The 288,358-nt window shown below is 38.6% G+C and overlaps 3 protein-coding genes across 6 annotated transcripts; 1 reads left to right on the plus strand and 2 right to left on the minus strand.

Moving 5' to 3' along the window:
* Window positions 1-40,910: 40,910 nt before the first annotated feature.
* LOC146003124 (lachesin-like) lies at window positions 40,911-188,610 on the minus strand. The gene is made up of 5 exons (XM_083141301.1): window positions 188,459-188,610; window positions 85,886-86,026; window positions 82,960-83,066; window positions 75,558-75,647; window positions 40,911-41,679 (listed from the first exon to the last, which is right to left on the minus strand). The coding sequence occupies exons 1-5, from the start codon at window positions 188,502-188,504 to the stop codon at window positions 41,521-41,523; spliced, it is 543 nt and encodes a 180-aa protein (XP_082997427.1). The 5' UTR covers window positions 188,505-188,610; the 3' UTR covers window positions 40,911-41,520.
* An 11,562-nt stretch (window positions 188,611-200,172) lies between these two features.
* Nup107 (nuclear pore complex protein Nup107) lies at window positions 200,173-257,534 on the minus strand. Of its 4 annotated transcripts, none has more exons than XM_083140811.1 (17): window positions 257,377-257,534; window positions 252,120-252,322; window positions 250,207-250,389; window positions 247,745-247,914; window positions 235,694-235,879; window positions 234,207-234,332; window positions 232,243-232,347; window positions 224,930-225,129; window positions 223,356-223,595; window positions 212,620-212,887; window positions 210,647-210,843; window positions 209,955-210,150; window positions 207,524-207,643; window positions 206,614-206,787; window positions 204,926-205,093; window positions 201,341-201,442; window positions 200,173-200,588 (listed from the first exon to the last, which is right to left on the minus strand). In XM_083140811.1, exons 2-17 carry the CDS (start codon window positions 252,277-252,279, stop codon window positions 200,481-200,483), a joined length of 2,703 nt encoding a protein of 900 aa, XP_082996937.1. In that variant the 5' UTR covers window positions 252,280-252,322; window positions 257,377-257,534; the 3' UTR covers window positions 200,173-200,480. The 4 variants fall into 4 exon arrangements, with proteins under 4 accessions (XP_082996937.1, XP_082996934.1, XP_082996936.1 ...); XM_083140808.1 differs by having other exon boundaries at window positions 252,111-252,322; XM_083140810.1 differs by having other exon boundaries at window positions 252,111-252,322; window positions 257,458-257,476.
* A 242-nt stretch (window positions 257,535-257,776) lies between these two features.
* On the plus strand, window positions 257,777-286,787 carry Sec20 (vesicle transport protein Sec20). The gene is made up of 5 exons (XM_083140803.1): window positions 257,777-258,095; window positions 266,372-266,556; window positions 267,974-268,081; window positions 278,332-278,453; window positions 282,532-286,787. The coding sequence occupies exons 1-5, from the start codon at window positions 257,946-257,948 to the stop codon at window positions 282,717-282,719; spliced, it is 753 nt and encodes a 250-aa protein (XP_082996929.1). The 5' UTR covers window positions 257,777-257,945; the 3' UTR covers window positions 282,720-286,787.
* The last annotated feature ends 1,571 nt before the right edge of the window (window positions 286,788-288,358 follow it).

Consider the following 288,358-nt stretch of genomic DNA (forward strand, 5'->3'; position numbering starts at 1 on the left):
GGGTTCTGAACTACTTGCCCCTGAAAAGTGCTGTGGTCGAGAATGGATGAAGCTTCAACGGAACCCACATTTCCCTCTGTTCCAGCCGACTGAATGGACTCGCTCTCTTTACGCTGCTGCTTTGTTGTGCGTTTCTCGGCCTCTGGAGAGTAGTAATATGCCGGTCTTCTTGTTCTCTCTCTCAAACTTTTATTCATTTTCACACTTTATCTATTAAAATACCACAATAGTTCTAATGCTTATTAAAATATCATGCAACACAAATACAAAAAAAAAAAAAATCAAAATACCATCTGTTCTACCGTTGACAAGCCATATCATCCCCTTTTCTTTTTAACTACCATGCAACATACGAATGTAAACAACAAGAAGGATTCGATGACGAAAAAAAAAAGAAAGAAGAGAAAAAAAAGGCAGAAAAAAAATGACCGGGCGCGTGAATTTACCCGCGGAACCAGGGGAAAGAGAGGCCCTGAGCGGAGGGTTTAGAGAAAGGGGAGGGGGTGGGCTGGTCATAAAGCAAAGCTGCTCTCCCTTACAGTGTTGCCTCCTAATTTTTTTTTAGCAAACAAAAGCACCCTCGATCCTTTGCATCGGCGATCGGGTCGACCATAGTTTAAACTTCAGACAGCTTCCAGAAAATTTCCCTTTTCCCTTACAAAACTTTACTTTACACAACAGTGGCATTTAAAATATCTAAGCACACGTACATCTTGGATTCTTTCAATTAATCTTAACTGATTAATATGCCCCATAGGTGGTCGCCATCTGTGCTGGGCAGAGCGGTAGCGAAGGGTTAAGAATATTCAGAGCATGAGACTCCCAGGGTTCATTCTTCTCCGCTGCCACTCCGACCAGGCACTGGGAAAGGGTAGCTGCCATTCACTATTACTATTGTTGGTAAAAAGAATAAAAATAAATTGCTGTGAATTTATACTATAATCTATTCTAGAATTAAATAAACAAAATCAAAAGGTACAACTCTCCCACCCATTTTTGTTTACATAAACTAAAACCCCATTGGCCAAGAAAAAAAAATTGAAATAGCTATTTGAAATTTTGAGTTTAGTTCCGTTCGTGCACGTTCCAGATTCAACTAGATAAATTTTAGGTCCACACGCTTAACTTCACATTTTCTCAGTCCGTGAGGGTCTAGTAGACGCGGGGGGATAGTAAGAAATGCCACTGGCACTACTGCAGTCGGGCTTCACTTACTTGTCTGGATCAGCTATCTCCCCTCGGCGTAGCACAACTCAATGGAAGATGAGTCCTCCCATCCACTGTACTTGTGTTTTATCCACTTCACCACAGGACACAAAGGACAACGAAAGTTCTTCTCCTTCCCTCACTTAACACAATTTCACAATCCTTCTCTCGTCAGATCTAAAAACACACTCTCTTGGAAAACGCACGTTTTTCTCTTCCAACACAATTTTCTTAAAGAAGGGGAAGAGATAGCCAATCAATTCGTCAGTTTTATCGCCCTTTGGCTCCTCTGTCGTCCCTTGGACCAATGGTCACCCGTCTTTCATGGTTCCATTTAACATGTTGCACAAAAAGAAGAAGAAAAAAAAAGTCACTTCTTGGAGACCCCTCTTTTCACAACACACACAACTGCCAACTTGTGTCCTTCTTTACCCCTAACATAGTTCCAGTATAAAATCTATGTTGAAGCTATTGCACTCTATTATTCCATGTATAATAACTCATCACGCCTATGCACTGGATAGAGGATCCGATTATTAATTATTTGAACAAAATTATGACAATGTAAAGTTTAGTTAATTATATGGGGGTTTGGTTATGCTGGATTCTGGGGTTTCGCTGGAATGTAGGAGTTGGGGTAGCCGTACGGCCTCTCTGTCTTCTGGGTCGACAAAGAAAAAGACAAGAAACGGTCGACTAAGAAAAACGAAGAGAAGAAAAAAAAAATGATGGGCTTGCCAATGGAAAGAAAATACGAAAAATCAATAGCATAATCTACTAATAATAACAAAATAAAGGTGCGCAGTACAATATATAAATAACACACATCGTGAAAAAAATAATCTTCGGTATATATAAATAACACACATCGTGAAAAAAAAATTAAATTTCTCTAACACACACACTGAAAATTTCTCTTCTTCGATATGACAACTGAAAAAATGAGTGACCTCCAAGCATTAAAACAAATGCTAAATTTGTCAGTCGAGTATGTAAAAATTCGGGAATTGGAAGTCGACAAACCTTACACGATAACTTCCGGTTCAATCGTTTCTACCCAGTATGGTCCCAAGGTACGCCTGTTGCTCAACGCACAATACAGTCTATTTTTACCAGATCGATACGCTAACATGTTATCCGACGAGAAGCTATCTATTTTAATCGAGAACAAAACTCGAATCGTGTACAAGGGGACAAAGGAACTTCTTGGCAAAAAAACAAAGCACGTAATAGAATTTGTGTAGCGACTGCGGGGCCGTGAAAAAAAAATCTCAGAATATTTATATATAAATAACATACCGTAAAAAAACTACACAAGAAAAAATCTCAGAATATATATATAAATAACATACCGTGAAAATAACACATAAAGCATCAACATGAAGCCCAAGGGTGTCGTGTACCAGATACCATACTCCAATCTTAAAAATCTAGGTGCCCTCGATGGGTTACTTACCAAGAAACAACGTGAGAAGAAACGTTCTTGCTTGTCGAAAGGACACGGAATGAAATTGCTGCTCAGCACACCTCAATTGAAAAGATTGCAGCGTTCGCGGAAACAGCAAAAGATCGGAGGTTTCATATTCAGCATCCCGGCCATCCTAGCAGCATTGGGGGCCGTTGGAAGTTTGGCCGGCGGAAGTGCCGCCATCGCGAAAACCGTCATCGACTCGAAGAAGAACAAAGCAGAATTGGAAGAACAGAAACGTCACAACCTGGCCATGGAGAAGAAAAAGGGGAAGGGCGTGATGAGAAAGTTTAAAAAAAAGAAACAACGGCACTCACCAACCGAGATATTGAATCTCTGATCGGACCGTTACAAATCAAACACTTCAGAGGAGTTTTCATGTCCGACTCGTTACCTTCAAGCGTGAAAAGAAGAGAATGCGGAGTAGTCAACTTGGACGGTCAAGAAAATCCAGGCACGCATTGGATATGTTACCACAAAAATGACAATGATAAAGCATTCGTTTTCGATTCTTTCGGAGGTGTTCCACCTACAAATTTAATTTATTATCTGAAAACAAGCAAAACCTCTATATACTACAACGACGAACGCATTCAAGATATCGGAGACATGAACTGCGGTCATCTCTGCCTCTCCGTGCTCGCGTTTCTCTCTAAAATAAATAACCCTACGATCGAGGATTTCCAGAAAGCATTGTGGAACCTCAAACAGCATCACTAGGATGGGCGTGTTCCATCTCGCGAGCGAATCTTCAATCTTGAAACTCACGCTGCACGACGACATCGTCTATCCTAAATCCGTGGCTCTGCGTGCATTCTACAGCATGTACCTCATACCTAACGTCACGCAGCACAACAACAAAATTAGCGTCGGAAGCGAACACATCGTCGTCACGCCAGGACAATACAATCTTTCCACTTTGCAAGCTCAGTTACCCAAAGGCACATACCTTTCTCAAAATTCGGTCACGCACAGAGTGGAAATCCTATCCGCGACGGAGACCGTGGACCTGGGCACCATGGGAGAACTTTTAGGTTTCGAGAACGACACCAAACTCGAAGCTGGCATCAAGCACGTAGCAACCAACATTCCTAAATTCTTGGCCATAGAGACTCTGAACGTACACTGCAACGTGGCGGAAGGTATGATCACGAAATCTTTGGACGGATTGTTAGGAAGTCACAAGCAGACGGGAATCATAGCCACTTTCAAACCAAGTTCCGAGTTCATGGAACCGATCATCTACACGCCCTCTTCGCCGATCTATTTTCCAGTATGTCGCAACCGCATAGACGACATAGAGTTGGTGGTGACGAACGAGAAAGGAGACGTGGTGGATTTCGCAGGTGCCACTACGACGGCCATCGTGGAGATCAACGTATAATAAATAACCATACATGTAAAATGGAGCAAATCGAAAGTTACGAATTGCAATCTTTCCCTCCCAACCGTCGCACGTTCGCCAATCTCAACGAGGCCAACAGGGAGATCGAATACGACGTGGACGTAGGCGATGGGTTCGTTCATCCTCACAGAGCGGACCTCTACCTTCAATTCGACGTGGTGAAGAAAGAAAGCGGAGACGCGTTTCCCGCAGCAGCAAACTTGATACTCGTGGACAACTTCGTGCCTCACCTGTTCTCGCAGGTGGAGGTGAGGAAACACAACACCGTCATCGACAGAATAGATTATCCAGGCATCACGTCGACGGCGGTGGGAACATTGAAATTATCCAAAACGGACGCAGCGTACTACCAGGCCGGGGGATTCGAAGCCGGGACCAAAATATCGACGAGAAGTCACACGGTGCTCTTTCCCATGCGTCTGCTGCCTGGTTTCTTCTCGGACTACAAGGAGATCATGTGGAAGGGAGGACTGAGGATCACGTTTCGAAGAGCGGCCAACGACAACGACGCACTGATGCGATACGCTACTTTGGGTCCGGACGGCACCACGCCGATAGCCAACACTTTACCCGAAGCGGCGAAATGCGTCATCCGGAGCATGGAATTGAGAATGCCGGTGGTGGAATACGAAACGAACTACGCCCTCAAGTACAAAGCGGAGATCTTGAAAAGTCCGCAGGTGCCGATTCATTTTCACGGTTACCAGTGCGTACAGAAGATGGCATCGGGAAGTCACATGGAATTCGACGTGACGACGCAGTTCAACAACATACAGTTCGACATGCCAGATTTCGTCGTAGTGCTTTTTCAGACCGGGAGGGACAAGAATCAGGAAAAAGATTCCAGCAAGTTCGACGACTGCAAGATCAAGAACATTTATCTCAAGAATGGACGCAACGAAGTGTTCCCGCGCGAGAATTACAACCTCGATATGACAAAAAACGATTACCTCAAACTTTACGAAGCGTTCTCGGCTTACAAACGCGTGACCGAGGGAAGCGTGGACATGTACTACACGCCCAGCGAGTTCAAAGCACGGAGACCCATGACCGTCATCAACACATCTAAGAGAAAGAAGGTTGTGGTCAACGATCGAACCAACATCAAGGTCGTCTGCGAGTTCCACGATGCCTTGCCCGAGGATACCCTATGCAGTGTCATCCTGATTGCAGAGAAGTCCTTCGCCTACGACGTGAAGAACGAGAGGGTCACAGAGCAGTTTTAACAAGTTTTTTAACATCTTTTCTTGCACAAATAAGAAATTTTTTGTACTAGCACAATCAGTTACAATAGCACAATACGAATTTCACTAGTTCAGATCAGTTACAAATATCAATTTCATTAGTTATCAGTTACAATATCTTTTTTTGCACTATAGCACGAGACAATCAGAATTTGCACAAAATTTGTTGTTGTTTTTACACGTGAAAATTAACAATAAAATTTCTTTTTTTTATCGTTTCAGATGCTGTCGAAACATCAAAAACACATACACACACACTAGAAAAAAAAGCATGCAACTTTATTTGTAACACACACATATTCTCCATCTTCATCAAGAAAATATTATAATAAACATAATACACGTTGCATGAATTACGGAGGTCCTCTGTAGGGTTTCATGGAAGTTTGGGGAAAAACACGTGAAACCCTACAGAGGTGCGGTTATCTACAACCGCAGCCGTTAGAACCTTTTTGGGTTGGGCACCACGCACCCTGGCGAGGTTATAGGGGCCAGGTATCCTAAAAAACAACAATTATTATTTTGTTTGTTTGTTTGTGTCACAATACATAAGCGCACGCGCGTGTGTGGCACATTGTTTCCCCGAGAGAAGTTTACAAAAATCACGATATATAAACATTGGCCTCTCTCTTTTTTTTGGGACTTGGAAAAAATTTACAATAAGAGGACATCGCTCACCACTGTTGCCAGCCATAAATCTCTCTCTCTCTTCATCTTACAGCAAAATTAGCATCTCTATTTTTTTTTTAGTTGTAAGTAAATTGGCAACACACTCTAGTTAATAATGCTACATATTATACGCACACACGCACACACATACTATATTACCATCCACCCATCTCTCTCTCTTTTTTACGGCAGTGCGTGTTTGTTGCCAGCTCTCCTTGTTTAGTGTGTGTAGGTTGGCAAAAATTGCTTTATGCACTGTAAACCAAGCCTCAAGCAAAATTGCCAGCTCCTTGCTTTAGGCTAGGTTAGACCAAGAAAAAAAAAGCTGTAGGTGAGCTGTCGGTTGTTTAACTCTTCCCCCTCTCTCTCTCCTCTCTTTTTTTTTTGTAAAAAGTTATGGCAAAAGTACCAGTAGGTTGGCAACCTTGTTTTATGCACTGTAAGGCAAGTCTTAAGTAAAATTGCCAGCTCCTTGCTTTAGGCTAGGTTAGACCAAAAAAAGCTGTAGGTGGGTGTTGGCAGCTGTCGGTTGTTTAACTCTTCCCTCTCTCTTTTTTTTTTGTAAAAAACTATGGCAAAAATACCAGTAGGTTGGCAACCTTGCTTTATGCACTGTAAACCAAGCCTCAAGCAAGATTGCCAGCTCCTTGCTTTAGGTTAGGTTAGACCAAGACAAAAATCTTGGTGATTTTTTTTTTCGAGTAGGTGTTGGCAACACTGCGAGCCCCACTTCCGGTTGCAGAACTCTCAAGCAATATTGCCAGCTCCTTGCTTTAGGTTAGGTTAGACCAAGAAAAACCTTGGTGATTTTTTCGAGTAAGAAGTTGGCAACACTGCGAGCCTCACTGAGCCCCACTTCCGGTTTGTGAACTCTCAAGCAAGATTGCCAGCTTCTTGCTTCAGGTTAGGTTAGACCAAGAAAAACCTTGGTGATTTTTTCGAGTAAGCAGTTGGCAACACTGCGAGCCTCACTGAGCCTCAATTGATGACGTTGAACCCGGGCACTTCCTCTACTGACCTCATGAAATAGCCCATATTTAGACCATCACGCTATTTTTTTTCTTCAATTTATTTTCGCTCTCTGTTGTACATATTTCACAAACAAATCATGGCATTATAAAAACCCACATTTGTTTTAATTACCGCTAATATCATAACCTATACAAAGCAGATGAGAATTGAGAAAACGCTGAGTTAAAACATACCTGCAAAAAGTTTTCGGAGGTCGCAATTCTATAACAGCGTCCAAGGCCGAAACTAACCACCACTTTCTCTTGCGAATTGGCGCCGCAACCTTTGTCCTTGACAGATAACCAGTTCCAATAGCCTCTGCCAGGTTGCAGCATCCGGGATCGCTGATAATTCTAAAACCCATATTTAAACCATCGCCCATATTTAGACCTTCGCCCATATTTAGACCTTCGCCCATATTTAGACCTTCTTCTCTAAGGTTTGCATCAGACTCATCATATCGAAAATCAAGTCCCTGAATAGTAAGAAACTGCGATGCATCCACAACAACTGACATGCAGTGTCGGTTTTCTTGGATGACCTTTGGTCTCGGGTTCGATACCAGGTAGAGTCCAGTCCCGATTAGCTTTACTGTGCATAAAGTGGACTTAAAACACCAAATCAACCAACCAATCAAATCTTGAATCACCTTTAAATGTCTTTTACGAATTACCGTTGTTACTATTGACCCACGATTAGAATAATTTTCCCGTACTACAGATGAAGTTTTGTGGTCCTCAGAATGTTCGTGATGTTTTAAGACCATCCGCATTCAACGCTTTTCTCCAGTTCTTAAAACTGGTTAAAACTTAGGTTAATCTCGACGATTACAGGACATAAATTAATGAGATATCGCCTATGCCCAGGTCGGCGCTCAAATCTTGAACGAAAGTCACACACACTTATATATACTAAAACAAATTAATATTTTTTAGTCAAGTTGGTATTATAGCAGGAAAAGTGATATCATGCAGAATACACCACTTAGAAAAGGTGAAAATCGTCATACTCTTATAAATGAACTCTCTTATTATTCGATATTTAATTAACTTCAGTTGGGGGGGGGGTGAACGGGGGGCAAAGTGTCTGACTGGGGGGCGCCCGCCCCCTTGCCCTCTTATGGCGTCGTCACTGATCACCGGGGAAGTCTAAATGCCTAAGTTGTTTAGTTCTCTTAGCATAAATAATACATTTACAGTGTATTTATACTAAAATAACCAAACTTAACAACGTAAGCATTCCTCGTCAGCGCAGAAATGCAACATTTGGGCTGGGGTCAAAAGGCGAAGGACGGAGATGTTGTTTGAGACTTGTGTAATAAGGACAACCCTTTATATGCCGGGGAACCACTTTTAGCACATACTATTGACGTATGACGTCACAAAATTTACACAAAGCCTAAATTAACCACGAATGCATGTACCGTGACGTCAGAGCACGGAGGGGCGGGGGCTTGTGTTGGATAAGATATAAGATGTGCTTACAGTCAGCCATACCAGTGTGGTCATACACAACTCTTGATAATAGACTTTCAGAAGTCGCGCGACTCGACTCGGAAGTAGGACGGGAAGGGACCTACAGTTTTAATTGGGATCCGAACCACTGTGCATAGACAAACCACTGTGCCATGTGCCTCCATCGGGTATCGAACCCAGGAGCCCTTGATTATAAGGCGACGTTACCACTACGCCATCGGGGAGGCCCTTATCTCTTAATCCAAACAATACAGAGTTTCACAGTTTTCAAATTTCAAACATGAGATTTTGTTGTGTGAAAATTCAAAAACTACAATTTCTCTCTAACCTTTTTTAAAAGCTTTTTCTTGAAGGAACGAGGTGTGTAAAAGTTAACAACAAAACAATTCCGTTTCGAGACGCAAACTGTGTGAAATAAAAAAAAAGAAGAAAGGTGTGCTAGATATTCATTTATTTAGTGGAAGAATCTCCCAATTATATGATAATTATAATAATAATAATACATTTGGAATCTGTAATATTAGTTGGTTCCTAACAAACATAAACCATGACAATAAATAATATTATTATTATTATTTCTATTATTCAAGTAACCAATTGCCTGACGCCCCTTAAACATTCTGACGACGTCTATGAGACCGGACTGGGACACGGGCAAAGTCCCGGCACTCCCCCTCAGTGCAGTGCCGGATCTACAACCTGCAAAACCCCGCAGTGCCCCCCCCCCCAAATGGGTACCATTTGATTTGATGCTGGGTGGACCCTGGATCAGCTTTTTGCTGGGACAAAGCCGGAAAAATTCCGACCTTAGATCAAATCACGCTACAATTTCATGATAAAATAGTGTCATATACGTATATCACATCAACACCGCTGTCGAAACCGGGAGGGAGGGGCAGAGGGGCCCGGGCCCATCCAGTTCTCGTTTGACCCCCTAATAAGGGGCCCAAAGCATATCTTCCAACATATTACATAGCTTTTGCACACAGAAACTTCATACACAACAGGTGGGAAATTACTCTGAAATGGACAGAATCAATAGTGTAGGACTATCACTCAGTTTGAGTGTCTTTCATGTGCTTGTGCGTTTACTATTTCAGTAATTCCTTTTTCAAACTGACAGTGAATTAAGAAAAACGCATGGCATATTATGAATGAATATGTGCGAGAATAGAGGAAGAAGCATGGGAATACTGCAGTCTTCACGCTCTTGAATGAGCCAGTCCATTGCAAAATAGGCTCCTTTCTTTCCCTTCAAAAATGTCAAAAATCGCTCGTCCAGATGAAAATTTTATCTTGGGCCTTCCTTTTTTATGTAAATATGTGTGGAGATATTAAACTCCTATAAAGGATTGTAAGAATAAGTATTATAAACAGAATATGATAAAAAGTTATCAGTCAAAAGTTACATGTAAAGTATTATGTTGCATAATTACGTAATCACAGTAGTTCAGTGAATTTTTTGTCCAGCTAATAAAGTTCGATATACCCTGATATATATGTTTTGTTGTCAAATACAGTTATTGCAATTACTATTTTTCAAAGGTTAATTCAATTGTGTTAGGTTTCACCTCCACTAATATGGTGGACATCCACTTTGAACACACCGACGTGGTTCCCCCTAAGCCTAACCTGTTTCTATCAATTCCCAGCCTAACTCCTTTACTTTTTATAGGAGGTGTAACGGACTTTTGAATCACACTGTAGACCCTCGTATGTGAGTTTGTCAACATGAGATCAAGAATTACACACACAGACATTATATATGTGTAATATATATAATGTGTGTGTGTGTTATAACAGATTTGGTGTTTTAGCAACGGTCCGTTCCAGGATTCGGCCAGGGAAGCTAGGGGAATTTACGAGCCAAGAGCTCGACCTAACGTTACCTGGTCTTCTTTACCCGTTGCAGTTACCAATGATCAGATATTAATTTCTACCTCTTGTACATGAGGGAAACGACTATAGATTTTTAACATATTTAATTAATAAAGACATAAACCTAACATACTTACACAAGCAAAAGGATACACTTGTTACACATGATTGGCGCTTATCGCCACACACGACTGTACACTTATAACACAATACTGTCCCGGGTTCGAACTCTTATGCACACACTCTACCGTGTAAGTTACTCTATTCCAAGTCTCGTCACGCACTTTGGAGGATAATGTTCCTTTTTGAGCCTAGTCGCACACTGTCCTTTCTTTCCAACTATTTCACCAAAACTGTCGCTTTTTGTTGATCACGTGTCCCCCTGGCCCAATGAAATCGTTCGGCGTTGTTTTTACCAAACCGTGAGAACAGCATCTCCTGGTCATTCCCTGGATCCTCCAGTTTCTGCCACATGTTACCTAAATTAGTTCAGCGACGATGGGCAGTGTCCAGTCGAAGGGATACAGGGCTGGCTCATTTGTCACTTCTCGCATTCCTTCGTCCTGGTCCCTTCTTGGCTGGGGAAGGAAGGAACGTAGCCCACACAGGAAGAAACATAGTACCCAACTTTCCGAAGGAAAGTATTCTCAACTTGCAGCAACATAGAATTGCCATATATTCCCGTTCCCCCGGGGAAAAATTTCTGAACTTGTGAAGAAATTTTTCATCATTTGTCCTTCACTAGTGGAACACCCTGTATATGATGAGTTGAAACTGTCTTTCACTCGTGGATCACCCTGTATATAATCACATTAAACTTTGTTCATTCACTTGGTGGACACCCTGTATATAGTTCAGCTGGACTTTTGTCCATTAAGTTCCATAACACTAGGACATCTTCTTCTTTCTTCATAAGGTTGGGTAAATTTACTTAATAAGGTTGAAGGGTATATTTGTCTTCTCGGTTAACAAGGATTAATAACTGCCGATGTCTTCGCAAGTCGTTGGGATGGGAAGGAAAGAAGGATGGGTTATTCTCTCTTCTTTCTATCTGGAATGCCAAACGTCACTGGGTTTGGACTTCATAAAGTTTTGGTGTTCTCAGGTGTCTACAGAGGAAACAACTCTTTTGTCACTTTGAGTCTATGGGGAACTTCTGGAAGCTTTTCACAAATTACACCACGGCATGTCGATTAACTGGATGTGTGGGTAAGGGACACGTGATTTCTTTCGCACCACTGATGAGAGTTCATCTCCTTGGCGAAATGTCAGATTGTCTCCGATGAAATGTTCTATCACCATCACTTCACTTAATGTTTGTTTAGCGTTTAATCACATTGTTATTTAATGTCAATAATCGTCTATCCTAAATACTTCATCACCATGCATTACGAATATACTCGTTTTCATTTACTTCATTTTTCCAAAAATTGCAGGATATATTATACACATACATTTTACTTCTACCATTCACACATAGAGAGATAATGTTATTACACGAATCATGATTACACTCAGTAGAGAATTCTCAACTCGAATATATTTATTGAAAATCAGAAAATGAATAATGTGACCATATCAGTTATATTAATAATATGATAATGGTGAACTCTAAAAACACTATATTAATTTTCCTTACTTTATAAATGGTCATTTTGGAACCTGAAAAGTACATGGATAAATGTTGAATAAGAGAAGTAATATGAATACGAATTGCATACAGACAATTGTCTTTCTCTTCAATAATTATCTGACCATCATGATGATAAATTAAACAGATTTTCATAACCCATTTTTATGATACCTCATACACGTAAACATAAAAAATGATCAATAAAATACACTAATAAGCAAATTAAATTTCAACCTTATCTAATATCAGTAAATTCTAAGCATAACATATGGGCCATTTGAATATTACTAAAATGAAATTAAAACATTCTGAACTCAATTACCTCATGAACACAGGAGTTGATTCTCATACACATACACCGTTTATCTTATTTACTCATCTCATACCCCTATAATTGAAAATAAACGAACTTCTAATTAGGTTTCACTTTTGAAACTACCAGATAACATATTTATTTTGAAATTGATTAAAATTATGATATTGAACATAATAAACAGACAAGAGTTCAAGATGTTACCTACTCCATTTTTTCATGAGTTAAAAGTTGACATAATACTCATATTTTCAAAATATAACATATCACTAAAATACTTATTTTTTCTCTATCTGTTAATTAGATTTTTATATGATTATGCACGAAAAATTATAATGGACTATCAAACCATGACAATAATAAATATTTCATGCCTTTCAAAAACATAAATTTAAAACAGATTGACAGAAGAATAAATACGTCACAATGGCATGATTTCATATTGACCTATCGACATGTTAATAGTGATTAGTTTATTTCTATTCAATAAGTTTGCGATCATCACTTCTATATGTATAGTTTTTCTTTTATAATAAGCGAATAATATACGTTAAAGACAAGTTTGGTCTTTGTAAATTATCGTGACCATTATTAATAATTTTTCTTTCTAATTAAATTTATTTCAGCACATACTTAACCCTTTACCTTCACTGTCATTTCAGAGTTATTAAACTACTACTGAAAGACATAAAATATGCTGATAGCAGAATAAGTACATATTAACACATATATAAAATGTCTCAGATATCATAATTGTTAATTGTTATTCATACTGAAACAATTGTAATCTTTCTCAGGCAATAACCCAAAATCACACCTTAATATTATGTTATTCACAAGTTTATCAAGAGTACTGGAAAAAGTATACATAACTTAGAACTAAAAACCTCTTTCTACCATCTATTACTTCAAGAAAATACCTATTTTATTTATAAATTGACACACAACAAAATTTTCATAGATACGAGTACAATAGTATCTGTTAGAAAAATATGTGTACACATCCTTAGAATCCGTTCTTAACTAGTTTGCAAATAATAACGTATATGTGCATTTATTAATCAATAAAAGTTACGTAAATCATCTTAAGGACTAAATTTCATAACATCCTCACACAAATTAAGTGTTATAAATATCAAGTGTAAACACACATCAACTCATTTTCTTATATATAAGAAATGGTACTTTGCAATGAATATGGAAACTAATATGCTAACTTCATTGTCATAAAACTCTATAAAATTCTCTTGATCATTTGATCATTTTCGACCTAAGAATAAATTTATCTTTCTTACTTCACCTTCTCTCTCTCACCAATTAGTAATTAATCACGTGCAGCTCATGCTTTAAGAAACGTGTTAGAAAGTGGATGCTCACTTGCAGCATAGGCAAAGTTAGTTTGAATACAAATGTCTAACATAATCTTATGATCAATTCCTATAACTACTTATACTTAATAACTTGTAGCAAATGCAATGAATACAATAGACATTCCTATAAAGATATGAACTAATACACAAGCAATAATAATACGCTAAGCAATCCCAATCGATACTTGTATATAAAGTAATAACTATAGCAATACTGAAATACATTCTTCTAGCTACTACTAACTAGTTTCTAGAATAACCCTTATTATTTATTTCCAAATCAAAATACTAAATTAATATGATTACCTACAAAATTAAATTACCTTCTATCTGGAATCTCCTCTCTCTCTTTTACTGAACGACTTACGGATTACCTTCTTTCCTATTTTTCAAAATGTATAGAATAAAATAGCCTGGTCGCCAGTGAAAAACCTGTTCCTTTAACAAATCCTAGAAAATCAGTCTGAATCAAACAAAAACAAATGACATTTGTTGTTGTAACACTAAGTGTAGTTATCTAGATTAGAAGAGATGTTCTCACATAATTCCTTAAAATTAAAAATCTAAATATGAATATCCTTATGTTGAAAAATTAAAATAATATGACACTTAAAATATACTTTGATTATATTTAACTATGACACTTGGCGCAAGCATGCTATCCTTCGAGCCAGATGTTCTCGAAAGAAACTGTGTCACTAGGGTAGACATCCCCTTTTTTTTGTCGCTGTGACCTTCACTCCGGCCACCCCAGCTGACTGACCATTCCTACCCTTCAGGGGGAGAAACAGAAACTTCTCCTCTTTTGCCTGAAAAGCCATAAACCTGGCCTTCTAGGACCGTGCTATTTCTTTACACACACAATAATAAAATAATAATAAACATCACAAATATAAAAGAAAGTAACTAATTATATAATAATCTTAAACATTTATTAGTGATATAGTACGTACCAACTGCGTTATATATATTTTTAACAACTAATAATCATTTCCTTGTCATGTGCTGTAAGTACGAGTGCGTTGTGAGAGAAAGAAAAACATTGACCTGCGAGGGATGGTTGCTAAAAGACCCTCTCTTCTTCCCTTCCTTTTTCTTACCAATGTATCCAACATCTTTCTTCTTCCGAATCTTTAAATTAATATAACCTTTGTAACGACTGACAAATTGATTGGTGGACCCTAGACCTTCTTAATCTATTTTTAAAAGTAAATTTGCATTCGTTGACGCTGCATATAAGTAACTATAAAATACTTCCGACTTTTAATTTTCACTGCCGAGCATACCTCAAGCAAAATAAAACAAATTACATTTATCTTATGACATTGTGCACTGTTCAAATTGACTAATAATATAATTTTCCATTTGTGACATTAACATCGAAGCACATTTCAGCATGTAACTCATTCATCCTGAAATAAAATCGTCGTATATCCCCCCTATTCTAGTAAATATCCCTACTTAGCATCGTTCCTACCAGCGGAACTCGCACACAAATCCATCGCCTTCCTGGCGGTACAAATAAAATAACCCTTCGCTCTCTGGCGGACACAATCATAAAATTCTTCGCTCTCTGGCGGACACAATAATAATAATTACTCGCACTCTGCCGGTACTAATAAAACCAACTTCATCGCTCATTGGCGGACTTAATACAATAACTTCATCACTCATTGGCGGAACCATTTAAAAAAATCTTCGCTCTCTGGCGGACGCAAAAAGTAATCGCTCTCTCTTGGCGAAACTAATAAAATATAATCTCTGCGCTCTCTGGCGGACTTAATATAAAAACTTCATCGCCCATTGGCGGATACCATAAAGTAAAACTCATCGCCTTCCTGGCGGAACCATTAAAAAAAATTATCGCTCTCTGGCGGACATAATATAAAAACTTCATCGCTCATCGGCGGACACAATTAAATGAATCTCATCGCTCTGTGGCGGACTCAATAAAATAAACATCTTGCTTCTTAACTATGTCACATCACGTCGTCTCAGTTTAAACTTAAATTTCACTTGAATGTCACAGCATAAAATTTTTCACCTTACTTCAGCTTTCAAAAATAAAATTATGCACACATTTCTTAACTCTTAATCGAAGTTCACTTATTCATGTACTGAATATTTCCTTTTATCACAGCGTTTAATTATCAGACTGTTTGATTACGGGTCACCACTTAATAGGTTAATTCTTCATTCATCGTATAAACTCACGTATTTTAGATAATTTTTACTCATTAAACGCATTGCGACACTCGCACAAACACTTACTATCAATTAAACAAAACATACTAATCACTCGCTTAATACAGTATCACTTTAGCGGACGCAGTAAGCACTTAATTAATTTCGCTTGATAAAATAACGCAATTGGCACAGAAAGAAAATTTACACTAAGCTTAACTATCATTTTATGACATATTTACATCTCAATATCTTGGCCCCTTCGTTATGACTGAAATGGGCGGTTCCCTTGGTAGTGTAAAGGACCATTTCCGGTAGAATCCTTATCATGGACTGGACCACCAGATGCATTTTCAGATATGGGCGGTTTCTTAGATGCACTCACTGTTGCTTGCCTATGGTTATAGCCACCACCGCGATCAGCCTCGTGATTTCTTTGTGGAGGGTTGGGTCGCCGCTCTCTTGGGAGACCCTCATACCAATGCAAATCGTCCCATCTCCTTATCCTAGTCCACCTGTTAGGTCCATCGGTTCCTTTGATATTGCTCAAATAAAACTTCCTTTGCCCAATTGAACAATTCCGAATCTTCATGTGACTGACATGTAGTTTGACACCAACTTTACCTATCTCGCAGTCGGGTAATGCAAACGTATTTGGAGTTTCTTCCTGCAAGCAATAGTAAGGGTATTCGTATGTATCACAATACCTTTTGGTTCCTTGTTCTAGCAAGCTACTAAAGTAATGAGTCTGCGAGAAAGCCAGAGCAAGCTCTTGCATCTCAGGTCTGTAAGACCACGCTTGGCTTTGTTTTGCTTTTCTTTTCTTCTCTTGACACTCATTATTAGCCTTCGTTAGTCCCATCTTTATTTCCCTCACAGAATTATCACTATCATCAAGCTTTTCATTCAAACCTGGACTCTCATCTTTTCCTGTGAAATTACCATGCATATCATTTAACTTTATTTCAATTTCATTGGTGTTTTTCTCTTGAGTGTCAAGTTGCTCTTCTAGCTTGTTTTCCAATGCTTGAAGCATTTCATTTTGTTGCTGAATTTTTTTGTTTTGTTCCTGAATAATTCCCTTAAGTGGGGAGACGGCTGCTTCGATTTGTTCCCTAATAAATTTCGCAAGATCGGCGTCCATGGCGCGAGTTCTGGGCATAACTAATTAATAATCAAAATTTTAAGTCTTCTCTAACAGTGAAAAAAATCCTTTTTAAATTTGAAAATGTTACCACATCTCGCGAATTATTAATATTTAGAAATTTTAATTGGGTCACTCCCTATTCTCATTCCTTACTTATCGCCTGTTTTATTCCTCTACATGCTGTGAGGATGACGCGCATGCAACACTCCCGAACAGACGGCAAATTAAGACCTGATCATGATAATTATAACGGTCGAATTAATTTAGGTCCCTGTTCAAGGGCATGGCCATATATAACAGATTTGGTGTTTTAGCAACGGTCCGTTCCAGGATTCGGCCAGGGAAGCTAGGGGAATTTACGAGCCAAGAGCTCGACCTAACGTTACACTGTAAAAAAAAATACACTTTTTGCACATTTTTGGAACACTTCCTAGAAACTACTTTTGATCACTTCTTGTACACATTAAATGTGCACAAGAAGTGTACAGGAATTGCTTCAATAGTGTACAGGAAGTGCTTCAAAAGTGTACAGGAAGTGTACAAAAAGTGCAGCAAAAGAAGTGTACAGGAAGTGTGCAAGAAGTGCTTCCAATGTAAATGTGTCCCAAAAGTGTGTAAGAAGTGTGCTGCAGAAACTACTTTTGATCACTTCTGGTACACTTTACACATTTGGAACACTTGTGAAAATACTTGAGCGACACTTTCAGAACACATTGAAAGCACTTCTTGCACACATGAGATATATCGCAATTCAGTACTCATACTTAGTTTCTAGAATAAAAATACAGTTGAGTCACATTTAACTTGACAATTGAAGGAGGAAAAAGCAACAACTTTCACACAGAACTCAAAGTGTGTCAATTGACACACAAAAGTGCGTAATTTTTTTGACTCCAATGACACATTAAAAATGCATCAAACTGAAAGATGCACCTAAATGCATCGAAATAAATGTGTCAAATGACACATTAAAGTGGATATTTTGACTCCAACGTGTCGTTGGAGTCAAAAAATTTGATGCATCTTTAGTGTGTAGAGTGACACATTGAAATGCATCAATTTTTTTCTTTTCTTGCATACCTGCAAGGGAAAAGTTCCAATACATTTCTCCACTGTAAAAAATATTTCACTTTTCAAACACTCTCTTGAAGCACTTCACATTTAATGTGCTTCAGAAGTGTTGTATATGCTGAAAAAGTGATGGAAAGGAATATTGTCAATATTATATATTCTGCAAGTGTGTTAAGTGCATTCTAGAAATTATTTTTTATCATTTATAGTGCACTTCCCACATTTAGAACATGCTGAAAACACTTCTTAGTACACAACAAAATAATTTATCAGTACTGTAATATTTTAGGCGGAGGGAGCTTAGTGTAAATTTCTCTAGTGCAGGGTAATGGGGGTGCTAAGCTATATTTAATTAAAAAATTGAGCTTGTTCACATTTGTGCATATATAAACACACCTTTCTGCTTCAAAGTGGCATGACCTTGTGAGTTCATGGTTGTGCAAATTTTGAATTGAATATTGAAACTGAAATGACACTTTCAGGAGATATTGAAAATAACTTTTGCACAAAATGAGAGATCATAGCTGAAGAAAGAAAGTAAATAAATTTTCCTTCTCATTTAATCTACATGTTTATGCCTTATCGTGTATACATGCAGATTAACAATCTCAAGAATAAACCAAATAGGAAAAAAATTCAATTATGAACAAAAAATAAATGATGCAGGAGTAAAGAAGCATTGTCATTAAACAGAAAAAATCAACAACCTGTAACCTAAAATGAATATAAAACACAGAAACACTATGAATACCATTTTCAATCACCACACCATTGTTGCTAATGAACAATAAGAGAAACTTAGGTGCAATTCATAGTAACAAATGATACAGAAGATCCTGAGACAGAACATTTATTGTTTGTCACAGATACACTGGTACTTAATGCATAGTCTGCTTTCAATCCTTGAACTTCTCACATAAGATAGATGACTTGAGGTGACAGTCTGTCTTTATGGCCTAATAGTATACATATACTGGATTAATACCATACATGTAGCACAACTTTTGGGGTAGTCTAATTCAAAACTATAGTATATGTCAATAAGTGCATAGATAAATGTTTGTAAAGTGGCACACTGCACTTTCTAGCATCTGCAGCTACTGGGACAACATTCCTTCCACTAATAGTGCTAGATAGGGTGCTTCTTTCTCAAAATCTTTTGTTACCAAATGGTGATAATTCCTGAAAATAAATGAAGCATGCATAAATATCATATTTTTTTCTTGAATTTAATTACAAAACATCACATTTATTCCTGATCAAGTATTATCCAATTAAAACAATCTCTCTCTCGCAATGAGAATTAACTATGCATCAACCCACAAAAAAAGAAAAAAATACATGGTAGAACAATGCCCTCAAATGGCTGTTGTACACTGACATTAAATTTGACTTATTTAATATCTGCCATGACCCAAAAACACAATGCTTTGACATTCAAGCAGATCCCTGTACCAATTTGCTTCCCTTTTACCTACACTAAATTCCATGACTCCACATCCCTTTGAGGGGTCAAGGCCTGCCACACAGACAGCTTTTCATTGGATAATATGTGCTTAACGCATTGTGTACCATCAGCACTGTTACTGGTGTTCAAGCTCACAGTATTTTATTTATTGCATGTAGCTCCCCAACTGTTATGATGTTGGGTTAATACAGAACTTTGGAACTCCAAAGAGTTCAAACCAAGAACCACTCATATTAAAGACAACAACAGTAACCAAGAATTCAGCTCTTCTATTTTACTAATGACTACAAAATATTTAGAATCCAACTTGTCAACTTCTAAACCTTTAGTATATTACTTTCACTGTTCCTCCCCTCAACTACAGCAATTAAAGTTTGTATGCGCTTACCTTTGATGCATGAAGACGGGTACACAAAAATACTCCTATACAGGCCAGACTTGAACCCGAAACTCATCACAAGAGCACTTTCTCCTTTATGTTGCATGTCTTTGCACAGGGCCAAGAGAATATTGATGTGAAGTTACTGTAAAACAAAACAAATACCATATTTACTGGTATGAAACAGAGAACATTCAAGGTTTATTTAAATTAGCACTGGGAAAATATTACCATACCCAGGTGGTGTAAATATAATAGCAATAATATTCTTTGTAAAACTATAGAGGAGACAGATTCTGAAATATACTTATAAGCCAAAACAAAGTGATTAAAGATATAGCATACTCAATTTAGTTCATTTATATTACCTTTCTGTTCATAAACGTTTATCCTATACATAAAAAATTGATTTAAAAAATACAAGACTAATTTTTCCTGTTTATATCATATAATATAAATGTGAAACAGTCAACACTTTATCACAGAGGAACATTACTTGGAGCTTTGAAAATATAATAATTAGGAACTTATGTGAGACTAAAACAGATGAAGAGAATGCATGGTTTTAAATTATGTAATTTGTATATGAATTACAATTGGAAACTCTTCATAACTTATGCCCGACCCTGTGGCCGAGTGGTTAGCACATCACGCCAAGGGTCCCGGGTTCGAATCCTGGTCGGGCTTGGTTGTTTGTGAATGTCCATTCATCAATTTCATCATTTCATCACTCATCCCCATCTTCGCAAATTAGCTAAGAGGCACAAAACGCGAAGTAAAATAAACTAAATCAATCAATCTTCATAACTTATCTCTCTTTTCTTCTCTTCCCTCCCCCTCTCACTCTTTTCTCCTTCCCATCCCACCACCTCTCTTTCCCTCACAAAAGGATAGAAAATTTGAGAGGAAGAGAGAAAGGCAGACGGAGGGCTCACTCTCCCCTCCTTACTCTTTTCTTCCTTCTCTCTTTCCTTTTTCTGTTCCTTCAGAGAAAGGATGACTGTCTCACACACATATTTCTCTGTCTCCCTCTAGGAGAGAAGAAAAATGGAAGAAATGCAGTGAGAGAAAAAGGGAGAGGAGAAAGAGAGAAAGGGAAGATGACACACACACACACATATTTCTCTCTAAATGAGACACACACACTCTCATACATATGTGTGTGTGTGTGTTGGAGAGAAGAAAAATGACAAATCCAGTGAGAGACACAGAGAGGGAGAGAGAGATAAAGGAGAAGAGGGAATAAAAGACATGAGTGAGGGAAGGAGTCTATTTCTCTCTGACAAAGAGAGAGGCTGAATAGAGAAAGCAAGTGGAAAGAAAAGAGAAAAAAAAAGGATGAAACAAAAAGAAAAACAAATAAGAGGAGAAAGAGTTCTCTCTGCTGATGTGTATAAAAGTTTGTATGTTAACAGAAAAAAATACCATTCCATATCTCAAGCAATTAAGAAAGTGAAAGAGAATATACATGACTGTTTCTCGTGTTGGCCATTATTTTTGTATAGTTAAGTTACTTAAAATAATTTATCACTTGCACAAAAAAATATTTAGAGTGGTGTATTCTGGATTTTCCATCTGTGGATGACAGTTTGTATTTAAAGGTGGTAGGAAAAATTTAGAGCCAAAATTACTTTATGACTTAAAAATGCATATTCCACATGTCATTAGGATAATAGGCATTGCTACAGACACTTTTGAAAGGAAGCATAAAAAGAGGTAATATGCACAAATAGATAAAATAAAATAAAAGAGACAAGATATAGTTATTGCACATTAAGAAGTATGAAAGCAAAATTAAACAGCAAAATTGACATGATATCCTTATCTATAACATCTATGAATATAAAAATAATTTTCCACAAGAGAATTCCACTACTGAAAGAGAGAGAGACAGACAGACAGACTACAAACCTTAAGAGTTAAGCATATTGAATTAACCTAAGTCTCATTTATAAAGCTGGTATCAAAGGTATGAGGGGGTTAAGATCTGATCATTATGTCATCCAATAAGAAGCTATTCAGATTGTGAGTGATGTTATGAGTTATCAGGATTTTCGAAAGGAGGAGGGGTACATATGCTTATTTTTATTAATGAGCCCTCAATTTGCCATTTTTTCTGCCTTTGATGTTTTTTCCAACATTTTTTAAGGAATACTGAGCAAAAGAGGTGGTTATAAGTTGTGACCCCCACCAACCCCCTTTTGATATGCCACATTGATGTTGCGTCAAGCAGTTTAATAAATCTGAGCCTTAAATGTACCTAATGTTGAAGCGAAGGAAATATATTCTGAAGACAGTTTAAATTAATTCAACTTTGACTTCTTCTATTTATATTTGTTAAATCGCAAGTCCAAATTTCAAACACGAGGAATACTTTTATCATGGTAAATTGTCTACGGAAAGTGAGATTTCTTATCACTGATTGATTTGGAAATGCAAATATTCATGTTTCAGATAACAATATGTAACACACGCTTACCTTTTGCATCCTTGGTGGGTAGATATCCACAATAAGCACAGAATAATCCTTCTTCAGTCGAATCATATGCCTCACAATTCTCTGCACGACAATAGCTTCTGAATATTTCTCTCTTGTCTTCATGACAGGAACAATAGGTGCCTTAAGAATAATAATAAAAGAAACTTTTGCATGAGAACTAGTGATATCAAAACAAAATACTAGTTGAGTATATCAATTTAATGGCACAGTTAAGAATAATGAACAACAGACAAGTAGCATTTAAAAATATTTTTTTTATAAAGTCCTAGGATGATCATTTCATTCTTATTACTAAGATGAGTGATATATATTTTTTTTTATTGTTTAAAGTGATGTTAGTATGGAATGTTAATTCGATATTATCCATTGTCTAGTTCTTGAAACTACACTGGATATGGAAAATATCCAATTAATATTGCGTGCTAATGTGGCGCGCCCAAGGAGAGTTATTGGTGGGGGTTATAACCCCCTTTCGCCTGCACTTAAAAAAAAAAGAAGAACGCCAGACGTACGAAAAGATGGCAAAATGAGGACGGACCACAAAAGAATGTGCGCACGCCACTGATAGAACCATTGTCTCTAGCATTCATGGATTTTTTAATATAATATTTCTTATCTTTCACATATATAAGGTTAAGATATTCTAGATTTTTATTACGCCTACTCCTCTTTTCTAAAAGAAAAAAAAAACAACATTCAGAATGTGTAAATGCCTCTCGTTCGTTTCCATATTTCTTTCCCCCTCTCTCGCTTCCCTATTTATCTCTCTCCCATGTACTCGTATTTTTTCCCTTTACCCTCTCCCTCGGTTCTTGTATTCCGCTCCCCCCCTCCTCTTCGGTGTATGTCTATGTATCTCTTCTCTTTCCTTCACTCTCTGTCCGGTTCTTCAATTCTCTTCCTTACTCATATTCTCTGCCGCTTCTTTCATCTATTTTTTCTCTCCTTTAAAGCACTTCTTTCTTATGATGACATGCGAACATGATGTAAATATTTCCAACATCTCCACATAAGAAAAAGTGTTTTAAAAGAAATAAAAGAAAGGGATATGGAAGAAGCGGCAGAGAATGTGAGAAAGGAATAGAATTAAAGTCAGACAGAGAATGAAGGAAAGAGAAAAGAAACAGATAAAGATAGAGAAGCGAGTCGGGCACACACACACGGTGAAGAGAGAGAGGAGGAGAAGAGAATTGTTTGAATTGTTGGTTTTAACTACACTTTATGTACAAATAGGTTGGTCGGAACGGACCTATAGTTTAAAGCGTGATCCCAACCACTGCGCAATGTGTCTGCAGCAGGTATCGAACCCGAGATCCTTTGATTACAAGCCAATGACGTAATCAGCCATCGGGAGGGAGACCGAGGACAAGAGAGGAAAGAGGCCGAGTCAGAGACAGGCGGGCGAGAGAGAAATAGAGAAACTCAAGAGAGATAAAGCAATAGAAAAACGAGCGAAATATAGAAGCAAGAATTGGAGAGAATGATATATATCTCTGTGGAGATAGTAAAGAGAGAGAGAAAGAGGAACAAGTAGAAAAGAACAAACAGAAATAGAAAAAGACAGAGAAAGAAATATAAAAATGGAGAAAGAAATAGATGAGAGAGAGAGAGAAATATAGAAGCAAAGCAAGCGAAAAGAGGCAGGCAAGGAAGAGGAATAATAACAAAGAGAGAGAGAGAATAAAGAAGAAACAGGCCGAAAATGTGAGGGTAAACATAGGGAAATGAATGCTCGAAAACAGAGGAAATAAACAGGAAGGAAGAGATACTAAAATGAGAAATGAAGATGGGAAGCTTTAACGGAAAAGAAATTGACAAAAACGTTACAAACAAAAAGGAGAGATGAATGAGAAGGCAATTTTTTTTATTCCAAAAAGAGAATGAGGGATCAAGTCTCCGCGAGAGAGAAAAAGTGTGCTTTCTGCCATTTTCAAATTTTATATGCCTGTATATTTGCTTCACGGCACTGGGATTGTCCGCAATGACAAAAATAAATTAAATAGGCAGAGAACAAAAGCAAGGAAGCATTGAACTTTCACCTAACACATAACTTAGTTCTTGCAACTATTTAGATAACAACGCAGCTTAATGTGAAACTATTATGAGAGTAGCGTACGCAGGATTTCATCAAGGGGGGTGTTCTTTCGAAAACTTTCTACAAATTCACATTGCCATTGTTTTATTATACTTTAATAATAATAATAATAATAATAATTAATAATTCTTATAATTAATTAATTAATAATTCTTAAAATTAATTAATTAGTTAAATTACTAATAATAATTACTACTAATGCAGCTGCTATTTATGAAAGAAATAGAACAAAATTTCACATCACCTGCAAAAATAGTTCGAGATCGAGAATCTTTGGGGCCCGCCACACCACTACGTGTGCCTTCATGGCATGGTGCTATATGTACGGGGGAATCTACATTACCTTTACCTATGGAACTCGCCCAGGATGATGATGAAGCGCGAGAATACATGTTGCTAAATTCAATTGAGTCTATGTTTTCGTTGAAAAGTAAGTTTATAGACATTCCAACACATTTATCACTTCTAGGTGATTCACAAAGCACTTCTTCAACATTATTTAATGATGTGGATGTAGACTCAGCATCACTTGAGGAGTTCACAAGGGGATGTGAAATCAGTACCGGGAAGAATGTTTGCAATAAGGTCGGCAGACTCGGCACACTGCGACGAAGCAAGGAATTTTCACAATTCTCGCACGTCACTGCGCGACTTTTTGCAAAAAAAAATAATTGCAAAATTGAACTTTGCGTCCGCTTAGATTGTGTTTGGAATGTTGTGTTTTTCTTCATGCTGCATGGGAATAATAATTCAAATTATTATTATTATTATTATTATTATTATTACTGTCGCAGATCTTTGACTGGGATAAATTAGCCATTTTTAATTTTTTTCTACAACAATTTCCATAATATTTCAAAAGCTCAAGGGGGGTTAAACCCGGTAACCCCCCTTGCGTACGCCACTGTATTATGGTATGGTAAATAATGGGCCCTGAAGCTAATCTCCCATTTTGGTGTAATCGTTGGGTCTGACCAGGTTCTTTCCTTTATTCGCGCGTTTATAATTAGGCAGTTAAATCAGAATTTCAGCGAACAAAGAAACATATAAAATGAAATTGTAGAAAACATGCATAAATACTTACTTTTCTTACTCCGAAAATCTGTGGTGGTAGTTCGTTCTCTCCTGAATCTGCACAGAACTACAATACACAGTACACAATGCGAAATGAAGCACTACTGAAACACGTGTCGCGAGAAGACGCCAACCAAGCGAAATGCTTCCGGCGATTGCGAAAGTTGTCTTCAACCCCTCACGCCTCTCAAGATGTACCGTTACGGTGGTGAGTCATGAGGGGTTGTTTGTCCAGAATTTTTCAGTAGCGAGCAGGTGGAAGAGTAAGAATAAACTTAGAACCAAAATAACCATAAGCTGGGACTCTGGGAAAAATTTCCTGTTTTGATTTTATTTTTGTTATTTAGCTTCGTATCACTTCCACTTTTGGCTAATCGCGACGATGAGGATGAGTGATGAAATTGATGAAGAGACACGCACCCATCTCCAGTCCGGGATTCGATCTCGGGACCACTTTCGTCGTAGCTCGTTGTGGTCTTTCATATCTGTGCATCGTTAAAAAGAATAAAAAGACAAATAACTATTCGGAACAAATGACAATTGAAATTTGGTTAAAATGTGCGGCTTATATTCGGGCCAATACGGTATACCTATAAAAAGAAGCGAGGCGAATCCAGTTTCTATCTAATGAACGTACGGTAGTCTATACTTGTTAACAACTCCAAAGTATATTCAATTCAATGTCAATTTTATTGTTTGTAAGGTAATGATAATAACCAGCGCTCTTTTCCTGGTATATTTTAAAATTTATAAACATGCCGCAATATTTTCAATAGTTCTTACGATGAACACAAGAACAAACAGATGTGAAGTGTACCGAAACCTTTCTTCCCAATAATAGAACATTGATAACAACACTAATAAAACGGAAATTTTAACTTTCTATGGCTGAAGGGCAATAGGTCAAATCTTACTCTTAAAATCCTGTGCTTAATATAATAATTTAATAATCGGGTCGTACAGTGGGATCCATGAGTATTACCTTGCAAATTGTCCATCACCATGTTCGTGCACTTTATTTGACCCAATAAGAGCTTCAAGAATTAAAAGAAAACTCAAAACAAGCTGTTGACAACTTCTTCACCAGCATACATAAAAATCCATCGCTTAAAAACACATAGGATGTAAGAGAAATATTAATGAAAATAGTCATGGACAATTTGCACGATAATACTCATGGATCCCACTGTACATCTCTGCTACACTTAACGTTCCCTAACATTTTTATCGAAGAGAGTTCACCAAAAATGACAAAACGGGTATTATTTTTACAGTGTACAAACAATGTACCAATAATAAAATATTAGTGGCTTGTACGTACATGCATGGGTGGCACCAATTGTGATGTGACATTTTATATGTGTTACTGCTTTATATAATGAAATTGATTTATGTTCATAAGATATTAATTTGTCAAAAAAGTATAAAATGACAATCGATATGACCAACAACACAAAATGAAATCATGTGCTACAAAGTGTACAAGAAGTGTACAGACTTACTTTAAACAAAAGTGTACAGAAAGCGTTGAAGAAGTGCACACAACTTTGAATGTGTCCCCAAAGTGTGCAACAAGTGTACAAAATTTCGTCATTTCGGGTCGCACACATCTAGAACACTTTAAGTACACTTTTGCAACACCTTCAATACACATCTTGTGCATATTATATGCAAGAAAGTGTACCAAAAGTGTACAAGAAGTGTATTTTTTTTTACAGTGTACCTGGTCTTCTTTACCCGTTGCAGTTACCAATGATCAGATATTAATTTCTACCTCTTGTACATGAGGGAAACGACTATAGATTTTTAACATATTTAATTAATAAAGACATAAACCTAACATACTTACACAAGCAAAAGGATACACTTGTTACACATGATTGGCGCTTATCGCCACACACGACTGTACACTTATAACACAATACTGTCCCGGGTTCGAACTCTTATGCACACATTCTACCGTGTAAGTTACTCTATTCCAAGTCTCGTCACGCCCTTTGGAGGATAATGTTCCTCTTTGAGCCTAGTCGCACACTGTCCTTTCTTTCCAACTATTTCACCAAAACTGTCGCTTTTTGTTGATCACGTGTCCCCCTGGCCCAATGAAATCGTTCGGCGTTGTTTTTACCAAACCGTGAGAACAGCATCTCCTGGTCATTCCCTGGATCCTCCAGTTTCTGCCACATGTTACCTAAATTAGTTCAGCGACGATGGGCAGTGTCCAGTCGAAGGGATACAGGGCTGGCTCATTTGTCACTTCTCGCATTCCTTCGTCCTGGTCCCTTCTTGGCTGGGGAAGGAAGGAACGTAGCCCACACAGGAAGAAACATAGTACCCAACTTTCCGAAGGAAATATATATATATATATATATGTGTGTGTGTGTGTGTGTGTGTGTGTGTGTGTATATATATATATATATTTTCTTGGAAAGAAAAGGAGCAAGGGCCTCCTCGGTGGCGCATGGTAGCATCATCGCCTTGTAATCAAGGGGTTCCGGGTTCGATACCCGGTGGATGCTCATAGTGGTTCGGATCCCACTTTACACTGTATAACCAGTCCCGATTAGCCTTACTGTGTATAAAGTGGACTTAAAACACCAACTCAATCAATCAATAAATTGGAAAGGAACATCATTTTCTTCTGTAGCCCCAACAGTCTACGGATATACTCTCGCGAAATACACAGTCATTATTCGGGAAACTAAATGCAAAATGAACTCATTATCTTAATGGCTTATACACGAAGAACAATGTTATTAGTCTTTAGATTTGTAAATTTGCTGGAAGAAAATTGAGAACTAAGGTCTAAATCACCATCCCTGAGACCTTCTGTAAACAAACGGTCTCACCGATTCGATGTATCACTCCGCGTCAGCTGATCCATGACCGCAATCATCTGCTGTTACACTCATAGTTCGCCGCACCTATTCATTTTATATAAGAGCCTCTGAATGTGAGAACCCGATCTCAAAACATCAGACGAATATGCAGCCGCATACATTGTTACTCTCCCGGTCATTCTCTCTTTCATAACCCTTAAAACTACAGACACTGACACACCACTGCACTGGGATACCAACTTAACCACTTCATTTACTGGTTTCTGAGGATACTACTGACAGAACGTTACATAAATATTGAGTAGAATCTGTTTCTCACCCCTTTTCAAAGACTGTCCTTGCTGGTGTTTTGAAAACAAGCTCGGAGTAAACGGAGACTTTCCCTCACGCATAGAACTCGGCATGTTATTTTTCTAAGGCTAAGTCAGGCAATATTACTAAGTTGCACTACTTCCTTGCTGTTCACATGATTATTTTTAGAAAATAACCAATGTTATAAAATATCATTATGTACACAAATCTCTTAGCTCATTGAAAGTTATATTACTACAAAATGTTCACACTTATCTTGCCTTGCCATGTCACAAAGTTATTTTAACAAGTGCACTATATTTGGCGGAACAAAAATCGTTATTAGGATGCTTGTCAAAGTTTCCAACCGCAATAAATTTACGAACTTTTTGTCTTGTTTTGATCATCATCAATATATTTATTGGACTTACAGCAATGCATATGGCTGTTTATGCCCATTATATATTTTATTTACATAAGATACAATTTACATAAAATGTACAAACAAATTTCAAATACACTCCTATCTATATCAAACCTTAGAAATATACATTACCATGTTATATCATTTTGTCTAAAAAATGCAAGTAAAATATATTCAAAGAAAGAAGCCAAATTTATGGGAAATGATTACTGGTGCAAAGAGTTAACCATAAAGGTGAAGCAATAAGTAAAAAAAGAAAGAGCATTGGGTTTAAAGTGAGACGTCATTTGCGGCAGCGTATCCCATACTACAAATTTGCCATTGTTTTACCTTACGTAATGAATCCTGTAACAACGCTGGATTTTCGTGTGGATTATTTTACTTCTATGAGTTTGCAATGCTTTCTGCATGCAGGTGGTTTTGTTTACAGAAGGTGTCAGGGTTTGTGATTTGAACTATAGATAAAACCCTTGTCCGTGGTTTTAGATATAAATTGCTGGAACCAGGTTTACAAGTATTGGCAACAGTGCAAATATGAAATGTGTGCGTAATGAGTTCAAGCTAAGCATCTCATGTATAGGATTCATACCGGAATCGAATCCGGTATCTCTTAGTTCAAGGGCGGGCCCGAGTCTTCTATGACATCTGATTGTTCACTTGGGAAATGATGACGATAAGAAATTATAGCTATGCATACGTCTAATTTCTTAAAATTAATCTTATTTATGTGTGGGAAACTGAATATATGATGGCACTGGATAAAACAAAGTTCCCACACGCTCAAATAATTACGCTCTCGTCTTTGGTTCGGCAGGTTCAACAAGGGGTCCCGGGTTCGATTCCCGATGGAGGCACATAGTGAATTGGATCTCACTTTAAACTGTAGGTCCAGTCCCGATTAGCCTCACTGTGTATAAAGTGGACTTAAAACACCAGTTCAATTAATCAATCAATCGAAAGGTTCGATCGCTGGTGGTCAGGCCTGTAGCCAGAATTTGATTTCGGAAGGGGCTTATCCCTTATCGGCAGCCGCCATCTAAAGACGAAAAGGTTGGGGGGAGGAGTAAATGCGCTGAAGATGAATTTCTATATGGTATATTGCAACTTGCCATACACAAGATGTTTAATCCTGTTAATGAAGTAAATTTAATTACTACTACACATTATTAAAATCAGATATTTGTAGGATTTCGGGAAAGGACTGCAGCCCCTGAGCCCCTTCCCTGGGTATGTGCCTGCTTGTATTAGTTCCAAAATTTCTGTGCTGTTCCAACATCGTGAGGACAATTTGGGAAGTACTTGAAAGCGATATGGAAGCAAATTCTGCTCTCGAAACTATGGGACTCGATGTGACGACCAAGCGCAACTTCGCAGGCCTTGTCCCTAAATATTAATTTTACTGACGAATTGTAAGTTTTTCTCGGCCTCCTCGATGACGCAGTGGTAGCGTCGCCGCCTTGCAATCAAGGGGTCCCAGGTTCGATACCCGGTGGAGGCACATAGTGGTTCGGATCCCCGATTAGCCTTACTGTGAATACAGTAGACTTAAAACACGAACTCGATAATTGGAAGGTTTTAGAAGAACTAAACGTGGCTTTTTATGCTTCTTTGCTTCTTTTCACCCTACTTTTACAGTTTTTCTTCATGAGAATTCCCTTGAGTATAACTCGCTACGAAACCAGAGGTTCGGACCTTGGACAGGTATGGTTGTATCATGTCTGTCCCATCGCCATTCCTTCAGCTCATCATTCATCCTCATCGTCGCATTTAACCCAAGAGGTAGAAAAGCGACGTAATATAGAAATATATAAATGATTGATTTGGTTTATTTTACTTCGCTTTTCTGACACTTTGTGGCTAATCGTGAACATGAAGAAAAGGGACAATCAATAGAGACATATCAACTGTCCACCAAATCAACAGATGAACCAACCGCTTCGATGTTTCTCCCAATTTTCAGAAAGTGACCTTTCCCTCCTTGCAGGGCAGGTCATTAGCAGGAGGGTTGAGTGCATGTGAGAAGAACCGCTATGTCATTCATTCCCGCGCCGAAAAAGGGACAAGCAATAGAGTTCTGTTCTTGGAATTTGAAACGCATGGGGATATATTTTCTGAACCATAAAATAATTAACGCAGAAAGTTCTAGCCGCCTGTAGCTAAATCTTCCTGTTTGTGTCGTCCTTTCGGCGCCCATGGAGCCAGTGCAGGGCCAGATGAAGAGAAAGTGCGGGTTTTGGGGGGATCCTGGATCTGGCGTGCAGCAGGGAGGAAAAGTGCATTTTCAATAGGTCTCAGACTTCCCTGGCCGGGGCGGACCACAAAACCATTAACTGCATCCCCTCCCAATACATTTGTTTGTGTTCAACAAGCAACAAGCAGGGAAATAAGAAACAAATGCCTTGCTTGGGTTCGTGCTACTGAAAATTGAAGAAGTGTTTCAAACTGCAAGCAAAATTTACTGAAGAATTATTTTGCAATATTTGTCATCGAAGTAAAATTTCCAGCAAATACAGAACAGTTTGCCGGGGCCAGTGCCGCCGCGTGCCCCCCTAACGACGTCCCTGGGTAGAGAGGACATTTGGTAACATTTTGCAGGGGGTCCAAGATTTGTAGATCCGGCACTGTCTCAGTGCCTTTCTGAAAATGCACATTCGAAGCGAAGCCCTGTTGAAGAAAATTCCCCCCCCCCTCCCTTTGGCGTCGCAGTCCAGCCTTCTGTTGATGTAGCTATAATGTATTTCAGGTTACTCTTCCATCTTCCAAATACATTTATAACCTTCCAAACATTAACCAGAACTCATAATTTTATGGTCGTGAACATCTTCGTATCTTACAACTTTTTGTGTGCATGAATTATGCAATATCATGGATTCCCTTTGGATAGGGTGACCAGACACATACATTCAAAAAAGAGGACAGAGCAGGCGAAAAAGGAGGACGAAGTCATAAAAAAGAGGACACCCCAAAAAATGGCTATACATTTGCCATTACTCCAATATACAAAATCTTACCAACATTTTGCTCACAGATGCTTTTCAGAAGATCTCTTAAGTTTAAGCAAAGAAAGCAATCTCCTAATCTGTTTTTTTAACAAATTACAAAGAATATCTATAATTTGAAGCACAGAATTTTACTCCTTTTCTAATTTTTGGATATTAGACTGAAATATCTCCACAAGTGAATGCAAATGTAACAAGTAAGATTTGCTTAACTTATTTCGAAAAGCCAAATTAAAATTTTAGGTAGTCTGGATTGGGTAGAGAAATATGATTTCAATGCCACTCTTTCAACAGCAGAGGAAAGTGGCAACCACCATACACTTCCCCATATTCGTTTCTTCCATCCTTTAAAACTGGATATTTTCTTTCGCTTCATTATTTCATGAAAGTAAATATTACTTAATAATCAAAATTCTCACTACGCATTTCTGTATCGCGTATGTATAACTCGAAAAGGAACTTGCCGACCTCTGTGTTGGAGTGGTTAGCACACGCCAGAGGCCTCGGTTTCGAATCCCGGCCTGGGCATGGGTGTCCTTCATCAAAATCATCATATCATCGCTCATACTCATCTTCGCGATTAGCCAAAAGTGAAAAAACGAAGTAAAATAAACCAAATAAATCAACCGAAAAAGAACTGCACAGACTACATGCGTTCCAGCAGTCTCAGCGCTTAATACTAATGACAGGGGTGCAGAAATTTGCTTTTTTTTTTATTTCTTTGTAGTGAACCATAGGCTTTCATGTTTAAACTTTAAGTTCGTTTCATGGAGTTTCTATTCTGAAAACACATTTTTATAGTGCCTATAAATTCCTATTTTGATGGTTAGTGCCTATTTTGCTTAATCGTGCCAAAAAATGGATATTCTGCAATTTTGCTTTTTTCTTACGTGCATTTGGCTTTCCCTATATTGAAAGATGTAAGTAAGGCTTTGTTGATGTTGTACTGACTGAAATCTGGAATTCGCCAGATTTGGAACATTGTTTTAAATATTTTTTTGTTACAATGGTGCAAATTGTTTATTCATCATTTGTTCAAATTCGCAGTCGTTAGCACAAGCTCTTTTTGTGAGAATTACTTTAACAGACGATTCCCCGCAAATGTGAATTTCGATCAAAAGAGTATTATACTCGTAGTAAGTTAATCGCTAGCGCACTTTTAGTATAAACTGAAGTGCTAATACAGTATAACTGTGCATTGTAATAAGAAAATTTAAATAAGTTCACTTCCATTGCCTATTTTTATGTCATTTTTTAATTTTTGGGGTGCCTTTTTAGTGCCTATTTTCGTGCCTTTTCTTAGTTTATGGCAGTGACGTGCACTGAGGAATAGCTAGTCTAGCAGAGATAGATCAATCAATCTCACATTTCGAATTATATTCAAATCACAATATTTATTGTCTTGTTAAAGCCAATACTAGGATACTAGAAGATAGAATAAGGCAAGTGGTAGAGCCACAGTGCGGATTCCGACCAGGAAGAAGCACACAAGACCTCATAATTACCATCAGACAGATCAGTGAAAAACATGAGATATGGAAAAGAGGCACATATGGCTTTCATGGATCTAGAAAGCCTTCGACACCATTCCGAGGGATGAAATATGGAAAATACTAAAACAAAGAAAGGTTAGCAATCAATTAATTACAGCAACGCAGAGTCTGTATAAGAAATGTAGAAACTATGTCCGCACTTGCAATGCAGTCTCTCAAGAATTTGAGACTATAGTAGGACTTAAACAAGGATGTATCCTTAGCCCACTCCTCTTTTTTACCTTAATGGATGATGTTATTAAATCATGCAATGGGAAGGTACAGAAATTCAAGCTGGGGTATAGGTTTTTAAAACCAATATATATAAACCATTCTGCCTTCGCCGATGACGTATTAATATTGGGAGATTCCGAAAGAAAGAACGTGAGGATCTGGGAAAAAGAGTTAAATAAGAGGGGTATGAAGGTAAATGATAAAAAGACTCAGACCATGATGATGGCACGACATCCAAATATACATCAGATTGCTTTGAATAATGGAACGACATTAGAACAGACTACAGATTTTAAATACCTCGGGGTTATAGTGCAGCAAGATGGTAGAATAGATGGTGAAATTATAGCTCGATCCCAAGCCTCAGGGAGACTCTTTAATGCGCTAGAGAGAAATTTCCTAAATAATCCATTAGTGATCAAAAATACGAAACTCCGTGTGTATAAAGTGATATATTTACCTACATTACTTTATGGTAGTGAAACCTGGACATTGACAAATAAACATAGGAGTAAAATACAGGCTTCAGAAATGAGATTTCTCCGCAAAATAGAAGGGAAAACAAGAAGAGACAAAATTAGGAATCAGACCATTAGAGCTAGCCTGGGCGTATCACCAGTGCTTGAGAGAATCGAACAGAACCAGTTACGATGGTTTGGGCACATACAAAGAATGGAAGACTCCAGACTAGCTAAACAAGCCTTGAATGCAAAGATGCAAGGAGCAAGACCACGCGGGAAACCCAGAAGAACATGGGAAGAAAATGTGAAGGTAGCTGTAGAGGCTAGAGGAGGAAAGTGGAGGAGAGCAAAGGAGCTGGCCCGAGACAGAATCCGATGGAAGACCCTCTGGGAAACCTCAACACCGCAAGGTAGAAGAGGATCGACTAAGTAAGTAAGTAAGTAAAGCCACCACAGCTCATATGCAACACTTTCTTTTCCACGCACTTCTCGTCCATCGGTCCGATCCGCGGGCAAAGCTGGCTGGATACCCTAGCTCGCTCTTCCTCCGCCTGACCAGTTTCCAGGTAGAAACGGACGCCCGAAGGTAAAGGGAAGATTTCTACCTCTACCTCCCTTGCCCCCCTCGCCCCCGCTGCAATTGGTTGAAAGCCCAGGCTTTCAGGTCCCCTAGTCTATCCCCTATAGGACAGATAGGGGATTGGTTTCTCATAGATTTCTTGTAAATCCTCTAAAGAACTCAGGGTAACATTTTCTGCAGTACTTTTGTTCTCTGTATTTACACAACCTTTTACACGTTTTACAATATGTATGTATAATATGGGATGTAGTTTTATTATTTATGAAATGGGAACGTGTTATGTGCAGACAATAATGTTATGCTTTCTTTCTTTCTTTTTTCAAGTATGGAATATATAATGATTAAATTACAAATATGTGCTCGGGCTCTCTCTCACTCTCGTTTTAGTAGTGTTTTATTTAAATTTACTACACTTGGCCTCTAACAGTCATAATACGGATGTATTTATTTGGGCAAGAGAACGCGTGTTCATATTGTTGTTGGTTTGGTTTATTTTACTTCGCTTTTCTGCCACATTGGTTATCGCGAAAATAAGGATGAGTGATGATATGATGAAATTGATGAAGAGCCCACATATGAACAACCCAGGCCGGGATTCGAACCAGTGATGAGCGCGCATTCTTGTTCCTATGTGCTGTACTCTGCAATGAATAATGAAATAATTTGGAATGAAAAATGTATCTCAGAACTCGAAAAGCCAAATGAATATTATTGAAGAAACTACAAAAAAGTGTATTTTGTTACCTGTTTTGTTTCTGTGCATAAAGTGGACTTAAAACACCAAATCAACCAACCGTGAGGGAGTGGTTATCACAGCGCGCTAGGACACCAGGAGTTCCGGGTTCGAACTCCGACTTGGACATGGGTGTTCTTTTTGTTTCTCGCTTCATTAATTTTATCGTATCATCTTCGCAATTAACCAAATGTGACAAAAAGCGACGCTAAGTAACAAAAATGAAATCAAATCATTGATTGATTGCTTGATATGGTTTATTTTACTTCGCCTTTCCCCCACTTTTCGCTAATCGCGAAGATGATACGATAAAATTGATGAAGGGACACACGCAAAGAATACCCATGGCCAAGCCGAGATTCGAACCCAGGATCTCTGACTTAGTGGTGAAATCAAATCGTCTTTTATTTTCGAATGTGGGTGGGGTTTTAGTACTCATTCATCATTTTGCAATCTTTTCCTCTTATTGACATTCTTTTTTAGGAATACTGGGCCCTAAAGGGGGGAGGGGTGTGACCCACACCAACCCCAAACCCTTGAGCACGCCACTGACTGCTACCCCAAGGGTCGACGTCAACGCACATCACTGGTTTATGGTGCTTTTTGTGCCTATTTTTATCATTTTGGCCTATTTGACTGCCTATTTCAGAGGTTTTTAGTGCCATAAATACGCGCCCTACTAATCACTCAGTCGGGAAAGTGATCGTATTGAGCTCCCAGATGCTAGGTGAGCATTGCTCGAATCATAGCTCGAATTAACGCGCACCAAATGAAGCATTCTGTATGCAGCACATTTTCTATGGTCAATGCTATACTCTTTCCAAAAAAGGAGGACATTTACCGATTTCTAAAAAATCCGCCCGGACGCCGGACAGACACCTAAAATGGAGGACATGTCCGGATAAAAGAGGACGTCTGGTCACCCTACCTTTGGAAAACATTGTTACCTCCATGTTAAAAGCGTGATTTTAATATATTTGATTCCAGCGCCATCATCGGGAAATTGCTGAACTACAGCTTATTTATGTCCCATGGGAAAAGATTGGATACCTCCATGTTAAAAGGATAATTTTAATATATTTGATTCCAGCGCCATCATCGGGAAATGGCTGAACTACAGATTTTTTTACCTCCCTTGGTAAAAGGGGTAAAAGATTGGATACCTCCATGTTAAAAGCGTGATTTTTATATTTGATTCCAGCGCCATCATTCGGAAATGGCTGAACTACAGATTATTTACCTCCCTTGGTAAAAGATTGGATGCCTCCGTGTTAAAAAGAGTGTTTTTTTTTTAAAAAAAATATATTTGATTCGAATGCCATCATCGGGAAATGGCTGAACTACAAGTACGTCTGGGAAAGATTACATATCTCGAAGGGAGGTACAAGATTTATAGTTCTGCTATTTCCCGTTGATGGCGCTGGAATCGAATATATAAAAATCACGCTTTTAGGATGGAGTATCCAATCTTTTCTCAAAGGGAGGTAAATAATCTGTAGTACAGCCATTTTCCGATGATGGCGCTGGAATCAAATATATTAAAATCACGCTTCTATTTTAACACGGACGTATCAAATTCTTTCCCAAGGGAGGTAAATTATCTTTAGTTCAGCCATTTCCCGATGATGGCGCTGGAATCAAATAATATATTAAAATCATGATATTAGGATGTAATATCCAATATTTTCCCAAGAGAGGTAAATTATTTGTATTTCAGTAATTTCCCGATGATGGCGCTTGAATCGAATACCGGTATATTGAAATGGAACTGTTATTCTTACGTTTTTGTCAACAATGGAGAATGCAAGATTTTTAAAAAATACATATTATTGAACAGAAATAAAATAATTATTTTGTTACTTTATTTATAAAGTAGCATTAAATCCTTTATGGTGAAATATGTCAATAAATTACAAAATAGTTGAAATAGTTTTATTATGTAGAAGTTTTTATTTTAGTTTTTACTTTCTAATAGGCTACTATGAATCAGTTAATTTCTTACTTATATTTGTCTTGCATTCTTGTTTTACTTTATTGTTATTGATGTAGGTATATTAATGACCTCTTGAGAAAAAGAGAGAGAAAGCATTCAACACTCACAATCACGCTACTTTATGTGTGTTTTTGATATTATTCTCAGTAAAGTACCGGGTAGCCAAACTAAAAGAGGCCCCATGTCTTATAAACAACATACAATTCACTCATTTATTGTATATACAGAATACAGAGTAGGAAAGTATTATTATGAAAAACAACGTACTGAACATTCAATAGGTCAATAGTTCACAGAAGGTGCTGAAAATGTTCACCATGAACCTCAATACACAACTCAGCACGTCTCAACATGTTTCTGGAAACTTTTGCCAATTAATTTGGTGTGATTTCCGCAATCGCATTGCGAATGTTTGTTTTCAACTCTTCAATTGTATGCGGGTTGTTACTGTAGACCTTACCCTTTAAATTACCCCACAAATAAAAATCACAGGTCGACAGATCGGGCGATCTGGGAGGCCATAAACCTGCGGAAACTGTACGTTCTTCTCCGAAAGCTTCATGGACCTATGACATTGAAAACCGTGAAGTATGCGCCGTAGCGCCATCTTGCTGGAAAAACGCATACTCTCGTTCTTCATCCGTTAGCTGCGCTATGAATGGTTGCAACAATTCCGTTACATACACTTGCCAGTTCACAGTATTGTGAAAGAAAATGGGGCCTACAATCCGTTGGCCTGAAACAGCACACCAAACGCCTACTTTCAAATCATGCAGAGGCACCTCAAAACGTTCCCTGGGATTGTCTGATGACCAATAGCGTGTGTTTTGAGAGTTGACGAACCCGCTAAGGTGAAACCATGCTTCGTCTGAGTGGAAGTAAAGATGAGGATCCAGATAACCATCAGCAACATTCGTGAGTAATCATTCGCAATAGTGCTGTCGTTGTCCGTAATCCGTAGGTTTTAATGCTTGCATCACTCTTACTTTGTATGGTCGCATATGTAACTGCTGCAACATTTTCTGGCATGACGTTCGTTTGATGTTTAGTTGGGAGGAGAGACGTCTAGTTGATTTCCGTGGACTCCTTACCATAGCCTCGTGAACACGTTCAGTATTGTCCGGCGAACAAACTGTCTTTACACGGTTACGTTTGGCGTTAGCGACTGAACCTGTTGCTCTAAATTTCGTGATCAATTTCTGCACAACACTTTTCGCAGAGGCAGCTGTCTCTGGATATTTTATCGTGAACCTTTCATTTACAGTTTTAAACAATTGACATCCGAAGTACGTTTCAACAATGAACACTCTTTGTTCGATTGACAAAGGCATTCTGCAGCACTTTACAACACGCTCCAACCCGACTACTGACAACGCAGCACTGATCACTCAATCGCTGCTCGACATCACGTGACCCCGCTCGAGCGCCGCCCTAGCAGTAAGAAATAACATCACGTCATCACACAACGTGCGAAAAAAAAATTCTTGTAACATAAATGCAGCTCTTACTTGCTTAATTTTCTTTTTATTTCACGTATAACACGGGGCCTCTTTTATCTTGGCCACTCTGTATATTTGAAGCCAGAACTAATTGCTTATGTTTTGTTGTAATAGCAAAAACTCTCTTATCACCCGGAAACTTTTAGTGGGGGGAAATCCCCCTGTCCTTCCCCAGGATTTCACACCCTGATATGTATGTATGAATATGTATATTACAGTGTCGGGAAAATTCGAACATTTCTTGTTCCTATTTTCTTCCTATGCCTGAGTATTTGCTCTCCATATCCGAGGACCCCATCCACCTAGATCTAAAACAGAGAACCCGGCCCAGTAAATTATTATTTTTTTTTTCAAATATTGATGCCCCAATTCCAACAATTTTTCTCGGAAATGGCTTTCTATTTTGTAGACTTGACACATTAATTAACACGTACCCTTTAAATTAAATAATAATACATCGCTTAAGGCGTAATTAGTTCAATTATGTCTATGTTTGTTGACAAATATAAAATTAGGTTAAAATTAGTTGACAACCACTGGATCTAATGGAACCTTATAATTTCCCCAGGACAACATCATTAAAATAAGGTAGTAAAAGCATATTTTCATCGACATGTTGCATTTTGAACGCGAAAATTTCCACTCTCCTGATTGTTCCGCTAGAAATATTTTCTAGCGGAAATTGCTGCGCAAACTAAAATGACAGAACTCGCGGACAGGCGAAAGAGAAACGCTGACCTAAACGAATTTAGAGATGTATCAACGTGAAATGTTTTTCTTTCGTGAGTGGCATAGCTTCTTTGCCTTAACTTCCAACAGGGTAGGCGTAGAATACAAGAAAATGTCACAAGACACGAGAGAAAATAAGTGAATAGTGTTACACTCACATATCTTTCTTGGATGGTTACCACACAAGCCATATCTTATAAAATCACAAAACAAATATTATCAGTTCTTACAAAAAACTAAAAACATACTGTGAAATCAATTTATATTTCGGCTTACGATTGATACATATCATACAGAAATGTAGAAGTTTAGCATTCTTACACAAATTAAACAAATAAGTCTAAAAATAGGAAACTGAAGGATATTACAAGTCACTCAACCTGTATCACACACAGACACATACACATTCGAACCACCTTTTTATTCAAATATTTAATACATGATCCCCAAGCTGGTGAGAAGTAAGTCCGTTTCACTTCGCGTGTCTGTGCATAAAGTGGACCATAATTAAAATCTGACAACATTTTCTATTTAGATATTTACTTTATTGGCTTTTGATTAAGTTAAATATCACATTAGTTATGTTTCTGTATGACAATGACTGATAGCCAGTGCACAACGTAGCTACAATAGCTTGTAAGTTTCCTTTAAACTAGGTGCGTTTTCAATTATTAAATATTCAAACTTCATTTTCTGATCTAATACCTACAAACTGTATTTCAAAATGCTAGATTATCACATTAAAATTTCATTTTAAGTATAAATCACTTTTTCAATATTCAATGCTCTTTCTCATTGAAAAGTATTGGATATTGAAATGTAATTCTTTAAAGCTATAGCTGTTAAAATCCAAATCGAGAATAAAATTTGTTCCTGCTTGATAAGAAGATGCAGTGTGGTATTTGAAAAATTTTCAATGAGGGTCCCAGTAAGTATTATTGAAACATCGGAATATTACATAATATATATATATATATATATATATATATATATATATATATATATATATATATATAATCATCTTAGTTCCACAAGTACACAAGTACCACAAATAAGCAACGAGGGGGGAATTTCCCCCTCATCCTGTTTTCAAATACCACCCTGAAACATGGGTTTAGTTATATTAAAAAAAATGCCCTCCCATGAGTACGGGCCTGTCGTGTACCGATAGCTTAAAAGAGAGATAGAATGTTAGGGGTCAGAAGAATCATATCGAAAAGTCCAGCACATTCGATCTGCGAGCTTTTCGTGAAGTTACCAGTCCAGCCACAGATAAAAATCTGGAATCTCCCAATTTTGTTCCCTTTAAGATTATTTAGACATGAACTACAAATCACACCAACAATTCCACAATTAACATTTTCATAAAAAGAAACAAACATCACATCTATATATCTACAGTCCACAATCCTCACATGAAATAACCTGAGTTGAGAAATATTTGCGTTTAAATTATTGCAACACTCATTACGGTGATATTTCTTCTAGTCCAACAGGGGTAAACCCCCTCTATCAACTGGCAACTCTGATGGTTTACATTCGTAAGTTTCGTGTTAATGTTCTTCGCTGCACTCACACAGAGCAACTTTCCTTTGACAATTCGACGGTCCACACATTATGAATTAGCAAACCTTTCAACACTCATTATTGTAACCAAAATCACACACGATGCTACGATCCATGAGAATATGGTTTCAGGTACTCGTTTAGAAGACACGCCTCTGGATGGAGTTGATTGCAATTTCTCTTCATTTTTAACTTCGAGAACTCTGACCTGCAAATAGAAATAAAACATTACATTCAATCAGGTACGACGCCAAGGGTGGGTCTGGAAATTTTGTGGTAAAGATAAAATGAAAATGTAAATATGGAATATGATGTGAAAACCTTACAGGATTCTAATCCGTGAACTCTGGTTTTGGAGCGGATTCTTCAAGAACTCCTTAATAAAGAGGTCTGAACTTAAAATTTAACACATTTTCAATGCAACATTTGAATTTGTATAATGTGTTTTTACTCCAATATGTAAACTTCGAATTATTGGATAATAAATCATTGTCTGTCCTCCGTAGGCGTTAAGGCGTTCACTCGTCTTGAGATCGTTCGCTGCGGGACGGCGTAGGTTCGAATCCGGCTCTGGTCGGAATTCATTCGGCTTACGTATAGGGCCGGTGGCAACCCACCATCGTGAGGAAATTGGGGAGCTCCGAGTGAGTGAGCGTAATCCGGTCGCGAAGTCCTACAACAGCTGGGGGTTGGTCAGGCCGACCACCCGTCCCCCTAGTCTGGCTGCAGATCTCCACGCCCCCTTGGTGGCTCGCGTGGGAGGGAGGCCAGCAGTCGGTAGGTAAGCCTTGGCCCAATATTGGGCTGTTGCGCTATAGGATTATTAGGAAATCATTGTCTGGATCATGTAATTGTACCCGATAAAAATAGTTATTGGAATTAACAAAACACATTTGGTTAAGCTTTTTTGTAATCATAAACAACAAACATTGGTAGCCTTTTGTAATTTGCTAATATTGGCCAAAATATTTGGCATCTCAAATGTGCACGATTAGTAAACAATCATCTGTTTGTCCCTATTTAAACAAATGTTCGGTTACCAGAAACTATTTTATGTGCCAACGCAGAACATATATACAGGGTATAGCTGAACAACAATCTCTGCTCACATAGAGGAAGGTGGCGGGAGCGTCGTCGCCTTGTAATCAAGGGGTCCCAGGTTCGATACCCGGTGGAGGCACATAGTGGTTCGGGGTCCACTTTAAAACTGTAGGTCCAGTCCCGATTAGCCTTACTCTGCTTAAAGTGGATTCAATAACATAGAGGAAGAGCATCAAGACGAATACAATTTTCTTTGTAACGTCTAGCTCGTTGAGGCATCCATTTGGACATGACGAACTCTCCAGAAATAATTGTCCATTTTCATCCAGTACCTGCAGATTCACTGTTTCCTGTATCATACCAAAGCGACGGTACGCTACTGAAGCTGCTCAGTGGCGTATTCTGTGTTTAAAAGACGGGCTCTCACCATTCCGTAGTGTTCGAATAGACAAAATATCTGTCTGTATGCATTTACTCAACTCTCGCACAAGCCTGTGCTTTTCTGTTCGATCTGGAAACTATGGGAGTTGGACATATGAACTTTAAAGGGAAGGAGATGACAAGCCCAGTACAGTGGGATGCACAAGTATTACTCGGCATATTTTCATTAATTAACTTTTTCTTTTGCATCCTACTTGTTTTTAAAGAATTACTCCTTTCTCTTGTCCTGCCATGGCTGTCTGACTTTACATTGTAAAGGGTTTGACCATTCGTCCGGGAGACCGAAGTCCCCAGTTCGAGGTGCCAAACAACTCTACCGCTGGTCCGTAGGTTCAGGGTTCCGCGGCCGGCCGATTGGACGGTCGTCGGTCCTTGGTTCGCGTCTCCGGTTAAGGAAACACGAATCCTACCACCAGCTAACGGTTTAATTCCAAGTTCGTGTCACCGGGTCGGTTATTTACACCTCCGGCGGTAAGCCACGTCGTGCATAAAGTGGTGCTGTTATTCATTTATAGCAATAATAATAATAATAATAATAACTGTTGTAATAATAGAAAACTATAACCCTTCTGGTCAATGGAGACAAGCTATACAGCTTCAAACTCAGGACTAAAACCAAAAATATCGACCATACGAGGATATACATCTATACATATATATAAATGAATCAAGAACACCTGTAGGATAACGAATATATACGTGTATTCGGCAAAAATAAACACAACAATGATAATATAACACATTACTTGTATATATCCCCTCGCTCTCATTCCATCATGCACTCACACACACACACTGCAGGGGTGAACACAATATAGCATTACATGATAAAATATCTAACCGCCTCTTTGGTTTATTTCCCGTGTACCTTCGAATATTTGAGATTTCTATTAGCCCCTTAGGCTTGCTTTCAATGTAAATACGCGCGGCCAGCACTCTGTCACGTATGAGACGCGATTAGCTAGGCGTCATAGTTACCAAAAGTAAATAATAATTGACATTACACTTGTTGAGGCACTACTATGCAAAAAGAATAAGCATACACTAAATGAGTGACAAGAGGAAATTAACTTGATTACAGGTACACGAGTGCTGATAATACAAACGACTGTAATATAAACTAGGATATATATTAAAAATGATTAACTCAGCTATACTATTTAGTACCTAGTTTTTCTAATACCTATATATATCAAAGAGCACGGTAAAAGTCAAATAATTAATTATATAAATACTCGGCGCGAGAATAGGAAAACAATAACAAATAGTAGGTCTTTTACATTTTATAGAATTTCGAAGGGTGAGCGAAATAGGTTCTTAATTTTTGAAGATTTATAGTACTTTTGATTTGATTGGCCAATATAATTAATAATTGCAGGCAACATTGTTCGATTTCATCTCGCTTTGTCATATGACGAACCAGTGGCAACGTAGGTGGACAAATGTTCACTCTCACACATAAAGAAATAACTGGAGGATACTATACCAACTCAAAGGCGGCGTGGTCCTCGCTGATGTCAACGGTCCTCGTTGCGGCGTCCCGATGACACTCGTGGCTACGCCAGTATGTCCTCCTGGCGGGCGAAAACTGTCTCTTCGACTTAGACGTAACATTCATTTTTCTTCCCTTTTTCCATCGCGGCGACGAAGATGGGCGGAAAAAGCACCTCGCTTCCATCTGTCTGCTCGGGGCGTTGCGTCCGATCATGGCTTCAATGGCCGTTCGGGGATACGCAGGGCGTCAGGTCGTCTAAGGGCGGACGTCGTTTCATCTCTCTCTTTTCTCTATCTCTTCTCCTTTTCTCGGCGTAACATCCGTCTCACCGTTGTGGTACTGTCGTCTCTCATCTGGGTTGGCAATGCGAGTTGTCGTTGCGGCGTGGCTTTCATCTCAGACGCCTTTATGCAAGCGTCGTGGTGCGGTTCTCTTGACTTAAGGCGTCGTATACTTAAGCAAGGCGTCGTGGCTTCTTCTCTTGGCTTCATGGCAGCAGTAATCGGAAACCCGAAGGTCCCGTCCCTCTCGTAATTTCAGCCGCCCATATTTATTCAATGTCCCTCCTTACAAAAAAGGGAAAAACACAACTGGAGCACGTGAAACACGTAATTAACACGGCCTCAATTCCTGGCACTGTCACTGTGATCACACACTCACGACAATTAACACGACGCGGTCGAAAGGTTAAAACAAAGCAAAAATTCCGTATCTCGCGCAAAGTGACGCGGAGATGGTGTTCGGTCTGGTTATGGCGCTAAACTGTGTCGGTCCTCTGGAGTCCAGGGGTATATAAGGAGTAGGTGGAAGGGGCGATTCTGGCTGGGTCTTTTGACCTACTTTCTCACCTTAATGGATTTCTCTCGTAAGGCATGAGCAGTGTTGCCAACTCCTCACTCGAAAAATCACCAAGGTTTTTGTTTTTGGGTATAACCTAACCTACAATGAGAGAAAAATGGATAGAAAAAGCTCTGGCGTTATTTTTTAAGCTATTTTTTATGCTAATCTCGTTTTTTGACCTACATTTGAAATGACTTACGATATTTTCCTATAAGGCCGCCTTTTTTTTACTGTAAGGCCCCCCCCCTCAGTGTAATCTACTACGACCTGCTAATAGGCTTCTACTCTCAGCGTAATCCGTTTTACGGGGTAAACTAACCTACAATAAAAGAAAATTAGACAGAAGAAAAACTCTGGCATCAGTTTTTAAGCTATTTTTTTTACCTTCTACAAATTTTGCTCTTATGCTACCTCGTTTTTTGACCTACATTTGAAATGACTTACGATATTTTCCTATAAGGCCGCCTCTTTTTTACTGTAAGGCCCCCCCCCCTCAGTGTAATCTACTACGACCTGCTAATAAGCTTCTACTCTCGGCGTAATTTGTTTTACGGGGTAAACTAACCTACAATAAAAGAAAATTAGACAGAAGAAAAACTCTGGCATCAGTTTTTTAAGCTATTTTTTATGCTAAACTCGTTTTTTGACTTATATTTGAAATGACTTACGATATTTTCCTATAAGGCCGCTTTTTTTACTGTAAGGCCCCCCTCAGTGTAATCTACTACAACCTGCTAATAGGCTTCTGCTCTCAGCGTAATTTGTTTTACGGGGTAAACTAACCTACAATGAGAGAAAATTAGACAGAAGAAAAGCTCTGGCATCAGTTTTTTAAGCTATTTTTTTACCTTGTGCAAATTTTGCTAACATTGTTTTTTGACCTATATTTGAAATGACTTACGACATTTTCCTATAAGGCTGCCTCCTCTTACTGTAAGGTCCCTCAGTGTAATCTACCACGACCTTGTACTCTCAGCGTAATCTGCCACGATGTGTTTTTATTTTTTTTAAATTTTCAGGTGCGATCTTCTACGATGTGTGTGTGTGTGAGATAATCAAAATTTATTTTTGTTAAGGAAATCCCTGGCCCCTCAAAAAAAGAAAATATTCCGCCAGGGGTGCGTGGTGCCCAACACAGTTCTAATGGCCACGGCTAACAAAGCCATGCCTCTGTAGAGTTTCATGGGTTTTTTTTTTTTACGAAATTCTAGTTTTGTTCCTGCATCCTATTGGAGTGCTTTGGACGTTTTTAGATTAAAAATTTTGTAATTGGGATTGTAGAAAAGCCATTCTTGCTCGACGAAAGAGGATATTTAAAACTGCTCTGTGACCCTCTCGTTCTTCACGTCGTACGCGAAAGACTTCTCTGCAATCAGAATGACGCTACACACGGTGTCCTCGGGCAAGGCATCGTGGAACTCGCAGACGACCTTGATGTTGGTTCGATCGTTGACCACAACCTTCTTTCTCTTAGATGTGTTGATGACGGTCATGGGTCTCCGTGCTTTGAACTCGCTGGGCGTGTAGTACATGTCCACGCTTCCCTCGGTCACGCGTTTGTAAGCCGAGAACGCTTCGTAAAGTTTGAGGTAATCGTTTTTGGTCACGTCGAGGTTGTAATTCTCGCGCGGGAACACTTCGTTGCGTCCATTCTTGAGATAAACGTTCTTCATCTTGCAGTCGTCGAATTTGCTGGAATCTTTTTCCTGATTGTTATCGCGCCCGGTCTGAAAGAGCACTACGACGAAATCTGGCATGTCGAACTGTATGTTGTTGAACTGCGTCGTCACGTCGAATTCCATGTGACTTCCCGACGCCATCTTCTGCACGCACTGGTAACCGTGAAAGTGAATCAGCACCTGCGGACTTTTCAAGATCTCCGCTTTGTACTTGAGGGCGTAGTTTGTTTCGTATTCCACCACCGGCATTCTCAATTCCATGCTCCGGACGACGCATTTCGCTGCTTCGGGTAAAGTGTTGGCTATCGGCGTGGTGCCGTCCGGACCCAAAGTAGCGTATCGCATCAGTGCGTCGTTGTCGTTGGCCGCTCTTCGAAACGTAACCCTCAGTCCTCCCTTCCACATGATCTCCTTGTAGTCCGAGAAGAAACCAGGCAGCAGACGCATGGGAAAGAGCACCGTGTGACTTCTCGTCGATATTTTGGTCCCGGCTTCGAATCCCCCGGCCTGGTAGTATGCTGCGTCTGTTTTGGATAATTTCAACGTTCCCACCGCCGTCGACGTGATGCCTGGATAATCTATTCTGTCGATGACGGTGTTGTGTTTCCTCACCTCCACCTGCGAGAACAGGTGAGGCACGAAGTTGTCCACGAGTATCAAATTTGCTGCTGCGGGAAACGCGTCTCCGCTTTCTTTCTTCACCACGTCGAATTGAAGGTAGAGGTCCGCTCTGTGAGGATGAATGAACCCGTCGCCTACGTCCAGGTCGTATTCGATCTCCCTGTTCGCTTCGTTCAGATTGGCGAACGTGCGACGGTTGGGAGGGAAAGATTGCAATTCGTAACTTTCGATTTGCTCCATTTTACATGTATGGTTATTTATTATACGTTAGTAGTGGTATTTGTGGTATTACCAGGGCGAGAAAGGAAGAGCCCCCTCGAGCAGATTTGCTTATACTTAAAACAAGCTCAACATGCCTATATGAGCTTTTTGCTCAAGTGTGGAACCCTGCCTAATCCAAGATTTTTTGTAAAAATGCCCTTATGGATTCCATGAGAAAGGAAGAGCCTCCTCAGATTGATTTGCCTATACTTATAAAAGGCACTTCTGTGAGATTGTTGTCCATAAACCTGTCAAAAATATGCCCCTCCTCATATTTTTTTGACCACACCTGAAACTATGCCAAACGTATTAACACACACCTACACCCACACCCACCCACACATATTTACTTCCGGTCTACTTCCGGTCCACTTCCGGTCCACTTCCGGTCCACTTCCGGTCTACTTCCGGTTTACTTCCGGTTTGCCTACTTCCGGTTTACTTCCGGTCCACTTCCGGTTTGCCTACTTCCGGTCCACTTGTGGCCAAGTTGTGCCCTATTTCTGTTTTTTTTTTATCCAGCATAGAGTTTTGATTTGAATCCCAAGAAATTGTATATAAATACCAAAGCCAAAAATATCAACACACATACATACACACACACGCACACACACACACACACACACACACATACACACACACACATACACACATACACACATATGCATACACATACAGTACAGTGTTGAAGCCATCTGATATTTTTATCCAGCATAGAGTTTTGAATTGAATCCCAAGAAATTGTATATAAATACCAAAGCCAAAAATATTAAGTGTATACACACATACACACATATGCATACACACACAGTACAGTGTTGATGCCATCTGATATTTTTATCCAGCATAGAGTTTTGAATTGAATCCCAAGAAATTGTATATAAATACCAAAGCCAAAAATATTAAGTGTATACACACATACACACATATGCATACACACACAGTACAGTGTTGAAGCCATCTGATATTTTTATCCAGCATAGAGTTTTGAATTGAATCCCAAGAAATTGTATATAAATACCAAAGCCAAAAATATTAAGTGTATACACACATACACACATATGCATACACACACAGTACAGTGTTGAAGCCATCTGATATTTTTATCCAGCATAGAGTTTTGAATTGAATCCCAAGAAATTGTATATAAATACCAAAGCCAAAAATATTAAGTGTATACACACATACACACATATGCATACACACACAGTACAGTGTTGAAGCCATCTGATATTTTTATCCAGCATAGAGTTTTGAATTGAATCCCAAGAAATTGTATATAAATACCAAAGCCAAAAATATTAAGTGTATACACACATACACACATATGCATACACACACAGTACAGTGTTGAAGCCATCTGATATTTTTATCCAGCATAGAATTTTGAATTGAATCCCAAGAAATTGTATATAAATACCAAAGCCAAAAATATTAAGTGTATACACACATATGCATACACACACAGTACAGTGTTGAAGCCATCTGATATTTTTATCCAGCATAAAGTTTTGAATTGAATCCCAAGAAATTGTATATAATAAACAACAACAAAAATGCCAAGTCAAAAATATTGTAATCAATGCAATAAAAATATATTTAGCTCTAATTGGGCCAGACACCAAAAGATTTGTAACCCGGACAAATACAGAACCCCCACAAAAATTTGCCCCAAATGCAATAGAAAATATAGCATGGAATATTTCACATATAAACATAGAGATACTTGCTCTGCACAGTCATCAACACAACCATCTACATCTGGTCTGAAAAGGAAGCATGAAGCACCTCTCAATGCCAGAGCAGCAAAGCAGCCACGCTATGCACCCATCCGTAGCAGTTTTAACGGCCAATTAAGGGATCACTGTTTTAAATCAGAGCCAAGATGTGGCATTGAGAATTTTTTGAACAATATAAATTCTGATCTGCAGGCAATTCTTAATGCACAAAATGGCTCTTATAAGCTCTCCCTCAAATTGTTTACACAATATAAGAAACCAAACGGCACAAAATTTATACATCCCCACTTAACAGAAACTGTACCGGTATATTCAAATGCAAATTCAGACACAATAATAAGCAGCTTGATAAATCAATTGAATATCAAACACTCTGAATTTGCGGCAAAAGAGTCTGGATGGAGCCTATGCGGCTCTCCACACAAGTTATATGTTAATATTTCTGAATTCAGCCCATTACAAGGTTCCACTTATCTGCCATTACCTGCCAATATTAAAAACAAACAAGCCGTGGTCAATATAGAAAATGCCGACCAGAAATGCTTTTTATGGTGTATATTAGCTGTTTTGTTTCCAGTTTCAAGGAATTCTGAGAGAATAAGTTATTACAAACAGCATGAACATCTTTTTGACGATGCAATGGAGGGTTTGGAATATCCAATGTCTGTTCAGAATATTGATAAATTTGAAAAAAGGGCCAGGCACATCAATGGCAAACAATTATCTATTAATGTATTTACTTGTTCCACTGGCAATTGCCCGATAGCACCTCTCAGAATCAGTATACTTGATGATGAATCTGCAATTCCAATTGATTTGCTCTTAATTGAAGGGAATGATACACACCATTATACTCTGATACATAATCTTGAAGCTATAGTCAGAACACAATTAGACAAATCCAATACAATATTTAAGTTGTGCAGAAGATGCTTAACTGTATTTGATGGTCAAAAAATGGTGAAGGGGGTTCGGGAAGAGAGTGCAGAAATTGCAAAAAACAAGTTAATTGAGCATCTGAAATACTGTGGGAACCATAAACCTGTTCATATGGTAATGCCTAATCCAAGTGAAAATTGCAAATTCAAAAAGTTTGAAGCCTTCTTGGAACACCCAGTATATATTGTCTGTGATTTTGAATCGAACCTCAAACCTTTTGCATTCTGCAATCCAGATCCTGAGGAATCTTCAAGTACACCATACCAGCTACATGAACCTTCCAGCTTTTGTTATACAGTTATACGGGATGGTGTAGCTAGTGAGCCATACTTATACATGGGACCAAATGCCATCAAAATATTTGCACATAGAATAGAAAATGAGTGCCGTGACATAGCATCTAACATCTTATTAATATCAAAGCCCATGTTGCCTTTAACAGAGGAACAGATTGAAGATTTCAACAAAGCAGAAAAATGCCCGGTATGTGATTGTGAATTTTCAGATACAAATATCAAGGTTCATCACCATTCTCATACAGATGGTAAATTCTTAATGGCCCTGTGTAAAAGCTGTAATATTAAGATCCAGACACCAAAATTTATCCCCATATTTTGCCATGGAGCATCCAATTATGATTTCCATCATCTGATCAGGTACGAGGGGTTTGACAAGCAGAATTTAAATATTTTAGCTGAAAATGATGAGAAATATATATCTATTAGCAAGATAATTAAAGTTAATGGTGTTCCTATTCACATAAGATTTCTTGATTCTTACAGATTTTTATCTGCTGGCCTGCCTACACTGGCAAATCAATTATCTGATGATCAATTCAAAATCACAAGTGCCTCGTTTCCAAATCAGGACCTGAAATTAATTAGGCGGAAGGGTGTATATCCATATGACTATGCTACAGATTTTTCTAAATTTGATGAGTGTCCCCTGCCACCACAAGAAGAGTTTTACAGTAAAATCAGAGGATCTGGAATCACTGATGAAGATTATCACCATGCCCAATTGATGTGGAACAATTTAAAATGCCAGACATTTGGTGATTATCACATGGCATATTTGAAACTTGATGTGACCCTCTTAGCTGATATAATACAGGCATTCAGAAAATCTTCCATGCAAAATTATGGACTGGATCCAGTATATTTTTACAGTGCCCCGGGCCTAGCATGGGCTGCAACGTTTTTGAACACTAAAATGCAATTGGATCTGATCCACGATCAAGATAAGTATCTGTTTATGGAGAAATGTATAAGAGGGGGGATGGTGCAATGTTCCCAGAGATATGCCAGAGCAAATAACAAATATATGCCTGATTATGATCCAGCACGGCCATCAAATTATATACTCTATGTAGATGCAAACAGCCTCTATGGTTATGCCATGATGGATAAATTGCCATATGCAGGGCTTGAGTGGGTTGAAAATTTCAATATTGAAGATCTTAAGGATTTTGATGACAGTGAATATGGCATCTTCTTAGAGGCTGATCTGATAATTCCAGATGATTTGCACAATAAATTTTCTGATCTGCCCCCAATTTCCGAGGTTCAGTGCTCACCTGGCTCTAAACAGAAGAAGCTCATGATGACTCTGGAGCCGAAACAAGGCTATGTCATATATTACAAAAACATACAGTTCCTGATGAAACATGGTGTTCAAGTGACCAAAGTTGGAAAAGTCTTAAGGTTCAGGCACTCAAGATGGTTGAAACCATACATTGATACAAACACAGAGCTTCGAACATCTGCAAAGAGCCAATTTGATAAGGGCTTGTTTAAATTGATGGTGAATTCTGTATATGGCAAAACTATTGAAAATGTCAGAAAACATACCGATGTTAAAATAATTACTGATCCCAGCCTGAGCAAAAAATTGGTTGCAAAGCCTAATTTCAATTATAGAAGAATTTATGATGAACACATGGCACTTTTCAACATGAAGAAAACAAAGATCAAGTTTGATAAACCTATTTATGAAGGGGCTGCAATATTGGAATTGTCCAAATTACATATGTTAACATTGTATTATGATGTGTTGAAACCTTTTTATGGTGATCGTGTAAAATTGATGTACATGGATACGGATAGTTTTATTCTTGATATTAAAACAGAAGATGTTTATCAAGATATGTCACAGCCTGAATTGTTTCAATACTTTGATACCAGTGAACATACAATAATTCAACCCCACAACAAAAAGGTGCCTGGCAAGTTAAAAGATGAGACATGTGGTGATGCTATTGTAGAATTTGCTGGGTTAAGTGCCAAGGTGTATAGTTTTAAAACATGTAGTGCTGTTGTCAAAAAGGCCAAGGGCATTGGCAAAGTAGCTGTTGAAAAAGATCTTGAATTTGAAGATTATAAAAATTGCATCAAATCCCAGAGTTTAATCAAAACATCAGAATCCAGAATCCAGAGTGTGGATCACTTGCTGACTTCAAATATTGTAAGAAAAGTGGCCCTGGACCCACATGATGATAAGAGATACATTTTATCATGTGGCATACATACTCTACCATGGGGGCATTGTGATTTGAAAATGGGAATCAATGCCCAATTACAGAGCATGATTTGAAATAAATAAACATGCCTATGAACTTATTTGGGTTCAAGAAACAGGCTATTATGGAGCTGCCGACACCACAACCCTCTTCTGATATGCTGTCTAAACTGAGTGGCTTGTTAATTATTCATCTGAACAGCATACTTACAGATGTTGATGACGAAACAGGTAAAATATTGTACATATTTAACAATAATTTAAATCATTACCAATTACCTGTAGGTGGGCAATTGCAATTTATTACAACCCCTGAGGGCGATGTCAAGATTTCAATAGGGAGAAATATTTATAGAATTAAGCACTCAAACATGATTTCTGGCACTGTATATACTGTTTCTGCTGGTGACTGCTTATATATTGAGGTCCCTGGGTCATATGACAAGCTTATACCTTTTTTCATAGAATTAAGAATTAGATATTCAATAATAAATAACCACTAAAACAAAAATGCTTAATGATATATTTGGCCATACAAGACATGAAGATCACAGTGATGAGATTCTGATGCTTGATGTCAGAGTCAAGAAATTGAGAAGTGATTTACAAGCTTTACAGACCACACTCAATGCCAGTCTTCAATTAGAAATTACAAATTTACAATCACAATGCATGGACCCTCTTCTTAAAATTGATTCTGAACTCAAATTGCTGCTTCAGAAATATACTGACCTGGCAACATTAGATAATTTTCAAAGTTTAGAAGAAGCTGTAGCAACTCTTCAAGCCAAATTTAAGACCCAGGCTACCAACTCCGAGCAATTGAAACAACAATTGGAAGAGCAAATAAATAATGTCCAGACACAGCTCCAAACAATTGTCAAAAGCATAAAATCACAAGAAGATTTTGATCTAGTGATTTCCACTCTAAAAGAACAGATTCAATCACTCCAGATACCTAATCTGGATCCTCTGAACAATGCCATAGCCGAGGTTAAAGAAAAAATTGAGACACTTGAAAATTTTATGAACAACTTGCCATCTTCTGATGCTTTGAATGCAATAACTCGGAGTGTTGCAAATATCAAGCTGCAACTTGAAACATATGAAGATTTTGGAAAAATTCAAAGTACCATAACCCATCTTGAAGGTACAATAGCAGCAGTGCAAAGTGATTTGGCAAATGTACTAGAATCCCGATTGCCTGGGATTGTAGATACACTTGTTAGTGTCCAGCACCAAATCACAAAGCTTGAAAACCTCAATATTGAATCTGAGCTATCTCATTTTCATCACTTGATTGATGATATCCAAACAAAGCTTGAAATTTTACAACAATCAACACCCACTCAGGCAGATATAGCCCTGCTCCAAAATGCTATGCAAAATGTTGCTGATGCTTCTGAATTAAACGATGTGAAATTGGCACTTGAATCTTTGCAGAATACTGTTTCAAATCTTCCTACATCACAGGAACTTAAAAATATTAAGAGAGCTGTGAATCGCATATTGAAATCAGAAGATATCAAGAATATCCAAGCAGAGATCAAACATCTCACTCAGACAGTGGCCACTCTTCCAACCAATCAACATATTAATGAACTGCATGCCCTGTTTGAGGATATCAGAAGACAGGTCCATGATCTTACTGCTCAAAATTCAAAATTGGCAGTTGTTGAAAATTTGCAACAAATTGTAGCTAATATCAAGCACCAGCTAGGAACCATGGAATCCAATCAAGCAAATGCTCTGTCTGTTTTTGCCACCCAGCTTCAAGAAATTGTGCAACAATACAAGAGACTTGCTGTGGACATAAAAATCAAGCCAGGCCATGATGATGTTGTTAGGACCATCAATGAACATCTTGAATCTGTAACAAGCAGATTGCTTACAGCAGAAAAAGAAATAACCGGCATAATCGAGAATCCAAAACATAGAGTAATTCTTGAATTGTACAGCATCCCCAACAAAGAATATGATTCACCATTTACACCAGGTGGCAAAATATATATGCTGTCCCCTGCACAATTTTATTACCAGTTTTTTGTTGGGGGCACACTTAGACCAATCAAGATCAAATATTGGCTTCAACCACAGGCACACCACTACCCCACCTTATCAATAACAAATGCTGACAACAAACCAAAAATCACCAGTGTAGAGTTAGAGGATTTTACAGATCCCAATACATTAGAAACAGCCTATGCTGAAGATGATGGCTCTTTGGAATTTAAAATACAAATAGGGGACAAATTATATTTAGAAAATCCTGCAGTCTCAGCTGCTGAACACCCTATAGTTGCAATATTCTTGTTTACATACTATGTCTAGACAAATTATTGTTGATGAATTACGCAGACAAGCCAGACATAATTTTAAGAGACTCCCAGTAGTCACAAAGGGCATAGATGATTTATGGCAGAGCGACTTGATTGAGTTGTCAAGTGGACAGTTGAAAAACTTAGACAAAATCAACAAGGGCTACAAGTATCTACTCACTGTAATAGACACATTTTCAAAATTTGCCTGGGCTGTGCCACTCAAATCCAAGACTGGAAAATGTGTTACAGAAGCCATCAGGACAATCATCAATCAGAGTGGAAGATCCCCGCGCTATTTGCAAACAGATAATGGCAAAGAATTTTATAATTCAGTGTTCCAACAATTTATTAAAAGCCAGGCAATAAAACATTATTCGAGTTACAGTGATCTCAAAGCCTCAATTGTAGAGAGATTCAACAAAACCCTAAAAAATCTTATGTATAAACAATTCACACTGCAAGGTAATTATAAATGGCTTAATATTCTTCCAGAACTTCTACATAAATATAACAACTCGGTCCATTCCACAATCAACATGAAACCCTCTGAAGTAACTTCATCTGATGAGCAAAAATTGATCAGGACTGTTTATTATCCTAGATACCAGCCAACAACAAGAAAGGCCAAATACAGGGTGGGCGATCAAGTAAGAATCAGCAAATATAAGCACTTATTCAAAAGAGGCTTTACAAGAAACTGGAGCACCGAATTATTTACAGTAGTTCAAGTTAAACCCGGGACCCTTAACACATATATAATAAAAGATCATCGAGGAGAAATTCTCAAAGGCCGGTTCTATGAACAAGAACTCAGCAAAACTAAACAGCCTGACACATATCTCATAGAAAAAATCATCCGCAGAAAAGGCAACAAGTTACTTGTCAAATGGCTGGGTCATCCGGAAAACAGCTGGATCGATGCAGACAAAGTGATAATATGAGCACCTGGGATGTTATAAAGAGGCTGCCAGAACCTGGACAGCAGATTAAGAGAAATGGCAAGTTGCTGCCTGAAAATATTAGGTGTCTTATTGTTGGGCCATCTGCTTGTGGTAAAACTACACTAATGGTTGATAATTTTTTATTGGCACCCAACTGGTTAGACTGGAAAAACAGGCACTTGTATATCTTCTCTAAGAGCTTGGAACAATTAAAATATCAGCAGCTGATGAAGCTATATGATGGATTGGATATAGCCACTTTTGAACCAGATGTTAAGCCACTTCATGAATGTCTCGATAATTCTGTTGTTGTGTTTGATGACATTATACTGGATAATCAAAACAAGGTTAGAAATTTCTTTACACAGGGCCGACACAAAAACATTGATTGCTTCTACCTGGCACAGACTTTTTCAAAAATACCGAAGCAACTGATCCGAGACAACAGCAATTTTATATGTGTGTTTCATCAAGATCATACCAACCTCAAACACATACATGATGAATATGTAGGTGGGGACTTGAGCTACAATGATTTTTCCAAGTTTTGCAGTAGGTGCTGGAACCAGGACAGTTATGGGTTTGTCACAATTGATATGACAAGAAAACCCAATAGTGGCAAATATAGAAATAAAATCAACGATTTTCTAGACGTTGAGACATAAATAAATAACCATGAAACGACCAATTATTGATGATCTTAAGTTAAGAGATTATCTTGTAAAAAGATTTAAGGGATGGAAATCAGAGAACCGTGGAATTTATGAAAAACACAAACAAACAGAACAGCCTGTAATTGATGCTATTAATAATTTAGGTAAGAATATCAAAACTGTTACAGAGCAGAATCAAAATTTGATCACAGAGCTTGTACCTGTAGCTGCTAGGAACATATTAGATTATCCATTCACCCCACTTTCCAGTATTCATACACCTAGTCCTGTTGCTCCTAGAAGAATTGAAGCTACTCAGGATCCTATTGAATTGGGTCTTCTTGCTCAAAAATATTTAACTACACCTAAAGACAACAAAGATGAGGTGTTTGGCTTATATGCTGACACAGAGCTTGATGGCAGTATCATACATAGAATTGGCAATTTCAGAGTAACTTTTATGGGGGATGATCTGATTGTTTATTCAGAATCTCGTCTCGGAGAAAGAGGTGCTTTTGTTAAGTACCCCGGAACACCTGGATTGTGGGAACTGATGACTCGGAAAAGGCCTGGCAGCTATACAGATCAAGATTATGAGCATTACAAAGAAATATTAATAAAATCAGATGCTCTATACCAGAACAATGATCCTACACAAAAAAGAGTCAAGTCGAGCAGTGGAGCAAAATACAACAATTTAATCAAGCCCATATGGTCACAAATCAAGACAGGTAGTGGAATCAAACATTACAACACCCTGCCTAAAGAATTTGTCTGGGTTGATGATGTCAGGAAACTTGTAGATAGGTTATTGGTGATAGCTGGGGAGGAAAATGCAGGGAACCACAATTTTTACAATGAAAAGGTTGGAATTATGGACATGATAAGCACAAAATTGTCTAATTTTATAGTGAATGACACTAAGGGGATTGGATATCTTATAAAAATTATTAATACTCTACCACCTAAATTTTGGAATATTTCTGAGGGTCGGGGGTTGGTTAATGACATTATAAACAAGCTGCCATTTGAACTACACATTCCAGGCTATCAGTATTGTGGTCCCGGTACAAAATTGGACCATAGATTAAACAGAGGGGACCCTGGTGTTAATCCCCTAGATGCTGCTTGTAGAGACCATGACATAGCATACAACACACATTCTGATCTTGACAAGAGACATGTTGCAGACAAGAAATTAGAAGAGGCTGCATTTGGTAGATTTGTAAGCAAAGATGCTTCTTTGAGTGAAAAAATAGCAGCATTGGGAACCACCATAGCTATGAGCACCAAACAAAAACTGGGGTGGGGGTTGTGAATATGTATATAATAAACCTACAATGAAGGCCAAGGGTGTTATGTATCAAATACCTTATGCAGGTCTTAAATCTCTTAAAACTATTGACAGCCTTTTGACCAAAAAGCAGCGCAAGAAAAAAAGCTCTTGTATTGCCAAGGGGCATGGTATGAAATTGTTGCTTAGCACCCCCCAATTAAAAAAATTACAGCAATCAAGAAAAAAATCACATGTAGGGGGATTCATATTTACTATCCCGGCCATCTTAGCAGCACTCGGGGCTGTAGGGAGCTTGGCTGGGGGATCAGCTGCCATAGCAAAAACAGTAATAGATGCCAAGAAGAATAGGGCAGAATTAGATGAGCAGAGGCGCCATAACCTGGCAATGGAGAAAAAAGGCAAAGGTGTTAAGAGAGCCATGAATAAGTTTAAAAAAAACAAGAGCCGCTTACAAACCAAGATATTGAAGCTTTAATCAAGCCACTGGGCATCAAACATTTTAGAGGTGTGTACATGTCTGATTCTTTACCGGAACAACCACTCAACAAAGAGTGTGGCATTGTTAATTTGGATGAGTTCAAAAATCAGGGCACTCACTGGATCTGTTATCTTAAATATTTAAAAGATAAGGCATTTGTGTTTGATTCATTTGGAGGTGTTCCTCCTGAAAATTTAGTAAAATATCTAAATTCAGCTAATCTTTATTACAATAATGCCCGTATTCAAAACTTCAAAGATGTTAATTGTGGACATTTGTGTTTATCTGTTCTCAGATATATGTCACAAATAAATAAACCATCAATTGAAAATTTTCAAAAAGCCTTGTGGTATCTGAAACATCATGGGGGTATTCCATCTCACCAGCCAAAATTCAATATTGAAACTCAAATTGCATGATGACATAGTGTATCCCAAAACAATAGCTCTCAGAGCATTTTACGGCATGTACTTGATACCTAATATTACACACCACAACAACAAAATTGCAGTAGGGGATCAAAAAATTGTCATCACTCCAGGGCAGTATAATCTGTCCACTCTAAATGCTCAATTACCCAGAGGTGTAGTATTAAGTCAAAATTCTGTCACTCACAGAGTAGAGATTGTATCTGCTACGGAGACAGTGGATCTGGGTACTATAGGAGAGCTGTTGGGCTTTGAGAACAACACAAAACTTGAACCGGTCATCAAACACACTGCTATTAATATACCTAAATTCTTAGCCATAGAGACTCTGAATATTCACTGTAATGTGGCCGAGGGTATGATTACCAAATCAAATGGCATAGGCACTCACAAACAAACTGGCATCATTGCAACATTCAAACCTAATTCTGAATTCATGGAGCCAATCATCTACAATCCATCCCCAACATTATATTTTCCTGTGTGCCATAATAGAATAGATTACATTGAGTTGATGGTCACTAATGAAAAAGAAGAATTAGTTGATTTTGCTGGAGCCACAACAACTGCAATCATAGAGATTAATATTTAAATAAAAATACATACAATGGAAAATATAGAGAGTTATGAGCTACAATCATTCCCTCCAAACAGGAGGACATTTGCAAATTTAAATCAACCCAACACAGAAATCGAGGTTGATCTTGATGTAGGGGACGGCTTTATACACCCCCACAGAGCAGATCTATACATCAAATTTGATGTTGTAAAGCTCGATGGAACAGATTATCCGGCAAATTCAAATATAAGATTGGTGGATAATTTTGTACCGCATCTGTTCTCTGAAATTGAGATCAGAAAGCATGGTGTTGTTATAAACAGAGTGGATTATCCCGGCATTACCTCCACAGCTTTGGCCACATTAAAATTATCCAAAACAGAGGCTTCATACTACAGAATAGGCGGATTTGAAGCTGGTGATAAGATATTAACCAAGAACCACACATTGCTGTTCCCTATGCGCCTGTTGCCAGGATTCTTCTCGGATTACAAAGATATCATGTGGAAGGGTGGGTTAAGAATTACATTTAGAAGAGCTGCCAATGATAATAATGCTTTGATGAGGTACAGTACAATAAACTCTACAGGAGAAGCTCTGCCCAATACCTTACCTGATGAGGGCAAATGCATTATTCAGACTATGGAGTTAAGAATCCCTGTTGTTGAATATGAAGCCAGCTATGCTCTTAAATACAAAGCTGATATCCTAAAAAATCCACACGTTCCTCTGCAATTTTATACATATCAATCTGTACAGAAGCCCGCATCTGGTTCTTATTATGAGTTTGATGCCACAAATTCATTCTCCAGCATACAATATGACATGCCTGATTTTGTAGTGGTACTGTTTCAGACTGGAAGACACAACAATCAGGAAAAAAATTCAAGTAAATTTGATAACTGCAACATCAAGAACATTTATCTTAAAAATGGCAGAAATGAGGTCTTTCCTAGAGAAAATTACAATTTAGACATTTCCAAGGATGATTTCCTCAAATTATATGAGGCTTTTTCGGCTTTCAAAAGGGTCACTACAGGCAATACGGATATGTATTACACACCAGATGAATTCAAAACACAGAGACCCATGTTTGTCATCAACACTTCAAAAAGAAAACAAGTTGTAGTGAATGACAGGACAAACATTAAAATTATCTGTGAATTCCATGAGGCATTACCTGATGACACCATATGCAGTGTTATTCTCATAGGTGAAAAATCATATGTTTATGATGTAAGAAATGAGAGAGTCACAGAACAATTCTAGAGGGGTCTCTGCATATTGCATTGTCTTAGTACTAGATATGCAAGATGAGCCTGGTGTCCAATTGAACTTAGACCGGAAGTGGACCGGAAGTGGACCGGAAGTGGACCGGAAGTAAACCGGAAGTAGACCGGAAGTGGACCGGAAGTGGACCGGAAGTGGACCGGAAGTGGACCGGAAGTAAATATGTGTGGGTGGGTGTGGGTGGGTGTAGGTGTGTGTTAATACGTTTGGCGTAGTTTCAGGTGTGGTCAAAAAAATATAAGGAGGGGCATATTTTTGACAGGTTTATGGACAACAATCTCACAGAAGTGCCTTTTATAAGTATAGGCAAATCAATCTGAGGAGGCTCTTCCTTTCTCATGGAATCCATAAGGGCATTTTTACAAAAAATCTTGGATTAGGCAGGGTTCCACACTTGAGCAAAAAGCTCATATAGGCATGTTGAGCTTGTTTTAAGTATAAGCAAATCTGCTCGAGGGGGCTCTTCCTTTCTCGCCCTGGTAATACCACAAATACCACTACTTACGTTGATCTCCACGATGGCCGTCGTAGTGGCACCTGCGAAATCCACCACGTCTCCTTTCTCGTTCGTCACCACCAACTCTATGTCGTCTATGCGGTTGCGACATACTGGAAAATAGATCGGCGAAGAGGGCGTGTAGATGATCGGTTCCATGAACTCGGAACTTGGTTTGAAAGTGGCTATGATTCCCGTCTGCTTGTGACTTCCTAACAATCCGTCCGAGGATTTCGTGATCATACCTTCCGCCACGTTGCAGTGTACGTTCAGAGTCTCTATGGCCAAGAATTTAGGAATGTTGGTTGCTACGTGCTTGATGCCAGTTTCGAGTTTGGTGTCGTTCTCGAAACCTAAAAGTTCTCCCATGGTGCCCAGGTCCACGGTCTCCGTCGCGGATAGGATTTCCACTCTGTGCGTGACCGAATTTTGAGAAAAGTATGTGCCTTTGGGTAATTGAGCTTGCAAAGTGGAAAGATTGTATTGTCCTGGCGTGACGACGATGTGTTCGCTTCCGACGCTAATTTTGTTGTTGTGCTGCGTCACGTTAGGTATGAGGTACATGCTGTAGAATGCACGCAGAGCCACGGATTTAGGATAGACGATGTCGTCGTGCAGCGTGAGTTTCAAGATTGAAGATTCGCTCGTGAGATGGAACACGCCCATCCTAGTGATGCTGTTTCAGGTTCCACAATGCTTTCTGGAAATCCTCGATCGTAGGGTTATTTATTTTAGAGAGAAACGCGAGCACGGAGAGGCAGAGATGGCCGCAGTTCACGTCTCCGAAATTTTGAATGCGTTCGTCGTTGTAGTATATAGAGGTTTTGTTCGTTTTCAGATAATGAATTAAATTTGTAGGTGGAACACCTCCGAAAGAATCGAAAACGAATGCTTTATCATCGTTTTTGTGGTAACATATCCAATGCGTGCCTGGATTTTCTTGACCGTCCAAGTTGACTACTCCGCATTCTCTTCTTTTAACGCTTGAAGGTAACGAGTCGGACATGAAAACTCCTCTGAAGTGTTTGATTTGTAACGGTTCGATCAGAGATTCAATGTCTCGGTTGGTGAGTGCTGTTTCTTTTTTTTAAACTTTCTCATCACGCCCTTCCCCTTTTTCTTCTCCATGGCCAGGTTGTGACGTTTCTGTTCTTCCAATTCCGCTTTGTTCTTCTTCGAGTCGATGACGGTTTTCGCGATGGCGGCGCTACCGCCGGCCAAACTTCCAACGGCCCCCAATGCTGCCAGGATGGCCGGGATGCTGAATATGAAACCTCCGACCTTTTGCTGTTTCCGCGAACGCTGCAAGCGTCTCAATTGAGGTGTGCTGAGAAGTAATTTCATTCCATGTCCTTTCGACAAGCAAGAACGTTTCTTCTCACGTTGTTTCTTGGTGAGTAACCCATCAAGGGCACCTAGATTTTTCAGATTGGAGTATGGTATCTGGTACACGACACCCTTGGGCTTCATGTTGATGCTCTATGTGTTATTTTCACGGTATGTTATTTATATATATATTCTGATATTTTTTTCTTGTGTAGTTTTTTTACGGTATGTTATTTATATATAAATGTTCTGAGATTTTTTTTTCACGGCCTCGCAGTCGCTACACAAATTCTATTACGTGCTTCGTTTTCTTGCCAAGAAGTTCCTTTGCCCCCTTGTACACGATTCGAGTTTTGTTCTCGATTAAAATAGATAGCTTCTCGTCCGATAACATGTTAGCGTATCGATCTGGTAAAAATAGACTGTATTGTGCGTTGAGCAACAGGCGTACCTTGGGACCATACTGGGTAGAAACAATTGAACCGGAAGTTATCGTGTAAGATTTGTCGACTTCCAATTCCCGAATTTTTACATACTCGAATGACAAATTTAGCATTTGTTTTAATGCTTGGAGCTCACTCATTTTTTCAGTTGTCATATCGAAGAAGAGAAATTTTCAGTGTGTGTGTTAGAGAAATTTAATTTTTTTTTTCACGATGTGTGTTATTTATACCGAAGATTATTTTTTTCACGATGCGTGTTATTTATATATATTTTTTTCACGATTTGTATCGAAGATTTTTTTAACAGAGGAAGAAAGTTCGTGCTTCGGAGAACGCGATGATTTGCGTGATGATTTCTTCAGTTTCCTGTTTGGACTTACGCCAATCATCAGTATACCGTCTTCTTCCCTGCCTCGCCTCGTGCAGTTCATCCAACCTCTCGTTCAATTTCTCCCCCGCGGCCGACAGAAGAGTGTCGAGATCACCGCACCTCAGGCCGCTGATCTCCCGAAGATGGTCCTTGAGAACTATTTCGCATCCCATGTGAAATGCCGGCGTCGTTTTAGCTATGATCACAAGCTTATTAACATCTCCGTTAACTACTTTTTTGAATATTTTAGATAGTAGTTCGTGCGGCAAATCAGTTATGCAAGCCATGTTTATTTTTTACCGTATGTTATTTATATACCCCACCCCAATTTTTGTTTCGTGTTCATGGCGATGGTGGTACCCAGTGCGGCGACCCGTTCACCCAACGATGCGTCTCTGCTCACGAATCTTTCGAAAGCTGCGTGCTCTAACTTTCTGTCTGCTTCGTGACGTGCGTCCAGATCCGTCTGCGTGGTGTTGTAAGCGATGTCGTGATCTTTGCATGCCGCGTCCAACGGATTCACACCCTTGTCTCCTCTCTCCAATCTTTTCTCGAGTTTGGTACCCGGTCCGCAGTACTGGTAGCCAGGTAGATGCATCTCGAAAGGTAACTTGTTGATGATGTCGTTCACGAGTCCCTTTCCTTCGGCCACGTTCCAAAATTTCGGAGGCAGCGTGTTGATGATTTTGATCAGGTAACCTATGCCCTTGTCGTCGTTCACGATGAAGTTGGAAAGTTTCGTGCTGATCATGTCCACGATGCCAACCTTCTCGTTGTAGAAATTACGGTTGCCTGCATTCTCCTCGCCGGCTATCACCAACAATCGGTCCACGAGTTTCCTAACGTCGTCCACCCAAACGAATTCTTTGGGTAGCGTGTTGTAGCGTTTGACGCCGCTGCCTGTTTTGACCTGGTTCCAAATCGGTTTGATGAGATTCCTGTACTTCTCGCCGCTGCTCGATTTCACCCTATTCTGCGAGGCGTCGTTGTTCTGGTACAAGGCATCCGTCATGATCAGAATTTCCTTGTAACTTTGGTAATCTTCGTCGGTGTAATCTTTCGGCTGCTTTTTGGCGACGAGTTCCCACAGCCCCACCGTACCCGGATACCTGGTCCAACTATCCTTGTCGCCTAAATTGACTTTAATGTCGTTGCCTTCGAAGGTCACCTTCGATTTCCCAATCTTCCACACCACACCACCGCCTTCGTTGGTTTCCATGCTGGGATACAATCCGAACACTTCATCCTTGTCGAATTTCCCCGTACTCAGGTAGTCTCGTGCCAAAGGTCCCAACTCGATTTTATCCGAAGACGACGACGTGCTGCCTATGGCTCGACGTCGTGCCGGTGCATCCTTCAGTTCGAACGGCGTCGAAGGAATGCTCGAAATGGGTGTGGGTACGGCGTAACTTTTAGCTGCGAGCGGTACGAGTTCATTAATCAAATTTTTATTTTGTTCCGTGACACTTTTAATTTCTTTACCTAGACTGCTGATGGCATCGATCACGGGTTGATCCTGACGTTTCTTCTCTTCGTAGAATCCGCGATTCTCGGATTTCCAACCTTTGAAGCGTTTCGCGAGGTAATCGCGAAGCTTGAGATTTTCGTCTTCGATTTTTCGTTTCGTCATGACGTTATTTATATACGTCGTTTCTCACAACGTTGCAACGTTTAGAAAGTCGTTGATTTTGTTTCTGTATTTTCCATTGTTGGGTTTCCTCGTCATGTCGATCGTCGCGAATCCGAAATCGTCACCGTTCCAGCAAGTAGAGCAGCAGCGTTCCGAAAATTGATTGTAGTTCATGTCTCCGCCTACGTAGTCATCGTACGCGTGCTTGAGGTTGGTGTGATCTTGACGAAACAAACATATGAAATTAGCGTTGTCGCGTACTAACTGTTTTGGAATTTTGGAAAACGTTTGAGCTAGGTAGAAGCAATCCATTCCTTTGTGACGACCTTGCGTGAAAAAGTTGCGAATTTCATTTTGATTTTCCAGGATGGCGTCGTCGAACACAACGACTGAATTTTCACGACAATCGTCGAGTGGTTTTATTTCCGAGGCGAACGTTGCAATGTCCAGACCATCGTACAGTTTCATCAGTTGCTGGTATTTGGATTGCTCCAAACTTTTCGAGAACACGTACAGGTGCCTGTTCTTCCAATCTAACCAATTCGGTGCGAGGAGAAAATTGTCCACGAGCAGTGTCGTTTTCCCACACCCCGAAGGACCTACGATCAGACAGCGGATGATGTCGGGAAGCAACTCACCGTTCTTTTTCTTCGTTCCACTTTCCGAATTTGGTAAACGTTTCACCACGTTCCACGTACTCACAAGATCACTTCGTCCGCGTCGATCCAACTCTTTTCCGGAAGTCCCAGCCATTTGACCAAAAGTTTGTCACCTTTCCTACGCAATACTTTCTCGATGAGGTACGTGTCGGGGTGTTTCGTTTTAGAGAGTTCCTCTTCGTAAAATCTTCCTTTCAAAATCTCGCCGCTACTATCTTTTATTATATACGTGTGTCGGTTTCCGGGTAGAACTCGAACCACCGTAAAAAGTTCCGTGCTCCAATTTTTTGTGAACCCCTTCTCGAAGGTGCGTTTGAATTTGCTGATCCTCACCCGGTCTCCAATTTTGTATTTAGCTTTTTTTGTCGTGGGTGTGTACTTTGGACAGTAAACTGTAGAAATTAAACGCTGCTCGTCAGATTTCGTAACGTCGGCTGGCTTCATGCCTATCGTTCTGTGCACCGTATCATTATAGGTGTCGACGAGTTCCGGCAGGATGTCGACCCATTTGTAATTTCCCCGAAGCGTGAATCGTTTCCACATGTGTGTTTTCAAGGTTCGATTGAATCTTTCCACGATGCTGGCTTTGACGTGACTGAAGCTCGAATAATGTCGAATCTTGTGTTTTTGAATAAACTTTTGGAATACGGCGTTGTAAAATTCTTTACCGTTGTCCGTTTGGAGAAACCGTGGTCGTCTGCCACCGCTTTCGCGAAAAATTAATTTGAATGCTTCCGTGACGCACGTTCCCGTTTTCGCCTTCAAAGGTAGAGCCCATGCGAATTTCGAAAACGTGTCTATGACGGTGAGAAGGTACTTGTTGCCCTTGTTCAATTTATGCACGTTTTTCAAATTGCCGCTGCTCATCTCCACGAGGTCACTTTGCCAGAGGTCGTCGATGCCCTTGGTTACCACAGCCAAACGTTCGTAGTTACGGCGTGCAGGTTTATGCAATTCTTCGACGATGGCTTGCCTAGACATTTTTTTAGAGATTACGTTTCAAGAGAAGCACAAGCGTGATGGGATTCAAAGAGGGTGGCACTTCGCTCGTGTTTTGAACGATCAGCTTATCGCCGGCACTCACGTCGAAAACGGTGAGATCTTCGTCTTCGTGTATTTCATATATGTTGCGCGTTTCGTTCCAACGTGCCAGAGGAATGTTTCCTGCTTTCTGGACACCACGATTCGATATCAAGGTCATGGTGGGAACGCTAGCTTTTCTACCGTGAGACCAGTACGAAAATTCGTTTATCTGAATCGTGCCATCGAGGAGAAACTTGTAGTACGGATGATAAGGATGTAACATGTACAGTTTGTTACCTTCGACGAACGTGGAGATTCTCTGTTGATTGGGTACGCTGTTGATTTCGATGGCTTGCAGAGAATGCAGTTTAGCGAATTTAGTGTCGACGCCGAGCAGATTACTGTGAACTTGTCCGAGTTTATTTTCGATGGGCAGCAAATGCTCGACTATGGTATCCGTTACGGCAGAAAACGACGGTTTGATTTTCACTTCCACGTTCAACTGCTTGTAGTTTTCGTTGAGTTCTTGCAACTTGGCACCGAAAGAGGCCAGCGTCGATTCCTGCGTGGATTCCAGCACTCCGACTTGATCTCTGATGTTGACGACGATGTTCTGAAGGTTCTCGACTTGATTCAATTTCGAGCTCTTCTCGGTAAGATCGTTCACGATGCTTCGCATCTCTGTAAACTGCGTGTGAAGGTCGGCAACGCTCTGTGAAGTGGGTAGCGTCGACACCAGCGAAGTAATTTCGTCTCGAATCTGTTCCACGTTCGCCGTTTCCGTTTCCAGTCGTTTCAGCATACGTGATATGTTCCTTTTCAAAGCGTGTAATTCTTTGGAGGTGGGGAGATTGGCCACCCTACTCTCGAGATCGCTCAACGAACTTTTGATGTCGCTCGAATCGGATAGTGCCGTCACCGCCGTTTTCAATTTTTCCAAATCTTCGCTCGAAGGCACGCTCGTCCGTAACGATTCCAAGTCACCCTGTATGTTGTCCAGTACGTGATGAAAATGAGCGAGATTCGTTTCGACGTTTAAATTTTCTAAATATTCGATCTTCTGCTGAACCGTGCTTAACGTGTCTTGAATGCTCGTCAACGCTCTCGCTTCAGCGTGAATATTTTTAATTTCTTCGTTGATCAATTCCAAGGACGCCTGAAGCGTAGCGATGGTGGTTTGAATGTGTTCGAAATCTCGATAGGCCTCCAATTGAATTTTTATGTTCGCGACGCTTTTACCGATGACCTGCAGTTCGTCCAACGATGGTAGGTTCGTCATCGTATCTTCCAAAGTCTGCAACTTGGATTTAATTTCTTCCAACGTGCTGGTGAATTCTTCTTGTAATTTGGAAACGACGACATGCAAGCGTTCTACATCAATATCGTTCACCACGGTTTGAAGTTCGGAGAAATTTTTTTCTATTGCGGAAGTTCGTTCTTCGATTTCGAGTTTCAATTTTTCCAAATCTTCATTTTTCGATTGAAATTGCTGTAATTTGGCCAAATCATTTTGAAGCGAATCCACGCTCAACTGTATATTTTGAACGTAGTCGTAAGAAGGTACGTCGACATAATTTTTTATCAGCGTTTTCAGTTCGGAATCGATTTTCAGAATGGGGTCGAGACATTGCGTTTGGAGTGTAGCGATTTCCGACTCTAAACTTTTGTTTAAGGTTTCCTGCAAAGCGATCAAATCAGTCCTCAACTTCTTAACTCGAATGTCCAACATGAGAATCTCTTCTGCGTGGTCCACACGCTTGGTGTTGCCGAAAATGTCGTTAGGCATTTTTGGTTAACGGTTATTTATAATAGGATAGACGATTCGTAATTCTACGAAGAGAGGAATAAGTTTGTCATAATCTCCGAGGAGTTCCACGTACAGGTAATCTCCTGCGGAAACATCGTATGCCATGTTAGAAAGCATCTTGTCGTGCTTGATTCGAAAAATGTTCTTGCCTGTAGATATTTTGATTTCGCCCACGTTCTCCGGATTCACGGTGATCCGAAGTTTCCCGTCGATCGGAATTTCATAGAAATGTAAATTGTTATTAAAAACATAAAACATCTTGCCCACGTCCTCATCCAATTTCGTCCAAATGCTGTTGAGGTGAATAATCAACAGACCGTTGAGTTTAGTTAACGCGGAAGGTAGAAATTCATGATCTGTCGTCGTGCGGTGTACAGTCTCCATTGTTTGCTTTCGGAAACCAAAAAGATTCATGTTGGTTATTTAAGAAAAAATTGAGGTCGTATGTAATATAAATAACACCACAAAAAAATGTGCAATTTTTAGTAACTTCATCTTTTTTTCTTAGCACAAAAAATGGAGAAGAAGGAAGCGAAACGTGCATGCGACCAATGTGGGAAATATATATCCATTTCTAACTTGAGAAGACATCGGAAGGATATGCATGGCGAAGGATCAAGTAAGAGAGAGCTCGATGTTGACGATCAAGCGCCACGAAAGAAGCAGAAGAGTGCCGGCGAAAATATTCGAAATATTTTAAGCGAGGAGACTTTCCGATCTGAAGAAACATCTGATCTAAACAACTTTTTTCGCTCGGTCAAAAGCAAGTTAATTTCGTCTATCACCGAAGCTTTGTCGCGATGCTCGTTGAAAATCCACCTCATCGTTTCCGCCATTTACGAAAACATGAAAAAAGAGCGAGAAATTTTCCATCATTACACTGGTGTAAAGAGCCTCCACGCCGCTGACGTCGATGAGGTGGATGCCATTTGCAACCAGATGTTTGACGCTTTGTTGAACAAGCACGAGACTTTCCAAAAACGTGGATCGGGTTGGACACTTTGCGGTTCGCCTCACAATTTAACTTTGAAGGTGGCACGATACAACCCGATGGGAGCATCCAGCTACATCAAATTGCCCCTGAAAATAGCCAGTAAGAAAGCAATCATCAACATTCAAAATGAGGATAACAGATGCTTTTTGTGGTGCATCATTGCCGATCATCACCCAGCCAATAATGACAAACATTGTTTATACCACTACAACAAGCCAGAATATCTCTCAGAATTTGAAAAACCTATGGCTGGCATTAATTACCCTGTAAATCTACGAGACATTAGTAAATTTGAGGCACAGTACAAGACAGATAAAAACGAAAGTATAGCAGTACACATCTTCGGATTAGACAAAAACAACGCCATCTACGTTCTCAGACATAGCAACATTAAAAGTAATCGCGTCATCAGATTACTTCTGATCGAAGATGATGATAATTATCATTATTGTCTAATTCAGAATCTTCCAAAATTAACAAGAAGTCAAATTACCACACATCAACATAAAATTCAAGTATGCGACAGATGCCTGAGTATATTCTACGGTCGAGGAAAAAAGAATGCTGATGAAGAACTCCGAGATCATCATGAAATGTGTAGTAAACATCAGGCCGCGGCTATCAAAATGCCTTCTCGAGACATGACATTTTCCAACTACAAGGCGTTACTCTGGCATCCCTTGGTGATATGCGCCGACTTTGAAAGTTTCCAACTTCCACTCGCCATCTGCGAACCGAATCCCAGCGTATCGAGCACCACCGAAATTTTACATCACGAAGCCTGCGCTTTTGGATTGATGGTCAACAACACAGGCAATGTTATTTTACATCGTGGCAATGATGCTCCACAAAAATTTGTTCAAACCTTGAAGCAGATGGCCATACAATTCGCTCCTCTACTAAGAGAAGACAAACCAATGGAGCCTCTTACCCAGGAAGAGAAGGAAGCACACGACCTTGCCTCTCAGTGTGATGCGTGCGAATGTAACTTCACCCTCGAAAATGTCAAAGTTCGCCACCACAATCATCACACGGGAAAATATGTGGCCCCCCTGTGTAACGACTGTAATATACAAATCAAAAAACCGAATTTTATTCCTGTATTCATTCACAATTTGGAGGGCTACGACGCCAAAATCTTCATAAAGGAGATGGGATGCGACGCTCAACCCATTAGCGTCATAGCTCGCACCAACGAGAAATTCATTTCATTCAGCAAGATGGTGGACGTTGGAAATGGCAATCACGTAGAAATTCGCTTCTTGGACTCCTACAACTTTCTGTCTTCGAGTTTGGCAACACTTGTGTCTCAACTCACCGACGATGATTTGGTCGCCACCAGGAAATGTTTCGGCGACCAACATTTAGCACTGTTGAGACGCAAGGGTGTTTACCCGTACGAATACATGACGGATGCTTCCAAATTCTCAGAAACATCGTTACCACCGAGAGAAGCATTCTACAGTCGCCTTAGCGACACCTGTTGCACCGAAGAGGACTACCATCATGCTCAGCTCGTCTGGTCTACATTCTCTTGTCAAACCATGGGCGACTATCACGATCTGTATCTGAAACTGGATGTTACGCTATTGAGCGACCGTTTTCATCTCCATCGCTCGAGAGGAATGGCAGCATATGGTTTGGACCCCGCTTTCAGCTACACCACACCGGGTTATTCTTGGCAGGCGATGTTAAAATCCACGAAGGTGGAGATAGAACTCATCAAAGACGTCAATCAACTTTTGTTTGTCGAAGAGGCGAAACGTGGTGGAATCGTCCAGTGTCCCCTTCGATACGTCAAAGCCAACAATCCATATGTTGCCGATTTTGATGCAAAAAAACCGACAAACTTCTTGGCATACTGGGACATGAACAATCTGTATGGTTATGCCATGTCCGAGCCTCTGCCCATCGGAGAATACGAATGGATGAGCGAGCAGGAACTTCAAGATTGTTTGGAATGGAGCGAAGATCATGAAAATGGATGTTTCCTGAAAGTAGATTTGGAATATCCTGCATCGCTTCATCGAAAACACCATGGATTTGCGATGGCACCTGTGATGGAATCGGGTCCGGAGAAGAAGCTGATGCTCACCTTCAAGAGCAAAAAAAATTACGTGGTGCATTATCGTCTCCTACAATTCTACCTCCGGCATGGATTGGTTTTGAAGCGCGTGCACTCGGGATTGAAGTTTAGACAGACCAGGTGGCTAGCACCCTATATCGACGGCAACACTCAACGTCGAGCATCAGCTTCTTCTTCCGCAGACAAAGACCTATACAAATTGATGAACAACAGCATCTACGGCAAGAGCATGGAAGATGCGAGGAAAAGAAGAAATATCAACTTGGTCTCCGACCCGAAGAAAATAAACAAGCGCGTCGCTCAGCCCACGTACAAAAACTTCACGATACTGAGCGACACGTTGGTATTGATCGAACGTGCTCTCCACCACATAACATTCGACAAACCAATCGCCGCGGGAGTCGCGATCCTCGAGTTGTCGAAGCTGGCCATGTACAAGTTTCACTATGACATCATGAAACCACGCTATGGAGAGGCGATCGAGGTGGTGTACACCGACACGGACAGCTTCGTGTACAACATCCGCACCGATGATCTATACGAAGATCTCAAAAGCATGAGCCAGCATTTCGATTTCTCCAATTATCCGAAAGATCACGCTCTCTTCGACGACAGCCAGAAAATGACGATCGGGAAGATGAAGGATGAAGTCAACGGCCGCATCATCACAGAGTTTGCGGGTCTTCGAGCGAAAATGTATGCCATCAAAATTCAGGATGAGACCGAAATAAAAAAGGCAAAAGGGGTGGGGCGTTCAAGCACAAACAAACTAACCGTAGAAGATTACAAGTCGTGCTTGTTCGACAAAAAAATCAAACGCATGACCGAACATCGGATCACGAGCACCATCGACCAATTGCGTACATCCACGATCAACAAAGTGGCGCTTGATCCCCACGACACCAAATTGAGGCTACTGGACTGCAACATCCACACCCGAGAATGGGGATGCCATGACGAGGAAGAAATCTGCTCGCACCATTAGACTTCCGCATCAAAAAAAGTACGTATTATTTCTTGCACCACTTTTTATTTTTTTTTAAAAAAAAACAATTATTCACACTTATTTTTGCATTCACATTTTTTTTTATATTTTTCTATTATTTTTTTTAAAAAAAAACAATTATTCACACTATTTTTTTTGCATTCACACATTTTTTTTATATTTTTCTATCATATTATGTACACTATTTTGAGGATATTTTTTTTATTTTTTTCAGATGCTGCACCCCCTACGGAAACTTTTTTTTATTTCTTACACATTCCATTCTTAACCAAATTTTTTTCTTCTCTTCAATCATAAAACACACACATTACACACGGAGGTCCTCTGTAGGGAGTCATGGTGGGGGTTAAAAAAAAAACCCATGAAACTCTACAGAGGCATGGCTTTGTTAGCCGTGGCCATTAGAACTGTGTTGGGCACCACGCACCCCTGGCGGGATATTTTCTTTTTTTGAGGGGCCAGGGATTTCCTTAACAAAAATAAATTTTGATTATCTCACACACACACACATCGTAGAAGATCGCACCTGAAAATTTTAAAAAAATAAAAACACATCGTGGCAGATTACGCTGAGAGTACAAGGTCGTGGTAGATTACACTGAGGGACCTTACAGTAAGAGGAGGCAGCCTTATAGGAAAATGTCGTAAGTCATTTCAAATATAGGTCAAAAAACAATGTTAGCAAAATTTGCACAAGGTAAAAAAATAGCTTAAAAAACTGATGCCAGAGCTTTTCTTCTGTCTAATTTTCTCTCATTGTAGGTTAGTTTACCCCGTAAAACAAATTACGCTGAGAGCAGAAGCCTATTAGCAGGTTGTAGTAGATTACACTGAGGGGGGCCTTACAGTAAAAAAAGCGGCCTTATAGGAAAATATCGTAAGTCATTTCAAATATAAGTCAAAAAACGAGTTTAGCATAAAAAATAGCTTAAAAAACTGATGCCAGAGTTTTTCTTCTGTCTAATTTTCTTTTATTGTAGGTTAGTTTACCCCGTAAAACAAATTACGCCGAGAGTAGAAGCCTATTAGCAGGTCGTAGTAGATTACACTGAGGGGGGGGGGGCCTTACAGTAAAAAAGAGGCGGCCTTATAGGAAAATATCGTAAGTCATTTCAAATGTAGGTCAAAAAACGAGGTAGCATAAGAGCAAAATTTGTAGAAGGTAAAAAAAATAGCTTAAAAACTGATGCCAGAGTTTTTCTTCTGTCTAATTTTCTTTTATTGTAGGTTAGTTTACCCCGTAAAACGGATTACGCTGAGAGTAGAAGCCTATTAGCAGGTCGTAGTAGATTACACTGAGGGGGGGGGGCCTTACAATAAAAAAAGGCGGCCTTATAGGAAAATATCGTAAGTCATTTCAAATGTAGGTCAAAAAACGAGATTAGCATAAAAAATAGCTTAAAAAATAACGCCAGAGCTTTTTCTATCCATTTTTCTCTCATTGTAGGTTAGGTTATACCCAAAAACAAAAACCTTGGTGATTTTTCGAGTGAGGAGTTGGCAACACTGCTCATGCCTTACGAGAGAAATCCATTAAGGTGAGAAAGTAGGTCAAAAGACCCAGCCAGAATCGCTCCTTCCACCTACTATAAGGAAAACTTCAAAAATCAACCGCCTCGCAGTTCGTTAGCTTAGAAAAAATGCTGGACGGTGGTCCTTCTTCCAGGTTCGTTGTCTACTTGGGGGGTTTGGGGGTGAAGAAAAAAAAACAGAGCAGTCCTCACACGTGTTGCGACAGAACTCCCCCTCGGTCGGCAACTTGGACGTTCTTCCTATTGCTGGACAAGTAAAAGTCACCCTTAGTGTCAAAAATTCCACAAATCGGTATTGTTTTCCTACCCTCGCCGTCTAGAACCGAAAATCCAAGAAAAGCCAAAAAGCACAACTGGCTACAGAAAGTTGTTAAAGAGTATTTACGAAATTCTAAAATACACTCGCATAAACTACAAAAAGACTGGTGACAAAAGTAATTGTCACAACATAAAACAATGCTTGGAAAGTGATTATCTAAGAATTGTATATATATATATAAAAAAAACTTAAAATTATTTTTAAATGCCCTATAAAATTATTTTTGATGTTAATATGCACGTTTTGCTTTTTTAAAAATCACATAAGAATCGTGCTTGCGATAGTTCTTTACACACCTGGATGTTTCGTGGCTTAAACCACTGAAGCAAAAATGCACTTTTAAATTGAAATTGCCTGTAACGTTTAGTCTATGATTTCTTCCTATCTCTGTTGTTTTTTACCTGTAAGCAGTCACAAACAAGGCGCTTCAACTGAAGTAAATGATGATTCTTTGCAGAATTTTGATAGAAGGTCGAATAACTAAAATGCACGAAACGTGAGAGAAGAAGACGCAGTTAGAAAGCGAAAAAAATATAAAAATGCAATAAAACCCTGCAAAATACAAAATAAGAACTATATTTTCAGGTTCTAATTGAAAGGAAACGAACAACTATCTTCTCTAGCAGTCTTCAAGGTCCCTAAAACAAATGACCAGTCATCATTTCCTAGCCCTGATCACCAGCCAGTTACTTACTCTCTTAGTGAAGGACTGGATATTTGTTAATCACTTTCCAAGCATGTTTGGATGCTTCTGTAATGCATATGGTGTAAAGCAATACTTGACAATGTATCACCAATGTGTTTCATTTTGCACAACAACTTTATATGGCAAGTTAAAGTATTCAAAGTCCTTACCTCAACTGAAGCGTTAATTGTGCTGGTCGAGTTGGTTACCGGAACCTGACATCTGTAGCTGCCAGAATCTGACAATTTCACGTCCTTAATCTGAAAGTAAAAAGTGAAAGCTATAACCAAGAAATATTCAATTCAATAATTTATTAAAACTGAAATTCTTCATTTTTATTTGGGTCTTCTCTTGTATTTGTTCATTTTAAAATGTAGCAAGTCCGTGACCGTGCGGTCTAAGGCGCTGTGCTTTGGACTCCGACTGCGAGAAGGCAGGGGTTCGAGTCCTCCTGGGTCCAGTCTTTGGGTTCTCGGCCTGTGTATAGGACCGGAGGCAACCCACCATCGTGAGGAAATTGGGGAGCTACGAGTGACGTAAGCCGGTCACGCATATCTCCTATAACGGCTGGGGGATCGACGTGTTGACCACACGCCACCCCATTTCTGGTTGCAAATCTCCACACTTCTAGGTAGGATTGTGGGGAGAGACTGGCAGTTGGGAGATAGCCCAAGGCCCTTCAAGGGCTGTAGAGCCAAGGGTTATTATTATTAATGTAGTAATTTTTGATAATGTTCTTCAGATGTGAATCACGCGTATTCGACAATCGCTAAGAATGTACGTGTAACATTTTTTTTTTCGTCTGCCATCTTGTATTGTCTTGTTTTGTTGTTATTTTTATTTTTATTATTGTTTTATTTTCTTCTTGTTGCTACAGTTTCAGTATAAAATGGTCTTTCAGTAAACTTTAATTAAATAAATATATAAATTCTCGAGTGTGAAAATTCTGTAGTTACAAGGTAAATATATAGCAGGCAAGTCAATCTGTGTCCGTCAATTTTTGTGTGTATTCCTTTTTGGCAGATTGAACGAAGAAGAAATATGAGTATTGCAGAGATAGAGTATACTTATTCTTTCTATGAAAATAAGAAACAATAAAGAAAGAAGGAAGTCACATAATTGCAATACGAAGAAGGATAGTCTCAATACATTGAGTTCTATGATTACTTTTGATTTTACTTCGCCTTTTGTGCCACTTTTGGCTAATTTGCGAAGATGGAGATGAGTGATGACATGATAAAAATGATGAATGGACACTCACAAACATCCATGCCGAGGTCAGGATTCGAACCCGGTACCCCTTGCGTCGTAGCTCGATATCCTAACCACTCCGCCACGGGCGCCGGCTCATGATTACTTTATTATGCAATCGTTATAAGAATGAATTACGTTTTCTTCAGATTTCTTTCTTCTTTCTTTTTAATCGAAAAATAATATTTTTCATTGTGTCAGCCATTGTGACGGAAGTGGTTAGCGCAGTTAGGACTGCAAAACGTAGGAAGAGTATTTGAATTCCAGGCAAGACATCGATGTGCAACAACGTCGTCGTGATTAAGGTAAGGATGCAGAAAAGTAACTTAACTTCATCAAAATGCGATGTAGCTAATAACCTACTGCCTTTGATTCTTCGTACATTTTCCTCTTTCACACTTAGAGCCTTTGCGCCATATCCAAGACAATTGAATGTATTATTGTGTTTTTAATTATATTTTATGTCTCACACCTTTATGTGACATCATTGCTCGTCAATATTCATTTTCTGGTGAACTCACTTGTTATCTACTCACCTTATTAATTTTACTGTTTATTTTTGCCTATAGTCATAATAAAATCTTGAGTCTAGCCATCTCACAAAAGTGCGTCTCTCACCAGACAGAAAAAATAGTATTTGCTTCATACTGCAACCATTAACGATAAGTTACAATGCATTGACGGTGATAAAAGCACATAAAGGAAGCTTCTTTCGAAGTACCGCTAAGCGAGATATCTGGCAACATTGCATCGCTTGAGTTGGGAGAGATTGCACTGAGCGAGACATCCCACTGTCAGCATAAACATGTCCATTTTTTTCTTTCTATATGAAAAAATATTCCCAGTCATTCCGTTCCTTCAATTAATATATTGTTTTGAAGCAGGAAGTGAGTTATTTTTACCTCTAAAAACACAGACTAGAGAGAGAGATAAAAGACTGGGGGAGCAGTAATGTTTTATTGCCAGACACAGGCGTCCGAAAGGGGACAGGGGAAGATCACGCTCCCACTGTGAAATGAATGTTAGGCGAAAATTGGGTATCTTAATGTTATGCATGTAATTTCATCTCGGTGGCAATACATTACATTAATTATCATTAAAGTAAGGTAAATTCCCCCGTGCAGCTTGTACCGTGCCATGATGACACACATAGGCTAAAGGGTATGTGGAGTTAGAGCTACATACATTCTCGATCTTGGCATTTTTTGAGGCATTAATCAACACCAAAAATGTACAAATTTTAATATAAAAACGGTTTTGTCATAAATACTTATGTTTGAAAACTAATTAAATATTAATTAAAACTTATATAATATGATTATATGCACTGCACTCCGACCAAACACTTTAGAATTAGAAGTCATTCATGGATATTTTGTCGATGAATGGATCTTCTTCAGAACATCCTTCATTCAAATAACATTTTGTAAAAGTTTATACTCGTGTGAGTTCACCTTATTAACACTGGTCTACGTCCATTTTGCTGACTGGAGGCTGATGGTTGTTCTTTAGTAATTCGAGGGTGGTAAATCCAAAACCGAAATCCGTTTTTTTCTATCACGTCAGGTTTCGGAGGAAAATAGAAAATTATCTAATATTAGCCCTTTCACCCCCAGACAGAGAAACGTGAAAACCCTCTACATCCCAGGTTCTAATGTAAAATCTTCAATAATGAAATCATTTAATATTCCATGGCAAATATTGCCTGAATCTTCATCCCAATTAATATTGTATTTCTTTGAACTTTGTAGGAAGTTCAGTGATAACCATAATATGTTTTTGTTTTTATATACTGTGTTATGTAATAGTACATAAAGAAATAACAATACATAATAAACATTATATATAATATATATTGTATTATATATTGCGTCGTTATTCACTCGCAGTTACACATTTTGTAAATAATACATTGTTATATGGATATGCATAACATAATACATATAATACATAAACAAATACATATTAGTATACATAAACGAAGTACAGAGTAGTACAGCAAGTCCAGATGAAAACTTCCTACTTATTCTTGTCCATTCTCTAATTCTTTGTTGTTTTTTGAACTTTGTGACATGTTCAGTGATAACGATAAAATGATTTTTAGTATTTTTTAATATTTATATAGTGCGTTATATAATAGTACATAATGTAATATTAATATAATATATATATATAACATAAAAGAAATACATTGAATTACATATTGTGTCTTTATTCACTTGTAGCTACAAATTTTGTAAATTTTACATTGTTATATGGATAACATAATAAATATAATATAAATATAATACATAAAACAAGTATATACAGCAGGTCCAAATGGAAACTTCCTACTTCTTCTTGTCTTTATGGTACTTAGCAAAGTGTTTCGGAGAGCATGAACCAGGTTCATCTGGCAAAACTTTCCACCCATCATATGATAATGGTGTGTCTTCTCATTCTTCCGAAATGGATTCCGAAGATATGTCAGATTTTGTAGAGGCTCCAGAATTCTCCGGAATATAGTCTGAATCACTAAAAGAATTCATTTTTGGAATGAAAGAAATCAACTGTCCTTCTTCGTCAACTCTCAACAAATAGGCACAACACACGCTCGTTGCTTCTTTCCATATATGGTCATAAGGGGCGCCACTGTTTCAAACTCCTGCTGGTTATTACGGAAGGCAACAATAGAACCTTCACGGTAGAGCGTCCCAGAAAGAATTTTCCTTTTCCCTGCCTAAAACCAGATACCCACGTTTACAAAGAAAACAATACACTACGAACACATCATACGTGATGTGCTTGGTCTGCACGACCATCCTGTCAACACATCATACGTGATGTGCCTGGGGGTGAAAGGGTTAGGGATGTATATTTAGAGTAATGAAACAACGTAGTCCGTAAAGAGGTCACAAGATGGCAGCACATGGAATATTATAGTGATTATTATCTAAATCAGTTATTTGAACATTGTTAACCTCAAAACAAAGGACAAATATTACTAACTTTGTAAGGAAAGCATATAGTGCATATTTCGGAATTAAATTGGGTGACCAAGATAAATCCTGGGCACCTCATAAAGTATGCAGGAACTGTGTAGAAAAGAAGGAAAGAAATATGTTAGCGTCTGGAACAACCTTCATGTATCTGGACAGAGATAGGCATCTATTAAGATATTTTCAAAGGGACGAAGAATATGTCTATTGTACAGATGTGAAGGGACTAATTGAAGCTATGGGATGTACGTATAATGCAGGAGAATGGAGGCTTTTATTGATAGCAAGAGGAGTTTGAAGTGTGTGTTGATGCATAATGGCAATAAGTTAGCATCCATTCCTGTTGGCCACTCCGTACATTTGAAGGAAAGCTACGAAACAATGAAAGAACTGCTTCGAAAGAAAAAAGTATGCAAATGACAGTTGGCTTGTGTGCTGAGATCTCAAGGTCATTTCAATGTTACTTGGTCAACAAGCAGGTTTCACGAAATATCCATGCTTTTTGTATTTATGGGACAGTCGAGCAAGGAACGAACATTGGGTACGAAGACTGTGGCCTGCCAGGAAAAGCTTTGAAGTCGGGGCGAAAAACATCCAGAACAAGCCGCTTGTTGATCCTAAGAAAGTGTTACTTCCTCCACTGCACATTATTTTGGATTAATGAAGCAGTATGTAAAAGCTCTGGATAAGAATGGGGCTTGCTTTAAATACATTTGCTCAAAATTTCCTGCATTGACGCCTGAGAAAGTAAAAGCAGGTATTTTTGATGGTCCTCAGATAAGGATGCTAATGAAAGATGAAGAATTCTTACAAACAATGAACCGCACAGAGAAAGATGCATGGTGTGCCTTTTCTGATGTCATTACAAACTTTCTTGGAAACTTCAGGGTGCACAACTACGAGGTTCTAGTTGAAAATTTGTTGGTGACGTTTCAAAAGTTAGGAGTAAATACGAGTGTCAAGCTTCACTTCCTGCACAGCCACTTAGAAGTATTTCCGTCCAATCTTGGTGCCGTAAGTGAAGAACAGGGCGAACGCTTCCACCAAGACATAAAAACCATGGACCACCGATATCAGGAGAGATGAAATGAAAACATGATGGCCGACTATTGCTGGTGCTTGCAGCGTGACGTTCCTGAGGTCACGTACTCCATAAAATCAAAGAAACGAAACATTTTGCCTAAGTAGGTACGCATGTTGTGCTATTATGTGGTGTATGTTAAGTTTAGCATAAGTACAGGCATCAGGTGCTTACTGTATGTGCTCGTGAAACAAATTGATCAATTTGCCGGAATTACCTAAACTTTTTGTCCATTAAGAACTCCCTATTGAGAAAATAGAAACGTATGTTTGTTCAACAACGTGACGTGATACTCTGCATGAACATCTGACTACGTCGCATTCTCTTTGCAAGTGCTGTTGGAATGTAGCCGGATATAATTTTCTGAAAATTTTGAAATGTGACTTGTCAAACAATGCAACTTAATACCTGTTATCAGCTCCGCCACCTTATGTATAGTCCTATAATTTCATTATGTGCAGATATCTATATGGAAAATTGTTGGAGTTTAGCCCAGTATTATAATATTGTGAAAATTTTCAAATGTGATTTGTGAAAAATTGTGACGTGATACACTTTTTCTGACTACATATTTGGAATCAGCGACCTCAAATTATATAGAATCAGTTATAATATGTAAGTCAGCAGAAGAAGAAATTTCATTATGTGCAGATATCTATATGGAAAATTGTTGGAGTTTAGACCAGTATTATAATATTGTGAAAATTTTGAAATGTGATTTGTGAAAAATTGTGACGTGATACACATTTTCTGACTACATATTTGGAATCAGCGACCTCAAATTATATAGAATCAGTTAAAATATCTAAGTCAACAGAAAAAGAAATTTCATTATGTGCAGATATCTATATGAAAAATTGTTGGAGTTAAGCCCAGTATTATAATATTGTGAAAATTTTCAAATGTGATTTGTGAAAAATTGTGACGTGATACACTTTCTCTGACTACATATTTGGAATCAGCGATCTCAAATTATATAGAATCAGTTAAAATATCTAAGTCAGCAGAAATCTTTTTTTCATATGTAGACCAGTGTAATCAATAGCTTCAAAGTTTGTACTGAAAAATCATTCTTGTCACTTGTCCACAAATCGGTCATGAACGAAAACACTCGTTCAGTTGGAAATTTGTTACAGGTAAACAGAGAAGAAACTCCAATGCTTTAAGGAAATTGGAGAATGGCAAATTGTTGACACTGAAATGTGAAATAAAATCTACACAACAATTGCTAGGTGTTGTTTTTTCCAGTTTCTATTCTTCCAATATTTCTGGCGTTACGTAGCAATTCTATCCCGATAAGATGTTGTTACAAAAAGGGACATTTTGGCGTCCCGTTTCAAGTTCCAAAAAATTGGGACAGACACTCAAAAAAGGGACCTTCACGGTTAATACCTGGTCACCTTAATCACTGTGCTGGACAATTTGCCCACTATTATCTTTGTCGTTCACTGTACAATGAAAACTCTGCGACAATAGTATATTTGGGAGCTCTGGAAACCAGCTTTCGAAAACCAACAGTTGTGGTTTTAAAGCAGACTGGTTTCCTGAAACAAGGACGCTAGTGATACGATATGTCAACTCATTGGGGAGCTTGCTTCACAGGGGAAAACATTTTTCACCAGCCAAGACAAATGTGGAACCCTCACGCTTATCTAAAGAGGGAAAAAATACACTCTTCCTTTCCCTATTAACAACTGCGAAACAACTTCACAAAAAATAAGAAAGAGCGATAAACCGACAAGGTCCCTTCAGTCAGACCCCTCCGAGACGAAGAGACAAATTACTAACAAGTTCTGTGACCTGTGCGGTTTAACGACGCGTCCGTGCCTTAAAAAAAAGTCACGTGGGTATTTTACTATCTCTTATCGAGGATGCTTTTGGTTTTGGTGGTTTCGTATCTTAACAATTGTTTGAGGGATATCCATTTTTGGGAAAACCTGCATGGAAATTTACATGTTAACAATAAAATAGAAAAAATAATTATTATATGCAGTTTTTTCATTGTTGGCACGTACTCTTCAACACCAAAGTCCCTGATCCTACCTATATTTCTTACATTACTAATGTAATTACTAATATTATTTCTTAAATTAAGGTTACTAGGCTGGTGTGTTTGGAGGTCCAAATTTGTGTGCGTGGGTGTAAAGTTTATAAATCCTCGCTTGCTCAGGAAGTATTAGTTATATGTGAAACGAATTGCAGGAGAAACGTCACGAAGTTCAAAATTGATTTCAGCGCCTACGTCAAGTTAGTACACATTACCTTGAGTAATGACATTCTTGCAGCCGTTCCATTGTTGTGTTTTACTTCCAAGCGAGAATCCATCACCAACAGCTTGTCGTTGTGGGCTAAAATGTCCCGTTCAGAATCTGCAAAATATAAACAAAATGTAATTTTTAATCAACAGAAATGTATCTTCAAATGTTTTAGCAACTTGCCTTAAATAAATTCGTTGCGCCCTATATGCCCATCAAAAGGGAGGAAAATTTTAATATGTTCATTTTGGGGGAGTAGCAGCCCCCTTTGCCCCCTCCATTCAGCGGCCCTGCTGATAAGTACCGTGCAAGATATGCATTACTGTTGCTCTACATTGAAGAATAAAGATAAATGGTTGCGAAATTGTATTGGAAAAATATAGTTTGAATATAGCGGTGCGACTATTAGTTCAGGTAAGCCTCATTTCTGCACTGGCAAATTAAGGGCATGCGAAACAGTTTCCACAGGGTTCTTCCCAAGCTCTTCCCTTCGTGGCAGTGTTGCCATCTCTGCTCTCTTGGAGCCAGATCTGGCTCTTTCGTGCACTCGTTTGGCTGTGAATTGCGGCGCCCGCCCCCGTGCCCTATTATGTAGACAGGTTCCAGTCCACATAGACCAACTTTTGCCATGATTATACATTTTGTACGTGACTTAATATTATTATATTGACTGCGTCGCTCCACCCCTCTTACCTCCCCAGTAACTTTTTTATAGCGCCGTGTTTGACGTGAAATTGACATAATATTGCTATCAGGGAATCCTTTATTTTCGATTTCATACGACCATCGGTGGATTATTGAGATGGGTGATGCCGCTGGAACTACATGGTGAAAATTAAGAATAAATTGCCATCAATTTAGAGTAAACGGTAATAGCAGCGCCCCCAACCCTTCGACAACTAACATTACCCTAGGTGGTACTTTATCCAGCCTTCGAAAATCTAGCTCCTTGAAAGTCAGTATAAACTCTATTTAAGGTGAAATTTTGCTCTTTTATGCGCATCGGGTTTGGCAACACTGCCAGGATAGCCGTAGGAGGCAAGGAGAAACGCATTGCGCTTAAGTGAGTATTATTTGATTTGTTCTCTTGGGAATACCAAACCAAACTTCCGATGGAAGAGAAAAAGATATCAACAGTTTTAAGATGCATTTGACCAGCGGAAAAGTCGAAACTTCCATTTGATTAGCTGTAACTTGATTTTGAAGTTGATTCCCCATAAGGAATACATGGGATTCCGAAAATTATTATTCATCATATTTTTCAAACATCGTGTCCAGCTTAATAATCAACATAAAAAAACGCTTCCACTTACAACATGGGGAGAAATTCATACTCTTGCATACAACCAGATTTTCTTCTCTTTTTTTTTTGTAGCGGTGCCCATTCGGGCCATATTAAAATAAATGCACAACTGGTGCGTAACTGTAACTCCTCACCTTAAAATATGAGCATCCTATTACAGCTTGACCAGGATAAGAATGCCCCTGTAGAATTTTCAACCTAAGTGAGCGGAGGGAACGTGAGCGGTACAATCAGCTGTTTGCATTGTTCCAGTGTTCCTGAATTTTCAAATTGTGCAGCACTGTCAAAAGGCACGAGATAAGGAGAAGCGAGAGGAGAAAATAAATGACTGTGCATTTTATTTCGCGTGTTTGCCGGGGGCATTCTTATCTTGGCTAAGCTACAATTTGCGTCGCTTTGGTGGCCAGACTCGTTGAATTCTGGATTCACGATCTCCACCGAAGATTCCCGGTTCAAGTCCTTACTTGGTCATTGGTGTTTCTTTGCAAGTGTTTCTTCGTCAACTTCATACAGTCACCATTCATCCTCTTCGTCGCTATTAGCACGTAGAGTCAGAAAAGCAATATCAAATTACGACAAACAAACAAATATAACCAATTTTGCACATTCATTAACCGTAGCTGGACTAAGAGTTGCACAAAGTGTCAATGTGAAGCTTGATACATGAAAATTCTTTGAGAAAGGAACATGTAAATATTACTTATTGTCACTTGATATATGTACAGTCGCATAATGTATGAATCACTCAAAAATTCACTTTTACATAATTGTTTGATATCATATTTTCAAAATGGGCATAATGTGCCACTCTTCGTCCAATATGATAACTTTTGCTTCCTTGTAGTAATATTGTAATACTGTGATTGTATACATGCAAAACAGACTTTACATTGTTTTAAACAAATTTAAATAGTTAAATTTGTCCTCTAAACTATTAATTTCTGCCAGTCCAAAATAAATATCTATGCTTAATACATGGCTGGGCACCCTTAGTCCGATATAAAAGGGCTCATATCTTGGGACTTGCAAAACAAAGTTTACATTGGTTTAAATAAATTTAAGTAGTTAAATTTTCCAATAAAGTATTAACTTCTGTCAGTTTAAAAAAATAAGGAACTAAACTAGATGTTACTATAGCTCTCGCCACGAAAACAGTCCAGTCAAGGTCGGAGTCTCCCCTTGCCTCCTCCACACCCCTAGCCCTCCAGGGTTGCCACACTTCTTCTAAGCTGCTCAGTCGACACTTCGCGGATTGTACACGTATGCGGTTGATTTCGTGGGTTGAAATTGTTGCTCATTGGCAACACTGTAGGTGGGTGGCGTGACCTTGACTGGACTGTTTTCGTGGCGAGAGCTCTAATACCTGAACAGTTAGTCCGACATGGAGCGGACCATACCTTGCACCTGCTAGTGCTGCGATGTGATTGCAATAATTTTGAAGATTTGTTCACTGACTTTCAAAGCAGCATACGCCACCGATATATTTCCAGCAAGAGTAACTTTCTTTCCCCGATTGGGTACGGGTTTAGAAATGAAGATCCAGAGTAAGGAAAAAGGGAGGTGGGGGAATTCCCTGGCAACCTCTTCTAATCCCTCCCAATAGCTAATTAGATGTTCTGACATTACTTACCTTGCATATTTACTTTAATCCACAACACGGGATTCTCCCAAGGCACTTTGACTCTGCATACCAAGGTCACCGAATCTCCAACGGTCACCTCTCGCCTTTCTTCGTCCACCCACAGCAGGTCGTCCTCCTCTGTAGACGTCACTGCAGAAAGAACAATTATTATCCTTTATGGTGCGACATAACCTTAGCTTTAAAAATACTATAACCCAGTTGCGCCACAATATAATAATTATCCTGTTTCAAACTTTTCGTACATAACAAAAATGAAACAGAATATACTACGTATATGAATATATTATTAAATGATAAACATTTGTACGAATTGTGTTACTAGTCAGAAACACAGCACATTTCAAAAGTCGCTCCCCCGATCTCCATCTTAACCAAAATTACTCTTTACTATAGATGCAGATATATAGAAACATACCTATTAATTGTATGTAACGTACAGTATTAGATTTCATAAAGTGAAATATGATTACAACATTTGTTCCGTTGAATGAAGTTGCTATTGAAATACCTCCAACGACAATGTAAATAGTGATTATAATATTAGCAGTTACATTTATGTTAGGTATAAATTTACTGGAAGAAACGCTGGAAAATAAAATGTTATGTAGTATAATGCATAAGTTACACGCATCAAAGCTTTAACCTAGAAACAAACTCTATTTGTTTACGCATTTTACACTACATTTAATGCATAGAAAATTTGATTGATGACTTTAATAACATAACCATGTAAACCGAGTGAGGTGTTTGTTTTCTGTATAATGTTTATCACTATTTCGTGCTTTACGTTTACAGATTGTAAACATTTTGACAGTTGTATTTGGCTCTCTGCTGTTTATAGCACGATATAAATATACTATGATTACTAGTTTTATGTACATGATTTTAATATAACCTTTATATACAGTCAGGAGAATGTTGCAATTGTTAGGAACTTATTGAAAATACACTGAAATCATATGACTTACACCATATCCTAAAAATAACCTTACATCGTTGTCTCTATTTTTACTTTTAACAAGCTGCTCTGCCAAAACGAAATATAAATTGTACAGTCAACGGCAAATATAATACTAGGCAAATTGTCCATCGTTATTTTCATTCCTTTTTATTTTACATCCTGTGTTGTTTTAAGGAAAGGAATTCTGTTCATTCGAAGCATATATTGCTCTCTACTTATTGTCGTTTTTATTTCAATTCAAGATCATCACATTGTGGAAAACAGACTGAATGAAAATGGTTGTGGGCAATTCGACTACCATTTCTTTTGCCGTTGCGTGTACTAATATTAGGTAATTGTTAATGATTCCACAAAAACGGCAATAAGAAATATAGTAATGCAACATGTTTGGAACCTGAGACAGGACAGCTTAACACAGAAAGATTTTGAATTCACATATCGCCTGGAAAACTACATGACTCTATATTTCAGGAGAAAATATCTGAATTTCAGAGACACAGACAGGCAGTCTGAGGAAGACATCCTGCTTATTTGTATTCAGACAGATTCAATTAAGCTTGATGCGAGCAGAAGACGGTATCCCAAACAGACAAAGCAAAGGTTCTTCTTATTTGAGCCATCATGGACAGAATCTGACTGACTAGCTTTTGCTGTCGTAAAGAACTATGGTTGATTTAATTCAATAACAGCTAGCTGCCCCTTGAGACTCTTCCAGCGGGATTAAAAGATGGACAAAGAGGGGGATGGTGGGAGGGGTGAGTTACAAGACAATGCTGCTGGAGGGTCCTTCATAAGGGATGCTGCTGGATCAAAAGGGACAATGCTGCCCTTGGAAGTTCAGGGACTTTGTAATGGGGGATAGTGCGTGCCTTGGGACTCTAGTCGGCAGATTACAGATTTTTTTCACCTTTTTTCAGGCATCTACATCATCATCGTCAATTGTGATACAACCCTAAGTGGATGTTTGCCTGAACAAGGAGTTTCTTGCCTGTTGTTCTCTGTTGGGTTCCCCTCATCCAGGTATTAATTTTAAGTGTTCTTGTATCTATATTAACGCTGACCAACAATCTTGCTTGATTTGGTGTTGTTTTAAGTCCACTTTATGCACAGCAGGCTAATCGGGACTGGACCTACAGTTTAAAGTGGACCAACCATCTTAATTGCCAATCCAATTATTTAAATGACACCAAATTCTTCCTATTTTAACGTTTTTCCTTCAGATATCCCTCTTTCACTGTCAAATACTGCCAGTTTTTCTCAAGTTTCACATATACCAGATCATGGAAAAGCAAACTTTTCAAACCTTAAGTATATTATGCGTTAAGATTTAGGTAGCGATATTGGTTAATATTAATGGTCTTACCTTGTGTCGACAACAATGAAGATTGTGAAATTTGCACTAGCAAATCTCCGAAATGTCATTGCAAAATTTAGCCCCATTATTTGGGGACAAATATTACCTATAATAACAGAAGGTGTGTGGACGTTATTCACACAATGGACAATTAACATTTCTTTAAAATATGGTAACTAATTTTCGGTTAAAATCACGTGATTAGTAACAGAGACAAAGGTTTTGCGATTTTTCTACCTCTCTATCACCACTTCATGCTCCCCTACGATATGTGCGAAATTTGGGTGTGGCACGGGAAGCAGACCCTCTACGTTATGTGAGAAAACGAGATCAAAAATATACCATTGTAAATCAGAAGTAACATAGTACTTCATTTCTGAAAATCAGAAGTAACCATATCGTTTAAAATGCATTTTCAAAGGAGAGGGTGTCGGCTCCCGTTGCGGAGTGGTTAGCACATAGCGCTATGACGCCATGAGTCCCGGGTTCGAATGCTGGCATGGGCATGGATGTTTGTGAGTGTCCATTCATCAATTTCATCATAGCATTACTCATCCCCATCTTCGTAATTAGCCAAAAGTGGTACAAAAAGCGAAGTAAAATTAAGCAAATCAATCAAAGGAGAGGGTGAAAACCATCTTTTTATGCGCGCTGAATAAAAGTGTTGAAAACCGGAAAGCTTGATGCCACCAGCCCACTTTTGTCTCAGAATTTTTTGAAAGGTCAGATAAATAATTAATTATGATTAGGGTTACGATTTTTATGACCTAAAAATCACCAAAATATGCAAAATAAAATATGCTCTTATGACCTAAAAGTTTACAAAATATGCACTATAATTTGAAAAATATGTCCTTATAACTGGACCGTTTCAATCATCAATATCTAAATGCTGAGATATTTTCACATACGAACTATTTTTAGTTCACTTTATGGGTCCTGAGTTGCAATGCACAATGAATACTTTATCTAAATTTTCAAATAAAAATGAAAAAAATTAGAGTAAGAACGAACCCACTTCGAAAATGACTGTATATTTCTTGAAAATGCAAAAATATGCTGAATATGACCGAAAATCCATCAAAATATGCTCTATCACGCAGAAATGGACAAATATGTCAAAATATGCCCTTAAAAAGCACCTTAATTTTGTTAGTTTCTTCATAATATAAATTTCTATATGTTTGGGGAACAAATCACCCGTACCAAAATAAATATTTAATCACGATATTGGCATGCATGAATATAAATAAATGTCACAGAAACTCGCAAGTCCACTAATATGGCCAATCCTTTACATCAAGTTCAATCTGAATAATGCTCAGAAGCTGCAGAAAATTATAACGCATTAACCACGTCGTACGAGAAATTAAATACTCTGATATATATATAATTTTTCGATCAGTGTCAGTGGCAACACCGGGGGTCACTTACGTCACTTTCTGCTTCGCTAGTAATGAAGACACAACTAGATGAATAAATGCTCACATAGCCCAAATCCTTCTTTTTCTATGCGCGTCAACGGCAAAGACAATGGTAGGCAAATTGTCCACCGCTATTTTAATTACTTTTTTATTCTACTTTCTGTGTTGTTTTAAGGAATGAAACTATGTTGGTTCGAAGCAGGCATTGTTCTCTGCTTATTGACGTCATTATTTCAATTCATTATCATCACATTGTGTAATGCAGACCGAATGAAAATGGTGGTGGACAATTCGCCTACTGTTTCTTTTGCCGTTGGGTGTACTAGGTGTTTCATCAATGTTACCACCGCCAAGAGACAATATTGTCTGTCCACCTCCCCTCTAATTTTGTTCTTGGTGAAAAGTACCAGCTAAGTTTTAGTGTGTTTAATATCCCTTGTATGTACTTTAGTTTGAACTTAAACCATTATGAGTTAACTAACTGCCTTGAAAGAATATGATTACAAAATCGAGAGTTACGCGCAATACATAATAGGTGTACACCAAACAGGCAATTTAATTATTGAATCGGGAAAAGTCTGTACAAGAAATGTTAAGGAAAAAAATTCTGAAAATTAAGAAATATATGGTGTGTAATAATTAACTACCTGTAAAAACAAAAACTCTAGAATTTGAATTTGAATTAAAATTGTTGGGTGCGTCAGCACTTAGGCTATTTTGCACCCGTCACACTATACGGGGTCCAGCCCCTTATCTTAACAAAAATAAAAGCGTGTCTGAGAACTAAAATTTCCTTACCTTTGTTAAAAGCTGAGGCTAAAAAGGTCGCTCAGCACAAATAAGGCTGAAATCAATATTAATTTAAAAGGGCGCAAATAATTTCACGGAACGCTATGGCATTATATAATTTACAACTTTTGTACCTCCCCGATGGTGTAGTGGTAACATCGTCGCCTTGTGATCAAGGGGTCCCGGGTTCGATACCCGGTGAATGCACATGGCACAGTGGTTCGGAACCCACTTTAAGCTATAGGCCGTCTTAATTACCCTTTGTGTGCATAAAGTAGACTTAAAAAAAAACACAAATCAATCAATCAATTTACAACCTTTTTTCATTTAGATCGTTCGGCGCCCAGGGACGTCTCCCGCAGTCCCCTTACGGTTCTGAACTTAATAAGACTAAGAAAAAGAGGCATTGCGAGCAAGAAAATTTTACAAAAGTATTTTTATTTGCATAAAATTTGAAGTTCTGGGTGGTAATTGCCCCATGCAGGTACACTTGGCCGTTAATGTTTGCCCCTCTTGCCCGCCTAGAACTCATTTCCGACCAAGCTTGGGGGGTGGCAATACCCCCTGCCCCCCTGTGGTTGCGCTACTGGGTGTACTACGTGGAAGAATCACACCTTCCACCCCCAAAAACTCTAGATTCTTCAATTCAGATAATTGTGCTCTAGAATGGAAGTTTTTACTAGTATTAAAGTAATCTCGGTAAGTTAGTCACTTCCGCAAATCAGCAGGGTCCCACATGTAAAATTACCTGGGGCCTTTTTGGCTGAGCCAGTAAAAATGGGCAGTAATATAGGGTGGCGTCTGATTACCATGCGAGAGACCCGGGTTCGATCCCCGGCGGGGGAGAACCGGGATTCTTTTCACCTGTTCAAGCTGTTCCGGCGCCCACCCAACGTCGTATAAAGTGGGTGCGTACCTGGAGGAAACTCTAGGGGGTAAAGGCGGCCAGGGGCGTGGTGCTGATCACATCACCCCCACCTTCGGCCGTGATCAAGAAAGTGTGGGGAACTAAACAAACACCGCCTATACGCCTTCATGGCGTGGTGCATAGTACAGGGAAACACTTTACTTTTTTAGTAATATAGGGTGACCATAATATTTTTGCCCGAAAACGGGACATCCCAAGTAGATCAGTTTACCTCCCCCTCCTTAAAAATCGGTTAGCCCTAATTATATTAATATTATTATATTACATTATTATTCAGTAAAGTATGGACCACACGAATGAAATTAAAAGGTAACAATTATTATAATCTCGGTAGCCTATGGCTTACATAGTGTTTCTGTTCTCTTCCGATTAACCTTTGCTGTTAATCCTACACTCAAGTTTTTATCAGAACAAACATTCTTTTTGAGAACAGCATTAGTCCATGACTGTACTGAAACTACACGTATGCTTCTAGACCATGCTTATTCACTGCTCTACAAATAACGGAACACACAAAACAATACAACCAGTGAAGTACTGTCTGCTAGAACGTTCTCGACGACAATGAAACATTTTGATTGTTATGATATATGAAGGGTTTGAAACATAACTGTATTACTATGACGCTGGTTTAAAAATTGCAACATTTTTTTAAAAATTAAATGTCTCACATTTAGACTTGATTTTCAAGCTAACTCCTAGACTTTTATAAAACGGGACAAATAGTGACATCTTAATAATATGGACGGGACGACCGGGACACGCCTCTGAAACGGGACTGTTCCGGTCAAAACCAAACTGTCCCGGTCAAAACGGGACGTATGATCACCCTAGCAGTAAAGTGACATCACGTACACAAAGCCTGCTGTTTTGAAGTGAAAATGTATGTTTTTAAACAATTACCTTATTAGGTTGTCAACACATGATTAGCTTAACAGCAGAGGCATAGGGTGACCAGACATACTCTTTTTAAGAGTATTATACTCTTTTAGAGGTTCATATACTCTATACTCTTTTCAATTTGCAAAAATCCCCAAATATACTCTTTTCCTTGCTATTTAATTTCATTCATTATTTTACGAGTAAAAATGCGTTAAAATCCACAGAAAGAAAATAAACAATGATGGGTAAGTGGAGGTCAGTGTTCAAAGATTTAGTACAGGCTGGGTCAAATTTAAAAGTGATTGTGCCTCTTATAAAATTCTTCTTTACTCTGCCTGGTACAAATGTTGATTGTGAAAGACTCTTCAGTGTTATTAAAACTTATTGGCGAGAGGAAAAAAGTACACTCCTGGTGTCAACACTCGAACAAGTAATGAAAGTGAAATCCAATGTGGACATGACCTTTGAAGAGTTTGGACTGGCAATAAAGGACGACTTAAATCTCAAGAAAGCAAAATCATCCCACAAGTATGAATGATGGTGCCCATTGGTGAGTATTTGTAATTAGCTAATTACATTAGACCCATAAGTAATTTGAATCTGTAGAGTGTAGGCCTATTTTATAGGGGCTATAATAGAAGCAAAAACAAATAGCCACCCTTAGTCTCGTTTTCTTTTTATGTTTTGTGCATGCGCACCTTCAACCTATAGACTATACTCTTTTTGGTCAACAAATATCTGGTCACCCTAGCAGAGACAACAACAAAAATTTTCAAATATATGAATGGTCGAAGTTATAATAGACTGCAACGATTATTATTGAACTGAATTGTGTTTGGTGAATTATAATGGAAAACCCTATGCGTAAAAATGTTTAAAAAACCGATTCTACCAAACATGTCAATTCTTAAAACTATGGCATTATTTTTCTTTGTAGTTTTCCCATAGGGGATGGAAAGAAAATTTAAGAAAATCTGGGACAAAAGAGGTGTTATAAACCCCACCATCTCTTCCAGACCACGCCACTAACTTCAAAGAGCGTTTTCCTACGAAAAAAAGACGAAGAAAACAGTAGAAAAAAACCTGCAAAAGGGCAAATGCTTATTTTTTGTATTCAGTAAATATATTGATGATCCTATATTTAGTACCGGAAGTGTTTTTTTCTCTCCCTCTAAACAAATCCTCTACTGAGATCAATTCACAGCAAGCATTTGCTTATGTAGTTCCACGAAACTCCGCTAGGTGCGCTTCTGCTGACTCACTTCTCGCTCAGCACCTCTCGAGTAGCATGTCTTTTTTGCTTCGCCTTGATAAGCAGCGGCTGCGGTTGACAGCATACGATGAGACGTGCTTTCAATTTGGTTCGTAAATCAAGCTCGTCGCTTGCAAAAAGAACGACGCTTACTTTCAATGAGAATTTTCACGCATTTTCTCATCGAAGCACTTATGAAAACTGTTCAAGTTTCTTTGAAGAGTTTACTACAAAGACCTCAGTTTTTATTTATTCAAACGACACATCCTTAATAAAAATGGAAAACGTTAAAAATAAACTCACAAAATTAAGAGTAAGGAACATTTCTTTGTTGTTAGTATTGCCAAGGGTCCCAAGTTCGATCAGCGGTGGGGGCGCAAGTACTTCGGATCCAACTTTAAACTGTTGGTCCAGTCCAGATTAACCTATCACTGCCCGAACTGGATTCAAAATAAACTTTTGGCTTTTCTTTGTTTTGCATTGTATTATAATCTATATTAGAACCGCGGTGTCAGTGGCGAACATTACCTTCGAAAGAGGGGTAGCGGGAGCTACTGAACACCAAACCACCCATTTATATACCAAGTATATATGTATTTTCTATGTTAGTTATGCTAGTATTTATAACAACTTATCTTTATTTTCATCCTATCGCAACGTAGTTTTAATACTACGTCGGCATCGAACCAGAGACCCTAAGTTGTCTCTTGGGCGACGTAGCTATTCATCAGTTATCTCCTGAAAGTTATTACTCCCTTGGCCTAATAGTGAGATGTGCGAGAGATCACGTTCAGAATTGACTTGAACTAGAAATGGGTTTTATACTCTCCACGACTGAATCGATATGGATATTGTTAGGAAAAGGGTCTTACTTGCCTCCCGTTTGGATGACGATTATTCCCACAGATTGTCCTTTCAATAATGGCAATTGTCACACATCTGACCTCCCTGTCAGATTTCACTCCTCACTTGTCCAAAACTGTCCCTCAGCTCCACGTTCTCCTCACCATCCACACTCATCGACGTCCCCTAAAGTTTGCGTAATTTCTTATTAAGCATTCCTTTGCCTGCTTCCTGTTATGTTAAGGATAACAGCAGACTTGTCACTTTTACCCAACACCTTGCGCACGATACGCTATGTTGACAAAACAGGGTGTATTTATAGTGTCCTGTTCGCCACTGTGCGGTGGTCCAGTAGGTAGGGGTTTTGCTGCCACAATGCGGGATACCTAGGTTCGAATCCCTCCATACAGCGGCACTGGGGTTCACCAATAGTGTTGCCCACGAGACGAGACTTTGGCCTGTCTCGTCTCGTGGAAATGCTGTCTCGTCTCGAAAATATTCGTTTGTCAAAGGGACACATGATCAATCTCGTCTCGTCTCGAATTTTTAAAAGCCTGTCCCGTCTCGTCCCGTGGGCAACACTATTCACCAAGCCTCTCGGAGAAATGCGTATCCTGGGGGGCAATCTTGGGTGTTAGGAAGAAATCAATTATTCTATCTAATCCATTACAAAGAATCGGTTCTTCAATATGTTTTTTTTTTCATTAGTAACCTTTATTTGCTGTCAATCCACTGCAAATTGTCTCCTAAACTTGTTGACTTTGTAATTTGTGCGTTTGTTCTACCTGACCTCGGTTGTAGATTTTGTTATCATCGATCCATTAAATGTGATTTGGACACCCATTAATTCAATTAGTATTGGAACATTGAAGTACGTGGCAGTTGGAATTACAGAAAAATCGAATTATCTGATTTTAGATTACCATTTGTAAAGAAGCTGAATGCGTTTTCTGCGAGCATGAATTGCTGGCGATAAGTTTCATGTTGTACCGCTATATATAATCGACATAAAATCCTAACATTAAAATATATATATATAATCAAGTTGTAATGAAACCAGTGTCGGTACGGCCTCCACGATGGCGCAGTGGTATCGTCGTTGCCTTATTAATCAAGGGGTCCCGGGTTCGATACCCGGTGGAGGCACATATAGTGGTTCGGATCCCACTTTAAACTGTAGGTCCAGTCCCGATTAGCTTTAGTGCACAATACTTAATAGTATCAAAATATGTTGATATAATGGGCCTAGTATTTCTCTTTACGATCATGTCATTATTTATTAATAGCTATATAATTTCAAAGGATTGGGGTATGTTAAAAACAAAGGAAAAACAAAAAAGAACATTTTCCGGGCCCCGATCTCATAAAGGTAGTTGGAGTCCTTATCACCCTATCTGTGTTGGAACAATAGAAGCCATTCCTTAACATGGAATAGTAATTGATAATATATTTTTTAAAATATTATATGCGCGCTTCAGTACAGAAGTTGCTTAGTTGCACAGTCAAGCCATTCTCTGTACACACTTGAAGAACACGACCTGGACAGACTGCAACGAAGAAGAAAGTCGAGATTGTGGAAACATTCAACTATCTTGGCCACCGATATAAGCAAGTTATTGATTGCCTAAAGTGTGATACAGATGCTCAGACAACCAATGAATAGGTTCTGCCAAATATGATTGAACCTTATTACATAAATCTTGATCTCTTCAATGTAAGAGATGTGCTTCTCTTTCGAACATACAACACCATGTTTTAGTACTTAAAATGGTCCAATTAAATACAAAATGTTGAAGGAGGAGTTTTTCGTTTTCTTCCCCTGACAAAGATGATTGCCAAGAAAACAAGCCTCGTTCGATAATTCTCGATTCCCGAAACGTTCCAAGTGGAAGCGAACAGAGTCCTCTGGTGGTGGGATCACAAACAGCTGTTCTCGCTGACAAGCCGAGCCATGCACTTCCCAAACAGCTGCTGCATATCTCCAGCGCTCCTCGAATTCGGGTAGACTCTACTGTCAGTCGCTTTTTTCGCTCTCGATGGCCGCTGTGGGACGTTTGCCTCACTCAATTTAATTATAAGGCAGTGTAACAGATTGTCGTCACGAGGCAAGAAACTGCTTTCGACACATGCGTTTCATCAAGTTTCTTGCCATTTTTTTTGTTCCGCTTAGAACGCCTTATGCTTGCTTGTCCATCAACCTGTGACATCTTTATAAAAAGATACTAACTGAAAGAAACAGCATGTACAGTCACGAACAAAAGTGCGTTACAATTATCTCACAGGAATGAGTTTTACTCCAATCTCACAGTATGAGCTTTGAAAAATACAGGGTGATTGAAATTTCCGGTCCCGTACGACAACTCAGTTATTACTACACATAGAGAAAAATGGAAAGAGAGGAAAGTTGTTGGAAATATGTGTGTTTCAATATAAAGTGCTGGAATTTTCAACGTACGAGCCTTAAATGTCATGTCTTCGTCCGGAATATCGTACTGTACTGAGCATGGATGTCCGCAGTATTTTTACCAGGGAGGGGCAAGTAAGGTTATTTTTTTCGGAGGGGACAAGGCAAATTTTCCCCCATAATAGTGTTCTCCTCTCAAAAAACCTTGCTTCAATTTGAAGTTATCATATTCATGCAATAATTAACATGTATCATTGTGGTTGAAATGAAATTATATGTGTGAAATATGTAATTTTTGATAGTTTAATTTTCCAGGGGGCGTGCCCCCCCTTCCGGACGCCTATGGTACTGAGTAAATTAAGAATTGATGTCGTTAATTGCAGTCGAAAGTCGACCACTTAATGACTAGCGCCGTAGAGTCGACTAAGACAGACCTCTGTAAAATCCAGACAAGACACACTGTGTAGACTTCGTGACTGGATTGTCTTATGGTATTTGAAACATTTACCTAACACATCCAAGCAGATACCTACCCGACTATTTATAGATATCCTTATAGTAATTATAAAGACAATACATTAGTGGCAATTGTAGGCCTGAAATCCCTTGGAGCGTCAAACAGAAAAGAAGAGTTTCATCCTGAAGCTTGTTTTAAGTCCACTTTATGCACACTAGACTAATCGGGACTGGACCTACAGTTTAAAGTGGGATCCGAACCACTATGTGCCTCCACCGGCTTGATTACAAGGCGACAACGTTACCACTACATCATGGGGGAGGCCAAACATTTGATTTGAGACAGTATCTAGGTTTCCTGCCACTTTTGGCTAATGGCAAAGATGATAATGATGAAGTTTATGAAGGGACACTTACTAAGAACTCCCGGGACCCCTGGTGTCGAAGAGCGGTGCGCTAACCACTCCGCCATGGAGATTGGCTTTAGAATACAGGTACAAGACAAGAGCAATACTCTGCCAATTGTTTCTTCATTCCTCAGATTTCAGGCAAAGGGATCAATTAGCAGTTGTAACCAGTGCCCACACGTGCGTTTCACCAAAATTCCACGTGCACAAACACTCCATTGAAGATCTCCGGACCAGTGAATTTACCCTAGACGAACAAATAAAGAAAAAAAGAATAAAGGAATTATCGGAATGGCAGCTCACCCCAATAAATCTCTCCAAGTATAAACAGTCCTCCGCGTATCTTCTTTTTGTTTCCAGACCGAAAGGCATTCTGGGGGAAATGAACGTTCCGTGTGCCCTTTCTGGTCCCTGCCACGTGCCCTCTTTACCCCACCCTCGAGCCCTCACAAGTGGCGGGAAAAAGGGAGAGAAAAATAGTGTCCTGACTCTTGTCTCTAGGCTCCGTAAAACAAATTAGCATCATTAAACCGTTCGGCTATGTTGAAATCTCCCTCGCAAGGAACAAAACAGAAGACTTGAAACCATCCTTGAGATTGTCTGTGTCTGTGCACTAACCCACTCTTCGACCAGCGATAACCCCAAAATAATCCCAGTTATGTGGCCCTCTTCTCGTTCTCCCAAAACCTGCAATTTCTCTTGTAGACGTTCAGTGGCTTTCTAAAGCAAACCTTTTAGTGGTGTTTTCTAAATTTACTACAATGGCGAGAACAAGCTCCAAAACACTGAATGTAATCCGCAGTGTTGCCAACGTTTGTTTTAAGAAGGTCTAAAAACCTGTAGATCAAAGTTTCCCGATAGCAGGGTGCTCACATCCTGAGGAAATGAGGAAAATTTTGAAAATTGCCCAAATTTGGAAGTGCATGTACCAAGAAAAGTCAGGCTATATGTAGAACGTTTATTCTTTTATTGATTCTGTTTATTTTACTTCGCTTTCCTGTCGCTTTTGGTTAATCGCGAAGAAGAAGATGAGTGATGATATGGTGACATTGATGAAAGGACACTCACAAGAACACCCATGCCAAATCTGCGATTCGAAATCAGGACCCCTGGCGTCGTAGCGTGGTGTGATAACCTTAAAATTATCATTAGTAAGTGCATATGAACACTAACAAAGCTCAAAGTTAATAAAATACAATAAATAAAACATTTTTTTAAAAAAAAGTCCTCGATATTTAGGCGCCATTTGGGAACTAAATTATAACAACTGACAACTTAGTCGTGAAATGCGATTCAATAGCAAATGGACCAGGATGTCAAGACTGGCGCATAGGAGAAACCTATATACTGTCCCTGGTATCTCTGGCGAAAACGACCGAAAACAAGTCTCTGCGTAAGTAGGACGCGAGCCGGGTACACCAAATGAACACGTGAAAGGGAACAGGATTGCGTGAAAGCTGTTGGGAATCGACTGTAGGTGCCAGCTTTCGCAGCACTGTACTGCTTCGCTCCGCCCACTCGACTTCCCCTTTTCTCTGCCGCTATGCGCGGCCTTCCTCCTCAGTTCGCGGGGATAGAGTATACATGTCTTCGTTTTTCAGAACTCCAAATTTATTTAAAACTTTTCTTTATTTTCGCGTTCATAAGTTCCGTGCAAAACAAAAACATTCTGGTTAACATAATGCTTCCAAAATTGTCGATACATCATACCTGATTGTTTGACAACGTGCAGCAAAGATGTATGTCGTGGCTACGAATTCAAGTTGCTTTCGATCCAATTTCATCTTGCTGGCGAAGTAAAAACAAATAAAACCCCAAAAGAGATATAAAAGCAATGTCATTGTCCGATAACGAAGTAAATATCAAATAATCCATGCTCATGCATAAAAGGATTCAAATATCGCATCCTAGTTTCTCGTCATGCATAAAGATTATTTCAAACATGGCATGATAAAAATTATACATTCATTGCACCGCTGTTTTCGAAAAGGAGACTGAAGATTGATAAGTGTTGCCAGTTTGCAATGGTACATGATAGCTGTCTGTCCAGTATCTCCCCTTGCACAATGGAAATGAATGTTACAGACTTCTTTATCAGTATTATTTTCAACATTCCTTTCTTGGTATGTTATTTAAGGAGACTTGCTTGCTTGTTGAAGTGTGTAATATAATATCGTTATCAATCGCAATGGTTCATTTTCTATGTATACTGCCATGAAGCTTGTTACTGTTAAAACACACTTCGAACAAAGCTCGTTGTCTGAAGTTGATTGGTTGGATTACTAATATGCCCTGAAATACAAACGACCAAATCCGTCTATGGTTACTTCATTTTACGTTGCATTTCTTTAGTACCTTTCTTGGTTATTAGAGATGATGAGAATGCATGATTAACTGACGAAGCCATAAATACAAAGCGACATCAGACTTTACCAAAACTTCGAACTAATAATCACAATGTACTTTTCTCAAACGCCACTAAACCTGGTCAAAGTTTTAAGGAAGTTACATTTACCTTAACAAATAATACGAGTTTTATTTGTCCTTTTTTGCCTTCTTCGGCTTATTGGTCCCTTTTTAGCCTTATATTAGGTCTTAACGACCTATTTTTGGAACTTCACTAATTTCCACCATGTTTTTACTGCCCATTCTCACTCAATTCGAATCATTATCAGTTCATCACCTCTTAAACATACTTTCTGTAGTAAAGAAATAAAAAAAAGAAATAAATAAATATATTTGAACCATCCCCTTGAAACGAGACAAAAACATTCTTGACTGGAAGAAGATGCATTTCATTCATATAATTTTTTCACACTGTGTATTCCATACCACCAGAATTTTGTAATATTTTTATTAATTAAATATGTAATTAAAACAAGTTATTAATTAATTAGGATCACATTTATACGTCCTTTTGTCCGTTTTTAGGTCCTTGTTTTATATTTTAGGTCTTTTTATAGGAATTTTTTTGGCAAGTTATAGATCTTCAACTTCTGAGCCCTACTAATGGTCAACGGAAACTACACTTTTGTGCTGTGGAGAACTAAACTTTTTACATAGACGGATTCGGAGGAAAGCGTTAGGGGCGAGTTTCCTCACAATTGCGAGTAAATGAGGTGGTATAATTGAACGAAACTTTAAACGTTGGCCTGAAATATTTCGAAGGTAACATGAGTAACGAGGTAAATGTTTAAATAAACTTGGTGACTTTTTGATTGTCCCTCGTATATACTCAAACACAAAACATCATTACTTTTTTTAAAAAAAAATGTTCCCTCGAAATAGAATATTTCCAGTAAAAAGTACTGTATTAGATAGTCGAAATACGTCATAAGTCGTCAAAAAGATGAAATTGTACTTCTATTTGACTTACCGCCGGGGCCCATAGGATGCTGACGATGGAAATGGACTGCATGGTGTCCAGTGAAGAAATTTCAGAATACGGAAGCACATTTCTTTGTGTTGCGACTGAACGTCTGAAAAATTCATCATAGCCAAAGTGATGGACGGTATAGGGCGAAGAAGAAAGGAACGAACCTACTCAATTAAGCGTCTTTAAATATATTTTTCTTTCTCTCCGTTTTCCTTGAGGGGGAGGAAGGGTTCGCAGAAGACCCTCGCCCTCGACGCAGGGCAATCCTCCCTTGTTGTGCGACTGCAACCTCCCTTGTTCTTTCTGTCATTCACATTTAACAATGTAGCTTTTTTCTCCCCTTCTTGTTAGCATGAAGATCAATGGTTTATGTCGGACACATGGGTGGGTTCCCCAAACAACTTCTCTGAGCGACGTAAAAAATCAGGCTTTGCCAGCGTTGCGGTTTCTGATTGGTTAAAAATGTCGGAACAGGATATAGCTAAATCATTTTCACACGAAACAGCTGCACACCTAAGGACAAACAAAACCATATAAATAAGTATGTGTGGTCACTGGTCACTGGTCACACTAGAACTGTTCTACATTGATGCGTGCGGCTCAAGAACGTAGTTAGAAATGGTCCGCGCCCCCCTCCTCCCGAAAGACTTGGGTAAGGTAAGGTAAAGTCCCCCGCGCTTTTAGCACCGCACCATGAAGGCACATTTAGAGGATGTGGGAGTAGGGCCCCACACGTTCTAGATCTCGGCCATTTTGGAGGTGATCTGATCAGCACCACTCTCCGGCCGCCTTTACCCCCCAGGCACCCATTGATTTGAGGCTGGGTGAGCCCCAGAGCCGCTTCATGCGGGGACAAGGCCGGAAAAAGACCAACCTTAGATTACCCACCCTAGGAACCGAACATGAGTCTCCCACATGGCAGTCTGACGTCCTACCGACTAGACGACCGCCGCTCCAAGTCCAAAAGTATATAAGCAAATTACTTGTACACCGTTGCAAAGTTGGTTATTTCCAAAGAACATGCATAAAGGTAAGGATTCTATAGTGATTATACAGCTTTGCGTTGACTTTGTTGACTGCCGATGTTTTTGCTGTCGATGTTTTGCTATTTTCTATACTAACGTCCAAAATTAAAGCAACAAACGGAAATTCTCTCCCGTGTGTCCATTTGACCACAGAATACGATCAGGTGATAGTAATATTTATGATGTCATAGACAACTGGTTTAAGATAGAAAATAAACTAACCTTAATGTGCTAGGATTTATCAACAAAAAAATCACGATAGCAACAGGTTAAACTTGGCAAATTTATATAAAAAATATCACACGAGGAAAGGATTTCTGTTTGTTGCTTTAATTTTGGACACTAGTGTATTTTTCTTTCTCTGCTTCTCTTTCTCGCTGCCTTGTTCTTTCCTTTTCTCTCTTTCCTCTTTTCTTTCTCTCTCTCTCACACGCACGCACACACACAGAGAGAGAGAAGTAAAGAGAATGAAGGAAATAGAAAGGAGAGAGAGAGAATGAAACAAAAAAAGAGAAAAGTAAGAAGGAAGTAGAAAAGGAGACAGAGAGATAGAATGAAAGAAAAAGAGAGAGAAGTAAAGAAAATGAAGGAAATAGAGGTAAAAGAGAGTGAATGAAGGAAAATAGAAAATAAAGAGATTGAAGGAGAGAGAGAGAGAGAGAATGAAAGAAAAAGATAGAGAAAAGAGAATGAAGGAAAGAAAGGAAAAGAGAATGAAAGAAAAATAAAAGAATAAAGAGAATGAATGAAAGAGAAAATGAGAGAGAATGAAAGAAAAACGAGAAGAGAAGAAAAAGGATGAAGGAAAGAGAAGAGGAGAGAAAATGAAAGAAAAAGGATGAAGGAGAGAAAAATAAGAGAGAATGGAAGATAAAGAGAAAACGATGAAGGAAAGATAAAAAGAGACGAAAATAGAAAATATTAGAAAATGAAGGAAAGAGAGAAAGGAACAGAGAGTATTCTCTGTCTCTCTCTCTCTCTCTGGCTATGGTTCCGTAGGATCTGAACTTGCCCTGGTTTCTGCCTACCCACGACCCTGACGCTGGTGACAAATATAGAAAGGAGTAGAACGATACATGAAAAGAAAGAGTCGAGTATGAAACAAGAAAAAGAAAACCAAAAAAACCCGTGTTATTGGCTCCATTGACCACCTTGCTTCTCGTGGAGGGCAGATGACGTAATGCCAACACGTACCACCCATACATCACACGCGACAATATACATATTAATGGGTGTTTATCTTAAAGTCGTAAATAACTCGAGACCACCATTATGAAGCCAACATGCAGGCACACACACACATGCCGACTCACCCCCTTCGCTCGCTTCGAGTGCACAAGGTTAAAGTTCGGAGACCAAGCGAACTCATATTTTTCAAGCTTTCTTTTTCACGCATGACATCTTGTGAGCAAGTGTCTTTGGTACGCTCGAGCGTGGAGTTTGTGAGCAAGTGTCTTTGGTACGCTCGAGCGTGGAGTTTGGGATTTGGGTTACTTGTTCGTTGGAATTGTAGAACAAGCTGACTAGGATACACATCGGAGACCCTGACAGCAATGTCAGGTTTAGACGGGGGTCCAGACCCCCCCCCCCTTACAGACTTAAACTTACCAAGTACTAAAAAATTTTCTAAAAATTTGAGTTTGGTTGATTTACCTAATTATTTGTTTTAATTGGTTTTGCTTAGAAATTATGATACTTTTTTGTGTATTCAATTAATTTATTAAAGGAACTAGGCAAAGTATGTTCTCGCATGTTTATCAAAAATATCTCTTTATGGTTTTATATTAGGTACAGCCTGCCCAATGACGTTTCTCTAATGGTCGCGGAATTTTGACCATACGAAGGTAGTAACGAGTGTCCGAAAAGTCACGCAACCCGGTGTTTACGACCGTATAACGGAATAGCGAAACGGAATGAGAAGAAACGCTTTCTGCCAGGGGAATTCCCTGTATATTTGGAAAATTTAGAGACACAAACATATGTAAGAATATGCATATTTTAATAACAAATAACCAAAGTGTTGCCAAAGGTGGAAAATTGTTTTTTGCAAATCGTGTGTAATGATGCACAGAACTCACTGAGGTAAATTATTGCAACATTTCACAATACCAACGAACAATTTGGATGGCCATCTATTGAATTTGACAGAAAAAGAACTTTGACGAAGTTTCAAAAACATTGCACAAGGGAATAAATGGGCTGTTCCAAAAATCGATGTTTTCACAATATTACAAGGGACACTGGCAACACTGTTACTGTCACGTGTCATTAACAGACGTGTTTCACCTCAGGCTATCAACCCTGAAATGTTGTATAATGTATAATAATTAGTCCTTTAGTTGAGGGCTAGTGTGAATGGTTGGGCGAGGAATTAGCTATCTAATTAATTATTATATAATTTTACTTTAAAGTGAAAAGGCTTTATTTTTTTTTAAAGGGACAATAAGACTCTACAGATCTTTATCTAATATTAATATATTTTTGTTCGTCTTGTAAATACATGGGAATATAATAAATGACTATTTTGTTTCTTAGTATTCAATTGTAACATAATTTTATCACTACTTAAATTCGCTAGTTGTCAGATTTTGCAAAAATAAGGATTGGCGTTCCATACTTAAGATACTTTCCTCTATTCCCGTGGCGGAGTGGTTAGCACTCGCCAGGGATCCCGGGTTCGAATCCAGACTCGGGCATGGATGTTTGTGAGTGTCCATTCATTAATTTAATCATATCATCACTCATCCCGATCTTGGCAAATTAGCCAAAAGTGGCACAAAAAGCGAAGTAATATAAAGGAAATCAATCAATCACTTTCAAGAGTACATATTAATTAATGTCTAAAGTTTAAAAAATTAGAAAGGTGTTTACGAGTAAAAGTGTTCGAATCGGCGCACAGACTATAAAATAAGAATTTGCAGGGCTGTGATGGTTGAGAAGCCGCCGTAGACAACATGCGTAGATACAGTCTTCCGACTCGTGACGTTTCGTGACTTCTAAGAACCTATTCTGAAGATATGAGCAAGAGTGGAAGAACAAGAAACGCTGTTTCCATGAATAAACCGTGTTCAATTAACGCCTCCCTGGGTGGCCATGCTTGGTTCACGCTGGTTGTTGCATACTTCAATAGCTGTAACAACACGGTCGTAGTCACGTCATAACACAAGACATACTTTCGTAAAAATCAGGCACTGAAATTACCTTCGTATATTCATCCCTCAGTCGCTCGAGAAGATTTTCACAAGCACATTCCCTGCTGCGAGTCTTGCTAGTAAACAGTGTTGCTAACTGTAACGACATATCACTAAGTATAGGGATTTCAAGGTATTGATCAGTAGAGTCCGAATTTTACGTGCTAACAATATGGAAAATATCCATGAGCTAAAATGTGAAAATTGTGTACCAACAATTTTAAAATATTTGCTAATATTTTAACACTAGCTGATTGCCCGGCGTTGCCCGGGTATTTATTTACACCAATCTATTAGACATGAAAATAATGAATTCTAACTATAGCGGTCGTTTTACATGTCAATCCATTTCCACCCCCCACCCCCCCAGGGGTGCCAGAGGTGTCTTGCAGTTGAACGCCATTGGTAGTATCACTATTCATCTTAGCGACCGCGGAAACTATGGATTCCACACTAATATTGGTCGTTTTCGATTATTTTTACATGTCACCCCTCTTCCCACCCCGATCCTAGGGGTACCAAAGGTGTATTGGAGATGAGCGGCATTGGGAGTGTAACTATTCATCTTAGCGACCCCGGAAACTATGGATTCCACACTAATATAGGTCGTTTTACATTTCACCCCCTTCCCACCCCCACCCCTTAGGGGTGCCAGAGGTGCCTTGCAGTTGAACAACATTGGGAGTATCACTATTCATCTTAGCGACCCCGGAAACTATGGATTCCACACTAATATCGGTCGTTTTCGATTATTCTTACATGTCAGTCCCTTTCCACCCCACCCTTAGGGGTGCCAGGGGTGTCTTACCCCCACAGTATTTCTTTCCAGATTGCAAGTGATATGTGTACCAAGTTTGGTTGAAATCACTCCAGGCGTTCGAAAGTTATGGCGGAACAAACATACAAACATACACACATACATACATGCATCCACTTTTATATATTAGAATATCTGACACCTGTTGATATTTACACAACTAACAAGTTTCGTCTATGCTTACACATTTTCAACGCATTGATTGCACAGTATGTTTCAAAAGTCGCACAGCCTGAACTTTCATCACTTATAGCATGAATACCGTAAGGGATATTTATGCCGGTTTTCTGCATTTTAGAGAGATTGAGCATTTAAGCATTGAGATTTTTCAATGCTTAAAATTATCAGTTTACTCCACACAGAAAATTCTGTAAATTAATCAATGGCGGAAGTTACTTTATTTTTTTTTTCAGACTGCCACTTTTGGGTGAGAAAATATGTAAGCAATTCGAAGGGCCATAACTAGACGTTTGATGCCATGTTATTTGTCATTTGCTAGTGCGACCCGTATGCTTCACGTGCAGCATCTGAAGGGTTTAGAACTGACAATTATAGGATAAGTGAAAGAGTACTATTTTTAGAGGCATATCACCTCAGTTGGCAACACTAGCAGGTCGAAATTTTGTAGAAGGGTTTGTTTTTAAACATCATACGCTTCTTAACTCTGATTGCTTCAATGTACGCTGAATTAAGGAATCAGACGAACTGGATCATACTTGAGAATAAACGTAATAATAAATCGATTCCATTCTGGCAAGTCTTGAGATAAAATCTGTCTTTTATGCATTTACAAACACATATAAGAAATATGTTCGTACACTCACCGACAATAAAGATGGGACACCTAGATCCTGAAATATTAGCTTCCTTGCAAGGCGTTATGTGTGTTGCCTAACTATACGGCGATAAGTGTAATAGAAAAATTTTCATTGCCAACATATACCACCGCCGTAGAGTTAGGCAACACACACAACGCCTTGCTAGGAAGTGAGTATTTCAGGATATAGGTATCCCAGTTTTATTGTTGCTGACTGTACATATAAAAAATAGAAAAGAAACGAGTTTTATAAAAAAAATAAAAATCTGTATTTAAGCTATAAGTGTCATGATCAAAATTGTTAGTCGGTTGCCTTACTAATCAGCAGAAACTGAAGAAAAAGGACGGTACAGTCCGTCTAGCTATCGTTACAAATATCAAACTAATAGGGCAATAAAGGTGAAATTCGATCGACAGAATGACTACAACCTGGCATAAATGAACTGGTTATGAGAAAGGAGAATGGATCGAAAGTAACCCCTCGATATCTCGGGAAGTAGTATGCGAAGACCTAACATTTTCTGAAAAAAACATCTACCAAATTCTACTTAGACACGACATTAAATATTTCGATTCGCAAGTTCTCAACAATCTACAGTAAAACCTCGTTAATCCGGATCCCGATAAGCCGGACTTCGCTTAATCCGGACAGCACCCCCCCCAAAAAAAAAGCAGAATGCAAGGTTTTAAATGTGGCTAGAAGTCAACAATCGCATTCGTCGTACGTACTGCATTGTATGTACAGTATTGCTTCACATTTTACTGTATTGTATAGTGTATTTAGACCTATGCCCTTTAAATACACCATAATAAACGTGTTTTGTTGCTATAAACGGAGTTTTAATGCACTTTCTACTGTTCTTTTAGGTTATTTCAGTTAATCCGGACTTTAGTTAAACCGGTCAACTTATTACCCCATTAGTCCGGATTAACGACGTTTTACTGTATTAATTTCTACTGCTGCGATATCTTCGAAATTCAAGCTACAAATATAAAGTTTGGCAAGTCGAAAGAATTGTGAACTATCAACTTGATGTAATATGTTCTAATCAACAATCAAAACCAACCATTGTAGCAGCTGTCTAAGCATGATAAATATGAGCATTCAAATCGAACATACGCTAGTTATAGAGCTTTTGTTCAATCATAGGGACATTACACTGAAGCAGCTAGCAACGCTGCAGTTCCAACGGGTTACAAAACAGTAGTGCCAGGTGCATCGAAGATAAGCAACATCAATATTGCCACCCACGCTTGTAATTTCTGTCTAGACAGCCAGATAAAAACAAAGATGGTAATCAATATGCCAAACACGTTCTACCAGACGAAAAGCTGCCTGGTAGATGCTTTGTAAGGGCTGTCGCCGTAAAGCAGCTCAATTCAATTCACAAAACTTGTAATTTAGTTCTGCTCGCTGTACTAAGAATGTACATAACAAAAGAACGTTACTTCCGTTGGAGGTGTTATCATTTTTAGTTGTTTCCTAGCTATTGATTGGTTTTGAATTCATATATATATATAGCTATATACATACGGTGCACGTTTTTATGTAAGTGGAATGTGATACTGAAAAGGAAATACTCGTAAAAATTGCGAACTATTTTGTACGTATTGAAGGAAAAACTTTCTGCTGAATCCTTTATTGTTGGTTCTTCTCTCGTGAAATGCGTATTATGTCTGAAAACTGTTTTCTCTTCCAGGACCATTAAATCTCCCTGTGTCTGGAAGCTTACGTTTTGAACGTCAAGTCTGACACAGACAAATGGATAGATGTCGAGAGTCGGAAAATTATCACCAAGGGCAGTAGCGTGTCCAGGATTTTCGAAGGGGGTGGGTACGTATATTTTTAGTAGTCAGTACTTATTTAGCAATCTTTTCGTGCCTTTGGCGTTCTTTTTTAAGAATACTTGGCCAAAGGGGGGTTATGACCCACACCAACCCCCTCTTGGGCACGCCACTGACCGAGGGTGAGCAAAATTTTAAACTTTTCACAAAAATATACGAGTCTATGAAAAACAGAAACTTTTGCAGCCAGAGAGAGAGAGACAGATCATAATTTATAGCACACCTGCTTCATTACACTCCTAAGTAAATAAGACTAATTTCATGGAGAACAATGGCACAAGCACGTATAAAAAAGTCGAATTTACGCATGTACTTTTATGGGCATACTGGATTTCTTGTCGCAGTTGATAGTTTTACGGATGGATATACAGAAATTCTGTTCATAAACCTTGCTTGTAAAATGAAAATAAAATATTTCCACTATGCACAGATGTAAAATTGTGTCTTGCAAAAGCTGTGAAGAACGCACCCCTGTCCAGAATGTAGGTCTGGTTACAAAACAATCAGAAACGTTCGCTACAGCCGGTTAACATTAAGAGATTTCAGTCTTTCCATTTCGAGTTTGTTAGGGGAGAAGTGATGGAAGGCACAAGTGTTGGAAGGAAAAGAAACAAAATACAGAAGAGGGAAGAAAATTAAGGACGTCTCTGGTCGTAAAACAAAGTTGTATAATCAATGTACGCTTCAGCGAAAAAACACACCATCAATAATATGGAAAACGAATCTGGATTCCTTCAGTTATTTTCTAGTCATTTTTCCAGTGCATGTCGAAGTTTGAGTAGCACTGATAAAGTGAAAGAAGACTGTCAACCTTCAAAAGTTTCGACTCACATTTTGATGCATTCACACGCGCTAAAACTACTTCAATCCGGTTAGATTTGCCCTCACTTGTGCCCATATTGTTTCTTTCAGTCAAGACTAATGTATCATTTGTCACGATGATTCATACAAACTACTTAACTTAAGAAAAGATGAAGAAATAGAAACGATTTAGCCAGAATAAATGTGTTGTAGATTCAGTAATTAAGAAAGAAGAACGAAGCTACAAGGAACAACAATCACAAAAGCTTTCACGTTCTTATTGAGACAATTTAACATAAAGACAGCTTGGAAGATGTACAAAGTTTCTTTTGTAACAAATGTTAAAGGTTCTATTTGTATCATAGAATGAAAAATAATGTGCAAGGGCTCCATTGCTGTAGTCCCCCCTTTTCCCTTAATGCATGCTTATAAATAGAAGTTGAATGAGATTATATTTGCCTCAGATGGGGACGAAGTAGCAGTTAAAGAGAATGATAAGTTGCCTTTCGTCAGAGTTGATGCGTAACAGCGTTTCGCCACGCACTGTGACATTATCCGACGTTGGTGATATATCAAAGCTCAAGCTGCCAGAGTATGGAAGAGGGGGAGCTAAAATGTCGCAGACATTTTCAAAATTGTCTTCCATCTTTTAGGCTTAAAAAACCGGTTTGGTGCATTTGGTCTGCTGAAGGTTGGAACTAGTGCTCAATCTAAAGAAAGCAGTCCTCGTTTCTTTGGGATACAGGAAGGCCTTATTGGTTTCTTTTTCTTAATCTGTCTGGCTGTCAGCGATGATCAGCAATCGAGCGTCAAAAACACTTGAAGAGTTTTGACAGCAACATCCTCAACAGAGAAGGCGCCGGCATCAACTTGTCAGCAGACATTATGGAAAAGAATTCAGGTTTGATTTTGCATAGCACCAGAGGCATGTATTCATTCTGTTCTGGTGAAACCAATCTTACATTAGTCGTAATTACATCTTACAGTACTGTTACGATTTCAATTAATTTCGATGTTTTGTGCAAAACTATTTTCTCGTTCATTTTGGACAGTTAAAAATATTTAAGCTACACACAGAGAAAAGCAAATGTATTAGTTAAAACCAAAATAATGCATCAAGTCTGTAGCTCAAATCAAGTACATCATCGAGAAAGATGCGTACAAAAATGCATTAGCACAGCTCGACATTGAAAGCAATACTCACTTGCGGCATCATATGATGAACTTTGGGCCTCCTCGATGATGTAGTGGTAACGTCGTCGCCTTGTAATGAAGGAGTCCCGAGTTCGATACCCGGTGGAGGCAGATGGCACGGTGGTCCCACTTTAAACAGTAGGTCCAGTCCCGATTAGCCTATCTACGCATAAAGTGGACTTCAAACAACAATTCAATTAATCAAAATATCCACTTTGGCGTATATGCATTTAGATTTCATGCATTTAGTTTTCTGCGTGCACAAGTCTGTCTTAAATACATATTTAAATCTTAACAGCAACAATGGACGCATGCTAAGAAATCAACAATTTGAGGAAAAATCGAAAGCAAAGATTGTGGATACAACGGGTAATCTCCAACTTATAATGGTAACTAGGTCTCATGCTAACAATTAACTAATATTTTGGTTCAAAACCCACGAAAGAAAAGAAAAGCACCAAGGATGGAAAACACACCAGCAACAATAAAATACAAAAAGAACAGTAGGCTGCAATTGCTTCATTATCATTACTTTTTGACTGATTGATTGATTTGACTGATTTTCTTCCACATTCACTGCATGTTTGGATGTTTCTTCAGAGACGTTTAAAGCAATAACTCTCCCCCTCTGTGTATATGTGTGTGAGAGTGTGTGACGTGTGTAAAACGATGAAGAAGGGTGCAGTCGGATTACGCCTGGTTGATAATGATTCTTAGAATATGTGGGTGGCTATTCACATCAAGAAAATGGCAATAATTAAGACTGTATGCAATTTTTATCCTTGTTTATTATTTCTGTTGTTGTTATCATTATTATTATTATTAGTTGTTGTTTTTAAATCACATCGTACTTTCTATTAATTTGTCACCTTTTACTAGGCTACTCCAATTATTATTGCTAATGTACTATTTTCCCCCCTCAACAAATTCATACGCGTTATTTTATGCAATCAAACTTTCAAGAACAGAAACGAAAACAACCTACACTTCAGCACAGGACCGTAGCCAGGAATTCTTAGTAGGGGGGGGGGAATCAAACGTTTAATATGTTGTGTTGCATTGACAGATATAGCAGGGTACAGAGGGGCACTTGCTCCCCTCCTCCAAAAGTGAAAAGTAACAGGAAAGGGATGATACCTTGAAACTCCAACGAACAAAAAAAGTTCGAGCAACATCAAATAAGAATATTTCGATAATAACACTGTGTAACAAATTTACAACTTTTTTCTCTTTCCGAAATGAATGCATCTGTTTCCGATAGAACTTGTCACGCTGATTACAGTGGTGTAACTGAAATTCCTGTATCAGCCTCCGATTTCGAGAAATAATAGTTGAAAATTTTATTATGTAATGTAAATGCTATGCTATTTGGAGCACTGCAGGACATGGGATGTAACAAAGAATGAAACTAAAAGTAATTCGTTTTTGAAATTACAGAGTACAAGAAGCAAAGATTACATGACGACAATGCTATCGATCTGCATAAATACCAGTACCGGTACCGAAATATATACCCTGCCCGACCCCTGTCCCACATCCCTAGCTGCTCCGTTATCCCACCCTGAGCCAAAGGTACCTACGTAAACGCCTAAATGAAAGTAACATCAATTCAAGAACTACAAATATATATTATGAACAAAATATGTTATGTATTACACCAATAGGTATCAGAAGTAACAATACAGATCAAATTAAGTAATGTACATACATCCAAGGATGGAAAGGATGATACATAAAGTAACATGTATAAAGATGTGCAAGGTAGTCTTATCGGCGCTTCCGTTTGTACTGAGCACCCTCGTTTTCTCGTTTCAGGTTTACAGGAAGAAACTAAATGACCAACTTAGTCAGCTAACATAGTAATGCCACACTTTCCCTTGTACCTTTCTTCCAAGACACAAATGGTCTGATGAAATCGTTCACCGTGTTCATCTGATACTGCACCTAAGTTTTCTGGGAAGAAGTCTAAGTGACTGTGTAGATAATGAAGCTTTAGGGACATGTGACAACCAATTGCATGAAAGCTCAATAGCAGTTCTTCTACAAGTTCGGCATAATGTTCAGATTTTCGGTTTCCAAGGAAATTTGTTACCACATTCTTCAGTGCAACCCACACTCTTTTCTCGATTTCATGCAGGATTTCGTCGAGTGTTGAATGTTTAATGAGTTCTCTAATCTGTGGTCCGACGAAGATTCCTTCCTTTAACTTTGCATCTGTGATATGTGGAAATATTGTCTTTAGGTACTGGAAACTACCACCCTCTTTATCTAGTGCCTTCACCAACACATTCATTAATGCTAATTTTATGTGCAATGGTGGTAAGTACACATTTTTTGGATCAACAAGAGGCGTGTAACTAACACTTTTCTGTCCAGGAACCATCGACTTTTTTGTGGGCCAGTGTTTCACACGATAGTGTCTCTCTTTCGCCCTGCTATCCCATTCACACAGAAAACAACGGTGTTTTGTATATCCTTACTGCATTCCCAAAAGCACAAGAAACTTAAAATCAGCACGAATGTTTCAAGGATGATCAGCATACTTCATTCGGTCAAGCAAGAGCTTCATATTTTGGTATGATTCTTTCATACCTGCAGCATAGGCGACTGGAATAGCAGGGTGACTATTGCCGTTGTGTAATAACACAGCTTTAAGACTGAATTTCGAAGAATCAATAAATAAACGCCATTGATTCATGTCATATGCAATGTTTAATGCAGACATAAGTCCACACACATCTGTACAGTACACCAAACCTTCCTGACAGCTGAAAAAATTCACTAGATCACTTCCACGACAGCGATACATTGTTACTTTCGTGTCCTTTCCCAAAAGGTTCCAACCTTGTAGTCTGGAAGCTAATAGTTCAGCCCGTGCTTTGGACAATTGCAGATCTCTCACCAGATCATTTAGTTCTGCTTGGTATATTATATGCGGTTCCTATGCGTTCCACACATACACAGGATCTTCACTTCCTTCACTTTCGGATTCACGTTCAGTATCACAGTCACTCAACGTCCAAGCATTTGGTGGTACAGGAACAGGTAACTTGATTGACTTGTTTGTTTTTGAGGTTATTCCACGAATGTTTGTTAAACAAAAATAACAGTCTGTAGTGTGGTCTTGTGGCTCACGCCACACCATTGGCACGGCAAATGGCATTGCCTTGTGTGTTCCATTCAACCATCCCCGAAGGTTCACAGCACAGGATTTACAACACACGTGCGGAGCCCATTTTTTATCCTGGTTCCCGACTTTGCAGGAAAAGTAAAATTCATAAGCCTTTTTCACAGCAGGTGTCAGGTGAGTAACATTGGACTTAACAGTCACTCTTCCACATATGTAACAGAACTTGTTTGAGTTATTTACACAACTTCTTGGCATGATTTACAGTAAAGATACATCAAACACATATAATGTCAGAACCGGAGATACTTGTCACATCCCAACAGGAATATCTAAGTCACACGTAGCAACAAACTGAAAACTTTGTGCTGCAAGTCCAGCTTTCAGTACCTTCTGAGCAGTACATTAACACTGTGTGAACTCATACAAGAGTTCTCGGAACAGACAAACATCCAGAACAACAATGAATAACAACACACAAACACTCTCTCAATAAGTACCATTGGCTTCTGATACGGATTTTCACGCAGTGTTGCAACTCCACAAGGAGAAGTGTTGCCACCTTGAAAGAGGGAAATTCCATATTTTAAAAATCCCTTTTTTACCATTTGCTGGAAAATGGAGGCTGATACAAACAAATGCAGTAGTGGTCCTACATCAGGGTACCAAGGGGTATTATGGTCACTACATACCATCCAGGAAAGAAAACCTTTGTTACACAGTGTAACCTTTCGGACTACCAAAGAATACAAATATAAAGTATAACATAAATAGGCTAATCGGGACTCCAAATTTCATTCTAAGATTTATTTTCAGGTAAATATAGCAAAAGAAAACTGTTCAGCTTTCGGAAAATTCTCGTCTGTTTTCATTTGGGCCTATTTCAGGAATGGGCATAATGCTGCAGCATCAATAGCACCCACCTTAATCCAGCCCTGATAACATACTCAGAGGCGCAACCACGACTTTTGTCTGGGCGGGGCAAGTACCAGGATAAATGTACCAATAATAATAATAATAATAATGTTAATAATTATTATTATTATTTTAATAATCATAAAGCAAGTAATAATAATAGCGTTATTATTATAACATTATTATTATTGTTATTATTGATTTGCTTTATTTTACTTCGCTTCTTGTGCCACTTTTATCTAATTTGCGAAGATGGGGATGAGTGATGATATGGTGAAATTGATGAATGAATACTCGCAAACATCCATACCCAACCTAGGATTCGAATCCGGGACCAACATTATTATTATTATTATTATTATTATTATTATTATTAGTAGTAGTAGTAGTAGTAGTATCAAAGACTTTATTACCCTCGTATATTATGCAAAAAACGGGTAGAAGTTGGTGTTAAAGCATTTGTGTTGCAACAAACTATTTGAATTATTTTTTCAACACTTTCAATTTCACATTAATAATGGAAAACAAGCACACAAACTATTTTTGAAAGACAGAAAGTGCTTGATAAATGCATTCCAAATATAATTCATTTTTACATTAACATGTATAACTTTCATGCACGATATGGTTCACATATATTCAACATGGAGCGACGTGGAGACTAAATTGTGTATGTATTCAAAGTTTCTTTAATACATATTATATACAACATATATTATTTAAATACATTACACAACATATTCATCCATCTCACAACATCCAACAGCAAAAATTACATAAATTGTCAGCCGGCCACCGTGGCGGAGTGGTTAGCACATCGCGCTACGACGCCAGGGGTCCCGGGTTCGGATCATGGCCTGAGCATGGATGTTTGTGAGTGTCCATTCATCAATTTCATCATATCATCACTCATCCCAATCTTCGCAAATTAGCCAAACGTGGCACAAGACGCGAAGTATAATAAAGCAAATCAATCAATACATAAATTGTCTCAAATGTGCACACTCTCTTTCCTCGAAACAATTGTTCATGCATTTAGAACAAAAAAAAAAAAAGTGTTCCCCTGTGCATAGCACCACGCCACGAAGGCGTATAGGGGGTGTGGGGGTAACGCCCCACACTTTCTTGATCCGGTCATGAGTGGGGGTGATGTGATCAGCATCACGCCCCTGACCGCCTTTACCCCCCAGGGTTTCCCCCAGGTACACATGTTATTCGACGCTGGGTGGGCGCCGGGGCCGCTTCCATCGTTAGAAAAGTTCCCGGATTTGAACCGGCCGGGGATCGAACCCGGGACCTTGAGCATGGTAGTCAGACGCGTTACCGACTGAGCCACCGCGGCCACTATGCATTTAGAACAAAGTCAATTATTTCTCTGTCTGGTAATTTACAATACGTCAGAGGTATTAAATCAAATTTTGATCACTAGAATCAAAAAGGAGATACATTTCTGAATTTGCTCACTTATTAACTTTCATAATTCTTTCATATACGAGCATATTCTTAATTATCTTAATTGGCTATTTACAACATTTTATTTACTCCTTCTATAATTTTTATACTCTTCCTTTATGTATTTTGCATTTACTATAATATATATATAATCACTCTTCTCCGCTCCTAGTTTCTACAATGAACTCTGCTCTTCTTTATATGGCGTGCTGCCATCTATCGTCGCTTTCGGGAAACATTTCTTCCTTGCATTTTTCATTGTGTCGTCGGAACTGGCACGTGACACATTTCTGTGCGTAGAGTGGACTTACAACCACAAATCAATCAATCTTACAACTTATTTTCATTCTGATCATTCGGCGCCCAGGACCGACTCCCGCTGCTACCTGAACTTGATAAGGCTAAGAAAAGGAGGCATTGCGAGCGAAGCGAACAAGAAAATTTTTTGAAAAGTATTTTTATTTGCATAAAATTTGAAGTTGTGGGCGGTAATTGCCCCCTGCAGGTACACTTGGCTGTCAATGTTTGCCCCCCTTGCCCCCTAGAACTCATCTCATATCGGTCCAAGGTTGGGGGGAGGGGGCAATGCCCCCTGCCCCCCCCCCCCGTGGTTGCGCCACTTAACACACTACGAAGCCAGGAGTTCCAGGTTCGAGCCTGGGTATGATTGTACTTTGTGAGCAGAGGCGAAACCACAAATTTTTATCTGGAGAGGGGGGTGAAGTACCAGGACAAACGTGCCAATAATAATAATAGTAATATAGTGGTGATAGTGGTAGTAATAATAGTATCATTAAAATACGTTATTATCGTCGTAAATCATGATAAAGGGGGTAAAAGTCGGTGCTAAAGCATTTGTGTTTGAACAAATGATTTGAAATATTCTTGCAACACGTTCAATTTCATATTAGCTAGTAATGGAAAACAAGCGCATATATATATATATATATATATATATATATATATATATATATATATATATATTAGGTTAGTCAAAAAGTAAATGCAATGTTTTTATCTTCTTCCATAGGTTGGTTGTACAGCTTTCTGCGCTCGCAATCCAATAGATAGTATCGTTGTCTTCGCCTGTGGCAGGTTACAGCGTCATCACTTCAGTTCGCTCTGCAGTGTTGCCAAGTAAACATGGCTGCGCCACTGTCCGTGTGCACCACAGAAGAACAGCGTTCTGTAATCCGTTTTTTGTGGTCTGAAGGTGTACCAGGAGCTGAAATCCAAAGAAGACTTTCAGCACAATACAGTGACAATGTTTTACCACTGCGAAGTGTTTACCAGTGGATTGAAAAGTTGAAAAGCGGTCGAACAAGTGTGAAGGACGAGGAAAGAGCAGGTCGTCCAGCCACATCCACTACTGATGACAACATTGAGCAAGTCCATGAGCTGGTTCTGAATAACCGACGAGTGACTGTTGATGAAGTGGCAAACCATATGCACGTTAGTCATGGTTCTGCATACGAAATTATCCATAACAGGCTCAACTTTCATAAAGTCTGTGCGAGATGGGTCCCTAAAGAACTCACTGACGAGAACAAGCGAAATCGTGTGAGAATCTGTCAGCAATTATTGGACAGACATGCTAACGATGGTGAAGCCTTTTTGAAACGAATCATCATTGGAGATGAAACATGGATCCATCACTTCGAACCTGAGAGCAAACGCCAGAGCACGGAATGGAAACACCCTGAATCTCCAGTGAAAAAAAAAGGTCAAGCGTCAAAACACTGCAGGAAAAGTGATGCTCACAGTTTTTTGGGACTCGGAAGGGGTAATTATGGAACATTATGTGGAAATGGGGACAACAATAAACAATGAACGATACAGTGATATGCTTTCGAACAAGTTGAAGCCTGCAATTCGAAGCAAACGACGAGGTCGATTGTTGGAAGGCATTATTTTGTTGCATGAAAACGCGCGTTCCCATACCACCGCCAACACCGCTCAAACTCTTCACAATCTGGGCTTCGAGGTGTTAGAGCATCCTGCATACAGTCCCTATCTCGCCCCGTCGGATTATCATCTATTCGGTCCACTTAAAGATGCTTTAAGATGCCTTCATTTCTACACAGATCAACTGGTGAAAGAAGCGGTGCATACATGGCTTGCTGCTCAACCGAAAACCTTTCTTTCTCAGGGTATCGGAAAGCTTGTGGAACGTTGGACCAAGTGTATTGAAGTGCAGGAGGACTATGTTGGAAAATGATATCATTGTAGGTTTTCTATTGTTGCTGTGAAAAATAAAAAAAAATGATTGCATTTACTTTTTGACTGACCTAATATATATATAAAATTTAAATACATCAAATGATCAATTCCTCAGCCAAATTGTCTCTCAAATGTGCGTGCTCCTTTTCCTCAAAAGAATTGTTCATGCATTTAAGCAGCAACAATATATATATATATCTGGCCTTACTTCTCTCACGGGTAACTTAGAATGCATTACAGAAAAGAATCGTATTGGGATCGAAGCGAGGGAAACTCTTTAGATCCAAATATCTGCAAACTGAAAACAATATTTATTTAATAGGGCGCAAATAATTTCACGGGGCACCATGGCATTCTCTTTAACTTTTTTTTCTCATTTAGATCGTTTTGGCTCCCATGGCTGACTCACGCCGCCCCCTAGCTATAGCTCTGAACTTGGTCTATAAGAATAGCAGACATTGCGCTTGCGAGCGAAGTGAGCAATAAAATTTTACTAAATGTACTTTTATTTGTACAGGGTGTTTCGTAAGTTTGTTTACAACGCTTGGGAGGTGATTGTACGAGTGAAAATAAGGTGGAAAGTTCCTATAACGAAATTCCGGAAACGGCTTCGTTGCCGAGTTATTGACGTTTGAAAACGTGGGAAAATGATTTTCCGAAGTGAATAATGGTAAAACGGGTGGAGAGAAGTCGTCGGTGTTGGGCGGTCCACTAAGAAATTGGGTACGCTCTTGTCAAAAATCACGCGGCAATGTTGTGCAATGTCGGCGCAAGGGATTCCCCAAAGGACGCGAACGAAGATGTTGACGGGAGTGGGGTGGGTGTGCGTTCTGCGTGAGCTGGTATCGACGAAAATTGGCATGTGTTGAATGGCACCAAAAAACAAAGAAAATTTCCTGAGCGAAGGGCACCATGACGTAAAAACGAAAAAAATGAACTGTCATAAGTTGCATACCCTGAAGGGCACACAGTATGATTAATGGATATTGGAGATGTGAAGGGAACCTCATCACAGACGGTTTTCAAAGTGTTCACCATGTACTTCCAAGCAGAGGCGACAACGGCGAATCAAGGATTGTCTAGTGCGACCCAACAATCACGGCGTTTCTGCTATCCATGCTGCAGCTACATTGATACGGGCAACGAGGTCCTCGGCTTACACGACAGGTGTTTCGTAAACGAGGCGTTTCATCTCTCCCCAGAGGAAGAAATCCAGGGGCGTAATATCAGGCGATCGAGGTGGCCATGGCACAGGCCCTCCCCTGCCAATGCATTGGTTCTGGAATACGGTATTGAGGAAATGGCGCACATTCCGATCGAAATGTGGGGGTGCACCGTCATGTTGAAACCACAGTCTTTGTCTCAGTGCCAAGGGCACGTCTTCTAGTAGTTCAGGCAAAACCTCACTGAGAAATGCTTGATAAGTGGGTCCACATAGGCGAACAGGGAGAATGTACGGTCCAATCAAATAATCATGCAGTATCCCGCACCACACATTCACTGCAAATCTGTGCTGATGATGTGCCACTAGCAGTGCATGTGGATTTTCATGTTCCCACACATGACTGTTTTTACTATTGAACACACCAGTCTTCGTGAAGATAGCCTCATCAGTCCATAGTACCGTATTCTGAAAATTTGGGATAGTTTCAATTTGATGAACAAACCATTGGCAAAAGTCCTCACGTGGGCCAAAGTCCCGAGGTAAAAGGTCTTGCACTTTCTCCAATTTGTACGGGTGCATCCCCTCTTCTGCCAGGACTCGCCACACATTCACATAGGAGGTGTTTCGTTCGTGGGCTAGTGCGCGCGTACTGGTGCCTGGATGATCCATCACTGCAGTTAGCATATCTTCCACAAACCGTCGTGTTCGCACACTTCGCGGTCGTCCAACTTCTCGACGAGGTGGCAACACTGATCCTGTTTCCCGAAGTCGAGTGTCAACAGTTTGAAATAAGGTGTGCAATGTTAACACACTATTTGGAAAACGTGCCCCATACAGACGCCTTGCAGCACCGCTATTACCTCCAGCCTCCCCATAAATCAGATGCATGTCCGTCAGCTCTTGGGACGTGTTTGCAGCCATCCCTTACACCGGGCTACAAGTGTTTATTGCCGTTAACACTAGTACACTTCACAGAACACGATGGCCTGTGGCTAAGAATTAACACGTAACACTGCTAGGTCAAATGTTTGCCCAACACTACTGTCCAAGAACGTGCTCACGTCTTTCCATTCAACCGTGAATGTTTTACAACCTGCTGCTGGCACAGCACGTGAAGCACGAATGGCACAGACACGTGCGCTCCTTCATGAGGAAACCTACACTGTTGGCGCCCCTAGCGGGAAATGTGGTACTTAACGTCAGATCACACGGACACCCATCAGCCCTTCAGGGTATGCAATCTGTGACAAGTTTATTTTTTTCGTTTTTACGTCATGGTGCCCTTCGCTCAGGAAATTTTCTTTGTTTTTTGGTGCCATTCAACACATGCCAATTTTCGTCGATACCAGCTCACGCAGAACGCACACCCACCCCACTCCCGTCAACATCTTCGTTCGCGTCCTTTGGGGAATCCCTTGCGCCGACATTGCACAACATTGCCGCGTGATTTTTGACAAGAGCGTACCCAATTTCTTAGTGGACCGCCCAACACCGACGACTTCTCTCCACCCGTTTTACCATTATTCACTTCGGAAAATCATTTTCCCACGTTTCCAAACGTCAAGAACTCGGCAACAAAGCCGTTTCCGGAATTTCGTTATAGGAACTTTCCACCTTATTTTCACTCGTACAATCACCTACCAAGCGTTGTAAACGAACTTACGAAACACCCTGTATAAAATTTGAAATCGAGGGTGCAATTGCCCCTCTGTGCCCCCTGCAAGTGCCTTTAGCCGTCTGGAAAAAAATTGCAAGAAACACTTGAAAATTAATTCCATCTTGAGTATCCATTTGTCCTGCTATTCTTAGATTCTGCTAATCATGTTTCTTTACTTCAATGTTTGCCCCCCCCCCCTAGATTGGACTTCCGTCCAAGATTGGAGGGATAATGCTCTTGCCCCCGTGTGGTTGCAGCACTGTTTGTGAGTCTCTCTTCATCAATTTCACGTCATCACTCATTGTCACGATTAGGTAGAAAAGCAACGCTAAATAACAAAAATCAAATATCCACTCCCTCTCTATATCACATGAATCGCCAAAAGGTAGACTTGGGAAACAAAAAATTATGCAGTTCAAACTTCATAGCAACACATCCACGAAAAAACATCCAAATACATTAGGCACATTTAATAAAAGACTACTTAAAATGTCACAACTCTTCTAGATACTGAAAATTGCGAAATAATTTCCCGAAGTCTGAATCTGGAAGGAATTTTCTCCCCTAATCCTCATACGACATTATACGGAACCCCCCACACCTTCATAAATCACAAAATCAATAAATGTCTTTGTTATGTTGCTAGAGTAATACAGGATGTAATTGTAAAGATTAGTTAGAATTCCAGGTAGGAACGTGTTCTGTATTTTTCACAGGGGGGGGGGGGGGACAAGGCAGGCTCTCAAAGGGGTCAACTGCCCTCTTCTAGCTACGGGCCTGCTTCAGCATCAGAAAAATTCCATATAAACCCACAAGAAGTAAAATAAAAGAACGAAAATATTGACGGGCAATTTCCCTACTATTATATTTGTCGTTGGCTGTACGTCAGGTGTTTCACACAACGTCCTTATGCAACAAGAAAACGTCTGGCGCCATATTTGGTCCGGTTTCCACTGGGATTCCAGTGAGGGTCAAGAGCTCCACGTTCTCAGCTAACATAAACATCGCTTTTGGCATTTCCTTCCCATAAGCCTCGCGTCATCAGACGAAGAGCCAGGAAAGGAAACAGCATAAAAACTTGAAAGGGTAAAACAAGTACATTAGAACGCATTAGCTACGTGAACCGTGCAGCTCCTCGTTCAAGCAATGGCAGGTCCACTTGGATAATATGAAACAAGTTGTTGTAGAATTGTGTCAGATTATGGTTCTGATTCAAAAGGCAAACTGGTGTATCCTCACAATTTATCATATAAAATATAAAAAATGAATACAACTAATAATTATAATTATAAAATATAATATTATTAAATAATTATAATTATATATTGTTTAAAAAATAAAAGACACTATCCGTATATCCATATCAATCCATTGTATATTATCTTCGATATTGCTGTCGAAACCTCCTATGTGGATGGCTGATTGATTAATTTGGAAAATTTAATTCGCTTTTTGTGCCACTTTTGGCTAATCGCAAATGTGATGGTGACTGATGATACGATAAAATTGATGAATGGCCACTCACAAAGCACACCCATGCCGGGATTCGACCCCGGGACCCTTCCTATATGAATGAGATTTGTAAGGACGATGACACACAAGCACGCACACACACAGACAGAGAGAGGGGGAGAGAGATAGAGAGAGAGAGAGAGAGAGAGAGAGAGAGACGTCTGTGATTCTAATGTTCTGAATTGAATAATCAAAAATTGCTTTCATTTCGGATATAGAATCGATTTTCAGTTCATATTTTTGATATTTTTACATTTCAAATATCTAATTTCCTTCCATTTTGAGGCCCATTTCAAAGGATTGACCCTCGTGGAAGCCACTTTGTATAGATATGCCCGGGATGCGATTTAACCACCCACACCCTAACCCTTCCCCCCTGGCAATTCCAACAACTTCTAAATTTTTTCACAAAGAGTCATTTTTTGTCATTTAGGATCTACATTTACCATTACACTCCCAGACGGAAAATTCGGGATAAAACCTTGGTCTGCCCATTGGTCAGGCACCACGTTCGAGACCACTTGAAATCGGATTGGTGTGCCAATGACCTACGTAGGTTTATAATGAACAAACCAATCCAGGAACGAAATGACACGTGCAGACGATTTATCCACAGACTAGCTTACCAAAACAAATTCTGAAGAAGAGACACAGACAACTCGAGTCACACGGTGGGCGATAAAGAGCGATAAAGCAGAAGACGCAGGCATCGCTGGAAGGTTTAAAAGGGATCGGTCTCCTCCACCAGGAAATATATACCTGCCATATTAAGTCCCGGCCGATCATAAAAACCAATTTATGTTTCTTTAGCAAATAAACATCAGTTTCTCGACGCTCATAAACACATAGAGGAGAGTTTGGTAATCCTGGCCTCATCAGCAGAGATTCGTCGACAAAACAGAATCGGTTTTCCTCTAGCTAAGGACACAGGTTCAATTTTTTATTGGCAGTGTTACCAAGCAAACTTGGAAAGTTACTAAAATGATATTTCTTTCTCGTTGCGTATTACGAATTGTCTATTGCTATGCCAGAAAAATCCAAATGTTATAATCAGGAATGGATTTATATGTAGTAAAAATGTGCTAAATATGTAAATAATACACATTTAGTTATTTTCACCAAAATATGGAGTTAAATATGGACTTAAAATTGTAAAAAAATACCTTTTGAATAATTCATAAGACACCACACGAGTAGCGTAAAATACACTACCATTACATTGATATTAATTGTAAAACAACACAAAATGTGTTTTCATTTTCTGTTTCCAAAACAATGAATAACAACATTTTGTTGTAAGTGTTCGAACGTGAATTTCCTTCTGTCTCCTCTTAAGATGGATTTATATTGACTAAAACTGCGTTCAATATCGCAAGAAGTAATTGGAGTGTATTTCAAATTTGTCAGTTTTTCGCAAGAAACTCACCCAACTCTTTCGGTCACACGGGACATGTAGTTATTGCACGAATATGGAGTATATGTTGAGAAATGTTCTGAAATATGGAAATAATATGTAAAAATAACTAAAATATGGGTCAAAACCTAATATATGTAAAAATATGGTAAATAAAAATTGATTATTTCGAGTATACATGCCATGATGTGCAAAGCTAATACAAAATATAACTGATTTCAGCTTCATACATAAATATGTCCCTGGTTATAATTGAAAAGCAGGCTTGCAACAGGCCCTAAATATAGCTTTGAACGTCGAAAGACACTTTAGCTAAGACATGGCCGTGTGCACGAATGAAGATCAAATTTTAAACTCGGATCGGGAAAGGATCACTGGAAAATTCCATTGCACGAAGACGGTTCAACAGTTGATCGCGATCTAGGAACATCAAAACGAATTTATTTTCTGATCGGCCATTCGCGACCGTTTTGGTGTGTGATCCTGGTTCACGATACTGACGCTTCGACTGCAGGCAGTCGGAAAGTGATATCGAGGGCGTGCACACGCTAGAGATGTTGGATGTACAATGCTGATAATTCGAGAACTATGTAAACTAAAAACTGCCAAAATAATAATAATAATTTGTGGTTCTGTGGTGCAAAGTCGTAATGTTTATAAATACTGTACTTTCTATCCCAGAACACAAAACATATATAAATGTCATATATTACGTATAAGGTAAAATAGAACACAGCAATGTTTACGATATTGCTACATGGTGTTGGAAATATGATTGTATAAATTTACGAAAATACATGTTACTGGCTATTTACACGACACGACAATATAAATATATAAGAATTAAGAAATGAAAAATTCAAATACTTACCACAGTACAGTAATAATAGAAATAATAATATATCTTTATTTGAGCGGGCGAGGTTCAGCGTACGCTGTTCTCTCAAAATCGAATGCATTTCGTAAGGCATTAAAGTCCCGTAGAAGAAGGTTCCATGCTTTCTCCTTCTCCTTTTGTGTTGTGCCGTCAGTTCTTTTTTAATATTTTTTTTTTTTTTACAGTCCACTACATCCTTGTACATATTGACAAGGTTGATTAGTACATCTCTCAAATTCAGAGAAGTTTGCAGCCCGAATTATTTTCTTCTCCTACATGTTGATACTTTAACACATCACATGACTCGATGGGGTTCTTGATTGTCATTTGTTTTAGCCAACCAATCAGGTATAGCCTTACAAATTAATCTCGGATCAGTTGAACGGAATCTCCTGAACGTCGTTTTTTCGTTGGTGCAATGCAAATCTTTAAACCAAGTTCATTTAGAGTGGATTAGAATTGATCTCGTTCAACTGAACTGCGAAATAATCGGCGTTGGTGCACGCGGCCATCAAACTAACAGGGACTAAACCTAAGGCTTAAAGTTGGATTCAAGCTACTGTAGAAGATCGTACCCGGAGTCCTTTGATCACAAGTTACCACTGCGCCACCAGGGTGGCCAGTTTGAATTTAGAAATTGAACTTTCGCCACAATCTCTCTACCTTCCCATACTTGATTTTTATGTAGCGTTGTTTTTCTGCAACTTTTGGCTAATCGAAACGATGAGGATGAGTGAAACGATGAAAGTTATGAAAAAATAAAGAACACGTATGACCAGGCCGGGATTCGAACCCTTCTCTGGTGTCACGAATGCAGAGGTGTACTCACATCTACATAACCACATCTTACGAAATAACTGTCAATAAAAATAGAATGAAGAAGGGAAAGAAAAGTGAGACTTAGAAAACAAGAAGGAACACAACAGATACCATTTTTACCGTATTAAAGACACATTATGTTAATCTCTTTTCCTTGGGGAAATTTTAGAAGTTCATTACTCACGCATAAGAAGTTATTTCTCTCTTTTTTGCCCACGTTTCTGCAGGTGTCCGTGGCGGAATGGTTAGCACAGCGCCCAACGACGCCAGGAGTCCCGGGTTCGAATCCCTTGTGATTGTTGCTTCGTCAGTTTCATCACTCATCCACATCTTCGCGATTAGCCAAAAGTGGCAGAAATGCGAAGTAAAATAAACCAAATGATCAATCTTTCCACGTTTCTATCTTCATTTCTCTCTTTTTCTACATCACTTTCTTTCCACGTTCTTATCTTTCTTACTGTCCTTGTTTCTCCTTTTGTTTCTCATTCTCTCTCTTTCCACATTTCTACTTTTCTTTCCGCAATTCTTTGTCGTACTCTCTCTCTCTCTCTCTCTCTTTCTCCTTCTTGCTCTGTTCCTATTCCCCTCTCTCTTTTCTTTGTTTCTTTATCTCTTTCTTTCTATGTGTTCAACTCTCTCCCTGACTCTTTCTGTCCATCTTTTATCTCCCTTCCTCTTTGCCTGTTTCTTTCTTTCTTCCTCTACATCTGTCATTCCTCCCTTTATCCCCGTATGTAATGTGTAAAGGACGTATTTATGGGAGTCCAGGGGGTCCGGATACCCGAAAGACTTACTAAGTATATTGATTGATTGATTGATTTGCTTTATTTTATTTAGCTTTTTGTGCCACTTTTGGCTAATCCCAGGCCAGGATTCGAACCCGAGACCCCTGGCGTCGTAGCGCATTTTGCTAACCACTCCCGCCACCGGAGGCGGCTTACTAAGCATACTGAAATTGAATAATGAAAATAGTGAAATAATATAATAACTAAAATTAAATAATGGAAATATACTTTATTCTTCGAGGTTTATTTATTTTCGCCGAACTTACTGGAAGGCAAGGATTATATTGGGGGTTATACAACTTTGAATGACTACCAAAGAAGATTTATGCAAGATTTATTACTACTTATAATATATGCATAAAATATTACCAGGAACTTTCCTTTTCGTCAACTAGATCTAACATCCTTTTTTGATATTCAATAAGTATTCAATTCATTATCTATTTGACATTAAATTCCTTGACAGGGCAGTTCTTTTTAAAAATGTTACCTACCTTAACTAAACGTAAGCTGGTTAATGAACACGTGATGTTATATCACTATCCTTATACAGTCTTGTTACCTATTCATGTAATAAATATTATATTAATTAATTTGAATATTTTAATTAATTAAATACAATTATAATTATTTTAAGACAGTCAGACCCCCTCGAAATATATTTCTAGATACGTGCCTGGTATGTGTGTTTGTAATTGTTGTCGTCAAAATGATTTGAGTGGATAGACGTGAGTACTGAGATTATTTACTCACACCCTCCCTGTATTCAACACTAATACAATCGACACATTCTAAAAGAGACCACCTCAAATCAGCAAACAAAAACGAAGCATATGCGAAAACAAGACAGTTCGAAAAAGTGTCCTCTTCAAGGGACACTGAACACGTGGTGGAAAGAGGAAGCAAGACAAAGGAAGAGAATTCGCGTTATTTATCGCCTGCGCGTGTTCAAAGCAGCACTAATGGGAGACAAATTCACAGGCAGAGGGGCAACGAGGTTGATGTATAGCTGGCAAGGCACGAAGAGAGGAAAATGCTTTTTGTGTGTGTGTGTGCGTCTGCTGTTTGTATCTGCATCCTGCACACGTCCTTTTCTAAATGTTTTGGCACTGAGGTGATCTTTGGTTCAAGAATATTAACAGGCACCGTGCAAAATATTGTAGAGGTTAGGTTTTAAAATCTGTGCGATGGGAAATACTTCGAATTTGTTTTTAAAATCTTACCCCAAAGAAACTCTCATTTTAGTATGTTGCAAGGCCTACATGTAATTCTACAGCATATTAAAGTATCGTATATTATTGTTAATTATAAATATATTTGTGTAATGAAACTCCAAGCATAGCATAAACGGGAAAGAAATACAATAAATAATACAGGGTTAGTCAAGAAGAAGGAGCGGATTTCAAGATGTTATTTTCAACAAACAATCCACGACAGAAACATAATCCGCACATCATTCGATAGATTTATGCAGATTTAAATGGATGTAAATTCTTTAAAAGTGATTGGATCCAAAATTGTAACACTTAAAGTTAGGTGTTTTTAAAGTTCAAATAATTTTACACAAGTGAACTACGACTTACAGTGGCGTACGCAAGGGGGGGGTTACCGGGTTTAACCCCCCCCCTTGAGCTTTTGAAATATTATGGAAAATGCTGTAGAAAAAAATTAAAAACGGCTAGTTTATCACAGTCAAAGACCTGCGACAGTAATAATAATAATAATAATAATAATAATAATTTGAATTATTATTCCTATGCAGCATGAAGAAAAACACAACATTCCAAACACAATCCAAGCAGCTGCAAAGTTCAATTTTGCAATTTTTTTTTGCAAAAAGTCGCTCAGTGACTTTCGCGAGAATTGTGAAAACTCCTTGCTTCGTCCTTATTGCAAACGTTCTTCCCGGTACTGATTTCACATCCCCTTGTGAACTCTCAAGTGATGCTGGGTCTACATCCACATCATTAAATAATGTTGAAGAAGTGTTTTGTGAATCACCTAGAAGTGATAAATGTGTTGGAATGTCTATAAACTTACTTTTCAACGAAAACATAGACTCAGTGGAATTTAGCAACATGTATTCTCGCGCTTCATCATCATCCTGGGCCAGTTCCATAGGTAAAGGTAATCTAAATTCCCCCGTGCATATAGCCCCGTGCCATGAAGGCACACGTAGTGGTGTGGTGGGCCCCAAAGATTCTCGATCTCGAACTATTTTGCAGGTGATGTGATCAGCACCATGCTCCGGCAGCCTTCATCCCCCAGGTTTGCTCTCAGGTACCTATTGCTATGAGGCTGGGTACGGAGACAAGGCTGGATAAATTCCAACCAATTCCGGGAATCGAACCCGGATCTCCCACGACGTGGTCAGACTAGAACAGCGCGGCTCCTTGAATTAGTTTCATATTTCGATTATTTCAAAAAAATTAATATATTTGCTTGTTTTTATGGATTTTCTTCACACTTAAAATGTCTCACTTATCATATACAAATAACCGTTGACTAGAGAATTATTTTGTAACAAAGAAACAAAAGAAATGTAATTTTGTTCTATTTCTTTTATAAATAGCAGCTGCATTAGTAGTAATTATTAGTAGTAATTAAATAAATTAATTATAAGAATTATTAATTAATTTATTATTATTATTAATTAAAGTATAATAAAACAATGGTAATGTGAATTTGTAGAAAGTTTTCGAAATAACACCCCCCTTGATGAAATCCTGCGTACGCTACTGACGACTTATCATTTCCGAACTATGACCAACATTCCGAACTGTACTCATATCGACTGACCGCCATCTTTGTCCGCCATTTTGAGGATGACGCACACATGCGATTCTCCGCGACTTTTAGTAAGTTATTCCAAATAACTTGGAAAACAAATTCTGAAATGTTTAGCTATATATAAATTATTTGAGCTCACACCCATTATTTACTGCGTTGGACGTAATATCTTACTCTTTAGTTTTACTTAGTATTTGAATTATTTTTTTTAATAATAGTGGTTAGAGATAATATTATCTCTAATTATTTTTATCCTTGTATATTTATATTTTTATTAATTATCTTGTTGTTATTATTGATATTAACTTTTATGGGAATATTTTTTTGTTTTATTTGTTTTTTGAGGTATTAAGGTTCAAAGTTTTGTTGTACGAGAATTGCTCTTTCGTGCACTAACAATGACGTTTTTCTTGTCATTGCAGGTAAATGGCGACGCCACAGGAAGAGTCGTGTGGTGTGCTACAATTTGCGAAGTGTGAATCCATTGTGCAAGTTCAACGTGAATTCCGCCGTAGATTCAACAAACAGCCGCCTCTATACAATGATGTGCGGATTGTGTTACTGTCGTGTATGGTTTGTTGGAAATAACATTTTGAAGTGTGCTCCTTCTTTTTGACAAACAGGTAGTATAAAACAAAAGACTAGCGTAAAAAAAAACAGTACCAAGATTAAACAGAGCTCAGTTTTCTGAAGCATTACTTATGAACATTTTTTTTGGCAAGTCGGTAATAAAACACGAATAAGAGTTCAGATATCTATTTAGCTACAACTGATTCGGTAGCCTACAGAGCTTTTAGTCAAAGACGTTTCTGGTGGGCAATTAAAAAATAAATAAATAATGGAAGCACTGTATTAGCGTGAATTTTCGTTGTGTCCTGTTCGAATACTTTTCTTTTCCTTTTTAAGGATGTTTACCTTTCTTAATATTACTTAAGCCCCGCGACAGGTTAAGTTTGCAGCAGGTTGTATGCATTAATCCACGCGAGAATAATGTGCCAGTTTTGCCTCAACCGCCGAGCTGTTCATATCACATACAGTGAGAAAATCTGCAGTATTGCAGCGGAACTATATTCTACGCACACGTTTCAGTCTATGAATATGAAAAGTTGCTGCAAAGTTAACCTGTCGCGGCTTTATTTTTTTTGTTTATTTTTTTAGTCCTGATTGTATTCGCTTCGTCTCGGCCTTGTAAACGTCGAGTTAACAATGAGACTAGATTCTTCGAGATAACACGGAGAGCAAGACAGCACTCAAGCCTTTGGTAGGATTTACAACTTTTTACAAAAAATATTCTCTTATTATGCACCTCTCTTTATGACGTTCCTTTATTTCTCCCCCTCCCGCATATCTTCTTTCATCTCCATTTCTCGCTTCTTCTTTTCCTTTCTCCTCTCTCATTCCCCCTCTGTACTCACTTCTCCTCTCATGCGTTCATTGGTCGAGCCCTCTCGAGTTCTTGCTCCAGAGATTCCTGGGATTGCTAGGGATCGGACTTTTGAATCACCCTATGTTAATGTGTGTCTGTTGTATGTGGTACAAAGTTAATGAAAACGTCACTGATTATATTTTTTTCAGGGATTTTTGTACATCCTACCTTCTGCCATTCGGGACACCATTGAGTCTCTTTCTGAACTTTTCCTTCCTTGTTACTGCCAGGGTGATATCATCCCTTCGCATTCACCCTTCAATCGTACCGTGTCCGGTAGGAGCTCTGTTAAATCACTGTGTTTCAACTCTTGGCCGTCAGGGTGACACAATAGTAAAGAACCATTGGCATCTTCTTATCAAATGCAAGTTTGTTTGTCTTTCTTAGGAATAAACAGCTGTTGCCGGGAAGCAATAGCCCCTCCACCCCCTTAATGCGCCCACGATAGCCAGTATAATAGCTGGAGCGAGTTGAAAATGATTCTTGGGCACGCTTTTCTTCGCCCTATCTTCAAATTTACACCTCCTGCTGCAAAGGAAATTTTCACTTTGCACGAAACCTGCGTAGATGGAAATACTGACACAGAGGATTTACTGCCGTCATTTCACGAAACGATTACGGTTTGAATCCACGGTTCCCTATTTAACTTTGAAATGAGGAACTAATGGCGAGGGGGTGGGAGACGCATTTGCACAAGAATATGTTCCCAGAGATTTATTTTCCGTCTGCGGTGGGGAGGCCTTCCGAAGGCACGACAGGCGAACGAGAGAAACAGAAAATTCTAATAGATTCCACGACGCAAGAAGAGAAATGTGCATGTCTGAAACTGAGAGGAGGAAATGATACAAGAAAACAGGGATAGAGGAACATATGCAAAGAAAAGGTAATGAATTCTCTTCTAGAAGGAAAATATCAACAGCAACAGCTGTTTGTTCCTATGAGAAAGAGAAAAAAAACTTGCATTTGGAAAGCAGATGCCAATAGTTTTCTACTCTTGTGTTAACCTGGCGGCCAAGAGTGGAAACCAAGGTGGACTGATTTAAATCAGGTTAAAAAAAAACACTGATTTAAATCACTTCATATAAATAATTTATAGAATAATGTGCATAAGGATTTTGTAGATATCAGAATCACTTTTGGTGAAAGTACATTAATCTCGTAACCATTTAATAGTGTTTATTAGGCTCATAAGAAAGGAAATGAAATACATCTACTGATGGTGTGAAGCTCATACAAAAGGAAATGTAAAGACACATTTATCTTGATTTAAAATTGAATAGTTTTATAATTTTTATAGGCAAAAATAGCAAATATTTTGAGTAGAAAATATACAAAATACTAATCGTGTTAAACCTTAAATAGTGTCATTATCATTAAACTGTAAATAAACATGGCAGCTGATATTTTTCTACTATTAAAAAATCTCCAAAATTCAGCTACTACTGAAATTATTATAGTTAACACACTCAGCAAACATTTCCATAGTAGGTACAGTATCAGAAACAGAAAATCGAACTGTTAAAAAATTTTACAGGGCCGTTTACTAGAAAAAGCATTTTTCATAAAAAAAAATATATATATGTATGAAACACACAAGCAATTTTAAGAGTGTGTTTTTTTTAAAAAAATCGATTTATATTATTATTATTATTATTTATTATTTCCATAGGGTTACAATTAAGCCATACAACATTTCATTTTGAACAAAATTAATACAAATAATGACTTGATGCCCTATATAGTAAAAAAAAAAAAATATGCAAAAGATACATCTAAGGAAAATGTGATGAATTTACATTAGTATATATAGTGTTCTATGGTAGCAATGAAATAAAGAAAGTTTGAAAGTTATACACATTTAGAAGAAAAGAAAGTGTAAAGGTGTGTGGGTTTGGATATGAGTGTGTATGGAATTGCTGTTCGAAGTACAAGGATGAAAATTTTAAAATATATGTGTGTGGGTGGGGGATGGTGAGGAGGGGGGGGGGGTGAGCACTGAAAATAATATTACTGGAGTTAGAATTTATAGACATGTGAACGTAGAAGACGACAGAACTGCGCTTTGCTGGTACTGAGTTTGATCTTCGTCGGGAGTGAATTCCAGGTTAGTAAGTACGAGAAAGACTTCTGACCAAATCTGCTTTTGTTGGGTTTGGGGATTAGTAGGTCTCTATGTAAGGACGATCTGGTGTTTCGGGTGCTGAACTCTGAGTGGAGCTTAATCCTATGATGCAATGGACATGATTTGTTATGTATGCTATGGAATACCTTATTCAAGTAGATGTAATGTATTCTCGAAGTGACTGTAGGTATATTGTAAATCTTGCGCAGATATAAATATAAAACAATCAACAATTTAAAAAAAATAAAAATCATGAATTTTATCCACCCTTCTTGAAACCGAGCTCCTACCGGACACGGTCGGATATAAGAGTGAATGTGAAGCGGTGATCTCACCCCGCAGTAGCAACGTCAGGAAAGTTCAGAAAGGGTGTTCCCGAGTGGCAGAAGGTAGGATGCGCAAACAAAATTTGTAGGAAATTTACTCAGTGACACTTTCATTAGCATTTTACCACATACTCCATTTATAGGGTGATTCAAAAGTCTGGATCCACTGGTCAACTCCGTTATTAGTGCCCATAGCGAAAAATGGAATTTGGGGGTAGAGTAGTTGGAAATATGGTGGTTCAAAATGCTTGATTTTTCAATGTAGTATACACTGGCACGAGTCTTAATGATGGCAGAAAATGCCATGTTGCCGCATGCTTCATCCTTAAAGGAGAATTTTGCTTTATCATAACACCATAGTGTACTAAGTAAATTAAAAATTGGCAAAGTAAAATACTTGAACATCTGACACATTCCCCCTCCCACCCCACCTCGACCCTGTACAAGGCAAAACACTTCCAAATGAAAAAGTGGGTTCAATGCAAATGGTACTGTAGGACCACGTCCTCTGTAGTTTCCTGCATTGATTTAGTCAACGATATGACGAAGCGGCGTAGCCAGATTTTCAAATGGGGTCAAGGGGTGAGGGAGTTTGCACGTGCCAGATGTTCATGCGTCGTAATCTATTGTGGAGGAAGCATGTGACAACATGGCATTTTCAGCTACCAATGAGATTCGTACCAGTATACAGCCTCAAAGGTGCATGTTACAATGAAAATTCAAGAACTTTACATGGAAACCCACATATTTCCAACAACTTTCCTCTCTTTTCAGTTTTCGGTACGTGCACTAATAACCACATTGTCCTATGGGACCGGAGTTTTGATTCATCCTGCATACACAGCAAAAGATTTCAGAATGAAATGTACTACCAACCTTTATCTACGATTCCATATTTAGGTAATATCTTAGTATAATTAATTTGAGGGAGATTTGCAGTATACAATGCTACACTAACCCGATTTTTCGCTTCCACTACCATATGTAAAACAGACACACTATTTTCGTAGTTGAGAGCCAACCTACGTGGAGGAGTGGTTCTCACAGCGAGCTACGACGCCAGGAGTGCCGGGTTCGAATCCCGGCATGGGTGTTCTTAGTGAGTGACATTGACTGATATCATACACAGAAGAGCTCAACTACGAAGTAAAATAAACATAATTGTCATAATTAATTCCACAAAATGTCGCTTCTACTTTTTTCTTTTTGATCGGAGCATGGGTAGCATTTTATCTTAGAATATAACTAGACCTCGGATTTTAGGTTTTTTACCTATTTTTTTTCCTTTGCAGGTAAATAAGAAATAACAAGTTATGTCTGCGTTTCATTAAAAAACGAAACAACTGATGAAGTTATATAAAGCCTAAAATAACCTATTTTGCTTGTTAGAACCTATTTTAGCAAATTCTAGCAATTTTTTTAGGTCTTTAAAGAAATTTCATGACTTTTGTTTCGTACCAAAAGAAATTCAATGACTAACGTGTTTGAAACATACTTTTCTGTTGATTTTCCTCCTTCCAAGTCAATGTTGTTTTTTTAAAGCCCGAAAAGCAAAATGACTGTTACCTGCATGATCCAAAGTGCAAGAAAACTTCTGATCCATGTGATCTTGCTCACTTTGGTGTCAGTTCGGTGCTATGTGGCATTCACGCCTTGCGAAGTAACGTTTCCCGGAATTCAAGGAATTCTCAGTGACTAGTCACCCTGGTATTGTACGTACAGCAAATTATACCTAGGTACATACATAATTCATTCCTCATATCAACAAGTAACGTTTGCTAACAGTACAAGTATAGTACTACAGTAGTTTGTGTATAATTTTGAATATAATGTATACAAATGAAAATTTGACTAGAAAATTAATATTTGGTTGTTTTGTAGACCTATTAGAATTTGTTGCGAAATTTCTTTTGAAATTTTGTTTTTAAAGATTGTACCTAATCAGTATTTTTGAGGAATTTTGAACCATTTTAAACTTCAGAATTTTATAATTAAGATTTTTAAAACCTTTTTAGGATTTTTACAACCTATTTTAGGATTTTTAGAGCCTATTTTAGCAACCTAAAAACATACTTTTTAGTACCTAAAAATCCGAGGTCTAACTATAACACACATATGCAGCAAAATATCATACTCATTCGTAACATAATAATAATTGTAATAAAACAAAACACTAGTGTAAAAGCGACACAGAGGTCACACCACATTTTATTCATATTTAAACTCAGTGGTATTAAAATGACACAGATGAATTGTTATCAACACCATTTTAACTCCACTGAGATTAGACTGAGCAAAATTTGGTGACACCGCTTTGAAAACAGTGTTCTTTTTTCAGTGTAGATATATACACTACGAAAAGAAATATAAAAGTGTTTAAGCAACTTTTCATTATTTCAATATAGAATGACAGAAACCAATGTTAAAACCACAAACCGAAACTGTAACCTTTAAAATGTCGACGTGTTTATCTGTTTATGGCACAATAAATTATCTCAGGATTACAAGACGTGGCCTCCCAGACGCTATTAAGTCAAAGTAAGCAACGCAGAGAGGGGTAGGGTGAATAGCAACTGCTGAAAGGATGGCATAAATGTAGGGCTCTGAGTACAGTGTAAAAGAACGGGTGTCTAGCAAGATATTTTTAGTTCTCTCTAAACCTGAAAAGCTTGGGGTTAACCTCGACAACATTTAGAAGCTTCCCCGCGACTTGAAAATGTCATTCCCAGAAGGTGGAGCGGTAAGCAATTTGCTTTTGAACGGTTCAATCAGTAGCGTGTCGAGTTTCGAGGAGTTTGGGGGGATAAAATTCTTCCTTTTCTGACCACCTATTTTTGAAAACATACTGAAAATTTGACCTTGTTTACCACAAGAGTTCTTATTCTATATCCCTATCTATTTAAATGTCATATAATAGAAAATAAAACATTAATGCAGGCATGTAAGTGAAACAAAACTGGGAGACAAACAACTTAAAATTTTCGACAATTTCGACATTTTTCATAAAATTTCACCGAAAATTGAACCTGAATTTCCTTTCAACAAGGGAAATTTCCCTTCATGTATGAACACTGCCTCTGCTAAGTGCGACGCGATTATTATTTGCATACCAATATTGATTAATATTTTGAACAAATTTTAATCATTGCAATGTTCAAGTATCTGTATCGGTGGGAATCGGTAAGAGTATCGTCATTGGTTCGAAGTGGTATCAGCCCAGCCCTAATATTTACATAACTCATACAAATTGTCAGACATTGAATCAATTTGATCATTGCAAAATACTATCATGACCTAAAAGCACATGTGATATTCTAATAAGGCTCTGTAGAAACTATGGACTTCCAATAGAGCGTGGGCGCCTGTTCACTGAGATGTTGCCCATTAACTATTTTAGTTTATTTCTTTTGTGCGGACACGCCCGACAGTGCCGCTGCCCCATACCTCAGTTTTTCAGGAGGTGACAACGGACAAACGACACTGGAGAAGGCGTGCACTGGTCAAAAAATTATGGCCATGTGCTGGGAGATATACAAAGCTTGACCTGTGTCATCTTATATAAATAAAACACCTCTGAGAATTTAAGACTCTTTTCCAGATTTGAATTACTTATGAACAAAGAAGTCAGGAAATAAGCTTAGTTATAAGTATTCTATTATTTTCAAGCTCCTTCTACTTAACTTTTAAGTATATTTGAAATATACATATTATATTTCTATTTACACGTTAGCTAGAGTCCACAATTAACATCCTACGTATATGTTGTATTTTCTCTGCAAAAATAATTATAAAACACTATACGACGCACGCTTTTAGAAGCGATATCGGGCGGGGCCATGCAGAGGGTGTGCGTGGCGATCAGCCAATGGCAGGAGTGCAACGTTGTACAGTTAGGAGACTGCGGCGCGGTAGTTAAAAGCCGTGTTCTGTATTTTTCTTGCGCGCAAGATGTTTTCATAAAACTCGCCACTTTAAGGTTCATCATAAGATGGGGAAAGACATTTTGAACCTGACTGTCCAAGTCCCATGAATTTTCGTCGCATACAGCCGGAGTTATCGTTCCTTGAAGAAACAAGGGAAACATCACCTTTCATTTCCTTCCGCCTGTTTTCTTCGTTGCCACCGTGTTGACGCAGCTGAGTTGTTGTGTCTAGGGAAAACTGTGGGTGTTAAATTCGTCTCGATATAAACAATGACCTGGCAGTTTCTCTACAATAAATACCTTCAAGCTTCTTTCAGGTATGGGTTTCTCGTATATGCTACAGTGATATGATATTATAATCCTGTGTAGTATTGTAACCAACAGATTCAGATCACATCTTGTCAACAATCAACTTATACAGTATTGTAACCAACAGATTCAGATCACAATGTGTTCAAAGGTGTTTTTCTATTCTTTGAAACATAGCCAGTACGAGTAACATAAAGATTAAAACTTGGGTGCAATTGCTTGACAATCGCCATCATCGCGTCAACAATGAGCTTATACGTATTTAACCAACAAATTCAGTTGTGTGTTCAGATGTGTTTTTCTATTCATTAGAATGCAGAAGACTGAAACCCCAAGTAAGAGTGTGCTTGATACAATAAAAGCTATCACCGTATCCTGGGAATCTGTGTCATCACAACACATACTGAACTGTTTTTCACCAGAAAATGATCTGTGACTATTTTTTAAAAAAGTTGATTACTGTAGTACTGTACACAGAGAAAAATGTTTGTTTGGATTAACCAAAAAAATGGTAGTGGTGAACAAATCGTTTGTTTAAATAGGCATCAACCAAACAATTGTTCACCATTACCAAAAGATTTGGTCAACTTCTTTTTGTTTGTCGTAAACAATTTTTTGGTGACCAAAACCAAATATTATTTTGGTAAATCTAACAAAATGTAGCCCATTTGTTAAGGAAAACCAAATAATTTAGTCAAAATTACCAAACGATTTGTTAAATAATTTATTCATAATTACTTATGTTGTAATGTGACTAATTTTAGCTAGGGTAGATAGTTTGTAGAAAGTAACTGATCTCGAAATACACATTCAGAATAGAAAGTTCACGTGAACTAACCGATTTTGGAGCGTGTTTGTTTTTCTGCGGATAATGGATAATAAACCTTTTCCTGCTCCCACAAAAATAGGCAATAATTAGGCTGGAGAGTTCAATGAACTAACCGATCTCTAATTACGCACAGGTAATGATCAGGCTGGAAAGTTCATACGAACTAACCGATCACTGATACTAAAAGTTATTGGCAGACTCGTTTTTCTGCGGCACGCTTACCTTCTACTTATATAGTCCAGAATCAAAAGGTTGCTCATGGGAGATTCACTTTTATTCACTGCAGTACATTTTCTTCTTTAATTTGTAGCTTTGATGTTCACATATCTTTCGAAGAATGTTAAAGCACAATTTTTCACTATGATTACAATCAAACGTACTATTATTTGTTGTACAAAAACTTATGTTTCTTGTACACATTTTGAAAGAACCATCTAGCGGCCGGTGTAGGAAACTCAGTATAAAGTAAGTATATTCTGAGCTTTTTTTCAGAATATTAGGTTACGCAGCAACATAAAGACTCGCTTCGAGTAATTATCTATATACATGAGTTTCAAATTTCGACAAAAGATTTTCATACTACACTCGACGAAACTGGACAATCGTTATTTCAAATTCGAAAGCACGCTCACGCACATATAGTAAATTTAACCAAACGTTTTGTTTCTCTTTACTTACATATGTATCATTTTGTTTACGAGTACCATATTTTGTCTGATCAAATTTTTTGGTATTCTTAAACAAAATTATTTAGTAATTACAATCAACATTTGGTTATCGGAAACAAAAAGCATAACCAAACAGCTCAACCAAACTTTTTTGGTAATTCCAAACAAACCAGTTTTTTCTGTGTAGTAGTGTTTTCTATGATGACATACAAAATACGTATTGTAAATGGTTAATGTGTAGAGAGAACTCTATTGCAACAATAAAATTTGAGTCCCCGGTTAGCATTTTTTAAACACGAACTCTTGATTTTCTGGTCCCTTGGGATTCGTGTTAACGAGGGTTTACTGTATATTATTTCACTGTACTCATATATACTGTACATGCATTATCAAAATAATGGACACATCGCGAATCTTCTGTCCTTCCCTTGCGCTAGCAGTTAGTTTGGCAACAGCGCAGTAGCACTGGCTGGGTATTGGCCGAACTCATGTTCCTTCTAAAAGCGTACGCCGTATACAAATTATTATTTGGTGTGAATTGTAAAGACTTCTTAATGACCCAAACTAGTAAGCCGAGAATTCCCGAAAACAAAAAAATAAAAAATCACTCGACGGACGCACTTCTACAAATTCTGCTATTGCTTAGGTTCATGTTGTACAATGTAAATAAATTTAAATATAAAGCAGGTCTTCATGTCTACATGTAAGTTAACTCTTGACTAACTTTTTTGGTATCTCGAAAGAAAAGGAATGACTTCTGTGTCTGTGTTTAACTCAAGCTCAAAACAAACTTAACTTTCTTTAATACAAAAAAGTATGTGCATCACAGTTTTTTAAGACCTAAGATGATCTCTTACTTGCTGAGAAAAATATGCTCGCTATGATTTATAATTGTGAAACATAAACATTGTTGCTGTATATTGTTGTCTATTCCTTCTATCCTAGAATATCTCCCATACCTCTCAGTTCAAGGAGGAGGACAAGGCACTACCCGCAAAATTCCTCAAGAGGGATAGCTATTTTGTATATTTACATATATTTTTGTATCTTATTTTTCTTAGAGTTGCTTTTCTGCCACTTTTGAATATGAGTGATGAGTTGATGACATAGATGAAGGGACATGCACAAAGAGAAACCATGCTCAATTCAGAACTCAAGTTGACCACATGACGTGCTCAGCCACTAAGCAAACAAATAAAATATTGTTTGAAGTTGGCGTGTGTATATCCTAAGGAAAGAGAAACAATCATAATTGTTACTTAAACTTTGATATTTAATTCTAAAGGAGCCATGATTCTTTGTTCATAATTAATGGAAATCTTGTATTATTTTATGCAAATCTGTAATTATGTCATGCAATCTTATGATCCAGTGTCAAGCTGACAGATTGGTTCTTTGGCGCAAGGTCGCAAGGTACAGGTGGCCTTGCGCCCCTCTCCAACTTTAAAAAAAAAGGCCCCACAGATGGTAGCCACGTTGACACCGTTGTGGGGCTTATTAACTACTGAGAGCTACCTGTACCAAAGACGTAGGAACTTAATTTAAAGTGGGAAAGGGGGAGGGGACATTTTTCAATTGCTTTTCTATGAAGAAAAGCTATTGAAAATCCCCCACTTTGAGAGAAGCCTTTTCCAGTGCCCTCCGTCGGGAAAATCCTCCTAACACTTTTTCTTCCAGACCAGATGGAAATCACCAGGACACGTCAAGACGGTATACGTAATTCAATTCTTTGGTTGTGTCTTGTCTGCTTTGTAAGCCAGCGCTACGCCCCAACGCGCATACTGAATAAGTATCAGCAACATGTCACCACAAAACAAAGTAAATTGTCTGAAAAACCGCATGGAAATTTCAAATGACATCCATACAAAACATGCAGGTGGTTGTGTATATACGTGCGTGTCTCTTCCTTTTCTGTTGCAGGTACGTACAAGGAACCCGATAACATCTCCAATTTGCATGAACTAGAAAAAGGTTTGAGTGAGTGGTTGATCTGCATTTGTGAGAAAGCGGACGTTCTGTGACCAGAGATGCATGCAGTGTTGCCAAATCAAGAAAAAAATTACCGGGAGTTGGAGAATTTAGGTGCATTTTATTTCCGAAAAGGGAATATTGTATGGATATTTGAAGCTACTTCGATTTTGCTGTTTTTTCACTTGACTTGAGTTGATGTTTTAAGTCCATCTTATGCACAGTAAGGCTAATCGGGACTGGACCTACAGTTTAAAGTGGGATCCGAACCACTATGTGCCTCCACCCGGGTATCGAACCCGGGACCCCTTGATTACAAGGCGACGGCGATACCTTTTTTTCACTTGAGAACAGACTAAAGTGGAGAGAGTGAAGGGGCACAATGTTTTCAGACCAGGCCCGTACCCAGGAATTGTTTGAGGTGGGGGAGAGATCCCAAAATGTGGAACGAAGAGAAGATCCGAAGTGCGTTGGATTGATTGAGTTAGGTTATTCTACGCCGTTATTCTGCCATTTTCCGATAATTGCGGCGATGAGGATGAGTGATGGTATGATGAAATTGGTGAAAGGAACATTCACAAGGAACACCCATAGCCAGGCCGGCATTCGAACCTGGGACCCATGGGGAAGGGGGAGGGGCAAGGCGGGGCACTAAGATTGGACGTCGGCAATTCTTTTCCACGGAGGGAGAAGCAATATACTTTTCCATGGAGCATTTTACCCCCGATAATAGTGTAGCCCCCTCAAAAAAAACCACTTGAATTTGCAATTACCGCATTAATGTAAATTACTATGACTGAAATCAAATTAGCCTATACGTGTGAAAAATATACTTTTATATTAAGGGGGAAAAGGAAATACTCTTGATAAAGGGGTATTTTCTTCTTTGAATGTGGAAACACTGGTGGCGAATGGTGCACCACTTGGTGAGTATCTGCATTTTCATGAAAGCCTGAAGGGACCAGCAGGTCTGAGAGTAAAACTTCCACCCACTAACGATTTGCATGGCGATGCGAACAAATGCAGACACCCTCATACCTAATGTGTACCATACATGTGCGTTTTGTGAACATTGTAAGAGACTGCAGTATTATGCTCCAAGAACAGTCTATACACAAATTCCCCGCGATTGTTAGTTTACTGAACACACAGCAACCCTATCACACGTAAGGTAGGTAGGTGAACCAAAGGTGGCCCTAGTTACGCTTCTAGGGCAAATTACAAATCTCTAATGATAGAAACTTCTGAAATTTAAATAAATAACTCCTATAACTAATTAACAACGTGTATCAAATGGATATTTCGTTACATCTGTTCCCAAGGTGGTCCACGGCTTATAGTTGGCTTAGAAAATGATGCTTGTGCTCAAGAAAACATTTATTCCTGTTTATTTACGTTTCTACATCTTAAAGAAATATTGTTGGTGTCAAACTTTTGATTGTTGTCATGCATTGTATACAGTAACGAGGAATAGCCGACGTCCGTGACCGAGTGGTTAGCACAGGCCCTACGAACCCAGGGGTTTCACAATAACTTAAATAAAACGGCTGCTGGCAACCCAAGACAGTTCGTTTTCTGCATGGTGCACCCGAGGGAAATTGACTATATTTATTTAGTGCCATTTGTTAGATGTGTTAAATACTAATATGATTTTCGTAACGTGGGCCACCTTGGGAACACGGGCTACCATTGGCTCAGCTACCCTTATATGTATTTTAGTTATTTTATTCATTATACAGAAGCCTATGTCCTAGATCTCACACTCACTTCCAAAAATATGCTCTGATTACATCTTTCATGCTGTTATAATGAATAATATTTACAGCAGTGGGTCGCAACCTTCGTGAACCCGCGGCCCGGAAAATTCGTTTTTTTTTTAAGTCGATGCCCCGATCCAAACAATTTTACTCGTAAATAGCTTCATATCTTTTTTGTTTTTGGTTTCCAAAGGTTTTTGCCAGCTCGGGCTGCAAGTGGCTTCACCTTTCCGACCCTAAAGCCTTCACAAAGTCACCGATTACACCCCCCGAGAGAGAGAGAGAGAGAGAGAGAGAGAGAGAGAGAGAGAGAGAGAGAGAGAGAGAGAGAGAGAGAGAGAGAGAGAGAGAGAGAGAGGGGGGGGTATCACCGAAATTAATTTGTCTAGTTGAGATGTGTCATTCATAACCAGAGATGGTTCAAAACTGGGGGGGGGGTCCCTCCTATCCCTCTTCAAATTACACGCTGCACTAAAATGAATAGATGTATGTTTGTTGGCTACTTTCAAATGACAAATTTCTGATTTTCCGTTCCATCACATTTGAAATGAGCCCGAACGAGGCGTAGAGCTTTGTATGCTTCGGAATTTTCTGTTTTTAAACTAACCATAAATTCTATATATACACACGCACGCACATACACTATATTATATATATATATATATAGGGTGGGCCAAAAGTCACGAAGGGGTTATAACTGTGAATAACATTTTTATTGATCATTAGTTTCCAATGAGACTTCACAGACTTGAAGACCAAGGATGGGAGATTGTTTACACTTATGTGTGGAATATAATCTCAGGTAGGTGTCCGCCATTATGGGCCTCACAGATACGGGCCCTGTGTAGCACATGATTTAAGTGTACAATTCGTGATAATTTGTTTGGCGATTAATTTTCTCCTTTCTTTTGTGAGGCACGTGCCTCAATTGGGCTTCTGAGGAACATTTTCGGCCATCGCATCATCTCGAGAAACACTGACATCAACAGGCCCTCCCGTTCGCCTGATCTCACTCCGCTTGATAATTTTCTTTGGGACTTTCTGAAGGACAAAGTGTATGTGAACAAACCACAAACATTACAACAGCTCAATGACAATATTCGTGCAGAAATACGGGCACTCGGACCAGAAGTGTTAACCCCTTTCATGCATCATGTGCTACACAAAGCCCGTATCTGTGAGGCCCATAATGACGGACCTACCTGAGATTATATTCTACACATAAGTGAAAACCATCTCCCATCCTTGGTCTTCAAGTCTGTGAAATCTCATTGGAAACTAATGATCAATAAAAAAGTTATTCACAGTTATAAACCCTTCGTGACTTTTGGCCCACCCTGTATATATATAATTTGGTATCCCCCAGATCAAAAATGTTTCTGCGCCACTGAACGCACCTATTGACCATCGAAGTTCACAGCCTCCCCCCGAACAAAAATCCTGCACACGCCAGTGATCAGGGGTATATGACGTATACAGCCATGTACCCTCAACTGCACTCCTATGTAATTGATCAGTTAGTTCAGTTTCAGACGAGCGTTCAACGACGTGTACCGTGTGCAGCGCATAATGTTGACGCGAGGTTGAACGCACCTGACGAGCATGTGGGTATAGTCGGAATGCACATCGGAACAATCTGTTTGCGTCGATTGTTTCTTCTCCCCTCCACGATAAGATCCAAGAATAGCACACAGGTGAAACACCACTTCACTCGAAATAGACTCGCTGCATGGTTTAGCGGAAATCTATGAACACGTTCTTGGATCCGAGCGTGTCGAGTGATCGACTCACGATCTCACCAAGGTTCCAGGTTCGAGTCTCTGTGGATGTTTATTTCTGAGTTTCCTTTCATAAATGTGATGAAAGCATCAAAAGTAAGGCACGTATCTAGGAATACATATATCTCGTACATTTCGAGAGGGGTCCGAACTACAAGTTTCACAAATAATAATAATAATACAAATTGTAATTAGTACTTTAATATTTCGCATTAATAATTACGAAAATAGGTTAAATCAATTATTATTATTATTATTACATGATTGATTAATTTGGTTTATTTTACTTCGCTTTTCGGCCACTCTTGGCTAATCGCGAAGAGAAGGAAGGAGTGATGATATGAGTGGTCAGCACAGCGCAATGGGACGCCAGGGGTACCGGGTTCGAATCCCGGGCATGGGCGTTCTTTGTGAGTGTCCCTTCATCAATTCCATCATATCATCGCTCATCCTCACCGTCGCGTTTCGCCATAATTGGCAGATGAGCGGCGCTAATTAACAAAAATCAAATCTAAATCAAACAGAATCAAATAGTGGTAGACCAGTTTAATAGCAATAGCTTAACCTCTCACAGCAAGCCAACAAAGTCTATTGAATTGCATTGAAATTAACAGAAAGGGGTAAAACGACAAAGCAGGGAGAAAAGGGAACAGAAATAGAGAGAGAGAGAGAGAGAGAAGAAAGAGGAAGAAAAGACAGAATGAGGAGAATAAAGAAGGAGAGAAAGAAAAAATGAGTAGAGAGAGAAAGAAGCAATGAGATACAGCAAGTGAGACGAAAAATAAGGAGGGGGAAAAAGTGAGAAGAAACAAAAAGAAAAGGAAAAAATAAAGAACACGCTCACCACAAATGTGCAAGGACAAGAACCAAACTCGACCGACCTCCGCACCTGGCCGAAAAGAACAGGACATATATGGGCAAAAAGGTGCAAGGGACTTCTGACTGGGTATAAATTAAACTGGACACAATGGAACATAACGAGGATACAATGGCTGACTGCTGGGCCATCGTAATACACACCATTTCTCATTTGGAGACAAGTGGCGCCACGGGGTAGTGCGGTTATTTTGTGAGTCAATGAGATGGTGGGAAACGGACTGCACCGAAATTCGTAGCAACCACCGGACAAAACATGTCGTTTACATAAACCATTGTGTCAATAATACAAACACATATGGACTCAGTAACGTTCAGGAGCAGATGTTTATTATTTCATGTAAAGAAGTTTGAACTATTCTTACAGATGAAGAGTCAGCCGACTTAAATTGCTGACAAGTTGAAATATAATAATGTTACATGGTGCTAGATAAGGTCTTTATAAGGTGTTAAGGCTAATAAATGTTAGTCAAATAAGGATAACAGTATCGAGTAACCATTACTGGTAACTCGAAGATGCGAGCAGAACGAGACAGTGGCGTGCTCAGAATTTTATTTGGGGCATGGCCGTCGGGAAGAGAGAGAGAGGAAGGGGGGGTCGAACCGTTCAGTCAAGCCCTTCGCATTCTTCACTTTATCTATTTATTTATTGAGAGTATTCCAGATACAGCACAGATGGCCATTTTACACTGAATTTGAAGTTAAAATTTTCGGTGGATCAGCACTTAGGCTATTTTGCACCCGTGGGGTCCAGCCCCTTAACGTAACTAATATAACTGTAATGTCATTTTCCTAAAATAATAAAAATATTCTGACTTACTTTATAAGTGGAGGCTGTCAGCATAAACAAGGACAAACCCCAGGACAACACACACATACACACAGTCCTACGAAGATTATACTGGCCGTAGGTCCAGACGCCAGAGCATCGTTAGTCTGCAAAATGCAATCCAGGGTGTACTACGTGGAAGGTCACTCCTTACACCCCCATTTTACATTAAAATTGTGAACATTGAAAAAAGAGCAAAAAATAAAAATAGAAAATAACGAAATGACACAAACATGAACAAATATTAACAAAGAATAAGTAAACGATGATATTATTTTATATTATTTACAAGCGTTTCTTCTGATAGAAGATAGGAAGGCATACTCCGAGGAAAATATATCACTACTTCATAGGAGGTCATTATTATTGTGTGGGAAGTCTGTAAAAGTTACGAAAAGCAGATAGCTTATTCTTTTTTATTATTAATAACAGAATCAAGTTCAGTTAGTATTAGAACAGAATAACCAAAGTAAAGTAAAAACTGTGTTAGATGGGGAAAAAATGAGTGTAAAATACAGTAACTAGATTACATTTTCATATGCTACCATTTAATGCAAAGAGGAAATGGTTCCACACTTTTCAAAATTAGAAGAAAAAAAAACAGTGTGTTATGTGAAAGGTCACATAACATAAACTTTATGGCTAAATTTCCCTCTAACTTCAAAAGTTTTTTTTTTCTGTCGACCTCCGTGGCGGAATGGTTATCACCTGGGTTATTAAAGGTCCAGGAACACACAAATTTTAATGGGTTGTATTGGGTTCGGTAGTAGTATCAAAAATGTGCATTTGACCACAGTTTTGAGTTCTTGACCAAACGACCGCCAAAAGCTCAAAATCTCACTTTCTCTCCCCGTTCCGCGCCTCATTTATTACGCTGACGATGTTTCACGGCGCGGAAAAGCAGTGATGAGTGAAAGATGAGCTCTCATCCTCTCATCCTCTCATCCTTTTGCCCACGTCGTAGCCTTTTACGGCCACTTTTGCCCACGTCGTAGCCTTTTACGGCCACTTTTGCCCACGTCGTAGCCTTTTACGGCCACTTTTTGCCTACGTCGTAGCCTTTTACGGCTACTTTTGCCCACGCCCACTTCTCATCCTCTCATCCTTTGGGCCTCGTCGTAGCCTTTTACGGCCTATGTTAACCTCACCAGCAGTGTGGCCAACCCCTCACTCGAAAAAATCACCAACTATTTTGAAGCCTTTCACGATGTATCTCACAAAAAAGAGAAAAGTTAAACAACCGACAAAGCAGCCAACTCGCAGTGTGGCCAACCCCTCACTCGAAAAAATCACCAACTATTTTGAAGCCTTTCACGGTGTATCTCACAAAAAAGAGAAAAGTTAAACAACCGACAAAGCAGCCAACTCGCAGTGTGGCCAACCCCTCACTCGAAAAAATCACCAACTATTTTGAAGCCTTTCACGGCCTATGTTAACCTCACAAAAAAGAGAAAAGTTAAACAACCGACAAAGCAGCCAACTCGCAGTGTGGCCAACCCCTCACTCGAAAAAATCACCAACTATTTTGAAGCCTTTCACGATGTATCTCACAAAAAAGAGAAAAGTTAAACAACCGACAAAGCAGCCAACTCGCAGTGTGGCCAACCCCTCACTCGAAAAAATCACCAACTATTTTGAAGCCTTTTACGGTGTATCTCACAAAAAAGAGAAAAGTTAAACAACCGACAAAACAGCCAACTCGCAGTGTGGCCAACCCCTCACTCGAAAAAATCACCAACTATTTTGAAGCCTTTTACGGTGTATCTCACAAAAAAGAGAAAAGTTAAACAACCGACAAAGCAGCCAACTCGCAGTGTGGCCAACCCCTCACTCGAAAAAATCACCAACTATTTTGAAGCCTTTCACGATGTATCTCACAAAAAAGAGAAAAGTTAAACAACCGACAAAGCAGCCAACTCGCAGTGTGGCCAACCCCTCACTCGAAAAAATCACCAACTATTTTGAAGCCTTTTACGGTGTATCTCACAAAAAAGAGAAAAGTTAAACAACCGACAAAGCAGCCAACTCGCAGTGTGGCCAACCCCTCACTCGAAAAAATCACCAACTATTTTGAAGCCTTTTACGGTGTATCTCACAAAAAAGAGAAAAGTTAAACAACCGACAAAGCAGCCAACTCGCAGTGTGGCCAACCCCTCACTCGAAAAAATCACCAACTATTTTGAAGCCTTTTACGGTGTATCTCACAAAAAAGAGAAAAGTTAAACAACCGACAAAGCAGCCAACTCGCAGTGTGGCCAACCCCTCACTCGAAAAAATCACCAACTATTTTGAAGCCTTTTACGGTGTATCTCACAAAAAAGAGAAAAGTTAAACAACCGACAAAACAGCCAACTCGCAGTGTGGCCAACCCCTCACTCGAAAAAATCACCAACTATTTTGAAGCCTTTTACGGTGTATCTCACAAAAAAGAGAAAAGTTAAACAACCGACAAAACAGCCAACTCGCAGTGTGGCCAACCCCTCACTCGAAAAAATCACCAACTATTTTGAAGCCTTTTACGGCCTATGTTAACCTCACAAAAAAGGGGGAAAAGTTAAACAACCGACAAAGCAGCCAACTCGCAGTGTGGCCAACCCCTCACTCGAAAAAATCACCAACTATTTTGAAGCCTTTCACGATGTATGTTAACCTCACAAAAAAGGGGAAAAAAATAAACAACCGACAATGCAGCCAACTCGCAGTGTGGCCAACCCCTCACTCGAAAAAAATCACCAACTATTTTGAAGCCTTTTACGATGTATAATTTTTTAGCTTTTTTTTTGTGTGTGAGTGTACATGTGTTCATGAGGCTCGCAGTGTTGCCAACTCCTCACTCGAAAAAATCACCAACTGATATTTTGAAGCCTTTCACGGTGTATGTTAACCTCACAAGCAGTGTTGACAACTCGGCCCACGAAAATTTCACCACACACACACACACACACGCGCGCGTGCTCATTTATTGCACTGACGATGTTTCGCAGCGTAGAAAACAGCACCAAAACATCAAAAATTCACATTACTCATTTGGCGTTCACCAAAACCTCAAAAGTTCTGGTCAAATGTTTGTATATCGCGACCTTCGTAAACCTACCTCAGGAACGATGTGCCACACACGCGCGCGCACAAAATTTTTATTGTAACTGATTGTGCAAGAAAAGAAATGTTAAAAACCTGTTAAAACTGCTCTGTGACCCTCTCGTTCTTTACGTCGTACGCGAAAGACTTCTCTGCAATCAGGATGACACTGCACACGGTGTCCTCGGGCAAGGCTTCGTGGAACTCGCAGACGATCTTGATGTTGGTGCGATTGTTGACTACCACCTGCTTCCTCTTCGTGGTATTGATAACGGACATGGGTCTGTGGGTTATGAATTCGCTGGGCGTGTAGTACATGTCCACGTTTCCCTCGGTCACGCGTTTGAAAGAGGTGTAAGCTTCGTAAAGTTTGAGGTAATCGTCTTTGGTCATGTCGAGGTTGTAATTCTCGCGCGGGAACACTTCGTTGCGTCCATTTTTTAGATAAACGTTTTTGATCTTGCAGTTGTCGAATTTGCTGGAATTTTTTTCCTGATTTTTATCGCGCCCAGTCTGAAAGAGCACTACGACGAAATCTGGCATGTCGAACTGTATGTTGTTGAATTGAGTCGTGACGTCGAATTCCATGTGACTTCCCGACGCCATCTTCTGCACGCACTGGTAACCGTGAAAGTGAATCGGTACCTGCGGACTCTTCAAGATCTCCGCTTTGTACTTGAGGCCGTAGTTTGTTTCGTATTCCACGATCGGCATTCTCAACTCCATGCTTCGGATGACGCACTTGGCTGCTTCGGGTAATGTGTTGGCTATCGGCGTGGTGCCGTCCGGACCCAAAGTAGCGTATCGCATCAGCGCGTCGTTGTCGTTGGCTGCTCTTCGAAAAGTGACGCGCAATCCCCCCTTCCACATGATCTCCTTGTAGTCCGAGAAGAATCCCGGCAGCAGGCGCATGGGAAAGAGCACTGTGTGACTTGTCGTCGATATTTTCGTCCCTGCTTCAAATCCTCCTGCTTGATAGTACGCTGCGTCTGTTTTGGATAATTTCAATGTTCCCACTGCCGTCGACGTGATGCCTGGATAATCGATTCTGTCGATGACGGTGTTGTGTTTCCTCACCTCCACCTGCGAGAACAGATGAGGCACGAAGTTGTCCACGAGTATCAAATTTGCATTGGGCGGAAACGCGTCTCCGCTTTCCTTCTTCACCACGTCGAATTGAAGGTAGAGGTCCGCTCTGTGAGGATGAACAAACCCATCGCCTACGTCCACGTCGTATTCGATCTCTCTGTTCGCTTCGTTGAGATTGGCGAACGTGCGACGGTTGGGAGGAAAAGATTGCAATTCGTAACTTTCGATTTGTTCCATTTTCACTATGTGTGTTATTTATTATACGTTGATCTCCACGATGGCAGTGGTCGTTGCACCTGCGAAATCCACCACCTCTTCTTTCTCGTTTGTCACCACCAACTCTATGTCGTCTATGCGGTTGCGGCATACTGGAAAATAGATCGGCGAAGAGGGTGTGTAGATGATCGGTTCCATGAATTCGGAACTTGGTTTGAACGTGGCGATGATTCCCGTCTGCTTGTGACTTCCTAACAATCCGTCCGAAGATTTAGTGATCATTCCTTCTGCCACGTTGCAGTGAACGTTTAGAGTCTCTATGGCCAGAAATTTAGGAATGTTTGCTGCTGTGTGCTTGATGCCAGCTTCGAGTTTGGTGTCGTTCTCGAAACCTAAAAGTTCTCCCATGGTACCCAGATCCACGGTCTCCGTCGCCGACACAATTTCCACTCTGTGCGTGACCGAATTTTGAGAAAGGTACGTGCCTTTGGGTAACTGAGCTTGCAAAGTGGAAAGATTGTATTGGCCTGGCGTGACGACGATGTATTCGCTTCCAACGCTAATTTTGTTGTTGTGCTGCGTGACGTTAGGTATGAGGTACATGCTGTAGAATGCACGCAGAGCTACGGATTTAGGATAGACGATGTCGTCGTGCAGCGTGAGTTTCAAGATTGAAGATTCGCTCGTGAGATGGAACACGCCCATCGTGTTTAAGATTCCACAATGCTTTCTGAAAATGTTCCACCGACGGGTTATTTATTTTAGACATGTATGCGAGAACGGAAAGGCATAGGTGGCCGCAGTTAACATCGGTGAAACCTTGGATGCGTTTGTCATTGTAGTAGAGGTTGGCAACACTGAGATACTTCACCAACTTGGCAGGTGGTGTGCCACCGAACGAATCGAAAACAAATGCATTGTTATCGTCAATTTTGAGGTAGCATATCCAATGTGTACCAGGATTTTTGTAACTGTCCAGGTTGACCACGCCATACTCTTTTTTCTTCACAGCAGAGGGTAGAGAATCGGACATGAAAACACCTCTGAAGTTTTTTATTCCCAACAGTTCGATCAGAGATTCAATATCGAAGTTGGACAGGGCTTCTTCTTTTTTTTATATTTCTTCAAAGCATCGAGGTTAGTTTTTTGTTTTTTGGTTATACCTTTCCCCTTCTTCTCCATAGCTAGGTTGTGACGTTTCTGTTCTTCCAATTCCGCCTTGTTCTTCTTCGAGTCGATGACGGTTTTCGCGATGGCGGCGCTACCGCCGGCCAAACTTCCAACGGCCCCCAATGCTGCCAGGATGGCTGGGATGCTAAATATGAAACCTCCGATCTTTTGCTGTTTCCGCGAACGCTGCAAGCGTCTCAATTGAGGTGTGCTGAGAAGTAATTTCATTCCGTGTCCTTTCGTCAAGCAAGAACGTTTCTTCTCGCGTTGTTTCTTGGTGAGTAACCCATCGAGGGCACCTAGATTTTTCAGATTGGGGTATGGTATTTGGTACACGACACCTTTGGGCTTCATGTTGATGCTCTATATGTTATCTTCACGGTATGTTATTTATATATATGTTCTGAGATTTTTTTGTGTAATTTTTTTCGGTATGTTATTTATATGTAAATGTTCTGAGATTTTTTCAAGGATATACTCCACGCAGAACTGTTACACAAATTCTATTACATGCTTTGTTTTCTTACCAAGAAGTTCCTTTGTACCCTTGTACACGATTTGAGTTTTGTTCTCGATTAAAATAGCTAGCTTTTCGTCGGATAACATGTTAGCGTATCGATCTGGCAAAAATAGACTGTATTGTGCGTTGAGCAACAGACGCGCCCTGGGACCATACTGGGTAGAAACAATTGAACCGGAAGTTATCGTGTAAGGTTTGTCCACTTCCAATTCCTGAATTTTTACATATTCGACTGATGAATTTAGCATTTGTTTTAATGCTTGGGCGTCTAGTGATTGTTTACTCATTTTTATAAGATGGCAAATACAACTGGAGTTGTTTTTTTTTACGTAGTGTTATTTATATACCGAAGAAATTTTTATTTCTACACACCCCATCCAAATTTTTGTTTTGTGTTCATGGCGATGGTGGTGCCCAGTGCTGCAACTCTTTCTCCCAGCGAAGCGTCTCTGCTAACGAATCTTTCGAAAGCTGCGTGCTCTAACTTTCTGTCTGCTTCGTGACGTGCATCCAGATCGGTGCGAGTGGTGTTGTAGGCGATGTCGTGATCTTTGCATGCGGCGTCCAACGGATTCACACCCTTGTCTCCTCTCTCCAATCTTTTCTCGAGTTTGGTACCCGGTCCGCAGAACTGGTAGCCGGGTAAATGCATCTCGAAAGGTAACTTGTTGATGATGTCGTTCACGAGTCCCTTTCCTTCGGCCACGTTCCAGAATCTCGGAGGCAGCGTGTTGATAATTTTGATGAGGTAACCTATACCCTTGTCGTCGTTCACGATGAAGTTGGAAAGTTTTGTGCTGATCATGTCCACGATTCCAACCTTCTCGTTGTAGAAATTACGATTCCCTGCATTCTCCTCTCCTGCAATAACCAACAACCTGTCTATGAGCTTGCGCACGTCGTCCACCCACACAAACTCTTTGGGCAGGGTGTTGTAGAGTTTGACGCCGCTGCCTGTTTTGACCTGGTTCCATATCGGCTTGATGAGATTCCTGTACTTCTCGCCGCTGCTGGATTTGACCCTATTCTGCGAGGCGTCGTTGTTTTGGTACAAGGCATCCGTCATGATCAAAATTTCCTTGTAACTCTGGTAATCTTCGTCGGTGTAATCTTTCGGCTGCTTTTTGGCAACGAGTTCCCACAGTCCCACCGTACCCGGATACCTGTTCCAACTATCCTTCTCGCCTAAATTAACTTTAATGTCGTTGCCTTCGAAGGTCACTTTCGATTTTCCAATCTTCCAAACCACACCGCCTTCGTTGCTCTCCATGCTCGGATACAATCCGAACACTTCATCCTTGTCGAATTTCCCCGTGCTCAGGTAGTCTCGTGCCAAAGGTCCCAACTCGATTTTATCCGAAGACGTGCTACCTATGGCTCGATGTCGTGCCGGTATGTCCTTCAGTTCGAACGGCGTCGAAGGAATGCTCGAAATGGGCGTGGGTACGGTGTAACTTTTAGCTGCAAGTGGTACGAGTTCGTTGATCAAATTTTTATTTTGTTCCGTGACGCCTTTAATTTCTTTACCTAGATCGCTGATGGCATCGATCACAGGTTGATCTTGACGTTTCTTCTCTTCGTAGAATCCGCGATTCTCGGATTTCCAACCTTTGAAGCGTTTCGCGAGGTAATCGCGAAGCTTGAGATTTTCGTCTTCGATTTTTCGTTTCGTCATAACGTTATTTATACACGTCGTTTCTCACAACATTGCAACGTTTAGAAAGTCGTTGATTTTGTTTCTGTATTTTCCATCGTTGGGTTTTCTCGTCATGTCGATCGTCGCGAATCCGAAATCGTCACTGTTCCAACAGTGGGAGCAGCAGCGTTCCGAAAATTGATTGTAGTTCATGTCTCCACCTACGTAGTCATCGTACGCGTGCTTGAGGTTGGTGTGATCTTGACGAAACAAACATATGAAATTAGCGTTGTCGCGTACTAACTGTTTTGGAATTTTGGAAAACGTTTGAGCTAGGAAGAAGCAATCTATTCCTTTGTGACGACCTTGCGTGAAAAAATTGCGAATTTCATTTTGATTTTCCAGGATAACATCGTCGAACACAACGACTGAATTTTTACGACAATCCTCGAGTGGCATTATTTCCGAAGCGAACGTTGCAATGTCCAGACCATCGTACAGTTTCATCAGTTGCTGGTATTTCGCTTGCTCCAAACTTTTCGAAAATACGTAGAGGTGCCTGTTCTTCCAATCTAACCAATTCGGTGCGAGGAGAAAATTGTCCACGAGCAGTGTCGTTTTCCCACACCCCGAAGGACCTACGATGAGACAGCGGATGCTGTGGGGAAGCAACTCGCCGTTCTTTTTTTTCGTTTGACTTTCCGAATCAGGTAGACGTTTCACCACGTTCCACGTACTCACAAGATCACTTCGTTTGAATCGATCCAACTCGTGTCCGGAAGTCCCAGCCATTTCACCAAAAGCTTATCGCCTCTCTTACGCAAAACTTTTTCGATAAGGTACGTGTCGGGATGTTTTGTTTTAGAGAGTTCCTCTTCGTAAAATCTTCCTTTCAAAATCTCACCGCTACTATCTTTTATTATATACGTGTGTCGGTTTCCGGGTAAAACTCGAACCACCGTAAAAAGTTCCGTGCTCCAATTTTTTGTGAACCCCTTCTCGAAGGTGCGTTTGAATTTGCTGATCCTCACCTGGTCTCCAATTTTGAATTTTGATTTTTTGGTAGTTGTGGGAGTGTACTTTGGACAGTAAACTGTAGAAATTAAACGCTGCTCGTCGGATTTCGTAACGTCAGCTGGCTTCATGCCTATTGTTCTGTGTACCCTATCATTATAGTCGTTAACGAGTTCCGGCAGTATGTCGACCCATTTGTAATTTCCTCGAAGCGTGAATCGTTTCCACATGCACGTTTTCAAGGTTCGATTAAATCTTTCCACGATGCTGGCTTTGATGTGACTGAAGGTTGAATAATGTCGAATGTCGTGTTTCCGAATAAACTTTTGGAATACGGCGTTGTAAAATTCCTTCCCCTTGTCCGTTTGCAAAAACCGAGGTCGTCTGTCGCTTTCGCGAAAAATTGTCTTGAATGCTTCCGTGACGCACGTTCCTGTTTTCGCCTTCAAAGGTAGAGCCCATGCGAATTTCGAAAACGTGTCTATGACGGTAAGGAGGTACTTGTTGCCTTTGTTCAATTTATGTACGTTTTTTAACTTGCCGCTACTCATCTCCACGAGGTCACTTTGCCAGAGGTCATCGATTCCCTTGGTTACCACCGCCAAACGTTCGTAGTTGCGGCGTGCAGGTTTATGTAATTCTTCGACGATGGCTTGCCTAGACATTTTTTAGAGATTACGTTTGAAGAGAAGCACCAGCGTGATGGGATTCAAAGAAGGTGGTACTTCGCTCGTGTTTTGAATGATCAGCTTATCGCCGGCACTCACGTCAAAAACGGTGAGATCTTCGTCTTCGTGTATTTCATATATGTTGCGCGTTTCATTCCAACGTGCCAGAGGAATGTTTCCTGCTTTCTGGACACCACGATTCGATATCAAGGTCATGGTGGGAACGCTAGCTTTTCTGCCGTGAGACCAGTACGAAAATTCATTTATCTGAATCGTGCCATCGAGGAGAAACTTGTAGTACGGATGATAAGGATGTAACATGTACAGTTTGTTACCTTCGACGAACGTGGAGATTCTCTGTTGATTGGGTACGCTGTTGATTTCGATGGCTTGTAGAGAATGCAGTTTAGCGAATTTAGTATCGACGCTAACGAGGTTGCTGTGAAGCTGTCCCAGTGTATTTTGTACGGGCAACAAATGTTCGATGATGGTATCTGCTACTGTAGAAAATGACGGTTTGATTTTCACTTCCACGTTCAACTGCTTGAAGTTTTCGTTGAGTTCTTGTAATTTGGCACCAAAAGAGGCCAGCGTCGATTCCTGCGTGGATTCCAGCACTCCAACTTGATCTCTGATGTTGACGACGATACTCTGAAGGTTCTCGACTTGATTCAATTTCGAACTCTTCTCGGTAAGATCGTTCACGATGCTTCGCATTTCGGTAAACTGCGTGTGAAGGTCAGCGACGCTCTGCGAAGTGGGCAGCGTCGACACCAGCGAAGTAAGTTCGTCTCGAATCTGTTCCACGTTCGCCGTTTCCGTTTCTAGTCGTTTCAGCATACGTGATATGCTCCTTTTCAAAGCGTGCAATTCTTTTGAGGTGGGGAGATTGGCCACCCTACTCTCGAGATCGCTCAATGAACTTTTGATGTCGCTCGAATCGGATAGTGCCGTCACCGCCGATTTCAATTTTTCCAAATCTTCGCTCGAAGGTACGCTCGTCCGTAACGATTCCAAGTCACCCTGTATGTTGTCCAGTACGTGATGAAAATGAGCAAGATTCGTTTCGACATTCAAATTTTCTAAATATTCGATCTTCTGCTGAACCGTGCTTAACGTGTCTTGTATGCTCGTCAACGCACTGGCTTCAGCGTGAATATTTTTAATTTCTTCGTTGATCAACTCCAGAGACGCCTGAAGCGTAGCAATGGTGGTTTGAATGTGTTCGAAATCTTGATAAGCCTCCAATTGAATTTTTATGTTCGCGACGCTTTTGCTGATGACCTGCAGTTCGTCTGACGATGGTAGGTTCGTCATGGTATCTTCCAAAGTCTGTAACTTGGATTTAATTTCTTCCAACGTGCCGGCGAATTCTTCTTGTAATTTGGAAACAACAACATGCAAGCGTTCTACATCAATATCCTTCACGACGGTTTGAAGTTCAGAGAAATTCTTTTCGATTGCCGAAGTTCGTTCTTCGATTTCGAGTTTCAATTTTTCCAAATCTTCATTTTTCGATTGAAATTGCTGCAATTTGGCCAAATCATTTTGAAGCTTATCCACGCTCAACTGTATATTTTGAACGTTGTCGTAAGAAGGTACGTCGACATAATTTTTTATGAGCGTTTTCAGTTCGGAATCGATTTTCAAAATGGGGTCGAGACATTGCGTTTGGAGCGTAGCGATCTCCGACTCTAAACTTTTGTTTAAGGTCTCCTGCAAAGCGATCAAATCGCTCCTTAACTTTTTAATTCGGACGTCCAACATGAGAATCTCTTCTGCGTGGTCTACACGCTTAGTGTTGCCGAAAATATCGTTAGGCATTTTGGTTAACGGTTATTTATAATAGGATAGACGATTCGTAATTCTACGAAGAGAGGAATGAGTTTGTCGTAATCTCCTAGGAGTTCCACGTATAAACAATCTCCTGCGGAAACATCGTATGTAATGTTAGAAAGCATCTTGTCGTGTTTGATTCGAAAAATGTTTTTGCCGGTAGATATTTTGATTTCACCTACGTTTTCCGGATTCACGGTGATTTGAAGTTTTCCATCGATCGGAATTTTGTAAAAATGTAAATTGTTGTTGAAGACGTAAAACATCTTGCCCACATCGTCATCCAGTTTTGTCCAAATGCTGTTAAGGTGAACGATGAGTAGACCATTGAGTTTAGTTAACATAGAAGGTAAGAGGTTATTGGAATTTATTGGTGCAGTTTCCATAATGGTCTGTTTGCGAAAACCGAAAAGATTCATTGTTCCTGTTATTTAAAATTAAATTTCTACATGCTGTGCCCCTTCATAGATCGAATAAGGAGAAGAGAAGAGAAGATTTTCCTCTGCGGCAATGCAATTCAAAAGGCTCGAGAACATGAAATTATGAAGAAGAAAAAAAGTAAGAGTTGAATTTAATGAGCCTCGTGTTTAGAGCGAGCCTTAACAACATAATTACAACTTGCAACTTTTCATCGCCCGAGGGCCCCTCTTTTCCTCCGTCTGTTTTTGAAGAATGGCAAGAGACACACAGCGAACTTCATGGCTATGGGTTACAGTTAACACAAGTCACATTTATCGCTTCCATTGCAGTGGCCCCACTCTCTCGTGTGGATTTGACAATCAAGAACACGTAACTTGTTGTCTCTGCCATCCAATGCGACCTTGGTTACACGCGTCGTGTACAATTCGTGTAATTTATTCGCAATGCGATGATCTGTGCTGAGTTTTCTTTCACCTTGAAACAGACATTCTTTGTAGTCTTGCATGTTGAATTTGCTGGTACTTATTTTTCCTACCCCTTTCGCTTTCTTGATCTCTTTCTTATCTGCAGTCTTGAGGCAGTACATTTTGGGACGAAGCCCCGCAAATTCGCTGATGTAATTACCAGCCGCTTCGTCTTTGAACTTTCCTATGGTCATTTTATTTTCCGTCGAATGCAAGTGATGGCCTGATGGTAAGTTACTGAAATCAAAAAGATGCTTCATCTTAGTCAGATCATGTTCGAGGCTTGGTGAGTTTTGGATTAGAAAAATGAAGCTATCCGTGTCAATGTAACATATTTGGATGTTATCTCCATAAAAAGGTTGAAATTGATCGTAGTACGATTGGTACATGTGCAATTTTGATAGTTCAAGGACTGTGGCACCTATGGCAATCGGCTTGTTGAGCATCACTTGCTTCTTGTTCTTCTCGACGAATACCAGATTCTCGTCGAAAATGGTGAAGTTCTTGAAGTAGGGGGACGCGACAATTTTCTCAAATTTCTTTTCGTCCGTGACCAACGTTGCGTCGATGTAATTACGCACGTTTTCTATCGTCTTGCCGTAGATGGCGTTATTGAACAGTTTGTACAGATCCTTGTCTGCAGGCGATGTCGATTGCGCTCTGCGTTGCGTGTTCTCGGTTATGTAGGGTTCCAGCCACCTGCTCTGCCTAAATTTCAATCCTCTATGTACTTTCTTCAACTGCAACCCGTGACTCACGTAGAATTGGAGGAGTCGGTAGTGCAGAACATAATTCCTCTTGTTCTCCATGCCCAGTATGAGTTTTGGCTCCGATGATTCTCCAGGTGGCTTCTTTTTGGTGGGGGCCAGGGCCAATCCGTGATGTTTCTCGTGCAGCGTTTCGGGATAATCGAGATCCACTTCCAAGAAACAGCCCCATTCGCTATCTTCGCTCCACTTGAGAAAATCATCCTCGCAGGAGAGTTCCTCTTCGGTCATCCACGCATAGTCGCCGATGGGAAGACACTGGGACATGGAGTGGCCATACAGGTTGTTGACATCCCAGTAGACGATGTAGGTGTTGGGCTTCGATGCATCGTAACCAGGCGTATGAGGATTATTTGCCTGAGCATGGCGTCGGGGACATTGGACGATGCCACCACGTATCGCACTCTCCATGAAGGCATACTGTTCCTTCTCTGCGATGAGACCCAGTTCCACGTTGGTGTATTTCAGCATCGATTCCCAAGTCAATCCCGGCGTCGTGAAGAAATACGCAGGATCCAACTTGTAGATCGAAATGCATCTCTTGCGAAACGACTCGAAAATGTCCATGAGGAGAGTCACGTCCAATTTCAAATACAGGTCGTGATAATCACGAAAAGTTTGGCAATTGAAGGCCGTCCACACACTACGAGCGTGTTCGTAGTCCTCTTCGGAACAGACGTTTTTCGTGAGATGAGAATAAAATGCCTCCCGGGGTGGAAGTTCCGTCTCGTCAAATTTGTTGAAATCGTTGACGTACTCGTAGGGGTAGACGCCCTTGCGACGCAACAGATTCAAATTCTCATCTCTCCCCGAAGAACACTTTTGCTTGGTGGCCACAAGATCTTCGTCGCCAAGTTGAGCTGCAAGAGAGGCCAGGCTGGAGGACAGGAAATTATAAGAATCCAGGATTCTAACTTCCACACTTCCTCCTTCTTCGAGAGGGATCCACACTCTCACGGTGATGTACTTCTCGCTCGTTCTCGGAATGATCCTGATTCGAGTCGTTATGTTGTAGAGCTCTTTGACGAAGAGATGTGTATCATACTTCTCCGTGTAGTGCAGAAACACGGCAACGAAATGCGACTCCTTAATCCTAAGATTGCACGAATTACAGATCGTGCTCAGGAATAATCCATTCTGGTGGTCATGGTGTACGACCTTGTGATTTTCGGGGGTGAAAGCCTGCTCACACTCCGCGCATCTTGTCGCCGTGTCATGTCTCCGCTGTTGTTCCGTCGTGAGAGCAGGTGGAGAAACGTAAGAACCTTTCAGGCTGGGTGCAAGTTTTCTCGCACATTCCGCTATCTTCTTAACAAAATGTTTTGCCGCATCAGGTCCGCAATACAAGATGACATCATTCAATTTTTCTCCGTAGATGGAGAAACTGCAAGGCTCGTGGTGAAAAATTTGGATCGTGCTTGAGGTAGAGGGATCAGGGTCGCAAGACATCATGGGAACTTGGAAGCTTTCAAAGTCGGCATAAAGAACAGCGGGATGGTGGAGAAAAGCCTGGTGTTTCTGAAATTTCATCTTGGTTCCGGGTTCCGGCATGACATCTTCGGGTTCTGCATTCACGGAGCCAAAACACTTGTGCTGTTCTTTCGTCTTCTTTCCCACGCGAAAAGTTCTCAAGCACCGATCGCAAATGTCGATCTTATCGTGATCTTTGCTGATCTGTCTTCCTACTAATCGTGAGAAATTCCGTATTAAACTATAACAGCCATCTACGAGCAAGAGTCGAATTACATTATTCTGGCTTCTCGCAGGTCTTAACACACGAATGTTGTCGCAATCGTCAACCCCAAACACGGAAATATCGATATCTTCTCCTTTTTCCTCTCTATAGTTTTTTAAAAATTGATTGATCTCATTCAGGGGCACAGGATAGGAAATTCCTCGCATGACATTCTCGTATCTCCCCTCGTATCGTTTGTAATTGGACAGACGTTGGGGGTCATTATTATTAGCCGGGTGTAATGCGGCGATGACAGACCATAGGAAACTCTTCTGATCATTACTTTGTATGTTTAACACTGCATTTTGCTTTTTTGTTTTTGTTTTTTTTTGAGCGCTGCGTAACGGTTTGAAATTGCACACTCGAAGCTCTAGCATGTGGCCGCGTCCGCACAGGCTCCATCCACTTCCGCGACCTTCAAACTCTTCTTGTTTTTGTTCCAAGTGCTCGAATAGCCGTGTCACAATTTCCTCCAGATCCTCGTGATTGCTCTCGTGTAAGCCTTCACACCCTACGTAAAAGCTGAAAGTGCTTGACTCGGACGAGACAACTTTCTCATACAGGAGGGTCAAAACGAGATGAATTTTAATTGAAACATTAACAAGGCAATCCCGTAATTGATTGACTACCAGAGATTTCACATTGTCGAGGAAGGTGCCCGAGTCACATTTTTCATCACCCCCAGATTTATACATCATGATGCGTGCACTTTTATTCAAAGCACTGCCGCCTTCATGCGCATCAATGCGAGATTTCTTTGCCGGAGGGACTACGACATCATGTTCCGGTAGACGACATTTTTTCAAATGCCTAGCAATATTAGGTTTTGAAATTAATTTTCCACAGTTTCGACATGCCACTTTCCCGCAAAGACCGGAGGGACCTGGTTGCGATTCCATTTTTTTTTTCCTCTGTTATTTATATATACAGATAAATTTTTTTTGGGGGGGAAAAAAAAACACGTGAAACCCTACAGAGGTGCGGTTATCTGCTGCCGCAGCCGTTAGAACCTTTTTTGGGTTGGGTACCACGCACCCTGGTGGGGTTAGGGGCCAGGCATCCTAAAAAACAACAATTATTTATTTGTTTGCCTCACAATACGAAAAATAATAAGAGGCGCCAGCGCGCGCGTGTGCAGCACATTATTCCCGCGAGGTAGGTTTACAAAGGTTGCGATAGGTCTCTCTCTTTATCTTACAGCAACATTGGTATCTCTATTTTTTTAGTTGCAGGTGGGTTGCCAACACACTCTAGTTAATAATGCTACACACGCACACACATACTGTGTTGCCATCCATCCATCTCTCTCTTTTACGGCGGTGTGTGTTTGTTGCCGGCTCTATTGCGCAGTGTGTGTATGTTGCGCCAGTGTATAAATTGGCTAAACCCTTGCCAAATAAAAAAAAAAGCTGTAGGTAAATATTAGCAGCATTGTCGGTTGTTTAACTCTTCCCTCGAATAAATGCGCGGAACGTGATCTATGATAGATAGGCGCGCGCGCGTGTGTGGCACATCGTTCCTGAGGTAGGTTTACGAAGGTCGCGATATACAAACATTTGACCAGAACTTTTGAGGTTTTGGTGAACGCCAAATGAGTAATGTGAATTTTTGATGTTTTGGTGCTGTTTTCTACGCTGCGAAACATCGTCAGTGCAATAAATGAGCACGCGCGCGTGTGTGGCACATCGTCAGTGCAATAAATAAGGCGCGGAACGTGATCTATGATAGATAGGCGCGCGCGCGTGTGTGGCACATCGTTCCTGAGGTAGGTTTACGAAGGTCGCGATATACAAACATTTGACCAGAACTTTTGAGGTTTTGGTGAACGCCAAATGAGTAATGTGAATTTTTGATGTTTTGGTGCTGTTTTCTACGCTGCGAAACATCGTCAGTGCAATAAATGAGCACGCGCGCGTGTGTGTGTGTGTGTGTGGTGAAATTTTCGTGGGCCGAGTTGTCAACACTGCTTGTGAGGTTAACATACACCGTGAAAGGCTTCAAAATATCAGTTGGTGATTTTTTCGAGTGAGGAGTTGGCAACACTGCGAGCCTCATGAACACATGTACACTCACACACAAAAAAAAAGCTAAAAAATTATACATCGTAAAAGGCTTCAAAATAGTTGGTGATTTTTTTCGAGTGAGGGGTTGGCCACACTGCGAGTTGGCTGCATTGTCGGTTGTTTATTTTTTTCCCCTTTTTTGTGAGGTTAACATACATCGTGAAAGGCTTCAAAATAGTTGGTGATTTTTTCGAGTGAGGGGTTGGCCACACTGCGAGTTGGCTGCTTTGTCGGTTGTTTAACTTTTCCCCCTTTTTTGTGAGGTTAACATAGGCCGTAAAAGGCTTCAAAATAGTTGGTGATTTTTTCGAGTGAGGGGTTGGCCACACTGCGAGTTGGCTGCTTTGTCGGTTGTTTAACTTTTCCCCCTTTTTTGTGAGGTTAACCTACATCGTAAAAGGCTTCAAAATAGTTGGTGATTTTTTTCGAGTGAGGAGTTGCCAACACTGCTTGTGGGCAAAAGTGGCCGTAAAAGGCTACGACGTGGGCAAAAGTGGCCGTAAAAGGCTACGAGGAGGCCCAAAGTGGCCGTAAAAGGCTACGACGTGGGTAAAAGTGGCCGTAAAAGGCTACGACGTGGGCAAAAGGATGAGAGGATGAGAGGATGAGAGCTCATCTTTCACTCATCACTGCTTTTCCGCGCCGTGAAACATCGTCAGTGTAATCAATGAGGCGCGGAACGGGGAGAGAAAGTGAGATTTTGAGCTTTTGGCGGTGGTTTGGTCAAGAAGTCAGAATTGCGGTCAAAGGCATATTTTTGATACTACTTTCGGTAAAATGGACCGGAACCTTTATTCTCGCACATTTTAAATACGACCCAAGTTCGGTATTATCTTCTCGGTATCGAAATTAGACCGTTTTTTAATGGGTCCGGAAAAACCGTTCTGGTTCATGATCAATTTCGGTTTTATATGAGTTCCAAATTAATTCTCTTCTCTATCATCACTGGCGTACGCAGGGGGGTGGGGTTAATGGTGCAACAGCCCCATCCGAAGTTTTTAGAAAAATCATCATTTTCAAATAAAAGCAGTGAAGAACTGATAAGAGAGAAAAAACGAATCCCTGATAGCCATTCTCGAGAGTGAGTGGTAAGGGGTCCATGTCGAAATCTTACACCCTCGATTTCGCAGGGGATTTTTTTTATATATAAAGAGTATGTCCTGCTAATTGTGAATAATAAAATTCTGGGGCGCGGAAATACGTATTTACGACTGTACAGCCGTTTGAAGTTGAGATGTAGCCGTTTGAAGTTGCGAGGTGGTTGCTGTGTTGAACTTTCCCACCGATTCCGGGCTCCGCCCCTGGGGTAATTAACCTACCGTCTCCTACCGCTACCGCGGCCCCGCCTTTCTATATAGAGTCCCTTTTGAAAGTATGTTAGAAACTGGCCGGAGCCACCTGCCCCTAATACTATTTTTCGCACCGACACATTTAGGTACCAAAGAAATAAGGCTAAAATTAAACCTCAAAAGGTAACTTACCTCTTTATCTCAAGTGCAGGCTGAATTGCGGGCCGAAGTTAATTTGAAAGTCCAAAAGAGAAGTCAGATGTATGTCAAAAGTCTTTGTTGTCCTTTTCCACAGAATACTACCCTCCCCTGTCCATACCATCATAGAAATAAGAAGTTGCAAATTATCCCATCCCACAAGTCATTTCTTGCCCGCAGTTGCGAAGAGAAATATGCACGATGTTCCACAAGATAACGTATTTACACACGCTGAGGATACCGTTCAACAATATGTTGAATGATATTCCTCATCGCGTCTCGTCGCTGTTTTCCATGCCTGTCAAACCACATAAACTCACCCAGATACTCCTCCAAAAAATGTTGCAAATTATCCCATTGCACAAGCCAATCATAAGGAGAAAAAGAAAATGTTTAGACGTGCGCCTGTGACATATGGAATCCCAGAAAAGCCGTATAGACGCTACGTACGTAAGGAACTTCAATATAAAAAAAAACGTATGTTTTCGTAGCCGTAAATGTAAAAAAAAAATACCTTCCGCGCTATTTAGAAACACCCATTGTTACAAGAAACTTATTTATTTGACGAAAACATTTGAAATGTTCGCGAAATCCAGGGTGTAAGATTTCGGCACCGAGCCGTGGTAAGTTCTAAAAATATAAAATATCTTGTCACGTATTCCGCCCTTGTAGAAAGCAAGTAAATACTATACACCATTACAAATCCTGCCTTTCCAGAAAAAAAAATTCTGCGTACATCATGCGTTATTACTAGGGCTCGGAAATTGAGGAAAAATCCTTTTTTTCCCCTAGTGTCCGAAGGAGGCCCAACATAATATACAGGGTCATCCGTTTGGGATGTCAGAAAAGTAAAACGCTATTAACTAGAAACTATGAACATTTATTGGTTGTAAACGGTACAGACATGTGTAGGAGAGTCGGGAGTTTATGTCACACTCGAAAATTTGGCATACCACACTTCACACTGAGCGCGTTGTTGTGGTGTAACGACCATCTTCACTCCACTCTGTATCAACACTGAACACTTAGCGCGCGCGTACCGCCTCTATACATGCCATCTGCTGATTGCACTATGAACTACTGCTGCCTTGTCTCGCGGAAGTCATTGTTGCAAACTCCCATCTTTGCCATGTACATTACCGCAAATTGCATCGATACATATACATTAACATAAAAGCTACAGCGTTATACTTTTCTGACATCCCAAACGGATGACCCTGTATATTCATTTTCGGTCATTGTAGGCCAGAAAAAGGTGGGTTTTATTTGTCCTTTTTTGCCTTTTTCGTCGTTTTTGGCTTATTGGTCCTTTTTTTAGCCTTTTTTAGGTCTTAACGGCTTTTTTCAAAAAGTTTTTGGAACAGTTTCGATGTATCGCAACGTGCTGTCTGAAACCCGACGATCCTTTACACCTAAGAACCTGGAGATTGTGATATACTGCAATGCCAACTGAGGTAAGGTTTCCGAAGTCCTATTTCTGTAACCCTAGTATGGTTAGGCCAAATATGATTCTTCAATTATGATTTTTCAAATTAAGTTAATTAAAAAAATAGATAATGTCTGAAAGAAGATGCATTTCATTCATATAGTTTTTTCGCACTGTGTGTTCCATACCACCAGAATTTTTTAATTTTTTAATTCATTAAATATGTAATTAAAACTTAAGTTATTAATTAATTTGGATCACATTTATACTTCCTTTTTTTCATTTTTAGGTACTTTTTTATATTTTTAGGTCTTTTTTGGCAATATATAGGTCTTCAACGTCCGAGCCCTAGTTATTACATGCATGTACAGTGGGATCCACGAGTATTACCATGCAATTTGTCCATGACTATTTTCATGAATTTTTCTCTTACATTCTATGTATTTTTAAGCGATGGAATTTTATGTACGCTGGTGCAGAAGTTGTTAACAGCTTGTTTTGAGTTTTCTTTTAATTCTTGAAGCTTCTATTGGGCCAAATAAAGTGCACGAACATGGTGATGGACAATTTGCACTGTAATACTCATGGATCCCACTGTACATGTGTTCACATTGGAAACTTATTATCCAAAGGGTCTTGATTGATTGATTGATTTGTTGTTGTAAGTCCACTTTATGCACAGAAAGGCTAATCGGGACTGGACCTACAGTTTAAAGTGGGATCGAACCACTGTGCCATGTGCCTCCCCCTGGTATCGAACCCGGGACCTTGATTACAAGGCGACGACGTTACCACTGCGCCATATGGAGGCCTCAAAGGGTTTTAATTAAATGTTGATTGATTCGACTATTTTACTTCGCTTTTCTGCCACTTTTGGCTAATCGCGAGGATGAGGATGAGTGATTATGTGATAAAATCTATGAAAGGACACTCATGTCCAGGCCGAGATTCGAATCCGAGATCCCTGACGTCGTAGCGCGCTGTGCTAACCACTCCGCCACGAAGGTCGACGTTGTATGCAATGTGTTTGGGTATGGTCTGTTGTACGTACAGTCTGGTCATTTGTAGTTCCTCACGGAATGAACTAGATTTCGGCCAATCGGAAATCAGACCCCGCATTTCGGAATGACCGTGTTCCTCAAATTCTGCAGCACTCATGACATTGGTGAAAGGGCCTTTTGATATAGAAGCAATTAGAGGAGCAATTTGGCATCGGGAGGTTTTTCCAATTAAGCCCTCGCTCGCCACCGTGACGACCCGTCATCACACACTTCATTAACTTCCCTTCCTTCCGCCTACTCAAGGAAATGTCATGGGCGAACATTGAGCCCCTTCTCCATTGCAGAACCCACGTACATAAAGTACGTATCTAGCTGGAACTGCGCTGGATTTTGAAATTGCAGCCATACGAAATCGTCACACTTGGAAAGAGAAGATAATTCTACGGAATGAAAACAACTCAACTAGTTTTACGAATTTTCTTTGGTATATACAAATAGAAGAGAACTTATTTCATATATGGCCCTTCACAATAAACATTTTCTACCATCTCTCTGCGATTTCGCCGACACGGGTTCGAATCCCGGCATGGATGTTCTCTGTGAGTGTTCCTTAAGCAATTTCATAATATCATGACTCATCTTCACCGTAGCGATTAACCAAAAGTGGAAAAACAGCGACCGTCCCCCCCTTCTGCACCCCCTCTTCGGTTAAAAATAGTCCACACACCACCTTGTCTCTACTTAACATTCACTACACTTTTACTATTATCACTAATTTATTAAATGTTTGTTCTTAGTAGGAACCGACGGACTATCGACTTGGGGGAAAAATGTCCAATGCTTCTGTTCCCTTCTGGTATCCAGGGCCTTCCCGATGGCGCAGTGGTAGCGTCGTCACCTTGTAATCAAGGGGTCCCGGGTTCGATACCTGGTGGAGGCACATAATGGTTCGGATTCCACTTTAAACTGTAGGTCCAGTCCCGATTAGCCTTACTGTGTATAAAGTGGATTTAAAATACAAACTCAATCAATCAAACCTTCTGGTATCCTCAATGTGGATTCATGTATATTTTCAACTTAAAGCATTTTCAATACATTTTGTTTTCCCCATGTGTATGTGGTCTTTTCACGTCTTGCTTGTATTCTGTAGGCAGTAGAATTCTATTCGTAATTCATGTTAATGTTTGTTGGTGCTGAACTTATATCGATGCCAAACTATCGGTATGGGAAACAATACTTTCCATAATACAATAGTATCGGTATCGGAAACAATACTTTTCCCATAATAGTATCGGTATCGGAAACAATACTTTTTCCATAATAGTATCGGTATCGGAAACCATACTTTTCCATAATATTGTGAGTTCTGTGAAAATGTCACGCGACACTTTCATCAGTGGCGAAGCTCCTATGAGGCTTTTGAGGCTTAGCCTACCCAAAAAAATGTTGAAATTAAAATGTTCTTATACCCTGTAACAATCAAAGTTCGTTAAAACGAATTAAACTATGTAATCCGAACGTTTGGATCCGCCGATCCTTCCATATATCTCGTCAGGCAGGCCAGAAAGAGAGAGCGCGTTCGGGCCGAACTCTGAGGCTTTTGACGAAAAGCCTCGCGTTTAAAAGGCAGCTACAGCGTGAGCTCTGTGTACTGGTAGGGGAGGGTAGGGGAGGGGACCGCCGATTCGCTGGGTAAAAGCGGCTAGCCTCAGGACCAAACCTGTTGTGCTTCTTCTCGTGCAAAGTGCGTCCGTCGTTCACGCGCTGCATTGTTGAATGTTCATTTACTTCAAGTGCATCCGCGCGTGTGTTTGTGTGTGTCACATAGTGTATTTATGTTATAAAAATATAATACTGTGAAATTGTGTTGGAAACTCTAAGATGATTTGCAGTAAAATAAATGTAAGTGGACAAGACTTCGTGGCTCTCAGATCCTTAACCTACGAAATATTGGACACACTGACTGTGCAACTGGAAATACGTTTTGGAGATCTTGAAAAGATAAAATTTGTTGAATTACTAGACCAAAATAGCTTTGGGGAATATAAACTACATTTTCCTGTGATGAAATTAATTAACCTTCTGTCCACATATCCATTTTTCAACAAAGAACGATTAAAAAATGATTTAAAGAATATCTGTGCTGATGAAGAAAAGCATTTACCTCCTGCAGACCTTCTAAAATTCATAGTTAGCAATGATCTTCAAACAATCTACAAAGAAGTAACACAACTTATCAAGTTGGTCTTGATATTCCCTGTTACAACAGCTTTCTCCGATAGAAGTATGAGCACCCTCAAGAGAGTAAAAAATTATCTCCGTAATTCAATGAAAAATGAAAGATTAAATTCTCTCAGTACAATAGCCATTGAAAAAAAAAACTGGTTAAAGAACTTTCTATTGATCAAGGCTTCAAGCAAAGAGGAATTGATACTTTTGCGACCAACAAGAATCGACGCATGAACCTGCTGTATAAAAAAAATATAAGCAGATTTTTCAGCCTACCCAGTATTTACGCCTTAGCTTCGCCACTGACTTTCATAGGGTTTAAACCTCATGGAAATGATTCGAAATGCAAAAAGTTGCCATATTTTTTCAACAGCAGTGTGTTGAAGAAATAGATTTGCCATTAAATAAGCATCACATGAGAAGTTATGAATATATTAAACCAAAACTTTGGTATATGGATATATAGTATAGCTGCAATGAAGCTATATTAAGACTTATCAACAGACTGTGCATACTTAAATTTATTTCAATTTCCATGTATTGCCACTGGCATCGGTATCAGTCATATTTTTTATTTTGTATATTTTAGTGAATATTTTTATTATGTTTTTACTCAGTCTAGTTATAAATAGTAAATTAGCAGAGAAAGGTTGTGGCAAGAACGTATAAAGATAGACCCACCCTTGTTTATCATTGGTCCAAAGAATTTGTTTAAAAATAACGACCAGGTTTGCAAGTTGGTGATTTTTCAACAGCTGCGTGTCTGTTCTGTGTCCATAAAGTTCATATGTGACATATAATTAAGCTACAAATGACCCTTAAGGCCAGTGCCTTGTTTACTTGTGTGTATGCTGACGTTTCGTTCTCTCTGGATAGATTCCAATCCAGTTTACTTCAATTAGGATTTCGTTTCTTCAGCTCAGTCCCCTACAGAGCGGGCTTTTTTATTAGTAGCACCGTCCTTCTGCTGGCTGCATTGCAATTAGACGGGGAAACTATCCGAAAAGATCGCTGAAAAACTGCAGCTGAATTGAGAGTGACGTGTGGAAGGAATGCGTCAGAAACACGGCGTCGAAGGATGCAGCAAGAAAGATTTGATGAAAAATGCGTAGAATACGGTGGGTTTCGGCAGGAAGATGTCGTCGCTCTCCACCAGAGGTTGCTGGAAACGATGAGCGAATCGTTTACCCCCACTGTTGCTGGTCATTGCGGATTTTAAGGGGCTGTCCCTTTTTAAAAAATAATGTCCCGTGTCCTGTGACAATCTTTCCGTGCAGCTAAGATGACCAGATTTTTAAAACAACAAACCGAGACGGCAAAATGTGCACATTTTAATATAAAATCTGTTTCGTCAAATATAATTGTTTGAAAACTAATTAAATAAATAAATAGATACTGTGTAAATAATTTGCGTAATGGATCTTCTTCAGTACATTCTTACAAATAAGATTTTGTAAAAGTATACACATGTGTGATTAAAGTTCACCTTATTGGATTGGATTGGATTGAGTTGGTGTTTTAAGTCCACTTTATGCACAGTAAGGCTAATCGGGACTGGACCTACAGTTCAAAGTGCCTCCACCGGGTATTGAACCCAGGACCCCTTGATTATACAAGGCGAGGACGCTATCAATGCTCCATCGGGGAGGCCCTAATTATGCAACATAGCTTTCAAAGGCTGAACTGAAACAGCGTTCTTGTCACTTGTCCACAAACAATTCATGTACGAAAACACTCTTTCAGTGGGGACATTAGTTCCAGGTAAACAGAGAAGGAACTCCAATATTTTAAGAAAATTCGAATAGGGTACATTGTTAACATTGAAATGTGAAATAATTTATACCCAACAATACCATAGTTCATTGTAATAGTAGAGAATGTGTATTGTTGCAGCAATTCTATGCTGATAAGTCATTGTCACCAACAAAGTACATTTTGGCGTCCCGTTTTTACGTTTAAAAAATCGGGACAGAGACTAAAGGGGGACTGTCCCGCCTATGGGACGTTTGTTCACCTTAGGTACGGCCAGGCCCGTATTTCAAAATTACAATTTCTCCCTAGATCATCGACTTTCATTTTGCTGGTGGTGGTGCATTGTGGAACACATTAATTCCATTTTTGCTTCCTTACCTGTTTTTAACCCTGGGCCGTAGCTAGACAGGGCCAGGGGGATCTGGTTCTTCCCCTCCTGACGTTATGTAAAAGTATTTGTTTGCAGTGACGAGTGAAAATATAGACATATGCTCATAACTTGATAAGGGATAAATTCACAAAACACCAAGAGCTATGACATTCTTTCATCTTGTTTATGAGCCGAAGTCTAAACTAGCGAGAAATAATTACAATCTCTCGAGTTCAGTTATGAGTAGGCCCGCATATTTATGCTCCTAAAATACCTAAAAATATGTATACAAATATGCACTAAAATGTGCAAAATATGCAAATAAATATGCACTTTAGGAATACACCTTATCTTCTTAAATGTTTTATTCAGTTACCTCAATAACTCTACATGTAAACGCATGTTTCTTCTTTTTCCAGCACATACGATTTAACATGCAATAAATATAAAAGTTGCAACAGCACATGGTGGTCTCAGCGATGAAATGCAGCATGCTCGAGGAATGGAGCACAAAGATAACGAAGTATCTTATATACCGCATCTACCAGTAGGTTTTACATAACAAGGAAATGTTCTGAAGATGAGAAAAGGTGAGTAGAAATGTTTATTAAGGCTATTTACTGAGTTTTTGCAATGTTGTCCCTTATTTTTCAACTTGTCATTGCAGTTTCGTCCCTTATTTTTAACTTGTGATTGCAATTGCGTCCCTTATTTTCTACGTGACTGCGAGATTTTCACTTATTTTTATGCTGCCCACCTGGCAACCTTGTTTACCCCAACCCTTTTACCTCGACATTCAGAAAAAAGATAATTGTATAAAATCTATCATCGCTCAGTTTTTTTTGTCTTAAACCAAGATCGAATTACAATATTCGCAGACTATATCGATGTAATGTGATGGTTCAACCTGCTCATGGGCGTCGTTAGGGGGTAGAGGGGGGGAGAAGGAGAGATGCGCCCAACCCAGTAATCCAGTAAAAAGTTTTATAAGATATTGCTGCATTATACAGCATGTTCCACCCTGCAATATCTCAATGGTAACAAACCCTTACAGCGGGGAGGAGGGGGGCAAACGAGGCATATTTCCACCCATATAATCTTGCTTCCTGAAAATAGACTTGAGTTTGAAATTATGTTTTTGCAACGTCCTTATAAAAATTGATAAAGTAATAAAACCAAAATGAAATTATATACGTTAAATATATTCATTTCTCAGGACAGGTCGTGGCCCACGCTTGCCCCCTTCCTGACATACATGCGCACAGCCCTACCTAAGGGCCAATCCTTCTTTAACTTTTATAGCAGCTAGAGTGTAAGCGGTGACCTTCTGGTACGGCACTCAAGAGTCAACCTGAGCTGACGTCCAGGTAACTAACTGTCTCTTGCATGTCAACGAGGCTCTGGCGTCTGGTCTTACGACCAGTACAATCGTCTGTAGGGCCTTGTATTGTCCTTTAGTGTGTTGAGTGCCCATTTACAACCTTAGCTTTTAATCTAGTTAACGTGATTTTAGTCCTCACACAGACAGTATAGATTTAGTTCTTGTGAAGTAATGAATTGAACGAATTAGCTTTAAAAATTTAGTACGCAAGATTTAAAATACATATTTCATATTATTGTTTGGGGATAGAGTATATTAGGCGGATTAAGTTTCTAATTATTTCAATACAGTCCTCAATTTAGTTTTAGGAGCTTATTACCTTATTGTGTGACGGACAAAAAAGCCTATGTGCTGATGTGCTTACACACAAAAAAATCAATCAACCAGTCACTCTTTTATAGCAGTCAATAGTCATATATTTTATCTTCTCCGGCATTTGTTTTTATTTTCGTTCCTTATTTTTCAGGAAAGTTGGGCCAAATGGAGGAGAGGGGCGTCATGACCCCACGCTGGGTACGCCACTGCCTTTTACCCTTTGTGCAAGTCACTACAGAACGAACGCGTTGTGATGGAACAGAACAGTTAATGCTTCGCTGCCACAATCTAGTCCCACCAACATGCTTCGTACGAAAGTAACATGTGCGGTGCATTCTGGGAAGTGATCCGACTGCAAATGAGGATCGGAACTCGTGTCAGAATCAATCAACTCGCGCGCACACATAACGCTGGTGCGACAGCTTGTTTAAACGAGTAACAAGCATTTCTAGTTCAGCTTCGGATCTTTTTTATCTACCCTTGCTGCTTATCACAGGCGTAGCAAAGTTTACACTGCAAAAACATGGCCTGGCCTGTACAGTAGCGGTTCTCTTGACGTAGTGTGATATGGATAGTGTTGCCCACGGGACGAGACGGGACAGGCTTTTAAAAATTCGAGACGAGACGAGATTGACCATGTGTCATAAGACAAACGAATATTTTCGAGACGAGACAGCATTTCCACGAGACTCCACGAGACGAGACAGGCCAAAGTTTCGTCTCGTGGGCAACACTAGATATGGAACAGTGAAAATCTGTCAGGGGCGTGCCATAGTAAAATATTTCGGGGCTGGTTCACATGATCATAATCGTCACAAATAGTAGACATACATAATTTCAACCCCTCCTCTCCCATTGTCAAGCCCTTAGGAACCCATCGCAGACAAAAATTATTGATAAGTAACGTGCTCAAAATTGTCAAATTTTATCGTAAATTACATATTTGAACGTGAAGCTTTTCTCCCAACTCTTATATGTGACAAGAATTCGGCATGCTTTAAATAATATGTTCCACAAACGTTAAATCTGATAAAAAGAAGTATTTCAGAGCAAAACTCTGATCGGTTGCTTGACAACATCTGATATATTAAAGTAATAATTAACAACATGACTAGTGCATTGTGGTACCAAATAGTCATTCAACCCGTGTCGAGCACACTATCGCCGCAGCTCACCTTTACAAGAAGAATTTAGTGACTTCACCAGTTTGTATGTGCAATAAATATACTGCAACTCCGAACCACATTTCAATGCAAACTTTTTGAAACTTACAGAGAACCATTTTTACAGGAATTGTACAGGAGTGGACATCAAGCGCCACTGACACTGTCTTGTTTACTGACTTCTTCTTCATCCTTGATAATCAATATTCTTACAAAATATCTTAATAAGTCGAATATATTTCTGTAGAAGTGTAATGAAATTTGGTAACTATTTATTATAAAAGGAATAATTGTGAGTAAATATTATGTGCATACATGTATATAATACCAATTGATAAATTGTTAACTGGTGCATGGATTTTGTCCACAACCAATAAATATTTTATATAAAAAAACCGTGTCGAGTGGCCTCGTGCCCGTTAAGATTTACAGTCACGGACACTTCTGTGTTGTAACACTGATATTAACTTTCAATGAAATCGTTACAACACAGTAGTGTCCGTGACTGTACTGAGAGTAGCGTGAGTCAACCTTGTAACAAGCGTATAGAACGAACGATAAAATATTTACAATCCCCCAGCGTTTGAGGCCAGATTTGTAGAAAAACAGTTACTCTTCTGTGTGTATGCTGCATAAGTGTTAATCAAAATCATGCCGATCTCGAGGGTGAAGTGGTTATCACAGCGCGCTACGAAGCCAGGAATCTCACGTTCGAATCCCGACCTGGGCATGGGTGTTCATTGTGAGTGTCCCTTCATCAATTTAATCGTATCATTACTCATCCACATATTCGAGAATAGTTAAAAGTGGTAGAAAAGCGAAAATTCCAAATTACATCCTTAAAACACGAATCACCAACCTGAAAAATATATAATCGAGAGAGAGAAACAACGTATCAGGATGTTGTTTTTTTTTTTTGCGCTAGAACATGTAATGATTGATTGGTTTATGTTACTTTGATTTTCTGACACTTTTGGCTAATCGCGAAGATGAGGATGAGTGATGATACGACGAAATTCTTGAAGAGACACAAAGGACGCCCATGTCCACACCAGGATTTGAACCCGGGACCAAGAACATGCTATAGTCGTTTTCACGTTCAGAAGACACAATGGGCTCTTATGGGAAATACGAGCGCGCTGTTGTCAAATTTCTGGATTTACAAATTTAGCTTAAGTAAAATCGATACCTGTAGTTTTGTAGGAAATTTTGTAGAGAATACGATGGTGAACACAAAAAACTGGTAACTTGCTTACATAATTTTAGATAAATTAAAAACGCAAATTTTCTGTGAAAACACAATTTTTACATTGTTTTCATTCCTAACGTTGAAACATGGCGTAAAATTGAAGCATTCATTATTAAAAAAATTGAGACTGTTTTTTAATTGTCATAGGTGACGGTGGTACTCAGAATTTATCAATACTTTAAAGCATATTTGCATTAAAAAATATTCAAATAAAGTATGTGGAGATTTTTTATATTCGTGCAGTAGAAAATGTCGTCGCTGGCCATTTTTTGTTCTGTAATTCCAAGTAAAAACTTCCAGCGACAAAGTTGTGCAGAAAATAATGAAATCATTTTTTATAACCACTCAAAGGTTCCCAGAAATATTACTTCCATGCATTTGGAGTTTCTTTTTAACCCGAACCGCGCGCGAAGTAAGGAGACGTTGTCTGGCCATCTTGGGCTGACTCACCGCAGCATTCCGGCTATCACCACCAAGTTTTCGAGTTGTTACTTTATTTCCATTCATTAAAAATATGAACTTCATGCAGTTTGTTAATAGAATTGAAATTACTTAAATTTAATAATTGACAATTATTTCCAATGCTGCTGTTGTGAGCAACATTAGTGCTGTCGCAAATACACGTTGTTTTTGTTTACATTACTGTCGACATTAATACTGAAATGAAGATCACCTTTCAGTTTCCAACGTACACAGAAATTCATAGACACCATATTAACCTTTGAAAGGCTTTCCAACACGTGACAAAATATGGGGCTTCAAGATAGAAATATGACATGCCTTGCTTGAGTCATTCACGTCTTATCAGTTCACGTGGGCCATAACTCATTTGTTTGTTTGGGTTGCAACTTGAATCTAACACATGTGCCAGGTTCCCCTTATTTGAGTGAGAGATCTGCTTTGGTCTGTTTCGACTTTTTCCCTCTCTCGAAAAAGTGTTTTCAGTTGTGTGATCGCTCAGTGATTTTTACTTTTTTAAGTGATTTCCGAAGTGTCATATTCGTGCATTACACTCGCGTGTGTAGTGATCGCAATGGATCATAGTAAAAAGGGTAACTGTAACGTTCACAGTATAATATTAATATTAATAATTACATATAATTATCATTATATATACAAAATATGTAACACCTTCATTGTGAAGGAAGGTCATCATTTCCCGGCGACATGAGCTAGCGCTGTATTGGCAACACTGTGCGGTTTCTCCATAAGCGCCGTTGTGTCTTCTGAACGTGAAAACGACTTTAGAAAAAAGGTGAGTGTGTGAGTGACAATATCTGGCCAAGCATAGGCAGTTAGGTTTTTCTGTGAGTTTTCCTTCATCAGTTCGCTGATCTCCGTGGCAGAGTGGTTAGCACAACGCGCTACGACGCCAGGAATCCTGAGTTCGAATCCCGGCCTGGCTCTTCATATCATCACTCAACATCATCTTCGCGAATAGCCAAAAGCAGCAGAAAAGGGAAGTAAAATGAATCAAATCAATGGATCAACATTATCAATTTCATCTATATAATTGTCGCAATTAGGCTAAAGAGGCATAAAACAATTTAAAGTAAGAAAAATACAAACTACGAAAAATACGAAAAGAATACTTGAACTTGAGCGCATACGAGCAGGTTAATATAATAGTGTCTCATTTCCAAACGCCTGTACGCAGGATTATTTTTCGAAGGGGGCTGGAACACTAAAATATTTCGTAATTACCATTTTTAACCTTGGTTTTAAAGGTTGTTGATAGCCAATCGGGATTCATTTTAAGGGGGGGGGGGTTGAGGATTACCCCGAGTTCTTTAGTGATTTCCTTGGTAACTTTTAATTTTTCTATAAATTTCGAGAGTGGCTGTGGCCCAACCAGCTTCCTCTTGCGTACGCCAGTGCATGTACGTAATTTTATCTTCCTTCTTACCGGAAGCAACACGACTAAAAGGATTGACGACTCCACTTCACTCGCCAGCACATGTGAGAAAAATAAGCAAAGCCCTCCCTTGAGATTTATATGGAGAATGGAGATATAATGGTGTTTTCAACACGTCTTCTTCATCACTTGGGAAAATATCTCGTGGCTGTCAGCTTCCCTTGGCCTGGAAATCATCTGCTTTCGGCCACCCCTCCCCACTGAAAGGGGTGACGGAACCCGAGAAGCTCCAAACAGCGCTTGTTATGTCGTCACTGCCTGCTTCATTTCCCTTGGGTACAACACAATAGGATCATCCAGTCTGAGGCTTACAACTGGAAACTTCCGCCAGAGGGAAACAATGTCGCCTAGTTCAGACTTCATTTGTTAACAAATTATGTTTCTTCACGATTAACGAAAAGCTTGCATATTCACGATTGATTGATTTGTTTCATTTTACGCTGCTTCTCTGCCACAATTGGCTAATCGCGACGGTGATATATGAAATGGACGAGGGGACAACCACAAATACACGTCGACAGGAAACGGAATGCAAATCCCATAGCATATTATGCTGGTTGTGGTTCCAGGTACCACAGCCTCGTTTGCTTGCATCGGGACAGATTAGGCATAATCGGAACTGACACTGTATAATAAAGTGTGATCCGATCTCTACCAGGAATCGAACCCACGATGTCTTGGTAAATACCTGTTTGTAGCTACGTACATAGTATCCCAATCAGTGCTTCTCTGCTTTGACACATGATCCACACTGATGTTCAATCTCCAGTGACAAAGGCAGAGAGAGACATGGGTAATGACCCCCCTTCGGTCAACCAGTCCGCAACCATTACGCCTAGCAAACAATAAAAACTGGATAAAATAAATGCTCTTTTAGCCCGTATACGCATTATTTATACGGTGTTTGGGTACATTAAATGATTACCCACCAGAGAATACTCACGTCCCTCTCACTATTCACTTGCATACCTAGGTATATTTTAGCGTCCTACAGACAAGTGTCTCTCTTCTACCTTGACCAGTCACGATTGTCCATATTACAAATTAGCACTCTCCGATATAAAACTTCCATGTGTACCAAAAAGAATTGATAATTATTTCAATATACACTAATTACAGGGTTGTAGAAAGATCAATTAGTTGAGGTACGTGGGTCTCAATAATGTCAACCGAAAAAAAAGAACGAAAATATAGAAGGGAAACTAGAATCTTTCGTGGGGAGCAGTCGTTTTAATTTTATCCATAAATTGTTTGAGTTTGTTTTTATGTCCACTGTATCATAGACTGTATGGACAGAAAGGCTAGGCTTATCGGCACTGGATCTACAGTTTAAAGTGCGATCCGAACCAATATGCACCTCCACCGGGTTCGAACCTGCTTCTTGACTACAAGTCGACGACGTTACCACTACGCCATCGGGGAGGCCAATTATGCCCATATACGCACCCATATATATATATGAGGGTCGGCTGGAAAGTTTCTGGCCAGGCCCGGAAGCATTTTTGGTTCATGAATTTTTTGTATGTTAGAGTAGTCTTTATATGGATACCCTACAAGGTTACATGTTCTAAGTTGAACCGTTAATTTTCAGCAGGTGGAATTGTGAGCCAGGATGGAGCCATCTGTGACTGAACAGTGCATCGCCGATCGTGCAGTGATTCGGTATCTCTTCCTGAAGGGTTGGACGGCCAAACAGATTCATGAGGGCATGCAAAACACCTTACAGGACAATGCCTCATCCTATGCAACAGTGAAGTGGTGGGTGAATGAATTGCAACGTGGACGACAGTCCCTCAGTGATGAACCTCGAAACGGGCGCCCGCGGAGTGCTTCCACTGACGTCAACATCATGGCGGATCGCCGACTGACGCTTCGAAGGAGCGCGTGCATGTCATTATTCGAGATCATTTGGAAATGCGCAAGGTGGCTAACCGATGAGTCGACACCCCGAAAAATTGATACCATTCATTTATTACAGAAACAAAAATCCAAAGAATAATATTGGTTCCGTGCGTTTTGGAAACTCCAAAAACGAGTTTTTTTCTTTTTACGCAACTTATACTTCATGAGTAAAATTTGCTCTTAATTTTCAAAGACGTCTGCTGAAGTTAATAACAAAATGGAATAACTATGGCTTTCAGTATATTAATGGTATGAAATGTGAAAAATATTAAGTTTTCCGAATATTCACACATCTGGTGTATCCAGAAAAGTCTTCCCTATTGGTGACTAGGCTATAATAACTATTGTTTATTGTAACTATAATCCAGTTTTATATAAACGGTCTGATACTCTCCTCTCCCATCTCATCCTCTCAAAAGTTTTCGTTTTCCTTGTGCATTACTCATAACTTTCCAGTTGATTGAGTGGTCGCTCTTCCCCAAATAATAATAATAATAATAATAATATAAAAAGTTCGAACAAGCGTCGACATTAATTTTCCATTTCAACCTCCCCTACGGGTGTACTGATCAATCATCTGTTTAGAACATCAGTTTTCAACTTTAAAAATCACGCAATTGAAAAGCGCGTATCATAAACACAAAGCGTGTTCTGCTTTCAATATTTATCATTCCAAGTCTTAAAATGGTGATCTCATTTATTTATTACCACACTGAATATGGATCTTATACAATAGTTTGAAGTTTCTGAAATTTGTAATTTAAATTGCCGTTGGATTGAACATTCCTGTAACGCTGTCGAACTTCCAATTTTGTGCGAAACTTCTCATTATCCAGTGCATCTACCCTTCCTGCACATTTTATGCCCTTGTTAGGTCCCCTACATAAAACCTGTTTGTAAAGAGCTCAAGCGTGAATTTAAGTTAGGGGCTTTGTTCAGTACCACGAAGGGTGAGCAAAAGGGGTGCATCATGTATTAAAATCAATATAGTATCCTAATCCCCACAAACAATTTTCATACCAACTGCGCGTTTAACAAATACTGGGGTAACCTGGTCTGAAAGCATACTGAGAAGCTTAGGGATAGAGATTTTCGCGACTGACATGGTGGTGGTCACGTATTTTTGTTTTACAACGAAAAGAGGGTCTCTCCGATGGTGCAGTTAAAACGTTGTCGCCTTGTAATAAAGAGGTCCCAGGTCCGATAGCCGGTGGAAGCACATAGTGGTTCGGATCTCACTTTAAACTATAGGTCCAGTTCCGTTTAGCCTATCTGTGCATGAAATGGACTTGAAGAACAAACTCAGAGCAGAATTCACTTTGATTGAGGTGCTTCCTTTGAGCGTTAGAGGTTCTTCTGCTGGATTAAAAATTATGGATGTTCGAGTTCGAACTCCAATTAAAAATTAACCAATAGACCCGCATAAAAAGGAGTTATCTACGTGAAAAGTTAGCTTATTCAATTCTGTGCTACTCTATGGTAACGTATTTCTTTCGAGGAAGGATGCCTTCGATTTTTTTCGTAGTGAGAACAGTATTATAGCTACAGTGTAAAAGAAAACACCAAAAAACCACACTTTTTTCTCACGACGATAAAAAACCGAACGCATAATCACAAAAAAATGTTTACCATAGATTAATACAGAATTTAATACGCTAAATTGTGATGCAATTCGTTTATATGTACGTCTACCGCCTAGCGGTTAATTTATAATTGGAGTCCGAACTCGAATATCCATATTTTTTAAACCGCCAGCCTTTGGGCTCGGACTAAGGGACACGCATTGGTTCGTCTCTCCTGGGGAAGCGTAACACGTTTTCTCCCGAGATTTCGGCCTGTATATGGGATCTGTGGTCACCCACCATCGTGAAGAAATTGAGGAGCTAAGAATGAGTAGCGTAACCCGGCCATGTAAAACTACGACTGGGGTTCGTCGTGCTGACCACACGTCACCACGTAACTGATCGCCCAGCTCTGCTGAGCCATGTGGCACTGTGGCAGTGAAGTCGGCAGTAGGCATACCTTGGCACGCGACAAAGAAATCATCGCCGATTCAATGCTTTTATTTCACTTCGCTTTTCTGGCGATTCTTGAAGGTGAGAGTGAAATTGGATGTAATGAAATTGATTGATCGGGATTCGAATCGGGGACCACTGACGACGTAGTGCGCTGACCCGTTAAGTATGGAGAAACTTTTATCTCACCTACAGGCAGGTTTCATGTGACGTCAAGATGCGCACAGCAGCAATTTGCCGCCAATATTATTTGTCGTTCGCAAGGTAACATCCACAACGTAGCGTTCGTTACATCTGTACCAACTGCACGCTAGTTATAAATAGAGCCCGGAAGTTTGGCAAAATGCCTCATTTTATCTACTGCATATATTGATAAAATTTTTCCGGATATAAAATTTCTTATGTTGTTTCGAATGTTTTAGAAGCCTTTTCATTTTGCCTATTTTGCCTATTTGGGACCCCACTGCCTATTTTTAATTATAATGCCTTTTTTGCCTTTTTCAATGAAATTTGACCATTTTTTTAAAAAAAATGTGTACATAAATGATTTTTCTCCCAAAAAACGTTGTTGGCATTTATTTTTCTTCCGTTTATTATGTGAATAATTTTCGCCTTATTTAAGTAATATTGAACTCATGCATGTTTCAACATTGCTGAAGGAGAAAAGTGTGAGAAAAATGTATTTCATGCTCAGTTAGGATATTGCCTTTCGGTTAACATTTCCTTGTGCATGATTGACTGCTGAAGTGGACAGGTTGATTTCGAACACAAAGAAGATATTTCTGAAATCTTCCTCTCGAACCCGAAAATTTAAGGAAGTTGCATCTGAGCTTAGTTTACTTCCGCAACCAGTCTTGACCAGATGGGGAACCTGGATATCAGCAGCGATATATTATGCTACAACCTTGAAAAAATCAGTGTGGTGATAGATGCTCTTACAGAAAATGAAGCGGCTTCAATTCGTGAAGTGAAAAACTCCTGTGCTATTCAACTTTATTTTTGCACATTATGGTGCATTGCCAGAGACAATTACAATTATAGCATCCGTGAAAATCTACGAGGAATCTATGCAGCAGATGATGGAATTGCCAGGAGCTGTTGCGGAAAAGTGCAAACGGGTAGTGAGTGCAAATGAGGACTTGAAACAATTGAAAACAATTTGTGATATTCTAAAAGGTGAAAATGCTGTTACCAAAATGAGTCCAGCTACATTAGCTTGTTTTATGTATACTCCAATAACTTCTGTCGAAGTAGAAATATCATTTTCTATTATGAAAAACATTCTCTCTGACAGACGACTATCAATGAATGTTGAGAACTTAAAAAAATACCTTGTACGTAGTTATGTGCAATCAAGACGGAGAAAATTGAAATGCTCTTCCCAATGTAGATTTTAACATTTTGTCAGAAATTATAGATAAAAGTAAGCGACTTCCAAATGTGCCTTTTTTCGGTTTATTTTGCCTTTTTTTCATTTTAGTGCCTATTTTCAACATTATAAATTCCTTTTTGCCTGCCTATTTTAACGAAAATAAATGTCTGAACTTCCGGGCTCTAGTTATAAATTACGAATGAATGTCTGTGTTCTCTCGACCGCCAGCTTGAGTTCCCTATGCTTACAAGAACTGGATTCAATCACGGCTGCTCGAAGCCACAATGCATAGGCGTAACTTGGCGGGGGCAAGGGGGGCGCTTGTCCCTCCAAATTTTCAGGCTTGTTAAAATTTACAAGTTAAGGATACTTTTGTTAACATCATAAGACCTGAAAAGCAAGGAGGGGGTCCAGGGGGTCCGGACCCCCCCGAAAGATTTATCAAGTACAAAAATTAAATAATGAAAAATTTATTCGTTTAGCCGTTGTTATATAATTTCCTCTGAACTTACTGTAAGACAAGGATTATATTTGGGATCATACGGTTTTACAGGACACGAAGGACGTATTTCGGGGGTCCGGACCCCTCCACCCAAAATAATTATTAGGTACGAAAATTAAATAATGAAAATATTCTCGTTTAGCATTTGTTGTATAATTTCCTCTGAACTTATTGGAAGACAAGGATTTATATTGGGATCATACGCCTTTGAATGACATTACAGAGAAGATTTATGTACAGTTGGATCCATGAGTATTACCATGCAAATTGTCCATGAATATTTTCATTAATTTTTCTCTTACATCCTATGCGTTTTTAAACGATGGATTTTTATGTATACTGGTACGTACAGAAGTTAACAACGGCTTGTTTTGAGTTTTCTCTTAATTCTTGAAGCCCTTATTGGGTCAAATGAAGTGCACGAACATGGTGATGGACAATTTGCACGGTAATACTCATGGATCCCACTGTACATTAATACTCAAAATAATATGCAAAAAAATTTAATCACAAACTTACTTTTCTCCAACTGCATGTAACATCATTTGCGTTATTCGATAAATATTCAATTATTCATCTATTTGACAATATTTTCATTGCCAGGGCACTTGTTTTTATGCAAGTTATTCCGATCTTAACTACAGGTAAGCTAGGTAATGGCTCGGGGTAATTTGGGGCAATTTTCACAACTTTTTTTTAAAAAGAACTGAAATACCTTTGAGACCGATAGCTCAGTTCTATTTTTTTAAAAAAAGTCCCATGGTAAATGTTCTGTACACTGTTTTATACCCTGCCCCAAATTACCCCAGGGTTGGGGGAATGTGAGGCACTTCTCATTTTTTGTACTTCTCACCTCTGTAGTTCAGATTAGATTAGATTAGATTTTAAAATTTTTGGGTGCGTCAGCACTAAGGCTATTTTGCACCCATCACACTATACGGGGTCCAGCCCCTTACCGTTACACGTAACAACTCTAACGTTGCTTAATTAAAATCATAAAATATTAAAATGTTCTGACTGTTGTTAAAAGCCGAGGCTGCAAAGAACACTCAGCACAAATAAGGACAAAACACAGGACAACACGAACAAAATTATACTGGCCATGGAGCCAGTCGCCAGAGCCTCGTTAGTCTTTAGTCCAGGGTGCACTACGTGGAAGTGAGGTTGACTTTTGGGCGCCTACGTGGAAGGTACCCCTTACACCCCACCTCTGTAGTTCAGTCCCTGCACAAAATTACCCCATCTTGAGGGTATTGTGGGCACAAAAACAGCAAAAGACATCAATTCATATTATTCAATGTCGTTTATGTGCTTACAGTGAGACAATAAAAAATATTTACGTAACAAGGGTTTTCTTCCATTAGTTTTTGATGACAAAGAAAGGAAATTATTAAGAAGTGATAATGAAATAATAATTTCAGACTTTTAACAACATTGTGATGTAAATAGCTTACAAACTAGACATCAAACATATTCTTAGATGCTAGAAAAGGACGTTAGGCCTACTAGCAATTCATGAACTGATAAACGTATAGGTACTAAGCCTATATATGAAAAAGGATTTGATTGATTGATTTGGTGTTTTAAGTTCACTTTATGCACAGTACGGCTAATCGGGACTGGACCTACAGTTTAAAGTGGGATCCGAACCACTATGTGCCTCCACCGGGTATCGAGCCCGGGAACCCTACATGAAAAAGGAATGTGGCACATTTTACAGCTCTATTTTGTTAACTAAACTTCAAATTTATGTACAAAAAGACAATCAAATTTACACTTCTAACTTTAGAAAACCAAATTAAGCACAAGAGTTCATGTTTTCTCCCAGCAGTTTCCACTTTACACTGCCCCAAATTACCCCAGTTTTTAACTTTTCTTCACTGCACAAAATGTAATAGGCCTAGCACAGGGAAACAAACACTATCTTGAAGGTTAACCCTCAAATGCAAAATGTGTGTAAGTTAAACTGCTCTGGGTGTTGTCTGTATGGTTGTGAGCACAGTTAATCACTGACCCTCGAACCTGCAATCTTCAGTTTTACCTCAAAAACATTTCTTTTTTAGGTTCGATGGGTTAGCCTAGAAAATAGTTTACAAGTGAGGGTCTTCAAAATATTAGAACCAACAAACTGTAAAAATTTCATTACATTCTGCAAAGTAGGTTTTGTATAATTCAAACTTTTCTAAAAATGCCCCATATTACCCCACTGCCACAAATTACCCCGACCTACCTTATGCACTCTTATATCTCTATTCTTATACAGACTTTTTACCTATTCGTGTAATAATATAATATTAACTTAAGTATTGTAATTAGTATTACTTTTATTTAATATATAATTATTTTAATTTAAACATTATTATTATTATTACTGAGAGACTTGGTTCGCACCCCTCCGAAACATATTTCTAGATACAAGCCTGCTGAGGAGCTAAGTAATATATAATAATATTTATGATTTCGCAAATGTAACAGTTATTTTGCAAATCCTGGACACTATTTTTACGAGATGAAAAACTTTTCGACTCTGCCCCCCCCCCTCCGAAAGTTAAGTCCCAAGTTACGCCCATGCCACAATGTAACAGTTTGTAACGTAGGTAAAACAAAAACACACTGAAGTCCGCGGTTTATACTACAGTACTTCTTCCCTATTTGTAAGCAATAAAAGATAAGCAGCCTTGTAATATGAAAGAAGTTTGCAAAGAAAGCTACTTTAAGGCGAGGAGGGACACTTTCCCCTAAGTCTTTCTCGCTGGGGCAGGTGCCGATCACTGTTGCCAACTTCGCTCATTTGGGGCCAGATCTGGCTCTTTCGTGCACTCGTTTGACTGTGAACTGTGGCACCCGCCCTCTGCCGCACCATGATGCCACCACTGGCTCCGGCCCAACCTTTGCCATGAGTATACATTTTGCACGTGACTTGATATTCATATATAGGCTGCGTCACCCACCCCCTCTTTCCTCCCCAGGTATTTTTATATATAGCGCTGTGGCTAAGGTGAAGATGACAATATTATTATCCGGGAATCCTTTATTTTCTTTTTCATATGAACATCATTGGATTATTGAGATGGGTGATGTCGCCAAATCTAGGCGGTGAAAACTAGGAATAAATTGCCATCACTTGAAAGCTATCGGTAATAGCAGCGCCTCCACCCCTCTGACACCTAAAATTACTCTAGGAAGCATTTTATGCAGCCTTCGTTAATCTAGCTCCTTGAAAGTCATCTTTAGCTCTATTTATGGTGAAATGTAGCTCTTTTATGCACATCAGGTTTGGCAACACTGCCAGGATGCCCGCAGGAGGCAAGGAGAAATGCATTACGCTTATGGGACCATGCTTTTATTCGTTCCTACGGGAATATCAAACATCCAATGACGTAGAAAAGTACATGGACTGAAGGAGGACACGTTGAACTATGTCATAGTAGTAGGAAAAGTCGAAACTCCCATTTGATTAGCCGTAACTTGAAGTTGATTTCCCATAAGGAATACATGGGATTCTGTAAATACTTATTAATCATATTTTTCAAACATCGTGTCTAGCTTACTAATCAACTTGAAAAACAGTTTCCACTTGCAACATGGAGAGAAATTCATACTCTCTCGCATACTAAACCATTTTTTTAAATAGCAGTGCCCAATCAGACGATATTGAAATAAATGCACAACTAGTGCGTAATTGTCCCTCCTCGCCTTAATACTCCCTACTACTATTTCAAAGATATTTCTGGGGTTCAGCCCCACCCCCTCTTGTTATGCAATGCAACCGAATGGTTAGCGTTTTTTTAAGTTCGCACTGCGGTCTCGAAATCCAGAAAATAGCGGCGATGGGACACGATTAAAAGTAGTTGACTGTTGCAACGGAGTTTCGAGTTAGCGTTAGTCACTACTATCGGCAGTTTAATCAGTCAAATGTGCCCTTTTTAATATTTTTTTCTTCTTCTTTACTGAAATACGGTAAACCTATGATTGGCCTTCGCTTCCGAGACTGTAGGTAAACACTTGGATGCTTGCAAAAACCAGATCAAGTCAACATCAACGGAGACTAGGAGTTTCTGACTTTGCGGAAACGTTTATTTTACTTCGCTTTGCTGTCATGTTTTGGCTAATCGCGAAGATGAGGATCATATGATGAATTTGATGGAAGGGCATACACAAGAAAACAGGTCGGGATTCGAACCCGGGACACCTTGCGTCGGCGCGGAATTGATGTTCAGCTGTGTCGACTAGTTTGCAAACCCCTTGATGATCAAGTATTGCTTGGCAATTAATTTTTCTCTTGCATCCTACATGTTTTTGTGGAATGAATTTTTAAGTCTGCTGGTGCCGAGGTTCTCAGCAACCTGTTTGGAATCTTGTTTCAATTACTCGTTGTGTAAAAAAAAACAAAAAAAACAAGAATAAACGTAGTGATGAACAATTTGCTGGCAATACGTATCTCACTCATCTACCACTTTGTTGTTAGAGAGAAATGACTTAAATCGTGATGAACAACTTGTCCAGTTAGGCCTATATTTATCGACCACACTGTACTTATGAAAGAAAAGAGTCCGAGTCCACTTTATGCACAGAAAAGCGGGACTGGACCTACGGTTTAAAGTTGGATTCGAACCACTATGTAACGAGCCTCCTCCGGGTATCGAACTCGGGACCCCTTGATTGCAGTGCAACTACTTCACAACAACACTGTACTACCTTACGAATACATACATTCATTTACAGAAATGATAGCCAATTACAATAACATTCTTCGGGAAAAGGGAACGAACGCAATAGCCCTTTACAGGAAAACATGTTTACACGGATCTCCCCAATGACTTTGTGATAAGGCTGTTACCTTGTAATCAAGAGATTCTGGGTTCGATCCCCGGTGAAGCTATAGTGCAGAGTATATCGGATTTCATTTTAAACTATGTTAAGTCCAATTAACCTTTCTGAACACGAAATAGACTAAATAAAACTTTAATACACGTTCAAGTGTGGACGGGGGTAAGTATAATAGTGGGCAATTTGTGCAATGCGAGGTTCGAAAATTGAAAGAAAAAATGTCAACGGGAAATATTATAGTAGGCAAACTGCACATCGTCATATATTTATTCACTCTGCTTCAGGAACAATGTTTTCAGAAAAAAACAGCATCAGCTTCAGTATAGATTAATTCCTTAAAATCGTGTTGGACACAAGCGAATGAAAACAGTAGTTGACAGTTTGGATGGTAATATTTATGCAGCCAATTGTACATTCGGTACATTTCCCACTGGTGACAAATAGACAGCGATTAAAGAAACATGTAAATGCAAACTATAGACTGTGGTTAGGATCTTTATTTGTAACGCTTCATACGAGTACTTGTTCGAATTCTTTTTTACCGGTGAAAGGGCCAATTCGATTTTAACTTTTATTTCTCTTCGAAAAGAATACGCTATGAATATGAAAAGGATTTGTGTTTGAAATGGTGCCAAGTAGAGTTAAGCATGTAACATTTTGTACTCACCAGCCAAACACCACAGGGCTGAGAGAGCCAATAATCTTCGTAACATCTCCGATGTTTACGATTCTCTTCCCGAGTTTAGTCTGCTACCACTCACTTCCCAACACTTCGGTTCTCTCCTATCCCGACTCCCGACTGCCGCATCCTTTAGTCTCGACAATCCGTGTGTCGCACGACTACTGACACCTAGTGTCCAAGTTCTGAACAACTTGCAATAGATTCGGAGCGTAGGGAAATTTGTCACGGGTAACCGAGGACGTGGAACAAATGTTTTCCTACTCATCGCGTATATTACATTTACGGTTCCTGATTTTTCGTAGGAATGAATTAAGAATACGGATATTAAGAGGAATGGTAAAAAAAGGTAAAGTGCTCCCCTGTGCTTAGCACCACGCCATGAAGGCGTATAGGGGGTGTGGGGGTAACGCCCCACACTTTCTTGATCCGGTCGTGAGTGGGGGTGATGTGATCACCATCCAGGCCCGTAGGTAGAGGGGGCAGGGGGCAATTGCCCCCCCCCCCTGAGAGCCTGCTTTTCCCCCCTGTGAAAAATACAGAACACATTCCTACTAATTCTCACTACTGGAATTCTCACTAATCTTTACAATTATATCCTGTATTACTCTGGCAACATAACAAAGACATTTATTGATTTTGTGATTTATGAAGGTGTGTGGGATTCCATATAATGTCGTATCAGGATTGGGGGAAAAATTCCCTTCCAGATTCAGACTTCGTGAAATGATTTCGCAATTTTCAAAGTTCAATTTTATAGAACAGTTGTGACATTTTGAGTGGTCTTGTACTAAAGGTGCCTAATGTATTTGGATGTTTTTCTTGGATGTGTTGCTATAAAGTTTGAACAGAATAATTTTTTGTTTCCCAAGTCTACCTTTTGGTAATAGCGATTCATGTGATAGAGAGAGGGAGTGGATATTTGATTTTTGTTACTTAGCGTTGCTTTTCTGCCACATCTAGCTAATCGTGACAATGAGTGTTGACGTGAAATTTATGATGAGGCATTCACAAACAGTGCTGCAACCCCAAGGGGGCAGGGGCATTGTTCCCCTGGAAGGAAGTCCAATTTAAGGGAAGGGGGCAAACATTGAAGTAAAGAAACCTGACTAGCAGACTCTAAGAATAGCAGGACAAATGGATACTCAAGATGGAATTAGTTTTCAAGTGTTTCTTGCATTTTTCTTCCAGACGGCTAAGACCACTTGCAGGGGGCACAGAGGGGCAATTGCCTTCTCGATTTCAAATTTTATACAAATAAAAGTACATTTCGTAAAATTTTCTTGATCGCTTCGCTCGCATACACAAATAAGATAAGCAACATAGGCGTGTTTTTTTTTTCAATATTTTCATTATTTCACATTCAATTTTTTTTGTAAACATGGTCAAGTGCAAGAAAAGGCTCCACAGCCTTAACTTCGCCATGTAAAAGAAGACTGTATCCATCTTATATATTGCTCTCAGAATTTTAAACGGCAGTAAAAATAAATGTCATTTGCAACTGTGAAGCTATCAATGGGATTGCATATATTAAAGACAGAAGATGCCATAGTTCGATTGCTTGTAACATCGAAAGAAGAATTAGACGAGCAAATAGTGACTGAGAAAACTTGCTTGCCTTGATGTCCTGTACAGGCTGTGAAAGTTGTCGGTGCTATCAGGCGGCACCCTATGAATATAACATAGGTTCAAGAAAATGACAATTCATTGTGCATGTAGCAGACGTTGTCTGTTAAAGTACCTCAGGCACAACACAATTTTTTGACAAATAATTATGTCAACTCTTCTGCTATGGAGTGGACTCTCCTAATTTTATTCATATATCTTAAGCCATTCTGTGACTGGCAGAAATCAGTATCAGGTTAAAAAAACAACAAAAAAAACTGATATTTGGGGTTTGTACGCTTCTCCTCAAAAGGTGATGGCAATAAGCAGCCCAGAGACCTTGTGCCGCGGAAATGGGGTAAGGTGAAGGAGGCCCCTTATATCATTCGGTTTCATACCATAGTCATTAAGGAAGGTTTTTCATAATGTAAAGAGGATACAACATTTCCTTCTATAAAACTTGATATAAAATATTAATGATGACACTGTAATCCAAGAAGTCATTGATCAATCAAGGGATTCCTATTTGTTTTTCAGGCAGTAAAAATAAATGTATTTCAACAACACAATATTTTACAAAATGATTAACGTAACCAATAGGCAAACATTGTCTGTAATAATGCAAGAGTCTTTCATTTGAAGCAAATAGAATCCATGGTGGAGTAAGGGAACCATGTTTTAGCAAGTAGGCCTACAAAAAATGTATTACAAACTTTTACACAATTCATCAAAGTGTAGATAATATGTAACTATTATTATTTAATTAATTTGATTTTTCTTGCATAACACAACACAACGGTGTTGTTGGATTCTCGTTAGATTCCTTTGTGCATAAAAATCTCGCATACTGATAACTAGAGAGAATCATTATGAAGCATGATTTATAAAGGGCTCCCTTAACTAGTTCTGAAGAGCCCTAAAGCTGTTGGTACATATTAATCGTCTATTAACATTATCGACCTGTAAATATCAAGTAGATACAGTCCCCAGTGGCGTGCCCAGGATTTTCGAAAGGGAGGGATTATGTAAACTTTCTCTTGGTAGTCAGCCCTCATTTTGTCATATTTTCCTACCTTTGATGTTCTTTTTTATGAATACTGGGCGAAATGGGGGGGTTATAACCCCATCACCCCCCCCCCCGCCTTGGGAACGCCACTGACAGTCCCTATTAGCCTATTTATGTTAAACTTTATATTCTTTGGCAATGTGGAAAGGTCATTATCGAAATATTGGTTTTTGATGTTGCTCGAAGTTTTTTTGTTCATTGGAGTTTCATTTTATTTGATATATTAGAATGGTGTTTGCTTTTTTAGTAAAAATACCTATATTTTTGGTTCATTTGTGATTACCTAGGGCTCATGTTGAGGCTCCGGTTAGTGGTTCTACGTAATTTGGCTCAAGATATAATTCCTTTTCTGTTACTTCTCTCTTTTGGGGGAGGGGCAAGTGCCTCTGTATAACCTGCTATATCTGCCAATGCGACACAATATATTAAAAATTTGCCCCCTCTAAGATTGACTTCGCCCCCCCCCCCCCCTACAAAGAATTCTTGGCTACGGGCCTGTCATCATCACGCCCCTGACCACCTTTACACCCCAGGGTTTCCCCCAGGTACCCATGTCATTCGACGCTGGGTGGGCGCCAGGGCCGCTTCCAACGTTAATGGAGTTTAATAAATGCATTTATATATACGGTCGATTTTCTTTAATTTTTTTAAAGAGCAAACAGGCATTTCCTTTCCCAAACCCTGTGGCACTGTGTTACCACTCCCCCTTGAAGAACTGAAGAAGGAACCCTTTAAGAATATAATTTTATAACTTTTCACTGTAGTTTAAAGTACCTTCATTTTTCTGTAAAAAATCAAACCAGAGTTTAACGAACTCAATAACAAGGTTATGCAAGTATCACAGGATAAAATATTATTTGTCAACGCAAAAGCACTTTCATAAATATTGTTTTGAAAATTATTTTGGCTAAATAAATTTGTCGCTTAGGGAGACTGCTGGATGTCTGTGATGTTAGACACGTTTTTTGAGCATCAGACTAGAATACACACACTAGCGCAGAGGGGGTCCTACGGAGGCACAACGGCAGATGAAAATAAAATATTTGTATGTGGTTTACTATGACTTTATAGGACGCTGGTGCTTCCAATTAAGCAATTAATTAGATATTTCTTGAGTCATGGATTATTTAAATATTCTTAAAAATATCCAAAATTACTGAAATCAGAATTCTAAATGAAGTACTACATAAAAAATCGTATTCAAATATTTTAATAAAGAATAGTTACTATACAATATTTGTTTATTTATAGAACGAAATTATAAGGTAAAAACATTAATTTTATTTGAAACAATGTAAATTCACTAGTGTCAAAATTCGGTGAAAAGTAAGCAAAAGATATTTATGATAGATAACATTGTTGGATGTGATTAAAAATTGTCAACGTCACACCAGTGGCCCATAGGAAATGAAAAGGAACACTAATTTAAGAACTTTTATTAGCCTCTCATAATTCTTGGTTAACCTTCATGTTCTTCTTATTGCTCATAGGTAATACTGTGATTCTATACAAATTAATTGTAATATTACTTATATTGTGATTTTTAGGGCACCTGTACTTCAGACTAAGGAAAACAAATTGATTTTTTCTAAATCCTGAAAATTTTGGATATCTTACGTATATTGTATGCCCCAGGTCCGCACACACTGAATCTTGTTTAAATTCAATGCCAAAGTGGTGGGCCTCTCCTTGGAAATCTCCTTTAATTTCATGGTCCAAAGTTGGTCACCCTAATGTATTCCGACATAAAATATGACAAAATTTATTTTTATTAATAGTAGTAACATTTTGATGGTATTACAGGAAGGTTTGAACCCCCAAGCAAGTGTTTACTCTCTCTGGAAAACTGTTGATAAATGCCTTAAACAATTTGTCAGATAGGAATTTCCAGTACCGCTGATAACATTTCAAGTTACGATCGGGTAGATATTTAACATCACATTCCATACAACAATCAAGGCTGTGAACCTTTATAATTGGCCTTATGAGCTTGTATAAGGTAACCAAGAAGATTTGTCAGTTTCTATGTCGAATATCACATGCTCTGCACACTGTGAGTTCCAAGGTTAGACAGAAAAAACAATAGTAAGTTTATTTTCCTGTAGTTTACGGTTATTACAAGCATAAGAAAACAGTTTTTCGTTGTGACGTTTCAGGAGAACACACGCTCCCTTCATCAGACATTTATTTTCATTTTGACTAAAGATACAGTTACAACAATGGTTAGCAATTTTTTAAACAAAAAGAATCCATTATATAATGGATGTTGTCAATGTTACATTGTTGCAATATAGCAACTTAACTGTGAAAAGAAGCAGTCTGTTTTATTTTTATTTCAGATAAAAAAAAAATGATCACATTAGTTTTTATTTAAAATTATGAATCCCAAATATCATCAGGTAATTCAAAGTCATCATTGTTTTCACAAAGTCTCTTGATGTTTTCTGTTACATTAAATTTTAAAGATGGTGGCTTACTCCATTTGTGAAAAAGAAGACTCCATACTGGATCTATGTTACCATTTTCATTATTTAGTTTATTCTAGTGTTCCGCAATGAACGAAGCTTCCCAGACATTCAACTCTGTGTTTCCCGTTAATCTTTTTAAAACCCTTCTCTTGTTAATCAAATGCTTTTCTTCGATGATGTGAGCTGACAAACCTGTTCTTGGGTTTAGATTTATAATGTCCAAATCGTGTTCATGCCATCTGATTGCCATTTTCCTTGCGGTTTGTCCTACATAATCCTTTGAACATGAACAACTTATATTATATATTCCTGTGGTTTCCACATCTGGTAGTTTTTCTCATTTTGAATTCATTAAATGTACATTCCAAACTTCTTGGTGATCTAAAAAGAATTTTGAAATTAAATCTAATTTTTTTTTCAATTTTATGTGAGAATCCCTTGTGGAATGGAATGTACACAAATTTATTTTTAACAGATTTTTCATCTTTGTCTATATTTCTCTTTTCCTTTAGTTTTCTTGCGACTTGTTTTTTGATTTGGTTTATTCTGTTAGTGTGAAAGCCATTTTCTTTTGCTATATTAAAAAGCTTTTCTTATTCATATTTGATATCCTTATTATTAGAACATAGTCTTTGTGCTCTCAGGAAAAAAATTAAAAATATATTATCCACTGTTGTACGTGAATGTTCTGAATTGGCATGGATGCATTTTTCCCCTGCTAATTTTTTCCTATGGACTGATGTTTGAATTGTTGTGTCAGTTGTCTTAATTTGCAGATCAAGGAAAGAAATTACGTTGTTACTCATGGGTTCACAAGTGAATTTTATGCGACGATGTGATTCATTTAACAATTTAAATACGTCCATGATGTTTTCTCATTTTTAGCAATAATTAGCACATCATCTACATATCTGATGTACAGTATGATATCTGCACCTATCTCATTAACAATTGGAGATTCTATGTAATGAAGGAAAATGCTGGAGATGATTCCAGATACTGGGTTTCCCATTGATAGACCATTACTTTGCTGATAGATTTTGCCATCAAATATAAAGTAATTGTAATTTGCACATACAGTAAACCATCGAACCATTTCCCATGATTCTACTGGGTTAACCTTCATCTCAATAAGATATCTGTGGAACCTTCTATTGGGACACTAGAATATAATATTTTATATTATACAGTTTAAAGTGGCCTCCCTCATGGTGCAGTGGTAGCGTCATTGCCTTGTAATCAAGGGGTCCCGGGTTCGATACTCGGTGGAGGCACAAGTGGTTCGGATCCCACTTTCAACTGTAGGTCCAGTCCCGATTAGCCTTACTGTGCATAAAGTGGACTTAAAACAGAAATTCAAACAAACATTTATTCCAACTACTAGCTGCTTTAAAGTTTAGTTATTTCTTAAGAAAGAGTTCATTTTACTTATTCATTAAGATAAATATGACTTCAGTAGTATGTGTTAGAATTCAAAAGAAATTCAGTTTGAAATTGGTGTGTTTTCCAATGAACTTCTAAATCACAGGAAATGTGGTGTCAAGAATTAAACTACACATGCTTTGAGTCACTAAATGAATTTATAACATATTGATTCTACACCATATACAATTCACCAATTGGAAATTGTCCTGCATTTCCAATTGGTTTCAGTTGAAATTCCTATTGAAACCAATTCAACTTAGTCCACGTTGACAGCGTTTCCTTTGTTTATCACTTTTTCAAGTGTTGTACGTCAGATTTTTTTTCTGTTTTCACATGTATATGTCAATTTATGACAAACAGCATGTTTTTCGATTTTCTGTGTTTGTTAAACACAATCAAGCTACAAACTTAAAAATCGTGTTCATATATTTGAATTTGTTTTTGTATGTGAAAGTTTTCCTAAGTCACAAATTCCACATGCTTTACCAGAGATTTATTTCAGTTGCTTTATATTTCTCCATTGGATTTACAGTTGTATAGATACAAATTTTTCATTACTTACAACATTAGTGGTTTTACATAGCAATTATGCCCAGGTTTAGGCTTCTGATTTCAAAATCATTCAATAAGTAAATTATTCAAAGTTTATTATAACTTTATTATTACTCTGCTGAATTATACTTAGTCCATGCTAATGACAACAAATTAATATACATATTGACCTTAGTTTGACAAGAAAAGTGTTTGTAACCCAATCAGTCAAACATGATTCCTCCAAATCACATTATCACTCACTGTAATTTGAGATAGCGTTGCAATATGTACTATCACTCTAAAGAAAAATAATATCCCTGTCTTCAAAAATCAAATTAAAATTTGTTTATGCTGATGACATAGGATCTAGGGGAAAAAGATTATTTGCATCCCCATTCTATTGTACTCTTCATTAATGTTTCATTTCATGGTATTATGAATTATCATACTTAGTTTATATAAAAATATTTTTACTTCATAAATAAAAAATAACATTTAGGGGAAAAAATGCACAAACTTTAATACGCCATGCCAATGATGATGAGAAATTGCATGTACATAAATTTTTATCTCTTATTTTTGAACATTTTTTCATTATACACAATTGGTAGAGGCATGCAAATTTAGTTTTTGACGAAAACACGAAATATGAAATAACATGCTACAATGTTCATTTTTCATGTTTCTGAAAGGTACGAGGTGCATTTTCCTACACTGCTTTGTCACAAAATAATGCGAAATGAACTGCAAAATGCGAAATATACTCTTAAACACGAAATTTGCAGTTTATATACCAACACAACATTTTCTGAAGTTTGAAGTATCCTGTGAGTTATGCAATTCATGGAAAATTGATTAATTCTGCTGTAAATATTTGAGAAGCAAAAATGGACCCCTTTACACAGGAATAAACTTAATACTCTGGTAACTACATAAATGTGCTATTAGAAGGGATAAGTTTACTTTGTGTAATAAGGGCAGTTTTTAAATCAAATTTAGGATTATATTCACAATTTTAAAACCAAAATGTCATTTTATATAGCACTTTTGATGTGATTATTCACTGCTACAACACCGAAAGATTATATATATATTATTTACAGCTTTTGAACCCGAAATCGACTCTGTTTTTGTACCGAAATTTTGCTTTTCTATTTACCAAAAATATGTGCCTAACAATTGGTTGTATAAATTTTTTTAGAATTACTCCACAAGCTTAGTAACTATTGTTACAGAACTGGGACATTAAATTGTTCCCTAATTGTAGAATCACCCAAATGGCCATGTTTTCTTCCTGTAACGCCCCTTTCTTTGTTTGGTGGACTATTCAGGCTATCTTTGTATTGTGCATTGTGAACTGCTGCCCCCTGGCGAGACAATCAACGCAACTATGTACTCTCAGCAGCTAGAATTTGACACCAGCACTTTTGAAAAACATTGAACACCAACTGATGTATCCACCTTATTTTCCAGACATTGCCCCCTCCGATTACCATCTCTCCCATTCACTAGACTACCACCTTAGAGGACATTTCTGAAGCCTAGAAGAGGCAATAGCTACAGTATTGGCCAATTATTGGACTCATTGTAAAAAAGAAGCATATTTCCTTGTTTTGAAAGTGTTCTTACTAAATATATTTGACGATTGCTATAACTTTTTATGGGATTAAATTGTTTAACTGCTTCGATATAGTCTTGTTTCCCACAATCCTTTCTTTTACTGTGACCCAAGAATAGGTGGCAACACGATTCTTTGCACATTCGCAAAAATGTCTGGAACAATACGTACATTGTTTACAGTGTTATTTATGCTATTTTTTGGTTATAACAAAGGAAATAATATTAATTCGGTTGTTGTATTTGTTTTTTGTCTGGGAACAAAGTTTGCACCATGGGATGCAGCTGTTCACTCAAAATGGCTATGTAGTCCGTGGCAGTGACATGTCCATGCAGGGTGATGATGGGTCCGGTAGAATACCAGGAGATGGCTGCCCAAATCATCACTGAACCACCACCATGCTTTGGCCAGCAGTTGGAAACAATGTAAAGGATGACTCATCTGACCAGATTACAGTCTTCCACTGCTCCACTGTCCAGTTTTTATGGGCGTTGCACCACTGTCTCCGTCTAGCAGCATGGTCAACAGTCACGAGAGGTTTGGGAATTGCAGATCTGCCATGAATACCCTGCTTGTGGAGTTCTCTTCTGACTGTTTTGATGCTAACAGGGTTTGTAAGCACTGTATTCAGCTCAGCAGTGACTTTTGGAGCCGTGGTGATCTGCTTGGTCACAATCCTACCCAATGTGCGTCTGTCTGTCACGCAACACACACTTGCGTCCATGCTTGTGCTTCGCTGACGTGTTTCAAGATGACAGAGCCACTGTTCATACAGCTCACATCGTCCAGGACCGGTTTGATGAGCACGAAGATGAAATGTCACATCTGGCATGGCCTCCACAATTGCCAGACCTCAATATTATTGAGCCCCTGTCGTCAGTTTTGGAGACCAAGGTGCAAGCCCGCTACCCACCACCATCGTCTCTACAACTTGCAGCTGTTTTGGAGGAAGAATGGTACAACATCCATTTCACAACCATATGCGACCTGTATTTGTCCATTCCATGTCGACTGAAGGCCGTTCTGCGTGCCAACGGTGGTCCTACTTGATATTAATAAAGGTAATGTGCATTTCTGCAGGTGTTTCCATATTTTTGTCCATCCCCTGTAGGTCATTACTGCTGATAGGAACTATGTTTGACATGCAAAGTCCATTTCATGACACTTTTTAGTGTCTGAAGTTGTCAGGTAAAAATCTAAGACATCTTTCTTCGTTACCTTCATATCAGTCTGTATGCATACTCTACCTGTTGCAAAAGCTTGCCTCTTTCTATGCAATCTGGCAAACAAACTATGGAAGATGGACATACTGCTGAACTTTTGCGGGAAGGAGTTGACAAGCATGTTTAAGTAGCCAGAATGTTCCTTCGCGAAGTGTTGAAAGAAGCGAATTTACCAATTCCCGAAGTACCACCTTGTTACTGAAATGAACAATTTTATGCACATTTTCCAATTGTTTTTCTTTTGTATTTTAGTCTCAGAACTTCGTAGCATGTCACACTCAAAAACTTGGATTTGTAACATGCATGCATCCAAAAACAAATGATGCGTCCTTGTAGACTTCCCACAACTCAACTTCCGTTCACAGATTTGTTCAATTTAACAAAAAATTATGAAGTTATCGATGGATTGTTTTGGTAGAAACAAGTGGAGTTAAGTGTGGAGACTTTTGCAGTGGTGTTTTATGCTTTTTTAATACAATCCTCTTCAATACCCTTATGTCCCTGTCAGACAGCTTCCGCTTCCTCCGACACTTATACTTCTCCTGGATGTGTTTTGTCCTTCATTCTGGTATTCTGCTTGATACTGTGGTTCTTGATACCCTACAAATATTCACAGTCTTCATTACTGATGCACTGGCCAGACAAGCAAGAAACCGAATATTCGACGTGTAGTCCAGCTACTGTGCCAATGCGACTTGCAGGCACACACCTACGGACTTGAATGCCTGCTATGCTGTGCATGGGTGATGCAAGCAAGCCCTCCAGAGGCATGTTCTACAGAGCATTCCCTGACATTCGCTACGAGACTCGCTGGAAAGTGGCTCGGCATCAGCGCTTGTCTTTCCCGGTGAACGGCATCCGCGACAGTCTGTTTTTTTCGCTCTCCCTGCCTTCACTCTCTTTCCCTTTCTGTTGACATTGCAGACTGACGCCAGTATAATCCTCCCTCGGAATTGTGTTGTGTCGTGTCCGTGTGTTGAAGATTGTGGCTTAATATGGCACCACAAAAGTTTACATTACAACAAAGGATTTATCTTGTAGAGTTACTTCGGAAAGAGGAATTGTGGAAAAGTGTGACAACGTTTTGCAACGAAATTTCCTGGTGTTCCCGTTCCACATAGGACCACTAAATTAAACCTCGTAAAATCTAAAAAATAAAGTATACAAAGACAATCCCCACACCATCCGTGAGTTAAATGAGAGTATTGTACGAGAAATTGGGAGAATTACAGTAGACGAACTTGCACGTGTAAATGCCAATTTCCTTTGGAGATGCCGAGAATGTGTTGCAGCAGAGGGACATCATTTTCAACACCTTCTGCAGTCAAGGTTAGTACACAATATGAAAACTGTAATTTTAATAGCAGACTCTAGCGACTGTCGGGGACCCCGTTCACCGGGAAAGACAAGCGCTGACACCGGGCCGCTTCCCGCTGAGTCTCGTAGCTAATGTCAGGGAATGGTTCTGTATAATCACTGTGGTTTCAATTTCAATGTCCACCACCTGTAAGTTGGCTTAAAAAGGTTAACACCGAATGGTGTCCTTTCATTCCTTCCTACTCCATCTCAGGCTTACAACTGACTTCATACAATTTAAATTATTTTTTCTTGAATAGCTAAAATGTGAAAACCTACATTAATTCAGCTCTTTAACATATTTTTGGGTAAAAAAAGTAAAGGTTATATCTTTGAAGTAACTTGCATTTAAAAAAGATCAAGGGATTTAGTTTGAATTGGAGGGAGTTCATGAAGAAAAAGTGGACTATGAAAAACAAGTTTGCATATATTTTCAAGAGAATTTACAAAAGCAAATTTTATGCAGAATCACTTGGATATTCCACAACACTCACCATACCACACACGAAAAACGTGCACACACAATTTGTTCAAAAGAGACACTCTTTGATATTTTCACTTTTAAAAATGGACACTTTTTTTTTTTTAAGTACATGGATTTACAAAAGGAAAAAGGAGTAAAAATTGTCAATGTTTCTTCCACAGTTGGTTGTGGTAAATCGGCTACAAAAGTGGCAGTGTAAATAAAATGGCACAAAAAAAGTGTTTCTATTCGCTAGGAAGTGAACGGATGGCCAAATGGATCTTTCTTCTGATCAAGGAGTGCCAAAGCTGATTCTGCTACTTTATCAAGAATTTCTCCCAATTTCTCTTTGGTAAACACCTATGAGAAAAATAAAATATGACAATTATGATGAACCATTTGCTAAAAATTCACAACTCCAATTTGTGTAACAAATACATATGAATAACAAACTCATGCTATGGCAAAGTAAAGGCACTTGTATTCTCATATTGCTGTTTTTGTTGATTGTCCAATTAATTCAAAGGACCATGGTCTTCATTAACACAGGTTGTGGAATCTAGCCTGGAAATACCACAACCTGTGAAGGCAAGTGGTCCTTTGAAATTAATCTTCTGATCAACAAAACCAGAAATGTGAAAATATGAAACTTCACATACACAATGTACAAAGTCTATAATTTCATAATGGTCACTGATCAATTCCGTGATCTGTGGTATGCAATTTTCCTAAATCTAATGCACAATGTTTGCAACTACACATAAATATGAATATTCTCTTTTAAGCTATTGTTCCAAAATTTTATATCTATAAAATTCCATAGGAACTACTTAAAAGAGATACCAGAAAAAGTAATATTTGATAAAAAGTGACAAAAATATTTTATTTCGGCATGATCTAGTACTAAATAATGAGGAATTATCCTCAAATTTCATGTCTAATGACAATAACTGCGCAAATTCATATCTTGAACAAACAACATAACCTAACATAAAAATGATGACATGACAGAGAAAAACAAATGGGAATATGTGACAACTATTTCACAAATTAGTGTTCTTTGCTGAAAAGCTATCCTCTACAAAGAATATAACATAAAATTAAAGAATTACCTTATATAACTGATACTGTTCGGAAACAATTATTTCTGAAAGTTCTACACTTTCTTGATATTCTCCAATACTGTGCATGACACTATGAAGCAAGAGTACAATCTGTAAAACAAGAATTCTTATCAGTAGCATACCCGGTATCTGGATGATGAACAATAATAAAAATACTTAAATTTGTATGGTTTGTTTTCCAGGATTTCAAGATTAATGAAAGCCCTCAACTACTCTTGTTTTGCTTATCTTGTTGGAAAAGTAATGAAAATTGCTAATTTTGTATAACATCCAGGATACTTGGACTCGAAAGAAATTGTCATGCAGATCCTGAGATATATCGAGCATCCACTGATACTTGATATATTGGCATCTGCTCATTCCTAACAAGGAACCTATAATTAAGGTACTCACGTTTTCGCAAAGCTGTTTTACATTATTTTCTATTAATTTCAGTAGGCACTGCCACCATCCTCGTTGGAATTCGTTGTGTTGTTGCTTGGCGCATTTCTGTTGTTTTTCCTAAATCGCCGCTAGGTGTGCTGCTGTCGCTTGTATGTCTGCGTATATGTCGTCTGCTGTTCACCGGTGTTATTTGCTGCAGTAATGGAAGCCAAGCGTGGTATGCCTGACCACTATCTATGTTCAGTTCATGAACTGCTCAACCCACCATTGAACTTGGCAAGCATATCAAATTTCACAACCATAACATTGAGAAAGTACATGTCAAATACAAAGCACACACTCTCACACACAAAAATCAAAGGAACGCACGCCATCATGCACTACAACCATGAACTGAACATAGATAGTGGTCAGGCACACCATGCTTGGCTTCAGTTACTGCAGCAATTAACACTGGTGAACAGCAGACGACATATATGCATACAGCAGCACACCTAGCGGCAATTTAGGAAAAAAACAACAGAAACGTGCCATGCAACAACACAACGAATTCCAACGAGGATGGTGGCAGTGGCTACTGAAATTAATAGAAAATAATGCAAAACAGCTTCGCGGAAAATGTGAGTACCTTAATTATCTATTACCGCATCTCTCATTCCCTAGTATGAAAGGAACCAAGGGTGCTGACAGCGTTTGAAGCCCCACATGGCATGTAGTGTGCATGCGTGATATTGGCTGCTAATGGCAACATGGGGTACAATGAAAGGTATGAATTGCAAAGTTGAAGCATACAGCACAATAGTGTTACAGTGTTAGTAGTGTTGACATCAAAACAAAGCAATGGTGGTCATAAAGAAAGCAAACATTGCATTAGACCACAGCAACAGTTGACAAAGCTGACATTTTGGCAGCAATGGATACATGCCATCACCTTCCATCAGTTCTCGTCACAGTGTTATACCAGTATGATTATGAATTCTGTAAGAGTGGGTACCTAGCTGATCGTTTTGAATGCCTTACAACTCCCAAGGAGTTCACCTTTGATCTTGCTGGTGCAAACTTTTGTGACCACTGTGGTACGTCAATTTTTATTCGTTGCTCATGGTGAAAGTATTTTGAACATTTTGTGAATGTCGATGATGTCCATTTTCTGAAGTGTACCGCATACAGTTCGTAGAAGGTTGCTCTTTGCACCTCCAGTATATTTATTTCCCATCGTTCTCCTATGCACATGGTGAATCATTAGCACCTACAATTTTGTCGTCATGATGTTTCGTGCTGATGTTTTCGAATGGTCCTACTTACACATTGCACTTGCGACTTCGAAGTCACATAGTAAGTAAATAACACAATGTACTTCCAGACAGAGCTCAGTGCGAAAGTTGATACCAAATTCAATCACACTGGATTTGGTACAATCACTGTTTACCAGGTAAATATCTTGAGCACAAACAATTCATGACAGAGACAGTGGCTATAGTTATACACAGATAAATCATAAAGTGAAACATACTGAAAATATTTACGTTTTCCTTGCATTATACAATCAATCTTCGCAGTGTCAAAAAACATGCTATAAAATTTTCCTGGAAATTACATTTTCCCACATTTAATTTTCATCTTGGTTGCCTAAAAAAAAACATAAAACTGAGGTTCCACTGTATAATTTTGTGGCACTAGCAGTGTTAAAAAATGGGCATGTGTGTGTGGGGAGGAGAGATGCCATTTGCCCCCCCAGCTAGGATAACTTGCATAACTTGTCTGCTGAAACTGTGTACAGAACCCTGGGTTTGAGTTCTGGTTGAGCCTGCATTTTTTGCTAAAGTTTCTACATAGTACACTTCTGGTGTTTGCTTTGAAATATCATCATCACATCACATATCGTCATAGTACAGCCCAATACAGTCAATCAGTGTACTGGTTTATCGGTAGAATTACCAATAGTTTTACCAATCAGATATGTATAAATAACCTATAATTTAATGAAAATTCTGCCATTTTTGTTCCTCATAAATTTTTGTAAAGTATGTGTGGTTTCTTTTTCAAAGACAAAATCCATTGTAGTTACATACAAGAATTAAGGAGGCGAATGAACCATTCAGGTTATTCAAGAATAATTTTGTTTTATATCGGACTGGCAGAATATTGGTTATCGGTAGTGGCATGCAGATTTAGTTTTTGACGAAAACACAAAATGTGAAATAACACATTGTACTGTTAATTTCTCATGTTTTTGAAAGGTGTGAGGTGCATTTTGCGACCATGTTGTGCCACAAAATAATGCAAAATGAACTGCAAAATGCTAAATAAACTCCTAAATACAAAATTTAGAATTCATTTACCGACACAACACCTTCCGAGGTCTGAATTATCCTGCAAGTTATGCAAATCATGGAAAATTAATTAATTTTGATGTAAATATTCGAGAAGCAAAAATGGATTCCATTATGCAGGAATAAACTTAATACTCTGATAACTACATAAGTGTGCTATTAGAAGGGATATGTATATTTTGTGTAATAAGTGCAGTTTTAAAATCAAATTCAGGATTACAGGTATATTCACAATTTTAAAACCAAAATGTCATTTTATATTCCACTTTTGATCCAATTTTTCACTGCAATAACACTGACATTTTATTTTATTTACAACTTTTCAACCTGAAATTGATTGTTTTGTACCGAAATTTTGTTTTTATTTACCAAAAATATGTGTTTAGTTATCGGTGGGGATGGGCTGATAAAGTACAAATATAAAATTCCAAATGGTCGTTCATGAACACGTATGGCTCATTCACCCTTCTTAATAAATGTGTTACCAGGTGACTGTAATGCAAAAAAGAAAAGGAAATTTATGTGAATTGTGAATCCTTGTCTGCAGAAGACCCTGTCAGAATGTGGAAACATTACGGTTTTAGTCTATATTTTTTATACAATAAATTTTGCCGTGGTCAGCCTTTTAATGATTTATTAACATGGAAACAAGGCTTGAAAGTGTTACCAAAAGAAGCTGCAAATTTAAGCATTAAATATATATATCAATAAAAATTTTTAATCTACCCCATCCCTAGTTATTAATATCAGTAAATTTTCGGTATACACATACACTACGTATGGACTGATCGGAATTTTTTCTGATACCGTTATTTATGTCTAAGAGAAATGCTAGCATCTCATAAATATCGCATACCTGAGGGATACAAAGTTTCCTTAAATTTTCCATCTGCAGCTGCCTGCTGTGCTCTTCATCATCATCTTCTTCTTCCATCTCTTCATCTTCTGGCAAAGGCTCCACTACGTCTACCAGCCAGCCTCCCTCAGGGAACAGAAGAACATTGTACAGCCTGGACTTCACTTCCTGAGAAAATACATATGAAAATATCATGTCAGTACAATGTAGGTATGTAGCACAGTCGTAAATTTAATTAAACTTACTTAAATATCCTTCATTTCTTTTTCTGTCTTTCCTCTAATTTCTCTCCTATATTTATCTCACTCTCATGTATAGAAAACTATACTGAATTTATAACATCAAAAATTAATTTGACTACAGACAAAAGTATAACAGAGGCTTAACGCTAGAGCCAGGATATTGCCCTAAATGCGTATTTTGTTCCTGTGCTCAGGTTCCTATGCATTCAGTACAGAAGTAGTTTTCAGGGCTTTAGAAGTTAATCCTATAGTTGCTATAATTGCCTATTTCAACAGTTAGTGGCCATTTTGATTATAAGTACCTAAAATATTTCAAGAGAGTGACAAAGTAATGTTTCAACTTTGAAATGTGTTTTAGCGTATTTTTTTTGTTTAGGTTTCCCCACAGGCAGATTCGGGAGGCACTGGAAGGTGCTTCTTCTCCTTTGACCACAACAGGAATGGAATGAGGAAAAGAGGCCAAAGGGCAGATAAACAAAGATAAGTGAAGTAGGAGACAGTAAACACTTACCAAACACAAAAGATAAACGTTGATATTTCGTGGTTTTGCCGCATGTTCACTGTAGAGTAGAAGCACAGAATACTGGTGTCTGTGCAGTGTAGCCAGAAAGAAGTGATAGATCACAGGTGTTGAAGAGAAGGTACTTTTACGAATGATTACTGCATGGTTGGTGGTGGGTGGGTAAAGTCCAGGAAGGAAGAGGAAAACTATTATAAGATTTTAAAAAAAAAAAAAATGCATGGTTCTATTGCTTGGCATGGAAGGAAATCCAAACACATCTGTCCTTCAAAGAAAATTATTACCCGGCCACATTCCCTGTGCCGAAACCTGCCTGCTGAAACCCAGTTATCTAGGTCGGGACAAACAAAAGTCTAAAGTTGGAAAGCAAGCCCAGATATTTGAATTTCCAGGAAAATGTTATGTACTATTTCTGAGACACGTCCACCACTTTCATGGGTGATGACCTTTTTGACTGCAGGGAGTCTAAAGAGAGATGTCCGCAAACAACAAATAAAGTGGAAGGATTACCCTCAGGTGCATCGCTGGCTTTCGGGACCTCATTGGGGTTATTGTTACACGAAACCACATCTGTACCAACAAAGCCTGGTAGGCTTCGAAGAGAACTAAACAGAAACAGCGAACTCCCATGGGGATAATTTCACGTTATGCTTCACTTGCGCGTGTTTGATCTGCGTATGGATCTTTGTGTTTACGGAAACTTGAGTACAGGTTTGCTTGATTGATTGATATGTTGTTTTAAGTCCACTTTATGCACAGTTAGGCTAATCGGGACTGGACCTACAGTTTAAAGTGGGACCCGAACCACTTGTGCCTCCACCAGGTATCGAACCCGGGACCCCTTGATTACAAGGCGACGACGCTACCACTGCGGAGTACAGGTTTGCATTTATGATAGTTGGAAATATTATATTCATACTACTTACCCTGGACTGATGTTCAACAGATATTTTCCACCTATCAAGGTCAGCCTTAAACTGCATCTCTCGGTGTTCGAAAGCCACCCTCTCTGTGAAAGAGGCTCCGGAAGGAAGAACTGGAGTCTTAGGCTTCGCATGGTGATAGTATTGGAACCAATAGGAGAAGGACTCGTGGGCATCCTGGAAAGATACACATGCACAAAATAAAATATTGCACTGACCCAGAACATTGATTTTTTTCATATTAAAAAAAAATAATTCTTTGTTTTCCTCAATTACTTCATTGAATCCACATTATAAAATATATAGTTCTGTGCCATAAGGGGTTAGGTCCCTTCAACTTACTCTCTCTAATGAAAATATCAAATAAAGCTAATATGATGCATTTTCAGGAGTGAAGACCTCCTTTGCTGAAAATTTCTGGGTGCTTAAGATGAAATAAATGCCTCAATATCATCTTATGAAGGAAATTAATTTTGTAATAGTCCAACACTAATCAGACTAAGGACAGGTCCACCAACCGTCTAAAACAATTTTAAAGAAACTCGCAAACTAACAAATAAAGACTATAAACATACACACAAATGACATCTAGTAAACCAGCTTGAAATCAAAAAACACAAGAGGCAGAATTGTTAATATACTCTGCTATACTTGGATCGTTATAAAAATCTATTAGAATGTCAATCAACCACCTTCTGTGAATGGTTACGAAAATCAATAGGCAACTAAAGTCATTTTTTGCAGTCACGTAGAATTATTATTTACTGTATTTGTATAAGGAAATAAATGCACTTTTCTCTCCCTCCCTCTTATGTTAAAGACTAGCCACTAGCAAGTATGATCATTTTTTTCCTTTTACATTTAGAGACCTGTTACATAATCTCCAATGGTTTGAAGAAAATGCACTACTTACAAGGTAGGTTCTTAAAGAAAGATTCTCTCGTATAGCGCTGGATGTTCTCTGAGGCATCTTTCCTTGGCCTGTAGTCACATGCCACTTCTCAAGAATTAAACCAATCGAGTCCTGGGGCATCTGAAATAACAATTTTTATTTATTATAAATCTGATAAGTTATGTGAAATATATACAACTGTAGATCAAACCTGGATATTTGGCAATCGTGCTGATGCTTCACAAGTAGACTACCAAGCAAAACTCTGACCTCTCCACATATTTCTCAACATAGATCTATTTTGATTTTGATTTGCTTTATTTTACTTTACTTTTTGTGCCACTTTTGGTTAATTTGCGAAGATGGGAACGAGGGATGATAGGATGAAATTCATGAATGGACACTCAGAAACATCCATGCCCAGGCCAGGATTCAAACCTGGGACCCCTAGCATCGTAGCGCAATGTGCTAACCACACCGCCACAGGGGCCGGCTACGTAGATCTATGTATGGTCTCATGTCAATTTCAGGTATTGTGCAACTTTGCACAGTCATTAATTAATACATACCTCTGTAACTGAGATGATAAATTCAATTGGATTAGCTATGTAACAAAAAAGATATATTATAGCCCAAAAAGTTATGGGAAACTATGAGTTAAGGCTAGTGAACCTATTTTCAAAATGTCCTCTCCTTTTGAAAACACCCTATGATATTCCAAAATCTAAAAAATTACATCTGCTTAGAATTTCTTCTAGAGCATTTGTGTGAATCTTCATATGGTTTAGTTTCACTGTTGTTTAGTTATTCGTAATAGTTTAATAGGCTAACACAGATACAAAACTATTATATGTAGACAAAAGAAAGAAAAAAAAACAAAAAAAAAAAACATGAAGATTCACATGATTGCTCTACAACAAATTCTAAGCTGATGTAATTTTTCAGACTTTGCGATATCATTAGGGCTGAGCCCGGTAAGTATCAGTTCATTTTTTTTTCACCGATACCATCCGATACCAAAGGTTGATTGATTGATTTGCTCTAATTTTACTTCACTTTTTGGCCACTTTTGGCTAATTTGCAAAGATGGGGATGAGTGATATGATGAATGTACACTCACAATCATCCATGTACAGGCTGGGATTCAAATGCATCGTAGCGCGATGTGCTAACCACTCCGCCATGGGGGCCAGCGATGATACCAAAGATTTTAAGTGGCTAGTGCAACAAAGAGAAACAACTCATTTGTCAAGATTTGTCCTTTTAAAAGTTCATTCACCCTTCCTTGCGACAGGGTGGGGTCCCAGACAAGAATTTCATGAACATTTCCAAAAATGATGCACCCTCCTGGGAAGCAGATGACAAGATCAAAGGCAGGTCTAAAGTGAAAGTGCTGCGCTCAAAAGTGACATTAAAGGCATGTAACTGCCTGGTGGTCAACGCTATGTGAAAATAATAGAAACCATTCATTGCCAATTGTTGCTCGCAAACTCATTGGTTAAGAATGTGACGTTTTCAAAACCAGCGTTATTATAATGCTAGGCTAATTCCAGAGTTCCTGGTAAAGGGATGAATGTCGCCGTGGGAGGGAGGGTTGTAGATTTTCTTCTTGTGCTCTACCCTACTGTGTGACTGCTGCCCGATAACAACACTACAGTGACTTGTTTTTATTGCAAATGACAGAGAATAATGGACAGAGCTGCCAAATGAGAATTAAAAATATTTGGGTTTGTGTATACTTTTACGTCTATCCCTTTCCAGGTGAATCCAAATGATAAGAATGTTGTTTACATTTGTATTTATTATGCATTCCTTGTGCAAGCTGTATGCTATATGCACTACAGACATTTTGTTTTACACACTATAACTTTCTCTGGCAGGGACACTTATAATAATACACCAATTTTTTCAGTGTATCTGCAATACTTTAACAATGCTTGCAATGTTTGAAAAACAACTTCTTCTTCTTCTTTTTTTGCATCCTCTGGGGATAGAAAGACGTTCGCATAAAATGTAACAAAACATTTTAAGTGATATAATGTTATATGAGAATAATTTAGGAGCATTTGGTATCATTAATACTAATGTGATGTAAGGAGTTTTGTGACTCAGTAACTAGCCTTTATTTTACTGGAATTATACAAGTATTGGTATCGGTATCAGCAAATGGTGATATCGGCTCAGCCCTAGATATCATAGTGGTTTTTCGAAAGGAGTTTTGAAAAATAAATATAAACACCCAACTTTTCTTCACAGCTTAAGCAAGTCCTTTCACACTCCCCTATCCCCTTTTTTCCTTAGAAAACATTTTTTTTTCAAATTTGTTGTTACTATTGGAACCTGTCACTTTTTTTTTAAAAAAAAGAAAGTCACTTCCCACCATCCTTGCTGCACTATTTCCTATTTCCCCATTAGATACACAATAAGTTTCAGCTCCAATGTGAAACTTTACCTTGAAGAATGCTCTCCGTGCTGCTTCCAGTTTCCCTAAGGCCAGGAAATGCCTGACGATGGCATTCGTCTGCCACATGGCTTCCTCTCTCTGCTCAGGATACATTACAACCCAATCCAAGGCATCAATCTTCTCTTCATCTTCCTTCGTCACCTCACCCTGTAAATCTGTTGGTACCACGGAGACCTCTTTGTGTCTACAAAGAAAATACACAGTGTCAAACGAGAAATGTACTTATTGTAAACATACACTTAAAAAACGATATCCTTGTGCATGTAGATAATTAAACAAACAATTTACACAAGATTAGTGCAAACACTACAACAATTATCGGTTTAACTTAGAAAATAGGCAGGTAACTCGGCACTCTAACACATATTGGTGTATTCGTAAAATTACTGTGTTAGGAAATCAAAATTTTTACCCTGGAATGCCGAAACAACTGCAGAGGTGTTCACTATCCAGAGGGTGAGCCTCATGAAGGCAAACCTCACCCTCTGGAAAACTTGTGAGGGCAAGGGCAAGTCATTAGGGTGAGGGCGAGGGAGGTTGATTTAAAAGTAACACCTCTGCACAGGAACAAAGTTCTTGCATTCACAGTTAGCAACACACTACTGATAAAGGAAGGGGTTTGACATGGGAACAAAAAGAACAAGAAAGGAAAAGGGCGCCAGTCATTTTTAAAAGATTACCTTATGTTTTCCACCACTCTCTTTGTCACCTCAGCAACGTCCAACCCTGCTTCTTCGACCAACTTCAAGCAGTTCTTCTTCTGCTCCAAGTCCTTGATATGCTGCAGGAAATATGCACACCAACCCACTTGCTTCCCTTGCGGAAGTGTTGCTAGGTAGAAAGGAACCAGCGACACTTCATTCATCTCTATAAGAACCTGCAAGCATCAAAGACCTGTATAATTCTGGCTGAGAACATTAACATGAAACAAATTTATTCTTAAATAAGCTGACCAAGGATGATGGGACTTTACGGTAATAAAAATATGCTGGTACAGCATTTCTCCATTATTCAAGCTAGCCTTTGTGGGGGGAGAGGTTTGAGTAATGTGCTACAAAGTGAGGGACTCCTGTGTCAAGCCAGTCTCACACAATACTTAGGTTCATCTTCACTTTCAGATCAACCTACAGCTTTCTTACTTCAATTGGATTGATTTGGTGTTTCAAGTCCACTTTATGCACAGTAAAGCTAATCCGGACTGGACCTACAGTTTAGAGTGGGATCCGAACCACTATGTGCCTCCACCGGAAATCGAACCCGGGACCGCTTGATTACAAGGCATAAGACTGCACCATTGGGGAGGCCATCTTTCTTACTTCAAGATCACATGGCAGCTCTCTTGTCTTCAGTTCAGGGCAGAATTAGAAACTGTCTTTAAATACATCCTCAATTGACTGATTTAGTTTATTTTACTTTGCTTTTCTGCTACTTTTGGCTAATTGCGAAGATGGGGACGAGTAATGATATGGTGAAATTGATGAATGGACACTCACAAACACCCAGGCTGGAATATGAACCTGGGATCCCTGGCATCATAGCACCATGTGCTAACCACTCTGCCACGGGGGCCAGCAAAACCACCCTTAAATCCATTCAACTCGGAATCAGAACTGAGAAGGACACCGACCAACTGAAGACAGGAAAAAGAAGGAGAAGTTCAATACGTATCCCAATTTTTATTGCAAGGAAGGATTTTTTTTTAAAACATTCAACCAATACAACTATATAGACAACTGAGGGGAACATTTTATTTATCAAATGAAGAGTCTTATTATTGTTTCATTTTATGCAAATAGTCCATTGGACAATGTAGTGTCTTCAAATATGGCCCTTTCAAATTTTAGATGTCACTAGCCACAGTTCTAATCAATTCGCCAAAGCAAATTCTCTCACATTTGTAGTTTTCCAGGCATTTTCAAATACATTTCAAAATCACTCTGGAGTGACTTAACTTACTATAACTCTGGTAACAGTATATTCTAGGAGTAAAACAATGACTGAAGATGCAATACAAATGTTTGATGAAAGCAGTGGTAGACAAAACTAAAAATAATTCAGGTGTAAGCCAGCCTCTTTTTCTCAGGAAGCTACATATTTTTTTTTTGCAAAATATGGGCTACGAAAGCCATGAATCCAACACATTTTGAAATGTAATCTTAAAACATTAAATTAATTAATTAATGTAAGATTGGATTAAAAGCAATTAATTCTTGCACCAGAGTGACCTTCCTAAAGAAGTTTGAACTGGTAACTATGCAATATATTCTAATATTTGGCCAACTCTCCCGTATCGCTGCAGATTTAAAAATTCGGCTACCCACAGTGAAAAAATATAATGGCATGTTTATTACTCTGATATAATGATCCATGTAATACAGAAAACATACAAGCATTAAGAAACACATACTGTATTCATTACTTAAAAAAGGGAAAATTTCCATAAGCAAACTTGAAATATTAAAAAAAATGCACTTTTAAAACTGAATTTGAAAATTCAGGCACCAGGTGAAAATTTTCAAGCACCATGGCAACCGAACACCTTGCATTTTTCTATCTTTTCTGCAGCAAATTAATATTTGCAAATATGTGAAAAAATTGATAGTGACAGCCTGAATAGCTTCAACTTGACACAACCCCGAAGAAATAAATTTACCTTTACGTATGCCTCCAACACAGCATCACCGATGTCTTCCTTCTCCAGCTTCCCAATCTGGCGAAAGAAAAGAACAAGGTGGGCCAGAAACCTTAATAGATGGGAGGATGGGCTGGGCCCCAACCAATGCTTGATTTCATCCATCAGCATGCCTATGTCATCCAGTATCAAGAACTTCTGGACAATGTGGTACGGTATATTGGCTTCGTCCTGAATCCGCACATCCTTTGAAGCAGCAAGGTCCACAAACACTTGCTCAAGGGAAATCCTTGCATGAGGAAGAGTAATGAATTTTTTTAATACATGTGCACACAAAAAAAAATATACTAAAATTTAGTGGTGAGATTCCTCTTCTACTTTACAGTTACGTGATGACAGGAAATTTCGATTCTGATGTACTCGCCAATAATCTTTTCAACCCATTCCAATATCAATACAGTTGAGACTGCTTTGTACGTAACTCGGTTCTGTGTAATCCTGTCTTATACGTAAATTACTGTAGATCCTGGCAAAATATAATTTAAAAACGTGTAACTTAAACCTTATTTGTACATAATTCATTTATACGCAATTCGGTGTTATACGTACTAATTTTCTTAAAATAGAGTTGATTTATAGGTAACGAAGCTAAAAAAATATACATTTGTTGTGGTTACAAAAACACAAGGCAATTTTCAAATATGAAACAAAATAGGAGAGTATGGCTGTGGTCGGTCTCAAGTTGCAAGAAAGAAGAGTGCAGTGTGGCGGTCACAGAGAAAGAAAGGAGAGGCGGCATGAAATCATAGGAGTAAGATTTGCTGCAGTTATTCAGACCATGAGGCATTTTTTTTACGTAATCATGATACAAAAGCACATACATTAAAAAGATGCTGATAGCAGACGTTTGCAGTGTTCCATAATGAAAACAGAACGGCGGTTCCTTCAGTGAACATTTTCAGCAGCTACTGGTCAGCAGGAGGAGGAAATGTTACACACTTGACCAGAAAGTAAAATTTACACTCGAAGTGGACGCTAATGCACATAAAAAGTACTTAAGAATCTAACTTTTAGATTCGTTTATTTACCACTATGTACCAGAAATAACCTGTATTACGTGTATCTTGTTCCTATAAATAGATACAATTACAGAATTTTAATAATGATATGACATGGTATCTACATCTGATTTGTAAGTAATTCTCTGTTATACGTATTATTTACTCTACACCTTGACATATGTATAACGTAGGTTCAACTGTATTTAACTAATTCAGGGTGGCCACTGCAGGACCATGATGAAATTCAAGTATAATTACCAGTTTTCAAAAATTCAAGGATATAAAAGCAGATGTTCTCTCTATTTCAACGTTATGCATTACTGCATCTCACCACCCACATACATATACACACACACACACATGTATAACAATATAAAGGGTCTGTGTGATACTAATACAGTGAAATCTCAGTTACACGTTTTATGGGGGACAGAAGGGAAAAAACATATAACTGAGAAAAACATATTATTGAAAGGTAATAAAAATGATAAAATGAAGTACATAAAAAAAGAAAAGGAGTACGACATATACATCAAAGTTTGCTGTGTTGCACTGATCTGTTCTAAATCGTTACTGGAAATTCACAAAATCATGAGAAATAGACAGTGAAGGCACCGAGGGGTGGAAGGGGTGCAAGCAAGGTTTACCCGCTTAATCAGTCAGCCAATTCCGGGCAAAAAAACAACATGTTGAACATTAGGACGGTTATCTCGATCTTATGTTGACCGTAACCCTTTTTCTAGTTTTTACGTTTTCCAAGCCCTGCTGACGACAAAATTGCCAGAAGGCTGTTCCGTAAGCCAAGCGACCTCTTCCTCCACTCTTCCTTGGTTTTGCAGCATTCTCATTCATTGCCATGTGCCCTAGAACACTTGCCTTACCTTCGGGGAACAAGCGCACTATTGCCAAAATGATAGTCACTAAATGCTGCTTTTTCTACGGTTTAAACACATTCTAAAAGTGTGACTCATGTTTCTTTGTTGTCCCTCCCTCCACAAAAACGTATGTGGACAATTGAGAACTAGACGCAATCAGTATTCACACTTTTTTGCAGACGTTTTTGCGTAATCCTTCGTGTAAGGGAAAGGGAGGGAGGAGGGGACTTGCTTGGAAAAATGTCCTTGCTTCTTATTTGCCGGGAAGAAGTAAGAAGAATTTGCCAACTGCAGTTATCTGATATTGGTTTAGGAACGAGTGAAAAAAAGTAAATAATCTGCTCTCACATGAGATCATCTGCAACTACTGTGCAGGGCTATGCAATAATTTCATGAACTAGCCTTATTTTTAATGCAGCTATCTGCATAGGAAATATTGCTCGTGTGTCCCTTGCAATACAATATTCCTTTCCGCTTTCTTTCTGAAACTTGGTTCGAGAATAAGCACGCTGCCGACTAAAAAAAAAAAAGAGAAAAATGACTTAGTCCAGCTTGTCTTCAACAAGTGCTTTATCTTTAAAATGCGCAAGACCTTCTATTCTGCCACCTGTGCGTTGGTGCCAGTCTGTCTGGAGGAAGGCTGCTACCGGCGCCAGACTTTGAAATCAGTCCCTCCCTTGCCAATATTGTTTCTGACAGCAATGACTCATCCAAAATAAAGGATGTAATTTCTCGTTCTTGTCTTGCCTTCTGATACAAACAAAACCGTAAACCTTATCTTGCAGATAAAACAAGGTTAATCCTTTTGAACACTAGAGACAGTAGTAGCGTGCCCAGGATTTTTGAGGGGGGGGAGCTTATGTACACTTTTTTTGCCTCCCCAATGCCGTTATGGTAATGTCGTCCTCTTGTAATCAAGGGGTTCCAGGTTAAGAGGCACACAGTGGTTCGGATCCCACTTTAAACTGTAGGTCCAGTACCGATTAGCCTTCGGTGTATAAAATGGACTTAAAACCTTAAACGGATGGAGCCTCGCGTGCCTGTATTGAAGCCGGCACCTTTGCAAGTGTAGTTATGCCAATCTGGAATTTTGCGTAATTAAGGAATTTTTCTTCAAGCGTCGGCCCCAGACACTGGATGCACCAAATTTTAAGGGAAGCACAACAAAAGACTACTCTATGAGCATATCTTTTTTTTTCTTTTCAAATAGCGCTTAGTATGATCACTGGTTTTCTTCAGAACCATTCACACGTTAAAAATAAGCAACAGTGTTCAATAATTCGTTTATCTGAGATTTCTTTTCGCACAACAAAAAGAGTTCTGAAACTTGTGTTTTCAACAACCGTATTATCTTTAAATATGATAATAAGAAATAGATGAACTCCCCCCCACACCTGCAGGCCGCTCTTGACTTCCCCTCCTTTTTTCGGCTTGTTTGCAATGTTTAGGACAGGATGGGAAGTGTAGCGCCAGTGACTTGCTTGTCTGACAGCTTGAAATATATCACTTTCCGATCTGCTTTAGGCAGATACGACTTGCCCACTGCAATGCAAAGAACAAATGTAGGATTATTTAGCACAGGCCAATCTGGTTCAAGGGTGCATTGCACATGTCCTCCAATGCAAGGGACATAAATAAAATTCCAAGTGAAGATGTTATCATCACGGAAATCTTGAACTCCACGAGCAGCATTCTTTCCAGCAAGCCCAGTTAAAAACGTATAACTGAACTATTTTCCTTGTTGGGACTGGACTCGTTGAACGTATAACTGGAAAAATCGTATATCTGAAAATCATATAACTGAAATAGTACACGGCCTTATGGGAATTGGCAGGGACCACCAGAAAAAAATGTACTATGCGATTTCACTGTACATCCAAACATTCTAATTTAATACAATTAAAGAATCTATATATTTAAAATATTTAATTTAAGGGGCCAAGTTTACATTTGCATTTTATAATGACTCGAAATACTACAACACAAGTCACAAATGTTACGGAATATACCAATCTGTGAAAAATTTGTTAATTGTACAAGAATTTCAAACTCAAATTTAACTTAGCAACTTCAAAATAATCGTCCGTCTGTCAGATAGACCATGCAGCTTTCTTTTCCTTAGTCAATAAAAATAAAAGCTAATCTGTGAAAAACGTGCCTTAGAGTATTTATAAATGTGTATAAATTCAATGGGATTTGGATTAATAAAAGTTGCAATTTTTCCTGTCTATTGAGAAAAATTCAATCAGAATTCCCGGAGCCAAAGTTTAATTTCCAGAATTCCTAGAGTGAGTACCCACTCTGTAATTGAAGTATACACTATGTTGCCATTCGTCACCGGACATCCCATACCAGAACGTTAATCTGGTCGCAGCACCACATAAGTATCATGTAGGGCCACCTTTAGCCACAATGATGTCCGCAACCCTTCGAAGAAGACTTTCCACCAATTTGCGATACGTGTCGATGGGAATCTTGCCCCATTCCTCCTGCAAAGCGGCAAACAGCTCAGTGGTGTTTTTTGGGCAGCATGGCCTGGCCCTCAAGCGGCACTCCAACTTGTCCCAAAGGTGTTCAATGGGGTTGATATCTGGACTTTGGGCTGGCCAATCAAGTTTTTGCACACCCATGTCCTCGAACCACGTGTTAATAATGCCTGCCTTATGACATGGAGCATTGTCGTGCTGAAACAGGTATGGGCCAATACCGAATTGTTCCCACAATGTCGGTAGCCCAGAATTGTCCAGAACCTTTTGGTACGCATCGGCATTCATATTTTCCCGAACTAAAACAAGAGGGCAAAGACCATACCACGAGAAGCAGGGCCACACCATGATGCCACCTCCACCAAATATCACTGTGGGTACAATACAGTTCTGTAAACAGCGTTCACTGGGCATGCTCCACACCCACACATGTCCATCAGACCGCCACATCTGGTAGCGCGAGTCATCACTCCATAGGAGTGATTTCCATTGTTCGAGAGTCCAATGGCGGCGTTCCTTGCACCACTGCAACCGACGGGCCACACTGCGGGCTTTGATATGCAGCTTGTGAACTGCTGCGCGACCATGAAAACCAAGTGCGACGATCTCCCGGCAGACAGTACGATCACTTGAAGCACTACTGGAAGCCAATCGAAACTCCTCTGCAACCATCTGTAACGACACCTTCCGGTTTGACTTTAACACATGTTTCAAGCATCTACGGTCATGATCTGTTAATATTTTCGGTTTATTGGGTCTGGGTCGGCATGTCATGACCTCCTCTCGCTTCCACTTCACGATAACATCACTCACTGTCGACCGGGGTATCTGAGATTTGTTGGAAATGTCATGGGTCGAATGCCCAAACCTGTGGGCTCCAATGATCATACCTCGTTCTGCCTCACTCAGTTCGCATCGTCTGTCCATATTGACTGCTGTAGCTGGTATGAGTGTATTCTCAACCGGCAATGCCTTTTATAGGTTGTATGATGTGTACAGACGATCCCAAGCACTTTTTGAGGGGTGTCCGGTGACGAATGGCAACATAGTGTATAATTGTTTAGCACTAGGGCTGAACCAATACCACCTTGAACAGATACCCATGCCAATGATTATACACTCTTCTTGATTCCCACCAATACCAATAAAAATGCTTGAAAATTGTAATAAATAAAAATTTACCGAAATATTGATTAATATTAGTATGTAAATATTCCATTCAAATTACACGCCTCAATGTATCACAACTTTTGATTTAAAATATTCAAGAATCACACCGGAAAATTAAAATACATATTATGTAATTACAATAGGAAGTTTTTGGACAAACCCATTGCAAAATAATAAGAAAGTTGGAATTTTGCATAATTTCTAGATAATTATATTTCACAAAAGTGCAGGGCAGAATTTTTGTAGTCACGTGAAAGACCAAAATGTCAAACAGTATTGAGTAGTATAGCTAAATAAATTCCAACACATACATCAGCATCAGTATCAACTCAGCCCTAGGTGTATGTATATACACGTAATTATTTTATGGAAACATAGTGTAAATTCTAAGCATTCAAATAGAAATGGTATAAAAAATTGTTTTTCTGAAATTGCAAATATCTTCAGGAAGCTTACACTGGTAGTCCAGGGTGGATAACATGATGATTTTTTGATTTAAATAATTAAAAAAAACAACTAAAAACTGTTTGTATGGTTTTTGGCAACATAAATGTAGATTTTTTTTATGGAAAGGCTTTTTCTAGTAAACAGCCCTGTAAAATATTTGAACAGTTTGATTAAAGCAAATAAAAAAATATATGTAAATAAACACTTTTTTGGTACTACACTCATAGTATATGAACCTACTAGAGATGATTGTTGAGTGTGTTAATGAAACTATAATAATTTCAATAACTTTTCTTCCAGTGAAAATAAAACATTCTGGATATACTCAATAATTTGTAACTTAAAATATTTTTTAAAGTCTTTGTAGCTGAATTTTGACAATTCTTTTAATGATAGTTTGCAAAATATCAGCTGTCATGTTTATTTAGAGTTTCATGATAATGACACTACTTACGGTTTAACATGAGTATTTTGTATATACAGGCTGCTTCGAAATGATGTAAACGATTACAACTTCTTATATTTTTTTTATTTTTCGTCCAAATTGCTTTAAATTTTACGTGTAATTCCTAAAACTGTCCAAGTTTTTTTGATAAAATTTTGAACACAGTATCTCACAAATGTTCTATGTGAGCCCCCTTTGTTACCCTGCATACATCAATTCGGTAATAAAATTCCGCCCAGACCCGTTTCAACATGTCCGCATCAACAGTTTGCACTGCAGCAGTAATGCGCTCTTTCAGTTCATTGACATCTGCGCGTAGAGGAGGTTTGTACACAATGTCTTTTAGATGTCCCCACAGAAAAAAATCACAGGGGATTAAATCCGGGGATCTTGGTGGCCAACGTAGTAACTGTTGATCATTTTGAGTAGATCGCCCAGTCTGGCAGTCTGTTATTAAGGTAATTTCGAACATGGCCATGAAAGTGGCATAGGGCTCCATCCAGTTGATAGATGAAGTTTGCACTGTCACTTTCAAGCTGCGGCATAAGCCATGCAGTAAGCATGTGTAGGAAGGTTTGTCCAGTCACAGTTTCCTTGTGAAGTATGGACCGTACACTTTGGTTGATGAAATGGCGCAAAACACATTAGTCTTCGGTGAATCACGCACAACTTCAACGATTTGATGCTGATTCTCAGTCCGCCAGATGCGAACATTTTTCTTGTTCACTCTTCCTGTCACATGGAACGTAGCCTCATCACTGAAACAAAGTTTGTCAATAAAATCATCGTCACCACTGCATAACTAGAAATGACTCATAAAAATTTTTGCGGGTCGTGTGATCATTAGGTGTTAAATGTTGTAACAACTGCACTCAATAGGGCTACATCTTTAAACGCTTACGCACTACGCGCCAAACAGTTTCTTGAGGCATTCTTAACTCTTGACTCACTTTCCTTGTAGACTTTTGGGGGCTACGTTGAAAACTAGCTCGAACTCTCTCGACATCTGCCTCGGACGTGGACTGTCTACCGGACGATTTTCCTTTGCAAATGCATTCCGTTGTCTTGAATTTATCATACCAACTTACGTATGGAGTTCTTGGATGGTGGTTCTTTACGAAATTTTGTATGAAACTTACGCTGAACACTAACAACAGACCGACAAACGTGAAACTGTAGGATGCAAAAAGCTTTCTCTGCACCACAGACAGCCATTTTGGAACTTATCACCCTGCCACCTAGTGAAGAAATTTGGAACTACTACGAATGTTGCAAACAAAACTCGAGGATATAGTTGAAAGTATTTTCATAGAACTTTAATTGTTGATAAAGTTTTATCGCTCCTGGAACGGTTTCTTATCGTTCAAATCATTTTGAAGCATGCTGTATTTCTACACCAAATGTTCGCTATTTTTTACTATAAGTTATTGAATTTTAAATCAAGAGAAATTTAAGAGAGAGAGAGAGACAATTTCCCCTAGGTTCTTCTCTCTTCGGCAGCTGGCGATCACTGTTGCCAGCTTCGCTCTTTTGGAGCCAGACCTGGCTCTTTCTTGCACTCGTTTGGCTATGAACTATGGCACCCGCCCCCTGCCCCAGTATGATGCCATCACCGACTCCTGTTTACATAGACAACTTCTGTCATAAGTATACATTTTGCATGTGATGTGATATTGTTATACTGGCTGCGTCACCCCACCCCATCTTACATCCCCAGCTACTTTTTCTATATAGCACCTTGGCTGACATGATGAGGACGTAATATTCTTATCTGGGAATACTTTATTTTCGATTTCATATGACCATTGCTGGATTATTGAGATGGGTGATGCCGCCGGATCTAGACGGTGAAAAGTAAGAATAAATTGCCATCACTTTAAAGCTAACAGTATTAACAGCGACCCCCTGTCCCCACCCACACCTCCACTCATTTGACACCTAAAATTACCCCAGAAGGCACTTTATCCAGTTTCGTAAATCTAGCTCCTTGAAAGTTTTTACTCCGTTTACGATGAAATTTAGCTCTTTTATGTGCATCAGGTTTGGCAACACTGCCAGGATGGCCGTAGGAGGCAAGGAGAAATACATTGCTCTTATGGAAGTATTATTTTATTTGTTCTCTTGGGAATATCAAACTTCCGATGGCATAGAAAAATATATCAAGGGAAAAAAGGACAGGCTGAAGTAGTAATTGACAGACGGAAATGTCGAAACTTCCATTTGATTAGCAGTAACTTTAAGTTGAAGTTGATTCCCCACAAGGAATACATGGGTTTCTGAAAATTTATATTCATCATATTTTTCAAATATCATATCTACCTTAATAATCAACTTTAAAAAAACACTTCCACTTGCAACATATGGAGAAATTCATACTCTATTGAACGCCTGCTTTTTCCCTCAGTAGCACTGCCCATTCGGACGATATTGCAATAAATGCACAACTGGTGTGAAATTGTCCCTCTTCCCTTTAAGTGTGTTTACTGTTTACATATCACATTTCCTTTCCTATGAGCTTCAGCATATGTTTTGTTTCCTTTATTAAAGCTTAACAAATACCATTAAATGATTACAAGATTAAAGTACTTTCACCAAAAGTGATTTTGATATTTACAAAATCCATATGTACATTATTCAATAAATGATTTATTTGAAGTGATTTAAATCAATAAACCTTTGACTGATACTCAAGCAGTTCCTTATATATGAGACAGGATTGAAATGGGAGAGATTTGGAAGTGTTTTGAAAACAGGAGTTTAGAGCCCATAACTGTTAAGTGGTGCCTTAGGGATATTGCACACCAAGCAAAACAGGTTGCATGTCTCCTGCCACTTTGGTCTGACAGCCAGAACAAGTCAACACCCTGTACCAACAACTACCTTATGTTTTGGCAAACATGGATGATGTACTAGACAGAAATTTAAAGGAATGTATGTTCACCTAAGGTGCCTGAGAAAAGGGTTTCAGTTCTGGTCAAGCATGCATTTCTCACTTAAATTATTACATACTACTGTATTGTATTAAAAAAAATAATTATATGATCTCTTTTATTAAGGTTTCCAAGGCATGAAATAAGTACCTGTCAATTCCAATATAACTGATTTCAGCTGATACTCAAACATGGGAAATCCACTTCATTATATCAATTACATCAATGCTAATTGAGTTCGAACTTAGGTTCATGAAACATGCGAATTCAATGTGAGGTGAATGACACCAAGCCCAGTCAAATTTCCCTCTTAAGCAGCTCACTGCTTATAAGATTGGACACTTTAATGACTTTGTGCCATTCAGACTCATCACTTCAATAGTTACAGTAAAATGTAATTATGTAGCAAATTTCTTCCTTCACTAATTGTCTTTAGTAGCATACTGTTAATCACAATGTTGACCGTAGTGAACATGAGCTGCTCTGCGTGATACTAATAAGGTATACCTTGATCTCACATACACAATATAAAATAACATAGTATGAAACAACTTGACCCTCACTTCAGCAACTGAAGAAAGCCAATACTCAAGATGCTTTCATCACTTGTACAAAAAATAGTAAAAAGTATGTCAACTTTAGTCGGAAAAAAAAATCACAAATTGCATTTACGTAAACCTCAAAACACTAACCATTTTAAAAAAACAACAACCGACTTCTACTGATCATTTTCCAACCCTGTAATGATTGCATATAGCTATGGTAGCTCAGTCGTTACGGCATCTTGACTACCATGCAAGAGACCCGGGATTTTTTCCACCTTTTCAAATGGCTCCAGCACCCACCCAGCATCGTATAAAGTGGGTACCTGGAGGAAACTCTGGGGGGAAAAGGCGACCAGGTGCATGATGCTGATCATATCACCCCCCCACCCTACGCCGTAATCAAGAAAGTGTGGGGCCCTAACTCCACACCTCCTATATGCATTCATGGCATGGTGCAAAGCACATGGGAGCATTTTACTTTTAATGACTGCATTTGTTAAGAAGTTTTATGACATTTCTTGGAGGAATGTCCCTTGATAATCATGACTTGTGGAGAAGATGTACCAAATAGATCTTCCCGCCAGAAGAAATGTGCTTGTCTTCAGACAATGTTCAACTTACATTTTGGAACATATTCCTCAAGGCACAGGATATAGTGTTTCCATTATAAAGTTTTGTAGGAGGGGTGTTTTTCTGTTTTGGTTCGAATCCATCATTAGCTCTGCACTTTTGATGAAACCCCTGATATATCACTATTGGAACTGTGTTAAGCTGATATAAATTTTAGTGAGCACTTACTTGTTATTCCAATAAGCTTGAGGAAGATGCTGATAAGTACGAAATGGGTTTCTCCGAATTTCTGTTTCAACTTTGATGTCCACAATCACCTTCACATGTGCCCATAACATGTCGTGCCATGTTTGACAGGCTTGCTGCAACACCTTCAAGTTTCCACAGAGAGCAGCATAGGTTGCACGCGTGTAGAGGGAGAGACGTTCATCCTCTGTTAGGCCCCAGGCCACTACCTTCCATATATCCCTGTTAGGATAAAACAATTTTTCTTTCTATGTATTATACTGGTCATTAAAATTTCATTTTCAAACAATCATTCACTTCTGGGTGACAGTACAACTAATAAACAGGCTGCACAGCATCCCTCATAAGAGCACTAGTTCCCTAAAATGAGCATTTTGAGCAACTGGAAATATGAATTTTGGTCCGTTGACAAAAATAGCCCATCAGATGAATTACCTTTCCCTTGCAGGTACCTAGTGCACTTATGAAGGCCACCTGGCATGAGGACAGGTGGTGCAATCTATCTTGGAACACATGCATTTCCGACCATATGTTCACATGAACTTATTTTGTTCTTTGTCCTATCAGGAATTGCCATCTGTAGTTTGCCCAAACTAAAATTTATATATAAAAAGGAAAATCAATTTTTTTAGTTAGTAATGCATATTTGGGCTTCCCCGATGGTGCAGCGGTAGCTTTGCTGGCTTGTAATCAAGGGGTCCCGGGTTCGATACCCGGTTGAGGCACATAGTGGTTTGGTTCCCACTTTAAACTGTAGGTCCAGTCCCAATTAGCCTTCCTGTGCATAAAGTGGGCTTAAAACCCCAAATCAACAAACCAACTAATGCATATTTATGGTGAATAAAAGATCAAGATTTCGGTATGAAAATGGCATATTTCGGGATCAAAAGCGGTAAATAAAATGACATTTCGATGTTAAAATGGTGAATACAAACCTAAAATTGAATTAAAAACTATATTTATTACACAAAATTAGTATTTCACTTGTAACAGCACATTTACATAGTTATCAGGAGTATTAAGTTTATTCCTGTGTAATGGAGTCCATTTTTGATTCTTAAATATTCACAGCAGAATTAATCAATTTTCTGTGATTTGCATAACTCGCAGGATAATTTAGACTTCAAAAAGTGTCACATAGGTAAATAAAACCAAAATTTTGTGTTTTAAGAGTTCATTTCGTATCATATTGTGTCATGCAGCTGTATGATGCACCTCATGCCTTTCAAAACCATGAAAAATTAAAATTACAATGTGTTAGTTCACATTTAGTGTTTTCACCAAAAATGTAATATGCATGCCCCTACTAATGCATTAATACATATGTAAAAAAATACTGTACGTACCTAAAATGTAACTGGAGTAAACAATGAAAAAAAAGCATGAAACGAAAAGAAAGTTTTTTTTTTTTTTTTTTTTTTTTTGAACGGTAACTTTTGAACGACCCATAAGCAATGAGGGATAAAGAGTTGAAATTGTAGAGAAGGATTAAGAAGTGAGAAATATGACACACAACATAGCTACAGCATCAAAACTGACGCATAGATTGTAATTACCGATTGGGATTTCCTTCTACAGGTTTCTTCAGTTCTCCATTAGCTCGTGCATCCAAATTTGGATCATGATACAAGCGCCACCCTTCCAATGTGGCTGCACGCCATGGCTGCCCACAATGGATGCACAGCTGTTGGGCTTCCACCAGGGACCCACACCGGATGTACGAAAACAACTTCTTCATCAATCTTGCTTCGTCTTCCTGCAAGGATTAAATGGAAGCTCCAGTCAACATTCACTGCTGTATCTATTGTTACAGATAGTTAACAATGTCATGAACCAAAAAGACAAATTGGGTAACCAATGTTTCCTTCATTTGTATTAAAAGAAATTTATATTGTACCTTGTAGCGGTTCATTTTGCAGATTCACTTGACGTTTCAAGAAACATAATTTTCATGAGAAAAGGGTTGAGATAAAATCACAAGACATAAATTTACAAGATATAAATGTTCCGGTAGTCCTCATTTGGCATGTGCCTGCAATCTTTATCAATGTGGGTCATTCTAAAAAAAAAGGTGTAGTTGCAAGATTCATCAGCTACCAGGTATCCAAAAAAGTTCATGCCGTATCTTGCAGTGAGAAATAAAGACACTGTAATTTCTGGCAAATGTGTTTTATTCAGCAAAATAAGCTCCTTCAGCTTCAATTACATGTTCCCAATGAGATAAAAGCTTATAAATCCTGCGTTTGTAAACGTTTTGGTCCCTAGAAGCAAAAAATTGTCCTATGACCTGCGTGACATCATCTCGGTTTCGGAACTGTTGCTCACGCAAATGGTTATCCATGGCCAAAAACAAGTGAAGTCGGATGGGGCAATGTCCTGGGAGTAAGGAGGATGAGGTAAAATTTCCCAACCGAGTGTGTTGATTACTTCCTTCGTCGCTTTTGCCGTATGAGATCTAGCATTGTCTTGAAGAAGGATCACTCCTTTCCTGTTGACTAGTGCTGGCTGCTTCGGACGCAGTGCAGCTGCAACCCTTTGCAACTGGGACAAGTACACCTCGGATGTGAAGGTTTTGCCATGCTCTAGGAATTCAAAGTGCACAACACCAGCGCTGGTCCACCAAACACAGAGCAGAACCTTCTGTTGATGAATGTTTTCTTTGGGAGGCAATGCAACAGAACCAGGGGATGACCAATGATGTTTTCTTTTGCGGTTACTGTATAACACCCATTTCTCGTCACATGTCAATATCTGGTCCAGGAATGAGGTTTCTTGTGGCATGGCAGCAATGATGCGCAAATGGTGAGCCGCTGACGTTTGTTTTCCTTGGACGAAACGTGAGGAACCCACTTACTGAGCTTCCAAGTTTTCCCGAGGTTGTGCAGATGCAATCGAATGGTTTCCTCCGACACTCCAAACCCTTGTGCAAGTTCTTTGCACGTTTGCTGTGGATCGCGCTCGATCGTCTCCTTCAGCAGGGCTTCGTCGATAGTGGCTCGAGGTTTGTCCTGGAGGCTCTCATCGCCCGATGCAAAGCGACTGAACCACTCTCGCGCTGTGCGCTCACTCATTGATGCCTCTCCAAACACGGAGCATATCTTTCGAGCAGTGGCTGCAGCATTGCTGCCAAATTTGAACTCATACAGTAAACACGGCCGTAAATCGTCCTTTGACACTGACATGTTCCCTTCAGGATTATAGTTCCTACAGACCTGCTGTCTATGCGATCGACACGCCTCCCAACTCTGCACTGACTGACGGTTGCCGGGAATGTAAACTTTTGAAGTCATACAGATAGGGTTGCCGACACATGCCGTTTGACTTTCACTTTTCGTTCCAGCGGCACGAACTTTTTTGGATACCTGGTATATTTCTTTCAGAAATAATTTTTCCTCTCTTCAGAATATGTAGATTTCGCCCTCCATGGACTGTCTGCAATCAAAATTTATGGATATGGACTATTTTATCATCATTTCCTTATGTACAAGTTAAGTTTTAATACGAGGGGAGATCGAAAAGTTTTGAGCCTCACATGGAAGGAGTGATGGTAGGTATTTAAAATTTTGGAGGATGTAAGGTTTGAGTTTTAGGACACTCTGTGTGAACGTTTATGAAATTCACATGTTTTCTTCTGTTTTTTGTAAGGTTGAAAATGAATGAAGTGTCAGAGAAGAGAGTGGCAAACAGGGCTGTGATTCGGTACCTCTGTCGGAAAGGCCTCACTGCACAGGCTGCTTTGGTCGAGTGTGGCTTCACCACACTTCCCCATCTACCTTATTCCCCCAACCTGCCCCCTTCAGATTTCCATCTTTTCCCTGCTATGAAGAATTCACTTCGAGGACGTCACTTCCACACAGACGAAGGCGGTCATTCAGTGGTGTGAGACTCAGGACAAATCATTCTACCAGATGACTGTAAACAAATTGCAGCACAGAATGCATAAGTGCATTGATATCGTGGGTGATTATAGAGATTATGTAGAGATATCATAATGAGAAACTGTACCTCAAACTCCCCTTCCCTGTGAGGCTCAAAATTTTTCACTCTCTCCTCGTATATTATTATTAATTTCACAATCACCTTAGAACCTCCCAAGAATATCAAAAAAATAATTTTAAAAAGATATTAGGTTAATAAAATGTAAAAATATAATGTCTCAGTTCCTATAAAAATCCACAGATTGCAACCCTGTTCACTCCACGTAAGGAAATGGATGTTATTACGATTTCAAAAGACAGTTGGAGGTGTTTGTATTGCTTTTTGTGTGAGATTTTTGGGATTAAGTTCAATTGTTCCAACTTTGTTGAGATCACATTTCTAATCTGTGGACAAGCCCTTCAAGGCGAGGAATTGTGCAAACCATTCAGTAATACAATTCGAGTTATAAACATTATGTACGGAGCTCATCTGAAAATTTGTTTTTACCTCAAATGAATTTCCAGGGAGTAATACAACAAAAGAAAACATTTTGTCCCCTACGTGGAACTCATCTCTGTGGACATTTCAGTCCACAGATGGGGAAAATATCATGTTTTCGTAATTTGTTGAATCCAAATTAATAAGACTATTTGTAATTTTAGGTTAGCTATCCATTTAAAGTGAGTTTTTGTAAATTGAAATATTTTTTGGTTTTGTTTTCTGTTCTCTTTGTTTACCAAATGAATAACGTAGCTTATTGATAAGTAAACATGTTATTGTTATTTCAATTTTTTAATTATTTTTTTTTTTAAAAAAAAGTGGAATTTGCTATCCTAGCAGCGCTTAATAACTATACTGCAATTTTATGGATTATGTGCAAACAATTTCTGAAAATCATAATTAAAAAATGGAAATAAAGTATTTCTGATGAAAAGATTATCTCGGGCTATCGAACAGTTGAATTATGGAAACAATTCCGCAAATTTGAGGACTTAGGGATCAAGAAAGCGAAGCTACTCTCAAGCTTAGCTTTCTCACTTCGATCCAGAGACAAGAACGTCATCCTGATCATCACTACACTAAAGTACTTCGTCAAGAACACCACTACCAACAGGATACTAAGATGCACCAGGATGGCACTGGTAAGGGAAAGAATACATGAGTCATTCCATGCAAAATCAACACAGCCCCCCACCTGACCATCTCCGATTTTCTTGAAATTTGGGGAGTTGAAACTATACATGGAACTTAGTAACTATGAAAATTTTTGGTTTCCTTTGTCTTGTAATTGTTAAATTATTCAAGGTCAAAGTTAGCACAAATTGCCATTTTTGAGTCCACTTAGCTATACTAAATGTGCTGTAACTCTGCCCCTATTTCGCCTAGGAAGCTCAAAGAAAGCTTATTGTACAGGGAATTGAAAAAGCTTTCCAGCCTACCTTGGATAAAAATATAATTTTGTCACGTGACCTTGACTTTTGACCTTGAATATCTCAAAACATGTCATCAGCAAAAATCGTGGAAAAAATATATTTGGTCCCTCATGCCATACTATAAAACATATCACAAAATCGTTCTGGGACTGCAATGGGATCAGAAGATACAAAATAATATGTGTAACTATGTGACTGATAAAAGCCTCATTACATGAACTATGACGAGTCAAAAGTCCTTTAACACGCCCCACAAAATGTAAAGGAGTTATCCTGGTCATGAAAGAAATATGTTAGGCACAGGGAGGTCCCTAGCCTTGTGTGTCAAGTGCAGGTCCGGCATATTGTTGACCGCCATATTGAATTAAACGCAAAAATTTCAAAGGAAAGGGTGTGATGTGAAATATCAAATCAGGCTAGAATTTTACGAGAAATGAAGCAGCGAAGGTTTTTCCAACTTATTTTTAGGCAGCAAAACGTTATACACATATCTTTCACTTACAATATATGCACATTATAGTGTTGTCAATATTTCTGTGAGCACACTCGTTGACGTCTCACATTCACATAGAACATATGGCAATGTAGCAGGTGCAACATCATCGCAAGCAGCAACTATGCCTTCTCTCAGATGGTCAATATCAGGGACTTTTAGTGCATGCACCATTCCCTTCAAATGTTTCTGAAGGTAAAAGTCCTCCTAAGATGTTAGATCTGGGGAATGTGCAGGACTCTAAATAAATCCCCGTCTGCCCATCAATCTACCTAGAAATTTACCATGAAGAAATTGCCAAAATGTTCACATAATGTGGTCACACACTGTCCTGTTTCAAAACTCTGGAAAAGACCATATCCTGTAAGCAAGGATGAAAAACCTGTTCACTTAACACATCCAAGAAGCCCTCACCATTTAAGGTTCCGTTGTTGAATATGGACCAACCATTCCAGTTCTCCATACATTATACCACATCATTAGCGTACCAGCAACAACCATTCGGCTGGGATCTGTCTACTGTAGATTATCAAATCACAGGTATTGCATATTATTTTTATTAACTTTACCGTGAACATAAAAATTAGCCTCGTTACTGAAGAATTTTTCATTCTTAATACTTTTGTTTTTAACACCTCGAAAAGGAGAAAATGGTTACAAGCATGCAGTAATAACTTTTTGCTGGTTAAATATACTTTGGAAAAACCTTCGCCGTTTCATTTCTCGTGAAGTTCTAGCCTGATTTGTATATCACTTCACACCCTTTCCTTTGAAAGTTTTGCGTTGAATTCAATATGGCGGTCAACAATGTGCTGGATTTGCACTTGACACACACAGCTAGGGTTCTCCCTGTGCAAAAACCTATTTCTTTCATGACCAGGATAACTCCTTTACATTTTGTAGAGGGTGTTAAGGGACTTTTGACTCGTCATAGTGCATGTAATGGGGTTTTTATCAGTCACATAGTTACACATATTATTTTGTATCTTCTGATCCCATTGCAGTCCCAGAATGATTTTTTGATATGCTTTAGAGTATGGCATGAGGGACCAAATATATTTTTTTCACAATTTTTGGTGATGACATGTTTTGAGATATTCAAAGTCAAAGGTCAAGGCCACATGACAAAATGAAAGCGTCGAGAAGCAATGGACTACCGGATGGATATGTGCCATGTCACGAAAGGTGCTCACATTGAACATTTATAAGATATATGTGGTGAATCGGGACTTGTTTATCCCGTTCCGCCACATTCTTCGGCCCACCCTGTATAAGAGGAATTAGACCCGATGCTTAGGATTGTTAGTTCGCTGAGAAACTTCGTTTGTTTCCCAAAAACTCGCATGGGATCGACGAGACTACCACCTAGCGAGCTTCTCGGGGCAGACGATTTCCTTGTTGGGCGAGCCAGTGTTCTCTCCCAGCCGACCGCGATAACATCAACTCCAGCAACGGTGCTCCACGACGTGATAGCCGCCTGAGTCAATGTGGGCGTGACTCAGCCTTTATCTTCCCGTACACCTGGGACGTCGACAAAAACGTGGAACCTTACGGACATGGAGTTAAGTATTTTACCAAAAGGTTTTAGTTTACCGTGTTACTTTAATTGATAAATCTTGAATCTTTCACCTCCCTTTTCCCCCCTTTTTACTTAAAAGTCTAGAATACATTGTGACTTCAGTTGCAAATAATTTCCTATCGCCGGGGCTAATTCCTGCAAAATATGAGAGTAGTTAAGAGAAGGAATGAATACGGACATAGTTTTTGTAAGGATAAGTGTTTGTAACAGATAGTGAGAATCAAAAAAAAAAAAAAAAAAATGTAAATAAAAATAATGGTCGACGTTGATCGTCGTTGCAAATTTTTGTGAAAACTGTTAAGGGGGGGGGGGGGTAATTGTTAAGAGATTCTTGTTTGAAGGGACTTATTTACAGAGAACACATTGTTACTATTGTTGTTGTTAAGAAATCAAAAAAACTGCACTTCTTAAAGAAATAAAAAGTATATTGAGAAAATACCCAATCTTACTGTTCAGGTAATGAAGCAGGGTGCTGGGCGCCATTTAGGATAAGTTCACCTTCCCTGTATAATTTCTTGGGTAGCAGGTATTTTTTTGGAGGGGCTAAAAAAAATAAAAGCAGTTGTATGTTTTCAGTCATATACACGTAAGTTCGTCGGGAGTGGGACTACACGAGCCCGCTACAAAACTGCGGACCAGCTGGCGGTATATGCGAGAAGGAATTGGAGCAATGCACTATTTAGTACCTTTAAAAAACTCGGATTTAGTAGTTTGACCTTTGCCCATTTTGATTTGTCTGATCCTGGGTTTTCTTCCTAACAGCACGCGAACCACCCGTGATAGAACAACTAAATATATATATATTTGCGCATATGTATTTTTGGGGGGTGTGTTATTTTATTTCTATTACAGGGAGATATCCAAGGGAACGCACGTACTTCCAAAATAATAAAAAAAAATGGGTTGTGACGGATTGCCAAGAACAAGAACGAATTGGAACAAGACGTCACATATACTATGTAAACTTGTTGAGTTGTTGTATACTCCCATATAAACTTTGTCTTTGTACCCCACATATAAGGAAAATTAAATGACTGTGAAACCCCGATAATCATTTTGAGACATGCTGTATGTTATAGAAACCAAACACAATTTACTTAGCAGAAAATTTACCAATTGATAGTGCATGCTGAAACTAAATTAGAAAGAAATGTAAAAGAAGTCCAAAGAATCTATACAAAAACCCTCATTGGTAATGACTTTACAAAAATGTATTTTTCCTGGCATTTATCCAGCAAAAAGGGAAGAGAAATATAGAAAGGATCCTGGTTATGCAATTTTTTATGTTTTCATGCAGTTACTTTGAGTCCCTCTTCCAGCATATGCGAGCACTACACAGATAATGTAGCATGCAACAATTTTCCTCCACTTAACACAAAGTATTATTTCATATCTATTTTTACCTGGATGGACAGTTATACTAAGACAAACAGAAGGTAATATTACCTGATCTAGATCATGTAAAGACTTGCTTTCTCTGAGAGGTGCATCTGGATCCAAACTGTTTACTATTGGTCTAGTGCTCCCATATGGAATTGCTTTATCCTTATTCTGAAAAAAATAAAAAAATAAATAAAGTACATCAGCATACATGTACTATTAGAAACTCACAAACTCAAAAACCAAACAGAAATCACCAACAGTTCAAATAACGCAACACCAAAAAAAATTACATAAAGCAACTGACTAAACGGGGCACACAAACGAACTCACGTTTGCACTTTGTCAGCACTGAAAATCGTGAATAAATAAAAGGCCATTTCTTCTTCAATAGCAAAATATATGTTTCACCAACAAAAAAACGTATTATTCCTTTCAACACAGGTTACTTCAGTCAGAGATGTTCGCGGGCATAATATTACGCCCAACACAGGGAAGGGATTAAGCAGCCTCATACTATTAAATGTCATTAATTAAGGATATGATCAATAAATTTTCATATAAATTATTAGTATTCTCCAAATGATAAAGAGTTCTGAGAAATCAGTGAACAATTATCATTAAGAAAGTAATGTCCCCTCCATAATAACTTTTGTGTTCTTTAACTGATTTTAATGAAACTGCACCAACATGTAAATATGTGATATGTTATCACTGTGCAGATATTTTTTTGTTCCAAATTCACAATGTCTTTTGTAGTTGTCAGAAAAATCCTACCACCATATTTTATTCTCACAGTAGGATACAGATACTGTAAATACTCATAGTACATGTTGTCTAAGGGTCCTATTAATCTATAAATTAGGGAATGGACAGATTACTTGGTACTTTTATCGATATCAGCATATTGGTGCATTGGTAAAATTACCGATAAATTTTATAGATTCGATATATCTATAAATATCTTATAATTAAGTGTAATATTCTGCTATTTTGATATAATTTTTCTGGATAGAAACATATAATCTGCATGCCTAATTTTATGAAAGTAAGTGTCTAAATATGCAGATTTCTTTGCATTACAATCATCCTGTAATGCACATTTGTTAAGGAGGTCAATGAACCATCCAGGTTCTTCAAGGACCATTTGGAATTTTATGTCAGGTTATGAGGTGTCGGCCAAACAAATTCATATCGGTCCATTCCTACTACAGTATAAATTTGTTAATGCTCAAGCATGGGCGTCCGGAAGAGGGGGGGGGGGGGGCATGCCCCCCCTGGAAAATGAAAGTCAACCAAAAAATATTTTATTTTATTTTAATTTATTTCACACATATAATTTCATTTTAACCACAATAATGTGTGTTAATTATATATGAACACCATAAATTCAAATTTAAGCAATGTTTTTTAGGGTAGAACAATATTTTTGGGGAAAATTTACCTTCATTGCCCCCCCCCCTTGGGGAAAAATACCTTCCTTGCCCCTCCCTGGAAAAAATCCTGCGGACGTCCATATGTTCAAGTACCACATCAGAATCAGCCCGAAGTAGTACTGACTCAGTATTCATTTGTTAATTATAATAACCCATGGGACAACAGTCCATTGAGAGCCTTGGCCTACCTACCGACTGCCAGCCTCACTCCCAATTGATAACTATTTTCTCACTCACCCTAAGTGGGAGAACATCCAACCAGTTATGGGGTGAAGTGTGGTCAGAACAATGAACCTCCAGTCGTTTTAATTTTTCATGACCGGGTTACGTACCCATTCCTCTTAATGTTGTGTAGCTACCAGACCCATACACAGGAAGAAATCTCAGGACAAATATTGTTATGCTTCCCCCCAGGAGACTTGAACCTGTGTACGTCCTCGTAGCCCGAGCATAAAGCCTGATGCCTTACACCGCATGGCTACGGGGCAGGTTGTTTTTATTAATTGTCCAATATCATCATCATCCTTGGCCACTTGCTGCCTCTGGCTGGGTTGGCATTACCCAATGATTATTTGAAAACAAATGCAGTCTTACCATTAAAGCATGAAGAGTATTTTCCCACGCCACAGTCTTATCGGTGAAGTGTTCTGGCCTGGGGCATAGAGGATCGTGGAGTTCATCACGAGCATTCTTCTCCAGCCAATCAATAACGAGCTGACACTGGTGAAAATATAACAAAGTTTCAAATTATTCAAAAGTCATATAACTACTGTAATAGCATTATAACAAATCTCGATTAACACAGGCCTGTACCATAAAGTTTGTTCCTAAAATTTTCAATAATCAACTGTTGCCTTCATTAAAAGGCAAGGTTTAAAAAGCGATAATAATATAATAGGCTAGTTGGATGTAGCGAGAGCCAATATGTAACAAAATCTTCCTAGTATGCAAAATATAGGACCTCATATCATTCAAACAGATTTTAACTTTCCACAAGATTATTCATGTGATGGTACACCATGTATGAAAATGTTTGAAACCCTGACAATCATTTTGATTAGAGATGCGAGAGATTAATCAGTAGTCTATCAGCATCGGCCAACATGGCATATCGGTGTATTGGTTTGTCGGTAATATTACCAATAACTTTACTGATCCAATATATTTATAAATAATTTCAATTTAGTGCAATATTGTGTCATTTTGTTATAATTTTTATGGATATAAACATATAATCTAGGGATGGGACAAATTAATCGGTACTCAATCGGTATCAGATGATATAGGCTTATCGGTGTATCAGTTTATGGGCAAAATTACCGATTATTTTACTGATCTGATATATCTATAAATATCTTATAATTTAGAATGAAATACTGCCATTTTGTTATAATTTTTATGGTTAATCTCCATGTCCTACTTTTTAAAAGAGTAAATGTCTAAATATACAACTTCTATTGCACTACATTCACCTTGGAACATGCATTCATTAAGGTCAATGATCCATTCAGGTTCTTCAAGGATCATTTGGAATTTTATATCGAATCGGTAGAATATTGTTTATCGGTATTGGTAAATTTTATGTCGGTACGCTATCGGTATCGGCCAACTTTCATATTGTCCCATTCCTAAATAAACATATAATCAGTATTCTCTACTTTTTAAAAAAATGAATGTGTAAATTTGCAGCGCCTCTTGCATTTCAAGAGCTTGGTTCATCTGATAACATACACTTATGAAGGAGGTCAAGGAACCATTTGAAATTTTATTTAAGATTTGTAGAATATCAGTTATAAGTATCAGTACATTGAATATCAGTACTTTATCGGTATCTGCCAGAATTTTATATCGGTCCATCACTAATTTTGAAACATGGTGAGTGTCTTGTAGAAAGTTCAGAATACACTATTGCTGTTTTAAAAGCATGTAAGTTGAAAAACACAAGTAAATGTAAAATAACCTCTTAAAAGAATGGTAGCTCATGCCAATTTTTAATAAACATGCAAGTCGTCTTAAATGGAATTCTACATCTTAAACTTTAATATATAACTTGCATTTAAAAATTAGTTCTAAGGACTTACCTCTCTCACAACCTGATCAGACTTGTAGAATTGTATGACAGCATCTTTCTCACTCGAGTACTTGTTGGGGACATCTACTATCATATCATCTTCACCCTCTGCATTAGCTTCTGAACTTATACGGTCTAAATATAGGCAGTGAACTAATCTCCATGTATTTCTTTCGTTTTCCAGCCATGCCTGATCCTAGATGAAAAAAATAGATATTTTAACATTTGCTCACACTGGAATGTGTATGTAATGCATAAAATGTAACATGACGTTCCCCATGATCTGCACATATGCACAATGTGCCTGAGCATGCACATGCGCGAAAGTGTGTGCACACACACAAAATTAAAATCATGCAAATATTAAAGATTTCATCTCCACACAGAAAATACAATGAAAACTAAATCAGGCAGCAATTAATATGTCATTTCTTGAAAACTACAAGTGATAATTCATTTTTGTCTCTCTTGTTCATTTATATACGAAGACGAAGGTATGACATACTGGAATGATAAACCAATATACAGGAAACCTCGTTAATACGATATTGGTTAATACGAAGCACCCTTTAATCCGAAGTTCTTCCCATTCCGCAGCCGATAAGATAGGATTTATAATGTATTTCAGTACGGAAAAATCTAAATACGGATAATTTTTAATATAAAGTTGTTTACAAGACCCTTCGGCAAAACTGGTGGAGAGAGCATGGACGTTATTTTAACTGGACCTTGACATGTTTCCTTGTCCTAAGAGCTGCTGACAACTTGAGGGAAGTAGCCCGAAATGCTCGCTGGACATTGACATTCTTTGTCAATGTGCATGGGAGGTCAAGCTCTTTCCCCGCTGAATGCGCCACCCTGGAAATATTCACCAGTGCTAAAGTCGTTTGCACGTCCAGAAGAGACAACGGCGCTTATGGAGAAACCGCACAGTGTTGCCAATACAGTGCTAGCTCATGTTCCCGGGAAATGATGAGCTTTCTTCACAATGAAGGTGTTACATATTTTGTATATATAATGATAATTATATGTAATTATTAATATTAATATTATACTGTGAACATTACAGTTCATTAAAAGTAAAGTAAAGTGCTCCCCTGTGCATAGCACCACGCCCTGAAGGCGTATAGGGGGTGAGGGGGTAACGCCCCACACTTTCTTGATCCGGTCGTAAGTGGGGGTGATGTGATCAGCATCACGCCCCTGACCCCCTTTACCCCCCGGGTTTCCCCCAGGTACCCATGTTATTCGACGCTGGGTGGGTGCCGGGACCGCTTCCATCGTTAGAAAAGTTCCCGGATTTGAACCGGCCGGGGATCGAACCCGGGACTTTCAGCATGGTAGTCAGATGCGTAACCGACTGAGCCACCGCGGCCAGTTCATTAGCATGTAATTTTCCCATTAGATTTAATTTAATACACAGGCACATTTAATATTCATTCGCCTTTCTCTGTAATTATTTCATAGAATAATATTGAGATATGGTAATGTGTTACATATACGTATATATAAATTCATTATTGTCTATGAATTTATGTGTACGTTGGAAACTGAAAGGTGATCTTCATTTCAGTATTAATGTCGACAGTAATGTAAACAAAAACAACGTGTATTTGCGACAGCACTAATGTTGCTCACAACAACATTGGAAATAATTGTCAATTATTAAATTTAAGTAATTGCAATTCTATTATAACAAACTGCATTAAGTTAATATTTTTACTGAATGGAAATAAAATAACAACTCGTAAACTTGGTGGTGATTAGCCGGAATGCTGTGGTGAGTCAGCTCAAGATGGCCAGACAATGTCTCCTTACTTCCCGCGCAGTTCGGGTTAAAAAGAAACTCCAAATGCATGGAAGCAATATTTCTGGGAACCTTTGAGTGGTTATAAAAAATAATTTCATTATTTTCTCCACAACTTTGTCGCTGGAAGTTTTTACTTGGAATTACAGAACAAAAAATGGCCAGCGACGACATTTTCTACTGCACGAATATAAAAAATCTCCACATACTTTATTTGAATATTTATTAATGCGATTATGATTTAAAGTATTGATAAATTCTGAGCAGCACCATCACCTATGACAATTAAAAAACAGTCAATTTTTTTCATAATGAATACTTAAATTTTACGGCACGTTTCAACGTTAGGAATGAAAACAATGTAAAAATTTTGTTTTCACAGAAAATTTGAGTTTTTAATTTATCTAAAAATATGTAAGCAAGTTACTAGTTTTTTGTGTTCACCATCGTATTCTCTACAAAATTTCCTGCAAAACTGCAGGTACCGATTTTACGTAAGCTAAATTTGTAAATCGAGAAATTTCACAACAGCGCACTCGTATTTTCCCATAAGAAAAGCATTGTCCATAAGAGCCCATTGTGTCTTCTGAACGTGAAAACGACTATAGATGAGAAATGCGAGATAAGATCGCAGGAATGTTCCAAAATACAAGACGGCGCCTGGAAGTCTCTCACCCATCTGTCTAGCTAAGAGCTCGAGATTCAGCAATTTCACGTGAGCGAGCAACTTTTGCCTGGTAGCCGACAACTTCCGGTAACCACTTTCATTAAAAGTGTGTTTTTTGTACCCTGTAAAACTTCATAAAAAAAGGGAAACTGTTACAGATAATCAAAGCCACAAAGGCCAACTAAATATCTTCAACCTGCTTAATGCGTTGTCATCTAGGTTTCCCGCTTAATACGTTTCCCAACTGTGCCGGTCATAAAATTTGCGAAAACAGTGTCCTGTTGGCTGAGTGACTTCTCCCCTTTTTCTATCAGCAAACCGGGGGATGTCCCTTTGCTAATTGTTTTGGCAACGATTTTTCTTGCTCGTGTGCATCTAAAAAAAAGCAACCAGTTCTGAATACCTTCTTCAAAACGAACTAAAACCGCAGGATAAGTGAAAGAAAAGTGACCCCCTTCCTTCTCCTACAACAGCTCGTTATCCGCCACTGGTGTGCATGGTAATGTGATAATTTCAGAATTCAGGTCCCTCTTTCTTGTTTGAATGCAGCTGTTTGGATAGGAAATATTACCCGTTTTATTGTCTGTTGCATCGTAAAACATAATGCAAGGATCATTTTTCTTTTTCACACTGCTGATAAAAGTTCTTCCACAACTGCGTTATTTTTAAAATGCGGATGATTTCCCTTCTGCCACCTGCTGCTCTAAACTTCCAGCCGGTGTCATTGTGTTTACGCTGCAGCTGGCACCAGTGTATAGTCTAGCGTCTGGAAAGCTGTAGCTTGCCCATAACTGCTATGACTCATCCAGTGCGAATTAGCGTCATTGTTTTGAATCTCGCAAAGCTGTTGTTTTGATTTGACGATAAGAAATTTGATCTCCAGAGAGAAAAAACAAGAGTTAAAACAACTTCATGATGCACATAAAAGTTCATATAATCGCCCGCTTTTCTTCAGATCCATTAGCGTGCTGCTGTTAAAAAAACGCTCAATGTAGGAATACGAGATAAAGGTTTTGGCGGAGCGAGTGTTTGACCTCCAAAATACTCCTGAATCCTACAATAAATTATCGATTAATCTGAAAATATGCAAGTTTCGTAAAGCTTGTTTTGGGTTCATTTTACGCTGATGAGCTAAGCGGGACTAAATATACAGTTTAAAGTGGGATCCAAACCAGAGTGATCATAGAGTGCGGCATTGTTTAATGTGTCCTAGGATACACACTCGGTGCAAACAGATCGCAAGTTGTGTTTACTTTTTCAGAGTGGATTACAATGCAAGTTGAGGAAGAGTTTGGATTGATCCCTGCAGAGGGAGGGGGGGGGGGGGGGCTAAACTTTTTTAACGATGTGTTTTACACAGCCGAACCAGAACAAAATTTACAGCCACGATTTTTTTTTTTTTTTTTTTTTGGGTGCCAGGGAAATAATGTCTTCTCTCCCAAGAGAATTTTCTCTTACCAGTTAATCCTGTAACAAACAATGTTCTAGTGAACGCACATAAAATCCAATATTCATTCTGTCCGATTATCTCCCGACTCTTGCTCGAGCCTGCCAAGATTGTTCCGAGTTTCACTTCTTGCAATAAACGAGATTGTTTTCCTTTCCGTAGGTCTCCGTGCAAACGGGTTTCTTATGAACTAAAATTGTAAGAATTTCGTGGAAGAGCAACGACTTTGCACAATTAAAAGAAAATACAGTTTTTTTTTGGGTGCCAGGGAAATAATGTCTTCTCTCCCAAGAGAATTTTCTCTTACCAGTTAATCCTGTAACAAACAATGTTCTAGTGAACGCACATAAAATCCAATATTCATTCTGTCCGATTATCTCCCGACTCTTGCTCGAGCCTGCCAAGATTGTTCCGAGTTTCACTTCTTGCAATAAACGAGATTGTTTTCCTTTCCGTAGGTCTCCGTGCAAACGGGTTTCTTATGAACTAAAATTGTAAGAATTTCGTGGAAGAGCAACGACTTTGCACAATTAAAAGAAAATACAGTTTTTTAAAAGACTTTTTGCCGTGTTAACCGTCTCCTTGGAATCTTTGTGTCCGTGTAAGCTCCGTGTTCTCATTTTGTGTAACATTTTTTACTCTTTCTTTAAAACGTACATTATTATTATATAGTACATATAAAGCTTATTTTCTGAGCTACCACCAAGTATAAAACATCCGTTGTGGGGGTAATTTATACTCTACTTTATTTATACCTGAAAAAACAGGCACCATCTTGAAAAGTTTGGATAACTCGAAGTCGTTTAATTCGAAGTTCACATTTCTTGGTCCCTTGAACTTCGTATTAACGAGGTTTTCCTGTATTTATTGTTATTATTTATAACAAATTTATTTTGAAAATGTCATTTTTTTTACCTTAAAAAATTGTTATGTAACTTACGAATGCATATTATTGTATGATCACCACCTTTTGCTGATACAGTGAAATCTCAGTTATACGTTTTATGGGGGACAGAAGGGTAAAAACGTATAACTGAGAAAAACGTATTATTGAAATATAATGAAAATGGTAAAATTAAGTACACAGAGGAAGAAAAGGAGTACTACATATACACCAAAGTTTGCTGTATTGCACTAATCTGTTCTAAATCGTTATTTTAAATTCATAAATTCATGAGAAATAGACATTGAAGGCGACTGAGGGTGAAAGGGGTACAAGCAAGGTTTACCCGCTTGATCCATTCAGCCAATTCCCTGCAAAAAACTATGCTGAACATTAGGATGTTTATCTCGATCTTATGTTTACTGTAACTCTCGTTTCCCAAACCCTGCCGATGACAAAAAAACTTGCCAGTCGACCTCTCCCACCCCCTCTGCCTTGCTTTTGTAGCAGCTTATTCACTCAACATGCGACCTTGAACTCCTGCCTTCCGATCGGAGAACAAAATGATAGTCATTCAATGCTGCTTTCTCTAAAAGCATGACTCGGGGTGTCTTTGTTGTGCCTCCCCCCAAAAAATGTATGTGGGGACAATTGAGAACATGGCTCAATCACTATTCCCATTTCTTTATCTACGTAATCCTTACTAGTAGAAGGGGGAAGGAGAGAGGGAGAGAGGGAGCGGGGGTAACTTGCTTGGAAAACTTTCCTGTCTTGTTTGCCGAGAGAAAAGTAAGAATAATTTGCTAATCCCGGTCATCCGATATTGGTTTAGGAACGAGTGAAAAAAGTCCCTAATCTCCTCTCACAAAAGATAATTAATCTGCAACTGCTGTGCAGGGCCAGTGGCGTGCCCAGGATTTTTGAAAGGGAGGGGTTTAAGTACTTTTTTTTTTAGTAGTAGTCAACCCTAATTTTGCCATCTTTTCCTGCCTACAATGTTCTTTTTTAAGGAATACTCCGCCGAAGGTTGAGGAGGAGGGTTGATCCCACCAACTCCCCCTTGGGCACACCACTGTACAGGGGTATTCACGAAGCAACCTCCTTTTTAATGCAGCTATCTGCATATGAAACATTGCTCATGTGTCCCTTACAATACAATAATCCTTCCCCCTTTCTGTAACTTGATTCAGGAATAAGCAAGCTGCTGACTAAAAAAAAAAAAGGAAAAACATGAACGCGGTAGTCCAGTTTTTCTTAGTCTTCAACAAGTGCTTTATCTTTAAAACTAACAGAACATTCTATTCCGCCACCTGTGCGTTGGTGCCAGTCTGTCTGAAGGGAGGCTGCTACCGGCGCCAATGTTATGTCTAGCTCTTGCAAAGTAGTCCCTTGCCTAAATCGCTTCTGATAGCAATGACTCATCCAACATAAAGGATGCAATTTTTCGTTCTTGTCTTGCCTTCTGATAAACAAAACCGTAACTCTTATCTGGCGGATAACACAAGATTAATCCTTTTGAACACTAGTCAGTGGCGTGACCAGGTTTTTTTTTATTTGGGGGGGGGGGGGTGGTTACGTATACATTTATTTTTTGCCTCCCCGATGGCGTCGTGGTAACGTCACCATTTTGTAATCTAGGGGTTCCGGGTTAGATACCCGGTGGAGGCATTTTAAAGTAATCGTGTGCTTTTCAAACTTGCCGCTAGCACAAAAAAATCATATCTCAAGAACAAATTGTCATAGAATGAAATTGGTTTTGTTTTCTTCTTAAACATTTGGTTTTTAGCGGAGATAAAATTTACACATTGTGCCTCCCAATAATTTGGGTTAACCAAATTTCAAGTGAAGCACGACAAAAGACCACTGTATGAGGATATGTAATGCTTGTGTCGCAAACTTTGAAAAAGAAATAATAAAACTGAAATCACGGCACTCTGAAATTTCTTTTAATTATTGAATTGCGCTTCTAGCGTCGGCCCCATGAATGCTGGATGGACTAAATTTTGAGGGACACACAATAAAAAACCACTCTATGAGGATATGTAATGTTCGTGTCGCAACTTTGAAGAAAAAAAACAACCTGAAATGACGGCATTCGGATTTGGGTAATTACGGAATTTCGCTTCTAGCATCAGCTTTATGGATGCTGAATGGACCAAATTTTGAGGGAAATACAACAAAAGACCACTCTAGGAGCATATGTAATGCTCCTGCCGTAAATTTGAAAAAAAAAGATGGAAATTACGGTGTTCAAAAATCTTGCGAAATTATAGGCAAATTCGAACTTTGGTATCCTGTGCCCGCTTCACCCTGGATTCTCTATTGTCGAAAGTTACTTAAAATGTTGCTTTTTGTTCATTCTTACATTTAGAATTTAATTTTTTAAAAAGATGCAGTGGTTGAGCAGTTATAGCCTTTTATCTTCAATTAACCCCATAGTAACAAAAGGGAAAAAGCGCTCATTTCAAATGGCGCTTGCAGAAAGAAAAAAGCACACAGTGTATGATCCCTGCTTTACTTAAAAAACATTCACATGTTAAAAATAAGTCGCAGTGTTCAATAACTTATTTATCTGCGATTTCGTTTTGCATAATAAAAAGTACTGAACGTCTATGTCTTCAACAACTGTATTATCTTTAAATATGATGGAAAAGAGACCCAGCTGAACACCCCCCCCCCCTTTGCAGGCCACTGTAGATCCCCCTCCCTTTCTTCAGCTTGTTTGTAATGTTTATGACAGGCTGGGAAGTATGGCGTAAGCGACTTGTCTGACAGCTTAAAAGATATCAATCTCTGATATACTTCAGGCAGATAGGACTTGCGGAATGCAATGCAATGAACAAAAGCACGATTATTTAGCACAGGCCAATCTTGTTCAAGGGTGTATATAAATGTAAGAAAAATGTACATGTAATTGCAATTTCACTGCTTTTTAGTTTTTACTTTTACATGTAATAATGAACACACACACACCAAGAAAAACTTGTTCACAACAAGCAGCAATTAGGGGTCCAGCAGGAGACGTTAAATTTTCAAAATCACCAGAAAATTACAATTTTCTGCATATTTTTAATTTCCTTTACAAAATTGGGGGATAGGGATATTTCCTCGAAGCGAGATCTTTCATCGTGTTTTCCTGTACATTCGATCCATACGGCCATTGCTAAAAGCTATATTCTGGATTTTTGCCCTTATACATTGTTGTTATTCTTTTCCCCAAGAAGTATCAGATTCTTTTCAACGTGACTTTGCATGGTTGTTGGAATATACCACTGGTACATATTATATTTTTTGTTCCCTTGGGTCTAATACAAATTTCTGTTCAACATTTTCATTTTCCTCTTCTTCAATTAACTTTAGTTATTGGGAGATAAAATGTATAAATTTCATCTCCACTTAAGAGTAGTAATTCCAAAAATAAATAAATAAAATAAAACAAAATAAAAATGAACTTTTCTCAGCGACAATTAGTCCTCTTGCCACAATTTCTTTTGTACATTATGGCAAGTTTCAAAACAGGATACATACATGATATTGGCCCTTAGTACGCCGCGTGGTCTGACGAAAGAAGCCCAGTGTAGGCGAGGCTTTGAGCGTGAAATTTGAATTCCTATACATAATGGAGAAAAATCGTAATAACTCTGGCACTATGGGACCAATCTACTTCACATAACTTTTGTCTTGCAGGTAGAACATCAGTGCATGCAACCATGTAAAATTTGGATGCCCCAACCGTGGGGGGTTACGGGCGGGGGTTGCATCCCCGGAATTTCAATGAAAAAAACATAAAAATGTAGTTTGCCCCTTCTTCTCCAGATACTTTGGGGAGAAAACCGGAACTTTTTCTTTTTTTTTTTTTTCTTCAAAGAATGGACCTTCAGCAACAGAATGAAACTTGATTCATGTTTGTGGGTGCAATAAAATTTGAATAATAAGGCAAAACGTAAAACTCTGGTTTTTTTTATACTCAAAACAGAGAATTTTAGCCAACTCGCATATTATTCATAACATTGTTATAACTCTGACACCATGGGACCAATCTACTTCGGATAACTTTTGTTTTGCAGGTAGGATATCAGTTCATGCAACCATGTAAAATTTGGATGCCCCAACTGCGGGGGGGGGGGGGGGGGGGGTGTTACGGGCGGGGGCTGCATCCCCCGAATTTCAATGAAAAAAACAAAGATATGGAGTTTCCCCCTCTACTCCAGCTACTTTGGGGAGAAAACCTGAACTTTTGCTTTTTTTTTCAAAGAATGGACCTTCGGCAACATAATGAAACTTGATTCATGTTTTCTTTTACAGTAAAGAAAAAGGGTACAAAAAAAAAACTTACATGAGTGAGTATAATGGTTGCAGACGACGTTTTTACATATGTGACGAAGTACTTATGTACTGAAAAGAGACCTGAGGAAGCCGAGCGTAGCTTCGCGAAACGTCGTCTGCAACCATTATACTCACTCATGTAAGTTTTTTCTTTATACCCTTTTTCTTTACTGTAAAAGAATATATTTAGTGAGTAAACGCACAGATTTCCAAAATGTACATGATTCATGTTTGTGGGTGCAATACAATTTGAATAATAAGGCAAAACGTAAAACTGTTTTTTTACTCAAAACAGCGAATTTTAGCCAATTTGCATATTATTCATAAAATTGTTATAACTCGGACACTATGGGACCAATCTACTTCGGATAACTTTTGTTTTGCAGGTAGAACACCAGTGCATGCAACCATGTAAAATTTGGATGCCAAAACCGCAGGGGGAGGGGGTGTTACGGACGGGGGCTGCATCCCCGGAATTTCAATGAAAAAATCATAAAAATGTGGAGTTTGCCCCTTCTTCTCCAGCTACTTTGGGGAGAAAACCGGAACTTTTGCTTTTTTTTTCTTCTTCAAAGAATGGACATTCTGCAACATAAAGAAACTTGATTCATGTTTGTGGGTGCAATACAATTTGAATAATAAGGCAAAACGTAAAACTCTGTTTTCTAACTCAAAACAGCGAATTTTAGCCAATTTGCATATTATTCATAAAATTATTATAACTCTGACACTATGGGACCAATCTACTTCAGATAAGTTTTGTTTTGCAGGTAGAACATCAGTGCATGCAACCATGGAAAATTTGGATGCCCCAACTGCGGGGGGGGGGGGGGGGGGTTACGGGCAGGGGCTGCGTCCCCCGAATTTTAATAAAAAAACATAAAAATGTGGAGTTTGGCCTCTCTTCTTCAGCTACTTTGGGCAGAAAACCCGAACTTTTGTTTTTTTTTTCGTTCGCACCTGCATCTTGTGTGGCTACTGTGAATCTATTTCTTCCCTGTTGACTCGGCTCTTTGTGGAAATATGTCCGGAAGGAAACGAATGTGCATTATGGAGATCCATGAGCTGTTATATGATACGAACTGATCAGAAAACTGCTCAGAACAGATTAATGCGAGGCCTTTCCTAACAGAGGAGGGGAGGGAGCCTTTGCAATCGTTTGTTTTGTCTATACTTCTGGATAGACTCAAGCTTCTGGCCTCTGGCTATTGTCAAGCTTCATTGCATTTCTAACAAAGAGGCGACAGAAGCTGACACCGCAAAACCTCATCCAATCTCCCCCTCTCTTTGACCCCCCCCCCCCCCCAGCCACTACTTCAGCTGGATCACCAGGTTCAAACACGAAGAAGAATGTGCGACTTATCAGTGCTAAATCACAGCGTTGGAAGCTTGGAGGAAAACAGCATCGTAAATACCAAGCATTTATTGTGTCTCTCAACTAAGGAGCGGAAACACGTCACATATTCTGAGAAAGGGGGGGTGAGGAATTTTGGAATTTTCGTAAACACGATTGCAAAACATGTTCCCGAATGAACTGTCAGTGTTTCAACCTCAATATACAAATATATGTGTGGCAAACCCTCGATAATTGTATCTAAAGCTGTTTGTTGCATATTTGCAACAGCAGCTACAATGGGCATACTTCTTTTGTTGCATATATGCAACGGCGGTGGACTAAGGGTTGATGCTGTTTTCTTGTAATAATTTCAAATATAATAATTTAATTCCTTCTCACTGTATTTTAGACAACTAATCATGAAAAGAAACAGGGAAGAAGAGGAAGAAGTACAGAGACAGCTTGATAGTTGGAGGAGCAAATCAGAAGAGCAGGAATGAAATTTGGTGCACAAAAGAGTGAGGTGCTAATAACAACAAGAAACAAAGCCAGAAATGAACCAAGAATAAAGATGGATGGAAGAGTTGAGGGTAGTGGAGAGCTTCAAATATCTAGGAAGCATAATTGAGAGAGGTAAACAGAAGAGAACAAATTGGTGGTGGACTATATCAAAGCATTCAAAGATTAATATGGAACAGGAATATACCTATGAAACGCAAGAAGGTAATATATAACACACACTATATGCCAATAATTACATACGGAGCAGAGAGAGACAAAAGAAAGGTGCATGCAGTGATGAAATTTATAAGGAGTATATTGGGGAATACTGGAAGGGATAGAATAAGGAATGAGGAGATCCGACAGACAGTGGAGGTGGTGAAGCTTCAGAACAGGATAGATCAGGCACAGATGAGATGGTTCGGACACATGAAAAGGATAAATGCAGAAAGACTACCAGTAAGAGCTTACAATGCACAAGGAGTGGGAATAAGGCCAAGGGGGAGACCAAGATGTTGGTGGAAAGAGCAGATAGCGGAGAGTGTTAGGAGGAGGACAAGATTGGAATACCGTGGAAAGAGATGGGTTGTGGAAGACCAGGAAAAAATGGAGAGGCTTGACTTCTATGCCGACCCTGCCAGAGGCAGGAAACTGCGAACGATGATGATGAATCATATAAATTAACAACAAATAATAATATGCTGTGATGCAAGAGCCCTTGAGGACCAGGGCCTACCTGCTGACTACCGGCCTCACTCCCAAATGCGATCATTCAACCAGTTACGAGGTGACGTGTGGTCACAATGACAAAACCCCAGTTGTTGTTGTTCTCCATAACTACTCATTCGTAACTCACCAATTTCCTCACAATGGTGGGTGGCTTCCGTTCCCAGACATAGGTCTGGGAACGCGAGAAATCTATGCTTCCTCCCAGAGCACTCAAACCAGCGTGCATCCTGTAGTCCAAACCCGAAGCTTCGTGCCTTAGACTGCATGGCCATGGTGCGGGACACTCATATAAATTGGAAAAGGTAAATATTCTGCTTCATAATATAACTACTTCAAATTAAAGAATTTTCAAGGAAAGGGCTCACCTTTGCTAATGTACGAGCTTGTGAAGCAATAATTTTCTTCTTAATCTCCGTCACTGACTGTAAGGAATCCGAGCAACTCTGAATAAACTCTGCAATCTGATCAAAGACCTGATACTCTCCAGTCCGTGACTGGTAACTTTCAAGGAATTCTTCATACAACTGGTGGCAGGCTGCAAAAGAAATTGAAGCTGTAATGAAATCTCCAGGCTCCATAGACCGAGAATCAGGGTGGATAAAAATAATGATGTAACTAGGGCTAAGCCGATACTGATATCCTGATTCTTGTATAATTCCAGTTTAAAATAACAAAGGCTAGTTACTGAGTCATAAAATTCATCACTAACATTCTATTAATGATATTAACTAACTCCCAAAATATTCTCATGTAGCATTAGAGCACTTTAAAATGTCTTGGCATTTTATGCGAACTTCTTTCTACCCATAGAGGATGATAAAATAAGTTTTTGAAATTTTGCAAATCTTCTTAAAGTGTTGAAGTTACACCAAAATAGAAAAGAAAAAGTAAAGTGCTCCCCTGTATTTAGCACCACGCCATGAAGGTGTATAGGGGGTGTGGGGGTAATGCCCCACACTTTCTTGATCCGGTCATGAGTGGGGGTGATGTGATCAGCATCATGCCCCTGACCGCCTTTACCACCCAGGGTTTCCCCCAGGTACCCATGTCATTCAATGCTGGGTGGGCACCAGGGCCCTCTTCCATCGTTAGAAAAGTTCCCGGATTTGAACAGGCCGGGGATCAAACCGTGGATTATTATAAGTATCCCTGCTTCCTTTCATATTCCCCAATTTCATGTAAACAACATTCTTGCTGTTTGGATTAATCTGAAGAGGGGGGAAAACTGAGTAAAAATACAAATATATATATTTAATGATCATTTGGCCATCTCTGTATATGTCGAAGCAGTGTCGGTATCGGCCAGCAGTTGCACAGAAGGGTAGATCACAAGAAGAAAATTCACAATCCTCCCTCCCACAGCGACATACATCCCTTTCCCAAGAACTCCAGAATGAGCCTAGCATGATGATAATGCTGGTTTTGAAAATGTCAAAATTCTTTTTCCACAAGTTTGTGAGCAAGAATTGACAGGGAATGGTTTATTTTATCTCCACATTGTGTTGACCACCAGGCAGTTGCATGCCTTCAATGTCACATTTGGGTGCAGCACTTTCACCGTAGTCCAGCATGTTGTCATCTGCTTCTCAGGAGGGTACAGCAGATTTCTCGGAAATCTACATGGAACTTCCTGTGTTGGACCCTAAGTCACAATGAAGGGTGAATGAACCTTTGAAAAGGACAAATCTTGACAAACGAGTTGTTTCTCTTGGCTGCTCTAGCCTCTCAAAATGTTTGTTACCGGATAGTATCAGCGAAGAAAATTCAACCGATACATTGGTATCGGCTCAGCCCTAGTGAAAACCCATTGAAGATGGCTGGAAAGCATCATCCCATAACTACATGGCAACATTTAACGTACCTTTTCTTGAAAACTACATATATCAGTTCCGCCCTCTTTGTGAACAGTCCTAGAAGCCAGCAACTAGCCCCTGAAGGATGAACAAAAAGGCACATAGCATATACCTTATCTGCCAAAACTGTTGGGAGATTCGTCTCAGACCACCATCTGAGCCTGGCTCCTGGGTGTAACCATATTTATATTTATACATTGATCATTGCCATCCGTGGGTGAGGCCTGTGTCATCATTTGTTCCCTAATTACAACTCTTAATATGTACCAGGTGGTCATAATTAAACTTCCCCACTCAGAGCTCTCTCAAGCCCATTCAAAACGAAATAAATGCTGATGAAAAGAAATAAGTTCAAATTTCCACCACCAGGTAAAAATGTGGCACTGACAATCTGATGCACAATGAACAAAATCCTACGTCTTAGTCTTTCAAATGGGAATTTACATTGACAGCATGCATATTGAAAACTGTTGTACTGTCAAACTAAAAATTAAGTTTTGCATGTTCGATATCTGGTTGTTGATATTTCAGCACCACATTTCTAACTTGTGGTGAAAATTTTAACTTCCTTTTCAACAAACATTAATTTCTCCATGGTCTCCAGAGGGCTCTGAGTAAGGGAACTTTAATTATGACCACCCGGTACATTATTTTAGATTTGGAAATTTTTGGATTCACCCAAATCCTTTCTCAATTGCCAAAATTTTGTGTGTAAGTCCAACATAAAGATATGCTGATTAGGACCAGAGTTACAGTTTAAAGAGGGATATGAACCACTATGTGCCTCCACTCCAGGACCTCTTAATTAAGAAGTGATTACATTACCACTACACAATAAAATACTTCATAGGAAGATGTTACTTTAAGTTAAAAGGGGTTACAAATATCACAGGAAGGATTTAAAAATTAGAAAACTAAAATAAGGCATGTTCCAACTTTTATCAAGTTTAACTTTACCAGAGGCGAAGGCTTACCCATTTTCCATGATTCTTCATCTGGTGGCAAGGCAGGTGTTGTAGATTCATCCAACACATGACTATATTCGCCATAATTGATGGTGAGTGACATATCAGGAAGAATTGAGCTCCTATAATCTGCACCATATTTCTTCTTTTCTGCTGATTTAAGTGGTGAGAAATCAGCAAATGTGCTGTCATCTACAGTAAAGATAAACAAAATATTATACATTACAAAAAGGCAATGGTAATAAATTAAAAACTGTGTACAGTCACAGATGCTTCTGGTTTGGAACAACCCTATTGACTGTCAATGTAAGGTAACAACAATGAAGTGTCCATGACTATACAATCTTATAATCAATAAGTTTAGGTACTGTTCTACCAAGATAATTTCTATTGTTCTTATTATTAGGGGAACAAATTTATGGTGAATAAAATATTAAGATTTCGGTACAAAACCTGGGCACATTTTGGGAACGAAAGTGACATAAAATAGCAAATAAAATCCTAAATTTGATTTAAAAACTATGCTTATTACACAATAAGCATTCCAATAGCATGTTCTTATGTAGTTATCAGAATAGGAGAGAATTTACAATACCGGATTCCTCCCCGATTTTTGTAATATTTTGCACACTCACTAATTGAGGCCTCCTAATCATGAATTTGAAGTTAAAATTTGGGGTGACGTGCAGAAATTGCAAAATAAGCAAAATTGAGTGGTCCATGATCGGAACAGAAACCCTGGATTACTCCACGAAAAACCATGGTTGTTTCAATATTTTATGTTTTAGAATGAAATTTTAACTGTTTGCCTAACCTAACCTAACCGTGAATGGTTTTTGGGGTTATGCGTGAATTGTTTGTGGGACACCGTAAAAACATGTTAAACATGTCAATTTCGTAGCACTTGAGCGAACAATTTTAACTACACAATCGTGATCAAGTGTCCTAAATTATTGACTATGCGAAATAGGCCAAGAAATATAGAAGAAAGGTGAAGAAGACACAATGAACTGGAATGGGGGACTGAAGTTAAACAAAGACTGGAAGAAGGTGTTAGAAAGAGTGGAAAGGACAAGAGAGAAAGAGGAGAGAAGAAGGAAGAAGAATGAAGGAAAAAGAGCGTGAGATTAAGGGTCCAACCACATTCCAGATGAAAGAAAATGTTTAGCCTTTCTGGTGAAAGTACAGTTAACAATAGAAAGCCACCTGCTAGAATGTCCCAGAACAACTTTCTAATAGTCTGGAGAGGAGTTATTTTTGTGTGTATATATATTGTCCTGTTTTGTACCTTGTTACATTTGTACTTGGTACATAGTCTGAAGAAGACCTTGCTAGAAGGTTGAAACGTTACGTTTAGTTTGTTTTATAATAAAATTTATTTCTGCCTTGGTCAGCATATTTAGTTTTTCATATCATGCAAACAAGGCTTAATGGTGTTATAATTCAAAATAATATGTTACATCTCCAATATGATACTTTTCTGTGTCCTAGATTATTCACACCATCTGTGGTCACAGCAAAGTAAGAGATCATAAGGACTTATAACTAGGATGAGGATCTAGGCAGGCAAAAATGCACTGAAAAATACAAAATGAGCACTAAAAGTTATGACCGTCGACAGATTTTTCATAATTTTCCTGGATTAGGCAATGAAAACACAGGTATCTTCAAAACAGGCAATAACAGTCGCTATAAAATTCATGTATGGTCTGAAAGGGCATTTAAATGCAAGTTATATTTTCTGGCCAAAGGAAAAAAAGCATCTTAGGGCAAATTGCCAACCTATCTATTACTGCATAAAATTATAACACAAATCTTGAAGTTCAATGTTTCCCAAAAGTTGGTTCTACTGGGAATATCATCATGTCAGGGATAACAGCTTGGGAGGGCATTTCAAAAGTAAGTGCAAGTACCTTTCTTACTATACAAATAACTTCTTCGAGGTGTTGAAGAAATCCTGAACACAGAAGTCTTTGGTGCTGCAATTATCTCATCCAGGAGCTGCAAAGATCTATTGATGTTCTCCTCGGAAGGCATCTGAGCACCTGACGTGCTTTTCTTTGCAAGTTCTTGGCTATTCATCTTGCATCTCTCTACTTGTACATTTTATGTCTGCTATCAAAGACTGGAATAAACATAAAATAGAAACATATTACCATTAATTTAAAAGAGCAAACACGCCAAACAGCCGTGTCACTCACACTTCTATGGATTCTTATCATTTGCCACAGCGGAAAAGGTATACACTCTTACACTCTTCGAATGTGAAGCATGACTCATCATAAGAACATAACCTCTTTTCTTGCTCCTGATATGCAGCTTCTCTCCAATTACAATAAGAAGAATGCACTAAAACCAAATGGCCAATTTAGTCATTATCATGGGGATACTTGAAACCCTAATCAAATGCGGTCAGCTCTTGCCAGCAACTTTACAAAAATTATTTTAAATCAGTGACATATATAAGATACACAGTGGCATATTAACTGAATAATGAATTGAATTAACTATTCTATGGCAAACATTCAGGGTTAAGCCCTGATTATTTAAAATTTCCGTTGAACTTTACAAGTAACAAATACAATTCAGTGTGTTGAAATGACATTAATTCGTACATTTTCAATGAAATTATTGAAATGAAACCATTGACAATTTCCAAGTAACTTGTAGATCCATGACGTAATTTTCCAGAAGCTTTATCGAGGTATTCCTCAAGTAAAATGTATATCAGTACAAGCTACAAATGGGCACATACTGTATCAAAGCCTTATGCTATTTGTAACCTGTTATCCAACTCTGAAAAACCTGACTGAAAAATAATTTCTTTGATCACTTTTCTCTGTCCATTATGTCTTTTTAGCATATGAATCTTGCCATGTAACTACTAATTCATATGATGAAGAACAGCCATGTCAACAACAGAGGCACAACCATGAATCTTTGATGGGGGATGGGGGCAAACGTACCAATAATAATAATGCTAATAATAATAATGTTAATATTATTATTGATTTGCTTTATTTTACATTGCTTCTTGTGCTACTCTTGGCTAATTTGCAAAGATGAGTGATGATATTATGAAATTGATGAATGGACACTCACAAACATCCATGCCCAAGCCGTGATTCGAACCAAGGGACCAACATTATTATTATTATTAGTAGTAGTAGTATCAAAGATGTTATTACCCTCATAACTTATGCAAAAAGGTGGTAGAAGTTGGTGCTAAAGCATTTGTGTTCGAAAAAACTATTTGAATTATTTTTTCAACACGTTCAATTTCACATTAATAATGGAAATGAAGCACACAAACTATTTTTGAAAAACAGAAAATGCTTGATAAATGCATTCCAAATATAATATTTTTGACATGAACATGCATAACGTTCATGCACGATATCTGTTTCACATATTAGCAACATGGAGCGACATAGACACTAAATTGTGTACGTATTCAAAGTTTATTTAATACATATTACGAGGGTCACTATTTATATCTTGAGCCTAACAATGAAAAAACAGGAATTTGGCATTGAAAACTGCTTTATTGTTTTTCGAAGTATTCTCCTTTATGGTCAATACACTTTTGCATTCGTTTGAACCATTTGTCAAAGCAGTTTTTCCAATCTTCTTGAGACACCTCCATAATATGGTTTTTGAACGCACCAACGGCATCTTCCGCCGACGAAAATAGTTGTCCACGCAATTTATTCTTGACATTCGGGAACAAGAAGTAGTCATTGGGTGCCAAATCAGGAATGTACAGCGGATGACCCATCAATTCGATTTTTTGACTGTTCATAAAGTCGGTTGTTAGACGAGATGTGTGACAGCTGGCATTGTCTTGATGAAGAATGATCCGACGGCGTTTGTTTGTTTTCCGTATTTGACCAAAGACCTCTGGCAAACAAATTGTTGTGTACCATTCAGAGTTGACCGTTCTACGTTCCTCTAAAGGCACAGTTGCCACATGACCAGTTTTCCCGAAAAAACAGGCGACCATTTGTTTCCATGTGCTTCGAGCGCGAACAACTTTTGTTGGATTGGGTTCATCTTGAAACACCCATACAGTCGACTGCTGTTTACATTCCTGCTCATATGTATATATCCATGATTCGTCACCTGTTACAATCTTATATACGTCTTTTGAAGCACCACGATTGTATTTATTGAGCATTTGTTTGCACCAATTGACGCGAGCGTCTTTTTGAGTTTTTGTCAAATTGTGTGGGATCCAATGAGAACATACCTTTCTCACAGCTAAATGATCATGTAATGTTTTATATATGCTGGTGGAACTAATGCAATGGTTGCCTCTCAATCTCACAGTATGTCACATGACGATCTTGCAGTATTAGGTTTTGCACAGCATCAATGTTTTCTTGAACAACAACTGATTTTGGACGACCTTCGCGAATCTCGTCGGTGAGCGAATGGCAGCCACGATTAAATTCGTTATACCAGCGTTTCACAGTGGCAAAGGATGGGGCTTCATCGCCAAATGTGGAAGTAAGTTGATCGATGCACTCTTGTCTTGATAATCCACGTCGAAAATCGTAAAAAATCATCGCACGAAAATGTTCACGAGTTAATTCCATTTTATTGTTATCTCCAAGGCAACATAAACAACACAAATGAAGCTATTGACAAAACATTTGAAGTACGTTATGGTCATTAATGCCAGACGATTCCATGCAAACATCAAATCGCGCCTAACTTCAATCAGTGTTGCCAAGGCTCAAAATATAAATAGTGACCCTCGTATATACAACATATATTATTTAAATACATTACACAACCAATTCATCCATCTCACAATAAACCAAAAGCAAAAATTACACAAATTGTGCTTGCTCCCTTTCCTCAAAACAATTGTTCATGCAATTAAAACAAAATCAATTAAGACAAGTGTTATTTCTCTGTCTGGAAATTTACAATACATTATAAAGAACAATGAAATATTGCAAGCGAAGAGAGAAATAAATTTCTTTGCAGGCTTTAATCAATACTGATTTAATAGGGCGCAAGTAGTTTCACGGGACGCCAACGCACTCTCTCTTTTACACCTTTTGTGCTTCCACGATGGTGTAGTGGTAACATCATAGCCTTGTGATCAATGGGTCACAGATTCTGATACCTAGTGAAGGCACATGAAACAGTGGTTCAGATCCCACTTCAAACTGTAGGTACAGTCCTGATTAACCTTTCTGTGCGTAAAGAGAACTTAAAAACAAAAAATCAATCAATGAATTTTACAACATTTTCATGTAGATCGTTTGGCACCCAGGGTTGACTCCCACCTCTCCCTAGCTACAGTTCTGAATTGATAAGACTAAGAAAAGCAGGCATTGCAAGCGAAGCGAGGAAGAAAATTTTACGAAAAGTATTTTTATTTGCATAAAATTTGAAGTTGTGGGCGGTAATTGCACCCTGCAGGTACACTTGGCCATCAATGCTTGCCCCCTAGAACTCATTTCAGTCCAAGGTTAGGGGGGCAATGGCCCCCTGCCCCTCCCTGTGGTTGCGCCACTGGTCAACAATGAAGGGATTGCAACCAAAATGTTTAACAATTCGGTAAAATTGTCAAAGCCGGGAATCAGATTTCTTCAAATTTACAGGAGAAAGTACTTATGGAATCGAGTTTCTGTGAAATTTCGGAAGGTCATAGAAGTGTTTTCTCTCATTTTTCAATGTATTTAGCCGCTAATTCATGTATTTTTCTCTAATAATGTCCGTCCCATGCACAAAAGCTGTTGCTTGCATTTCTATCCATGTACTTGATCCAGATGTTCCAAGCATCTGATGATGTAATCCCCGGTAAGTGATTCCAAACACAGTTTTTTTTTATTATATTGCCCAACCTAAAGCAACCTAACCTTACCGTGATGGTGTGTGGGGCTATCGTCAATGGTTTTTGGGGCTATTCGTGGATTGTTATACGATCCAGAATGATTTTGGGAGCTATTCGTGGATGGTCATACTATCCCGAATGGTTTTTGGGGCTATGCAGGAATTTTTCTGTTAGGAAGGTTGAAACACTGCTTTGCCGTTTGAAACACAATGCTAGCCAAGATTTGCCTGCCATTTTGCATGTTCAGGTAAAATTTAAGTATCCCCGAAACGCATTTCTTCAAATTTACAGGAGAAAATACTTACCGAATACAGTTTCATTGGAATTGTGGAAGTTCGGGGAAGTGTTTTCTCGCATCGTTCATTCAATTTTGCTGGTAAATCATCTATTTTTCTATATAAATGTGTGACCGATGCATAAAAGCCTTTGCATCCATATACTTCCAGGTGGATGTAGCCTGTGTGTGATGATGTAATCCCAGTCAATCCCGGTTAGTGTTTCCAAACATGTGTTTTTGTAACTGAAGAAGGTACGTTTCCGCAAATGGTTTGTGGGCCTGTGTGTCAATGGTTCGTGGGGCTTTGCGAGAATGGTGTGTGGGGCTACGCATATTTTTTTCGAAACCAATTTTTAACTATTGTAACCTATACGTGACCCTACCTAACCTTATCGGAAATGGTTTGTGGGGCTACGTAGGTATTTTTTGGTGGAGTGGGGTGGAAACACTGCATGCCGACTACGGTAGTGGAACTGTGACCGCCATTTAGCGTGTTACTGAAGGGAATCGAAAATATAGATTATTTCCGTGAAAAAAACAAAAACGAAATGGCACCTTCAAGAATCCTTAGGAATGCAGAATACGTAAGTAGCAATGTGAAAAAGAAGAAAATAAAGGAAGTTCAGACGTTTCGGGGATACATAACATTTAATGTAACGTCAACTGCTAAGGGTACAAATGCTATACGTTATCACTAAAAACATGTTTTCTACTTTATACATATGGATAATGTTACCATTCTTTGTACAATCCCATGCTTACATCTTCTTAACTGTTTGCCGTTAAGTTTGTTTCAGGCACTCTTTCCTTACTGGGAAATGTGAAGGATTTCACGCAAATCGAGGATGAACGGATGTTAGCATGCTACCAACCTCCTGTTGTACCACCAGAGGTCAAATAGAGAATAGAGTAAAGAACTTACAACCTTGCAGAATAACTAAAACCTAAAACACTCCACTGAGAGCAAGAGACACGGCTGCTTTGTCAAATACTGCATGGGATACTGAACCACCGGAACAAACTTTGTTCGTTTGGAAATAGAACCTTTTACCTTACATAGAAGGAACAGATGACTCAGTTTATCTCCACAGACTTATTTAGTATGTACAATAGAATTAACAGTAAAACACACCGAAACATTCACATAATTCAAGGTACAACGAAAAACATTACACAGGCATCACAAGAACGCGCCGCGCCGTGCCGGTCATACAATGGTGATAGTAATTACTAAAAAATACTTTGCATTGTGCCTTTCCGGAATATTTTTTTCCTAAGGAAGGTGTATTCAATTCCCTGAAAAATCGTTTTGTTAGACATAAAAAAATATTTAATCGAAGCTTTTAATGAATACGTTGGTCATAATCGTCTAAAAGAAATTTGGAAGTAGCATTCAGGATGTCCGGAGACTTTTCTTGGCATATGATCAATTTTTTAGCTGGTATCCCTGAATTAAAGAGGGAAGGACAGCAGCAGAAAATCGGTCAGCTGTTTGATTTGTTTTACAATGATATTATTGCCTTCGACTTTTCTGTAAAGTCACGTAAAAAGAAACAGTATACCGTGATGTCTAGATAGTTAAATTTAGATCAATCGTTTCTACTGTTTTTCAATTTGCTTATGCCACGTTCTACAGTTCAGCCACTGAAGTTGTTGATTGGGTGTTGCGAGGTCGAAATGTTACAAAATAAGCACAACGAAAAGTTGTATCTGGATATCATTCGTCAAGAAGTCATTAATAATGATCTTCAGATCAAGGCATTAATACAGGTAAGGCCACCTTCCATATCCAAATACTATTATATGATGCGATGTAGATTTAAGACATCAAATATATCACCTGTAAATGCTGGAATAACTTTCTATAATAAACTGCCAAATGACATTAAATCCATAACTCCCCAAAATAGGAAAATGAAGGCAATCAAAAACTACCTCACAAATAGAGCCCTATACGGTAACAGTTTCATACATCGGAGACACATTTCTTCAATTTTTCACAAGAAACTACTTACGGAAATGAGTTTCTCCAAGGTTTACAACGTTCGTCGAGGTATTTTCTTTCATCGTGGAATATATTTGACCGGGAAATCATGTATTTTTCAAGATAAATATCTCACGGACGCACAATTGCCATTGCTTTCATTTGCTTGCCCCACGGCAACCGGATGCCGCGTACGTTTGATGACGTAAGCCCCTGTAAGTGTTTCAACCCCCCCTTTTTTTTTACTATGCTTGCCTAACGTAACCAAACCTAACCTAACCTTATCGGAAATGGTTCGTGCAGCTATCCGTGAATGGTTCATGGGACTATCGGTCAGCTACAGTGCATAATGGTTCTTGGAGCTATCCATGAATCGTTCGTGGGGCTATCCGTTAATGGTTCGTGGGGCTATCTGTCAGCTACCCGTGCATAATGTATAATTTCCACATAAAAACACGATGTTAGGTATTTTTGGGTGAAGAAGATTGAAACACTGCATACCCACAACGTGAGTCAAGTTGTGGCCGTCATATTGCGTGTTCCGGAAGCGAAGAAAGGAATAAAGGGAATAAAGAAGCACACAGAATGTGAAAAATTGCGTTTGTTTTCATGTAAAAAGCATAGTGGCACCTTGAACTATGTTCCACAATACCATGCGAAACACAAATATGCGATATTAATGTGTCTCCAATCTGTGAAACTGGTACCCTGTGCCAGTAGCGTACGCAGGATTTCATCAAGGGGGGTGTTATTTCGAAAATTTTCTACAAATGCACATTACCATTGTTTTATTATACTTGAATTAATTAATAATAATCATATTTAATTAATTAATAATACTTATAATTATTTAATTAGTTTAATTAATACTAATAATTACTACTAATGGAGCTGCTGTTACTACTTATATCACTACTATTATTAAATAGTAGAGATCTACATAAATATATTTATGAAAGCAATAGAACAAAATTACATTTTTTGGTTTCTTTGTTACGAAATAATTGTCTAATCAACGGTTATTTGTATATGATAGCTGAGACATTTTAAGTGTGAAGAAAATCCATAAAAACAAGCAAATATTTTAAATTTATTGAAATAATCAAACTATGAAACTCATTCAAGGAGCCGCGGTGGTCTAGTCTGACAACCTCGTGGGAGATCCGGGTTCGATTCCCGGAATTGGTTGGAATTTATCCAACCTTGTCTCCGCACCCAGCCTCATATCAATGGGTACCTGAGAGCAACCCTGGGGGATAAAGGCTGCCGGAGCATGGTGCTGATCACATCACCTTCAAAATAGCCGAGATCGAGAATGTGTGGGGCCTCCACACCACTACGTGTGCCTTAATGGCACGGTGCTATATAGCACGGGGAAATTTACATTACCTTTACCTATGGAACTCACCCAGGATGATGATGAAGCGCGAGAATACATGTTGCTAAATTCCACTGAGTCTATGTTTTCGTTCAAAAGTAAATTTATAGACATTCCAACACATTTATCACTTCTAGGTGATTCACAAAGCACTTCTTCAACATTATTTAATGATGTGGATGTAGACTCAGTATCACTTGAGAGTTCACAAGGGGATGTGAAATCAGTACCGGGAAGAACGTTTGCAATAAAGTCGGCACACTGCGACGAAGCAAGGAATTTTCACAATTCTCGCAAGAGTCACTGCGCGACTTTTTGCAAAAAAATTGCAAAATTGAACTTTGCGGCCGCTTAGATTGTGTTTGGAATGTTGTGTTTTTCTTCATGCTGCAAGGGAATAATAATTCAAATTATGAATATTATTATTATTATTACTGTCGCAGATCTTTGACTGTGATAAATTAGCCACTTTAATTTTTTTCTACAGCATTTTCCATAATATTTCAAAAGCTCAAAGGGGGGGGGGGTTTAAACCCGGTAACCTCCCCCTTGCGTACGCCACTGCCCTGTGCATAGCCAAATTCTCTTTTCTTACACTTTTAGTTTAATCACTTAAGAAACAAGTGAAAAAGCAGGTGTAATTTTTAAATGTAATATGGTAGTCAAATGTATCCGGTTATGGACTTATATACATACATTATATCTACTTGAATTTCAATCAAATCATAAAAACTTGTTGTATATCATAGTGTGAAGGGAAAATGCAGAACCCATAACATATTGTAATGCTGCAAATCCCTAATTATTGTCCATAGCTGTAGCTATAGCATTATCTATGTAAATGTAAATGGACGAGATTACATAAACCTGTAAGGGATACAGATTAATACTTTGTAACAAGATGTAATATGACACTTTCCATGCTCTCTCACAAAGGGTCAACGGAAGAAAGAGAAATAAATAGAATAAATAAATGGAACACAGAATGCTTTCAGGATAGAAGACACCCAGATATCAACCTTACGTACTCCCTGGGAGACCTCGTTGGCGCAGTGGTAGCGTCGTCCCCTTGTGATCAAGGAGTCCCGGGTTCGATACCTGGTTGAGGCTCATAGTGGTTCGGATCCCACTTTAAACTGTAGGTCCAGTCCCGATTAGCCTTATTGTGCATAAAGTGGACTTAAAACACTAAATCAACCAATCAACCAACCAACATACTCCCTGGACTTCATTTCGCAGACTAGCGAGGCTCTGGCGTCTGGACTGTCAGCCAATATAATCCCTTGTAGGATTTGTGTTGTGTACTGTCTGTGTGTGTTTGTAATTGTCCTTTCATCTTATCACCGTCCATTCTTATCTAAATGCAATTACCTTTTCATTTCTGGAACCAGTACTCATGAATATCAGGAAATGGTTGTAATATTTTGAAAACCAATAAGAACATTTTTAAAAAAATTCTAGTCACCATCAATCATACAGTTGAAATTAGGTCTACAGTAAAACTGATGGTAGAAAAGAAATATTAGGATAAAAGGAGGGAGTGATTTTACAATACCGGTCGCCTCTCCGATTTCTTTCATATTTGGCACAATCATTAATTGAGGCCTCATAATCGCGAATCTGAAGTTAAAATGTGGGGGTCGCATTTTGAAAATGGGAAATAAGCAGAAAAAAGTTTGTTTCTCGAAATGCATGTGATTTGTTTTACAAACTGAATTTTAACTATGCTTGCAAACCTAACCTAACCTTATCTGGAATGGTTCGTGGGGATATCAGGGAATTGTTTGCTGGCCAAGTGTGAGCACATACATTAACAAAATCTTACATTACCGTTTTATCTCCGAGAAACGTCTCAAATCCATTTATTTTCTTATTTTTCACATTGGTACTTACATATTCTGCATTGCTGAGGATTCGTGAAGGTGGCATTTGGCTTTTTTCGCGCAAAAAAATCTCAATTTTCGCCATATTGAGTAATTCTTGTTTGTTCGTTTTTGCTTGCGTTACACACAATATGGTGGAGAAATCTTGAGTAGCATTGTTGATGATCAGTGCTTATGCAGTGTTGCAACCTTCTTCATCGAAAAATACCTACTTTCGTGTTACTGATTTTTTATATTTATTTCAGGTTCGAAAACCCCACAAAACATGCACAGATAGCCCCACACACCATTCATAAATAGCCCTGCGAACCATGCACATAGCCCCACACACCATGCACGGCAAGGTTAGGTTAGGCAAACATAGTTAAAATTGTTATTCAACATCAGAAAAATTCAAGAAAATTCTGCAACGTTTACACAGTTACAAAACCGCGTGGTTAGAAACACTGCTCGGATGTTACGTCATCAAGCGTGCACAACATTTGGTTCACATAGTAGAAGGACATAGACGCAACAACTTTTGTGCATCGGAGAGACATTAATCTTGAAAAATACATGATTTTCCAGCCAAATAAATTAAACTATGGGGAAAAACACTTCCACGACCTTTGAATAGTCTACGGAAAGTCAGTTCGGTAAGTACTTTCTCCTGTAAATTTGAAGAAATAAGTTTCTCGGAGATTAAAACTTTACCTTTAGGGACTTTATTTTAATGCTAAGGGAACCAAACTTAAGCTGCCTAACCTAACCACGAAAGCACATATTGAACAAAACCTTAGGTAATCGCTAAAACTCAGCAGTATGTGGTAACAAACGTACATTGAAATCGAACCATGTAAAAATTGCATTTGTAGCATGATAAAATCACAATAAAACAAAAGGAACTTGGGCCCAATTAACAATTTCTACACATCACCCCCAGATGTTAACCTCGGATACTTCATCAGGACTACGTATTTTGTGAGTATAAGAAGTAGGATAGAAATTACAGAAGCGTCCGGTATTGTAAAATCTTACCAAAAGGAAAAGTACATACAATACTATAATAAATATTCAAAATTTTTAAGTCCATTGTATGCTCAGATAGAATAATCGACACTAGGATGTCACTGTGTAGTGTATGTCCTGTGGTAATTGGACCAGGGACATCTCATTTATGAGGCAACATCATTACTGCAGTGCCATAAGGTACTCCTGATATTAGTTTCTGTAAAGGTGTCTGTAGTAGGAACAATCCTACCTGGTTGTGGACCTACACTATAATTTTAAGTGTTGCAGCTAACATGGTGGTATGATAGTGTGTGTCACATGTATAACAATGTTCAACTGCCACTGCTTTTACCAATTCTGGAGTCCGTACTGTGCACGGTCTGCCTTGCCTCGGGCGATCTTTCACAGCCCCAGTCTCAATGAAGCGCTGGATTGTGTGGTACACGAATCTCTTATTAATTTTCAGCTTCTGCAGAAGTTTGAAAGTCTCCCCTGTAGATTTGCCTACCTTATGCAGAGCTATAACAGCCACACGATTCTCGTACTCGCACCGTTCCATCTTGAACACTTCAAATACACGACTTTTCACTTCTGCAGCTCAACCAGCAATGACTCACGTTTCACATCACAGCTCCGGCATGTGCATGCTTTTACGTTCGGAGGTATAGCCACCCTCAAAAGTTGTGACAGTACTTATGATTTGATTTGATTTTAGTTTATTTTACTTCGCGTTTTGTGCCTCTTGGCTAATTTGCGAAGATGGGGATGAGTGATGAAATGATGAAATTGATGAATGGACATTCACAAACAACCAAGCCCGACCGGGATTTGAACCCGGGACCCTTGGCGTCGCAGCGCGATGTGCTAACCACTCGGCCACAGGGTCGGGCGACAGTACTTATGGTAGGACTAGGTGTGTGTGTATATATATATATATATATATTGAAAACCATTGTACAAAGTCTAAAATCCACCAATACATTGAAAACCAAAGTGGCATATTCCCATAACACGGGGCATAAACATAACCATGTAATATCACACAGACTACAACTTATGAACAGATAGCTACCCAGGCAGTAGCAAAATTTTATCATAGACTACACAAAACTTGAAGGACATTGAACTAATTAAAGTCAGAATTGGAAATGTACAAAGCACTACATAGTGTCAATACTGTTAAACCTGAATTATACGTATGTCAAACTGAAGAGAAAATTATGTGTATTTAATTTAATGGAGCGATTTTACAATTCCGGACACTTCCCCAATTTCGTTCATATTTCGCATACTCAATAATTTAGGGCTCCTAATCATGAATCTGCAGTTAAAAGTTGGCATTCACATGTCGAATTTGCAAAAAAATGGGGGTCTGTGATTGCAACTGACAATGCACAATTACTCGTTAGTTACCGCAAGATTTTGCGTTTCCAATACTTAAAAAATGAAATATATATTCCTGATATTACTACGACCTCAAATTTTAACTATGTTTGCCTAACCTAACCTTACCATAAATGGTTTGTGGGGCTATGGGTGAATGGTTTGTGGGGCTACGCATGCATGGTTCATGGGGCTACCGGTGCATTGTTCTAGGGGTTTAAGGCTAATTGCGACCAGGCACCATCAAAAAATGTTGGTTTCGTAGCACTTGAGCGAAAAATTTTAACTACACAATTGTGATCAAGTGTCCTAAATAAATGAGTATGTGAAATATGAACGAATGCCCCATGTTATTAATATGTACCAAACTGAAAGTGACTAAAAATAGCTTTTTTCAAAGCAAAACTTACGAACGAAAGGACTTTACTTCTTACCTTCAAAGATGCCATCTTCCTCACACCACACAGATTACTGAACAAGTGAACACTCCCTACGTAAGGTGATTCACAACATCACGTCTTCATATCAACAAACATAGTTCCCATGCTTGTATACGGAGAACGATCGCGGTAATTGAAAAGCTTATTTTACAACTTCTACACGTCAATTAACAATTTCAACACAGCACCCCCACATGTTAACCTCAGATACTTCATCAGGACTATGCATTTCGTGAGTATAAGAAGTAGGATAGAAGTTACGGATGTATCCGGTATTGTAAAATTTTACCAATTTAATTTACCAATTTATGACAGGAATAACCTGTATTAGGTATATCTTGTTCCTGAAAATAGTATTTTAATAATGATAACTCTGATTTGTAAGTAATTTACTTACAAATCAGATAATAATACTCTGATTGTATCTGTTTTCAGGAACAAGATATACCTAATACAGGTTATTCCTGTCATAAAGTGGTAAATTAACGAATCTAAGAGTTTGATTCTTAAATTTTTTGTGGATTTGTCGACTTTCCACATAAATTTTACTTTCTTGTCAAGTGTGTAACTTTTCCTCTTTCTGTTTTCCATGGGCAACAAGTAGCAACTGAAAACGTACACTGAAGGAACCGCTGTTCTGTTTTTATTGTGGAACACAGCAAACGTCTGCTATCGGCATCCTTTTAACATGTTCACTTTCGTATTGCAGTTACATACAAAAAAAAAAAAGTCTCATCTTCTTAACATTTCATTGAATTGGTGTTTTAAGTACCCTTTATGCTAATCGGGACTGGACCTACAGTTTAAAAGGAGATCCGAACCACTACGTGCCTCCACTGGGTATCAAACCCGGGATCCCTCGATTACAAGGTGACGACACTACCACTGCGCCATCTACTGTTGCAAATCTTTTTCCTGTGATTTCATGCCTCTCCTTGCCCTCACTGTCCTCCGTACTTATGTTTCTCGCAACTCGAGACTGACCCCCACCATGACTGCCTATCCTGTTTTTTGTATTTTAAACTGGCCTTGTGTTTGTAATGACAAGAAATGTATACTTCTATGATATTGTTGTAGCTTGGTTATGTACAAATTAACTGTATTTTATGAAAATTAGAATGTACAACACCGAATTATGTATGAATGCATTACATACATATAAGGTTTAATTAACATGTTTATAAATTATATTTTGCTGGGACCTACAGTAATTTACATACAAAACAGATTTACGCAGAACTGAGTTACGTATAAAGCAGTTTCAAATGTAGATAACTATAATTATAAGATACTAGGTTTGCTCACAGTATGCTGTAATCATTATTCCATATCACTGTTAAATTTCTGAAGCATATAGCAACATCATACGTAACGGATTGTTTTTATATATGTGGTCAATTTCATACTATAATTTTGTAAACTAACATAGGTGTACAATTGATGTTCACAATATATACAAAATGGCGATATCAAATTATACATTCCCTTTTGTTCTATTTGTGTAATTGAAGGCAAAAATTGTAACATCTTCATATGTAACATATATATGTTACATATCCTTTGATCAAGGGTCTCGGGGGAAAAAAGATAAATTAAAATTGAAATGTATTGTTAGTGATAGTTTTTTTTTGTAAAATGTGTTCAGAAGCTCAAAATTCCTATAGGAACACAAACCATATAGACAAAAGGAGAGAATATATATTATGTATATAATGCATACTAAGTTATTCACAAGAAATACTTATTACCAATACATACTTTTGTAATTTATTACACATTTTGTTTCTGAAAATGAAAGAATCATATCTATATAATAACCAATTCAAATAATAGTTTTTATTCTCAACCATAAAAAAAAGCTGCCAGTATGGTGGAAAATTTTATCACCACCAGGTAGAAAGCCCGTTTTGCGTCACACACACATGTATTTCTTTCTCATAAAATGATAGTGACATTCTATTTCAGTTATTTAAAAAAAATCTTTTTAGGATATTCATGCTTGCCAAGGACCTCAGGAGGTGCTGCATGACCTCAACAGTGAGGTACGAAAGAAAATAGGAATTTTAAGAAAACAAATAGAAAATCTTGAGAAGATTGCCAAAGAGGAGGATAAGGAAAGTGATAAAGTACAATTAATGCAGGAGGTTGAAAGTTACCGACAGCAACTAACAAGGTACGTAAATTTATGTATGTGTGGGAGAGTAAATGTTTATTCAGTACAAGCGGAAGAAGAAGGAACCACGTTGTCAGCAGAAGCCACCAAACAGGTGGCGAAATTGATTGCAAAGAAAATTTGCGTGGAAAAAATGAAAAGTAAGCTTATCAGAGTAAATTACAATTTTGGATGTTCTGTAATAAAAAGAAAATCAAGTGTGCATACTGCCCTTTATTTTCGACACTGTGAGTTAAATGCTTGATATGGACACATGCCTGGTGATTCAACAGTCCAGAGCCAGACCCTGTGCCCGAGTGGTTAGCACATCGAGCTGCGACGCCAAGGGTCCCGGGTTTGAATCCTGCTTGGGCTTGGTTGTTTGTGAATGTGCATTCATCAATTTCATCCCTCATCCCCATCTTCGCAAATTAGCCAAGAGGCACAAAATGCAAAGTAAAATAAACTAAATCAATCAAGAGTCCCGAACATCGATATGGATACTGTCATTTTTGTAGCACAACTGAAGTCTAGTTTAGTTACATTATTTGTCTGTTCCAATTATTTTTCTGGAAATTTGGATATACGCATTCAAAGAAAATAGCAATTCTATTTTTTTTTTTAAAGTAAAGGAACATGCAATAATTTTACGAAGTTATGCAAATGGAAATTTGAAATATTTATTGCCATGTCATAATGTCAGTAATTTCAATTTGTAAGTTGGTCTTCTGAATAAAACAGATTTAAAACAAACTATTGACTTTTGCCTTAATATATTACATTCCCTCACAATAACACAAAATATAGATTCCAAATCCACCAAAGGCTGGTGCACTATGTATAGAGCCTAGTACAATAAATTGGACTCAAGAACTAATGCTAAATTTGATATAGAATAATTGTAGTTGGTGCATTGTTTTGCGTTAAATGAAAAATAAATTAACTTCGGGAGTTAGTGAAAAAAATGTGAAGATTTCAAAAATGTGTCCTCGTTGTTTTGATTTTTCTGCTGACAAAAGCTGAGCTAAACATTGATAACTGAAAATATGTAACTGTGAATTGCTCAATTTCACACAAAAATCTGCATTTAGGGGTGTAAGGGGTGCTCCTTCCATGTAGTGCACCCAATAGTCAACCTCACTTCCACATAGTACACCCTGGACTGCAGACTAACGAGGCTCTGGCGACTGGCCCCATGGCCAGTATAATTTTGTTTGTGTTTTGTCCTTATTTGTGCTGAGTGCTCCTTTACAGCCTCAGCTTTTAATGAAAGTCAGAATATTTTATGATTTTATTTATGCAACGTTAGAGTTGTTATGTGTAACGATAAGGGGCTGGACCCCGTATAATGTGAAGGGTGCAAAATAGCCTTAGTGCTGACGCACCCAAAATTTTAAATTCAAATTCAAATCTGCATTTACTTCTCATTTTCTTGCAGCACTTTAGCCAATTTCAGGAAGGCAAACATAGTGTGTCAGTTATCAATTGAGAAAAGTAACAAGGAAATGTTGTACGATGAAGGAAATGAGACTTCGGTGAAGCAGAGGTATGTAATACACACTTACAATGTAATATGCTGTTGGTACCTTATTAATTGTATGATCTCTGCGAACAGTGTCAAAGGGGTAGCTTCAGGGTGTGAAATCCTGGGGGGGATTTCCCCCACCAACAATCTTGGCTCAAAAATTTCCAGGGGGGAGAGTTTTTGTTACAACAAACAAAAGATAAGCAATTATTTTTAATTTCAAGTATACTCAGGGTTCCTACGCATCCTGGAAAACCTGGAATTTTACAATATTCCTTCCAGGCATGAAAATGTTATGAAATTTCACATTTTTCCAAGCTTTACCTGGAATTTTGGATATTTTTCCTGGAAATTCCTTTGCCCCATTTTATTTGTATGAATTACAATACGTTTTCATTTAAAACAGGCCAGTGCCACGACAGTGGTTTATTTACTTATGTCACGTTGCTGTGTACTGTAGTCATAGTTTTGTGATTGAAGTATAATGCCCTGTGCTTTTGTATTATTTTGTATCGCTCAGAGGTAGAAAATATGATGATAATAATAATGGTTAAAAAAAAGGGTTTGCTATCCTAAATATTCCAAGTTTTCCAAGGATATTATTCTTGTTTACTTGTAATACAAGATGGTAATTTTTTTATAAACTTATATATACACTTGTGTTTACTTTTTCTACCTTTGTATTTTTTCTGTATTATTGTAAAAATTAAATAACCTTTATTATGCTAAGAAATGAAAGGTGTGGAAAGGAGCAGGTGTAGGGGAGTTGGGAGCCTGTATTAAAAAAATTTAGAACTATTTTTTTTTAATAAAAGAAAATATGTAATGATGTGTATTTTACCATGCTTACTTTCTACACTTGTCCTGGAGCAATTGTAGAAAATCCTTGAAAAGTCCTGGAAATGTCCTGGAAGAAATTGCATGATTTTGTGTAGGAACCCTGATACTGTACTAAGAATAATATTGAAAACATACACAAATTAGTGTAGTTGTGAGTATTCAATGCTTTTTCTGTCAAGAGATCATTAACATATATACATCAATATGCACAATAAAACAAGTATGCGAGATAATAACAACTATGAAATCTAATTGATTTATATTAATATAAAGCAAAAACTAAATAAAAATTTACACATAAAAAAACACTTCAACTAATTCATAAGTTATTAACATCTTTAACCAGTTAGTAAAGGAAGTAGTTTGCTACATTATAATAAGAAAAACTCAATATGCTGACCAAGGCAGTAATTTATTTTATTATAAAACATAAACTAAACATAACATTTCAACCTTCTTTCAAGGTCTTCTTCAGACTCTGCACCAAGTACAAATGTAACAAGGTACAAAAACAGGACGATATATATACACAAACATTACTCCCCTCCAGACTATTAGAAAGTTGTTCTGGAACATTCTAGCAGGTGGCTTTCCCTTGTCAACTGTACTTTCACCTAAAAGGCTAAACATATTTTCTTCCATCTAGAATGTGGTTGGACTCTCTATCTCTCGCTCTTTTTCCTTCATTCTTCTTCCTTCTTCTCTCCTCTTTCTCTCTTGTCCTTTCCACTCTTTCTAACACCTTCTTCCATTCTTTGTTTAACTTCAGTGCTGCATTCCAGTTTTTGTCTTCTTCACCTTTCATCTCTCGTATGTTTAAATATCGCATTTCTCTCTCTCGAAAGTCGTACATCATCCTTATGTTGTTTGAACCTGTCTTTCGGCCTCTTTTTCGTTTCTCCTATGTACACACTCTGACATTCTTTACATTTCACTTCATAGATAATCCCTCCCTCTTCTCTGTTTTCCTTTTTCTTGTTTGCATTCTTTGCTATTCTTAAGATGCTTCTCCCTCCCTTGCTGTAAGTTTTAATGCCCGCTTTCAAAAGCACTTTGCATATCTTTTCTGTGGTCTTCCCCATACTCCTTATTCCAAACCTCCTCTCTTTTTCTTTCTCTTCCTCTTTTTCTATCTCTTCTAATTCTCTCCTGCCACTTTTCTTCCTTTTTCTGTTTATGTCCAGTCTATCCTCCTTCTCATAGCCATTCTTTTCCAGCTGTTTCCATAGGCTATTTATTTTGCCTTCTTTTTCACATTCTTTTGTGCATAATTTCTTGATTCTGTCCTCCATGTTCTTTATAAAATTTATTTTTGTCACCTCACTTACATAACTTCTTTTGTGGCAGAATACCCCTGCTGCACACTTCTTCTGATGCCAAGTGGTTTCAATTTCTTGTCCTCTCTTCGTTTTCATCAATATATCTAGCTAGCTTAACTTGTCGTCTTCTTCTATCTCGAGTTCCAATAATATCCCTCTTTCGTCATCTTGTATTTCTTTGCCAAAAATTTCGAGCTGTTCACTTCCATATGCCGAAACAATCGTCCACATATCTGCAAAACAGAATTATTTTGTCACCTCCTTTCTCTATCACTTTCTTTTCCCATTCATTCATAACCAGTTCAGCCAATGCTGGGTTTAGGCTATATATCGTCCTGTTTTTGTACCTTGTTACATTTGTACTTGGTGCAGAGTCTGAAGAAGACCTTGCTAGAAGGTTGAAACATTACGTTTAGTTTATGTTTTATAATAAAATAAATTACTGCCTTGGTCAGCATATTGAGGTTTTCATATCACGGAAACAAGGCTTAATGGTGTTATACATTATAATATCTGATATACATGAAATTAACTAATTTTTTTGTGTAATTAATAATAGTAATAAATTTTTAATTTAGTAATTTATTTTTGCTTTTAAGAAAATTATAAATATGTATATCGTATAATTTATATGTATGTTTGGGGGGAGTGGGTTGTAGATTAAGATCTTTCTCCCCCCCTACAGTCTTAAATGATTTTGCACCCTGTGTAGCTTTCTTCTAATTTTGATTTCTTGATCAACTACCAATTTTATAGTTCATTTTGCGAAGTTTTTCTATCAAGAAATATAGCAAAATCTGTTGAATAGTGCTGAGCTAACAATTATGTTATTAAAATTTACATGCTGGGTTGGTGGTTGAGTAAGTTATGTGGTCTACCATTAATCTTATTACTGAAGTTCCCAGGATTGAGCCCTAATGCTCAGTATGGGTGCTATTTGCGAGTGTCCCTTCATCAATTTCATCTAATTGTAAGGTGATGTAACATAACAAATAGTCGACCTCCATCGTGAAGTGGTTAGCACTTCGCACTACGATGCCAGTGGTCCCAGGTTCGAATCCCAGCCTGGACATGGGTGTTCTTTGTGAGTGTCCCTTCATAACTTTCAACATATCATCATTCATCCTTATCTTCGCGATTAGCCAAAGTGGCAGAAAGGTGAAGTAAAATAAACTAAATTTGATTTGACCAATGATGACCAAAATGTCACTTACCATGTTTTACCTCCGAGCCCTTCAAATAACATACTTAGCAACATATTTTCTATGATTTTTTGAAAAACAGCAAACAAAAAACAAAGAAAAATCTCCTTGGAAAAATTTGGTATTTTCAGGCTCATCTGGAAAGGGAGCTTTTTAACATATTTCTAAATACTTTTTCCATAATTTTTTAACAAGGATTGTTGTTAAACATTGTTGGGTAAAAATTAAAAACTGTTATAAACTATTCTTTGTACAAATTGATAAATGTATTATATCATTACAAATAGTTATCATTTTCTGAGAAATTGTACAAATTGCTTATATTTGCATGTGAAAAAAAATAGTAAAGCTCTCTTGTGTATTCAGAGTAGCGACAGACGTGGAAAACCGGGAAAAGTCATGGAATTTGAGGTGTCAAAAAAAGTCAGGGAAATGTCAGGAAATTTTGTCTTGATTGACTTTTTAATTTTTTTTTATTATTATTATTAAAAAAAGATATCGTTATTGAACTCTGCACTGGAACAGGAAGTCTTGTTGCTAAGTTTCAGCCTCAACCTTTAGGCCCTTTTTATGCACAACACAACCATGGCGCCAGAAACCAGTGATGGCAGGAGGAGAGAGAGAGAAATTTCCGGAGGGGCAGAAAAATGTGTTAAGCCTCTAAATATTACATGGAAAATGCATTGAATTATCATTTTTTCTTGTCCGTATGGGAGTAGTAAGGGGACAGAAAAGTCAACAGATGGATGGAATGGGAGCAGGTGGCGCCGTCCGATAGTTGTCGGACGTCGTAGTAAGGCATTTTGTTGGACAAACTGAAGGAACATGGAAACAAATAGGCTCCACTGATACATACGGTTTTTGTCGAATATCGCCACTTGACAAAGTATCTCACTACAACATGCGACAGAAATTGCATGCATGGCACTCGTATGGAATTATTTTTTGTTGGATGTCTTTGGTCTGCAACATCCAACAAAAATCATATGCATAAACAAGAAGAGCTTTAGACTGCAAATATGCTGCTGGAATTTTATTACTCTTCTGGCTTACTTCACCAATATTTAATGTAGCAGTGCTTACGAAGGTTTTCTTTCATCATCCTGACGTATTACTGGTTTCACACAAGTTAACATACGTTTACAATGACATTGCACTATTCTTAGATATCAAGAAGAATCCAGCAAAACGGGATATATATATATATATACGTATATATTGAATACTATCACAAAAAAGTGAAACATAAATCTGCATTGGTGAACGTTTTAAAAATTGGCAAGTGCAAATTTACTGCAGCACTAGTATTGCAATGAAATTAATGCCACTCCCTGCCCTGTCTGTTTAAACTCGTAAGAGATGGTCATTGATCTCTCACTGAGTGAAGTTAATGTCCAATATTTTGAAATAAAATACTAATAATAAATACGTAAATATTTTAATATCATATTTACTCGAATCATTCAATCATAAAAGCAAATCACTTTCTTCAAGAATTAACTATTCTCTGCCAGCCCTGCTAAATTTTCACTTTCCATCTACTGATTTATACGAGGGGTGGCCAGAAAGTAATTTCCAATTAGTAGGGACATTGATTTTTCGCAAACGTGAAAACCGTGGAAAATGGTAATTGCTGTGAAGTTGTGTTTATGAACGTGCAGTGATGTCTGGACACATTTTTCGCCTGTCCGAAATATCGAAATAATGCGAATTTGGCATAATATGCGAATTGTTGGCGTTTTTAGCAATTTTTTAAAAAAATGTCCTAAAAGAACAAAAATTCCATGAAATCCAAGATTCTTGTCTTTTCTAGGACATGTTTGTGTACATAGAACATGCAAGTTTTTCAACATTTTATTCAAGAATAAACTATAATGCTTGTTATACATGGAATAATTCCGACAGTCACATTAAATCATGTATTTCCAACGATTTTCTCAACTTCTATCAAAACCATTTGCATCACAGAGCAAAGTGGCAGGGTTCTAACCGGAGATCGAGTGCGTATCTACCGTCACACGGGAGCCACATCTTCAGTATTTGTCATGTGAGATGTGTTTTGAATTACCAAGCTAAGTGCGCAACATCGGCATTTGTCGAGCGAGAAATAATGGAGCTCAGTCGTTAGGGCATCTGACTACCATGCAATAGATCCGGGGTTGATCCCCTGCAGGGCAGAACCGGGATCTTTTCCACCTATTCAAACTGCTCCGGTGCCCACCCAGCGTCATATCAAGCAGGTACCTGGAGGAACTTCGAGGGATAAAGGTAGCCAGGAGCATGGAGACGATCACATCACCCCCACCTTCAGCCATGATCAAGAAAGTTTGGGGCCCTAACTCCACACCCCTATACACCTTCATGCCAAAGTGCAGGGGAGCACTTTACTTTTACATTCTCAAAAATCTGTTCCAACATATCAAACTGTCACGATAATACATAGACCATGTGACCTACAATTTAAAATAATAGTTTAAAAGCACAATGGAGTATTAAGTTTCGGTATATTTCGCAGAAAAATGTTCTAAAACAAAAATGCGAATTTTGAGAAATGTAACACTAACAAGTCAAAAAAAAGATAATGCCAATTTTTGGTGCCATAATATATCTGTATCTGTTACGTGAGATTGATTGATTTAAATTTTTTGGGTGCGTCACCACTTAATGGTCATTATGCACCCTTCAGTATATACGGGGAAAATTCCATTATCTAAAACCCTTACCTTAAAATTAAAACGGGGTATGGAAAATAACTTTCCCAAAATAACTTTCAAGATATCAAACTCTCAAGAAGAGGCATAGGCCATGTGACTTACAATTTGAAACAGTAGTTTAAAAACACCATGAAGGTATAATTTCAGATATTTGCCAGAAAATGCACTAAAATGAACATGTGAATTTTGGGGAAAATAACACCGAATATTAAAAAATAAAAAAAATACTCCATTTTTTAAAAAAATAACAAGATATCAAGGTCCCTACCAAATAGGCATAAATAAAACAAGAATATCAGTTGTAATTTATTGCATTAGTAACAGTGAGTCCGAACCTAATTTTCGGCATAATCACCACCGTTGTTCTGGCATTTGTCGTAGCATGGCACTAAATTTTATATGCCCATGGCAAAGACTGGAACTATCTCTACTGCAGTGTAGCTGTCAAATCCTGTCCTGCAAGAAACCTCTTCAGTTAAACAAAGAGATGAAAGATGGTACATGTAAGGCCAGGGCTGTACAGGGAGTGGTCCAAGATCTCTCACCTGAAGTGATGCAAAGGGCCGGCGTGTACTCAGCTGAATGGGGTTGTGCACATTTGATTGGCCTTCCGTGAATTGTCTGCACCATCATCTGACCATACTATCACTCACGACGTCCAGTCTGCACATCTGACATGATTGCTGGTGGCTCTGTGCCAAATTCTGAGCATGCAAAAATCTGATTACTACATGTAGGCTACAACGTAGTCGGTGGGAGACTGTATGAGAGCTGCAATCTTGAACCTAGAACTGTCCTAAAACGGATACATTGCAACTGTACCAGATTACAGCTACATGTCACTTCTTCCTGCCTGCATGTGTGTGTGTTGCTCTCCGACCACTAGTGCTGCGTATAGGTGCCATTGGAGCTTTCTTCAGGACGCCCCTCGTATATGAACTTTCAGAAGCTGTTATTAACAGTGTGTTCCTGTTTTAATGTGTGATTAGCTAAATCAGGTACCTATACAATGCAGTTCTATAAATTCCTTGCGCTATATTTTTAATAGCTACATACCCTTTTCGTCAGCAGTAATGGTATAACTGCATGTTGTCAGTTTCACAGTACTTCACTTGGATATACTGTACTGAAGCAGAAATCCCATTGATAATGTAAGGAAATATGACACTTTCTTTTGTACAATTCAATTGTTTCACTTATATGCAAGAGTTATGTTGTGTGCTTTACAGAGAAGAGAGAAGTAGCTTTATGCATCGAAAAATGAGTTCGAACTAATGCTTCTTGCAAGCAGAGGATTCCAAACCTCAGTGGAAATATCAACATATAATACCGAGAATGTACCGTGCGTCCATTTCGATCTGCAGCCGAGAGATCGAGAGAAACGTGGCGGGCGGCACTGACGGAGGTGCCGACATTTGCGGCCTGTAATGCCCGCTTATTTTTATGGACGTATGCAGACATTTATATAAATATTGCAAAACAAGCACTAACCTGTGTTATAAGAGTACGGTATTAATTTTAGTAGCTTAGTGGCTGAATGTGCCGATGATTTTGACACGCCCAGCTCTTGTGAAACATGGCGTAGAGGTTTGTTTGGAGAACGTTCTAAAGCTGCACCAATATCATCGAGTTTTGCTTCAGTTAGAATCCGTCGTTTTTGCTTAGGCGTTTTAAAATTTAACGATCCAGTTTCTCGTAATTTATGGACAAGATGTCTAACCGTATCTCTGTGTGGAGGTGAAACGCCTGGGAATTTCTGTACAAATTGCCTACACACTTCTCGACACGAGTCTGTTTTCACGTACGTGTCATACATAAAAAATCTTTGTTCTAACGTGAACCTTGCGGCTGGCATTCCAATCGTCTCACTGACACAACACACATACACACTGCAATAACACAAACAAGTAACGGCAAGTAACCAAGAATAACACTCTTACGCACAGTACGAAATTAACACGCTCTTGGTTTACATCTGCCTGCCACTATATTCACAGCTCTGTAGTCGCGAAGGAACAAAAAACTTGAGCTAGGAGATTTCGGATTGCAAGGAAGCTCACGAACACCATTAGCTTTTAACGGTTCGTCTGCAGCGTAATCTTGATACAGTGTTGCACATTCGAAACCTCCAAACGATCCCCATCGACACAAAACTCTTTCAAGGATATAAACTTAAGCAGGACGTTACTGGTCAAAACTATGATTAAAATATTTTACAGAGTATTATCTGTGGCTCTTAATATAATTTCTAAAGCGTATTTATTTGTGTATATAAGGGTGGAACTTGGAAGAATTACAGAAGACCTTTTGCGTGTTATAACACAGGTTAGTGCTCGTTTTGCAAGATGTCCACAAAAATAAGCGGGCATTACAGGCCTCAAATGTCGGCATCTCCGTCAGCGCCGCCCGCCACGTTTCTCCCGATCTCTCGGCTGCAGATCGAAATGAACGCACTGTATAAGGAGACTGATAAATTACAAATTGTATTTCTTAATCATTCACTCTTCACTCTTATCTCATTTAGTCGTAACTTTAAATATAATCAAGTATTTCATTTTAAACTTACTGCCTATGATAAAACTCCGTAATTGTTTCCTAGCTTGTGAATTGTAATAATTTTCCAAATTCACTATTTCGCTGTTTGAATTGTCAGGAAAAAATGTAAATTTTGTCCTGGAAAACCTGGAAAAGTCAGGGAATTTCATTTCTGCTTGGTACAGGGTGACTAGTCACCAGGAATTCTGTGTGAATTATTGGCTCTGGGAATTCTTCTATTAATCCACTTCCCATTGAAATTATGTACATTTATGAATGTACACATTTCTCACAGTTTAGCTTTTATTTTTATCAATGAAAGAAAAGAAAGCTCTGTGGAAAATAAAACTGAATTCTATGAATCTGTTTACTTTGTTAGTGTCCTCTGCAGAACAATCTTCTGATAGATGGAAGACGACTGCAAGATATGATACCTTGAAATTGATTAGTTAAATTTGAGTTTGAAATTCTCATACAATTAATAATTTTTCATAGGTTTGTATATCCTATAACATTTGTGACTTGTGTTTGTAGATGTATTTCTGTTCTGAATATGTGAAATGGCAAATGTAAACTTTACACTTTATTCTTTTAAAATATATATGTACCATTTAATTGAACTGAATTAGAATTTTTGGATTCACTGGCATCACACAGACCATTTATAATGTTAATATATTTGTGCATGTATGTGTGTGGGTTGTGAGGTTGAAATAGAGAAAACATCTTGTACACTTGAAAAAACTTTGAATTATACTTGAATTTTATTGTCGTCCTAGAGTGGCCACCCTGTGATAGGATCTCTCTCTCTCTCTCTCACACACACACACACACACACACACACACTCACTCACTCACTCACTCACACTCACTCACTCACTCACACTCACTCACTCACTCACACTCACTCACTCACACTCACTCACTCACTCACTCACTTACTTGATTTTGGTCGTAGTGGAAACGATGTATTAGCACCACACACTGGTCACATTTACTCCTCAGAGTCGTTCACTGGTACCCACATATAATAGGCTGGGTGATGCTCAGAGCTACTTTCACAGGGATATTTTCAGATAAATTTCCATATGAGATCATACACCCTGGGAATCAAGTCTGGGTCTCCTACATGATAATCAAACATGAAGAAACATCTAGTCTGATCTCCCACCTGAAAACAAAGAAAATTGATCCTTCATAAAAAATATACAGTAAAACCTCGTTAATCCAGACTAATGGGGGGGTTAAGTTGACAGGTTTAACTGAAATAACGTAAAAGAACAGTAGAAAGTGCATTAAAACTCCATTTATAGCAACAAAACACTTTTATTATGGTGTATTTAAAGGGCACAGGCCTAAATACACTATACACTAAAGTACAAAGTCTGCGGGAAACAGAATTTCATCAGTGGTTGACTGCCTTTTCTTTGGGAAGTTCTCTTGTTGGCTTCTAGCTACATTTAAAACCTTGCATTCTGCTTCTTTTTTCTTTCTTTTTTTTTTTTTTGGCCTGTCCAGATTAAGCAAAGTCTGGATTAACGAGGTTTTACTGTATTTAACATTTACTGCAAAGCATTTTAATATAAATATTTTGAAAAAATATATATACTGAACATCCATGTACTCATGATTTCTCACGTGCATTTTTTGTTTGTTTATAGGCATCGCAAGGATAAAGAGGGCATAGTGAAAATGTCATCAGGTGTTACGGACCATCTACTCTCTATCAGTCGACATCTAGCAGAGACAACGCAACGTAGTGCCGAAACTTTAGATACCTTAGGTTTGGAGGTTTACCTATTTATGTTCCCTGTATAAGGGGTGGAAAATGCTCAGTAAAATTAACTTTTTCCATCTTAGTTCGTAATTTGTAATTTCTTCGTTTTGTTACTCCATTGCAACTCCCTTGTTAGATGATTTATTTCAATTCGACTAAAGTCGTTTTTTTTTTTACCATATTTCCTGCTAGCGATAAATGCATTTCTTGAATATTGACTTCCTTCATTTGCAGATAAGTTGTAATTTTACTGCATGATTACCTTGTTTGGCTATGGGGATGGTGGAAGCCAGATAACAATTTTTAGAAATTAAATCCCACTTTTACTTTTAGGACAACAATTTATTGAAATATAAATAAATAGGTCAGTAATTTTGACCACTTGACTAGTTTCCACCCCTGCTCATATCTTTATTACTTATTCGAGATGTGTCGAAGTCTTTTATTGATGTAAGGATATCTGTTGAAACTGGTATAAGCGTCAGTAAAATCTGATATGTAAACCAATGGCTAAATTTCTTTTGCCTGTGAAAGTTTTTTAATATGCATCATAATTTTGTAAGATTTAATGAAAATTAGATTAACATGAAGTAAATTTGTACAGTAAAAGAAATAAAATACATAACCTCAACTAACCATAAGTTGGATAATATTGCTGGACATATTAAAAACTAGGGATGGACCGATATGAAATTTTGGCCGATACCGATAAAGTACAGATATAAAATTTGTCGAAACCAATAACCGATATTCTACTGATCTCATATAAAATGCCAAACAGGCCTTGAAGAACATCCTTAATAAATGTATGTTTCGCCTTCTTTCCTTCTTTCTCTCTTTAAAGGCGCTGCAGTGCAGAAGAATGTGCATATTTAGACATTTACTTTTTGAAAAAGTGGGGCATGAAGATTAATCATAAAAATATAATAAAATGGCAGAATTTTGTACGAAATCATAAGATATTTATAGATATATCGGATTGGTAAAATAACACCAACCTGCATTTTTGATAAAAATAAAATCGGATGATTTCAAATCAATGCTGATCACAGTAATGACATCCATTTTTTCCCATAACGTCAGGATTTTTCACAATTTCAGAATCAAAATTATCATATTTGCCATTCCATTACGCCTATTACAAAATGCATCAAAATAAATTTAAGCAAGCAAAATTTCAGTTGTTTACAAACCAATAGGTGATTCTGGAAGTATTTTGAATGCTAATCATGCACATGATATCCATTTTCCCCCATCACGTCAGGATTTTTCACCATTTCACAATCAAAATTATCACATGTGCCATTGCATTATGCCTATTACAGAACACAATAAAATGATTTTAAACAGGAAATTTTGGATGTTTACAAACCAATAGGTAATTCTGGAAGTATTATGAATGCTAATCATGCACATAATATCTATTTTCCCCCATCATGTCAGGATTTTTTAAAATTTCACAATCAAATTCATCATATTTGCCATTCCGTTACGCCTATTACGGAAAACAATAAAATAAATTTAATCAAAGAAAATTTCGGATGTTTACAAACCAATAGGTGATTCTGGAAGTATTTTTAATGCTGATGACGGATATGACATAAATTTCTTACCATCACGTCAGGACTTTTCCCTAGATCAGGATTTTTTTCCATTTCATAAAATTCAATCAACCCACTACATTATAACATTGAGTTTTGGACATTTTGTGAAGGATATTTTCATGAGGGATTTCGAAAATGGAACTTATGTAATCAAAGTTTACAATTTTCATGTCAACGTGTCTTGTGAAAATACAAGGTGGATTAAATGCTTACTACTTTGTGCATTTATAGTTCAAAATTGGAGGATTTGCATTCTAGAAAACCAATATTTTATCATCATTTAAACAGAGCCATCTATTCAGGAAATCATGAAACTACACATTTTATTGTGAAATAAAGGCACTTAATATGTTGCAATTTTCTGAAAAAAATAGACATGATGGGTAAAAATGGATTTCATTTTTGGAATCTGATACTGAAATTATTCAGGGACAACAGTCATCTGTGAGTCATCCAAACCCATGCAGGCCTGTGTAATCAGTAATTTTACTGATACACTGATATACCTATATTGGCCGATACCGATAGATTACCAATTAATCTGTCCCATCCCTATTAAAAACTGATACAAATGTACATTGTGAAGTGAAGCTCATCTATAAAGTATGTGTCCTACTTTCACATTTATTTCATCAACTTACTTTTAATTGAACTGTCAGGATGCAAGGTTGTGAAATCAGAACTCAGCAATTGCTTAACTGTTGAGTTTTTTGTCATTATAAATATATCAAAAAATATTGAGATGAGGCAGTTATATCAGGAATAAATTGTGCACTGAACTATAGAATTTCCTAAGTGTTATGAATTTGTGTTTTTATTATGCCCAAGTATGATTTCATTTGGCAAGTAATTTTATATGCACAATGTAGTCCTGTAAGGTGATTTTGAGGAGCTGTTTTATTTGTAATGTTTTATTCATTTCTCATAATATGGCTTCTGCAATAGGTCTAGAACATCACCTTCTGCTAGTAGACTGAAAACTTTGAAGTGGTCTGTTCGTAATATAAATTATTGTTCATTTGGTATTTAAGAGAAGAATTTAGCAATAGGCATGCATGTGTAATTTTAAAGAACTATTTTTTTCTTTGTGTTGCCACTTATATTGTGATGATTTTTCAAAAGAAAATACATTCAAATTTAATTAATTTCACAACTTCTTGACAATTTTGTAAAATACAAATGAAGTTTGTTTGAATATGGCATGCATTTAGAATTTTTGAAATGACCATATTTCATAATAACAGACCTGATCCCAATCAGTAGTGTCAGAACAGTAAGGTATGTCAAAAACCACCATTTTCAACTAGTTTTCGCTTCCAAAAAGTTGCCTTTGACAGTCCTGGTAATGAAATCATTCATCCTAATCCTTTACCCTAGCATAACGTTTTGAAATTTTACTAAAATTGCACTAAATTGAGGAAATTTTGCCCTTGTCTTTGGTGGCACCTTTGGGTTATAGCAAGTCGATTCAAGCATACTTAGACAAGTTTTCATCTTATTTCGGTTCTGTTTTACAAGGCTACCAAAAAAATGGGGAATTGGATAGAGGTGGCAAAGAAATTTCAGTCCTGGTGAGACTGTGGAGCCCAGATGGTAGCACTGTGCTCAAAAGACAAGAAAAGATATGTTCTTTTGAATTTGATTTGAATTGTTGTTTTAAGTCCACTTTATGGACAGGTAGGCCAATCCGGACTGGACCTACAGATTAAAGTGGGATCCAAACTGCTGTGCAATGTGCCTCCACCGGGTTTCGAACCTGGATCCCATTGATTACAAGGGAACAGTGTTACCACTACACCATGGAGGCACAAGAGATGCTCCCTTGAGACAAAGTGTTAGGATAACTGTAGTTAAAAGCACTGGACAATGGATAATATTTTTGGTAAATTAAAAAGCAAAATTTGGGAACAAAAACAGTCAATTTTGGGTTGAAAAGCAGTAAATAAAATAAAACTTCAGTGTTATAGTGGTGAAAAATCGGATCACAAGTGGTATATAAAATGACATTTTTGTTTTAAAATTGTGAATATAATCCTAAATTTGATTTAAAAATTGCACTTATTACGTACATATCCCTTGTAATAGCACATTTATGTAGTTATCAGAGTATTAAGTTTATTGCCTCTCAAATATTTGCAGCAGAATTAATCAATTTTCTATGAATTGCATAACTCGCAGGATAATTCAAACTTCAGACGTCTGTAAATAAACTAAATTTTGTGTTTTAAGAATCTATTTCACATTTTGCAGTTCATTCATTTCCCATCATTTCGTGATAAAACAGGGTAGAAAAACACATCACACCTTAGAAGCAAGAAAAATGAACATTACAGCATGTTATTTCACATTTTGTTTTGTCATCAAAAACGAAATATGCATGCCTCTAAATAATGTCCAATTAACACTGCATGCTAATGTCTGTAAGTCTTGCAATATTGATTCCTCTATAATATTCAGTATCCTTCAATTTCTGTTTACAGGAAACTCCTCATCCACTTTAACAGATACTCAGGACGAGTTTAAAACCATGGGAATTGTGATTGGGCAGTCAAGAAAGTTGATAACTAAATATGGGCGCAGGGAAGTGACTGATAAAGTACTTGTGATATTTGCTTTGGCTTTCTTTTTCGCTTGTGTAGCTTATATAGTGAAGAAGAGATTATTTTAAGAAAAGCCTGATACTTGATGCTGGAATATTTATTGGTGAGAAGTTTCTTTGTGAATAAGACACACGCAGAAGTCCTTGTTGAATGCCTTAATGTTTAGAAAATTATTTTATGGAAATGAAACTTGTTAGATTTTGAAGTTTATTTTCATAGAAATTGTCTTTTTTGAAACCTGTAACAATTTTAATTTTGTAACCAAGATATGTGTATGGATGAGTGAGCATCCTTATAATGTTCAGTGTGCCCACCTGAATTTCAAAGTATTTATAGATTTAAATAAAACATTAAATACATAGAGAAATTGCACACACAAGGAATTTAAAGTGATAGTGTTTAGGGATTCATTCTATTATCAACCCATGACAAGTGCCAAGCTTGGCACAAGACAATTTTTAGGCATGAAACAAGAATGACTGAAGCCTGCAAGCAAGGTTTCTTAAACTTTTCCAGTTAATGATGTGAAATCTGAGCATGAACTGCCCTTGCCACTTTTAGCGGTTATCTTATATCCACTGGCTATTTCAGTGGTTTATGTCAATGGGGTTATTCACTGCAAACATTTTACAATGAAGAGAATTTTCATGTTACTGGACTTTAGGCACAGTAAGATATTAATATGCACACAAAACGTGTTTTAAGTATCTGCGTACCTGTTTATTTTGCTTGATTAATGATATATTAAAAATATTTTTAAGTTAAGTCTTGGAAGCTTTCCTGGTGATGAATGATGAAAAGATTCTGAAGCTGAAGCTGCTCTTGACTGAGAAACCACACAAAATACACACGATGCTGCTCGTCTATTCTTTCAGGTACAATATCAAAATGTTTGTTAAATATTGTCAGGGCGTAATCAAAAACTAAAATGTAGAAAAGAATATATGTATTTCTGAAATATGTTCCTTGTAATAGTTTTAACTGACTGCAACTTCAACATGCAAATTTTGTTGATGTCATATTTACAAAGGTGTGTTATAAATTATTGAATGAGATTAAAAAAATTCCCTCCATTTCTGGACTGAGCCTTAAGGTTAAATGTAAAGACGGTGATAGGTAAAGCTACCCCTTGTACATTGCAACATGCCAGTAAGGAATATTGGACAGGGTTGAAGATGTTGTGATCAGCAGCATGCTCTAGCTACCTTCACCCCTCAAGGTTTTCCATAACTACCTTTTTTTTAGAGGCTGGGTGAACCCCAGAGCCACTCCATGCATGGATATTATCTGAAAAATTCCCACCTGAAATAACCTACCCTGGGATTCTATTATAAACATACATGATTGTATTTTCTGTTGCCTGCTTGGTGTTTTGACTCCTATACACACATTGTATCTAAAGATATCTGTTTGGTGGTTACGCGGAGATAGGTAATTAACTCTGATGAACTTACTTTTCATTTTTCCGCGTAAATTTCTTTCGCGATTGATTTCGCCACCTGTCTGGTGGCTTCGTCAGGCATGTACACAGGTGGCAAAATTGATCGCGAAAGAAATTTACGCGGAAAAATGAAAAGTAAGTTTATCCGAGTTAATTTCCTATACACACACAAAACACACATTTTTTTTTTCATTTTTCTGTTTCCTAAGACAACTTGCATCCATGGTATTTGAGCAAAAGAATCTTCCAGTGTAAATGTCAAATAAAAATTAATTATCTGGTACATATGGCTTCTGCTTGTAAACTAAGAAAGAGGATGCAACCGAGTACCAAGGATTTTACATTCACAGATTTTACATTATCATCATTATCAATTATCATGGTCCCAATAAAGCCATATGTTGCAAAACTTTCCTGGATTTTCCCATATTGTAAGTCTATTCATCTTGATTTACCTTATATGTAAAATCAAGGTTGGTAGGTAGTAATTATTGGCCAATAATAAGATAACAGTTCATTGGTAACATTAGATGTGATATTTTATATCATCTTTTTATCATAATTCATGCAAGCGTAAAAGTAAAGTTCATGTAAATTTTAGGATCACTCACTGATACAAGTAGCCTAACCTAATTGAAGTCAACTGAATTAAAATCTGAAGTCATGGAATTTAGTATTTGAAATAGCTTATGGTGTTCAGAGACGCATTGTAATGCACTGAAAAGTTGTACGAAAATTGAAGTTCATCCTGGATATTGGGCGTTCTTGCCAATGCTCTATCACTAGGCTTCTCCTCAACAGACACAAAGGGCCTCCCCGATGGTGCAGTGGCAGTGTCTCGTCACCTTGCAATCAAGAGGTCCCGGGTTCGATACCCGGTGGAGGCACAAGTGGTTCGGATCCCACTTTAAACTGTAGGTCCAGTCCCGATTAGCCTTACTGTGCATAAAGTGGACTTAAAACACCAAATCAACTCAACTCAACTCAACAGACACAAAGTACACAAATATTAAGGTGTGGAAATTATGATTGATTGAGTTAAAATTTTTGGGAAGGACCATTTTGCACCCTTTGAAGGATATGAGGAAATATTCCCTTATCTGAAACCTTACCTTAAAGTTAAAAAGGGGATGTAAAGAGCTCTCTTGAGAAAGATTAAAAGTGCAAGATGTAAAAGAACCTGCACATTACATGCACAAAACATTAAAAAATGTAAGGATAGTTTAAAAACATCCTCGGATACAGTGGGGAAAGGTCCTCTTCTCAAAAACCTAAAATATTTGCTAAAACACTGTCATCGTCTCCCAACATGGAAGAAGAATCGTTGGGAAGGCTAAAACGCTGTCTGAATATATTAAAATACTTAAAACAATGTTACAGGTACGGCAAACCTGAGGGTTCATTCTTTGCAGAAAATGATGTGTGAGAATACTGTGTCCGATTCTCAGCCAAGTTAAGACGACTTCTCGGCAGGAGGGATGGGACTAGGAACGCCGTGCACCAATGGAGGGCTTGTATGCATAGTGCAAAGCTTGTTCCCTGTTACCTCATCCCACACTGTCTGCCATGTGTGAAGAAGGAAGCAAAGAAAAACATTCTCCAGGTCCCTAGCTGGCAGACGGTGGATGGGGGAAGGCCAGAAGCTGAGCACTGGCATGGATTGATATAGACTCAGGTTCAGTTCGTGATTGAGCTACAATTATCATGCAATTGTTCAGTAATAATTCATTCATCTCTATAATTAATGTATGACTGATGGACCGTACCTTACAATAACAAGCTACATACTAGAAATTAGGGATGGGCCGATATAAAATTTACTGATACCGATAACCGATATTCTACCGATCCGATATAAAATTAGAAATGGTCCTTGAAGAACCTGAAAGGTTCATTGACCTCCTTAATAAATGTATCTTTCAAGGTGACTGCAGTGAAAGAGAAGTTGCATATTTAGACATTTACTTTTTTAGACAGTAGGGCATGGAGATTATCCATAAAAATTACAACAAAATGGCAGAATTTTGCACTAAATTATCAGATATTTATTGATATATCAGATCGGTAAAATAATCGGTAATTTTACCGATACACCGATATGCCTATATCGGCCGAAACCGATAGAGTACCGATTAATCGGTCCCATCCCTACTAGAAATATATTCTACAAAACTGAAGAACATAATTTAAGCTGTTATATTCATAAAAGTGACAGAATGGTGCTCTCAGTTTACAGAAATATTGACTAAAATTTTAGGCAGTTCTACCAGTAAACCAAAACCTTGTACCGATTAATCAGTTCTATTCTTAACAAATTTCTAAATAAATAAATATTTCTGAGAAAAATACACCTTATAATAACATAACTACCAATATATGTTGGTTTTATGTTAAATCTGTGTGCTACTTGGTTTAAGAAAAATGGAACCATGTGATACGACAGTCTTTCAAGGTTTGTCATTGACTTGCACACAAATAATGTGCTAATCATATTTTTTTTCCTGTTTTCTGGACTGACAACTGGTATTTCTGGTCCAAGTAATTCCAAATTTTTCTCACGATTGGGGCTCAGTGTTAAATTTTAGGGTTGAACCTGGGACCATACCAAAGGTTACAATTTGGCTTTATAAAAAATATTTCCTATCTAACTAACTAGCATGTTTGTTTGTAAACTTAGACTGGCATGTGCTTAGTCTCCTTTACATGATGCTTCCAAATTGTTTAATTTGTACAGTCGCAGACTTTTGGGTTACAACAAAATCACGGACTTCAAGTGGGATTATTACAACCCATAAATATCTGCTACTGTGCACATCCACAGAAAACTAGCTAACAAATTCATTTAGCAAAATAAATATGTATAATATATGTATGTATAGGATATAACGAACCCTCATCACAAACTAGAGACCAATTTGTATTTTTTTTAAATATGCACACATTTGTTATTTATACTTATTTATTATTAGGGCTTAGCTGATACCACACACCAATCCTTGAAAATTGTAACTATTAGAAGTTAATCAAAGTATTGATTAATATTAGTGGATAAGTATTCAAACTCCAATTATAAGCACAAATTTACCTGAGTTTTGCTTCAAAATACTCAAGAATTACATCAGAATATGTTATGTAATCACAAAACACAGTTTTTCACACAATTCTGGCACAAAATAAATGGAAACTTTGCATTTTGCGTAGTTTTCAGCATAGATAGACTCTGCAAAAGTGTCTGTACCAAAACCAATACATCAGATCGGCATAGCCCTATTTATTATCCACCTTCTGGTTTTCTTTCCTTGCATTTTATATAATGTAATCTGTCAGAGACTTTACTCATCAATCCAATACATATATATTATAGCTAATCCTAGGTTTGTTAGATAGATTGCCATAGTGACAATTTATTTCTATCCTAAATATCTTGGTGTAAATTCTTATATCTTTTTACAGAATATAACAAATTATACATGGTGAGCCTAAAAGAAATAGACAGATGAAACAGTTTGTTTTATCAGGAAGCATTTAGTACTGTTTTGTAGAGAAAGTCTTCAAGTTTACGACCTCTACTTTGCGTTTGTTTTCATGATGTATCACATGAGCGCCCTTGATGCCAGTCGAGCAATATGGGCGTTAGCGAGGTAGAAAAGGCTTTCTGTATGCTTGAATTTGCAAAAACAAATTCTGTCAGCGTCATTTTAGAACACAGTATGGCAAACAACCTCCCACAAAGCAGTCCATCTACGATTGGAGCAAGAAATTCGAGGAAACTGATTGTCTGTGCAAGGGGGAAGTCCTAGGAGAGAAGAACAGGGACTGTCACACTGATATCGGTCTTGTTACGAAAGGGTCACACCTAGAACATTTGTAACTTAGGCATGTAAACTTCAGGACATACTCTTCCAACAATGTAAGTATATCAGCCATATTATTAAACTCTTGTTTCTGTGAAACTTTGAAACTGTCTATTTCTTTTAGGCTCACCCTGTAGTTGTTTCAAATTTACTAACAGCATTCTTCTACACATATGCTGTATGAATGAGACAGTATTTGTAACATTAACTATGGGTTGATTCTATAATTTCAATGTCTCTTCTACAATGTGTCCAAGAAGTCCCTGTACTCCTAAATTATATTACATAGCACATATTATTCCTGTATATACACATGACGTATTTGTTTATTATAATATATGTATCTATTTATTTACATTGTAACATATTTGGGAACTTTACTTTGTGTTGCAGTAAATAATTTGCCCTGTAC

Source organism: Lepisma saccharinum, chromosome 19, assembly GCF_977018435.1.
Source record: "Lepisma saccharinum chromosome 19, izLepSacc3.1, whole genome shotgun sequence".
Lineage (NCBI taxonomy): Eukaryota > Metazoa > Arthropoda > Insecta > Zygentoma > Lepismatidae > Lepisma > Lepisma saccharinum.

Bases quoted from the DNA above. Each gene is read 5' to 3' on its own strand.
- LOC146003124 (XM_083141301.1), bottom strand. From the start codon at position 188,504: ATGTTACGAAGATTATTGGCTCTCTCAGCCCTGTGGTGTTTGGCTG. The intron at 83,067-85,885 runs GTAAGTAATGTC...TATATTTTGCAG, and splicing joins GATTAAAGTAAATATGCAAG to ATTCTGAACGGGACATTTTA. The intron at 75,648-82,959 runs GTAATGTGTACT...TTTTACTTTCAG, and splicing joins CAAGAATGTCATTACTCAAG to ATTAAGGACGTGAAATTGTC.
- Nup107 (XM_083140808.1), bottom strand. From the start codon at position 252,279: ATGAATAGCCAAGAACTTGCAAAGAAAAGCACGTCAGGTGCTCAGATG. The intron at 232,348-234,206 runs GTAAGACTGCAT...TATTTTTTTCAG, and splicing joins ATACTCTTCATGCTTTAATG to AATAAGGATAAAGCAATTCC. The intron at 207,644-209,954 runs GTAAAGTTTCAC...TTGTTATTTCAG, and splicing joins CACGGAGAGCATTCTTCAAG to ATGCCCCAGGACTCGATTGG.
- Sec20 (XM_083140803.1), top strand. From the start codon at position 257,946: ATGCCACGTTCTACAGTTCAGCCACTGAAGTTGTTGATTGGGTGTTGC. The intron at 258,096-266,371 runs GTAAGGCCACCT...AAATCTTTTTAG, and splicing joins AGATCAAGGCATTAATACAG to GATATTCATGCTTGCCAAGG. The intron at 266,557-267,973 runs GTACGTAAATTT...ATTTTCTTGCAG, and splicing joins TACCGACAGCAACTAACAAG to CACTTTAGCCAATTTCAGGA.